Here is a 219514-nt window from a genome sequence, read left to right as displayed (position 1 = left end):
ATTTAATTTAATTTAATTTAATTAATCCTACACTCAACCCCCCAATAATCCATTTAATAAATTCTGAAAAATACACATTAAGGTTGTTAAATGGCCAATATTTGTTTAAAAAAAAATCACTAAAAATTGGGGAAAAAAATGTCTCAATAGTAAGTATTAAAAAAAATGCCAAAAAATAATTGACTAGCCTATTGGTATTAGTCTAAAAAAAAATCAAAAATGTAATTGGTATCAGTGTTGGGGGAAAAAAATACCCTAAAGGTAACTGGGATTAATAGCAGAAAAAAAGTAAACAACCATTCACACTCACATTCATACCTATGGACAATTTGGAGTCGCTAATTAACCTAGCATGTTTTTGGAATGTGGGAGGAAACCGGAGTACCCGGAAAAGAAAACCCACGCATGCACGGAGAAAACATACAAAATCCATACAGGAAGATTTGGAAGATTTAGAAAACTTTCTGTGCTGGTTATTGTGTGTTGCTGCTCTATAGGAGTCTACAAGTCAATACAAAGGGCTTAAAAAGTGAGAATAATAATTCCTCTTTAATCACGTGAAACCAAAAAAAAATTGCAAAAAAATTTAATCAGTATTGAAAAAAATGCCCACATTATAAAAAACATTTTTGGCATATTTTAATAATATTTTTATAATAATAATAATATTTTAAAAATATTAGTATTTAAAAAAAAATAATAAAACATCGGACGTCTCAAATGCTGAAGGAGGCTTTTGTGGGCCAGCCATCCATCTCTGGAGATGTGCCCCCCCCGGAAGGGAGTGACTGTCAGACTCTTGGCTTTTGTGTTGTCTCATGGGTCCTTTGTGGGGAGGGGGGGCGGGGGGGGGGGGGGGGGGGGTCTGGACAGGCCGAGCCCACCTCCAGAATCCATCTGTCCTTCCTGCCTCGTATGCATGTCAAGCTTTCCCCGATTCCCTTTGAGGGATTTCATTGTCTTTTGACTAACCCCCCCGACCCCCCCCCCCCCAATCAAATCAGACACCTTCAATGCAACGCTGATCAAGCAACCATAATCAACCGGCCTTTTGTTTTAGCAGCCATTTTGAATGGGAGGAAATCAGCGTATGGAAATGAAGCCTTATCGTTTAGTTCAGATGACGGGTGGGTTGTGATTTGCCTTCCAGTCGTGTGTCATCGTCCCCAACTGGGCCCCAACCCCCCGCCGCCCCCCGGTTGTGAGGCCTGCAGCCAGCTGACTGCGCTCCAGCGCATTCTTACGCTTAAGTGCTACTGCGGCGCCGCCTTACGCTTTTCCACCTGCTGACAACGAGAACACCGCCACAGACGACGGCGTCTGGTGAGGAGGTTCTATTCGCCCCACTCAAATAGGGCGGCACGGTGGACGAGTGGTTAGCGCGCAGACCTCGCAGCTAGGAGACCAGGGTTCAATTCCTCCCTCGGCCATCTCTGTGTGGAGTTTGCATGTTCTCCCTGTGCATTCCAAAAACATGCTAGGTTAATTAGCCACTTCCAAATTGTCCATAGGTATGAATGTGAGTGTGAATGGTTGTTTGTCTATATGTGCCCTGTGATTGGCTGGCCACCAGTCCAGGGTGTACCCCGCCTCTCGCCCTAAAGAAGACAGCTGGGATAGGCTCCAGCACCCCCCATGACCCTCGTGAGAAAAAAATGTAGAAAATAAATGAATGAAATATGTAGCATAGTGATGCTTTGGTTAATGTCATTAATCCATCCCAGAAGGTCCGACTCAAACCAAAACAGACTCTTAACCAAAGCATGTTCCAATCTGTTCCAGACAACACAAAACACATTATATAGACAATAATTATAATTTTGCATGCCGTAAATGACACAAAAATAATTAACCAGGACTGTTGTGGCTCTACGGCGGTCGAGTGCTTAGCGCGCAGACCACAGCTCGGAGGACCAGGGTTCGATTCCACCCTTGCCTACCCTTGGAGTTTGCATGTTCCTCCCACATTCCAAAAACATGCTAGGTTAATTGGCCACTCCATATTGTCCATTGGTATGAATGCGAGTGTGAATGGTTGTTTGTCTTTGAGTTTTAAGTCGCAGTGTGATGAATCAAGTGTTTGTTCTCAGTAAGACATTCACACTCACATTCATACCTATGGACAATTTGTGAGTGGCTAATTAACCTAGCATGTTTTTGGAAAGCCACGCATGCACGGGGGGGGGGGGGGGGGGGCATGCAAACTCCACACAGAGATGACCGAGGGTTGGAATTGAACTCGGGTTTTCCTAGCTGTGAGAAAAAAAAACAAACTTTTCGTAGTTGTGCTGCTCGAGTGCCGACTAGACACTCGACAGCTGATGAGCCACTGAGCAGGGCACGACCCCCCCCCACCCGACCCCCCCCCCCAAACTGCTGAGAGTTTCCACAAGGAATGAATTGTATTCATATTTGCTTGTAATACAAAGTCATTATGCATTAGAGAAAGTTGCCTACTGTGTAATATCTGTGTGCAGGAAATGAAAAGAGCAATAAGTCAAAAGCGCGAACCGCAATGAGGCCTGTCAGCCTGATGCAGAATCCCGTCTCCTCGGGAGCCAATCAGGAGGAGGTCTATTTCCAGAGGTTGTGAGCACAGCACATTTGGGGGAGGGGGGGGGCAGCAGATGGTATTTGAGAAGGAGTGGTGTGCAATTTACAGTAAACAGATTTTTTATTCATGGCAGGTCATGGAGACAAGAGTATAGCGATTTTAATAACGGCGCTCCCAACAAAGTGGCAGCGCACCACTAAAGTGAGACGGAGGAACCTCGGTGTGCCTCGCTTAACAAGCCTGGAAGACATCCACTTGTTTACTTTGGCCCAAAAAAAAGGGCGGCTCCCGGGCGCCGTGAAATCAAATAATATAAAAACCAGCCAAGTCGTTCAGTCAACAAAAACCCAAAAGTAGCTGCACTCGCCGTTCTGTTGTGATACCATTAGCTTGGAAAGATTTCTTCTAAATGTGGATTTGGTTAGAGGACGTTTCAGTTAGAGTCCGATGAATGATGCTAACCAAGGTTCCACTGTAACTAACATCATTCTATTGTGATACCATTAGCTTGGAAAGATTTCTTCTAAATGTGGATTTGGTTAGAGGACGTTTCAGTTAGAGTCCGATGAATGATGCTAACCAAGGTTCCACTGTAACTCACGTCATTCTATTGTGATACCATTAGCTTGGAAAGATTTTCTCTTTTGGGGAAGTGTGGATTTGGTTAGAGGACGTTTCAGTTAGAGGACGTTTCAGTTAGAGGACGTTTCAGTTAGAGGACGTTTCAGTTAGAGTCCGATGAATGATGCTAACCAAGGTTCCACTGTAACTCACATCGTTCTGTTGTGATACCATTAGCTTGGAAAGATTTCTTCTAAATGTGGATTTGGTTAGAGGACGTTTCAGTTAGAGTCCGATGAATGATGCTAACCAAGGTTCCACTGTAACTCACATCGTTCTGTTGTGATACCATTAGCTTGGAAAGATTTCTTCTAAATGTGGATTTGGTTAGAGGACGTTTCAGTTAGAGTCCGATGAATGATGCTAACCAAGGTTCCACTGTAACTCACATCGTTCTGTTGTGATACCATTAGCTTGGAAAGATTTCTTCTAAATGTGGATTTGGTTAGAGGACGTTTCAGTTAGAGTCCGATGAATGATGCTAACCAAGGTTCCACTGTAACTCACATCATTCTATTGTGATACCATTAGCTTGGAAAGATTTTCTCTTTTGGGGAAGTGTGGATTTGGTTAGAGGACGTTTCAGTTAGAGGACGTTTCAGTTAGAGGACGTTTCAGTTAGAGGACGTTTCAGTTAGAGTCCGATGAATGATGCTAACCAAGGTTCCACTGTAACTCACATCGTTCTGTTGTGATACCATTAGCTTGGAAAGATTTCTTCTAAATGTGGATTTGGTTAGAGGACGTTTCAGTTAGAGTCCGATGAATGATGCTAACCAAGGTTCCACTGTAACTCACATCGTTCTGTTGTGATACCATTAGCTTGGAAAGATTTCTTCTAAATGTGGATTTGGTTAGAGGACGTTTCAGTTAGAGTCCGATGAATGATGCTAACCAAGGTTCCACTGTAACTCACATCGTTCTGTTGTGATACCATTAGCTTGGAAAGATTTCTTCTAAATGTGGATTTGGTTAGAGGACGTTTCAGTTAGAGTCCGATGAATGATGCTAACCAAGGTTCCACTGTAACTCACATCATTCTATTGTGATACCATTAGCTTGGAAAGATTTTCTCTTTTGGGGAAGTGTGGATTTGGTTAGAGGACGTTTCAGTTAGAGGACGTTTCAGTTAGAGGACATTTCAGTTAGAGTCCAATGAATGATGCTAACCAAGGTTCCACTGTAACTCACATCATTCTATTGTGATACCATTAGCTTGGAAAGATTTTCTCTTTTGGGGAAGTGTGGATTTGGTTAGAGGACGTTTCAGTTAGAGGACGTTTCAGTTAGAGGACGTTTCAGTTAGAGTCCGATGAATGATGCTAACCAAGGTTCCACTGTAACTCACATCGTTCTGTTGTGATACCATTAGTTTGGAAAGATTTCCTCTTTCGGGGAAATGTGGATTTAGTTAGAGGACATTTCAGTTAGAGTCCAATGAATGATGCTAACCAAGGTTCCACTGTAACTCACATCATTCTATTGTGATACCATTAGCTTGGAAAGATTTTCTCTTTTGGGGAAGTGTGGATTTGGTTAGAGGACGTTTCAGTTAGAGGACGTTTCAGTTAGAGTCCGATGAATGATGCTAACCAAGGTTCCACTGTAACTCACATTGTTCTATTGTGATTCCATTAGCTTGGAAACATTTCTTCTTCCGGGAAATGTGGATTTGGTTAGTGGAGGTTTCAGTTAGAGTCCGATGAATGATGCTAACCAAGGTTCCATTGTAACTTGTGATACCATTAGCTTGGAAAGATTTCTTCTTCCGGGAAATGTGGTTTTGGTTAGAGGACATTTCAGTTAGAGTCCGATGAATTATGCTAACCAAGGTTCAACTGTAACTCACATCGTTCTATTGTGATACCATTCGTTTGGAAAGATTTCTTCTTTCGGGAAATGTGGATTTGGTTAGAGGACATTTCAGTTAGAGTCCGATGAATGATGCTAACCAAGGTTCCACTGTAACTCACATCGTTCTATTGTGATACCATTAGCTTGGAAAGATTTCTTCTTCCGGGAAATGTGGATTTGGTTAGAGGACGTTTCAGTTAGAGTCTGATGAATGATGCTAACCAAGGTTCCACTGTAACTCACATCGTTCTATCGTGACACCATTAGCTTGGAAAGATTTCTTCTTCCGGGAAATGTGGATTTGGTTAGAGGACGTTTCAGTTAGAGTCTGATGAATGATGCTAACCAAGGTTCCACTGTAACTCACATCGTTCTATCGTGACACCATTAGCTTGGAAAGATTTTTTTCTTCCGGGAAATGTGGATTTGGTTAGAGGATGTTTCAGTTAGAGTCCGATGAATGATGCTAACCAAGGTTCCACTGTAACTCACAGCATCATGGTAGTAAATATTAGGGCAATATATATATATATATATATATATATATGTAAATAAATTACAAAAAAAAATACCCGCAGTAGTACATTTGAGTCCATGCAGTGTGCCAGTAAGTCCTCCTAACTGGACTTGGGGGGGGGGGGGTTTATCAATAAAAGAGAAACCATTCAGGGAAAAAGGTGTTAGGTGTCCTTGGTGGAGGTTGCCATGTTGTCTTTTCGCGGATGTTTTACGAGCGACGGCGTTGTGCGTTGTCAACAAGATAGAAGTTACGTCACCAAAAAAAAAACAGCCCACACAGCAACAGATAACAGGAACTGCATTCTCCCGTGATTCCCCGTCATCGTATCCACTCCTGGAAGAGCTCTTTTACCGCTTGGAATATTTCAGAGGTCCCGATTAGGGTCCAATAGTAGGTGATGTGCGTGGGAATGACATTTTCCATAAAGTCGTAATAGAAAGGCCAATCAGCAGCTTGTATCTGTAAAGCCGTGCAGGGTACTTACCTTTTTTATGGGGGTGGAAATTTGACATCTGCCAAGGACAAGCTTTTTTTTTTTCCACGGATATCTTTTCCTTTTGGTACTAGCTCCGAGAAGCACTCGACGAATGACGAGGGATACAGGGAATCAAACCCAGCAATGTTTACGCCACCGAAAACATTGTAGTTATTACTATGGAAATATTAGACTAATCTCTCATTTGTTGTGGTTAATTGGTTTTAGTCCCGACTGTGTTTATGAATTCCTTATTTATAAATGGAATATTTTCGTAGCATGGAAAACCAGTTTACCAAATACACATTGAATGCTATTAGAGTCCTTGAAACATGAAATAACACCCCTATAGTCAACTTTTTTCACATAATACAGGCTCACAAGTATTGATTTATTCATACTGTAAATATCAATGTATTTATTTTCTATGATCATGACTACTATATTGGGTAAACAAAATGTCAAGGTGACTGTAGGGGTGTTATGTCACATCTTGAGGTCTCTAATAATGTTAAAAACCGTATATTGAAGATCATAAACAGGTTTTTTATGCTGATCATGACTACTATATTGGGTAAACAAAATGTCAAGGTGACTGTAGGGGTGTTATGTCACATCTTGAGGTCTCTAATAATATTGAAAAACGTACATTGAAGATCATAAACAGGTTTTTTATGCTGATCATGACTACTATATTGGGTAAACCAAATGTCAAGGTGACTATAGGGGTGTTATTTCACCTCTTGAGAGCTCTAATAATTTTAAAAACCGTACATAGAATTTCATAAACAGGTTTTTTATGCTGATAATGACTACTATATTGGGTAAACCAAATGTCAAGGTGACTATAGGGGTGTTATTTCACATTTTGAGGGCTCTAGTAATGTTAAAAACCATACATAGAAAATCATAAACAGGTTTTTTATGCTGATCATGACTACTATATTGGGTAAACCAAATGTTAAGTTGACTATAGGGGTGTTATGTTACATTTTGAGGGCTCTAATAATGTTAAAAACTGCACATAGAAGATCATAAACAGGTTTTTTATGCTGATCATGACTACTATATTGGGTAAACCAAATGTTAAGTTGACTATAGGGGTGTTATGTAACATTTTGAGGGCTCTAATAATGTTTAAAAACCATACATAGGAGATCCTAAACAGGTTTTCTATGCTGATCATGACTAAACCAAATGTCAAGGTGACTATAGGGGTGTTATGTCACATTTTGAGGTCTCTAATAATGCTAAAAACCATACATAAAAGATCATAAACAGGTTTTCTATGCTGATCATGACTATGATATTGGGTAAACCAAACGTCAAGGTGACTGTAGGGGTGTTATGCCACATTTTGAGGGCTCTAATAATATTGAAAACCATACATAGAAGATCATAAACAGGGTTTTATGCAGATCATGACTACTATATTGGATAGACCAAATGTCAAAGGGACTGTAGGGGTGTTATGTCACATCTTGAGGGCTCTAATAATGTTAAAAAAACCATACATCGAGTTGTAGGGTTGTTATTTCAGATTTTGAAGGCTCTAATAATGTTAAAAAACCATACATAGAGTTGTAGGGTTGTTATTTCAGATTTTGAAGGCTCTAATAATGTTAAAAAACCATACATGGAGTTGTAGGGTTGTTATTTCAGATTTTGAAGGCTCTAATAATGTTAAAAAACCATACATCGAGTTGTAGGGTTGTTATTTCAGATTTTGAAGGCTCTAATAATGTTAAAAAACCATACATGGAGTTGTAGGGTTGTTATTTCAGATTTTGAAGGCTCTAATAATGTTAAAAAACCATACATCGAGTTGTAGGGTTGTTATTTCAGATTTTGAAGGCTCTAATAATATTAAAAAACCATACATGGAGTTGTAGGGTTGTTATTTCAGATTTTGAAGGCTCTAATAATATTAAAAAAACCATACATGGAGTTGTAGGGTTGTTATTTCAGATTTTGAAGGCTCTAATAATATTAAAAAACCATACATGGAGTTGTAGGGTTGTTATTTCAGATTTTGAAGGCTCTAATAATGTTAAAAAAACGTACATAAAATATCATAAACAGGTTTTTATGCTGATCATGACTACTATATTGGGTAAACCAAATTTCAAGATAACTGTAGGGGTGTTATGTCACATCTTGAGGGCTCTAATAATGCTAAAAACTGTACATAGAAGATCCTAAACAGGTTTTTTATGCTGATCATGACTACTATATTGGCTAAACCAAATTTCAAGATAACTGTAGGGGTGTTATGTCACATCTTGAGGGCTCTAATAATGCTAAAAACTGTACATAGAAGATCCTAAACAGGTTTTCTACGCTCTAGCTAAGAAATAATCAATTTCTTCATATGGAATCCTACTTTTGGTTTACCGGGAGAGAGTCCGAAACCAGTTCTAAACGAAGGACTGTGTTCGGATCCCGAACAGGGCCGAGGAAGAAAGAAGCCTTCGCTATAGTTTTTCCCAGTTCCAGCGTGCGCTGATGATCATAGAGTTGTGCCTTCAAGTGCGTTAGTCACATCTTCCTGTTTTCCATCAGCAGTCAGACCCAGGACGTCAACGCTCCCGCATTGTGACATTAAGGCATGGAGGGGTGTAATGACGATTTGTTTCAGAGGAACTATTAATTTGCCCATTTCAGGGCCAGGCAGGAGGGGAAGCTCTGTAAGATTGTTGGACCATGAAAGACATTATCTCCACGCGTGTGTTTTTTTTGGCTGAGAAGACATGAAGGATTGATGGCGGGAGGGAGGCGTCTTCTTCCGCCTTGGTTCGAGGCTCCCTACAGTCGAGCTCCGAGCGTGCCATCTGAGAGCGATGTCATTAGGCGCGTGATAACAGCGACGGGCACGTTAATGACAAAGTGCCCCCGCTCTTCCACCCGGTGCCCCACCGGTCTCCCGCTCGCACCAGCGGAATATTAAAAAGCTCCCCAACTGATGATTCCGTGCGGCGCGGGAAGCAAGAACAATACCGCCGTATAAGTATTTGATCCCCCGCCGAGTTTGCGGCTTACAACCGTCCGTCATTTTTATCATACTTTTATTTGAACAGACGCACTCGGTGTAAGTAATAACGGGAAATAAAGACGACTGATTCGTTACAATTAGACCAGGCGTGTCAAAAGTGTCTAAAAACAGAATTTAACAAGAAAACAAACAAAAAAATTCTATAATAAAGTCAAAATATTAAAAAATATTTATTATATATTTTTATTACAAAATGTGACATAACACCCCTATAGTCACCTTGATATTTGGTTTTGTCATGATCAACATAGAAAACCTGTTTATGATCTTCTATGTACGGTTTTTAACATTATTAGAGCCCTCAAAATGTGACATAACACCCCTATAGTTAACTTAACATTTGGTTTACCCAATATAGTAGTCATGATCAGCATAAAAAACCTGTTTATGATCTTCTATGTACGGTTTTTAACATTATTAGAGCCCTCAAAATGTGACATAACACCCCTATAGTTAACTTAACATTTGGTTTACCCAATATAGTAGTCATGATCAGCATAAAAAAACCTATTTATGATCTTCTATGTACGGTTTTTAATATTATTAGAGCTCTCAAGAGGTGAAATAACACCCCTATAGTCACCTTGACATTTGGTTTACCCAATATAGTAGTCATGATCAGCATAAAAAAACCTGTTTATGATCTTCTATGTACGGTTTTTAACATTATTAGAGCCCTCAAAATGTGACATAACACCCCTATAGTTAACTTAACATTTGGTTTACCCAATATAGTAGTCATGATCAGCATAAAAAACCTGTTTATGATCTTCTATGTACGGTTTTTAACATTATTAGAGCCCTCAAAATGTGACATAACACCCCTATAGTTAACTTAACATTTGGTTTACCCAATATAGTAGTCATGATCAGCATAAAAAAACCTATTTATGATCTTCTATGTACGGTTTTTAATATTATTAGAGCTCTCAAGAGGTGAAATAACACCCCTATAGTCACCTTGACATTTGGTTTACCCAATATAGTAGTCATGATCAGCATAAAAAAACCTGTTTATGATCTTCTATGTACGGTTTTTAACATTATTAGAGCCCTCAAAATGTGACATAACACCCCTATAGTTAACTTAACATTTGGTTTACCCAATATAGTAGTCATGATCAGCATAAAAAACCTGTTTATGATCTTCTATGTACGGTTTTTAACATTATTAGAGCCCTCAAAATGTGACATAACACCCCTATAGTTAACTTAACATTTGGTTTACCCAATATAGTAGTCATGATCAGCATAAAAAACCTGTTTATGATCTTCAATGTACGGTTTTTAATATTATTAGAGCCCTCAAGATCTGAAATAACACCCCTATAGTTAACTTAACATTTGGTTTACATAATATAGTAGTCCTGATCAGCATAAAAAACCTGTTTATGATCTTCTATGTACGGTTTTTAACATTATTAGAGCCCTCAAAATGTTACATAACACCCCTATAGTTAACTTAACATTTGGTTTACCCAATATAGTAGTCATGATCAGCATAAAAAAAACTATTTATGATCTTCTATGTACGGTTTTTAATATTATTAGAGCTCTCAAGAGGTGAAATAACACCCCTATAGTCACCTTGACATTTGGTTTACCCAATATAGTAGTCATGATCAGCATAAAAAACCTGTTTATGATCTATGTACGTTTTTTAACATTATTATATTATATTTTCATTACAAATAAAAATATCATTAAAAATAATATCTACAAAAATATTTATAATATATTTTTTCATTATATTTTAATTTTTACTTATTATAAAATATTTAATAATAAAATAAAGTTCCTAATAAGGAAGTAATGAGTCCAGTAGTTCCTGAGCTAAGGCACACATTTGGAGTAGTTGCTGGGAAACTACGGCATCGAGCGGAGGGAGAAAAAACACAGGGAAGCAGGAGCAATGCAACTCCTGCTGCCACAGGTGGGCCTAAATGGGGGAGACGCTGATGGACAACACCTGTGGCCACCCGGGTGGCTCCTCCCATCAGGGCGGAGCCAGGGCCCAAGGTCAGAGAGAGAGAGAGAGAGAGAGAGAGAGAGAGATCAGGGATGAAGGATCAATGAGGGAGAAAGTCCCAAGATGCTCCAGCTGCAGCGGTAAAGTAGTATCATGGTAGGACGGGCTAGAACTAAGGCATATACACTATATGGTCTTTTACAGTGCTTACTGATTACATCATGGGGGGATGATGAGTACTTCCTGGGGGAACTAAGGCATGGAGTAACCTTACAGTGCTTACTGATTACATCATGGGGGGATGATGAGTACTTCCTGGGGGAACTAAGGCATGGAGTAACCTTACAGTGCTTACTGATTACCTAATGATACAGTACTCATAGAGTAGAGTAGTAGTAGTAGAGTAGTCGTAAAGTAGAGTAGAGTAGAGTAGTAGTAGAGTAGTGCAGAGTAGTAGTAGAGTAAAGTAGAGTAGTGTATAGTAGTAGTAGAGTAGAGTAGTGTAGAGTAGTAGTAGAGTGGAGTAGTAGTACAGTAGAGTAGTGTAGAGTAGTAGTAGAGTAGTAGTAGAGTAGTGTAGTGTAGAGTAGTAGTAGAGTAGAGTAGAGTAGAATAGTAGTAGTAGAGTAGTCGTAAAGTAGAGTAGAGTAGTAGTAGAGTAGTGCAGAGTAGTAGTAGAGTAAAGTAGAGTAGTGTAGAGTAGTAGTAGAGTGGAGTTGTAGTAGTGTAGAGTAGAGTAGTAGTAGAGTAGTGTAGTGTAGAGTAGTAGTAGAGTAGTGTAGTGTAGAGTAGTAGTAGAGTAGAGTAGTGTAGAGTAGTAGTAGAGTGGAGTAGTAGTAGAGTAGAGTAGAGTAGTGTAGAGTTGTGTAGTGTAGAGTGGTAGTAAAGTAGTGTAGGGTAGTAGTAGAGTAGAGTAGTGTAGAGTAGTAGTAGAGTGGAGTAGTAGTAGAGTAGAGTAGTGTAGAGTTGTGTAGTGTAGAGTGGTAGTAAAGTAGTGTAGAGTAGTAGTAGAGTAGAGTAGTGTAGTAGTAGTAGAGTAGAGTAGTAGTAGTAGTAGTAGAGTAGTGTATAGTAGTAGTAGAGTAGTGTATAGTAGCAGTAGAGTAGAGTAGTGTAAAGTAGTAGTAGAGTAGTAGTAGAGTAGAGTAGTGTAGTAGTAGTAGAGTAGTGTATAGTAGCAGTAGAGTAGTGTAAAGTAGTAGTAGTAGAGTAGAGTAGTGTAGTGTCGTGTAGTAGAGTTGTAGTAGAGTAGGAGTAGAGTAGTGTAGTCGTAGTAGAGTAGTGTAGAGTAGTAGTAGAGTAGTGTAGAGTAGTAGTAGAGTAGTAGTAGAGTAGTAGTAGAGTAGTAGAGTTGTAGTAGAGTAGTAGTAGAGTAGTAGTAGAGTAGTGTAGTGTAGACTTGAGTAGTAGAGTAGTAGTAGAGTAGGAGTAGAGTAGAATAGAATAGAGTAGTGTAGTATAGTAGTAGTAGAGTAGAGTAAAGTAGTGTAGAGTAGTAGTAGAATAGAGTAGAGTAGAGTAGAGTAGTAGTAGAGTAGAGTAGAGTAGTAGTAGAGTAGAGTGGTATATGCCGGGTACACACTGTACCCACTAACACATTTACAGCTCATCATTTAAAAGTATTTCCGGGATGAATTGTGTTATTTCCTACATTCCCTGAAGGCACCACCATAGCCTTCCTCCAGGATCCAAGAAAGCTTAACCATTCAAGTTTTCCCTTGTGTTTATTTGGTTGGTTGGCCTACCATCTGACTAGTAACATAAAGTCCCGCAAGCAGTAATCCTACACAAGGTAAGTACTGCAAATATAATCTTTAGTGGAACATGGTGTACTTCCTGGCGTATTCACAGAGAAAATATACTGTGTCATTAAAGATACATACAATCAAAAGAAGTCAAGTAGAGTATATATATATATATATATATATAGATATATGGAATCATAGAAGTCAGATGACCTAATATGAGCATCACTGATAGCCGTGACGACAAGCCCCGCCTCTCAGTGGCGCCCTTTTTCTATTTAGAAAAATAATAATAATAATAATAACAATAATTTTGCCGCCATTTTGGAAAAAAGGATCAAAGTTTCTTTTTTGCCTACTAATTAATATCACTGATACTCGACAGATGGGCGATGATATATCGGGATCGAAAATCGATTTTTTTTTTTTTTCGATTTTCGCCTAGGCCGTAGGATGTGGGCGGGGCATGGCGACAAACTTTGAGCGTCAGTCAGCCAATTTACCGTACACCATCATCGCCATCTTCACCCTGAAACTACGTAAAAAGGTCACTTCCTGATTTCTTCACAGCATCGCGGAGCGGGTCGAGAGTAAATCCATACGTACGTTATTCCACTTTTTCGTACTCGGAATACGACATTACATTAGCGTGGTTAGAATAGGAAAATACTTCTCACGGGAAAAAAACGCGTGCCGCAATCTACGCCGTGTGTGTCGTTGATGTTAAGAAATCTGAGATACTGCAATCGATACTGCATACACCAGATGTGGTGTGAAAGCTACTGTCCTGGTTCCGTGAATGCAACCTTTGGGAAGCTAGTAAAATGTGCTTTTTTTTTTTTTTTTTTTTTTTTTTGTTATTTTCATTTGGGAATTTCCTTATCTGTTATTTCCTCTTGAACCGATTCCTCGCCGTCCAGTTGCTCCTCCTCTTCCTGGAAACACATGAAGGCGTCATTGAAAATCATTGAAACAAACACATTAGCAACAAAGAGGGGATTGGGGGGGGGTCCTGTTTTATCCTCCAGTGACACATTCTAAGAATACAACTTAACAAAAAAAAAAAAAACAACAAAAAAGAGTCAAAATATTAAAAGAAAAAAGTTGCAATGTAACAAAAAAATATTGTTGAGGCTGGTATACAATAAAAAATGCAGTTAGTATTAGTACAAGAATGTGTGGTACTTCATTCCGTGCTTCAGTACGGACAAAATTTGGGTCACAATTTTTGTTAAATTCAAAATCATACAAAAACTTTGGTGTACGGAAACTACGTTTGACTATATTACAGGTAAATTTGCATACATCGGCATAAAAATATAGTCACTATGTGCTATATATATCACTATATTGACACTTACTATGGTACCCATTATGGCATTGGATGCTCATATCACCTCCTACTTTGGTACGTGGCAAAAAAATAAATAAAAATAAAATAAAAAACAAATTAAAAAAAATTAAACTATATTAGGAAAGCAGGAAGTGAACAAATGTAACAGTTATTGATGTAAAAAAGGCATTGTTTTATTATTATTATGGTATTATTATGGTATTACTATGGTACCCATTATGTCACTGTATGGTCATATCACCTTGTACTTCGGTACGTGACAAAAATAAAAAAATTAAAAAAAAAAAATAAAAATTTTAACTTAATTTTTTAGGATAAAAATAAAAAACAAAAAAAATTTTAAAAAAAAACAGTTCAAATGAAATTAAACCATTACCATTACCAATTAACATAGCATGTTTTTGGAATGTGGGAGGAAACCGGAGTACAAATAAAAATAAAAATAGTAGTAAAAATAAAAAATTAATTACATTAATTACATTAATTTAAAAAAATAAAAATTTAAAACAAAAACAAAAAAACAACTAAACTATATTAGGAAAGCAGGAAGTGAACAAATGTAACAGTTACTGACTGTAAAAGTACCAGATGGAGGGGTAGGATTTAATAAGCTTTGCTTCTTCCTACTCCTTTTGGACATGTGGAACTGTGAACTGATTATGGGATGCATTCAATTGTAATCTGATGCATGTTCAAATGAAATTAAACCATTACCATTACCAATTAACATAGCATGTTTTTGGAATGTGGGAGGAAACCGGAGTACAAATTAAAATAAATAAAAATAAAAATAGTAGTAAAAATAAAATTAAATAAAATTAAATAAAATTAAATAAAATTAAATAAAATTAAATAAAATGATGCATGTTTAAATGAAATTAAACCATTACCAAAATTTTTATATCAATCAACATCGGTTTCAGATTTCTTCCCCATCCTGAATACCAAAAAAACCCCCCACATATGTGTTCATTCCACCACAGCAGATATGTCATATTACATATATCGGTATCGGACATTAATATCGGCATATTGGACATCCCGAATGAGACCAAAAAGTATCCTAACAGGAAGCCTGGAAATAAATCCCAGGCTTATTTAGTCTGAAGCCGCAGCTCCCCTTGAAATGTGTGCAGCGGCGTAAATGAAGGTTGGGAATAATGCAAAGGACGTAGCATACATCATCTTTACTAACAGGATCCTTGAACGAGGGCTCGGCTGGATACGCAAGGGAAAAAAAAAAACATCCTCTACTTTCCTGATACTTTCCAACACTGTCCCTTATGGTGGCGATAAATCTATATAATATGGAGTGACACCTCCTGAACTTTGTCCTCGCATACAGAAGTGCTATCCACCAAATCTCTCTGACAAGTCTGCCAATTTTCCAATTACCTGCGCTGCCATTTGTTATCAGAGGGCCAGGCAGCTCTTAAATGGGAAACAGGAAGAAGGGAAGAGCCAGTGAATGCAAACTATGTCATAAAGCCAGAGATGTGCTACCCCATGCCCCCCCCCCCCCCTTGTTCAGCTCACTGATTTAGTGTCTGTCCCTGGGGACTGGGGGGGGGGGGGCGCCAGACCTGGTGGACTATCGAGCCTTCACAGGTTTTGGCGCCGCAACATGATCAGTCTGCGTTGTCCTGCTGTCTGTGCGGCATGGAAACAACATCTATTCTAATCTTTAAAAACGAATTTCGATCAGATGGCAAATTTGTTCACTTCCTGCTTTCCTAATATAATTTAAGTTGGGTTTTTTTTCGTTTTTTTGTTTTAATTTTGTTTTTGTTTTTTGTTTTATTTATTAATTTAATTTAATTTAATTTTTAATTTAATTTTTATTAAATTTTATTACATTTTATTAAATTTTATTACATTTTATTAAATTTTATTTTTATTTTTACTACTATTTTTATTTTTATTTATTTTAATTTGTACCCCGGTTTCCTCCCACATTCCAAAAACATGCTATGTTAATTGGTAATGGTAATGGTTGAATTTCATTTGAACATGCATCAGATTACAATTGAATGCATCCCATAATCAGTTCCCAGTTCCACATGTCCAAAAGGAGTAGGAAGAAGCAAAGCTTATTAAATCCTACCCCTCCATCTGGTACTTTTACAATCAGTAACTGTTACATTTGTTCACTTCCTGCTTTCCTAATATAGTTTAAGTTGTTTTTTTTTGTTTAATTTTAAATTATTATTTTTTTAATTTTCACAATTTTAATTTTTTTTTAAAATTTTAAGATTCTTAAAATTATTTAATTTTTTTATTATTTAATTTTTAAAAAATTATTTTATTTTTTTTAATTTGTACTCCGGTTTCCTCCCACATTCCAAAAACATGCTAGGTTAATTGGTAATGGTAATGGTTTAATTTCATTTGAACATGCATCAGATTACAATTGAATGCATCCCATAATCAGTTCACAGTTCCACATGTCCGAAAGGAGTAGGAAGAAGCAAAGCTTATTAAATCCTACCCCTCCATCTGGTACTTTTACAATCAGTAACTGTTACATTTGTTCACTTCCTGCTTTCCTAATATAGTTTAAGTTGTTTTGTTTGTTTTTTTTATTAATTTTTTTTTTTAAATGTTAAAATCGTATTTTTACTACTATTTTTATGTATTTGTATTTTTATTTGTACTCCGGTTTCCTCACACTTTCTAAAAACATGCTATGTTAATTGGTAATGGTAATGGTTTAATATCATTTGAACATGCATCAGATTACAATTGAGTGCATCCCATAATCAGTCACTGTTACATTTGTTCACTTCCTGCTTTCCTAATATAATTTAAGTTTTTTTTAAACTTTATTTTATAATTTTTTTATTTTTCAATTAATTTAGATACGCTCTCTGTGCTTCTCTGTTTACGGTGTTAGCACTGTCTCCCAGGAAGTGTTTCTTCGGTGTAAGGGAAAAGCTACATTTGTTTACAATTCCAAACAAGGAAAACGTCAGAACGTCAAGCAGAAGTGGTTGGAGTTGCTGATTCCCTACCAGTAAAACGGGATTTCACAGTACACTGTATTAGAAATAAGTCATTATTCATCTGTTTTTTAGGGATGCATATTGTCATCTGAATAAGGTATCGGTGTTCAGAGTTTATGCGAGTGTGATTCCCAAAAAGGCTGTATCCACAGTTTTCTGCGAGAGGCTTATTAGACATAAGCTAGGACCAAAGAAATGGACCCCGAGAGGCAGCGGGGGACACCAACAGTAATCACAGACTCCTGTTTGCTCCACAAATTGGCTCCTGAGAGGCGAATGGTTGTCTGAAGCGCCTAGTTAAAGTGATTGAAGGGACTCCCGCCCATTGATTTTCCCTTCATCGTCAGCGTTGCGCCCGGCCGCACTTGACCATGTTCCGCAGTCCCAGCGTGCTCGTTTAAGCTGCCCTGGCCGGCCGTTAAATCACATTAAACTGTGTTTAAACTTGGTCTAAAAGACAACCATCATTGATGAGGTCATCATGCTTAAAAGGAGCACTGTTGGGATTATCGATCAAAAATCCCTCATGGCATTGAAACGTAGATAACGGAATTCCAAACATAATTCCATGTTAGACACTAACGTAGAAAGACTGTTAAGGTAAAGGTAAGGTAAGGTAAGGTAAGGTAAAGGTAAAGGTAAACATTCATTCATTTTCTTATCCTCACGAGGGTCGCGGGGGGTGCAAAACTATGATTATTGTCATTTGTGTTGTCTGGAACAGATTGGAACAGATGTTTTGGTTAAGAGTCTGTTCTCTGGAACAGATGTTTTGGTTAAGAGTCTGTTCTCTGGAACAGATGTTTTGGTTAAGAGTCTGTTCTGGTTTGAGTCTGACCTTCTGGAACAGATGTTTTGGTTAAGAGTCTGTTCTGGTTTGAGTTGGACCTTCTGGAACAGATGTTTTGGTAAGAGTCTGTTCTGGTTTGAGTTGGACTTTCTGGAACAGATGTTTTGGTTAAAAGTCTGTTCTGGTTTGAGTCTGACCTTCTGGAACAGATGATTTGGTTGAGTCGGACCTTCTGGAACAGATGTTTTGGTTAAGAGTCTGTTCTCTGGAACAGATGTTTTGGTTAAGAGTCTGTTCTCTGGAACAGATGTTTTGGTTAAGAGTCTGTTCTGGTTTGAGTCGGACCTTCTGGAACAGATGTTTTGGTTAAGGGTCGGTTATGGTTTGAGTCGGACCTTGTGGAACAGATGTTTTGGTCAAGAGTCTGTTATGGTTTGAGTCGGACCTTGTGGAACAGATATTTTGGTTAAGAGTCTGTTCTGGTTTGAGTCGGACCTTCTGGAACAGATGTTTTGGTTAAGAGTCTGTTCTGGTTTGAGTTGGACTTTCTGGAACAGATGTTTTGGTTAAGAGTCTGTTCTGGTTTGAGTTGGACCTTCTGGAACAGATGTTTTGGTTAAGAGTCTGTTCTGGTTTGAGTCGGACCTTCTGGAACAGATGATTTAGTTGAGTCGGACCTTCTAGAACAGATGTTTTGGTTAAGAGTCTGTTCTGGTTTGAGTCTGACCTTCTGGAACAGGTGTTTTGGTTAAGAGTCTGTTCTGGTTTGAGTCTGACCTTCTGGAACAGATGTTTTGGTTAAGAGTCTGTTCTGGTTTGAGTCAGACCTTCTGGAACAGATGTTTTGGTTAAGAGTCTGTTCTGGTTTGAGTCGGACCTTCTGGAACAGATGATTTGGTTGAGTCGGACCTTCTGGAACAGATGTTTTGGTTAAGAGTCTGTTCTGGTTTGAGTCAGACCTTCTGGAACTGATGTTTTGGTTAAGAGTCTGTTCTGGTTTGAGTCGGACCTTCTGGAACAGATGTTTATTATTATGTTCATTACTAGTATTACTAATTCAAAGTGTTTTTTTGTCACACTCCCCCTTCTTTTTTTGCATATTGTAACTCTACGTAAAACCTAATTAAGATCTAAATGTGCAAAAGGTCAATTCTAGCTATTTTTCAACTGGTCTTAAGATTTTGATCAGGTTTGTACCCGATTAACATAACAAGCCAACGACTTCACCGAGCTCCCGATCTCATTTCACATCACTTTATCAACAGAATCAGTCTATAGCGCTGTCAACGCGTCATATTCACAAGTTAGTTTCGGAATCTACCGCCATGTTAGCACTGTGCTCTAAAACTAACATACAAAATAAACAAATGTGCCTTGAGTTTGAAGTTTAGCAGTAAAGTACCCAACTCCGAGTGTTTACTCAGTAGAAGAGAGCCTATGGCTGTGAAGGACGGATGTTGTTTTTTTCCCCAGGACCGGCATTCCAACAGCAATCCTTTTCATGATAACAAGCAGCGCATCCCACACAAGTTCACAGACGAACACTTTAAACATTGCCTGAACGACATTAAGAGCTTTTGGCGAATTCAAACCTTTTATCCACGTCTTGTGGTGGTGGTGGTGGTGGTGGTGTGATTCACCATGGCGCCCAGCCTGCCAGGCAGTGCAGCAAGAGTGTAAATAAAGCCTTAAAACAAGCGCACCCTTGGCACTGGAACAGCCGCAAATTAAAGGCCACCCGTATATTCCGGCAAGATTGTCACTTTATTACTGAAATCAATTCAGCAGGGGCCCCCGGGGGCGACGTAGAGGGGATGTAGACTTGGACAGAGCAAGGTTTATCTTAGCGACGCAGGCACAGAGAGAAACACTGTCTCTGTAATGAACTCGAGCACTTCCGATTAAAGCTTTTATTACCGCGTATGCACGCTAACAAACTCCTCCACAGTATGCAAAGTAACCGCTTCTTGTGTACCAGCAAAGGCAGTACAACGCCTTAACAATACGAGAAAGAGGCGCAGATTATCATCAAAAGTCTATTTTGTTATCAATCACGACCTGGTAGACAATTCAATTTACTGTGACCTTTTTTGCAAAAGAGAAATACCAACGGCTGCAAAAAAAGAGACTCATCGTCTCTGACACGTGTACAGTGTAGTAAAGTCGTTATACTTCAGTACTGCAGTATGCGTTCTTTGATATGGAACCATTCGGTTTTTCAGTTTTCCAAATTGGTATATACACCGAGTTATCACAGTGTCGATATTTGCTCCCACAGACCTATTTGTGTCGTATTCAAGAGGCACGAAGGGGAACATGGTTGATGCAGTTTTAAGACGAGAAATTGACCACACGGTGACTATGATTCAGTTTTCGTCCAAAATTTCTGCTAAAATTTGGTTTTCACACAGTCTCGGTTATCGTACTGTACATAAAGTTGCGTGAAATTGACACTGTTTTTTGGATCCAGGGGTTTACATTTAATTTGGATCCAAACTTTTTAGACGTTCTAACCCAAGAAAAGTCTGAGGGGTTAATGAAAGAGACACCTAGAGACCTATTCTACATAAAAGACATCCTTATAAAAGACTATATACAGTAAAGTCTCGTTATATCGATATTCTCGGGAGTCGGAAAAAATACCAATATAACCGGACTATCCATATATCCGATCCTGCGCCGAACTGCATTAAAAGTGGGCGGATCTTTGATATGGCATGTAATTTTCTCCTTGAGTTCATGGATTGCGTATCTAGCATGCTTTTGTACTACAATAAATGTACTACAGTAAATAAAAATAAACTTACGCTGTAGTGATTACCGGTTACCGGGACATAATTCACCCCGGAACTATCGATAGGGAAGGTGTTGCCACCCGGAGGGGTAGGCGCGAGGGACGGGTGTTTTCCAATGTGTGTGCTGCACTCTGGTGGTGGAAGTGTGAAAAATAAAGTTGACTGGAAGCAGCCGTTCGCCGTGTTCTTTTTTGGTATTGAAATCCTTAAGCAAAGATTGATTTAAGCTGCTTTTGTATCGATATAAGCAGACCAAATTGGCTGGCGGGAGATGAAAAGGGCATCGTAGTAACCGGATTATCATAATAACCGAGTATCGTACTAACGGAGCTAATTATATCATAAAAGACTAGAAATTTGCCGGGAAATGAAAATAGTATCGTAATAAGTAGTAATTCATTTTAACCGATATCGATATAACGAGACTTTACTGTATATAAGAACACTTATATGCTAGGACTATGTTTAAAATTAAAATTAAAATTAAAATTAAAATTAAAATTAAAATTAAAATTAAAATTAAAATTAAAATTAAAATTAAAATTAAAATTAAAATTAAAATTAAAATTAAAATTGGATAAAAAAATAAATTAATTAAAATAAAATTAAATTAGTCAAATGAAATAAAACCATTACCATTACAATATATTACGTATGTTGTTATCTGGCACTATATAAGAAATGCAATTATATTAATTACCTGCTGGTAAAACACTGGAAGTGGTGCGGTAGCAATTAAAGAGCAACATATAAAAATAAAAATAAAAATAAAAATAAAAATAAAAATAAAAATAAAAATAAAAATAAAAATAAAAATAAAAATAAAAATAAAAATAAAAATAAAAATAAAAATAAAAATAAAAATAAAAATAAAAATAAAAATAAAAATAAAAATAAAAATAAAAATAAAAATAAAAAAATTACAAATTAAAATTTTTAAAAAACAAAAAAAATTATGTTAGGAATGCAGGAAGTGAACAAATGTAATAGTTACTGATTGTAAAAGTACCAGATGGAGGGGTAGGATTTAATAAGCTTTGCTTCTTCCTACTCCTTTTGGACACGTGGAACTGTGAACTGATTATGGGATGCACTTAATTGTAATCTGATGCATGTTCAAATGAAATAAAACCATGACCATTATAATATATTACATATGTTGTTATCTGGCACTATATAGAAATGCAATTAAATGACCTGCTGGTAAAACAGTGGAATTGGTGCTTTAGCAATAAAATATCAACATGTTATACATCATCATATTGTGTAAGATCATCCATGCCGATTATTGCACGGCTCTTCCCCCCTGATGCCAGTCATCCTTCTTCCCAGATAAGAGAGGTTGGGGCGCTGTGACAAATGGCTTCCTATACAATTATTTGCAAGCGACTGTCAGGTAGAGCGTTTCACTGGCTGCTATCTTGGCCGGCAGCCGCATCTCTTTCCCAATGATCAGGCAATATTGTGCACTTAATGTGTGGCATTTAAGAATCAGTCTCCCCTTCGCAGGTAAAGGTGGCATATGGCTTGCCATTTAAGACGGATAATAAAAGTTTTTCTTAAATACAGCTCTCGTCTCAGAGTGCTTTTTAGACACCCTTAGCGGAGTCCATTATCTCCCTCCGCTCGCTATTATGGAGACACTCGGAACACACATTGTGTCTCGGAAAGGTCTTTTACATCACGTGTTCTCAAAAATGTCAACTTCTCAACACGAGCGTTGATGTCTTCCTTACCGTGTACATGTACACAAACAACTTGTAGAGTACTGAGTTGTTGAAGTAGGCTTAGTTGCTAAGATTTACTGCGACTACTCCTTGGCTTTTTATCATTTTGGTGAAGTTCAATGAGTTTTATTTCAAAATTGTCCCAAAACAGTTCCTAGGAAAGAATCCTACCATAATACTACGTACTTTTATAAAGGGAAGAATGGGGTCATGGTGCGGTGAAAACCTACACCCCAGTTTTACCTCGTACAACATAGTCCCTTGTTTATCACTGTTAATCAATAAGTGAATTTCCCCAAAGTAGGATTTATAAATGGAATATTTTTGTAGTTCAAGCACTGGTTTACTATATTCTAAGTACAGGTTTTAACATCCAGACATGAAATGACACTCATTTATTACCCATAAGAATGAAACACTTATATGCTAGGACTACGTTTAAAAGCCTAAATAGCATTTCAGTATGTGGAATCAAACTATGGAATGGATTGGGTAAGGACCGATGAGTTTGTATTTTAATTTTAATTTTAATTTTAATTTTAATTTTAATTTTAATTTTAATTTTAATTTTAATTTTAATTTTAATTTTAATTTTAATTTTAATTTATTATGAGCAAAAAGATGGAATTTTATGAGAATAATGTCATAATAGAAAAATAGAAAAATATTTTAATTTTATTTTTATTAATTTTATTTTATTTTTTACGTTGTAATTTCATGAGAAAAATACAAACAAAATTAAGTTGTCATTTAAAAAAAAAATTACAAGAAGAAGATTTGCAAAAAGATACTTGAATTATTTGGAAAAATAAAAAATAAAATAAAAAAAACATTTTTTTTTAACCATATTAGGAAAGCAGGAAGTGAACAAATGTAACAGTTACTGATAGTAAAAGTACCAGATGGAGGGGTAGGATTAAATAAGCTTTGCTTCTTCCTACAGACCAAGACAACGTCTTTGAATATTTGTATTTTAGTATATTTAGCCATTTTATCAATAGAAATGCTTAATTTTAGTAAATAAATTAGTAAAATCTGCATATTTTTGATGAACAATAAACCGTAGTTATTTTTAAAAAAACAGAACAGAGTGAACACAGCATTGCTGGATTACTATCTGTGCCGCATCAATTATCTTTTTTTCCATTTCTTGCAAGTCAAACTATAAAATGTACTTTTTGGACATATTTTTGGGTGTCTGGAACGATATTAGGTGCCTTGGATTTCAATGTTTCGAAATTCGTTTGACCTTTTGGAACTAATTAATGACAAAAACCCAGGTTCCACTGTAAGGCTAAATGAGAAAAGTTCCAGAAAATGTATCTTTTTCTCAAAAAGTCAATTTTTGTTGGGAACAGATATTTTCCTGAAACTTATGTATGTTCGACTGTTGATTACGAAAGAACACAAAAATGTAGAAACAAGATGAGAATCAAATTCATTCATTTCACGTATTCATTTTCTACCGCTTATCATTACAAGGGTCTCAGGGGTGCTGGAGCCTATCCCAGCTGTCCGTACGGTGGCCAGCCAATCACAGGGCACATATTTTGGACATATTTTTGGGTGTCTGGAACAGTATTAGGTGCCTTGGATTTCAATGTTTCGAAATTCGTTTGACCTTTTGGAACTAATTAATGACAAAAACCCAGGTTCCACTGTAAGGCTAAATGAGAAAAGTTCCAGAAAATGTATCTTTTTCTCAAAAAGTCAATTTTTGTTGGGAACAGATATTTTCCTGAAACTTATGTATGTTCGACTGCTGATTACGAAAGAACACAAAAATGTAGAAACAAGATGAGAATCAAATTCATTCATTTCACGTATTCATTTTCTACCGCTTATCCTCACGAAGGTCGCGGGGGTGCTGGAGCCTATCCCAGCTGTCCGTACGGTGGTCAGCCAATCACAGGGCACATATTTTTGTGTGTCCGGAACAGTATTAGTTGCCTTGGATTTCAATGTTTGAAATTCGTTTGACCTTTTGGAACTAATTAATGACAAAAACCCAGGTTCCACCGAAAAAAAGAGAAATGTAGAAGTACAAGTTGTCTTTACTGTTAAAAAGGTCATATGAAGGTCATATGATGTTATACGCCAGTTTCAACCTGGAACCTGGACTCGCTTGATGGTCAAAGACGTGGTAGAAACTGACTTAGTCTGAACCCAATTAACAGTGATAAACGAGGGATTACTCGATGACAGGGGGGCCAAGGAATCTGAGTCCTGAGAGCTACACATCCCGTATGAAAGACCGGGAGCAGGTCCAAGTCTCGACAAAGAAGAATGCTACGTATTGTTCTACTGCCACGCACCTTGGAAGAGGAGCTGTCACATTCCTGGCAGATCCATCCGTATCCCGTCTGTTTGGGAGATTTCTTCAGCGGAGGGTCGAGGCAACCCAAGTGGTAGCAAAGCTGACACTCGTCACACCTGAGACACACACACAGAGAAAATGCCAGTGTTTTCAATCATGGCCGCAGTGATGATGGATGATGACAAGAGTGGCAGCTGTCAGTCATATATGACAATGTGCCTGCCGTGAATCGTTGACTCGTCGGCCTGACAGAGGCTCACCGACCGATGCTTTGTCCGGTTTGGATATTTGAATAAATTAATTTAGAAAATAATGTTTATTATGCTTAAAGGCGGCACGGCGGTCTAGTGGTTAGCGCGCAGACCTCACAGCTAGGAGACCAGGGTTCAATTCCCACCCTCGGCCATCTCTGTGTGGAGTTTGCATGTTCTCCCCGTGCATGCGTGGGTTTTCTTCGGGTACTCCGGTTTCCTCCCACATTCCAAAAACATGCTAGGTTAATTAGCCACTCCAAATTGTCCATAGGTATGAATGTGAGTGTGAATGGTTGTTTGTCTATATGTGCCCTGTGATTGGCTGGCCACCAGTCCAGGGTGTACCCCGCCTCTCGTCCGAAGACAGCTGGGATAGGCTCCAGCACCCCCCGCGACCCTCGTGAGGAAAAGCGGTAGAAAATGAATGAATGAATGAATGAATGAATGAATATTATGCTTAAATGCTTCCAGACAAAACAGTGATAAGTGAATTTCAGCAAAGTAGGATTCAATATTAAGTCATTCAAGATCCCTATTTTGGGGTGGCACAGCGGTCGTGTGGTTTAGCGCGCAGACCTCACAGCTAGGAGACCAGGGTTCGATTCCATTTGTTTTGTTTTTTAAATTTTTAAAATTTTTATCTTAAAAAAAAAAAATTATTTAAATATTAATTAAAATTTTACTGAAATACGAGGTGAATTGACCATCCACCCGGGTACTCTGGTTTCCTCCCACATTCCAAAAACATGCTAGCTTAATTAGCAACTCTAAATTGTCCATAGGTATGAATGTGAGTGTGAATGGTTGTTTGTCTATATGTGCCCTGTGATTGGCTGGCTACCAGTCAGACAGCTGGGATAGGCTCCAGCACCCCCGTGACCTTCGTGAGGAAAAAGCGGTACAAAATGAATGAATGAATGAATAATTAACCTAGCATGTTTTTGGGGAGAACATGCAAACTCCACAATGGGAATCGAACCCACGTCTTTCTGATCTCCTAACTGTGTGGCCTACATGCTAATCATTCAGCATGTTTGGGGCATGTTTGTGTATTTTGTTTATACACCTTTTGAGTTTTAAGTTGCAGTGTGATGAATCGAGTGCTGTTAGCAAAGTCACATTCACATTCATACCTATGGACAATTTGGAGTGGCTAATTAACCTAGCATGTTTTTGGAATGTGGGAGGAAACCTGAGTATCTCCACACAGAGATAGCCGAGGGTGGGATTGAACTCGGGTTTCCTAGCTGCGAGGCCTATGCGTTAACCACTAATTCATATTTGCTAGAACAAAGATAGAACAAAATATTCTGTGTGCCTTGAAAAAGAAGTCAAAATTGTGTAAAATGACCAGAATTTTAAAAAACAGAGTGAGTTATTAAAGAAATATTTTCGTAGTTACAGTTTTTAAGACCTCATAGATATGTGGAAGTGGTCCAAATCTGTTTAATTATCAGGTGTGGTAGACTCCATACAAGACTATATATGAACAATAATGAATAAAGTTAGCTAAGAATCTTTTTAAAAATAGGAAACAAAAACAAGCTATTGTCAAACTTAATTGGCACAAATACAAATTAGCATCTAGCTCCATAAACTGTCAAATTAACATGAATATGCAAATGATTGTGTCATTTTTTTTATCACACAATTCTCACACACAAAAGAATCGTCAATCTTGTGTTTGGGTGGAGAAGACATAACCGCCTAAGAAACTCGAGGACTAGAAATTGCCCTCCGGCCACCCCGGGGGAACGCATGACAAATGAGCAATATGTGCGTGTTCCACTAATGAACACTCTCCCACGGTTGCCCACAGACCGCCGATTGATTTCACTTGAATCTCCGACTCAGGGAAAAATGAAAGAGAAATGATTCAAGTTAGATGCTTGAGGATACCCGCCAATCATAACAAGGCATCCCTCCATGGAGCACACGTATGCGTTCTGTTTGCCTTTATGAATCAACGCACATTATGTCATCACTTTTTTTATGTCATCACTTTTTCACGATAAAATTGTATTGTGAATGTTGGTGTTTGCAGTATTGCCACAGCAAATTGCGGGACAATGGTGTAGTGTTTTTTTTTTCTAGTGAGGGCCACATAGTACAAAATGAAATAATTTCATTATTTTTCCTCTTAATATTAAGAGGTTAGTCTTGAAAAATTGTGAAATTTTTCTCAACTTTTTTTCTCTGAATATTTTGACTTTATTTTTGTTCTTGTAATGCGACTTTTTCTGCACACTATTTTTAAAAATAGTAATAATAGTAATAATAAATAGAAAAGTAGTATAAATAATAATAAAAATAGTAATAATAACAACCTCCTTTTTGTTTGTTTTTTTCCTCATGAAATTACAACCTAAAAAATTAAATAAAATAATAACATTTTTATATATTTTTCATAATATTATGACATTATTCTCATAAAATTCCATCTTTTTGCTCGTAATATTTTGACTTTACTCTTGTAAAATAACAATGATTTTTCCAAATAATTCAAGTATCTTCTTGCAAATCTTCTTCTTGAAATTAAAATTAATAAAAATTAAATTAAAATATTTCTCTTCATAATATTACAACATTATTCTCATAAAATTCCATCTTTTTGCTTGTAATATTTTGACTTTATTCTTGTAAAATAACGCAATTTTTTCCAAATAATTAAAGTATCTTCTTGCAAATCTTCTTCTTGTAATAGTGTAATTTTTTTATGCACACTATTTTTTTTAATGACAACTTAATTTTGTTTGGTTTTTTTTCCTCATGAAATTACAACCTAAAAACGATAACAATAAAATTTAAATATTTTTCTTCATAATATTACAACATTATTCTCATAAAATTTCATCTTTTTGCTCATAATATTTTGACTTTATTCTTGTAAAATAATGAAAAAAATGTCTTTTTCTTCTTTTTTTGCACACTATTTTTTCAAAAACGACAACTTAATTTTGTTTGTTTTTTTCCCTCATGAAATTATAACCTAAAAACAATAACAATAAAATGTAAATATTTTTCTTCATAATATTACAACATTATTCTCACTCGACCTCCGTGCAGCCCCATTTTGGGAATGGTAATGGTACAATCAGTAACTGTTACATTTGTTCACTTCCTGCTTTCCTAATATAGTTAAAAAAAATTTGAAAAAAAATTGAATTGGCTCATCGTTGTGCATTGTTTGATTTCCTTAATCAATCCATCCCATAGTGTGATTCCACATACTGAAATGCTAAGGTAATTGATTATTTTTAGCCTTGTGTTTTTTTTATTTTTTTATTTTTATCCTAATATAATTTAAGTTTTTTTTTCACTTCCTGCTTTCTTAATATAATTTAAGTTTTTTTTGTTTTTTAAAATTTAATCCTAATATAATTTAAAAAATAATAAATTAATAATTAATAATAATTAAAAATAAATATCTTCTTTTTTAATTTTAATTTTTGTCGCGTACCGAAGTACTCGGTGATATGAGCATCCAATGCCATAATGGGTACCATAGTAAGTGTCAATATAGTGATATATATAGCACATCATGACTGGTTCAAGACTCTTCATCCTTGTATTTAAGCAAACATCAACTGCTTGTATCGGAACAAATTGAGAAAAAAATAAGTCAGATGGGATGGACATCTTTATAACACCTTATAACGCCTTTTGGAGTTTGTGTTTTTTGTGTTTTGTTTGGCAACACGGCTTCATTCACCTGCTAGTGCCAACCTCTATCTGCTCCAAACACTGCCCTTCCACACCGAGGCACGGCAAGGTCCTTGATGCTATCTAAGCAATTTGGCTTGCTTTAATCATTGGGAAAATTGAGTACCCCCCCCCACACACACACGTCCCTTGTATACTGGAAGCAGACCAAATCCAATCACTCATAAGAGCGGTTATTGATTGATGTAATCTTATTAGAGTTAAGGTGGTTGAGGGGACATGATTGACTGCCTTTGTCAGCTACATGTGTTGCTCTTGGCTGATGATTCGTGTCTACTTTCATCTGCTATTTAATCTCTCCGTGAAGTTCTCACACCCCCCCCCCCCTGCACCCCCCCACCCCGGAATCACCAGGGAGGTATATCCACTCAGCTGGAGGTTTATTGACTCGCATCCAGCGCTTAAAAAAAATGCTGTCACATTGCTGACCCCGTGTCTGCTCCACCTAGCGTACAGTCAATCCTTCGTTTTTTTTAAATACACATTTCGTTTTTTTGTACAATACTCTATGTCTATATATCCTATTTTCCGGACTTTAAGGCATTTTTGGCCTTGTGCGACTTATACTCCAGTGTGACTTATGTATGTTTTTTTTCTACCTAATTATGCATTTTTGGCCTTGTGCTATTATGCTCCAGTGTGACTTATGTATGTTTTTTTAACCTAATTATGCATTTTTGGTCTTGTGCGACTTATACTCCGGTGCGACTTATGTATGTTTTTTTTCCTACCTAATTATGCATTTTTGGCCTTGTGCTATTATGCTCCAGTGTGACTTATGTATGTTTTTTTAACCTAATTATGCATTTTTGGTCTTGTGCGACTTATACTCCGGTGCGACTTATGTATGTTTTTTTGTACCTAATTATGCATTTTTGGCCTTATGCTACTTATACTCCAGTGTGACTTATGTATGTTTTTTTTGTACCTAATTATGCATTTTTGGCCTTATGCTACTTATACTCCAGTGTGACTTATGTATGTTTTTTTCCTACCCAATTATGCATTTTTGGCCTTGTGCTACTTATACTCCAGTGTGACTTATGTATGTTTTTTTTTACCTAATTATGCATTTTTGGCCTTGTGCGACTTATACTCCAGTGTGACTTATGTATGTTTTTTTTTTTACCTAATTATGCATTTTTGGCCTTGTGCGACTTATACTCCATTGTGACTTATGTATGTTTTTTTCTGCCTAATTATGCATTTTTGGCCTTGTGCTACTTATACTCCAGTGTGACTTATGTATGTTTTTTTTTAACCTAATTATGCATTTTTGGTCTTGTGCGACTTATACTCCAGTGTGACTTATGTATGTTATTTTTCTATCTAATTATGCATTTTTGGCATTGTACTACTTACACTCCAGTGCGACTTTTTTTTTTTACCTAATTATGCATTTTTGGCCTTGTGTTACTTATATTCCAGTGCGACTTATGTATGTTTTTTATCTAATTATGCATTTTTGGCCTTGTGCGACTTATGTATGTTTTTTTCCTACCCAATTATGCATTTTTGGCCTTGTGCTACTTATATACTCCAGTGTGACTTATGTATGTTTTTTTTTAAACCTAATTATGCATTTTTGGCCTTGTGCTACTTATATACTCCAGTGTGACTTATGTATGTTTTTTTTGTACCTAATTATGCATTTTTTGGCCTTGTGCTACTTATACTCCAGTGTGACTTATGTATGTTTTTTTTGTACCTAATTATGCATTTTTGGCCTTGTGCTACTTATATACTCCAGTGTGACTTATGTATGTTTTTTTTGTACCTAATTATGCATTTTTTGGCCTTGTGCTACTTATACTCCAGTGTGACTTATGTATGTTTTTTTTGTACCTAATTATGCATTTTTGGCCTTGTGCTACTTATATACTCCAGTGTGACTTATGTATGGGTTTTTTTTTTTTACATAATTATGCATTTTTTACCTTGTGCGACTTATACTCCAGTGTGACTTATGTATGTTTTTTTTCTACCTAATTATGCATTTTTGGCCTTGTACTACTGTTGTAGTACTGTTGTACTACTTGTTCCTTTTTTTTTTTTTTTAAACTTCCTGTTTCTGTTCAACACTACTTGCGGTGGCTAGTGACCAGTGGAAAATAGTACATATCACCATTATGTCTTTCAATGTGTCTTCTGAATGCCTTACATTTGTATATATGAATATATATAAGGTACCCCCCCCCCGCCTTAATAAACAAAGTGCAGCGGTCTGTGAGGTCTCCAATCCGCTGCTTTGCTCATGAATCCATGTATTGACAGTGGGACTGGTGGTCTAAAAAAAAACCCTCTATCCTCTCCTTCAGCCCCGGTTTCTAAACCCAAAAGGCTGAAACAAGGCAGTGGATTTATCACAAGTGGGCAATGCAATTACCTGGGGAGTGCCCGCATGACAGAAATCAATATGACACAAAGCGCTCAGCCGCTCATTGGCGTCGGTGACAAAGTGCACTGGTGTCTTTTCATTGTGAGAAGATCCTATTGAAGTTTGCAAAGCAGCTACTTTTTTGATTTAGTGTGGAATCGCGGGGCCTGCAAAGGAGCCATTGTTTTACAAGGGAAGGATGGAATGAATGGACTTTTCAAGCCACACCTAAAGAGAAAGAAGCCCAGTCAGAATCTTTATGAGCTCGTCTGAATAAAATTCATTCATTGCTGCCACAGGAAGAACTCAACAAGTGAAGGTGGGAGTACTCCAATGCTGTGCTTGCCATCTAGGTTATAAAGCCATTTCTAATCCGTTGAGGACTCCAGCAAACCACATAGAGAGACACTATCCACAAACGGTTTTGAACCTGAACGACGATTCATCCAGGAGGTCACAAAAGACCCCACAACGACATCCAAAACACTGCAGGCCTCATTTGCCTCAGGTCAGCGTTCCTGACTTCATCATAAGAAAGACACTGAGTAAAAACGGCGTGCATGGCAGAGTTCCAAGACCAAAACCACTTCTGACTAATTGAAATTTTGCCAGAAAACATCTTGATGATCCCCAAGACTTTTGGGGAAAATATTCTGTGTTCTGACGAGACAAAATTGTAACTTTTTGGAAGGTGTTTGTCCCATTACATCTGGTGTAAAAAAAACATCATAGCAACAGTAAAATATGGTGGTGGTAGTGTGATGGTCTGGGGATTTTTTTTTTGATGATTCAGGACCTGGAAGACTTGCTAGTGATAAAAAGAAACATGAATTCTGCTGTCTACCAAAAACATCCCACAACATCATAGCAACAGTAAAATATGGTGGTGGTAGTGTGATGGTCTGGGGCTGTTTTTCTGATTCAGGACCTGGAAGACTTGCTGTGATAAATGGAACCATGAATTCTGCTGTCTACCAAAAATATCCCACAACATCATAGTAACAGTAAAATATGGTGGTGGTAGTGTGACGGTCTGGGGAATTTTTTTTTGATGATTCAGGACCTGGAAGACTTGCTAGTGATAAAAAGAAACATGAATTCTGCTGTCTACCAAAAACATCACACAACATCATAGCAACAGTAAAATATGGCGGTGGTAGTGTGATGGTCTGGGCTTGTTTTGCTGATTCAGGATGTGGTAAACTTGCTAGTGATACATGGAACCATGAATTCTGCTGTCTACCAAAAATATCCCACAACATCATAGCAACAGTAAAATATGGTGGTGGTAGTGTGACGGTCTGAGGCTGTTTTTTCTGATTGCTGTGATAAATGGAACCATGAATTCTGTTGTCTACCAAAAATATCCCACAACACCATAACAAAATTAAAATATGGCGGTGGTAGTGTGACGGTCTGGGTCTGTTTTTTTATGATTCAGGACCTGGAAGACTTGCTAGTGATGAATGGAACCATGAATTCTGTTGTCTACCAAAAATATCCCACAACACCATAACAAAATTAAAATATGGCGGTGGTAGTGTGATGGTCTGGGTCTGTTTTTTTATGATTCAGGACCTGGAAGACTTGCTAGTGATAAATGGAACCATGAATTCTGCTTTCTACCAAAAATATCCCACAACACCATAACAAAATTAAAATATGGCGGTGGTAGTGTGACGGTCTGGGTATGTTTTACTGATTCAGGACCTGGAAGACTTGCTAGTGATAAATAGAACCATGAATTCTGCTGTCTACCAAAAATATCCCACAACACCATAAAAAAATTAAAATATGGCGGTGGTAGTGTGACGGTCTGGGGATTTTTTTTTTTTGATGATTCAGAATCTGGAAGACTTGCTAGTGATAAAAAGAAACATGAATTCTGCTGTCTACCAAAAATATCCCACAACATCATAGCAACAGTAAAATATGGCGGTGGTAGTGTGACGGTCTGGGGCTGTTTTTTCTAATTGCTGTGATAAATTGAACCATGAATTGTGCCATGAGAACTAAAAGAGTCGAGACAGAAGTTCATACCAATAGTCAATAGCTCAGAATGCACAAAGTTCACCAGCAATATTGATGATAATTCATAAGCATGAGCATAAATCATACCGCAATGCTGCAGACTTGCAATACGTATAGAACGCCCCCCCCCCCCGATGCTGTTGGCGTGACCTTCTAGATCTGAAAAGATGTGTACTTTACACGCTGATGGCGATCACGGATAAGACCACCCGGCAGATGGTTCTAAGATGCACGGTCTCTCGGGGCAACAGCTTGTCTCAGCCGCTAGACACCCCCCCTCCCCCCCAGCCCCCCTACACCCCCCCCAACAATGCCACTTCCCAGGTGATAAATCACAGATGACAGAGGGCATTACACGCACAAACGGACCGCCGCCGCTGCACCTTAAGAGCTATTAATTAGCTGGCTGACACTCATTTATCACCGCACCAATAAGATGAAAAAAAGTCAGGAGTTTATTAAAGGTCCGCTTCATTTTCCACAGCTAGAAGCCGACACACACACACACACACACACACACACACACACACACACACTGTGTGACATTCTTACTTGAAACCCTACCGTACAAATACAGTAATGAGTACACAAGAAATACTGCCATATCCATTTATACAACCAAATCAATTGTATACGTGCACAAATTATACTATTATTATGCTCATTTTTCGGCCCTTTTTTATTAAGTAGTGAACTCAGCAGCTACACCACCAAAGAAAGCTTTCTAGCTCTTCCAGAATCTGCACCTATTCAGCTGTATGTCTGTGTATTTCTTGCTTGCATTTTTGCTTGCTTCCTGGCTTCTTTGAAAATAATTAAAAATAATTAAATAATATAAAATAATACAATGATATAATAATAATAATATTATATGATATAATAATAAAAATTTAAAATAATTAAATAATATAACATTATACAATGATATAATAATAATAATATAATAATAAAAATTTAATAATTAAATAATATAAAATAATACAATGCTATAATATAATAATAATAATAATAATAATAATAATAATAATAATAATAATAATAATAATAATAATAATAATAATAATAATAATAATAATAATAATAATAATAATAATAATAATCAGGACATCAGGAAGTAAAAATGAAAAGACTGAATGTGTTCTCCTGGCTTCTTAATAATAATATTATATAATATAATAATAAAAATTAAAAATAATGAAATAATATAAAATAATACAATGATATAATAATAATATAATGTAAAAAATTAAAAATAATGAAATAATATAAAATAATACAATGATATAATAATAATATAATAAAAAAATAAAAAAAATAAAAAAATTAAATAATATAATACAATGATATAATAATAATATAATAAAAAAAATAAAAAAAATTAAATAATATAAAAGAATACAATGATATAATAATAATCATAATCATAATCAGGAAGTAAAAATGAAAAGACTGAATGTGTTCTCCTGGCTTCTATTAAAATAATTAAAAATAATGAAATAATATAAAATAATACAATGATATAATAATATAATAAAAAAATAAAAAAAATTAAATAATATAAAATAATACAATGATATAATAATAATAATCATCATAATCAGGAAGTAAAAATGAAAAGACTGAATGTGTTCTCCTGGCTTCTATTAAAATAATTAAAAATAATTAAATAATATAAAATAATACAATGATATAATAATAATTTAATACAATATAATAATAATTAAAATAATTAAATATAAAATAATAAAATGATATAATAATAATAATAATATAATATAAAATAATAATTATATTAAAATAATGTATGCAGTGTAGCTGGGTTCATTGATATGGCCATGCATGAAAACCCAATCCTGCAAGAACAACGACAAAGCGTTGTTCATGGTTCAACAAACTGCTGAGATCCAATATTCCATCTCCAAAGACCAATAGAGTTCGTTGTTGGCAACACAGTGAAGACCAAAGGTCTCGCCCCCCCCCACAAAAAAAAAAAAAGCTTCCATCCCAGGGCCGACATAGGTCACGTGGTGACATTCCGGGTCACAATTTGACACGTGTCATGAGACCCCCCCCCCGGCAGAGCAAAAGCAGCTGTTTTGACAGCCCTGACTTAGAACCACAAGGGACGTGGAAGCGAGACAAAGGAAGTCAAATGTCAACTTGTGGACATCGCCACGGACGAGAGGAAGACGGGTTAATGCTGTAAGACATCCACGTTTGTCTAAAAGTGCAATAAATACTCAATCCCTATACACAGAATAATGGAATAAACTAAATATGTCATAGCACAATAATATCTTTATGATTGTGACTGACACGGTTCCGATGGTGAAGCAAGGTATTATTTTCATACCTGATCACAGTGGGATTCAAACATGCGGAGCTGATACCCACAAAAGAAACGATGAAAAACACACAGGCAGTGTCCACTCATCCAATATGCACATGCTAAAAATGATACCCAATACCGTCCAGCTAGCATTGTGACACCCCCAGAACGTTCTGCGTCTATGAAAAAAAAAAAAACACAAAGGTTTCACACAAGGGTGTCCAAAGTGCGTCCCGGGGACCATTTGTGGTCCGCGGGTGTTGACTTTTGGCACATTCTAAAATTTTTACTTAAAAACAAAAAATTTTTACAAGAATAAAGTCAAAATATTAAGACAAAAGACTTTTAAAGTCAGAATTTTATAAGGTTTATGCTGTACATATTTCATATTTGATGTCATCTTATTATTTATTATTATACGGGAGCCAGGCAACGACATTTTGTTGGCAATTTCACTGCTATGTTACTGTGCAATGACAATAAAGAAAGTCTATCTATCTATCTATAATTAATTTTAATTAATATGAAATTATGAAGAACCATAAACTATTTTTTTTTCTACATAAAATTAAAATATAGCCAAAAACAGGAATGACAAACACAACGACTAAAGTTGACGTTTTTGAAAAATTAGGTTGCTTTTTTTTTTTTTACAAATTATTTTGTGAATAAATTCATAACCACGTACAAAACCATAATGTTTAAAAGTTTTATTGCTTGAATATAGGTCTGAGTAAATAATTATGTAAAAAGGTAAAAAAAAAAAAACTATATTATTAAAAATTAAATAAACTATATATATATATAACTAAAATTATTTCTTGTCATAATATATAGTATATTATGACAAAAAATAATTTTAGTTGGATGGATTTGAAATGTTAAACAAAAAAATGTAATCGTAATATTATGAGAAACAATCAAAATTAAATTATATTGTTACATTACATTATGTATATTATATATGATATATTATACACATTATATGGATTTATATTCCTACTGTATATACCCTCGCGTCCCTAATGAGGATAAGCGGCATAGAAAATGTGACACCACTAACACACTTTATTTGTATGTGACTTATAGACTTAAATATAATAATATTTTCCTAATATGACTTCATGGAAATATTAGGAAAATTAACAAAACTAAACTACAAACATGAACGTCCACTTAGCCAAATGATTTCACTTCCGATCCGATCCCAATACCTGAATTTGGATATCCACCTATACGGATACCGGAGGTCTATTTACGTTAATATTAACATTATTGTAGCGTCGCTATAAGGATGAGGAGGAGCTGATCGATCAACAATCGCTTTATTGAACAAAAACTGTCACCAAAGAATACGAGCAAACGTACAGTAGCTGTGTCCACACATGACGTCCTACTGTTTTGCGTGGCCCTGAATGCGTCAGACGGAGTGCTTGGGCGAGTTAGGAAGACGGCTGAAGCGCATGTGTGGTGACAAGATGGCTGATATCCTTTTAGCGACGTTTGCCGACAAACAAGCACAGATGTGGCTCATGGATGGTGGTATCGCGATATCGGTGGTATCGGAAATGTCCCATATGTCCCATATGTCAATGACAGGGATTGGCCCCTTCCCAAGTGCATAATAACTAAATAGGAAGGAAGGTAGGTAAGGAAGGAAGGAAGGAAGGAAGGAAGGAAGGAAGGTAGGTAGGTAGTAAGTAAGTAAGTAAGGAAAGGAAGGAAGGTAGGTAAGGAAGGTAGGTAAGGAAGGAAGGAAGAAAGGTAGGTCAGAAGTAAGGAAGAAAGGAAGGTAGGTAAGGTAGAAAGGAAGGTAGGTAAGGTAGGTAGGAAGTAAGTAAGTAAGTAAGGAAGGAAGAAAGGTAGGTAAGGTCTGTAAGGTAGGAAGGAAGGTAAGGTAGGAAGTAAGGAAGTAAGGTAAGGTAGGTAAGGTAGGTAGGAAGGTAAGGTAGGAAGGAAGGTAGGTAGGAAGGTAAGGTAGGAAGGAAGGTAGGTAGGAAGGCAGGAAGGAAGGTATGTAAGAAGTAAGGAAGTAAGTAAGGAAGGTAAGTAAGTAAGGAAGGTAAGTAAGGAAGGAAGGTAGGTAAGGAAGGAAGAAAGGTAGGTCAGAAGTAAGGAAGAAAGGAAGGAAGGTAGGTAAGGTCGGTAAGGTAGGAAGGAAGGTAAGGTAGGAAGGAATGTAAGGGGGGAAGGAAGGAAGGTAAGGTAGGAAGGCAGGAAGGAAGGTAGGTAAGAAGTAAGGAAGTAAGTAAGGTAGGTAAGGAAGGAAGGAAGAAAGCTAGGTCGGAAGTAAGGAAGAAAGGAAGGAAGGTAGGTAAGGTAGAAAGGAAGGTAGGTAAGGTAGGTAGGAAGTAAGTAAGTAAGGAAGGAAGGAAGAAAGGTAGGTAAGGTCGGTAAGGTAGGAAGGAAGGTAAGGTAGGTAGGAAGTAAGGAAGTAAGGTAAGGTAGGTAAGAAGGAAGGTAGGAAGGAAGGAAGGTAGGTAGGAAGGCAGGTAAGAAGTAAGGAAGGTAAGTAAGTAAGTAAGTAAGTAAGAAAGGTAGGTAAGGTAGGAAGGAAGGTAGGTAGGTAAGGTAGGTAAGGTAGGTAAGGTAGGAAGGAAGGTAAGGTAGGTAAGGTAGGAAGGAAGGTAGGCAAGGTAGGTAGGAAGGAAGATAAGGAAGGAAGGAAGGAAGGCAGGAAGTACAAGTGTGTGATGACAAGATGGCTGATATCCTTTTAGCGACGTTTGTCGACAAACAAGCACAGACGTGGCTCCTGGATGGTGGTATCGCGATATCGGTGGTATTGTCGGTATTGCGGTATCGGAAATGTCCCATATGTGAATGACAGGAATTGGCCCGTTCCCAAGTGCATAATAAGTAAATAATATAAAACATCATGAAGAAGGTTCCAATTCACGTGTTGCCCCGAGGCCCCACCCCCAAAGAGAAACATGACATTTGGCTAATCACCACACAAACTAACATCTCATAGACATAGAAAGTATTTACCAGTCCGTCCCAGTCTCAGTAGTTCTACTTAGTGGTATTGACAACATGCAAATCAAGATAAAAAAAACATATCAGAGCCACAATAAAAACCAGGATGGAGTTCCATGTCAACCACGACAAATGTGACACTTCCACAGTTTGGACCGACATCGGCTGTTGGTCCAGTTTTGGATGAGACATGGTTGCTGGGCAGCAGGTGGTGTTCTTCATCCTGACTCAACAGCCGGTCCTCAAATGTCTCAATTTGTGTCTCGCTCGCTCGCTCGCTAAGCCAACGGTCATCGGTCCCCACATCGGTTTTTATGCCAGGTGAGGGTGGCTGCCCCCGGCTCTCACAACCTGTGCAATGCAAAGATAGAAAGAGTCAGGGGCAGCACACCTCAAAGCCCGACCGGTACGCCACTCCACTTCACGCCCACTCGAGAACCGCTAAACATATTTCAGAAGCGTCTACGGGTAAGAGGCATGCCCAGACAAGAACGGTTTCTCTCTTTTGTGGCGCATAACGACAGTCGTTAAAGGTAGAGAATAGTATGGGGGGTGGGGGGGTGGACTCCCCTGGTCCATGGATACGCCCAAAGCAACTGTGGTCGGCTAGATGACGCCCCCCCCCCACTCCACTGTATTTTAACGACTGTCGTTTTGGACCACAACAGTGTGAAACCTAGACCTGTCCTATCTAGTCTTTTAGCCTAAACCCTAAAGTTGGACTGATTAAAGGCCCTGAGAATTCAAGGACCTGGATGGCTGGCAATAGTCACAGTCTGCACTTTTTTTAAACATTATCAGAGTCGTCCACACATGAAATAGCACCCCTATAGTCACCTGTACACTCCTATGACCCGATATAGTAGACATAATAAGAGCAAATAAGACATACAGATGAAAAATATATAATATAGAGCATTGGGAAGAGTTCCTGGTTGTGGTTCCGTTCTAACGTGTCCATGAATGTGTACAATACTAGCTTTGTCTCATCAATGTAATATTACTGACACCTAGTGACGGGTAAAGAATACAACGTATCAAAAACATATCTGAACGTGTCATCTGAATGACTTACATTTGTTTGTATGCTTAAAAATGCTTAATTTGGGACAAAATACATAACTCAGAATGTTTTAACTCATTCAATGCCAGCCATTTTTAAAAATGTTTTGTTCGGGATTATAAAAATGTATAAATATGTCTTTGGTACTGAATGAGGTAAGGTAAGGTAAGGAAGAAGGAAAGGAAGGAAGGAAGGAAGAAATAAAGAAAGGTAAGAAAGGTAGGAAAGGTAAGCAAATTAGGTAGAAAGTAAGTAAGGAAGGTTAGTAGGTAAGGAAGGTAAGTCAGGAAGGAAGGAAAGGAAGCAAGGTAAGGAAGGAAGGAAGGGAACAAAGGAAGGTAGGAAGGTAAGTAAGGAAGGAAGAAAGATAGGTAAGGTAAGTAAGTTAGGTCGGAAGTAAGGAAGGTAAGTAAGGAAGGAAGGTAGGTAAGAAAGGAAGGAAAGGAAGGAAGGTAGAAAAGGAAGGAAGGTAGGAAAGGAAGGAAGGTAGAAAAGGAAGGAAGGTAGGAAAGGAAGGAAGGTAGGTAAGGAAGGAAGGTAGGAAAGGAAGGAAGAAAAGGAAGGAAGGTAGGTAAGGAATGAAGGAAAGGAAGGTAGGTAAGGAAGGTAGGTAAGGAAGGAAGAAAAGGAAGGAAGGAAGGAAGGAAGGAAGGAAGGAAGGAAGGAAGGAAGGAAGGAAAGGAAGGTAGGTAAGTAAGGAAGGAAGAAAGATAGGTAAGGTAAGTAAGTTAGGTCGAAAGTAAGGAAGGTAAGTAAGGAAGGAAGGAAGGAAGGAAGGAAGGTAAGGAAGGAAGGAAAGGAAGGAAGGGAAGATAGGTAAGGAAGGAAGAAAAGGAAGGAAGGAAAGGGGGGAAGGAAAGTAGGTAAGGAAGGAAGATAGGCAAGGAAGGAAGGTAGGCAAAGAAGGAAGGTAGGTAGATAGGAAGTAAGGTATGAAAGGAAAAGAAAGGAAGGAAAGGAAGAAAGGAAAGGAAGAAAGGAAAGGAAGAAAGGAAAGGAAGGAAAGAAGGAAGGAAAGGAAGTATGGATGGATGCATGGATGCATGGATGGATGAAGGGGTGGATGGATGGATGGATGGAGGGGTGGATGGATGGATGGATGAAGGGGTGGATGGATGGATGGATGGATGAAGGGGTGGATGGATGGATGGATGAAGGGGTGGATGGATGGATGGATGGATGGATGAAGGGGTGGATGGATGGATGGATGAAGGGGTGGATGGATGGATGGATGGATGGATGGATGAAGGGGTGGATGGATGGATGGATGGATGGATGAAGGGGTGGATGGATGGATGGATGGATGGATGAAGGGGTGGATGAAGGGGTGGATGGATGGATGGATGAAGGGGTGGATGGATGGATGGAAGGATGGATGGATGGATGAAGGGGTGGATGGATGGATGGAAGGATGGATGGATGGATGAAGGGGTGGATGGATGAATGGATAAAGGGGTGGATGGATGGGTGGAGGGATGGATGAATGGATGGATGGATGGATGAAGGGGTGGATGGAAAAAGGGGTGTATGGATGGAAAAAGGGGTGTATGGATGGAAGGATGGATGGAAGGATGGATGGAAGGATGGATGGATGGATGGATACTTTATTCATCTCCAAGAGAAATCCCTAACAGGCCGCATTCAAGCAGGAAACAGCAATGCTTTACTAATGAATATAGTTTGCAAAACCATGCTTATGAGTAAAGCCGTAAAATTTGAAGCGCTGCTCATTCCTGATGAATACTGACATTTCCCAAATACCACCAACCAACCACCAACTTTTTCCTGTCTGGTCTGAATGATTCATCAACACAAAAAGGGTAGAGAAGGAGACGAGAAGGAGACGAGAAGGAATGACATGAACAATGCCATTGTTATCCATTCCTTCCTACGGCCATATTACATTCTTAACGCATGCACACGTTTGATGACAATGACGACCATGTGATGTAAAATGTGTGAAAATGTGCTGACAAGGTATTTTGTCCAGTTGCCCTGCTTGTTAATTCCACCCCCCCCCCCAACTCCTCCAAAGCCCCGAGCGTAAAATTGCAATATCAAAGTACAATCGGCTTTATTATGTCTTGCACCTGGAATCCCCAGAAAGCAGCAGACTAAATTGTGCTATTCATTCCACCTTAATGAAGTGTGCAAATGTATGTGGCAGGTCAATACAGAGGACCTGGAGAAGAGATAGGGGCCAGACGCATATTTCTGTTGAGCCCAGGCGCTAGAAACCTAATGAAGATTGAACTTTAATCATCAAGACGATATGCCTGTGACGCGCACGCGCACACACACGCGTGTCGAAGAAAAAAAACACACACACACACGGAGCACATGTCCAACCTTACGCCCATCTTTGACCCACATACACTCACCTCACCAGATTCTCATTGTCACCCGAACCTTTACAGGTTGTGCACTCGGTCCTGGTGTCGTCTGCTTTGGGTTTTTTCAGCACGGCGGACTGCCGCTGCCTTCGCTCCCTTGGCACTGGTTCCTATGGAAACACAGCTGATGAGAATCAAGTCCTGGCTGCTTCTAATTGGAAATGGAAAAGAAGTACTCCGTAGGTACTAGGTACTCCATAGTCATGGGTTCTGTATGTACCACGGTTTTTAAAGTGACAGTTTGGTTCATTTTGGCTATAGTAGGGGAACATTGCTTAGCTATGGCAATATTTAAAATGGAACCCTTTTAGTGGGGAATACTTGCATAAACATTATTATTATTATTATTATTATTATAATGTAAAAAAAAATTTGCATGGAAACTTTACAACCTTAATATAAATGTATATCTGACTGAAAAACAGGCTGCACAGCGTCCGAGTAGTTAGCAAACAGGCCACACAGCAAGGAGACCAGGGTTCAATTCCGCCCTCGGCCATCTCTGTGTGGAGTTTGCATGTTCTCCCCGTGCATGTGTGGGTTTTCTCCGGGTACTCCGGTACTCCCACATTCCAAAAACATGCTAGGTTAATTGGCGACGTCCAAATTGTCCATAGGTATGAATGTGAGTGTCTTACTGAGAACAAACACTTTGCTAACAGCACTCGATTCATCACACTGCAACTTAATACTTAAAAGATGTATAAACAAATATACAGACATGCCGAATAGTTAGCATGTAGTCCACACAGTTTGGACATCGGGAAGACGTGGGTTCGATTCTCATTGTGGAGTTTGCATGTTCTCCCCGTGCATGTGTGGGTTTTCTCCGGGTACTCCGGTTTCCTCCCACATTCCAAAAACATGCTAGGTTAATTGGCCACTCCCAAATTGTCCATAAGTATGAATGTGAGTGTGAATATCTTACTGAGAACAAACACTTTGCTAACAGCACTTGATTCATCACACTGCAACTTAATACTCAAAAAGGTGTATAAACAAATACACAAACATGCCCCAAACATGCTGAATAGTTAGCATGTAGTCCACACAGTTAGGAGATCGGGAAGATGTGGGTTCGATTCTCATTGTGGAGTTTGCACGTTTGCCCAAAAACATGCTAGGTTAATTAGCCACTCCAAATTGTCCATAGGTATGAATGTGAGTGGGAATATCTTACTGAGAATAAACACTTTGCTAACAGCACTCGATTCATCACACTGCAACTTAATACTCAAAAAGGTGCATAAACAAATACACAAACATGCCCCAAACATGCCGAATAGTTAGCATGTAGTCCACACAGTTAGGAGATCGGGAAGACGTGGGTTCGATTCTCATTGTGGAGTTTGCATGTTCTCTGCAAAAACATGCTAGGTTAATTAGCGACTCCAAATTGTCCATAGGTATGAATGTGAGTGTGAATGGTTGTTTGTCCAAAAACATGCTAGGTTAATTGGCCACTCCCAAATTGTCCATAAGTATGAATGTGAGTGTGAATATCTTACTGAGAACAAACACTTTGCTAACAGCACTTGATTCATCACACTGCAACTTAATACTCAAAAAGGTGTATAAACAAATACACAAACATGCCCCAAACATGCTGAATAGTTAGCATGTAGTCCACACAGTTAGGAGATCGGGAAGATGTGGGTTCGATTCTCATTGTGGAGTTTGCACGTTTGCCCAAAAACATGCTAGGTTAATTAGCCACTCCAAATTGTCCATAGGTATGAATGTGAGTGGGAATATCTTACTGAGAATAAACACTTTGCTAACAGCACTCGATTCATCACACTGCAACTTAATACTCAAAAAGGTGCATAAACAAATACACAAACATGCCCCAAACATGCCGAATGGTTAGCATGTAGTCCACACAGTTAGGAGATCGGGAAGATGTGGGTTCGATTCTCATTGTGGAGTTTGCACGTTTGCCCAAAAACATGCTAGGTTAATTAGCCACTCCAAATTGTCCATAGGTATGAATGTGAGTGGGAATATCTTACTGAGAATAAACACTTTGCTAACAGCACTCGATTCATCACACTGCAACTTAATACTCAAAAGGTGCATAAACAAATACACAAACATGCCCCAAACATGCCGAATAGTTAGCATGTAGTCCACACAGTTAGGAGATCGGGAAGATGTGGGTTCGATTCTCATTGTGGAGTTTGCATGTTCTCTGCAAAAACATGCTAGGTTAATTAGCGACTCCAAATTGTCCATAGGTATGAATGTGAGTGTCAATGGTTGTTTGTCTATATGTGCCCTGTGATTGGCTGGCCACCAGTCCAGGGTGACAAAGACAGCTGGGATAGGCTCCAGTGGCAGAAAATGAATGAATGAATGGACCCAGACTTTCTTTTCAACATATTTACGGTTTTCACATGACCGTTATTAGCTTGAATCTCCAAAATATTAGCCACATATACTAAGTACAAAGTGTGTATCCTTATCCTCTTACAGACCTCCCGCATCCCAAGGGAGGCGCGGGATATGCAGCCCACACCCTCACCCACAATTAATCAGAATTTAGATTGATGCCAGACTGTCAAGGCTGACAACACTTTTCAACATTACATGAAAGTCAGGGAAGGAAGACTGGGTGGATTGGTCAATCAGTCCCCGGGGGCAATTTGCATTGTTGGGGAGGAAGTCAAACCCGTTCATGGTAAACAATGGCCTCCGCCGAGATGCTTTGTCTGTTCATTACATTCATGGACAGAATTTGTAGGTGCAGCCAATAGATAAAGGGTACAGGGATTTTTTTTTTCCTTGCCCTGCCTTCAGACTACTTTTGAGAGATAAATAAATTCCAGGGCTTATGACATATCAATAAGTCATCCTATTTTCTATGCATCGTTTTCGTTGAATGTCTATATGTGTGTGTGTGTGTGTGTGTGTGAGAGACAAACCTCCATTTTGTCGTCTCCGTCTTCACTGATAGGGATTATCTTTCTTTTCTGCCCTCTGGTTCTCTGTGAAACACAACAATTTTAACATTTAAATGCCGCATGTAGAAGGAAATTATCAGCCCGGATTGTGTTTGGTAATCTTCATCAGCAAGAATGCGCGGTTCTCCGGTTCGACTTCTTGCTATTGTTCGGCTACTGTCTTCAGGAATTGAAAGATCGACTTTGTTAATTATTTTTGGAGAAATTAAATGTGGGTGATTTTGACACTGATTATCCGAGAAAGACCCCCCCGCACCCCCAGACACAAAAGATGTTGGGGAAGTTTTTCAAGCGCTAATAAACGTATAGAACACATTGTCAAAACAATTCCATCTGTCGCCTTTGGCTCACTGTCATGTGGCAGATGGCGGGATACTTAACATCAAGATTGCTATCCCTAAACATCCTCCATCCTTGCAAACACTTGTGGTTTTATTTCATAGTGGGTCACTTATGCAATGGGGGGTGGGGTATGGGGGGGTACGCTTCATTAGCCACTGAGTAACTATTCATTCATTCATTTTCGAGGGGGATGCTGGAGCCTATCCAAGCTGTCTTTGGGGGAGAGGCGGGGCACACCCTGGACTGGTGGCCAGTCAATCACAGGGCACATATAGACAAACAACCATTCACACTCACATTCATACCTATGGACAATTTGGAGATGCCAGAAGGTGGAATCAAACTCAGTTCTCCTAGCTGTGAGGTCTGCGTGCTAACCACTAGGTTTGCCGTGCAGCGCCTGCCTATGAAAATGGCAAAAATGCTACAATGCTAACATGCTAATGTTAACATGTTAACACCTACCATGATAGTGCTAAGTGTTCATATCAAGTGTCTACCCATGAAAACAGATAAAAATGCTACAGGTACTTCCTGGACTGGTGGCCAGCCAATCACAGGGCACATATAGACAAACAACCATTCACACTCACATTCATACATATGGACAATTTGGAGTCGCTAATTAACCTAGCGGGCTGCATGGTGATCGAGTGGTTAGCGCGCAGACCTCACAGCTAGGAGACCAGGGTTCAATTCCATGGGTTCCGTGGGTTTTCTCCGGGTACTCCGGTTTTCCTCCCACATTCCAAAAACATGCTAGGTTAATTAGCCACTCCAAATTGTCCATAGGTATGAATGTGAGTGTGAATGTCTTACTGAGAACAAACACTTTGCTAACAGCACTCGATTCATCACACTGCAACTTAATACTCAAAAGGTGTATAAATAAATACACAAACATGCCGAATGGTTAGCATGTAGGCCACAGAGTTAGGAGATCGGGAAGACGACAAAAACATGCTAGGTTAATTAGCCACTCCAAATTGTCCATAGGTATGAATGTGAGTGTGAATGGTTGTTTGTCTATATGTGCCCTGTGATTGGCTGGCCACCAGTCCAGGGTGTACCCCGCCTCTCGCCCGATAGGCTCCAGCACCCTCGCGACCTTTGCGAGGAAAAGCGGCAGAAAATGAACGAATGAATGAACAATTAACTTAGCATGTTTTTTGGAATGTGGGAAGAAACCGGAGTACCCGGAGAAAACCCACGCATGCACGGGGAAAACATGCAAACTCCACACAGAGATGGCCGAGTGTGGAATTGAACTCGGTGATAATGATGATGATGATCGGATGATAGCGCCATCTTAAATACGCATAAATGCCATTTGATGACATGTTTTTTCAACTGATGCCAACACGTTTTTAAGGACGCGATGGAAGGTTTACAGGGGCAGAGCCGTAATTGCAGAGATTGGGTCGGTAAAAAACTGCACCCAATTCAACCGTTGACTTAACTTTATTGCTGCAGGACAATCGACGACGGCGGACGGTGTTAATCGTAAAAAGAAGTCGGCGCCACTTAGATTACAGATGCTTCCTGACTAAATTCACCTCGGCTTTTTACACCGCTACTTGTACGCCTCCATTGACAAGAATACACGCCGCTGTAACGTTTAACAGTAGAAAAGTTTCCTCTCGTCCCAGAGGAGTGGGAGAAGGTCAAATATTGACAGTCGTGGAAAAAAACAAAAAAAACAAAAGGAAGGTGAAAGATTACCCTGCCACTGCCACCAAAGCTGTCAGATAGCAATCTTGAGTGTCTCTTGAGGAAGTGGGAGGGAAGCTCTATATCACTGAATCAAAGCATGGTAGGCTACGATAAGTAGGATCCAGGGAGGGGTGGGTAAGGGTTTTTCTACTTTGCAGTAAACACAAAGTATAGCGGCGTGGGCCAGACACGGTCCAGAAATATAGGAGTCTTTAGGACACAACTTGACTGAAAAATCACACGGTCATGACTTAAGCAATGCGTCACAACACATCAGTTTGTTCACATAATTCTTTTATGAAACAAACTAGTTCATAAACGGTCATTTATCGTATTTACATGACAGAATATCACTTCTCAATAGCTCACTGAAATGAGCAGGCTGGTGACTTAACCTTCCTTTACGATTATTACAGTTTTCTCATTAAGAGGCTAACAAGGAAACAAAAACACCCATGTGAAAAAGATTGTTTTAAAATATGTTTTAGTCCACTGTATTACTTTATTATTAACTTATATTTAATTTGAATATGGAGTACTTGCACCCCCTCTCCTAAAAGTTCTGATACTTTGTTGTAAAAGTTTGATCACCGCCCGTTGAGCTTGGATATTATGTAATCGGCCATCTTGGCAGTCAAATTCATTCATTCACTAATCAGAGCGTAAAAATAAAAATATCTTGAATGCATTTGAATTGCTACTCTCCAGCTGGTGCTGATGCTGTCAAAAAATATACCCCCCCCCCACTATTATGAAATGTGGTGTAGAATAAAACTGCATAGAAGCAACAGCAAAACAGTCGGTATCAGCCTTGGACCTGGACTGGAGAATAAGAACATTTGGATGGTTAGCGCGCAGGCCTCACAGCTAGGAGATCCGAGTTCAATTCCTGTGTAGGAGTCCAACATCTCTGTGTAGGAGTTTTCAGTTCTCACAGTGCATACTTGGGTTTTCTCCGGGTACTCCCACATTCCAAAAACATGCTAAGTTAATTAGCGACTCCAAATTGTCCATAGGTATAAATGTAAGTGTGAATGTCTTACTGAGAACAAACACTTTGCTAACAGCACTCGATTCATCACACTGCAACTTAATACTCAAAAGTTCTATAAACAAATACACAAACATGCCCCAAACATGCCGAATGCTTAGCATGTAGGCCACACAGTTAGGAGATCGGGGAGACGTGGGTTCGATTCTCATTGTGGAGTTTGCATGTTCTCCCCAAAAACATGCATAGTTAGCTTAATTCACCACTCCAAATTGTCCATAGGTATGAATGTGAGTGTGAATGGTTGTTTGTCTATATGTGCCCTGTGATTGGCTGGCCACCAGTCCAGAGTGTACCCCACCCCAAAAGACAGCTGGGATAGGCTCCAGCACCCCCCGCGACCCTCGTGAGGACAAAGCGGTAGAAAATGAATGAATGAATGTGAGTGTGAATGTCTTACTGAGAACAAACAGCACTCGATTCATCACACTGCAACTTAATACTCAAAAGATATTAAGTCCAGGGTGACGAAGACAGCTGGGATAGGCTCCAGCACCCCCTACGACCCTCGTGAGGATAGATAAGCGGTAGAAAATGAATGAATGAATAAATGAACATATTTGAAGTTCACATAAGATAAGTACGTACTGAGCCTCTCACTTGAGACTTCTTGGGCTCTGGCGACATCTCTTGCGGGATGAATTTGATGGGCCCTTTAATCTGCCTCCTGGACCTCTTGGTACCATCGGGTAGTGTCTCCATAGCAATGTCAGCCTCATCGCTGCTGGCCTGGTCACACTCTGAGCATTGCCTGATGAAATAGAACGGATGTTAATATCAGTCAAATAGTCAAATATCGCAGAACTACTCGAGGATACGTACATCATTCCTGTGATTTGATGACATTTTTTTTTCCCTGAATGAAACTATGAATATGGGAAAAAAATGCTGTTAAATGCCAGCCTCAGTCATGATCTATTTGGGTGTTCGAACATTTTCCAGCCGGGGCCCCATAGTGAAAAAATGAAAGGATGCACGCTCATTGGGAATAACTCTCAATTTGTAGGCACATCCATCCATTCACTCCACAATTAGCCAAATGTTTTCACATCTTCTAAGTCGTTGGCAACCATCTTATATTAATGAGTGAAAGCAAAAAGCCAAATTAGTATTTTTTTTTCCCCCAGACATCAAATAGCAGCAACCACAAATCACCCAGCAACAATTTGTCCAAACAAGAAGCTCTTCCTGACATTTACAGCGTCCATCAACTGTTATTCCTACTCCCACTAAATGTCAGAGCTATTATTGAAAAACAAACCGTGGCTATAATCATACTTTTTCTTTGTATTATTACAACGACTGAAAACCACAGAATCAAAAGTAGTATAAATCATTGTAGCATACATTACCCAAGCAGCGGCTTTTTAAACTACTGTAACTATGTAAAATTTGGCCTGTTGGGCATTGTTTGAATTTGAACGATTTAATAATAATAATAAATAATTTATATTTAATAAATAATTTATATTTAATATATAATTTTATATTTAATATATAATTTTATATTTAATATATAATTTTATATTTAATATATAATTTTATATTTAATATATAATTTAATTTAATAATTTAAATCACACTTTACATAATAAATAATTTATATTTAATATATAATTTTATATTTAATATATAATTTTATATTTAATATATAATTTTATATTTAATATATAATTTTATATTTAATATATAATTTAATTTAATAATTTAAATCACACTTTACATCAAATAAATGATCTCAAAATGCAATTTTTTGGATTTAATATTTAGGTTCGACTCCGGTTCCTAACAATTCTCCATTTCGGTGCTTTTTAGAGGTTGGTCATAAAAGTTTGCAGACTTTAACTTTGAATTTTATACAAGGGCTATTTTTTTAGTATTTAAGTATATAAATATCAAACCATTAAATGTCATGAAGTTCGTTTTCACATGAGTATACTTTCACAATGTTTAGTACTTTTGAAATGAATTATACCATAATTCCAGTTATAGAAGCCGCTACTTTTTTCTTACATTTTAAATCCTGCGGCTAAACTCGTGAACTTTCCTTTAATTCACGACTAAACTCGTGAATTTTCCTTTAATTCACGACTACGGTCTGCGTAGCTAAGCTTCTCAACCCACTGGAAATCATAGGAACTAATTATTCAATATAACAGTCTTAGTGTCATCTTACAAAGAACGCAAAACTCACACCCCAAAGCTAGCTAAGATATATACAAAACAAATCCCAACACAAAATAACAAAGTTTTTGTCCCAGCAAAGCATTTTTTGGTTATGGCTGCCTCCCACCAGAGGGAGCCAGAAAAGATCAGAGAGAGGCTGACATCATTGCAGCACCCCGACACCCTTATTTTGTTAACACAACTAAACAGGAAATAGGCCAAATCACTTTTATTGTGAAAGCTAGCATCCTAAAGATCGTAACGTGGACATTGGTGAATTTACTCCCGTCACAATTGTTGGATCATGCATCAAAACTGGGGAGAAAAATAAAGCAGGGGTCTCAAACTCAATTTACTTGAGGGGCCAATGGAGCTAGGGTCTGGGCGAGACTGGGCCGCATCAGGTTTTCCAAAAAAAAAAAAACACACAAAAAAAACTGCATTTATTAAAAACAGAAAAATTAATAAATTTTGCTTTGGTTTTGATTTTCTACAAGAAAAGCTCTGATAAAACATTCCACTGTCCACATCTTACTTTTAATTTTTCTACACAAAATAAGATGAAAAATAAATTAAAAAAATCAAGAATAAAGAAAATCAATCGGTAATAAATAAATAATATAATAATAATAAAACGGCAAATAATAAAAACTTAAGAAACCACATATAGTTGGTGGGCAAACTAGAGAGCTAGCGACCTAAACGGTAAGCCTTCAAGTTATTTCCTTTAAACTTAAATAGCCAAAAACTTACCACTTCCACACGGATAGGGAGGATAACTATTAACAGTTATTTAACCTTTAACATGAACATTAATCAAACGTAATTAATTTTTCCGAGTACATGATACCATACAGCATCCATATCAAACTAACATTAAAATTTCATATCAAGGCGGGGGGGGGGGGGCCTCAAACTAGTGTCCTGCGGGTCACATTTTGGCCCGCGGGCCGCGTGTTTGAGACCCCTGACCTAAAGGGTTAAGAGGTTATCGTTTGGCACCATGCTATTTTTATGATGGAGATCTCACCAGTAGCTGTTCTTGGTCTTCTTGGGCATGCGTGTCAGTGGAGGTTCCAGGCAACCTAAATGATAGTAGAGTTTGCAGGTATCACACAGCACCAGTAGATGTTGGTCTTGGTTCTTTTTACAGATGCCGCAGCTGCCAAAACATAATGTGTGTGAGCAACATCATTCAATTTTATTGGCAAAGTTTGGAAGGTATATCCACATGGAGGGACTATAAAACATTAGCCCCTTTTCCACCAACATTTCATCACTACATGCAGTTGCATGATTCCTTAGAATTTGTGTGGTTTGCATTTCAACCATGTGGCATCTTTTGGGTGTGAATTTGGAAAAATAATAAAGATAAGGATAAAGATAAAAATGTAATAGTTTTAAATAAAAAGGGATTATTTAGAACGATAATTATTGTTATTTTTATGGTTACCAATAATGAATCATAGTTGACGATTGAGGTAATCGAGCAAAATCATGAGGCTGGAGCACTATGGCCGGACAAAATTAAAAACCGTAGCACTGAACGAAATTGTCCAAGACCCGCCTGGTGCCTGACTGGACGACCAAAGGAACCACGTTTGTAATCTCCCCAAAAAATCTCTTCCAAAAAACATGCTAGGTTAATTGGCCACAGGTATGAATGTGAATGTCTTACTGAGAACAAATACTTTGCTAACAGCACTCGATTCATCACACTGCAACTTAATACTCAAAAGGTGTATAAACAATACTAATACTAATTTATACTGACACTAAAATACTATACTAAAATACTAATTTTGCAAGGGGGCGGCACAGCTAGGAGCCCAGGGTTCAATTCCACCCTCAGCCATCTCTGTGTGGAGTTTGCATGTTCTCCCCGTGCATGCGTGTTTTTTTTTTTTTCCGGGTACTCCGGTTTCCTCCCACATTCCAAAAACATGCTAGGTTAATTAGCGACTCCAAATTGTCCATAGGTATGAATGTGAGTGTGAATGGTTGTTTGTCTATATGTGCCCTGTGATTGGCTGGCCACCAGTCCAGGGTGTACCCCGCCTCTCGCCCAAAGACAGCTGGGATAGGCTCCAGCACCCCAGCGACCCTCGTGAGGAAAAAGCGGTAGAAAATGAATGAATGAATATTTTTTGCTGTCAGCCACAGGGCACACAGCTAGGAGACCCGAGTTTGATTCCACCCTCTGTGTGTATTTTACATGTTCTCCCCGTGCGTGCGTGGGTGGGTTTTCTCCGTGTACTCCGGTTTCCTCCCACATTCCAAAAAAACATGCTAGGTTAATTGGCGACTCCAAATCGTCCATAGGTATGAATGTGAGTGTGAATGTCTTACTGAGAACAAACACTTTGCTAACAGCACTCGATTCATCACACTGCAACTTAATACTCAAAAGCTCTATAAACAAATACACAAACATGCCCCAAACATGCCGAATGCTTAGCATGTAGGCCACACAGTTAGGAGATCGGGGAGACGTGGGTTCGATTCTCATTGTGGAGTTTGCATGTTCTCCCCAAAAACATGCATGTTAGCTTAATTCACCACTCCAAATTGTCCATAGGTATGAATGTGAGTGTGAATGGTTGTTTGTCTATATGTGCCCTGTGATTGGCTGGCCACCAGTCCAGGGTGTACCCTGCCTCTCGACTGAAGACAGCTGGGATAGGCTCCAGCATCCCCCTACGACCCTCGTGAGGATAAACGGTAGAAAATGAATGAATGTATGGAATACATAGTCAGAATATCGCCGCCATGATCTTTAAGAGAAGACTGATGCGGCTAAGTCACATGACCGCCTACCAAAATGACTATTATATAGTGAACTGACCACTTGAGGTAGAAGATAAGATACAAGGACATCTCCAAAAGAGATCAGACAGACAGCAAACAGCAATCGGGACCGGCTGACAAAAGACAGAACAAGATGAGAATCAACGGTAGGAACAGAACACGTGTGTCGCAGTTCCAGGAAGTCAATGCAAAAAAAAAAAAAAAAGGAAAGGAACGCCACATTGTCATATCACCAATCAACAGTGACCAACGTATGCTAATTTAGGAACAGGATATGGAAATCAAACATCATCAGAATCAGAAAGACGCTCCAAGACTAAATGTTGCCGGACCGTCTGTCGGGACGATAGGAGATACGGTGCTATTATTAGTCTGGTATCTGGTGTGACCACCATTTGCCATTTGGATTCCTCCTCCTCCAAACAAGGCTGCACTTTTACAATTGCAGGGGTTGAAGGTGGGATGCTGTCTGAATCCACGCCAGGCGGTAACGTGATGTTATGGTTACAATTACCAGTAAAACAGTCAAGAAAAATAGCATAATAGAGGATTAGTGACTGGGAGGTAGGTCTTTAGCTCCACGGAAAAACTAAACATTTCCTATTTTTGCCTTATTGTAGTGTAAATACACGATTCTTACATCCATAAAACACTTTCTTGGAGTGGAACGCATCACATTTTTTTTAAAATCCCATGTATATGTGGTGGAAAAGGGGCTAGTTATCTTAATTTCACCAAAAAACAAATCAAATTCAGTGTGTAAAATACATATAACATATGCACTTTAAAGTAATAGTTCATATTTTCTTTACATTAATTTGTAAATTCCCCATCAGCAGTGTAGTGCATCAGCAGTGATGACCCCCCCCCCACCGCCACCACCACCACTTTGTTCAGTGAGCCGACTTCGGGTTGTTTTTTAGTGTTGAAGAAGTGGTTTCACTTTTTTTTGACAAGGGGGTTAGTATGTCGTTTTTTCTGTTTTTTTTCTTATTTTTTTCAACTTGCTTCTAATGCACTTTTTTTGGTCAAAAAACTAGGGAAACCTCACACTTACTCAACAGGGGCCCCAGAAGCACCCAAAAACGGCATAAAATGGCGGTGTTGGACGACGCCGATTTTTGACAAAAATCATAAGGGGTTAGTATGCAGTTTTTTTCATTTCTTTTTAATTTTTTTTCAACTTGCTTCTAATGCATTTTTTTGGTAAAAAAAAAACAAAAAAAAAAAAAACAAGGGAAAACTCACACACGCTCAACAGGGCTCCAGTAGTACCCAAAAACGGCATAAAATGGCGTTTTTTTTAGGACGTTGATTTTTGCCAAAAATCATAAGTTGTATGTCGCTTTTTTCAACTTGCTTCTAATGCAGTTTTTTTGGTAAAAAAAAAAAAAAAACAAGGGAAAACTCACACACGCTCAACAGGGGCCCCAGAAGCACCCAAAAACGGCATAAAATGGCGGTGTTGAACAGCACCGATTTTTGACTAAAATCATGTTGTTTTTTTCAGTTTTTTTCAACCTTCTTCTAATGCAATTTTTTGGTCAAAAAAACAAGGGAAACCTCATACTTACTCTACAGGGGCCCCAGAAGCACCCAAAAACGGCATAAAATGGAGGTGTTGGACGGTGCCGATTTTTGACAAAAATCATGTTTTTTTCAGTTTTTTTTCAACTTTCTTCTAATGCAATTTTTGGTCAAAAAACAAAGGAAACCTCACACTTACTCAACAGGGGCCCCAGAAGCACCCAAAAACGGCATGAAATGGCGGTGTTGGATGGCGCCGATTTTTGACAAAAATCACAAGTATGTATGTTGTTTTTTTCTGATTTTTTCAACTTGCTTCTAATGCACTTTTTTGGTAAAAAAAAACAAACAAAAACCAAGGCAAATCTCACACTCAACTCGACAAAAATCATAAGGGGTTGCTTTGTATGTCATTTTTTTCAGTTTTTATTCAACTTGCTTCTAATGCACTTTTTTGGTCAAAAAAACAAGGGAAACCTCACACTTACTCTACAGGGGCCCCAGAAGCACCCAAAAATGGCATAAAATGGCAGTGTTGGACGGCGCCGATTTTTGACAAAAATCATGTTTTTTTCATTTTTTTTTCAACTTTCTTCTAATGCAATTTTTTGGTCAACAAAACAAGGGAGACCTCACACTTACTCTACAGGGGCCCCAGAAGCACCCAAAAACGGCATAAAATGGAGGTGTTTGACGGTGCCGATTTTTGACAAAAATCATGTTTTTTTCAGTTTTTTTTCAACTTTCTTCTAATGCAATTTTTGGTCAAAAAAACAAGGGAAACCTCACACTTACTCAACAGGGGCCCCAGAAGCACCCAAAAACTGAATAAAATGACGGTGTTGCTGGGGACACTTAAGTACGGCAAAAAGTCAGAAGAAGAACTCCGGTCATGTGACGAAGTCGGGGGAAAATCAACGGTGATGCACTACACTACTGACTACTGTCTAACTTGCATGAGCAAAGGATGCTTTCTTTACAGTTGGTGTACATGAAATTAGCATTCACAGAAATAAAATGGCAGGACCTCCTGCTGTTTGTGCCCCCGGTGTTTGATATTTACAAAGTGAGATTTCATGGTGTGCCATTTCCCAATGAGTGGAATCTACCTGTAGAGAATTGCTGGCAGGCTGGATGGCTTCCCTTGAGTCCCCCCCTCTTTCTTGCTGGACTTCCTCTCTTTGGGGGCTTTTAAAACAGCTGGTGTGTTCAGTTTCTAGGAAAACGATGGAGGAAATCACGCTTTATGATCATGTTACATAAGTATGCTATGAAATTGCCGTATTTTCTGGACTATAAGTGGCACTTTTTTTCATTGGTTGGCTGTTTCTGTGACTTATACTCCAGAGCGACTTATAAATGAAAAAAAATGAAATTTTGGTGAGGTATAGAGGATAGAAGTGGTCCACTTTGATGGCGGGTTTGAAAAAATTGGCATTTGTGGCATTGTGCGACTTATACTCCAGTGTGACTTATGTATGTTTTTTAACATAATTATGCATTTTTGGCCTTGTGCTACTTATATTATACTCCAGTGTGACTTATGTATGTTTTTTTTTTTAAACATAATTATGCATGTTTGGCCTTGTGCTACTTATATTATACTCCAGTGTGACTTATGCATGTTTTTTTTTTCTACCTAATTATGCATTTTTGGCCTTGTGCGACTTATACTTCAGTGGGACTTATGTATGTTTTTTTTAACATAATATGCATTTTTGGCCTTGTGCGACTTATAATCCAATGTAACTTATGTATGTTTTTTTTTTTACCTAATTATGCATTTTTGGCCTTGTGCGACTTATACTCCAGTGCAACTTATGTATGTTTTTTTCGACCTAATTATGCATTTTTGGCATTTTGCGACTTATACTCCAATGTGACTTAAGTATGTTTTTTTTGTACCTAATTATGCATTTTCTGCCTTGTGCGACTTATACTCCAGTGGGACTTATGTATGTTTTTTTTAACATAATATGCATTTTTGGCCTTGTGCGACTTATAATCCAATGTAACTTATGTATGTTTTTTTTTTTTTTACCTAATTATGCATTTTTGGCCTTGTGCGACTTATACTCCAGTGCAACTTATGTATGTTTTTTTCGACCTAATTATGCATTTTTGGCATTTTGCGACTTATACTCCAATGTGACTTAAGTATGTTTTTTTTTGTACCTAATTATGCATTTTCTGCCTTGTGCGACTTATACTCCAGTGGGACTTATGTATGTTTTTTTTAACATAATATGCATTTTTGGCCTTGTGCGACTTATAATCCAATGTAACTTATGTATGTTTTTTTTTTTTACCTAATTATGCATTTTTGGCCTTGTGCGACTTATACTCCAGTGCAACTTATGTATGTTTTTTTCGACCTAATTATGCATTTTTGGCATTTTGCGACTTATACTCCAATGTGACTTAAGTATGTTTTTTTGTACCTAATTATGCATTTTCTGCCTTGTGCGACTTATACTCCAGTGGGACTTATGTATGTTTTTTTTAACATAATATGCATTTTTGGCCTTGTGCTACTTATACTCCAGCGTGACTTATGTATGTTTTTTTTAACATAATTATGCATTTTTGGCCTTGAGCGACTTATACTCCAGTGTGACTTATGTATGTTTTTTTAACATAATTATGCATTTTTGGCCTTGTGCGACTTATACTCCGGAGCGACTTATAGTCCAGAAAATACGGTATTCGGAAAACCCAAATAAATCAGGACATAGTTTCACGCCTCGTTTTGGGAAGGTTCAAGTTTATCGTCTTTGTTGGCTGTCAAGTGAATTGATGACATGCAGGTTAATTAGAAAACTTAAGTCCGGAGTTGTTCTACTAAAAAATGTCATTTCACTGTTGTGCTGTCTGCGGAACATCGGAGGTTCCCCCAAAGGGAGACCTGATAGAAGTGGGTGGTATCTCCACTGGGAGGCTGGTCATGGTGGTCACATTTGTTTATTTTCTCTGATTATACTTATATTGATACCTATTATGATGTTTCATAGTTTAAGTCAATTATTACAAAACTAAATTTATTGTCTAAAGTAAGTATTTTTAATACAGATATAATGTATTCATAAGATGCATTGTAGTATTGATTGATGATGATATGTAGTTTTCCACACTAGTCAGTAGGTGTCAGTATTGGTACACAGGGGAGACTAGCTACCGCAGGAAGTACTGTACAGAAAAGGAAGAAAAAAACAACAACAAATGAACCTACCTGATGCTAACATGTAATGCTAACATGTCTAGAGGGCTCTTAATAATGTTAAAAAGTGTATTTGTCCATGCCATAACTACTAAAATATTCAATTTATATATAAGGAATACTACATTGTGAAAATTCCCTAATCATGGTAAGGTCTTGGACAAATTAACCACCATAAACGAGAATTACTTAATATGATAAATAGCGCAGAAAATGGTATAAACAGTGGTAAATGGTGTTCCCTATGGGGGGGGGGTGCATGAATAGGAAGGTTTTTTGGGTGGATGAATGTTTTGAGGTACTTTTTGGCATCTGGATGGCACTGAACGTATGATTATTATTCTATAATTATATTTATTTGGCAGTGTTCCTATGCTTTCTCTGCTACAGGATGTAAATAAAATGGCATAGATGAAAACGACAACATAAGATATCATGTGTGAAAAGGTGGTAGCGGTACCTGGCCCAAGATGTCCCCAAGCAGACTCCACATGGCCTGGCCTTCACCGCGTAGATCACCGTTGACATTGAGCAGCTCTTCCAGAGACTCGCACAGCTACAGTATGACACAGGATAAAAATATTACACAATACAGCTCATTGTACACATACAGTTGTTGGCCTCCATTGTACTGAAAAAAAATGTTTTAATATATCAACTATACCTACATTATTTTTCCTCAATATTTTATATTACTATTTTATATAAATTGTGACGTTTTCCTCTTAATATTTTTAATTTAGTCTTGGAAAATTACTGTTTTTATTATCCAGCTATTTCAACTTTCTTCTTGTAAATGTTCTTCTTATATGTATGACTTTATTCCAATAATATTTTTTATTGATACATACATTTTTTTAAATCACATCTTTATTTTTACATTTTTTTTACATAATATATGGACTTAATTTCCTTTTATATTAGTTTTTCCCCGAACCTAATTTTCCAAAAATTCCAACTTTATTTGTTTTGTTTCTCATATTACAGCTTTAAAAAAATTGTTAATACATCAATTCAATGCTACAAAACCTACATTATTTTTCCTCAATATTTTATATTATTATTTAATATTATTTGATATAAATTGTGACTTTTTCCTCTTAATATTTTGAATTTAGTCTTGGAAAATTACTGTTTTTATTTTCCAGCTATTTCAACTTTCTTCTTGTAAATGTTCTTCTTATATGTAAGATTTTATTCCTATAATATTTTGACTTTATTCTTGTAACATAAATATTTTTGAATCACATCTTTACATTTTTTTTACATAATATATGGACTTAATTCCCTTTTATATTCGTTTTTCCCCAAACCTAATTTTCCAAAAATTCCAACTTTATTTGTTTTGTTTCTCATATTACAGCTTTAAAAAAATTGTTAATACATCAATTCAATGCTACAAAACCTACATTATTTTTCCTCAATATTTTATATTATTATTTAATATTATTTGATATAAATTGTGACTTTTTCCTCTTAATATTTTGAATTTAGTCTTGGAAAATTACTGTTTTTATTTTCCAGCTATTTCAACTTTCTTCTTGTAAATGTTCTTCTTATATGTAAGATTTTATTCCTATAATATTTTGACTTTATTCTTGTAACATAAATATTTTTGAATCACATCTTTACATTTTTTTTTACATAATATATGGACTTAATTCCCTTTTATATTCGTTTTTCCCCGAACCTAATTTTCCAAAAATTCCAACTTTATTTGTTTTGTTTCTCATATTACAGCTTAAAAAAATTGTGTTAATATATCAACTCAATGCTACTAAACCGACATTATTTTTCCTCAATATTTTATATTATTATTTTATATTATTTTAGATAAATTTTGACTTTTCCCTCTTAATATTTTGAATTACTGTTTTTATTTTCCAGCTATTCAACTTTCTTCTTGTATTTATGACTTTATTGCAATAATATTTTGACTTTATTCTTGTGATATAAATGTTTTTAAATCACACCTTTATTTTGATTTTTAATTTTTTTTGCTATTACGTTTGTGCTTTGTTGGTTATTAAATGATATTCTTATATTTTCTTATATTTTCTCTGTACGTGGGCCAGTAAAGAAATAGTCATGGACCACGGTTTTGACCCACCGTGTTGTACTCCACGTGCAGCTTGTCTTGCTCGTTCTCCAGCTTGTCTTTTAAACACTTCTGCTCGGAGATGTTGTCCTGGATTTGGATCATGCGCATGTTCCGCTCTGCATATCAATGGGACAAAAATCAATAGCGCCATCACGATCAATAGGAAAGAAACTCACACATGAGCGTACTGATGGCAGATAGGCCGTCTGATGCGGGCCCGGCGATGGGACGCCTTCAAGGTCGCCGGTGTCTTATCGTCAACGTTCACGCAATCGGAAATACTTTTATTCAAGTACGAGTACGTGGCTTTCGAGCAGTCAAAGTAGCTCGGCATTTCAAAATAAAAGCACGTGGTTTCCTTACCTAAGTAGTAGTTGACAAAGTCTGCTGTCAGGGCCGGCTGCTTGTGTTTCCGACGTCCATCCATGGTGGCGCTGGTGTCGGACGGGTCCACGGGGAAAATGTCCGTGCTGATGCCCATTAGCTCCGCTTTCCTCATCAACTTCCTGATGGCTGAGGCACTGGAGGTAAGAGGTCGCGGCAGCTTCTCCCGCGGCACCCACGCTTGGGGGCGGGTGTTCCTGGACAGTTCTGCCTTTGTGCGGTATTGTTGCAGGCGGGTCGTGATGCGGGCCTAGAGGTATAAAAATAGATTTCATACGCATATGGAGTGGGGGAAATGGACAAAAAATAATAAAATAATAAAATAATAAAATAATAAAATAATAAAATAATAAAATAATAAAATAATAAAATAGTGTCTGCGTATTTTGAAAAGCGCTATACAAATAAAATGTATTATTATTACTATATAATTAATAATGCTTAAAGAATAATGAGTACTGGATCAGGTTAGAGGAGGGGTGTCCAAAGTGCGGTCGGGGGCCCAATTGTGGCCCCGGCTGTTTTTTTTTTTTTTTTTTTTTTTTTTTTTTTTTTTTTTTTTTAAATTGGACCAAGGTATATTCTAAAAATATTAATTAACATATAATAACTAATAAATAAAATAAAATACAATTAAAAGGTAATATATATATATATATATATATATATAATATATAATAAATAAATATAATAAACAAAAACTTTTAGTAGCATAAATATGCAATAGTAAAAAATTGTTTTTTTTTAGGCAAACAAAACAAATAAAGTTGTCATTTTAGAAATTAATTTCTACATTTATTCACAATTTTTCTCTGGAAAAAAAAAAAAACCTTAATCCCTCACCACATTGCGTTTCAAATTTAATGGTGGTCACTAGACACACAAGCACCAGACTTGCTCACATGAACAACATGTTTTTATTATATAATTATCATATGAACATATACTGCTGTGCCGTGAGGCACTAAAAAAAAAAAAAAATCCAATTAAAAGACAGAAATATTGTCCTAAATTTGCAATAGTAAAAAAAAAAATGTGATTTTTTTTTTTAAGCAAACAAAATAAAGTTGTCATTTTCGAAATTAATTTCTACATTTACTCACAATTTTTCTCTGGAAAAAAAAAAACCTTAATCCCTCATCACATTGCGTTTCAAATTTAATGGCGGTCACTAGACACACAAGCACCAGACTTGCTCACGTGAACAACATTTTTTTAGTGCATGTTTGAATTATCTCACAAAAAGGCGCTGTAATCCCGAATAAAAACACATGCTGCTGTTAAAATTCAACTCTGAACCCCAGATGTCACAACCTGACCACTACCCGCTCTGCTCCCTGAGGGAACACATTTATTGCAACACGCATGGGAAAGTCAAGTTGTCTTAAATGACATATTTACTCTACCTATGTGTACTATATTTAGTAATATGAGTGTAAAGATGACTATAGGGGTGTTATACAATGTCTAGAGGTCTCTAATGATGCTGAAAAATCAATTTAGAAGGTCATAAAAAGGTTTTCTATACTCTATCATGTTGTAACGGTGTACACTAATTTATACTTAGAAAAGGTTAAATACACTATAGTCTCACTTCATAAATCAATAATTGTAGAGAATAATAATAATAATAATAATAATACATAATTATGTAGCGCACCATCATCATAACAACCAACATTTTGCATCTCACCTGAGCTTCAGGAGTGAGTTGTTTCTCTCTCTCCTGCAGCGAGACCTTGCAGTACGACTGTAAAGCCAAGTAGTTTTTTCGTTTCCACTTCCTGTCAAAGCGGTCGGCGTGCTGCTTGCAGTAGGCAAAAAATGGATCGGCAATGTCCTGCAGAATGATCAAATATTCATGCGTGAATTCCAGTCTTGTGATACGGACATGATGTCGAGGAGACCAGGGTTCAATTCCACCCTGCAGGTTGCGTGGGTTTTCTCCGGGTACGCCGGTTTCCTCCCACATTCCAAAAACATGCTAGGTTAATTAGCGACTCTGAATTGTCCATAGACAAAAAAACAGTCAGTGACTGATGCACTGACCACACAGTTAGGAGATCAGGAAGACGTGGGTTCGATTCTCATTGTGGAGTTTGCATGTTCTCCCCCAAAAACATGCTAGGTTAATTAGCCACTCCAAATTGTCCATAGGTATGAATGTGAGTGTGAATGTTTTACTGAGAACAAACATTTTGCTAACAGCACTCGATTCATCACACTGCAACTTAAAACTCAAAACGTGTATAAACAAATACACAAACATGCCGAATGGTTAGCATGTAGGCCACACAGTTAGGAGATCAGGAAGACGTGGGTTCGATTCTCATTGTGGAGTTTGCATGTTCTCCCCAAAAACATGCTAGGTTAATTAGCCACTCCAAATTGTCCATAGGTATGAATGTGAGTGTGAATGGTTGTTTGTCTATATGTGCCCTGTGATTGGCTGGCCACCAGTCCGGGGGGGAATCTAGCTGGGATAGGCTCCAGCACCCTCGTGAAGATAAGCGGTAGAAAATGAATGAATGAATGCTGTTTGAACCCCACCTCCTCTGCAGCAGCTTCAGACAGGAGCCCCTCTCTCTGTGCACACGTGACATGGAAGTAGGATCGGCACATCCCTGCATCACAGCTGATGCACACACCAGTCCTGGCAAAGCGGTTGTCCTCGCAGAAACTGCACTCCTATCAACAAATGAATACATTAAAAAAAAAAGTCCAGACGACTCTACTGTGTTGTGTGAATTAACAAGAAACTCAGATTCTACATTTTACATTTAACATTTTGTTTTACTTTATTTGCCTTTTATTTAACCTACAAATGAGTCAGATCATTTTGATCCTTCTACATACGTATGAGACGTATGTAGAGTTATGTCACAGTACAAAGTACCAAGTACTGCATCTATTCATTCATAGTTTGGAGAATAAATAGTCTAAATAAAAATAAAGAAACAAAATATCATAAAAATAAATAAAACTAAAAAAAAAAAAGAAAGAAAGAAACAAAATATTCATTCATTCATTTTCTACCGCTTTTCCTCGCGAGGGTCACAGGGGCTGCTGGAGCCTATCCCAGCTGTCTTCGGGCGAGATTGGTTGCCAGCCAATCACAGGGCACATGTAGACAAACAACCATTCACACTCACATTCATACCTATGGACAATTTGGAGTGGCTAATTAACCTAGCATGTTTTTGGAATGTGGGAGGAAACCGGAGTACCCGGCGAAAAAAAACCCACGCATGCACGGGGAGAACATGCAAACTCCACGCAGAGATGGCCGATTGAAGAATCGAACTTGGGTCTCATAGCTGTGAGGTCTGTGTGCTAACCACTTGATCACCGCCCAGAAACAAAATATAACAAAAATAAATAAAACTAAAAAAAAGCAAAATAAAGAAAACAGGGCTGCACGGCGGCGGTGTGGTTAGCGCGCAGAACTCACAGCTAGGAGAGCCGAGTTCAATTCCACCCTCCCCCGTTGGTTAATTAGCGACTCCAAATTGTCCATAGGTATGAATGTGATTGGCTGGGATAGGCTCCAGCACCCCCGCGAACCTCATGAGGATAAGCGGTAGAAAATGAATGAATGAGTTTGTCAAGGAATTAAATAGTTCACATTTAGTACATTTAGTACATATGTACATAAAGTACATGACAAAAACAAACTGAGTACTTGCCTTGGCGCCATATTTGGAATAATTCATCTCGGTGAGTGTCACTGGTCGTAGTTTATCGATATCTCCAAAGGCCACCCCGGGAACGTAAAGAGCGCACACCACATGGACCCATCTGAAAATATGGAAGAATTAACAAAATCAAAATGGCAGCATGTAGCCATAATAAGGTTATTTATTCACAAATATGTCAACTTTTATCTTAAATAATCTATGGAAATTTTGTTTTGGTAATATTAGGAATTTATTCACATAATAGTCTGACTTTATTCTGACAATATTATAAAATTTTCCCCCAACATAATTTCCCCCCCCCCAAAAAAAATAATTAATTCATAATATTACAACTTCCAAAAAATTGCATTATTCTCTTTAATATTTTAAATTATATATATATATATATTTTATATAGCATGATAAGGTTATTTATTCACAAATATATCAACTTTTTTTCTTAAATGATCTACGGAAATTGTGTTCTGGTAATATTATGAATTTATTCACATAATAGTCTGACTTTATTCTGACAATATTATAACTTTCCCCCCCCCCCCAACATAATTTCCAAAAATAAGGTTAATTCATAATATTACAACTTCTAAAAAAAAATTGCATTATTCTCTTTAATATTTTAAAATATAGCATAATAACGTTATTTATTCACAAATATGTCAACTTTTTTCTTAAATGATCTATGGAAATTTTGTTCTGGTAATATTATGAATTTATTCACATAATAGTCTGACTTTATTCTGACAATATTATAACTTTTTTGACCCAACTTAATTTCCAAAAATAAGGTTAATTCATAATATGACAACTTTCAAAAAATTGCATTATTCTCTTTAATATTTTAAAATACAACATAATAAGGTTATTTATTCACAAATATGTCAACTTTTTTCTTAAATGATCTACGGAAATTTTGTTCTGGTAATAATATGAATTTATGCACAGAATAGTCTGACTTTATTCTGACAATATTATAATTTCCAAAATTGTAATTTCCAAAAATAAGGTTAATTCATAATATTACAATATTATTCTCTTTAATATTTTTAATTATATATATATATATATATATATTTTAAAATATACTCTTCCTACTAAAATGTTAACATTTTTCCTTATAATTTTATTAGTTTGTTCTTGTAAAATTACAGCTTTTTTTTTTTAAAGATTTTTGCTGTTGTTTTTTCCTATTATCATCATCATAAAATCCTTGTACATTTTCTTGTCATAATTATGACCTCTAATAATTATCATGGGTGAAACTAAATGTTGAGGACCACTGGGCGAGAAAGTATGCTGAACTTATACGCTAAAACTTGCAGCACCGACTTCTTAAAACGTACAAAAAAAAAATAAAAAGATTGCTAGATTTCGGTTGGCCCAGACGGGCGGGTGGTGGCGGCGGCGGCGGCGGCGGTTTGGTGCGCCACAATTTCAAATGCAAGCTGCAAGGGAAGAGAATCCAAAGTCCAATATAAAGATATCCATCTCCGGCAAGCAAGCGCTTCACTGTTTAATTTGCTGTGTTTTTCATGCTCTAGTGAAGTAGTAAATTCGGGTGCAGCCCGGCTAAGGAGCATTATCGGCGATAACGTGGTTCAAGTCTCCACGCTTCACATAACGCACTCTTCCCCCCCCCCCCCCCGACTATCTCTCCTCTCTTCCTTCTCTCTCTCTCTCCGTCGTCCACCGGCTTTGCTCTCTTTTTCACGACGTCCACATTCTCTCCCGACCGACTACTCGACGGAAACGCAATTTTTGGGGCGGACTGTACTATTAGCGTTTGGTAATGTTTTGTGGTTCCATTACCTCCCCGCGTCCGTCTCTTTAAAGATGCCGTCCTGGTTGGGGCAAAGCTCGCAGTTTGGCATCACTCCGTTCTTACAGGCGTCACAAAACCACGGCTCGGTTGAGTTCTCCGATGCGGAGCTCATGATGGAGTCGCTCTCTCCATCGACGCCGTAACACCCTGAAAACAACATATTTATATTAGTGTTTCCCTACCATATATTACCCAATATTATCCAATATAGTCAACATAATAAGACATAATATACACTCACATGTTAGCATTATTTTTATTCCCTTTTTATAGGACTTCCTGGTGTTACACATCAATGTAACATTACTGACACCTAGTGGGCCATGGAGAATACTACATACCATTGCCACATCTTTGAGTGTGTCTTAAATTAGCATTTTACCTCATTTAGCAATTTCTATGCTTGAAAATTTGTATAAAAATATGTCAAATTTGCTGGAATACAGATATTTTTTTTTACTACTAGGCTGTATTCAACCACGTTTCGACAATTGTGGCTACAAAAATGGAAATTAAAAGATGGACAGACTTAAAAATTAAACTTTTGACTGGTAGTACTGAGAAAGCCTATAATTAGTAACCACTTAAAAAAACCATTTTTTAACACTTTCCAAATATGTCAACTTTTTTTCTTAAATAATCTACAGAAAATTTGTTCTGGTAATATTATGAATTTATTCACATAATAATCTCACTTTATTCTGACAATATTTTTCTCCGGGTACTCTGATTTCCTCCCTCATTCCAAAAACATGCTAGGTTAATTACGACATCTTTGAGTGTGTCTTTTGAATGCCTTAAATTAAAAAAATTATATAAAAATATGTAAAATTTGCTGGAATACAGATATTTTTTTTTTTACTACCAGGCTGTATTCAACCACATTTTCGATTTCGACAGTTGTGGCAAAAAAAATTAAAATTAAAAATGGACACACTTAAAAATGTAACTTTTGACTAGTAGTGTAACTGAGAAAGTCTATTATTAGTAACCACTTTTTTTATTTTTTTACATTTTTTCAAATATGTCAACTTTTAATAACTTAAATAATTTACAGAAATTTTGTTCTGGTAATATTATGAATTTATTCACATAATAGTCTGACTTTATTCTGACAATATTATAACTTTTCCACAAACATAATTTTTCAAAAAAATGAGGTTAATTCATAATATTACAAGTTCCAAAAAAATTGCATTATTCTCTTTAATATTTTAACTTCTTCTACTAAAATGTCAACATTTTTCTATATAATTTTACTACTTTGTTCAAATAAAATTACTGCTTTTGTTTTTCCTATTATCATAAAATCCTTATACATTTTCTTGTCAAAGTTATGACCTCGAATAATTATGACTGATATTTTTATTAACATTGTAACTCTGTTGCCTACCATTTTTTCTAAAAAAAAAATGCCAACTTTATTTGTTGTTTTATTTGGTTTTCATAATATTATAATTATATATTTATATGACATATGTATTTCTGCTAAGATACACATTAATGTCACACTCTTGTCTCCAAAACAAATCTTCCACAAGTTTATGACCTGATTCAAATACTCTTGGGTGTCTGGGCATGTGAGTCTGCCCTCCGTTGTCTCCTAGCATACAGTATGTGGTTTCCAGGCATTTTTTCCATATGCTATATATACAAACCTGCTGCATACTGCTATACAGTATGTAAAGGAGAAAATACTCCATGTTATTTTCCTCTCTAGTTGGTGTCGTACTTTAGCCCATTTTCATATTTCAGTGCAGCAACCAGGCGGAATGAACTGCAGCATACCTTCATGCACAGTAACGCCGCAGTTGTCGCACTGAATGATCTCATCAGCATCCCCGCTGCTGTCTCCCAGGCAAACGCAGCAGATGAGAATGTGCCGAGCGCTCCAGGTCTGGGATCGATCCAGCAAGGCTTCCTGAGAAATAAAAAAAAAAAGACAAGAGAGGGGGGGGGGATCTATGGAGTCAGGGTGTCATTTTCATCTATGGGCCAGTTACAGGCGGCGGGCGTCGACCCAGTACAAACTGGTGTGTGCAAAAGGACAATTGAAAAAGCCACTGGGTAAATGGAATGATTAATGGGCGCCTCAACAACGGGAACATGTGCTTCATCACTCAAAAAATGATATTATCGGCGAATATTGGCCTAAAAGTGAAATATGTCTGTGTCATTTTTTTCTGCCAATAGTAAGGCATCTTCCTTTAATACACATATTTGCATATTGCCCGCTCCCCCCCCCATTTGTTCTCTCTGGTGATGGGGGTCTGGCTGTGTGGGGCGGGGTTTACTGGGTGGTCGGAGGCAGTCCCTCTCCTTTCATCCATTCTCAGTGACAATTACACATTTTTCTTCTTTTCTATCCCCTCCTGCTCCGCTCCGGCAACTCAAAATTTGCATGACAACAAAACTAATAAATAAAAACAAATAATACTAATAAGAAAATTGATGGATAGAAGTTGGAGATGCTAACCTGTTAGCTTGCTAGATTCCACGTTAAACAGTACATTTAGTTTTTATTGGCCCACTCCAAGATTCTATTAGCAAATCCGTGGAATCATAGGGTTGCATATTGCCGTGCTCGTCGTTCTCTCTGGTGATGGGGGTTCGGCCTTCGGCCTGTGTGGGGCGGGGTTTACTGGGTGGTCAGAGGCAGTCCCTCTCCTTTCATCCATTCTCAGTGACAATTACACATTTTTCTTCTTTTCTATCCCCTCCTGCTCCGCTCCGGCAACTCAAAATTTGCATGACAACAAAACTAATAAATAAAAACAAATAATACTAATAAGAAAATGGATGGATAAAAGTTGGAGATGCTAACGTGTTAGCTCGCTAGATTCGCTAGTTTCTTTAAGTGATCTGTACAACTATTTGATATTTTGTTACTACAATGTGCCGTTCAAAAGCCTACAAAAATGTGGTCCAAAAATGGCCCTCAGGCCGCACTTTGGACAACCCAATTTACATATTTCACAAGGAGCGATGGGAGTGTTAAATGAGTGTGTCCATGCTGTGTTTTCGTAGCACTATCCCTCAACGACCCCCACTAAAAAGCACAGGCTGGATGCAAGCTTCCACAGTGGTGCGCACACACACACTTTACTGGAAAGCTCCAGTATCACATCTGATGATAACATGGCAAGTTAGCGAAGTCAGTTCGCGGTTAAAACAAAAAAATGTTGTATGACAAAATGAATATGACCGGTGAATGTGTTTTCATGCGGACGGGTTATTTACCCAATGTCTGTGAATGCACCTCGAGTTCTTGTCCTAGCAAAAACCGACTTACCTCGTGTCCTTTCCCCTGGGACATGCTGTCATTCGTTAGTTCTTCGTCGAAAGCGTGGGTGCTTTTTGCTTTTTTCCTGGCCTTCTTCGCCTCCTTGTCGCTCTCGCTGCTGCTGTTGTTTTCATCCTCGCCATCTTCCTTGTCGTCGTCATCTTCATCATCGTCGTCGTCATCGTCCTCGTCATTATCGTCGTCATCATCATCATCGTCGTCGTCGTCGTCGTCACTTGCGCTACCCCCGCCCTCGTCCTCCGTGCCCGCTTTCTGGACACCCGCCTTGCCTTTCTTCTTGCCCGCCGTCGGTCTCCAGTCGTTGTCATCCTCGCTGTCGTAGTCGTCCATCTCGTTCAGCTCTTCCATGCTCGTAAAGTCAAGCATGGGACGGTTCCTGCGAAAGTTCCATTTCTTGGGCTCCGCTTGTAATTCCTCCGCGTTATCGCTGCCGGCCCCCGATGCCGAGGCGCCGCTGCCGCCAAGCTCTGAATTGGACTCAGGCTCCGAGGCCTTCTTGCTCTTTCGTCTACTTTTAGGTGGACTGGCGGCGGGACCGTCTTTGGTGGAGCCGTCTGAGGAGTTCTGCTGTTTGGATTTCTCCTCGTCTTCAGTGAAGTTGTCCTCAGCGGCCAAGTCTTTGGACTCGTCTTCATCAATGCCGTCATCCGCAGAGCCCGCCTGGTCGGAGTCGCTTTCAGAAGCCGCGTCGCTGGCTTTGGAACCTTCTTCGTCACTGCCGTTTCCTGTGCCGTCTGAGCCTAGCAGAACACAAAAGAATGGGAATAACAGATTTTTTATTTCATGGAAAATAATTTAACAAGACATTTAAAAAAAAAAAAAATCAACAGCAGAAAAAAAAGAAAAAAAATCAGAAGTAATTTTGAAAAATAAAGTAAAAATATTTAAAGAAAAAATTTGCAATTTAAAAGGAAAACGTCATAATTTTACCAGATTAGCAACATAATACTATGAGAAAATATTATATTTTAGTAACATGAGGTTGAACTATCAAAACCATTTTTTTTCAAATAAATAATACAGTATTATGCATTTTTTTTAATTTTTCAATTGAAAAAATTTGGGTAGGGAAATATTTGAATTTTTTTAAAGCAGCTTTAACTTTACAAATATATATACAAAATAGTAAGAGAAAAAATATCATATTCTAAGGAGGAAACAAGTCACAATGTTATGAGAATAAACTCATAATATTGAAAGAAAATAATAATGTAATTTTAGTAGCATAGAGTTGAAATATTAAAGAATAAATTTGTTGAAAAAAATTGTTTAAAAATAGCAATATTATAAGAAACAAGCTAAACAAAATAAAGTTATTTTAGGGTGGGGAAATATTTGAAAAATTGTAAAAGCCAGCTTTAACTTGACAAGAATACATACAAAATAGTAAGAGAAAAAAATATCATATTCTAAGAAGGAAAAAAGTCACAATGTTATGACAATAAACTCATAATATTGAAAGAAAAAAAAGGCCTTTTTAGTAGCATAGAGTTCAAATATTAAAGAATACATTTGTTGAAAAAATTGTTTAAAAATAGCAATAATAATTGTATAATGAGATTGTGAATACAACAAGAATAGAGTTTATGATGTTCATATCATTTGAAAAGTTTAAAAAGAAAACAGAAGCAAAAATGGGAAAAAAAGACTAAAAAAGAAAGCATTCATCATAGAAAGCAAGAGAAAGACTCAAAAATAGAGTGACCCCCGAAATCATAGCGAGGAACCACCGTGTATAGAACCCACCGCCACCGTACCTGAGGCATCTCCGACTTCAAAGTCGCTATCGTCGGAGCTGTCGTAATCCAAGGCGTCCAGGAGAGAAGCAGCAAGAGGCTTCACCTGCCTGCGTTTTAACCCACGGTCCACTGGATGCACAAAAACACAACACAAGCTATAAACGGAGTTAAGAACTTATATATATTTCAAAAAAGACACTGCAAAACTACTATTAGCTATTATTATTAGTAGTATTTTTTAAATTATTATTAGTATTATTATCAAGGTGGGTGGGTGTTTTTCCAATTTTTTTTCCACTTTTTTAAAATAATCTTTGATTTACTGCCATAATAGTTTTACTTAATTGTCCACAAAACATATTTTTTCTTTACTATTTCGACGGTATGCTTCTAAAAAGACATTATTTTTTAAATTTTCTTCCTATATTAAACAAAAAAAGCCATGGACTCCAAATGGCCCCTGGGCTGCACTTTGGACACCCCTGCCACACGTATTTATTACTGTCGGTAGTCACGTGATACATTCAGTGAGAACCATGTAAACATACGTTGTTATTTAAGTATTTAGGTGGCTATAATGCGTGATAAATGCGTCATAAACTACAGTGTACAACCAGTAGCATAATGCAATTTAGCTCAGCTATCACAATGTGTCTTTTATTATCAAAATTTACACAGAATGAACACGCTTAGTCCTTCAATGCTACTAGCTACTAGCATGTGGTTAGCAAGCTAACCGCATCGTAGCTAGCGTTAGCAACGCTCGTTCGTTCCAAGTACGTACTCGTACAAATGTCCACCTTTATGTACTGGTTGTAATGTACACGCATATGTGTAATGTATGTCATTTACACAATAAGTAACAACATATTAAACCGCAAATGATGCTAAATGCTAATCAAAGTTGATAGCCGTGCTGCGTTAGCCTGCTAGCTGCTAACTGAACACGATGGTGTTCGGGGCTGATAATGACGTCATTAAACGACGCGTTGCAACGCTGAACTCAAGACCAAGACTAATAAGTACTGGTAATAACAATGGAGGAATGAAGTACTCACTTTGTAGCAGGTATTTCTACAAGGCAGCTCTCCGGGTAGCAGCAAGAGGCATGGGGACAATGGCGAGCACGGCGGTGGTGACGTACTAGCAACGTGATGTTGTTGCCATGGAGATGGAGAACCGGCATCTTTCCATGTTGGAACGCGCTAGTACAAATAAAGGATGACACAAAACATCATTTCACAAAATGAAAAAAAAAATCATAATGGAGCCATTTACTCCAATATTGCTCCCAAGAGAAAAATAAAGGTCACATTAATCACAATTAATTAATCACATTCATAAAAGCTAACACAAATATACACAGTATCCCATTAAAACATGTATGTGATGTTCAGGAATACTCACAATGACTTAATATATCAATTAATACTAATAAAACAACATTTACAAATAATCAATATTTACTAATACAGCAAAATTTATAATAATAATTCAATACTTACAAATAAATCAACAACAAAAGTAGCCATTGGCCATCTTCCTCTACGCCAACATCACATTCCAGGAAGAAAACCCAAATTTCCCTCTTCTCGGATACTTTATCCAACTCCTCCAGGACGGATCCCGAGGCATTCCCAGGCTAGTTAAGAGAACGCCTCCAACATGTCTTGAGATTCCCCTCAGGCCTCTTCGGATATGCACTGAAAAGTACTTCTCACCGTATCTCCAAGGGAGAGCCAAGACATCCATTGGAGGAGAATCATTGACTTGACTGGTCAAACTCCATCACATTGCTTGGTTTCTAATGGTAATGGTAATGGTAATGGTAATGGTAATGGTAATGGTAATGGTAATGGTAATGGTAATGGTAATGGTAATGGTAATGGTTTCATTTCATTTGAACATGCATCAGATTACAATTGAATGCATCCCATAATCAGTTCACAGTTCCACATGTCCAAAAGGAGTAGGAAGAAGCAAAGCTTATTAAATCCTACCCCTCCATCTGGTACTTTTACAATCAGTAACTGTTACATTTGTTCACTTCCTGCTTTCATAATATAATTTATTTTTTTTATTTGTTTTTTTGAATTTTTATTTTTATCCCAATATAATTTCAGTTTGTTTTTTTAAATTAAAATTAAAATTAAAATTAAAATTAAAATTAAAATTAAAATTAAAATTAAAATTAAAATTAAAATTAAAATTAAAATTAAAATTAAAATTAAAATTAAAATTAAAATTAAAATTAAAATTAAAATTAAAATTTCTCCTTTTTAGCCTTATGCATTATTTTCGCTACTATATCAGAAAGTTTAAGTATTTGTGATTTTAGTGGGGGTTTTTGTTGTTTTTAAAATATTTTTATCCTAATATAATTTAAGTTTTTTTAAATTTAAATATAGTAAATATAAACAAAAACAAAAATCAACAACTACAAGTACAACAAAAAAAATTAAAATTAAAATTAAAATTAAAATTAAAATTAAAATTAAAATTAAAATTAAAATTAAAATTAAAATTAAAATTAAAATTAAAATTAAAATTAAAATTAAAATTAAAATTAAAATTAAAATTAAAATTAAAATTTCTCCTTTTTAGCCTTATGCATTATTTTCGCTACTATATCAGAAAGTTTAAGTATTTGTGATTTTAGTGGGGGTTTTTGTTGTTTTTAAAATATTTTTATCCTAATATAATTTAAGTTTTTTTAAATTTAAATATAGTAAATATAAACAAAAACAAAAATCAACAACTACAAGTACAACAAAAAAAATTAAAATTAAAATTAAAATTAAAATTAAAATTAAAATTAAAATTAAAATTAAAATTAAAATTAAAATTAAAATTAAAATTAAAATTAAAATTAAAATTAAAATTAAAATTAAAATTAAAATTAAAATTAAAATTAAAAAATTCATCCTTCATGTTTTTATTCTAGACCCCTCATTTAAGAATGAATGTCTAAATTGAGAAGAAAAAGCGATAATATGAGGGGAAAAGAGACTATGAGGGGACCAGAAAAGGTTGCAATTTAGAACATTTAAATGGTAATATAATTTTAATTTTAATAAAAAAAACACATTGAAATTATATTAGGATAAAAATGAAAATTCAAATAAAAAAAACTAAACACAAAAAAAACCTAAATTATATTAGTTCAAATTACATTTGTTCACTTCCTGCTTTCCTAATATAGTTTAAGCTTTGTTTTTTTTTATATTTTTATTTTTATCCTAAAAATCCATTCCATAGTTTGATTCCACATTCTGAAACGCTATGGCTTTGTAACGTAGTCCTAGCATAGAAGTGTTTCAAATGTACTTCTTCCCTGAGATCATATTTCTCCTCTCTTGTAGAGAAGTATTGGATGACTTTTTAAGTTAATTGCTTATTTTTAGCCTTATGCATTATTTTAGCTGTTTGACGATTTGTGATTTTAGTGGGGTTTTTTTTTGTTTTTTAAATATTTTTATCCTAATATAATTTAAGTTTTTTTAATTTAAATTTAATTAAAATTTTATAGTAAAATAAAAATAAAAATAAAAATAAAAATAAAAATAAAAATAAAAATAAAAATAAAAATAAAAATAAAAATAAAAATAAAAATAAAAATAAAAATAAAAATAAAAATAAAAATAAAAATAAAAATAAAAATTTTATAGGTATAAGGTATATAAGGTATACTACAGACAAGGGTAGCGAAGTGACAATCCCAGACACCAACATTATCTATAACTGCCAGAATTGAAACCCCAGTAGGACGCGGCTTTGAGGTGTTAAGTGTTTAGGTGTTACTCTGCTAGACCCTTGTGAACCTACCCCTTTTCCAACTATGAAACCACAGTCAAAAAGCTGTGTTTTCATGGCTAAACACACCCCAAGGGACTAAAATCCTCCCTATCTTTTCATTCCTGGTGATGTCCCTGCTTTATTCCTGTATCACCGATTGTCATCTCTTCTTTTCAGTGTGCTGGTACATGTGAGAATGAAGGCAGAATTCATACTCACACACATATGTCTTCATTCGGAAACAGACAGAAAGAGAAATAGCCACTGCGTGCGGGAGGCTGTGATTGGTCGAATGCATCCCACCGTACGTATCAGTCAGGGGTCTGGAATAAAATAAAAACATTAAGGATGAACCATGGCGTGTGTGCTTTAAAAGCTCAGGTGTAATTGAATTCCATGTTATTTATGATTCCTCGCTGAAAATATACTGAAATATTTCTGTTGACATATGAACCCCCCCCCACCCCCCCCCCAAACACCTCTGGATTTAGCATTTAAATTGGAATATTTATCAGTTTATATGGTGTTATTCATGTGGCAATGTGTTCTGTATTAATCTTTCGCAAGACTGCTTCTACTTTATGTTTCATTTTTTTTCAGAAGTGGAAAAAAAAATGATGGACTTTGCCGGCAGGGGCGGGACATGTCTTCATGCAAAAAAAAAAAAAAAAAAAAATCTGAGATAACATGATGTTTATTTTTTTTGTTTTGGTAAGATTAATTACGTAAGATACTTGAACTTGATGCCTTGATTGTGCTTATTTTCCAAAATGGAAGGACAATAAAGTATACATACAGTATATGGACTCGATGCTAACATGTTAACTGTTAGCATGCTAAGTGTCTATGTAAGTTCACACTCGTGAAAATGTTTAAAAATGCTAACAACGTTGGCATGCTGGCAATGTCAACATCCTCATGTTAGCAGGATTAGCATTGCAACAACACATCATCGGTAGAATAAAACTAACCGGTCTCACAAAGGGCTAACCTAGCATGATAGCGCTAAGTGTCTATATAAGCTTAAACCAGAGGAAATGGCTAAGATTGAAAACATGTTGACAATCGGGTGCTAACAATAGCATGCTAACTGTTAAGGTACTAACACCTAACATATAGCGCTAAGTATTTATATAAATTAGAGTTGCAAAAATCGCTAAAATGCTAACATTCTAATTTTACCATTTTACTACCTAACATGAGAATGCTAAGTGTCCATGTACTGTAATTATGTCCATGTACGGATGTTAGCATGCTAACACCTAGCATGATAATGCTAAGTGTCTATGTATTGTAAGTTTATACCTATCAAAATGGCTAAACCGGTTAATGTCAATATGGTAACAGTGATAAAATGCTGATGTTAGCATGCTAACATTTAGCATGATGATGCTAAGTGTCTATGTATTGTAAGTTTATACCTATCAAAATGGCTAAACAGGTTAATGTCAGCATAGTAACAGTGATAACACGCTGATGTTAGCATGCTAACACTTAGCATGATGATGCTAAGTGTTTATGTACTGTAAGTTTATACCTATCAAAATGGCTAAACAGGTTAATGTCAGCATAGTAACAGTGATAACACGCTGATGTTAGCATGCTAACACCTAGCATGATGATGCTAAGTGTTTATGTACTATAAGTTTATACCTATCAAAATGGCTAAACAAGTTAATTTCATCATGGTAACAGTGATAATACGCTGATGTTAGCATGCTAACACCTAGCATGATGATGCTAGGTGTTTATGTACTGTAAGTTTATACCTATCAAAATGGCTAAACAGGTTAATGTCAGCATAGTAACAGTGATAACACGCTGATGTTAGCATGCTAACACCTAGCATGATGATGCTAAGTGTTTATGTGCTGTAAGTTTATACCCATCAAAATGGCTAAACAGGTTAATGTCAGCATAGCAACAGTGATAACACGCTGATGTTAGCATGCTAACACTTAGCATGATGATACTAAGTGTTTATGTACTGTAAGTTTATACCTATCAAAATGGCTAAACAGGTTAATGTCAGCATAGCAACAGTGATAACACGCTGATGTTAGCATGCTAACACTTAGCATGATGATACTAAGTGTTTATGTACTGTAAGTTTATACCTATCAAAATGGCTAAACAGGTTAATGTCAGCATCGTAACAGTGATAACACGCTGATGTTAGCATGCTAACACTTAGCATGATGATGCTAAGTGTTTATGTACTGTAAGTTTATACCTATCAAAATGGCTAAACAGGTTAATGTCAGCATCGTAACAGTGATAACATACTGATGTTAGCATGCTAACACCTAGCATGATGATGCTAAGTGTTTATGTACTGTAAGTTTATACTTATCAAAATGGCTAAACAGGTTAATGTCAGCATCGTAACAGTGATAACATACTGATGTTAGCATGCTAACACCTAGCATGATAATGCTAAGTGTTTATGTACTGTAAGTTTATACCTATCAAAATGGCTGAGCAGGTTAATGTCAGCATCGTAACAGTGATAACATACTGATGTTAGCATGCTAACACCTAGCATGATGATGCTAAGTGTTTATGTACTGTAAGTTTATACCTATCAAAATGGCTAAACAAGTTAATTTCATCATGGTAACAGTAATAGTACGCTGATGTTAGCATGCTAACACCTAGCATGATGATGCTAAGTGTTTATGTACTATAAGTTTTAAACCTATCAAAATGGCTAAACAAGTTAATGTTATCATGGTAACAGTGATAACACGCTGATGTTAGCATGCTAACACCTAGCATGATAATGCTAAGTGTCTATGTAGAGTATGTGTTTACTCTCTGAAAATAGCTTTGCTTTTATATTGGCCCGCGGCACATTCTAAAATAATAATTTATCAAGAAAACTGGGAATTTTTAAAAATTTTTTATAATAATAAAGCCAAAATTTTAATAATACATTTTAAAATAGAAAACTAGAAAAAGAAATAATTTTAGAATAATAGAATAATAATATCCTCATGGTACCATAAAGTTTAATTATATTTTTTAAAAATATATTATTAAATATATAATATAATAAATAAATAATATATAAATATGAAAATATTTAAAATATAAAATATAATATTTAATATTATGAGGAACAAATGCTTTGACAGCATCGCACTCGACTATTGCACATAATTCCATATTATTTTTTTTTATTGGTGAATTGCATTTATTTATATATTATTATTATTATTATATTATTTACATGTACATACGTATTTATATGTATTTCTAAATAAACCAAGCAAAATGATGGTGTACCGTTTGGTTATGGTCATGTGAGCCAAATCTAAGTTGTTCGTTCGAGTGTACACTCCATCATCTTATCTTCTTCTCATGTGAACCCGACCCTACTTGAAAGCTAATTGAAAATGATTTAATGATTCCCTGGCAGGCCTTTTATTGTTTGGCGTTCCCTTGCAAGCGTGACATCATTAAGTCTTACGATGGCGACGGAGGTCGGCTGTCAATCATTCGCCCCTTAAACACCCTTTTCCTCCCCCAGAGCAGGTGTGCCATATTTGTATCAAACACCTTTTCCACACAAATGTGAACGTCGATGCACAGATTGATTTCCTGGTGATTATGTCTTTGTGGTGTCTGTGATTACGCCAAGACGCCGGTCCCCCCCCCACGCCGCTCGTTTTCACAAGACATCAACAATTTACACGCCATTAGTTTCGTTTGGCTCGTATTTGTTTGAAATGTCTCCCGGCGTTGGTGGCAAGCCACGGGCGCACCAGGAAGTAGCGTTGTGTTTGCACCGTGTGTGCAGTAAAACATCACAACTATAAAGTAGAAGTAGAAGTAGAAGTACTAAGTATAAGTAATACCGCGTTATCACGGTTAAGTCGTTTCAGACCTGACCACAAAGTATGATTCCTTATTTAGAATATATTATTTAGAGAACTTCCAAGTACAGGTTTTAACATTATTAGAGCCCTCCAGAAATGAAATAACACCCCTATAGTCACCTTTACACTCGGTTCAACTTTGGGCGAGGTGGGCTGCCTGGCACCACTTGCCTCGGTTGGGGGAACGGCTGTGCCTGTCGGTTACTCTCTGGGAAGGGGGTACTGTTGTGACCTCTCCATCCATTTTCCATCATCTATTAAGTAAAAAATAAAAAATAAAAAATAAAAAATAAAAAATAAAAAATAAAAAATAAAAAATAAAAAATAAAAAATACAAAATACAAAATACAAAATAAAAAAATAAAAAAAAATAAAAAATAAAATAAAATAAAAATAAAAATAAAAAATCAAAAATCAAAAATAAATAATAAAAAATAAAAAATAAATTTAAATAAATAAATAAACAAATAAATAAATAATAAATGAAATAAATAAATAGTTAATAAATACTAACAATAAATAATAATAATAATAATAATATAAATAAATAATACATACTAAATAAATAAAATAATAAATAATATAAATAAATAATACATACTAAATAAATAAAATAATAAATACTAAATAAATACTAAATAAATACTAAATAAATACTAAATAAATAATAAATAATAAATAAATAAAATAATAAATAAATAATAAATAAATAATAACAATAAATAAATAATAACAATAAATAAATAATAAATAAAATAAATACATAATAAATAAAAGAGATAAATAATAAATAATGATAATAAAAATCATTATAATAAATAAAGAATAAAATAAAGAAAATGGATGGATGGATGTGTCGAAAAAAATAAAAACTCAAGTATAATGGGATTGTGGTATCACAGCATTTTGACTTCACCAGTTACTCCTTTAATCCCGAGAGCATTTCCTCCCACAATCTCAGACTTGCTGAGTGTAAGCAGGACCTGTGCACTGTTTACACTCATAAAATCCCAGATTTATCTACGGGGGGGGGGTCAGACGGATCTAATAGAGGCCGCGTGTTGACATGGTATCCGGCATGTCCTGTGCTTATGCTCGCTAAATGCCAGCCTTTTTTTTTTTGTTTTTGCTGAAATAAGCAGCACCGTGGCTCCTCCGGGTGGGACAGCCATCACCGCATTGTGTCGGGATCATCCATAACCGCAGCACCGTGGTGCTGATAAACGTTCCCGGTGTCATGCAGGAAACATTCATTCAATCAGCCTTGTCACGAGCGCTGCCGCTACAGGATGGGCGGCCATTTGATTTGTCAACGTGAAAGGGGAACGGCGCCGCTGAGATTTAAAAACAAGTCATGCAATGGTTGCACCGGTCGCCATTTTATCCTATACCTCATGTCAGGGGTGTCCGTACGTGGAGATATGCTAAGAAGTTAAATATATATTTCAACTGCATATTTCAACTGCATTGGCTTTTTAAGGTTTCCTAATATTTCAACTTTTTTAATAGTTTTTGTAACTTTAATGAATTTATAATATTGTGACTGTATTACCATATTAGTTGGACTTATTCCCATAATATTAGAATTCTAATTATCATTATTTTTATTAAACAACAGTTATTTATTTATTGTTATTTTAATACTATTATATCCTATTATTGAAATTAATAAAACTAATTTCATTTTAAATAACTTAAAATATATAATATAAAATAACTATATATTTATGCTTTTTTTATTATTTATTATTTTATATTGAAAAACATGTATTTTTATATATTCATTTTTATACTTATTTGAATACATTTATATTATATTAAGTGAAAATGATCACAAAATAAAAAAAACGTAAAATATATATTATGTAAAATAACTATATATAATATATTGATACTTTTTATTATTTATTATTTTATATTGAAAAACATGTATTTTTAGATATTCATTTTTATACTTGAATACATTTATATTATATTCAGTAAAAATGATTAAAAAATAACTAAATTAAACTAATTTTATTTTTAAAAACTTAAAATATATATAATATAAAACAACTGTATATAATATATTTATACTTTTTATTATTCATTATTTTATATTGAAAAACATGTATTTTTATATATAAATTTTTATACTTATTTGAATACATTTATATTATATTAAGTAAAAATGATTACAAATAACTAAATTAAACAAATTTAATTTTAAAAAACTTAAAGTATATATAATATAAAATAACTATATATCATGTATTTATACTTTATTATTTATTATTTTTATATTGAAAAACATTTTTATATATTAATTTTTATACTTATTTTAATACATTTATATTATATTAAGTAAAAATGATTACAAAATAACGAAATAATTTTTTTCCCAACTATCTTCATAATGTGTTTGCTATCAAATCCAATAAAAATGATCCTGAATAATCAATATAATAATTACTTATTATTTATTATTAATACATTTTCATAATATAGTATAATAAATAATAATTATACTATGGATGTATACACCAAGGCTGCATAGTGGACAGATAGTTAGCATGTAAGCCATACAGCTACGAGACACGAGTTCGATTCCCCTGTTGAGGCATCTGTGTGGGGAGTTTGCATGTTCTCCCCCCTCTGCGATGAGACCCACAGTGAAAGCGAGTTTGACGCCCCTGCGTAAATCCAACACACTAGCTTAGCTAATTTCATTATTCATTGAGATGCATTTAGCCTTTGACATAATTAAAGCATTTTTTTTTTGATAGCAAACTAGCGATTCATAATCTTAGCCCCCCCCAAAGTCTTCCCTCACGTATCACATTTCCAAATCAATAAAAAGCATTGACAAATTTCTCAGGTGTGAAGTGAAGACATGTTCCAATTTAGCCGGCAGGGAATCGTACGTGCAGCTTGTCAAGAGGCCACTTTTAATTAAGATTCCAAGTCCAAATTCATCCCGGTTAGAAAGCGGACGCAAAGCGTAACAATGCTAACGCTGATAGCTTTGCAGGATGGACCAGATCGGAGCGGGAGATTGTCCTGCAGCGGCAGCGGCAGCAGCGGCGGCGGCGGCGGCGGCGGCGGCCCAAACGGAAAGGCAAGAGGAAGTTATCATCACGGCGTCGTCGCCATATCTACAAAGCTCTCTCTCCCTGCACGCCACAGATTTCCCTCTTTAATCTGACACACAGCAGCCTCGTGCTCGCTAAAAGCCTGCGAGGCGGCGTGGAGCTCAGCATCCCGAAAGAAGACTGCAGCCAAGAGGCGAGTGGCAGGGGTAGACAGACGAGGGGGAGAAAAAAAAAAAAAAAAAAAAAAAAAAAAAAAATCAAGATAACCGCCGCGTGAGAAAGAGCACGGCAGAGGAAGAAAGTGGGAAAAAATTCCGATTTTATTTGTTCCTTATGAAGGCATCTTCATTTGTGGAGGTTAATTGAAAAACGGCGGAAACAAAGCAAAGATGTGAGCTGGCAGGCCACGCCGTGTAACCACGATAAAAAAAAAACGTTCTTATTGTCTGTCTTTTTTTTTTTTTTACTACAACCAGATAACGACGCAAGGAAGTTGTATTGACATACTGTCAATCTGCGGAAACACGCCTAAAAAGAACTCATTTTTTTACATTGTCAAAAAGATAAAGCTAGTTTTAGCGACCGGAGCTAGCTAACACGTTAACAATCTTTGGTTAGCTCGAGGATTTTTTTTTGGAGGTAAACATTTCGGGAGAATGACTGGGGTGCGTACGTGGAGATTGGAGTAGGGGCATAACTAGGGGACCTGTTGGTTACTCTCTATAAAGGGGGGGTACTGTTGTGATCCATCCATTTTCCTACATTTATCCGGGAGCCACCTCTTCCAAGCTCTCCCTCTTCCACCTCTTTGGCGGGGGAACGGCTGGTGGCAACGGTGGTCTGGTGGTGTCTTGTTGCTATTGGTTCTGCTCGACGTCCCATCGTTTTGAGGGGCAAGTGTGGGGTGTGGCGGTTTTCTTTCCTGGATTGGTCTTTCTTTGGGTTTCCATTATTTCATAGACTGGAATCGGGGCGTAATCAGGGGTCAAAAAGCGTGCCTGTTGGTCACTCTCTAGGAAGGGGGGTACTGTTGTGATCTATCAATTTTCATACACTTGTGGCAGTCTTCTGTCCTGGATGGGTCTTTCTTTGGTTTTCCATTATTTCTTATTTTTTTAGACTGGAATCGAGGCGTAATTAGGGATCAAAAAGCATGCCTGTTGGTCACTCTCTAGAAAGGGGGGGTACTGTTATGATCCATCCATTTTCTTACACTTGTGGCAGTCTTTGTTTTTCCATTATTTCTTATTTTTAGACTGGAATCGGGGCATAATCAGAGGTCAAAAAGCGTGCCTGTTGGTCACTCTCCAGAAAGAGGGGGGTACTGTTGTGATCCATCCATTTTATAGATGGCCGTAAACAAGTTTGGTTAGGTTAAGGTTTAAAAAATGTGAAAATTTGTAATGTGACATATTGTACAAAAAATCAAATATTAATATCTGTATTGCCTTTTATTGCTTTCTATTATAGAACTATGGAGCTGTGGAAGGATGACTGAAAAACCAGCCAACCGGTACGCATTTCTCGGCACATCAGAATGATTGTTTATGAATTGAAATGAAACATTACCAGGATTGAAATGCCATAGACAGATTTGCTTACTGATAATCCATGCAGAAAATTCCTTAGCGTGATCTTCCAGGTCATATTCACTTATCTTAAAGTGCTTTGACATTTCAATTTGCTCCTTATCTCCAAAAGAGGTCTTTTTGAGCCAAAGGACGGCTTCATTTTCCATGTTCTACCGTAAAGATGGATGTAAGAACGTTGAGCCTTTTTTTATTCCGGAGGAAATTATCAATCACTAAAGGAGTTGAAGCTCATACGTTATCCATACTGAGAAAATGGGAAAAACTAAGGAAAATATTTTAAGCAACAACAGCAGAAATGGACAAAACAGGAAATGAAAAACTGGAAAAGGCTGGAATGCCACACCCAGCCGGGATGAGACGCCAGGGCAGACATGCTGGTGTCCTTCCGGTTGACCTGGAAGAGGTGGCTGTAGACTAGGACGTCCCTACTGAGACTGCTGCCCCTGGACCCCCGGAAAATTGACGGATCACAACAGTACCCCCCTTTCTGGAGAGTGACCAACAGGCACACTTTTTGACCTCTGATTATGCCCCGATTCCAGTCTAAAAAATAAGAAATAATGGAAAAACAAAGACTGCCACAAGTGTAAGAAAATGGATGGATCACAACAGTACCCCCCTCTTTCTGGAGAGTGACCAACAGGCACGCTTTTTGACCTCTGATTATGCCTCGATTCCAGTCTAAAAAATAAGAAATAATGGAAAACCAAAGACTGCCACAAGTGTAAGAAATGGATGGATCACAACAGTACCCCCCTCTTTCTGGAGAGTGACCAACAGGCACGCTTTTTGACCTCTGATTGTGCCCCGATTCCAGTCTAAAAAATAAGAAATAATGGAAAAACAAAGGCTGCCACAAGTGTAAGAAAATTGATGGATCATAACAGTACTCCCCTCTTTCTGGAGAGTGACCAACAGGCACGCTTTTTGACCCCTGGTTATGCCCCGATTCCAGTCTAAAAAATAAGAAATAATGGAAAAACAAAGACTGCCACAAGTGTAAGAAAATTGATGGATCATAACAGTACCCCCCTCTTTCTGGAGAGTGACCAACAGGCACGCTTTTTGACCTCTGATTATGCCCTGATTCCAGTCTAAAAAATAAGAAATAATGGAAAAACAAAGGCTGCTACAAGTGTAAGAAAATGGATGGATCACAACAGTACCCCCCTCTTTCTGGAGAGTGACCAACAGGCACGCTTTTTGACCTCTGACTGTGCCCCGATTCCAGTCTAAAAATAAGAAATAATGGAAAAACAAAGACTGCCACAAGTGTAAGAAATGGATGGATCACAACAGTACCCCCCTCTTTCTGGAGAGTGACCAACAGGCACGCTTTTTGACCTCTGATTATGCCCCGATTCCAGTCTAAAATTAAGAAATAATGGAAAAACAAAGACTGCCACAAGTGTAAGAAAATGGATGGATCATAACAGTACCCCCCCTTTCTAGAGAGTGACCAACAGGCACGCTTTTTGACCCCTGATTACGCCCCGATTCCAGTCTATGAAATAATGGAAACCCAAAGAAAGACCCATCCAGGACAGAAAACTGCCATACCCCATACTTGCCCCCAAAACGATGGGACATCGAGCCGAACCAATAGCAACAGGACACCACCAGACCACCGTTGCCACCAACCGTTCCCCCACCCAAGACATGCTGGTGTCCTTCCGGTTGACTTGGAAGAGGTGGCTCCCGGATAAATGTAAGAAAATTCATGGATTACAACAGTACCCCCCCTTCCTAGAGAGTGACCAACAGGCACGCTTTTTGACCCCTGATTACGCCCCGATTCCAGTCTATGAAATAATGGAAACCCAAAGAAAGACCAATCCAGGAAAGAAAACCGCCACACCCCACACTTGCCCCTCAAAACGATGGGACGTCGAGCAGAACCAATAGCAACAAGACACCACCAGACCACCGTTGCCACCAGCCGTTCCCCCGCCAAAGAGGTGGAAGAGGGAGAGCTTGGAAGAGGTGGCTCCCGGATAAATGTAGGAAAATGGATGGATCACAACAGTACCCCCCCTTTATAGAGAGTAACCAACAGGTCCCCTAGTTATGCCCCTACTCCAATCTCCACGTACGCACCCCAGTCATTCTCCCGAAATGTTTACCTCCAAAAAAAAAATCCTCGAGCTAACCAAAGATTGTTAACGTGTTAGCTAGCTCCGGTCGCTAAAACTAGCTTTATCTTTTTGACAATGTAAAAAAATGAGTTCTTTTTAGGCGTGTTTCCGCAGATTGACAGTATGTCAATACAACTTCCTTGCGTCGTTATCTGGTTGTAGTAAAAAAAAAAAAAAGACAGACAATAAGAACGTTTTTTTTTATCGTGGTTACACGGCGTGGCCTGCCAGCTCACATCTTTGCTTTGTTTCCGCCGTATTTTTATTATTTACCATAATAATAATAATGTGAAAACACATTTAGAATACAGTTCAATGGACACATATTAATATTTATTTATTATACAGAAATTAATATTTGTTATTATTGAACCTTAACCTAACCAAACTTGTTTACGGCCATCTAAATAAAGTTTTTAACATTATAAGAGTCATCAAGACATGACATAACACCCCTATAGTCACTTTAATATAAAACACACAACATATTGATATTTGTTTTTTTGTACAATATATCACTTTACACAATTTCTCATTTTTTAACCTTAACCCTCCAAACCTAACCAAACTTGTTTACGGCCATCGAAATACAGTTTTTAACATTATTAGAGTCATCAAGACATGAAATAACACCCCTATAGTCACTTTTACACTCCTAGTCCCCAATATAATAAAACACATAATAAAATATTAGCATTTTTTTTTTTGACAGCGAACTTCCTGCGGTGGCTATTGTCTCATCAATATAATATTGTGACCAGTGTGGAATATTACATGTCTTTGAATACATCTCAATGCCTTATATTTGTATAAATGAGCAAATTCTGAAATATTCACTATAATAATAATAATAATAATAATGTGTAAACACATTTAGAATACAGTTCAATGGAGACATATTAATATTTATTTTATGTTATCGTTATTCCAGAGCCCGACTGCACGTCACTGATTACACTCATTTGCTTAGTCAGCTTTACCACAAAGCTAAGTTATGGATGTTTTGTTTGGTATAGAAGAATAAAATATCTTTATTATTTATGGTACTTGTGGCTGACTTTGAAGAGGAAGAAGTGTCTCGGACACCGAGACGTGATTAGCATATGTTTCCAGCGTAGCGAATGAATGAGGTTGGGGGGGGGGTGGTATACATACATTAGCAGAAGTCCCATTAGTGGGACCGACAGAATGGCTGATTTATGTTTTCTCTTGGCGTCAAGCGACAGGGACATTAGTGTTACAGATGGGGACAGGTGACGTTGTCGGGACCATCAGTCTCCAGGTGATGCGGTGCCAAAAGCATCTGAGAGGAGCAGGCGTGAAGATTAGGAGGAAGAGGAGAGAGCTTCACTTCCCTTTTAGACTGCCTTCTTGAAGATTACCTCGGCGACGACGTGACAGCCAAAGCGGCACAAATGACAACTTCGAAATAATCAGTCGGCAATTTTTGTACAAAAAAAAAAGTGTTTGAATGCTAACATCAAAATGTAGAATTGTAGAATTACAGTAAAAGTCAAAATGTTTTTGGATGTAGGGAATTATTATCCTGAATGTTTTGATGCTGGAATGGAAAAATGATACTGGTTTCAATGGGAATGTTTGGGTCAAAAAAATTCAGTGAAAATGAGAAAAATAACCTAAATATTCTGAATGAGCTGAATGTTTTGGATTCTGGTTGGAAAAATGTGGATGCCTTGGTTAGCATGTTTTTTTGGTTAAGGTCCAAATTTCACACCAAAATTTTACTTTGGTTTAAGTACAATTTGACAATTCATTCATTCATTTATTAATTTTCTACCGCTTATCCTCACAAGGGTCGCGGGGGGGGGGGGGGGTGCTGGAGCTTATAGGGTACACCCTGGACTGGTGGCCAGCCAATCACAGGGCACATATAGACAAACAACCATTCACACTCACATTCATACCTATGGACAATTTGGAGTCGCTAATTAACCTAGCATGTTTTTGGAATGTGTGAGGAAACCGGAGTACCCGGAAAAGAAAACCCACGCATGCACGGGGAGAACATGCAAACTCCACACAGAGGGTGGAATTGAACTCGGGTCTCTTAGCTGTGAGGCCTGCGCACTAACCACTTTCTATGCCGCATGTCCTCCAATGAACTGCTTTGCTCAGACACAATGCGGAATGGGGAAACTTCAAAACTCATATTGGTACTTCTTTGTATATTTTTAGGTACACCTCTGGAGTGTTAAGTTAATGTGTGATGAGTGTAGTGTTTTTTTCCAAGCATAAACATGGCTGAATAAACTAATAGACATGTTTTTGGAATGTGGGAGGAAACCGGAGTACCCGGAAAAGAAAACCCACGCATGCACGGGGAGAACATGCAAACTCCACACAGAGGGTGGAATTGAACTCGGGTCTCTTAGCTGTGAGGCCTGCGCACTAACCACTTTCTATGCCGCATGTCCTCCAATGAACTGCTTTGCTCAGACACAATGCGGAATGGGGAAACTTCAAAACTCATATTGGTACTTCTTTGTATATTTTTAGGTACACCTTTGGAGTGTTAAGTTACTGTGTGATGAGTTTAGTGTTTTTTTCCAAGCATAAACATGGCTGAATAAACTAATAGACATGTTTTTGGAATGTGGGAGGAAACCGGAGTACCCGGAAAAGAAAACCCACGCATGAACGGGGAGAACATGCAAACTCCACACAGAGGGTGGAATTGAACTCGGGTCTCCTAGCTGTGAGGCCTGCGCACTAACCACTTTCTATGCCGCATGTCCTCCAATGAACTGCTTTGCTCAGACACAATGAAGAATGGGAAACTTCAAAACTCATATTGGTACTTCTTTGTATATTTTTAGGTACACCTTTGGAGTGTTAAGTTACTGTGTGATGAGTTTAGTGTGTTTTTTTTTAACTCGGGTCTCCTAGCTGTGAAGCCTGCGCGCTAACCACTCGCTTGCCGTGCAACCGCATTTAGACTTAAGTAAAAATAGTTAAAATGATAGCATGCTAACAGTTAGCATGCTATAGTAATTCCGGTAATTTTATTGCAAAATGAAACATAACATGATATGATCTGAATAACAATTGTGCCCAATGATCTTCCAACATTCACACATGAATAAAAACGCAAAAATTGACAGCGGAGCAAAGAAAGACGCGGACAATAAAGGCTTTGAGCGAATCCACGAGGAGTTGTTTGTTTTGTCCGCTCATACATGTAAGAGCAAAGAGAATGAGGTGTGTGTGGACAATGTGTGCGAGTGAAGGGTGTGTGTGTGTGTGGGGGGGGGGGGTTGAGGGGGGGGTGGAGACAGAAAGGGAGAATCAAACGGCTCAATTGGGTCCAAATATCCAAGGTTAATTTTGTGAGAAAGCTGCAGTGGCCAGATAAGAGCATCCCTGCAAATGAGTTCTGCCTGCCTGGATTACAGCTAAATTTATGCAGCTTTCCTTATCCTTTCACAAGCTCCTCTGAAGTGGCATAATTAACTTGCACACATAAAATGTGCATATTTTCTGCTTGCTGGTAACATTTCTTATTTTTACTGCTTTGATATTTTTTTTTTTTTTTTGCCTTGTTCATTATAATACTTTTTAGCGAAAAAGATTTTCCATTGTAACATCCGAGGATGAGTTGAGTCCGCTAACTGTTTCATCATTCCAATTATGCAATTTGTAGTTTTTTTTTCATAGATATGACGAATAAATAAACACGATTTACAATTTTACTACTGGCAATGCGAACCGGAGTCCTGCCCCGTTTGTTACAAAGAACGGATAGCACGTAGTAGCGCGCAACCAATCCGGTACTACCGGAGCACCCCCCCAAAGGACGAATGAATGCCTCTTACTGGTTGGGTAAACTCCCATGCACCCTCAAGCACCCTCGTGAGGGTCTAGAGGTGGTCCAGTGTTCCACGACCAGAACGAAAACCACATTGGAACACTTGTAGCAAAGGTTCAACCAACCCTTCTCTCCAGCACCCTGGAGAGAGTCAGTTGAGGTGGCTCGGGTATCTAGTCCGGATGCCGGATGACGACAGCGATCCAGTTCATATCACTTATGATACAAAATGTGATTAATCGTGATTAATATTTTAATCAATGGACAGCTCTAAAAAATATATATATTTTGTATATATTTAATGACATATTTATATTTATCGTATATTATATATATTATATGTATTATTATATTGTATATATATTCTGCCCTTATGATACAAAATGTGATTAATCGTGATTAATATCTTAATCAATGGACAGCTCTAAAAAATATATATATTTTGTATATATTTAATGACATATTTATATTTATCTTACATTATATATATATTATTTGTATTATTATATTATATATATTCTGCACTTATGATACAAAATGTGATTAATTGTGATTAATATTTTAATCAATGGACAGCTCTAAATACATATAAGACATATCTATGTGTTTATTAGTTATTATTATATATATTATGTTATATATATTCTGCACTTATGATACAAAATGTGATTAATCGTGATCAATATTTTAATCAATGGACAGCTCTAAAAAATATGTGTATATTTTGTATATATTTAAAGACATATCTATGTGTTTATTAGTTATTGTTATATTTATCTTATATTATTATATATGTTATTATGTTATATGTATTCTGCACTTGTGATACAAAATGTGATTAATCGTGATTAATATTTTAATCAATGACAGCTCTAAAAAATATATTTGTATACATTTAAAGACATATCTATGTGTTTATTAGTTATTATTATATTTATCTTATATTATTATGTTATATATATTCTGCACTTGTGATACAAAATGTGATTAATCGTGATTAATATTTTAATCTATGGACAGCTCTAAAAATATATATATTTTGTATATATTTAAAAACATATCTATGTGTTTATTACTTATTATTATATTTATCTTATATTATTATATATATTCTGCACTTATGATACAAAATGTGATTAATCGTAATTAATATTTTAATCAATGGACAGCTCTAAAAAAATATATATTTTGTATATATTTAAAGACAAATCTATGTGTTTATTAATTATTAGTTATTATTATATTTATCTTTATCTTATTAGAATAATAATATATATTGTATATATATTATTATATATTTTATAAAAACAGGCAACACTGATGATTTATGAATGAATTTATGTATTTATGTATTATTTAATGTGTTTATCTTCTATGTGCCATATGTAATTTTTTGGCTTTAAATGGAATTGGTCCTTAAAGGTTTACATGGTACAAATGAATACTTCCATACAATATCAGACATCAATGGCGAATAGAAAAGAAAACCATCACATGTACCATGCAGCTTGGTCCGTGATGATCTCCATGGCAACAAAGTCATCAGTAAATGTCTCCCGTCACCGACAGGAAGATCGGACAGAAATTAATTTCCCAAAATGAGTTGATGAGCCTGCGATGGAATGAATGAGTTTGGTTTTTCGGAGATAAAAGAAGCCCTGATAACGGATGATTTGGCTTCCATCCTTGGCGATACGGCAAGAATGGCCAACGTGTCTCGTAAGCAGAACTCCGTGTTGTTCACGTGGAAACACCAGGCAGATTTTCATCAAATCGTTCCATTGGAAATCGTTTCAATCACGCTAACCTTGGAAATTGGATGGAGTTTTTACACAAGCTCGTACAATGGAATCATTGAAAATTCCCAAAGCCTGATTTACATGACCCATATCTGATTAGATGATCCGTCGGTGCTTTGTTCCAGTTGTTGGGATTTTAGCAGTCATTCCCACATTTGGGTGATCGTCTCTTTGTATGAACACAAAAGTAAAATTTAATTTAGGAATAATCATAAGTAGAAACTTACATAAACAGGACTGTTATGATACATGTGTTAGCATCTTGGCGTGCTAATTTTAGCATAGTAGCCTTGTTTGCTTTTTGTAAGTACAGACTTACAGAAGCACTTAGTGCATTTTTGTAAGTAGAAAGTTTAAAAAGTTATATAAACAGGACTGTTATGCTACAGGTGTTAGCATCTTAGCATGCTAATTTTAGCATAGTAGCCTTGTTCGCTGTTTTGTAAGTACACTTACAGAAACACTTAGTGCACTTTATAAGTAGAAAGTTTAGAAAGTTATATAAACAGGACTGTTATGATACAGGTGTTAGCATATTAGCATGCTAATTTTAGCATAGTAGCCTTGTTCACTGTTTTGTAAGTACACTTACAGAAACACTTAGTGCATTTTTATAAGTAGAAAGTTTAGAAAGTTATATAAACAGGACTGTTATGCTACAGGTGTTAGCATCTTAGCATGCTAATTTTAGCATGGTAGCCTTGTTCGCTGTTTTGTAAGTACAGACTTACAGAAACACTTAGTGCATTTTTATAAGTAGAAAGTTTAGAAAGTTATATAAACAGGACTGTTATGCTACAGGTGTTAGCATCTTAGCATGCTAATTTTAGCATGGTAGCCTTGTTCGCTGTTTTGTAAGTACAGACTTACAGAAACACTTAGTGCATTTTCATAAGTAGAAAGTTTAGAAAGTTATATAAACAGGACTGTTATGCTACAGGCGTTAGCATCTTAGCATGCTAATTTTAGCATAGTAGCCTTGTTCGCTGTTTTGTAAGTACACTTACAGAAACACTTAGTGCATTTTTGTAAGTAGAAAGTTTAGAAAGTTATATAAACAGGACTGTTATGCTACAGGCGTTAGCATCTAATGCTAATTTTAGTATAGTAGCCTAATTGGAACAAATTAGTTGAATCTCAGTCTTTTTCCAACGCAGTACCTCATACCCCCGACCCTCACTTGACAGTTCAGCAAGTACGCGTTGGCAAATATCCTTACAACGTTAGCATTGCAACGTGTTAGCGACCGTGATCATCAAGAGATTACAGCCTTGGCGATTGCAAGGTTTCAAGATCCCCCTTGATGAATAGTGCTTCATTATCAAAGCCCTGGGCTGCAATCAAGGCATTGATTGGAGGGCAATTGATGTGTTTCAGACATAATCAAACTTTGCTTTGTCATTTGCCTTCAAAGGGAAATCAGCACATCTGTGAAATTGTTGTCCAAGACAAGTTTTCAAAGAGTACAAACCTTGTATTAAGTTTTTTTTATTACCCTGCTATTGTTCACTCCTGGATGTATAAGCATTATGATACGTATTATTTTCATAATTCATAATGGCAATCGAGTGGTTAGCGCGCAGACCTCACAGCTAGGAGACCAGGGTTCAATTCCACTCTCGGCCATCTCTGTGTGTAATATTCCACACTGGTCACATGTGTCAGTAATATTATATTGATGAGACAATAGCCACCGCAGGAAGTTCGCTGTCAAACAAAAAAAAAGTTATTAAAAAAAATATGTTATTATGTGGGCGGCACGGCGGTTGAGTGGTTAGCGCGCAGACCTCACAGCTAGGAGACCAGGGTTCAATTCCACCCTCGGCCACCTCTGTGTGGAGTTTGCATGCATGGGTTTTCTCCGGGTACTCCGGTTTCCTCCCACGTTCCAAAAACATGTCTATATCTATTTGTTTATTTAGCCATGTTTATGCATGCAAAAAAACACTAAACTCATCACACAGTAACTTAACACAACTTAACACACAAAGGTGTACCTAAAAATATACAAAGAAGTACCAATATGAGTTTTAAAGTCTCCCATTCTGCATTGTGTCTGAGCAAAGCAGTTCATTGGAGGACATGCGGCATAGAAAGTGGTTAGTGCGCAGGCCTCACAGCTCGGAGACCCGAGTTCGATTCCACCCTCGGCCACTCCAATTTGTCCATAGGTATGAATGTGAGTGTGAATGTCTTACTGAGAACAAACAGCACTCGATTCATCACACTGCAACTTAATACTCAAAAGGTGTATAAACAAATACACAAACCTGCCCCAAACATGCCGAATTGTTAGCATGTAGGCCACACAGTTAGGAGATCGGGAAGATGTTGGTTCGATTCTCATTGTGGAGTTTGCATGTTCTCCCCAAAAACATGCTAGGTTAATTAGCCACTCCAAATTGTCCATAGGTATGAATGTGAGTGCGAATGTCTTACTGAGAACAAACACTTTGTTAACAGCACTCGATTCATCACACTGCAACTTAATACTCAAAAGGTGTATAAACAAATACACAAACATGCCCCAAACATGCCGAATGGTTAGCATGTAGGCCACACAGTTAGAAGATCGGGAAGACGTGGGTTCGATTCTCATTGTGGAGTTTGCATGTTCTCCCCAAAAACATGCTAGGTTAATTAACCACTCCCAAATTGTCCATAGGTATGAATGTGAGTGTGAATGTCTTACTGAGAACAAACACTTTGTTAACAGCACTCGATTCATCACACTGCAACTTAATACTCAAAAGGTGTATAAACAAATACACAAACATGCCGAATGGTTAGCATGTAGGCCACACAGTTAGAAGATCGGTCAGACGTGGGTTCGATTCTCATTGTGGAGTTTGCATGTTCTCCCCAAAAACATGCTAGGTTAATTAGCCACTCCAAATTGTCCATAGGTATGAATGTGAGTGTGAATGGTTGTTTGTCTATATGTGCCCTGTTATTGGCTGCGCCACCAGTCCAGGGTGTACCCCGCCTCTCGCCCCGAACTGGGATAGACTCCAGCACCCCCCGCGACCCTCGTGAGGATAAGCGGTAGTACCTGATGAGGGAAGGTCACATTGCAGGTATTGTGTTTCGGCACGAGAAGACTCCCTACGGACTTTTCTATCACTGCCCCCCCCCCGACCAGCGCTCTCTCGGACCACCAAAATCCAGCAACGGCTTGTAGGTAATTGATCAGGCAAGTCAAGTGTAAAATATTCATTTCTACTTGAAGATAAATCTCCAGGGAGGGTTCGAGGAGGATGTTGGTGGAAAATATTGCTTATGCACCAGCAGGTCGCTGCACCACCACGTGATGCTGGAAGATAAGGAGAGGTCGCGGCAGCCACTCGTGCAATTCCCTGCTTGGCTTTAGACCAACAAGCCAAATCCGTCTCTGCAGCCCTGGATTTTATTGTACTTGGCCGAGGGGGGTGGAGGGGGGGGTGGACGGGGGCGTTTGGAACCTCCATGGCTGGCAGGCTAAACAGCTGATCCTGCCCTAGCATGCTTTGTTTTGTGTATTGTAGCATCAAACACATGTAAATAAGAAATATATTTAAAAAAAATTATACTACTTTTTTTATACTATGCAAACTCCACACAGAGATAACCGAGGGTGGAATTGAACCCTGGTCTCCTAGCTGAGCCGCCCCCTTGCGAAATTAGTATTTTAGTATCAGTATAAATTAGTATTAGTATTGTTTATACACCTTTTGAGTATTAAGTTGCAGTGTGATGAATCGAGAAATGCTGTTAGCAAAGTGTTTGTTCTCAGTAAGACATTCACACTCACATTCATACCTATGGACAATTTGGAGTCTTGTTATTGTTTATACACCTTTAGAGTATTAAGTTGCAGTGTGATGAATCGAGTGCTGTTAGCATAGTGTTTGTTCTCTGTAAGACAGTCACACTCACATTCATACCTATGGACAATTTGGAGTCTTGTTATTGTTTATACACCTTTTGAGTATTAAGTTGCAGTGTGATGAATCGAGAAATGCTGTTAGCAAAGTGTTTGTTCTCAGTAAGACATTCACACTCACATACATACCTATGGACAATTTGGAGTCTTGTTATTGTTTATACACCTTTAGAGTATTAAGTTGCAGTGTGATGAATCGAGTGCTGTTAGCATAGTGTTTGTTCTCTGTAAGACAGTCACACTCACATTTATACCTATGGACAATTTGGAGTGGTTAATTAACCTAGCATGTTACCCGGAGAAAACCCACGCATGCACGGGGAGAACATGCAAACTCCACACAGAGATGGCCGAGGGTGGAATTGAACCCTGGTCTCCTAGCTGTGCCGCCCCCTTGCGAAATTAGTATTTTAGTATTAGTATTTTAGTGTCAGAATAAATTAGTATTAGTATTGTTTATACACCTTTTGCGTATTAAGTTGCAGTGTGATGAATCGAGAAATGCTGTTAGCAAAGTGTTTGTTCTCAGTAAGACATTCACACTCACATTCATACCTATGGACAATTTGGAGTCTTGTTATTGTTTATACACGTTTAGAGTATTAAGTTGCAGTGTGATGAATCGAGTGCTGTTAGCATAGTGTTTGTTCTCTGTAAGACAGTCACACTCACATTCATACCTATGGACAATTTGGAGTGGCTAATTAACCTAGCATGTTACCCAGAGAAAACCCACGCATGCACGGGGAGAACATGCAAACTCCACACAGAGATGGCCGAGGGTAGAATTGAACCCTGGTCTCCTAGCTGAGCCGCCACCTTGCAAAAATATGTATTTTAGTATTAGTATTTTAGTATCAGTATAAATTAGTATTAGTATTGTTTATACACCTTTTGAGTGTTAAGTTGCAGTGTGATGAATCGAGAAATGCTGTTAGCAAAGTGTTTGTTCTCAGTAAGACATTCACACTCACATTCATACCTATGGACAATTTGGAGTGGCTAATTAACCTAGCATGTTTTTGGAATGTGGGAGGAAACCGGAGTACCCGGAGAAAACCCACGCATGCACGGGGAGAACATGCAAACTCCACACAGAGATGACCGAGGATGGAATTGAACCCTGGTCTCCTAGCTGTGCCGCCCCCTTGTGAAATTAGTATTTTAGTATTAGTATTTTAGTGTCAGAATAAATTAGTATTAGTATTGTTTATACGCCTTTTGAGTATTAAGTTGCAGTGTGATGAATCGAGTGCTGTTAGCAAAGTGTTTGTTCTCAGTAAGACATTCACACTCACATTCATACCTATGGACAATTTGGAGTCTTGTTATTGTTTATACACCTTTTGAGTATTAAGTTGCAGTGTGATGAATCGAGAAATGCTGTTAGCAAAGTGTTTGTTCTCTGTAAGACATTCACACTCACATTCATACCTATGGACAATTTGGAGTGGCTAATTAACCTAGCATGTTTTTGGAATGTGGACATGGAATGTGGAGAACATGCAAACTCCACACAGAGATGGCCAAGGGTGGATTTGAACCCTGGTCTCCTAGCTGTGAGGTCTGCGCGCTAACCACTCGACCACCGTGCAGCTGTTTTCTTGATTTTGTTTTTTTTTAGTTTTATTTATTTTTATTTTGTTTCTTTATTTAGACTATTCTCAAATATTGGGAAACATCAGTTAGCTACCCCCGCCCCCCCACATCCTTTCAATATTCAATATGAGCACTCGCTTGAAAAAGTTTGGACACCCCTGGATTCCTGCATACACAGTTGGGAATATTCTCTATTGTTTTCCCGTTAATGGGTAATGGAATTAATGAATGTTAACATTTATGCCACATAGGAATACATGGAATACATGGAATACATGGAATACATATTACATGTGTACTCGGCATGTACTGCATGCGTGTGCTGTGCTTTAGTGGTCTGCATAATTTAAAATATAATAATCCGCAATCATTTTGCGCTTGTCTCATCCGAGCACAGCACAGCAAACAATGACAAGATTATATTCCCGATATAATCCCGGGATTAATAAAGTTTACATGACGGACTACAAAATAACTTGATAAACGGTCATCACTGCGCTAAGGAATGTACTTTCAGAGTTTAGGAGTATTTTATTCGTGTGGCATAATCGATTCTAAAAGTGCTCCTGAGAATATTAAAGACAAAAAAAAAAAAAAAGTCCTGGATTGTTTTTTTTTTTTTGTTTTTTTTTTTGCGACGCTTAATTATGTGTCTAAATGCTTCAGTGAGGTTTTCAAGAGCAGCAATCTAATGTGTAATATTTCATATTTATGAAGCATCTGCATTGAAAAGATAAGCTTTTCAATTAAATGGCCTATAAAAAAAGTCCCTAGTATGAAATATTAATCATTCAGCATATTGCTTAGAATTGAGCAAGTATATTTCAAAGACTCTTACTACTGTGTGTGTGTGTGTGTGTGTGTGTGTGTGTGTGTGGTTTCTTGTTTTGGGCGACTAGGAAGCACGGCACCCACTCATACATGTGGATGGCATCAAGTGGACTTCTTTTGTTATCGGGGATTCTAACCTGAGACATGAAGTCTTGACCCACTTTTGTTAAAGTCTTTTATTTTATTTTATTTATTTTAGTTTATTAATATTCCACACTGGTGACATGTGTCAGTAATATTATATTGATGAGACAATAGCCACCGCAGGAAGTTCGCTGTCAAAAAAAAAAATGCTAGTATATTATTATGTGGGTGGTGCGGTGATCGAGTGGTTAGCGCGCAGACCTGACAGCTAGGAGACCAGGGTTCAATTCCACCCTCGGCTATCTCTGTGTGTAATATTCCACACTGGTGACATGTGTCAGTAATATTATATTGATGAGACAATAGCCACCGCAGGAAGTTCGCTGTCAAACAGAAAAAAAAGCTAATATGTTATTATGTGGGCGGCACGGCAGTCGAGTGGTTAGCGTGCAGACCTCACAGCTAAGAGACCAGGGTTCAATTCCACCCTTGGGCATCTCTATGTGGAGTTTGCATGTTATCCCTGTGCATGCGTGGGTTTTTTTTCCGGGTACTCCGGTTTTTCCTCCCACATTCCGAAAACATGCTAGGTTAATTAGCCACTCCAAATTGTCCATAGGTATGAATGTGAGTGTGAATGGTTGTTTGTCTATATGTGCCCTGTGATTGGCTGGCCACCAGTCCAGGGTGTACCCCGCCTCTCGCCTGAAGAAGACAGCTGGGATAGGCTCCAGCACCCCCCGGCGACCCTCGTGAGGAAAAAGCGGTAGAAAATGAATGAATGAATGAATATTAAAATAATAATATAATATATATATAATATATAATAATAATTATTATTATTATATAATAATAAAAAATTAAATAAAAATATTAAAAAATTAAAAATAATAATCTAAAAAAATAATTAAATGACAAAGTGTGTCTGACATTTTGGCCTCTACTATATATATATAGTATTCATATAAAATCTCAAAATAGCATTACAAAATACCACAAAATGGTATTTTGGGTACTACATATTCAACGTTACATTTCACTAGCTATCTGCAACCTACCCAGAATGCAACTACAACCCATATTTGGGTACTCACCGACCGGTTGGAACCCCAATTTTATATACAATATTATTTTGTTTGATGTAAAAGTATTGTATGAAACTTATTGCTAATCGCTAAAGAACGGAAAAAGGTAAAAACAAACATTTTTCTGATGAAAATCAGATTCCAAGATGGCTGCAATTTGGACAAGTGGTTAGCTTGCATGGGGAGAACATGCAAACTTGCTGTGAGGCCTGCGTGCTAACCACTCAAACACCGTGCAGCTGGATTTTTTTTTTTTTTTTTTAGCGCTACAAAACAATAGCCGTGATACCGTGATCTGCTACCAGATAATAAATTCAAAAAAGCCCTCCGTCAAGTTCCACGATGACCTCTGCGCAAGAGGAAGTGACAGACAGCCATTTTTATTTTCTTCTTCTCCCCTCCATAAAGCGCAGAGTGGCGTTCCCTGGAGAGCTGTGTTATAATGTGACATGATGGTCGACATTAACCTGGAATTAAATCTTCAAAAAAAAGACGGAAAACGGGGATTTGCAGCTGTCAGAGATGTTTTTTTTTCCCTTCTTATTTATTTTGCAATAAGGGAGGGGAGAAGGGGGGGGGGGGGAGAATGTAATTAACCTCCTCGCGGAGAGAAATTCTATTACAAGCTCCTATTCTGCCATGCAAAGTGCGGTTCAGAAAGATGTCACAGGCCGTCAAGCAGAAAGCCCGGGCTGTCTGCATTTTAAACCAAACTTCCAATTTCCAAATCTCCCCCCCCCCCTATCTTTCTTCATTCTCACTGAAGCTGGAAATTGAGTATGGTGCACTTATGTGAAGAGGGAGGGGAATAAAAGGCTCACCTCTGAGGTTTTAACTCATTATTTATTCAATCAACATTTCCTTTTGATGCGATACAGCAGGGGGTCCTCAATTAAAAAGTTGAAGTTCGGGACATTTTCCTGCATCGATATCGTGATGGAAAATAATCAGTGCTAAGAGTTTACTGTTTCAAATGGGGTCAGTCAGGGGAGGTAAATAAAAACAATAATAATAACATCAAATAAATATTCATATTTGTGCATGGAACTGGATGATAAATGTCATTTCTTTATGATTCTTTATTATTCCAATTTCCACTTTTCTGACCTATAAATGTAGTTAGAATGCAGTATTCTCGTGTTAAACCATGCCAAAGTTTCAGATAATGAGGTATTCGCATTTGGAAGTGAGTCCTGAAAGAAGTTTGGGATGGTTAAAAACGCTCGGTTTCAGAAGGCGGGGTTAAATTGTTCCTTTGTGATGTCACAGATGGACCGACTTCCTTATATCAAAGTCAAAGATTTTCATCTGTCAACACACATTTTCTACAATGGATGGATGGAAGGATGGAAGGAAGGAAGGAAGGAAGGAAGGAGGGAAGGAAGGAAGGAAGGAAGGAAGGAAGGAAGGATAGATTTCATTATGATTCCAATCGTTCTCCCTGTGCATGCGTGGGTTTTCTTCAATGGATGGATGGATGGAAGGAAGGATGGTTGGATGGATGGATGAATGGAAGGAAGGAAGGAGGGATGGATGGAATGAAGGAAGGAAGGATGGTTGGATGGAAGGATAATGGATGGATGGAAGGAAGGTTGGATGAATGCAAGGAAGGAAGGATGGTTGGATGGATGGAAGGAAGGTTGGATGAATGCAAGGAAGGAAGGATGGTTGGATGGATGGAAGGAAGGAAGGAAGCATGGATGGATTGAAGGAAGGAAGGATGGATGGAAGGGTGGGTGGAAGGAAGAAAGGAAGGATGGATGAATGGAACGAGGGAAGGATGGTTGGATAAAAGGAAGGAAGGAAGGAAGGATGGTTGGAAGAAAGGAAGGATGGATGGATGTAAGGATGGGTGGGTGGGTGGGTGGAAGATTGGAAGGAAGGAAGGATGGTTGGATAAAAGGAAAAAAGAAAGGATGGTTGGAAGAAAAGAAGGATGGATGGATAAAAGGAAGAAAGGAAGGAAGGATGGTTGGAAGAAAGGAAGGATGGATGGATGGATGGATGGAAGGGTGGGTGGAAGGAAGGATGGAAAGAAGGAAGGATGGATGGAAGGAAGGAAGGAAGGAAGGAAGGAAGGATGGATGGAAGGAAGGATGGATGGTTGGAAGGATGGATGGATGGATGGATGGATGGAAGGATGGATGGAAGGAAGGATGGATGGAAGGAAGGAAGGAAGGATGGATGGAAGGAAGGAAGGAAGGATGGAAGGGTGGGTGGATGGATGGATGGAAGGAAGGATGGATGGTTGGAAGGATGGATGGATGGATGGATGGAAGGAAGGATGGAAGGAAGGAAGGAAGGATGGATGGAAGGAAGGAAGGATGGAAGGGCGGGTGGATGGATGGATGGAAGGAAGGAAGGAAGGATGGATGGATGGATGGATGGAAGGGTGGGTGGAAGGAAGGATGGAAAGAAGGAAGGAAGGAAGGAAGGAAGGAAGGAAGGAAGGAAGGAAGGAAGGATGGAAGGGTGGGTGGATGGATGGATGGAAGGAAGGATGGATGGTTGGAAGGAAGGATGGAAGGATGGATGGATGGAAGGATGGATGGAAGGAAGGAAGGAAGGAAGGATGGATGGAAGGGTGGGTGGAAGGAAAGATGGAAAGAAGGAAGGATGGTTGGAAGGATGGATGGATGGATGGATGGAAGGAAGGATGGAAGGAAGGATAGAAGGAAGGAAGGAAGGAAGGAAGGATGGATGGATGGCACCCCTGACTAAGTCTGTAAGGCTATATGGCTAACTAAGGCGTTGCCGGCCTTAATGTGAATGGACGCCGCAAGGAAGGCAGGGACGGCTTTAGGACAGAAGGTCTCGCTAACAGCTAACATTTAACGAAAACTAATCAGCTTATCATTGAGCATCTCGGTGAAGTGACACATCTGAGACGGGTAGCATCTGCATGCCTTTCCAGCCTTTATTTATCGCCTCACAAAACGAGGATTGTCAATAAAAACACATTAGCAAAAAGCAGCAGGAATGTCAGCCTTCATCTTGTCAGTGACAGAATACTTCCCTCCATTTCCTCATACTAAATGCACAATAAGGAGTTTATTACACGTGGGATGGGCCAGGATGGTGCAGGGACCATGTGAGCGCGCCGGCACCACAAACACGGCCGCTTATGGTGAGCAGGTTCTTAAAAGCTTGTGACAATTCTCCTCCTTGTGCTTCCAGTGGTTGAACAAGGCTAAAGACAACCCCTCTGAGATCACCTTGGCAAAGGCTTGCTGAGCATATTTGCATTGTAAAAAAATCCCCCCCCCACGGCGAGCTTAAACTGCACAATAAAACACAGAAGGGAAGGCAGTAAATGTGCGCCATCATCTATTACCGCAGCCATAATAGTATCATTAAATGTGCAAAATAGACCAAGTCTTGCGTGTATCGGTCGTGTTAAATAGAAAGCAGTTATTGAGTCAAACAAAACAAACAACGGAGTCGAATTTCAAGCAAGTGTGTCATGACGGATGTCACACTACCGACATGACGAGATGCTTTAATGCAGCGTTTTGTTATCCAAAGGAGACAGCAAGACGTCTTCTTGCATGGGCTTGCTTTCAAACACTAAAGGATGTCATGGAGAACGGACACATTGCATGGGAATGCTGAAAAGCCGGAGCCAAAATGTGGAATTACGGGAATTACAGAATTTTGGAATGTTTCATGCTGGAATGTTTTGAATGGGTGGAGAAATGTCGGCATCGTTTAGCGTCAAAAACTGGAGCGAAGACCTGAGTTCAATTCCACCCTCGGCCATCTCTGTGTGGAGTTTGCATGTTCTCCCCGTGCATGCGTGGGTTTTCTCTGATGGATGGATGGAAGGAAGGAAGGAAGGATGGTTGGATGGATGGAAGGAAGGAAGGAAGGAAGGATGGTTGGATGGATTGAAGGAAGGAAGGAAGGAAGGAAGGAAGGATGGTTGGATGGATGGATTGAAGGAAGGAAGGAAGGATGGTTGGATGGATTGAAGGAAGGAAGGAAGGAAGGAAAGAAGGTTGGATGGATTGAAGGAAGGAAGGAAGGAAGCAAGGATGGATGGATAGATTGAAGGAAGGAAGGAAGGATGGAAGGTTGGATGGATGGATGGATAGTTGGCTGGATGGATTGAAGGAAGGAAGGAAGGAAGGAAGGATGGCTGTAAGGATGGATGGATGGAAGGCTGGATAGATGGAAGGAAAGAAGGATGGTTGGATGAATGGAAGGAAGAATGGATGAATGGATTGAAGGAAGGAAGGAAGAATGGTTGGATGGATTGAAGGAAGGAAGGATGGATGGATAGATTGAAAGAAGGAAGGAAGGATGGTTGGATGGATTGAAGGAAGGAAGGAAGGAAGGATGGTTGGATGGATGGATTGAAGGAAGGAAGGAAGGAAGGATGGTTGGATGGATTGAAGGAAGGAAGGAAGGAAGGAAGGAAAGAAGGTTGGATGGATTGAAGGAAAGAAGGAAGGAAGGATGGTTGGATGTATTGAAGGAAGGAAGGAAGGAAGGAAAGAAGGTTGGATGGATTGAAGGAAGGAAGGAAGCAAGGATGGATGGATAGATTGAAGGAAGGAAGGAAGGATGGAAGGTTGGATGGATGGATGGATGGATGGATGGATGGATAGTTGGCTGGATGGATTGAAGGAAGGAAGGAAGGAAGGAAGGATGGCTGTAAGGATGGATGGATGGAAGGCTGGATAGATGGAAGGAAAGAAGGATGGTTGGATGAATGGATTGAAGGAAGGAAGGAAGGAAGGAAGGAAGGAAGAATGGTTGGATGGATTGAAGAAAGGAAGGATGGATGGATAGATTGAAGGAAGGAAGGAAGGATGGAAGGTTGGATGGATTGAAGGAAGGAAGGAAGGATGGGTGTAAGGATGGATAAATGGAAGGCTGGATAGATGGAAGGAAAGAAGGATGGTTGGATGAATGGAAGGAAGAATTGATGGATGGATGGATTGAAGGAAGGAAGGAAGGAAGGAAGGAAGAATGGATGGATAGATTGAAGGAAGGAAGGATGGATGGATGTAAGGTTGGATGGATGGAAGGAAGGAAGGATGGATGGATGGTTGGATTGAAGGAAGGAAGGAAGGATGGATGTAAGGATGTGTGGATGGATGGAAGGAAGGAAGGATGGATGGATGGATGGATTGAAGGAAGGAAGGAAGGATGGATGTAAGGATGGGTGGATGGATGGAAGGTAGGAAGACTGGATAGATGGAAGGAAAGAAGGATGGTTGGATGAATGGAAGGAAGAATTAATGGATGGATTGAAGGAAGGAAGGATGGATGTAAGGATGGATGGAAGGAAGGATGGATGGTTGGATGGAAGGAAGGATGGATGAATGGAAAGAAGGATGGTTGGATGGATGAATGAATGAATGGATGGAAGGGTGGGTGGAAGGAAGGAAGGAAGGATGGATGAATGTTTCATGCTGGGATGTTTTCAATGGGTTGAACAATGCAATGGGGAGAACATGCAAACTCCACAATGAGAATCGAACCCACGTCTTCCTGATCTCCTAACTGTGTGGTCAGTGCATCAGTCAGTTTTTTCTATGACACTCAGCAGAAGGTTCCGGAAGGGGAAGGAGTGAGCTGATGTAGCGTTCACCGGCATCTTGACACAGAAGCATACAACTCGAATCCCTGGGTCGGATTTATCAGAACCAGGGACCATATTCGGCCCGCAGGCCTCCAGTTGCCCATGTCGGCTCTAAACCATCGGAAAACATTTGCTGACTTCTCCGGCGGAGAAGCGATGGCTGGCTTGTTAATTCTTCCTCAAATTCCCACCAACACAAAAGCGTCAGTGCGTTGGGCTGATAAGAAAATCTGCAGCGTGAAGCCTTTGATAAACTTCCCGCTCTCCTTTTTCCCTGCTGGAGCAAACTGTGTGTCTTTCATGGTAGCGCCGCTGCTACATACAAGCGCCGCTACAAGTCCCCAGGAAGTACCAAAACACACACCACATGTTGAGTACCAATCCATCTCAATAAAGCTGTCTCCGTGCTTATGCTAGCTTGTAGGTACGGTGGGGCTAATCAGGGTTTTGTAGGTAAGGTATGGACATCGTTATTATGGTAGCGTTATTTTAGCGGAATTTTAACAGTGGCGCACAGGCCTCACAGCTAGGAGACCAGAGTTCAATTCCACCCTCGGCCATCTCTGTGTGGAGTTTGCATGCATGGGTTTTCTCCGGGTACTCCGGTTTCCTCCCACGTTCCAAAAAATCTATTTGTTTATTTAGCCATGTTTATGCATGCAAAAAAACACTAAACTCATCACACAGTAACTTAACACAACTTAACACACAAAGGTGTACCTACTCCGGTTTCCTCGCACATTCCAAAAACATGCTAGGTTAATTAGCCACTCCAAATTGTCCATAGGTATGAATGTGAATGTCTTACTGAGAAAAAATACTTTGCTAACAGCACTCGATTCATCACACTGCAACTTAATACTCAAAAGGTGTATAAACAATACGAATACTCATTTATACTGATACTAAAATGCTAATACTAAAATACTAATTTTGCAAAAGAGCGGCACAGCTAGGAGATCAGGGTTCAATTCCACCCTCGGCCATCTCTGTGTGGAGTTTGCATGTTCTCCCCGTGCATGCATGGGTTTTCTTCGGGTACTCCGGTTTCCTCCCACATTCCAAAAACATGCTAGGTTAATTAGCCACTCCAAATTGTCCATAGGTATGAATGTGAGTGTGAATGTCTTACTGAGAAAAATACTTTGCTAACAGCACTCGATTCATCACACTGCAACTTAATACTAAAAATGTGTATAAACTATACGAATACTAATTTATACTGATACTAAAATAGTAATACTTAAATACTAATTTCGCAAGGGGGCGGCACAGCTAGGAGACCCGGGTTCAATTCCACCCTCGGCCATCTCTGTGTGGAGTTTGCATGTTCTCCCCCCCGTGCATGTGTGGGTTTTCTCCGGGTACTCCGGTTTCCTCCCACATTCCAAAAACATGCTAGGTTAATTAGCCACTCCAAATTGTCCATAGGTATGAATGTGAGTGTGAATGGTTGTTTGTCTATATGTGCCCTGTGATTGGCTGGCCACCAGTCCAGGGTGTACCCCGCCTCTTGCCTGAAGACAGCTGGGATAGGCTCCAGCACCCCCCGCGACCCTCGCGGTAGAGAATGAATGAATGAATGAATGATATTAAGACTTTATTTCCATCTCTTTTAAAATTATAACTTTTTCCACATCCTAATTTTCCAAAGATTACAACTTTATTTATTTTTATTTTGTGTCTCATAACTTTACGGAATTTACAAAAAAGGTCTATTTATAATGCAAAAATTATGTAATTTTTCTTCAGATTTTACCATGTTATTGTCATTAAATTACAATGTTTTTTCTCTTATTTTTACTATACTTTGATAAACTTAGTTTTTTCTTATTTTTTCTTATTATAAACATTTTCTTCACATATTAAGACTTTATTTCCACCTCTTTTAAAATTATAACTTTTTCCACAACCTAATTTTCCAATGATTACAACTTTTTATTTTAATTTTACTTTTTTTTATTTTTATTTAGTTTCTCATAACTTTACGGAATTTACAAAAAGGTCTATTTTCTTTAATATGTGAACTTTATGATACAAAAATTATGTCATTTTTCTTCAGATTTTACCATGTTATTGTCATTAAATAATGTTTTTTCTCTTAATATTTTTACTATACTTTGATAAAGTTAACAATGATTTTTTTTGGGTGTTTTTTTTTTTTTTTAAATAATGTGTTCCCGGCCAATAAAAAAACAGATATAACCAGAAATAAGCTATGAAAATAAATGTTCCAAAAATGAGTATACCGTCTTTCCCGCAACTATTATCCGACAGAGCTACATTTGGTCATTAGATGCTGGAATGTAGTGTAATTAAATGCAGGGGTCAATAAATACACATTCCAAGTCTATAGTCCCACGTTAATAAAACTAGACTTTTGTATCGTAATATGTTATGTAGACACAGTAGCAGGGTTTCCCCCCACCTCCACCCTTTTTGCTCTCTCAGGTCAACAGTAAAAGGATCCAACTCACAGATTAACTTATCTACCTGAATCCAATTTTCATGTTCACTGACTTCAATGAGCAGCAGCATTTCAGGATGAATTACACTTTTTTTTTTTTTTTTTTTCTATCAGCCTTTGATAAACAAACCGAGCCCTACTTTCAAACCCCTGAAAGAAGAAAATGTTGCATATTCAATATAAATAAATCATACGTTTGAAGCACACCATGACGGCGATATTATATTATAGTGGCACAGCGTAGAACTGTGAGAAAATGTTTGTTTTTCTTTGTACTGAGTTGCTGGTTTTGTTTGCTTTGTTGAGATATTCTCACTCATGATAACATTATTCCCAGAAAGATTATTATTTATATTGTTACAATATTAAATCGGAAATATTATGCTGTTTGATTTTACAATTTTGTAATCTCGTGTTAAAACAATGTTTTTCAAAACTCAGAGACGCCCCAATCAAATACAGATAAATGCATACTGTAAATGAGAAAAAATCATCATCAGTATGAAAATAATTTCATCTCCAAAAGAGGGTGGCCGCAAAAAAAAAGTTTGGAAGCGAGTCCTAAAAACGCAGAGTTCAAAACGGGCCAATACCAAGCTGGACTAGCTGCTACACTAGCTGAAGTTGCTTGGTAATAATTTATGTAAGTAATCAGAAAAGTGGGTTTCAACAGCTGTCCGGAAGTCCTCGAGAACACTTGGGAGTGTGACCAATCACAGTGCGGTAGGTGTACCTGAAGGAGGTCTGAGTGTGGCGTAAATTTTACAGACCATTACGGAAAAGATAAAAATATTCTGGAAGATCTAGAAAGTTTTCTGTGCTCGTTATTGTGTGTAACTGCTCTATACGAGTGCCCAACCTAATGAAGTGAAATATGTGAATAAAGTCATTCCAACAACATTTTCAAAAAAAGTCAGTTGAAATATTTAATTTTAAAAAGTTCTTTTTTTTCCAGTCGTTATTATGAAAAAAGTTGCAATTTTTGGAACATTAGGGAAAGTTATACCAGAATAATTCCTAATATTCCCTGAAAAAATTAAACAGTTGGAACGTAAAGAAAATTAAAAATTAAAAAATGAAAACATTTTTTAAATTAAATTAATAAAAAAATGTTAGAGAAGTGAAATATATGTGAATAAAGTCATTCCAACAACATTTTCAAAAAAGTCCATTGAAATATTGGAGAAAAAAAAGTTGTAATTTTTGGAACATTAGGGAAAATTATATGAGAATAAAGTCGTAAAATTAAACAGTTGGAACGTAAAAAAAAAAAAAGTGAAAAAATTAAAAATATATATATTTTTCAAATTAAATTAATAAAAACACATCTGGCTAACAAATATGAGAATCGAACCCAGGTCTTTCTTCCAAATCTCCTCACTGTGTGACCTACATGCTAACCACTCGTCCACCGTGTGGCAGCATATATTGATATAGTTTTAGGGCATGTCAACAGGGGTTCCGCCTGGGTGCTTGACCAAGCACATATGACTGGTCGGAGGTCTTGGGTCTTTCCCATGTCTCTCAACTGGTCTGGGAACGCCTCAGGTTCCCCTGGGAGGACCTGGATGAAGCAACCAAGGAGAGGTAAGTCTCTCTGCTTAGGCAACCCCATCTCGAATAAATGTAAAAAGATGGACGATCGGATGGATCAGGGGGTTTGGACCAATTTTTTAATTCTGCAATTCAGTCCCAGCATCATTTATTAGATGCAACATTCACCTTCTATTTAAGCATCGATGAGCCTAAACTACACATTGGTCACATTTTTCTGCTCCCAATTAACGGTCAAGGACAAAAGAAACCGACTTGTCTGAACGTCACACCTGTTTGAACTCCAAAGTGGCAAATCCTAAGACCCAGTAAGCTGGAACTGAATGTAATACAACACAATTACAGTAGGAAAACAGGCCAGGGCTGCTGGGTGCTTGGAGTTCTTTTCCCTTCACTAAATAAATAGTTGAAATACACAACAATAGAAAACTATGTCCTTTTGTCCTTCGCTTCAATGCCAGAAATGACTGAATGCATGGTTTTTATTGTCGTTATAACAAAATAAACACAAAATATTGATCTCATTTACAATTTAATGGTCGAAATTTAAATTTAAGATCAGTAATATTTTATAATTAAAATCAAGACATGTTTTATATAGATATATATTTTATTTTTTAATAAATAAAGTATAGAAGTGTATAGATTCTGTTCCACAAATGGAGGTAATATACACCGAAAACTGCTTTCCGGATCAGTTTGTCAATCAATATGTTTTTAAACTAATAATAGGCCAGTTTATTCATTTATAGATTTATTGCAAACGCTATTTCAGCCTTTTTGTTTAAAATTTTCTTCACTTTATTTCCACCTCTTTTAATATTAGAACATTTCCACAACCTAATTTTCCAATGATTACAACTTTTTATTTTACTTTTACTTTTTTTTATTTTTATTTAGTTTCTCATAACTTTACGGAATTTACAAAAAGGTCAATTTTCTTTTATAATGCAAAAATTATGTCATTTTTCTTCAGATTTTACCATGTTATTGTCATTAAATTACAATGTTTTTTCTCTTATTTTTACTATACTTTGATAAACTTGTTTTTTTCTTATTTTTTCTTATTATAAAAATTTTCTTCACATATTAAGACTTTATTTCCACCTCTTTTAACATTATAACTTTTTCCACAACCTAATTTTCCAAAGATTACAACTTTTTATTTTACTTTTACTTTTTTTTATTTTTATTTAGTTTCTCATAACTTTACGGAATTTACAAAAAGGTCAATTTTCTTTTATAATGCAAAAATTATGTCATTTTTCTTCAGATTTTACCATGTTATTGTCATTAAATTACAATGTTTTTTCTCTTATTTTTACTATACTTTGATAAACTTAGTTTTTTCTTATTTTTTCTTATTATAAAAATTTTCTTCACATATTAAGACTTTATTTCCACCTCTTTTAACATTATAACTTTTTCCACAACCTAATTTTCCAAAGATTACAACTTTTTATTTTACTTTTACTTTTTTTTATTTTTATTTAGTTTCTCATAACTTTACGGAATTTACAAAAAGGTCTATTTTCTTTAATATGTGAACTTTATAATGCAAAAATTATGTCATTTTTCTTCAGATGTTACCATGTTATTGTCATTAAATTACAATGTTTTTGTCTTAATATTTTTACTATACTTTGATAAAGTTAACAATGAGTTTTTTCTTATTGGTGTTTTTTAACATTATAACTTTTTTCCAAAGATTACAACTTTTTATTTTACTTTTACTTTTTTTTATTTTTATTTAGTTTCTCATAACTTTACGGAATTTACAAAAAGGTCTGTTTTCTTTAATATGTGAACTTTATGATACAGAATTTATGTAATTTCTCTTTTTGGTGTTTATTTATTTATTATTATTATTATATATATATTTATTTTTTTAATAATGTGTTCTGGGCCAATAAAAAAACAGAAAAAAACGTAAATGGCCGCTGGGTCGCACTTTGGACAGCCTTTTTTTTTTAATGTCTTCTCCTATTTTTTATTTTATTTTCCAACTACAAGTTACAACACTAATTACAAGTTTATATAATACTTTTTTTTTACATTTATTTCTATTATTCTATTTATATAAAATATATATTTTTAAAATATTTGGACTTTATTCTTGGGCCGCATTTTGGATGGCTTTTCTCTCGGGTTAACTCCCACATTCCAAAATCATGTTAGGTTTATTGTCTCCAGATTTGACCATGTTATTGTCATTAAATTACAATGTTTTTTTTCTTAATATTTTTACTATATTTTGATTAACTTAACAATGAGTTTTTTTCTTTTTGATGTTTTTTTTTTTTTTATAATGTGTTCCGGGCCAATAAAAAAAAAATGAAAGCTGCTTGCCAACCGCGAATAAACAACAGAAGAAGAAAAACACCACGAAAAAGAACACACCCTGACAACTTTCCAATCGGATTGCGGAAAGGAATATTCCACCCCCGGGAATCCCATTATATTTTCATTGGAATTGGCACTTTTTTTTCCGGAATGAGGTGTACACAAAGGTTCGATTCTTTCCGTTTGAGCAAATAAACCGAATGAAATTGGAATATTTGGGTCCTGTATACATGACTATTGATGACGTTATGTGGTTTTGATGATTGTATGTGTTACCAGTTAACCAGTGTTACCTTTTCAACGTACCACTTCGCTATACATGTAAAAAAAAATATGTTTTTTTTCTTGACTGAGCCACCTGAACCTTTTCCTCCGACCGTGATAGTACTTTACCATGAGCTGTTCCTTCATTTTGCGGACAAAAGAGTCCTGCCAGAGCCTGACAGTGGCTGCTATTCTCTGCACGAAGCGGACACGTACGTTTCCAGGACATTACAAGCAATGAATGATTCCTAACCTTAAGCAGGCAGGTGATGGGCAGGCAACATGAAGGCTTCAGATGGCTGCCTTGCTCGTGGTAATTAATGAGCCTGCATCAAATGTGCTCTTTGCAGACAAGCACAAATGCCCCGTCAGTGTCCATTACACACTGTGTCAGTGTCTTGAACGCACCACACAGAGAACACTGACTCCAGTTTCTGTTCCCAGGAACTCAAGCTAAGATTTAACCGTTTTTTTTGTTGCAGTTTTTACCTTCTAGTATTACAGTTTTGGATTTGTTTGACTTTGTATCCAAACACGGATGAAGTCGTTCTAGAGATTCGAGTCCACGTCCCTGAGTATCAGGTTCTTGGACAATGATCCGGATACACAATGAAGTTTCATCATTCCCATAGCTCTGTTTTTTTTGTGTATTTTTGAACATTTGGGAATTATTTGTGAAACATTATTTGTCAAAGGCTGCACGGTGGACGAGTGGTTAGCGCGCAGACCTCGCAGCTAGGAGACCTGAGTTCAATCCCACCCTCGGCTATCTCTGTGTGGAGTTTGCATGTTCTCCCCGTGCATGCGTGGGTTTTTTTTATTCCCGGTTCCCCGGTTCCACTTTGCTAACAGCACTTGATTCATCACACTGCAACTTAATACTCAAAAGTATTTAATTTATACTGATACTAAAATACTAATACTAAAATACTAATATCCCAAGGGGACGGCACAGCTAGGAGACCAGGGTTCAATTCCACCCTCGGCCTTCTATGTGTGGAGTTTACATGTTCTCCCCGTGCATGCGTGTTTTTTTTCCCGAGTACTCCGGTTTCCTCCCACATTCCAAAAACATGCTAGGTTAATTAGCCACTCCAAATTGTCCATAGGGATGAATGTGAGTGTGAATGTCTTACTGAGAACAAACACTTTGCTAACAGCACTCGATTCATCACACTGCAACTTAACACTCAAAAGGTGCATAAACGATACTAATACTAATACTAATTTATACTGATACTAAAATACTAATGCTAAAATACTAATTTCGCAAGGGGGCGGCACAGCTAGGAGACCAGGGTTCAATTCCACCCTCGGCCTTCTATGTGTGGAGTTTACATGTTCTCCCCGTGCATGCGTGTTTTTTTTTCCGAGTACTCCGGTTTCCTCCCACATTCCAAAAACATGCTAGGTTAATTAGCCACTCCAAATTGTCCATAGGTATGAATGTGAGTGTGAATGGTTGTTTGTCTATATGTGCCCTGTGATTGGCTGGCCACCAGTCCAGGGTGTACCCCGCCTCTCGCCCGAAGACAGCTGGGATAGGCTTCAGCACCCCCGCGACCCTTGTGAGGATAAGTGGTAGAAAATGAATGGTGAATTGGTTGTTTTCTATGCTACGAAACTACGAAAATATTTGATCTATTAATATGGAATCCAACTTTTTCCATTATTATTCTTATAATAATAATAACACACCTATAGTCACTTTTACACTCCTATTATTCATGGTTTATGCTAGAGAGCTAAGCAGTTACCCTTGAATTTATTTATTCTTAACTTACCACTTCCACATGGAATGGGAGGAGAACTTTTTTCATGACGTCAGACATACCGTGGCTGACTAAGCTAATGTTTTGTCTAATTACTGCCACCTAGTGACCGTTATCATGTATATTTTAATATGTCTGATGAATAGTAGACAATAGTCTACCACAAAACTGACATATTTTATTAATTAATTGATGAAAAAATATTGCATTGGATTTTTTTTTGACTATTTTTCCAGTACAGAGTCTAGAGTCTACAAATATATATTTTACTTTGTTGTATCGGAGACATCTAGCAGTGTAGGAACATTCTAAGAGCATAGAAGATCAAATAGAACATGTTGGGTTTTGAACTCCTCTTCGGGGAACACGATTGATTCGAGGGTATAAAAAAATAAAATAAAATCAAAGTTTCAGGTGAGGCTCACACACACACGAGGATCAGCTAAAAATCTTCACAGGATATTGGAACTCCTGCTAGGGGGTCACCACAGTGGATCATTTGCCTACGTCTCAACCTAACTACCATAATCTGCCATCAATACAGTAAAAAAAAAATGTAATATTTTTGCGATTAACGTATATAAAATCGATTTAAGACCTTCTCAATACAGTTTTTAACATTATTAGAGCCCTCTAGACATGATATAACAACCCTATTGTTGTCTTTACACTCATATTCCCAATATAGTCGACATAATAAGAGAAAATACAACGTTAGCATCCATGTGAGATCAGTTAATCCATCGATTTGCATTGTTTTTAAAATAATAATCGGCCATTTTATTCATGTATAGATTTTTATGAACGCTATTTCAGCCATATTAGAATTTTTTCCACAACCTAATTTTGAAAAAAAAAAAAAAAATTACAACTTTATTCATTTTTATTTTGTTTGTCATAACTTTACGGAATTTATAAAAAGGTCTATTTTCTTTAATATATGAACTTTATGATACAAAAATTATGTACTTTTTCTTCAGATTTTACCATGTTATTGTCATTAAATTACAATGTTTTTTTTCTTAATATTTTTACAATATTTTGATAAGTAAACAATGATTTTTTTATTTTTGGTGTTTTTTTGTTTTTTTTTAAATAATGTGTTCCAGGCCTATAAAAAAAACAAATGTGCCGTAAATGGCCGCCGGGTCACACTTTGGACAGCCATTTTTTTTTTTATTTTATTTTAATTTTATTTTCCAACTATTTCAGCTTTCTTGTTGTAAATTTATTCTCATAATTACAAGTTTATATAATACGATTTTTTTTCACATTTATTTCTATTATTCTATTTATAGAAAATAATATTATTTATATATTTTTTTAATATTTGGACTCTATTCTTAGTCCGCATGTTGGTGCGACGTAATGCAAGATGTGTATCTTCAGTGACATATTGCACCTAAGGACTTGGTAGGATTTCAGGAGGTTTGCCACCAGCTGCTCATAATGATCTGCCTTGTAGTTTTTCCAAGAAACTCTGATTTAAAAGTCAATTTCTGTCGTCTTCTCACACAAGCTTTTTTCATGCACAGATGTTTACATCGCTACGTCGCTATGACGACTGTTTTGCAATCAGGATATAAAAAATAGCAGCATCCCGTTTAAGGAGCTGTGCAGAATGAAATGAGAGAGTTCCCAAAATCACGGCGTGCCGCATGCATCACGCGTGGTGCGTGCTACTCTGCTGTTTGGTAATTGATCTGGCAGCGGTACCAACCACCTGGACCCAGAAGTCTCTTCAAACAAACGTCGGAAGGACTTAGCCTGCGTTCATGCAGATACTTTTGGATGGCCTGCGGGCGCACAATCGGGCCTCCAACCAGCCTCTGTACACAATTCAATACATTAAGTAGGTCCATCGTCATGCCAAGACTGGCAAATGTTTGAATTCATAATACTATCTCGGAAAAAGCATTGTGGAAGCTGGCATTTATTAAAAAAAAAATATTTGCATACTCTGTATTGCACCTTTTTTTCCTACATTTTTGTTGTTTAATTTTTTTTTATATTGTCTAAACATTTTATATTTCTCTTTAAATAATCTTCCTAAATTGTCTTTTCATAATATTTGGACTTTATTTCCATAATATTATATTTTTTTTTGTCCAAAATAGTTTTTCCATAAATTACACTTTTACTCTCATTTGTTTATTTCTCATCATATTATGACAAAAAATATTTTTTTTCTTTCTAAAACGGTCTTCATAATGTCATAAGATTATGGAATTTTTTTGTAGTTAAAATGCGATTTTTACTCTTAATATTTTGACTTTATTCTTATAAAATTTCTGCTGATTGTTCTTAAAGTTGATCCAAATATTTCAATGTTCTACTTAAGTAGTTTTGGTCAATTTTATTTTTGTAATATTACAACTTTATTCCCATAATATGTTGACTTTATTCTCATAATAATATGACCTTTATAGTTTAACTTTAAGTTCAATTTTATATAACTTAAATTATGCTATTAACCTAGCATGTTTTTGGAATGTGGGAGGAAACCGGAGTACCCGGAGAAAACCCACGCATGCACGGGGAGAACATGCAAACTCCACACAGAGATGGGTGGAATCGAACTCGGGTTAGTTATAACTTGGGAGTGTTAAGTTGCTGTGTGATGAGTTTAGTAATGCACAGGGAGTAGATGCAAACTCCACACAGAGATGTCCGAGGGTGGAATTGAACCCGGGTCCCCTAGCTGTGAGGTCTGCGCGCTACCCACTTCACCACCACGCAGCCGATATATTGGTATATGTTTGTATATTTATTAGTTATAACTTGGGAGTGTTAAGTTGCTGTGTGATGAGTTTAGTGATGCACGGGGAGAAGATGCAAACTCCACACAGAGATGTCCGAGGGTGGAATTGAACCCGGGTCTCCTAGCTGTGAGGTCTGCGCGCTACCCACTTGACCACCACACAGCCGATATATTGGTATATGTTTGTATATTTATTAGTTATAACTTGGGAGTGTTAAGTTGCTGTGTGATGAGTTTAGTGATGCACGGGGAGAAGATGCAAACTCCACACAGAGATGTCCGAGGGTGGAATTGAACCCGGGTCTCCTAGCTGTGAGGTCTGCGCGCTACCCACTTATCCACCACGCAGCCGATATATTGGTATATATTTTTTATATTTATTAGTTATAACTTGGGAGTGTTAAGTTGCTGTGTGATGAGTTTAGTGATGCACGGGGAGAACATGCAAACTCCGCACAGAGACGGCCGAGGGTGGAATTGAACCCTGGTCTCCTAGCAGTGAGGTCTGTGCGCTAACCACTCGACCACCGTGCCACCCGAAATTAGTTAATATTTGACTTAATTCTTGTAAAATGTATTTTTGCTGTTTTGTTTTAGTTTTCTTGTTAAATTCTATTTTTTTGAATATGGCGAGGGCCGGTGAACAACACCCGCATGTGGAAATTGGCCAATTTTTGTTATACATTAAACAAATGATCAAATGTATAGAAATGGTGAAATGAAAACCCGCATAAAGCAATAAAGAATTTAGTGATGCTAATAAAGAATATGCGTCGACTATATTAGCTGTTTGACGTTTGTGTGATACAAGTGAAAGCGTCAGCGACTGAAGAAGACAGATGGAAGATGGAGGTGGAGATGGTTGGAAGATGGAGCTTAGAGTCTTGCATTGTGTCCAGACAGGCGGGGCTAACTGCGGCTGGAGCTGCATGCTGTTTCTGCGATTAGCGTTCCATCTGGCAGGGGGGGGGGGGGGGGGGGGGGCGAGGCCAGCAGCCAGACCGCCGCAGCGTGTTGGGGATGTTCCTTTGCATTTGGCACCCGCAGTCCTTCTAGTCTCATTGTCCGGTTTGACACACAAGACCTACGGGGATCAAACATCTGGTGGACTTGGGTTTCGGAACAATGAAGACACGCCCCTGATACTTTTTTTCTGCTGTCTTCTTTTCTTTATCTTTGCAACCATTGCTGATATTTTTATTATTATTATTATTATTATTTTTCACCATATATTTTGGGTGGTTGTGCATTTTTTTTATTATTGTAAGATTTATATTTAGATTTGACATTTATATTTGTAGTTAAGATTCATAATTTGAGTGGGTAGCGCGCAGACCTCACAGCTAGGAGACCCGGGTTCAATTCCACCCTCGGATACCGTCTTGGCACTTTTGGTACTTGGTGCTATTATGCAAGGCTCTAGCATGCTAACTTTTAGCATGCTATCATTTTAACTATTTTACTTAAATCTAAATGTAAATGCGAATGCATGGTTAGCGCGCAGACCTCACAGCTAAGAAGACCAGGGTTCAATTCCACCCTCTGACATCTCTGCGTGGAGTTTGCATGTTCTCCCCGTGCATGCGTGGGTGATCACTAAATTCATCACACAGCAACTTAACACTCCTAAGTTATAACTAATAAATATACAAACATATACCAATATATCGGCTGCACGGCGGTCGAGTGGTTAGCGCGCAGACCTCACAGCTAAGAAGACCAGGGTTCAATTCCACCCTCTGACATCTCTGCGTGGAGTTTGCATGTTCTCCCCGTGCATGCGTGGGTGATCACTAAATTCATCACACAGCAACTTAACACTCCTAAGTTATAACTAATAAATATACAAACATATACCAATATATCGGCTGCACGGCGGTCGAGTGGTTAGCGCGCAGGCCTCACAGCCAGGAGACCAGGGTTCAATTCCACCCTCTGACATCTCTGTGTGGAGTTTGCATGTTCTCCCTGTGCATCACTAAACTCATCACACAGCAACTTAACACTCCCAAGTTATAACTAATAAATATACAAACATATACCACCAATATATCGGCTGCGTGGCAGTCGAGTGGTTAACGTGCAGACCTCACAGCTAGGAGACCAGGGTTCAATTCCACCCTCTGACATCTCTGTGTGGAGTTTGCACGTTCTTCTTGTTCTCCCCGTGCATGTGTGGGTGATCACTAAATTAATCACACAGCAACTTAACACTCCCAAGTTATAACTAATAAATATACAAACATATACCACCAATATATCGTCTGCATGGCGGTCGAGTGGTTAACGACCTCACAGCTAGGAGACCAGGGTTCAATTCCACCCCCGGCCCGTCTCTGTGTGGAGTAATGTGAATAATCAAAACATATTTTTTCGCGGAAAAACAAGCCATTTTATACGTCTTTGTTTACTATTTGGCCTACACAGCAGACAAGTGGTTAGCTCGCAGGCCTCACAGCGAGGAGACCCGAGTTCAATTCCACCCTTGGCCATCCCCCAGCCACCGCGACCCTCGTGAGGATAAGGTAGAAAACAAATGAATATATTTTTAAGGCTGGATGGCGGCGAGTGGGTAGCGCATAGGCCTCACAGCTAAGAGACCTGAGTTTGATTCCACTCTTGGCCATTGGTGACTCCAAATTGTCAGTTTGTGGTTCTGGTTTCTGGTTTCTGGTTTCTTCTGGGTTTTTTTAGAGACACCCATGACAATTTCACCTACCCGCAAAACTGGAACCCTGACACAAACGCCATATCTAAGTAAAATACCATCTTAGTAACCACTGGTATGCTTTTTCTAGATAGACACTGTAGCAGTCGGTAAATAAATGAAGCCAGAGATGGAAGGTCCAAACCAAACAGAAGGTAAGGTTAAGATAGGGATCATCAATGGCTACCGGACAAGATAGGTATGACTGAAGACAAAGTACTTTAATCAATTTCCCCGCACTACAGTATCGTGTTCATTATCAACTGAGAGCATCTGAAATATTTGTGTACCCTTAGGCTTATCTCGTTTACGGAAAAAAATCTAGTTTCATTTTTAGTTTTGCCTATATTTGCGCTGACCTTCAAGGACTGTGCAGTAACGCTTTTTTTTCCAAAACTATATGCTTTTTTGTGGTTGAATATGGCCTGTTATTACTAAAACATTATACATATTTAAGCAAAAAAAATATTTGATAAGTCTCTCAGGGAATTTCTAGTGTAGAAGCCCTTAGTCTTTTTTTAGACTTTGAACTACTACCTCATATTAACTCATATTAACTCACTAGCAAGATCTCATAGTGTATCGACTGGTTATATATTTTATCTCATATTTCATATTATCTTGCAAACTGTATTTGTATATAATTTGTAAAATTGTTCATTTGTAAACACTTGGGTTGTTTATATTGTTTATTTTTTATATTGTGTATTTTGTACTGCTTAACTGATTTGGTAATCTTTTATTTTAATTTATTAATTTTATTTTATTTGTATTAAAATATTGTCCCACTCACACCGGCAACAATGCGTGTACATATTTCGCATAAGGATTACAATTTTAAAAAATGTAAAGGTTAGCTAAGAAACATACAATATAAGTACCAATATTCATTCATTCATTCATTTTCCACCGCTTATCCTAACAAGGGTCGCGGGGGGTGCTGGAGCCTATCCCAGCTGTCTTCGGGCGATAGGCGGGTCACACCCTGAACTGGTGGCCAGCCAATCACAGGGCACATATAAACAAACAACCATTCACACTCACAAGTACCATTATGAGTTAAAAAAAAAAACAACAAACTATTATAATAACAAGCACAGCATGCATTTGTACCTGCCGGGCACACTGCATTGACGTCAGCCTCCATGTGGGTTCTGAGCTCCTCTGGCTCCTTCTGGTGGACAGAGGCAGCATTGCCTGAATGAATTCCTCCATTTTCTGTGCCGCTTGTCCTCCAATGAAATCCTTTCATCAGACGAAATGCATTATGGGAAAACATAGAAATATTTGTTTTTTATTATTGTAAAATTATATGGGTACTTGTAGATTTCTTAGCTACTTTTTGAGTGTTAAGTTGCTGTGTGATGAGTTTAGGGTTCTTTGTAAGGTGACACCGTGAGACAGACTGATACATTATATTGAGTAATGACCTCCTTGTGCCATAATATGGCACTATAATAATAATAATAATAATAATAATAATAATAATAATAATAATAATATTTTATGATGTGTACACACACTCTCTAAATTAGTGAGTGTGGCTTAAATACCGGTGCGTCTTATACATTACGGAAAAAATCCGGTATTATTTAGTTGTAGCCTAAGTGGTCTGCTATGAATTCAGAATTATAATAATCATAATTTCAAGCAAGAAGCATGTGGGCCTTCTGGTGGGTTCAAGGTAAGCAATGCGTATATGAAAATAACAATTACTGTACCACACAGACAGTAATAACAACAATAAGCCACACAAGCAATAGAAAATGAGGTTATAAATAAATCAAAACAAAAAGGCTGTACTACAATTTTTAAACAATGTAGTCTCAAGTACTTCAATACATTATTATTATTCCAAAACAAGAACATTTAATCCCTAAAAAAAAATCCTGTGTATCATTACAACAGTACAATTTTACTACGCCAGCTTGTGTAAACATAAGTTAAATGAATATGAAAAAGCTGTTTTGTAATTCAATAAACAGAGACATTAATACATTAAAAAAAAACTATTAAAGTCACGCTGTGCCTATTTTCCTTTTGTAACACGGCAGGACGAGCAATTGAGTTAAGGCATGCATATTACAGCTCTGCTAGAGGCATGTAAACATTTATTATTTCGCTACTGATTAACTGTGCTATTATCAAACACACAGCGGCTCTCGGGGATCGCCATTTTACCCTTTGGAGTGAGAGAGAGTTTCAATTGTCAAAAATACAGACTTTCATGAACACGTCACATGGAGTCGACAGGCAAAAGTAGAAAAAAGCAGGTACTCACAATAGATGGGAAGGACTACGGAGAGTGAATGTAAATGAGCACTAATATATATTAATATACCAGAATTTAGCTTAATGTACAATGAAAACAAAGAGACAGGCAAACAACACTCACTTTAGTTCAGCTGTGCGATTTTTGTCATGTTCCGGTTGTCAATAAAGCTAGCTTCAGGACCGTTACATCACTTCCGGTTTTAGCCAGAACAAGGAAGCAATTAGCCTACCGGAAGCTGGTGTTCAGGACTGACATATCAATGTCCTAAGTAGATGTAATTAATAAATTAGTACATTATGTTTAAATATGAATTGTTATATCATAAAAATGTTTAATAAGTTATGTTTTAAAAATATGCTAAAATCGCTAATGCTAAAATCGGACATGCTAATACAAGCTACATTGGGTTTATGCATTGTCATGTTAAAAGGTGCATAGGCAATCGATTGTGTGTACTTTTTTTGTATTGTATTTTACTTGTATTTTTGAATTATGAGTCCAGTAAAGTAGCAGAAATTTGCATTGCACAGCAGCAAGAGTACAGAATCAGTTAATCTGTACAAAGTGCAAAATACACAATATAAAAAAAATAAACAATATAAACAACCCGAGTATTAACAAATCAACAATTTTATTAATGTTATATACAAATACAGACTTCCTTTATTGTCATTGGACAATAACACCGCAGTGAAATTGCCAACGAAATGTTGTTGCCTGGCTCCTGTATATTAATAATAATAATAAATAATAATACTAATTATATATAATATTATATTACATATAATATTATATATATTATATATAATAACAATAAATAATAATAATTAATAGCAAATAATAACAATTAATAATAACAATAATAGTAATAATAAATAATAATTAATAACAACAATAATAATAATAAAAAAATAAAAAATAATTAATAATAATAAATAATAATAATAAACAACAATAAATAATAATAATAATAAATAATAATAAATAAAAATAAACAATATTCTGTGTGACTAGTAACATTACATCTTATGAATAATTTATATTTGTTTGTTTAGTTCATTTATCCATGTTTATGCTACAAAAAAGCCACCGTATTCAACCACGAATGATTTATATAATGCATGATTTATTAACACGACAGAGTGAAGGGACTCCAAAGGAGTCAAGTCAATGAACCGCTCATGACCATCCTGGACCCCATCTTCTGTTCCCACCGCAGATGTAGAGAGCCTGTGACTAGGAATTGTCATTTTATGCATATTGCACATACATAAGCGTACCGTTGCAGGAAGCTGACATTTATGTATGCAGCTGCCTCATTGGCTTTGGTGCAATACCTTTTGGCAAATGAAAGAGAAAGGTCAACTTCCACAGCTCCTTGGCTTGAAAAGGTGCCTTTTTTTTTCTCCCCCCGCAAAAAAAAAAAAACTATGCACAGAAAACAAACAATTACATCCATGACTGCCTTTATTTACTCCCATGATTGAGCAGTGCGGGGCAGACAGGCGCAGGCAGATTAATTAGCTCGCGCCTGGAAACCTTTATTTTTCACAGCATTGTCACATTGATGGATGGCTGATTAAAGTCATTGAGATGGCTATCAGTACGCAAGATCAAAACAGCGGAAACAAACAAATAAAAAAAAAAATAAAAAAATCTTACCTCAAAGGAAGAACTAAATGAAAGAAAAAAAAAATTGAGTTTTGCTTGGGATTTTTTTTTGTTTTTTTTTTCGTGGTTACGGACGCTACGATGAGAAAGGAAGAAAAGCAAGTAATTGGCTTGAAGGCTAAAAAGTACACTACATCATGCCAGCCGGCTTGTGTGTCTTTTGATGAGCTCTCTCATTAGGCTTCCATACAAGCCAGACTTCTGGAAATATCACAGAATTAATTAAAATGATAGGGATAGGAGAAAGTGGGCTGCCAATGACAGAGGGGGGGGGGTTGGGGGGGGCAGAAGAACCCAGATAATCATTGTTCTGATCAGAGCGCCATTGTCTGCCTATGAATGCGCCTGTTGACAGCGGGCAGCATCTCCACTATGTTTATCTAGGATTCCGCCGACCGGGTCGCTGGTTTTCCAGCACGCCGCTGTTGATGGAGTATTCACTTCCCGATGCGCCGACGAGGTTCAAAGGACTCTTTTAGTTGCCGGAGCACACACAAAAAAATAATTAATAATAACAATAATAACAATAATAGTAATAATAAATCATAATAAACAACAATAAATAATAATAAATCATAATAAACAATAATAAATAATAATAAATCATAATAAACAATAATAAGTAATAATAATAAAAAATCATAATTAATAACAAAAATAATAACACATCATAATAAATCATAATAATAAATCATAATTAATAACAAATATAATAAAAAATAATAAAAATAATAAATAATAATAAATAACAGTAATATTAATAATAACAATAATATTATTAATAATAATAATAGATAACAATAATAGTAAAAATAAATAATAATAATAAACAATAATACAATAATAAATAATAATAAATAATAAATTCCTCATGAGTGTGAATGGTTGTTTGTCTATATGTGCCCTGTGATTGGCTGGCCACCAGTCCAGGGTGTACCCCGCCTCTCGCCCGAAGACAGCTGGGATAGGCTCCAGCACCCCCCGCAACCCTCGTGAGGAAAAAGCGGTAGAAAATGAATGAATGAATGAATAATTAATAATAACAATAATAGTAATAATAAATAATAATAAATCATAATTAATAACAATAAATAATAAAAAATGGTAAGAAATAGTCATAATTAATAATAATTTATAATAACAATAATAGTAATAATAAATAATAATAAAAAAAACAAAATAATAAAAAATAATAATAATATACAAAATAATAAAAATAAAAATAATAAACAAGAATACAATAAAACAATAATAAATAATAATAAATAATAAATTACTAATGCATATGAATGGTTGTTTGTCTATATGTGCCCTGTGATTGGCTGGCCACCAGTCCAGGGTTTACCCCGCCCTCTCGCCCGAAGACAGCTGGGATAGGCTCCAGCACCCCCCCCCCCCCGCGACCCTCATGAGGAGAAAAATGAATGAATGAATATTGGTACTTGTATTGTATGTTTCCTAGCTAACCTTTACATTTTTTTTTATTTATTTTGCCCATCATTCACAATCCTGATGCGAAATATGTGGCCACCTAGTGACCAGAATACTACATTTCACTTGTAGTTTCATATGTTTTGACTAAAAATAGACCATTGTCTACCATGAAAGAGTGATCATTGATTAATTAATTTCTGGAAAAAAAAAGTGCTCTAGAGGGACGACTGTACTATACTGTACTATTGTTACATTATCAGTTCATTATATTGATATAAGTACAGTAAAGTCTTGTTATATCGATATCGGTTATAACGAATTACTACTTATTACGATACTATTTTCATTTCCCGGCAAATTTCTAGTCTTTTATGATATAATTAGCTCCGTTAGTACGATACTCGGTTATTATGATAGTCTGGTTACTACGATGCCCTTTTCATCTCCCGCCAGCCAATTTGGTCTGCTTATATCGATACAAAAGCAGCTTAAATCAATCTTTGCTTAAGGATTGACCTGTGAACCAGGAAGTGCGGGAATCGGTGTGTGTGTGTGCTGCGCTCTGGTGGTGGAAGTGTGAAAAATAAAGTAGACTGGAAGCAGCCGTTCGCCGTGTTCTTTTTTTGGTATTGAAATCCTTAAGCAAAGATTGATTTAAGCTGCTCGACATTGTTCTATACCGGGGTGGGCAAACTACGGCCCGGGGGCCACATCTGGCCCGCCAAGTGTTTGAATACGGCCCGCCCAATCTTTTTCCAAAGTATTTCGTTTAAAGTCAACATACAACCTGGCATCATGGCCTGAGCCAACCTTTTGATGGTTTTATCAATTTCGTTTTTTGACATGGTCTGTTGTTTACAAAGTGCTCCTGAAAAAAGGGACACAAGCACATAATAATAATAATAATAATTATTATTATTATTAGATTATTATAATAATTATTAGAACTATTATTATTATTATAATTATTATATTAATGCTAATTATTATATTAATTATATATAATATTATTGTTATATTTGCATATTTTACATAATAATAATATTATAATTATTATTTTAATTTTATTGTAATTATTATAATATTTTATGATTTTTAAAATATTTAAATATAAAATAATAAATAATAATAGCAGATTGCATGACAATTTTACAGATACAATAATACCAGGTGGACTGTTACGTGTAATATATATAGTCTGCCCCCCCCCCCTGTAAATTTTGTCATATCAATGCGGCCCGCGAGTCAAAAAGTTTGCCCACCCCTGTTCTATACTACAGAACAATGTCGAGTGCATTATTGCCCACTTTTAATGCAGTTCAGCGCAGGATCGGATATATGGATAGTCCGGTTATATCGATATTTTTTCTGACTCCCAAGAATATCGATATAATGAGACTTTACTGTAATATTGACTGCATCTTGAGAACAATGGTCCGTCCTTGGTCCTTGGTGCTTACGCTAACTTCCAGGCGTCGCCGTCCATCGCTTGACACGACTTTCATATTTGTGTGTATTTTGCCACTTATGGATATCATCCAACATACTAGTATGAAGCATTGTACGTAGGAGTCTGGAGGAGCAGTCCAGCAAAGCTTTTCCTTTCCCTTTTACTTGATTCTAAAAGTCATTTGACGCTTTGGGGGTCTTGAAGAATCATTTGAAACTAGAAGCAAGCGAGGCCCCGTGTTTGCTCTCCTCTGTTTTCCCATCTTCTCTCCTCCTCTCTCAGGACATCAAGGCAGATTTACTCCAGCTTATCTATAAAGGGCCAGGATGAGCCTCAGCAACTGAGCAAAACAATTACCCACAGCTGCTCCCTATCTGTCCCACCGTGAGCAATTCCGCTTCATGGGCGAACACCGACGCTCGCTTTTCAAACGGACACGCCGACGCGCGTTCACAAACTCGCCGCTCGCTGGTTTTCAATACGGGGGCTGTTAAGTAGCGTGCCCCCCGCCCTGCTGACATGACGTCGGTCGATGTCGTTGTGCGTCTTTTGCGTCTCGTTATTTTTTAATAGTTACAGTTGCTTAGTGTTCACTGAGCGCTCAATAGCGGCTTTCTTACGGATCGCCGACATCGTGCGGCACTTCGTTACCGACATATCAACCGGTATGGTACTTTATCGCAGTTATAGTAGTAGGAGTTCTAATGTAATGAGGTAACCGGAGTACCCGGAGAAAACCCACGCACAGAGATGGCCGAGGGTGGAATTGAACCCTGGTCTCCTAGCTGTGCCGCCCCCTTGCGAAATTAGTATTTTAGTATTAGTATAAATTAGTATTAGTATTGTTTATACGCCTTTTGAGTATTAAGTTGCAGTGTGATGAATCGAGTGCTGTTAGCAAAGTGTTTGTTCTCAGTAAGACATTCACACTCACATTCATACCTATGGACAATTTGGAGTGGCTAATTAACCTAGCATGTTTTTTGGAATGTGGGAGGAAACCGGAGTACCCAGAAAAAAAAAACCCACGCATGCACGGGGAGAACATGCAAACTCCACACAGAGATGGCCGAGGGTGGAATTGAACCCAGATCTCCTAGCTGTGCCGCCCTCTTGCAAAATTTGTATTTTAGTATTAGTATTTTAGTATCAGTATAAATTAGTATTCGTATAGTTTATACACATTTTTAGTATTAAGTTGTAGTGTGATGAATCGAGTGCTGTTAGCAAAGTGTTTTTTCACACTCACATTCATACCTATGGACAATTTGGAGTCACCAATTAACCTAGCATGTTTTTGGAATGTGGGAGGAAACCGGAGTACCCGGAGAAAACCCACGCATGCACGGGGAGAACATGCAAACTCCACACAGAGATGGCCGAGGGTGGAATTGAACCCTGGTCTCCTAGCTGTGCCGCCCCCTTGCGAAATTAGTATTTTAGTATTAGTATTTTAGTATCAGTATAAATTAGTAATAGTATTGTTTATACACCTTTTGAGTATTCAGTTGCAGTGTGATGAATCGAGTGCTGTTTGCAAAGTGTTTGTTCTCAGTAAGACATTCACACTCACATTCATACCTATGGACAATTTGGAGTGGCTAATTAACCTAGCATGTTTTTTGGAATGTGGGAGGAAACCGGAGTACCGGGGGAAAAAACCCACGCATGCACTGGTGAACATGTAAACTCCACACAGAGATGGCCGAGGGTGGAATTGAACCCTGGTCTCCTCGCTGTGAGTTCTGCGCGCTAACCACTCGTCCGCCGTGCAGCCGATATATTGGTATATGTTTGTATATTTATTAGTTATAACTTGGGGGTGTTAAGTTGCTGTGTGATGAATTTGTGAATATTTATATTATATATATATTATTACATTTATTATTAAATATATTTGATATATTATTAAATATATTTGAAAAATTATTTGTTATTATTAGTTATTAATTAAACTAAAATAACATTAAAAAAACATTGACATTAATAGTCAAAAATAACATTTTTGACTATTTTTCCACTCTGTTTTTTGGTGCTTTATTTATCTGATAACAATACAAATGTTATGATCAACCAATCAGGACTGAATGCATGATTAACCAATCAAAAACCGTGAAACTTAAATCTGAGCAGTGCAGTCAAACAAGAAACAAGCTACTAATTTAAAATTATATGAATAAATTGCTGGAAATATGTTAGAATTTAAGTTGTAAATGCTGTGGCAATGACTAGGCCAGCGGAGAAGGCTCTGCTGGCCCTGAATGCACACCACATATACATTAAGTCATACATATCTGACTTTAAATGCAACTAATAATTGGGAGGAAATACAATGTAGTTAATTTCCCTTTTGTTTTGTTCCGATATTGTTGTGTTGTTCCGATAAATGCACTGCGTTAAAAAATATGTAAAAGGTAAAGACATTTATTATTGAATGCATCGTTTTGTCCTGGGGGGGGGGGGGGGGGGGGTTAAAGCGCTAATCAGCGTCCCTTGATTGCAATGAGTGGCCTTTGTCACATCTTTAATCCAGCAAATGTTTTTTTTTTTTCAGAAGTGCATCATTGAAATTCTGTTCAGGGTGGTTGCAATTTTCTGCAAAGGGGATAACGAGACATCGGCGGAGAGTTTGAGTCGACGGCTTTAAATGTGTCACGTGGTTAACCTTTTGATTGGTTCGCCGATGAATGACATCGATATTGACAATCGCTGAGAGAGAGAAAGTGGGAGTTCTTTATTTAGTCTTAACCTTTTTCCCTTTGCTGGTCCTAATTAAGCAATCAGACATTAATAGGAATCTATTAACAATGGAACCATCATCAAGATGGAACATCCAATGGCTGCCATCATCAAGTGGAAACTAATTTGAACTCTTACATCGGTTCTTATAATAGTCGTTTATATCCTGATATAACACTTAATATATAAGTGTATATTATATAATATATAATATACTATAAGTATCAGTGTAACTGATATACACATGTCAGCTCTTATTATATATTATTATTATATTATATTATAATAGATGGTTCTAAAAGGCACTTAAGTACATTTTTGGGGGATTTTGAGGCTTTCCAAAATATTAAAAAATTAATAAATCATCACTGTTTTGTGGTTCAATACAAGCTATTATTAGTAAAAAAAAGTGCATATTTAAGTCAATTTTTACATATTTTTCATGAATTTTATCAAATAAAAAATATCATCTTTACCACTTTCCATTTTGGATTTTGCAGCTTTTCTATATTAGGGTTTTTCTAAAATATAAAAAAATAATAAATCATCACTGTTTTGTGGTTCAATACAAGCTATTATTAGTAAAAAAAAAAAAAAGTGCATATTTAAGTCAATTTTTACATATTTTTCATGAATTTTATCAAATAAAAAATATCATCTTTACCACTTTCCATTTTGGATTTTGCGGTTTTTCTATATTAGGGTTTTTCCAAAATATGAAAAAATTAATAAATCATCACTGTTTTGTGGTTTAATGCAAGCTAGTATTAGTAAAAAAAGTGCATATTTAAGTCAATTTTTACATATTTTTCATGAATTTTATCAAATAAAAATATCATCTTTACCACTTTCCATTTTGGATTTTGCGGTTTTTCTATATTAGGGTTTTTTCCAAAATATAAAAAAATGAATAAATCATCACTGTTTTGTGGTTCAATACAAGCTATTATTAGTAAAAAAAAGTGCATATTTAAGTCAATTTTTACATATTTTTTATGAATGTTATGGAAAAAAATAAATAAAAAATAAAAATAAAATAAAAATTGCTCTCTGGTTCTACCATATCTGACTTATTGTGTGGAAATATGGGCTAATAACTATAAAAGCAATCTTCACTCGCTAAACGTACTCTAAAAAAGGTCAGTAAGGATAATTCATAATGCCGCCTACAGAGGACATACTAACTCCTTATTTCTGATGATGTAGTTCATCTTCAAACAGCTAAAATAATGCATAAGGCTAAAAATAACCAATTAGCTAAAAATGTCATCCAATACTTCTCTACAAGGATAAAAATAATAATTAAAATAACAAAAAAAACTTAAATTATTTTAGGAATGCTGGAAGTGAACAAATTAAAATTAAAATTAAAATTAAAATTAAAATTAAAATTAAAATTAAAATTAAAATTAAAATTAAAATTAAAATTAAAATTAAAATTAAAATTAAAATTAAAATTAAAATTAAAATTAAAATTAAAATTATGCATTTTCAAGCATAAAAAATGGTTAAATGAAGTAAAGAAATACTTCTTGTTGAAATTTCACTTACCATGGTCAGGTCTAGAACCAGCTAATCATGATAATCTGTGTTTATTAGTTATTATTATAGTTATATTATTATATATATATTATAATATATATTATAATATATTCTATTATATATACAAGATACCTCAATCGGATTGGGGAAATATTCCACCCCTAAGAATCCGATTACCAGGACATCTCCCTGGTGAGGTGTTCCGGGCATGCCCAGCTGGGAAAAAAACCCTGGGGCAGACCTAGGACACGGGGGAGGGATTATGTCTCACAGCTGGCCTGGGAACACCTTAGTGTCCTCCCGGTGGAGCTGGAGGAGATGGCCGGGGGCCGCGACCCGGACCCGGATAAGCGGAGAAAAATGGATGGATGGATGAATCCGATTATATATTCATTGGGATTGGCACTTTTCTTTGGGAATGAGGTGTATACAAAGGTTAAATTCTTTCCGTTTGAGCAAATAAAGCGAATGCAATTGGAATATTTGGGTCCATGTATACGTGGATCGGAAACGGAATCCGATTTCCCGAATAACCTGCATCCCTGTGTGTATGTTTAACCTCCATGTAGAAGTCGGACAACATAACGTGAAGCCCCAAAATGAATTCCGGGGGGCCTCGCTCACTTTGAGAAGTTTAAAAGAGGGCTAACCCGTTCTGTGAAATCACTCTTGGTAGCAAAAAAAAAAAAAAAAAGGAGAGAGAGCTGGAGGTGTTAATTTCATGGGTTAGGTCTTAAATTGAGCTCTGCAATTTTCTCCCTGAGTAGATTAGAGGAAGGTCTCAGTGTCTTCAGGTAAGGCAGACCCCCGTATCCCTCCGACTCATCACCCCCCCCCCCCCTCCTCCGTTTGACCCCATCACCCCATCACTTGTCACCCCGTGGCTGTGCACGCCGCACGTATCACCGCGAGTGGGGCGACGGGATGTCTTATGTGTCTCTTTTGGCCTTTAGCAACAAGCCGGCGCCGTGGTCAGACGGCCATGTTTGTGGATGGCGCACAGCCGTGCTCACACGGTGGAGTCCAGAGATTAAGAGCATTATCTTTAGCCTCAGGCTCAAATCCATTCCCGTTCCTTAAGTCAGCAGAGCTGCGAGGGTGCGCGTTAAGAATAACGGCGACGGACACGGTCAAGGCCGTGCTGACTTGTTGGAACGTATGCTGGTAAATGTTAAACACCGGGCCACGGCACCGATAGTTCCCAAAGTTGATGGTGATTTAAGGAATGGACTGTAAGGACTGTACATCTTTCATAAGCTTGGTACTAATATGACATGAAGAAGGCTGTAGTATAGTTAAAAAGGAACATCACCAAAGAACTCAACATTCAATGCAAAATTAGGTAGAAAAAAAACATACATAAGTCACACTGGAGTATAAGTCGCACAAGGCCAAAAATGCATAATTAGGTAGAAAAAAACATACATAAGTCGCACTGGAGAATAAGTCGCACAAGGCCAAAAATGCATAATTAGGTAGAAAAAAACATATATAAGTTGCACTGGAGTATAAGTCGCACAAGGCTAAAAATGCATAATTAGGTAGAAAAAAACATACATAAGTCGCACTGGAGAATAAGTCGCACAAGGCTAAAAATGCATAATTAGGTAGAAAAAAACATACATAAGTCGCACTGGAGTATAAGTCGCACAAGGCTAAAAATGCATAATTAGGTAGAAAAAAACATACATAAGTTACACTGGAGAATAAGTCGCACAAGGCTAAAAATGCATAATTAGGTAGAAAAAAACATACATAAGTCACACTGGAGAATAAGTCGCACAAGGCCAGAAATGCATAATTAGGTAGAAAAAAAACATACATAAGTCGCACTGGAGTATAAGTCGTACAAGGCCAAAAATGCATAATTAGGTAGAAAAAAAACATACATAAGTCACACTGGAGCATAAGTCGCAAAAGGCCAAAAATGGTTATTAGGTAGAAAAAAAACACATACATAAGTCTCACTGCAGTATAAGTCGCACAAGGCCAAAAATGCATAATTATGCAAAATAAAACGTACATAAGTCACACTGGAGTATAAGTCGCACAAGGCCAAAAATGCATAATTAGGTAGAAAAAAACATACATAAGTCGCACTGGACTATAAGTCGCACAAGGCCAAAAATGCATAATTAGATTAAAAAAACATACATAAGTCACACTGGAGTATAAGTCGCACAAGGCCAAAAATGCATAATTCGGTAAAAAAAAAAACATACATAAGTCACGCTGGAGTATAAGTCGCACAAGGCCAAAAATGCATAAATAGGTAAAAAAAAAAAAAACATACATAAGTCGCACTGGAGTATAAGTCGCACAAGGCCAAAAATGCATTATTAGGTAGAAAAAAAACATAAATAAGTCACACTGGAGTATAAGTCGTACAAGGCCAAAAATGCATAATTAGGTAGAAAAAAACATACATAAGTCACACTGGAGCATAAGTCGCAAAAGGCCAAAAATGGTTATTAGGTAGAAAAAAAAAACACATACATAAGTCTCACTGCAGTATAAGTCGCACAAGGCCAAAAATGCATAATTATGTAAAATAAAACGTACATAAGTCACACTAGAGTATAAGTCGCGCAAGGCCAAAAATGCATAATTAAGTAGAAAAAAACATACATAAGTCACACTGCAGTATAAGTCACACAAGGCCAAAAATGCATAATTTGGTTTAAAAAAAAACATACATAAGTCACACTGGAATATAAGTCACACAAGGCCAAAAATGCACAATTAGGTAGAAAAAAAAAACATACATAAGTCACACCTAATAAAAATAAAAGCATATATGTAGCATAGAGACAGAGCTGTCACATGCTAACAACCCATTGACCGAAATGACTGAAATGAACGGATCTTTTTACTGAATCAACCGGAATGATCCGGTTCACTGAAATGAACGGTTTTGTGTCAATGTCTAGATATGTCTGGAATCCAGTTACATTTTTTCTACACTAAAACCACGTCTTGATGTGTCTTGGTTTTTGCCTGTTTTCATTCTAGAACAAAAAAAAAAGACATTGAAAGCCTTTTGATGCAAAGAATCGCAGAATTTGACTTGGTAAAGTGAAACCTCTTGTCTTAAAAAGCAAGCCACAACTTGCACACAAAGTAAAATTCCTAAGCAAAAACGCTAAGGTTTGTTCCCCGGGACCCATGTTATAATTCCTAGTTATATTTTCTCATTGAAAGCTCATTTAAGAAACGGAGACGGCGTTCCCTCCGCATTGTAATTGAATCAGAAACGAGCCCCAGCGCACTGAGCCAACCCTTTTAAAGAGTAATGGCATCATTTGTTTAGTGTCCATTAACGAGCAAACGCTATTTTATTAATTCCTCAACTTGGTTTCCTGCATGGTCCTAATTAATTCCATTTTGTTTTTCTCCACCAAGGAAGTCTCTGCAGATTAATGACGTGGAACAAAAATGTTGTCAAGAAGCTGATGTGTTTCATCTACATGGGGTGAAATTTCTATCATTAGATACAAAAACCCTGATGACTACAACTTTTTCCTTTAATTTGACTCTTGTCTTTTGGCGGAAGGCGTTATCTTCTCAGAGTTACTGATTAAGTCACGGCATCATAAAATGAATGTGTTGTTCTAACATGAATACAATCGTTCATGGATATTAAATATGTATGGTTCTGGTCAGAACTTTAGCTTTTTAATTCAGGGTTAGCATGCGGCATAAAAGTGTTTAGCAATGTCAAGCTAGCAGGAGGGTTGGCGAGTAGACGTAGCGTATGGTAGCATCTCGACACATTGGGAAATCGCAGGGTGACGCAAGGTGAAGGAGCTCATAAAGTGGTAATTTTGTCATGCGCACCACTGTGGAGGCGAACCAAGAGAGGTTCACATTTTCAGATTGGCGCAGTGACAATTTTGTGACAAAGCATCGTGCCAAACGCGCCAGCTCTGACCTGGTCTATTCTCGGCGCAGGCAAAGCGCACCTTGCACTGGAGTCGCACTGGAGTATAAGTCGCACAAGGCCAAAAATGCATAATTATGTTAAAAAAAACTTACATAAGTCACACTGGAGTATAAGTAGCACAAGGCCAAAAATGCATAATTAGGTAGAAAAAAACATACATAAGTCCCACTGGAGTATAAGTCGCACAAGGCCAAAAATGCATAATTAGGTAAAAAAAAAACATACATAAGTCGCACTGGAGTATAAGTCGCACAAGGCCAAAACTGCATAATTAGGTAGAAAAAAACCATACATAAGTCACACTGGAGTATAAGTAGCACAAGGCCAAAAATGCATAATTAGGTAAAAAAAAACCATACATAAGTCGCACTGGAGTATAAGTCGCACAAAGCCAAAACTGCATAATTAGGTAGAAAAAAACCATACATAAGTCACACTGGAGTATAAGTAGCACAAGGCCAAAAATGCATAATTAGGTAGAAAAAAACCATACATAAGTCACACTGGAGTATAAGTAGCACAAAGCCAAAACTGCATAATTAGGTAAAAAAAAAAAACATACATAAGTCGCACTGGAGTATAAGTCGCACAAGGCCAAAAATGCATAATTAGGTAGAAAAAAAACATACATAAGTCACACTGGAGTATAAGTCGCACAAGGCCAAAAATGCATAATTAGGTAGAAAAAAACATACATAAGTCACAATGCAGTATAAGTCGCACAGGGCCAAAAATGCATAATTAGGTAGAAAAAAACATACATAAGTCGCACTGGAGTATAAGTCGCACAAGGCCAAAAATGCATAATTAGGTAAAAAAAAAAAACATACATAAGTCACACTGGAGTATAAGTCGCACAAGGCCAAAATTGCATAATTAGGTAGAAAAAAAACACATAAGTCGCACTGGAGTATAAGTCGCACAAGGCCAAAACTGCATAATTAGGTAGAAAAAAACATACATAAGTCACACTGGAGTATAAGTAGCACAAGGCCAAAAATGCATAATTAGGTAGAAAAAAACATACATAAGTCACAATGCAGTATAAGTCGCACAAGGCCAAAAATGCATAATTAGGTAGAAAAAAAACATACATAAGTCACACTGGAGTATAAGTAGCACAAGGCCAAAAATGCATAATTAGGTAGAAAAAAACATACATAAGTCACAATGCAGTATAAGTCGCGCAAGGCCAAAAATGCATAACTAGGTAGAAAAAAACATACATAAGTCACACTGGATTATAAGTCGCACAAGGCCAAAAATGCATAATTATGTAAAAAAAAAAAACGTACATAAGTCACATTGGAGTATAAGTAGCACAAGGCCTAAAATGCATAATTAGGTTAAAAAAAAAACATACATAAGTCACACTGGAGTATAAGTCGCATTTTTTGTGGGTAATTTTGATTAAAAATTGCGCATTTTCAGGCAATGAAAGCCATTCATTTGATTGGTTAAGATTACACTGGACTCCCCTCTGTTTTTGCCACTTGCGCCGGTGGGAGGTACAGAGGTCCGGGTGCGCCGGACTGCGCTGCTCAGGAAAATTACAACATGCGCTTGCCTGGTCTATGAAACTATAGCCCAAACACTACCATTATTACTACTAATAATACTACAAACCCTGAGCGCAAATTGTGGCCTATGGCGGATAAAGGTTCGAATACCCTTTTTTGTATAACAATAGGTGCAAAAGTAAACGAGATTAAAAGTGACTTTCGATGTTAGGAACAATGGAGTTCAGGGATGCGTGAAGAAAATCCGATGCGGAGAGCCGGGGCATCAATGGCAATTAATGCAAGTGGTGTCTGAGACAAGCGGCCTAATGAGTTTTAATATACATGCAGGTGAGGAGAGCTGAGTCGTTGCAGGCCCTTAATGAACCCATGACAGCCTAATTAGCCGCAATTTACAATTCCAGGATTCTAATCAGAGGCACTGAATTGTTGCCATACATATTTGTACTACTATTACTACTTTTTAATGCAGTCTACTTGCCTTGAGTAATACCACTGGGGAATATGATACATTAGACCTTCTTGGGGCATATTATTATTGATGATTCGATTTATGCCATATTTTTCATTCTTCCTCCATCAGCTGTGGTTACTGAGATATGGATATACTACTAAGTACTGCATGAGTACCACCATGCAAGTCATATACGGCAATAAAAGCTTTTTTTAAATAAATGGGCCTGCCTACCAACGATAGCTAACCACCTATCCAGTGACATTAAGTATGGGAGTTCTTATAAATAAGTAAGATATAATAAAAAATAACTATAAGGAATTGTTGGCTGGACTGCCATGCTTTGCAGGCCCATAAAAACAAAAGAAGTATACTTTTAATGTAATGAAATGATACTTGTGAGTGTGAATGGTTGTTTGTCTATATGTGCCCTGTGATTGGCTGGCCACCAGTCCAGGGTGTACCCCGCCTCTCGCCCGAAGACAGCTGGGATAGGCTCCAGCATCCCCTGCAACCCTCGTGAGGATAAATGGTAGAAAATGAATGAATGAATAAATAATAAATAACTATAAGGAATTGTTGGCTGGACTGCCGTGCTTTGCAGGCCCATAAAAACAAAAGAAGTACACTTTTAATGTAATGAAATGATACTTGTGAGTGTGAATGGTTGTTTGTCTATATGTGCCCTGTGATTGGCTGGCCACCAGTCCAGGGTGTACCCCGCCTCTTGCCTGAAGACAGCTGGGATAGGCTCCAGCATCCCCCGCGACCGTTGTGAGGATAAGCGGTAGAAAATGAATGAATGAATGAATAAATAATAAATAACTATAAGGAATTGTTGGCTGGACTGCCGTGCTTTGCAGGCCCATAAAAACAAAAGAAGTATACTTTTAATGTAATGAAATGATACTTGTGAGTGTGAATGGTTGTTTGTCTATATGTGCCCTGTGATTGGCTGGCCACCAGTCCAGGGTGTACCCCGCCTCTTGCCCGAAGACAGCTGGGATAGGCTCCAGCACCCCAGCGACCCTTGTGAGCCAACTACACCTCATCCACTCCAGGATTGGGACTTAGTTAAGAATGCCTGACAACTCATCTGTGCTTCTTTTCAGCCGGATGCTAGTCACCCAAGATCGTCAAGATCGATGGTGACATAATAGACAGTTGTGTGATGGATTTTGACGAATCAGAGATGACGGATGGATTAGGTTTAGGAGGGTGGTAAATGATGGCCGTGATGGGGTGGAGGGCCAAGGAATTTCAACATCATGTGTTCAAATGATGGACGTAGTTAAGACCGTTTATGAATATCCAACAGGGGTGTTTTTGGTCTATGAAAAATAGTCAAATAGTACATTGGTATCTTGCTTTTCATTATGAAGTGGTTCTAAAGGATCTGTGGAAAAACCAAAGCAATTTTTACCCCTCAGGCGAGAGGAGGGGGACACCCTGGACTGGTGGCCAGCCAATCACAGGGCACATATAGACAAACAACCATTCACACTCACATTCATACCTATGGACAATTTGGAGTGGCTAATTAACCTAGCATGTTTTTGGAATGTGGGAGGAAACCGGAGTACCCGGAGAAAACCCACACATGCACGGGGAGAACATGCAAACTCCACACAGAGATGGCCGAGGGTGGAATTGAACCCTGGTCTCCTAGCTGTGAGGTCTGCGCGCTAACCACTCGATCGCCGTGCAGCCCAAAAATAAAATAAAATAAAACAAAATTATTTTCTTTTATTTTATTATTTTATTATTATTTTGTATTATGATTTATTATTTGAATAAAAATAAAAATAAAAATAAAAATAAAAATAAAAATAAAAATAAAAATAAAAATAAAAATAAAAATAAAAATAAAAATAAAAATAAAAATAAAAATAAAAATAAAAATAAAAATAAAAATACAAATAAAAATAAAAATTATTTTTTTATTTTACTACTACTATTATTATTATTTTATTTTATTTTATTTATTTTATATTATTTTATATTATTATTTATTATTATTTTATTATATTTCATTTCATTTTAAATAAAACCAAATCAAAATAAAATAAAATAAAGTTTAAAAAAATTAATGAAATAACTTAAATTATATTAGGAAAGCAGGAAGTGAACAAATGTAACAGTTACTGATTGTAAAAGTACCAGATGGAGGGGTAGGATTTAATAAGCTTTGCTTCTTCCTACTCCTTTTGGACATGTGGAACTGGGAACTGATTATGGGATGCATTCAATTGTAATCTGATGCATGTTCAAATGAAATTAAACCATTACCATTACCAATTAACATAGCATGTTTTTGGAATGTGGGAGGAAACCGGGGTATAAATAAAAATAGTAGTAAAAATAAAAAAATAAAGAAATTTACAAAATAATAATAATAATAAGAAAATAAAACCCAACTTATACTATATTAGGAAAAAAAAATTAGGAAACTTAAAAATTAAAAAAAAATAAAACAAAAAAACCCAAAAACCAACTCAAACTATATTAGGAAAGCAGGAAGTGAACAAATGTAACAGTTACTGATTGTAAAAGTACCAGATGGAGGGGTAGGATTTAATAAGCTTTGCTTCTTCCTACTCCTTTTGGACATGTGGAACTGTGAACTGATTATGGGATGCATTCAATTGTAATCTGATGCATGTTCAAATGAAATTCAACCATTACCATTACCATCATAGTCCATGGAGAATCTTGTCTAACCTCATCTGTTAGCCTGTCCATCACCATAGCAAACAAGAAGGGGGCTCGGACTTGATCCCTGATGCGGTCCCACCTCCACCGTGAGGATTGCAACCAACAGGTTGGTTTCTGCAAAGTAAAAATAGCGTGATTTTAAATGTGAGTGTATAAATAAGTGGTATGACGTACAAGCTAATGTTAATAATATGTCTGAGCTTTCAGCTTAATGGACTGTTAGCCGTCAGATGGAATTAAACACTTTGAATCCTTAAGGAAATGTGATATTCAACATGTTTTCATATGTTCCAGACAGTCGTTAATATTCCGCCCGAAACGGTTAAGACCGCGTGTCCGGCTTATGTATGTAATTACTCCTGGGCTTTTACTGGAAAAGCCTTTTTTTTTCCTGTGTTTGTTTGCATCCACGGCATGGTAATGCAAAACTGTTGATGTCCAATTGTCAATCTTCTGTTCCGCTTGCGATGGTCTCCTCGGTGTAAAAGCGCTTCCGAGGGAGTTGAATTTTAACAGCATTGTTGTGCAATCTGTCAAAACAATGACTAAGCCGATTTGTATACAAAGGAACAGAATGTAATTCCGAATGAGACTTTGGGCTCTTCATCCCTTATTCACTTTGAAAGTTCAAATATTTCTCGGGATAACATTATCATTTTTTTTTTTTCATCATTGACCTACTGTACTGCTTTGCGTTAAATCGCTAGGATTAAAGACAGCTATTAAAACCGAATCCACTCATGTTTGCCAGAGGATGAGATCAGACTTCAATTGGGAGTTTTTGGGCTTTAGCGGTTTCATTTTGTTATCGATTGGATTTTCTGATCCTTCAAATAAAAAGCGCAGAAGAGCACACGGCGAGTCGGCGATGAGATGAAATGAATGCGAATATTTCATTTCATGGGGATTGGAGTGGTCGGTTATTTCCTGACAACAGGTTAAATACCGAGTCTGCGGGTATTGATGTGGAATCAAAAATGAAAAAAATGAAGCAGACTGGTATAACTTTGTAGGTTCCGTTTCGTCATCCACTCTATTTCCATGCACGGAATAGTTTGGTTAAGGTTAATTGCCTTGGTTTACACACGTTTCACTTTTCATCTGACTGTACTGTACTGACTGTACTGTATTTACAGACAAAACGCTTGTCTTTATTCATTCATTTATTTTCTACTGCTTATTCTCACAAGGGTCGCAGGAGTGCTGGAGCCTATCACAGCTGTCTTGGATAGGCCTGGACTGGTGGCCAGCCAATCACAGGGCACATATAAACAAACAACCATTCACACTCACATTCATACCTATGGACAATTTGGAGTCGCTAATTAACTTAGCATGTTTTTGGAATGTGCATGTTAAATGACTAGTTACTAGTAACTAGTAGCCTAGCATAAATGTCATGGGAACTGGGTACTCAAAACACTAAAGTCATCTTCTTCAGGGTTAAAATTGAACAGCCTCATAATTCTTTCATCACACACGTTGTCAGTCTCCTGCCATTCCCACTCACATTCATACCTATGGACAATTTGGAGTCGCTCATTAACCTAGCATGTTTTTAGAATGGGGAAGAACGTGCAAACTCCACACAGAGATGGCTGAGGGTGGAATCAAACTCAGGTCTTCTAGCGGTGAGGCCTGCGTGCTAACCACTCGGCCGCCGTGCAACACGAATGCTAGAAATGTTTCATTATTTTGAATGCACACACAAGGCAAACGCGTGTGTTCTTATATTGTGGATGTTGGGCAAAATTTCTTTAGGCTGGAGCCTATCCCAGCTGTCTTCGTACACCCTGGACTGGTGGCCAGCCAATCACAGGGCACATATAGACAAACAACCATTCACACTCACATTCATACCTATGGACAATTTGGAGTCGCTAATTAACCTAGCATGTTTTTGGACGGGGAGAACATGCAAACTCCACACAGAGATGACCGAGGGTGGAATCGAACTCAGGTCTCCTGGCCGTGAGGCCTGTGTGCTAACCACTCGTCCACCGCGCAGCCCGGATGCTAGCAATTTTTCATTATTTTGAATGCACACACAAGGCGAACACGTGTGTTCTAATATTGTGGATGATGGGCAAAATTTCTTTTTAAAAAAATGCAGTTTTCCCTCAAAATAATATTCAACCACACAATATTGATAAATATTGAAAAACTGCAATAAAGTGAAATGGCGAGCGATTACGGTATTACCTATTGGAGCAAGTCTGAAAAGTGACAAAGTGTACGAGACACACTTAAGACAGTCGCTGTCAATCAAGCGTATTTCATTCATCCTTGACTGAATTTAGACAAGGGGGTCCACAGTACCGAAGAGCACCTTTAGGTAGATCCACCTTGGGTGTGAAAGCCAAAGTACAGCTGAAGATAAGCCAGCAAAGAAACACGCATCTCTCTTTGACTGCGTGCACGCCGCACACTGGAGGATAGCAAATTGGGCCGAACTAATTACAATTTAAACGAAAGCATAATTGGACATTTTGCGCTTGTCATAGGAATACGATGAGAGACAGATGGGTATGTAATTACATTACAAGTCTGACATCACTGCGGTGAATTACACGGCAACTCCCCGTGCCCTTCATGGAGTGCTGCGGGAAAAGTGGCCCACATTCAAAAACAATTTAGTGATGATTTCCGTAATCAGTCACGCTCGACACCCGGCGTACTTCATCATCCAAATCAGGATAAATCACCACACTTATCCTGCATCATGTTTACCGCATTCCGGGCTAATGTCGCAAAATTAGATGAAAAATGGGAAAATGTGCCTGTATTAATTACACTTTGATTACGCAGGGAGGTGATTACAAATGTACAGCTAATTGTATTGTTTACATAACACCCAAAAAAATTCAATATTTTTACCTTCTTGCAAAATGTTGTCTGGTCCCGGTTGTTAGCTAGTTATTTTCTTGCTTACCCCATTCACAGAATTGTTTTACTCCAAATGAGAAAAATTGTGTCATTTTCAGATAATTTTCAGACCCTTGTGATTATAAGCGGTAGAAAAATGAATGAATTTTGCTTAAATCTATGAAGACTAATGTGATTATTTAGGACTACAAATATTGCAGATGTAAGAATTCTAACCAAGCAAAATTTGCTAACCCAATTGACAGAATTGTTTTACTCGAAATGAGAAAAATTGTGTAATTTTCAGATAATTTTCAGACTCTTGTGATTATAAGCGGTAGAAAAATGAATGAATTTTGCTTAAATTTAGCAATGTGATGAAGACCAATGTGATTATTTAGGACTACAAATATTCCAGATATAAGAATTCTAACCAGGCAAAATTTGCTTACCCAATTGACAGAATTGTTTTACTCAAAATGAGAAAAATTGTGTCATTTTCAGATAATTTTCAGACTCTTGTGATTATAAGCGGTAGAAAAATGAATGAATTTTGCTTAAATTTAGCTATGTGATGAAGACCAATGTGATTATTTAGGACTACAAATATTCCAGATATAAGAATTCTAACCAGGCAAAATTTGCTTACCCAATTGACAGAATTGTTTTACTCAAAATGAGAAAAATTGTGTAATTTTCAGATAATTTTCAGACCCTCATGAGGATAAGCGGCAGAAAAATGAATGAATTTTGCTTAAATTTAGCAATGTGATGAAGACCAATGTGATTATTTAGGACTACAAATATTCCAGATATAAGAATTCTAACCAGGCAAAATTTGCTTACCCAATTGACAGAATTGTTTTACTCAAAATGAGAAAAATTGTTTCATTTTCAGATAATTTTCAGACTCTTGTGATTATAAGCGGTAGAAAAATGAATTCATTTTGCTTAAATAAATAATATTCAACCACACAATATTCATATATATTGAAAAACTGCGATAGCTTGAAGCCATGATATTCAAAGCGATTACGGTATTTAACAATTGAAGCGAGTCTGAAAAGTGACAAAGTGTACGAGACACACTTAAGACAGTCGCTGTCAATCAACTATATTTCATTCATCCTTAACTGAATTCGGACTAGTGGCGCGGTACACAGGACCGAAGAGCACCTTTAGCTTGATCCACCTCGGGGCGAGGCCTAACGCGCTAACCACTCGTCCACCGTGCAGCCCTATATTTTCAGTTCATTTATTTCTATTTATTCTTACTTTGTTTGTATCTCTTAATAGAAAATAGAAATTGATTTGATTGTTTTTGCAGATTGACCTTCACATGTCACCGAAGCACCGAAGGGACGAAGCTGATTGACAAGCATTGATATTTTCCAGGTAATGGTGGTTGCATTAAGGGACCTGATTAGTCTGGAATGGGTCGAGTACAAAGTGATTATGGTTCAACGCTGTTCAAGTATTATTGGTATCTTTCTTTTCCCGTCGTCAGGTATATTTACTCGACTGTGGAATTGAACAAATGGACGTCGGAAGGTTTCAAATTGTGACCAGATTTTCAGGAATTCAGATGAAGGATCTCCAGGTGGTTCCATCCGACCGGCATCCATGGACTTTTTCCCTTGCCGTTTTTATGACCCGGGTTTTCATGCCAATTGTGTTAATTTCCTGAATATGTAAATTTGGATAATGTAAAAACCCCCTTTGATTGGCAAAAGCGTTGTGAGTTAATGAACCCTTTGTAATTACGAGTGCGGGAGCAACAGCGGTACCTGGGTCTACATGATATGACAGGCAGCCTGTTTTTTTTTTTGCAATCAGTCGACACAGGCGACCAAAACCCATTAAAAACGTCTCATAGGCATTTCCTTAGAGGTCTATCATTAGACTATGAAACAAAACACTGCGTGTTACAACAATGGTATATATTTGACTTTCATTCCTTGTTGTAGCTCCGTGGAACCAATTGCACCGTGAGCCAAAACAAAACTTGACAGTTTGCCCCGAGAAAACAATTATTTCATTGACTAGACAACAAATAAATGGAAAAAAAAAACAACGGCGGGATGTCTGCACATTAAATATCTTTTATGGGTTCCTTAAACTAGTCGCTATTGTTGTTATTTTTTTATCCGAAAAAAGCATACTAATAGAATAAATAATATATTATATAATATAAATACAGGCTGCACGGTGATCGAGTGGTTAGCGCGCAGACCTCACAGCTAAAATACCCGAATTCAATCCCACCTTCGGGCATCGGGACCAAGTTTGCATTTTCTCCCCGTGCATGCGTCGGTTTTCTCCGGGTACTCCGGTTTCCTCCCACATTCCAAAAAAAAACATGCTAGGTTAATTGGCCACTCCAAATTGTCCATAGTTGTAGACAGCTGGGATAGGCTCCAGCACCCCCACGACCCTCGTGAGGATAAGCGGTAGAAAAATGAATGAATTTTGCTTAAATTTAGCTATGTGATGAAGAACAATATGATTACTTAGGACTACAAATATTGCAGATAAGAATTCTAACCGAGCAAAATTTGCTTACCCGATTGACAGAATTGTTTTACTCAAAATGAGAAAAATTGCGTCATTTTCAGATAATTTTCACACCCTTGTGAGGATAAGCGGTAGAAAAATGAATGAATTTTGCTTAAATTTAGCTATTTGATGAAGACTAATGTGATTATTTAGGACTACAAATATTCCAGATATAAGAATTCTAACCAAGCAAAATTTGCTTACCTGATTGACAGAATTGTTTTACTCAAAATGAGAAAAATTGTGTCATTTTCAGATAATTTTCAGACCCTCATGAGGATAAGCGGTAGAAAAATGAATGAATTTTGCTGAAATTTAGCAATGTGATGAAGAACAATATGATTACTTAGGACTACAAATATTGCAGATAAGAATTCTAACCAAGCAAAATTTGCTTACCCAATTGACAGAATTGTTTTACTCAAAATGAGAAAAATTGTTTCATTTTCAGATAATTTTCAGACACTTGTGATTATAAGCAGTAGAAAAATGAATGAATTTTGCTTAAATCTATGAAGACTAATGTGATTATTTAGGACTACAAATATTGCAGATATAAGAATTCTAACCAAGCAAAATTTGCTTACCCAATTGACAGAATTGTTTTACTCAAAATGAGAAAAATTGTTTCATTTTCAGATCATTTTCAGACTCTTGTGATTATAAGCTGTAGAAAAATGAATGAATTTTGCTTAAATTTAGCTGTGTGATATGAACAATGTGATTATTTAGGACTACAAATATTGCAGATAAGAATTCTAACCAAGCAAAATTTGCTTACCCAATTAAAAGAATTGTTTTACTCAAAATGAGAAAAATTGTGTCATTTTCAGATAATTTTCAGACCCTCATGAGGATAAGCGGTAGAAAAATGAATGAATTTTGCTGAAATTTAGCTATGTGATGAAGAACAATATGATTACTTAGGACTACAAATATTGCAGATAAGAATTCTAACCAAGCAAAATTTGCTTACCCAATTGACAGAATTGTTTTACTCAAAATGAGAAAAATTGTTTCATTTTCAGATAATTTTCAGACCCTTGTGATTATAAGCAGTAGAAAAATGAATGAATTTTGCTTACATCTATGAAGACTAATGTGATTATTTAGGACTACAAATATTGCAGATATAAGAATTCTAACCAAGCAAAATTTGCTTACCCAATTGACAGAATTGTTTTACTCAAAATGAGAAAAATTGTGTCATTTTCAGATAATTTTCACACCCTTGTGATTATAAGCGGTAGAAAAATGAATGAATTTGCTTAAATTTAGCTATGTGATAAAGACAGATGTGATTATTTAGGACTACAAATATTGCAGATATAAGAATTCTAATCAAGTAAAATTTGCTTACCCCATTGACAGAATTATTTTTTTATCAAAATGAGAAAAATTATGTCATTTTTAGAGAATTTTGACGTCTTTGGGGTTGTTTTTCAGGGTACAAGGTTCAACTCTTTGAAATAAATTGGTTTATATTGAAATACGATTGACTAGTATTTCTCCGAATGATTATTCCCACCATTTTATTTTGGAGAAGCGACCGATATCAAGCTGGCTTTTTTTTTTTTTTTAACACCTCGTCCCATTTCTCAGAGGGAGGCGTACATGATGGAGAAAAGTGGACGTCTCACATCCCATTATAGAGTTAAAGTCAGTCCGGCTTCATTTCTCCCTGACATTAATTACAGGTGACAGGCCTAAGTACAAAGCTCCACACAATGATAATGACGACTCCTGAGGAAATTCTTCATGCTCTCACTCTGGTCTGCTGTGACAGGAATGATTATGCGGACTCTGAGCTTGTCAAGACATCCGATATTGAGCTCTTGACTGCCGACACCCCAAAGACAAAAAGTACATCAGCTGCTAGAATCAAATCGAAATTGGGAACCCGGAATTTGACGATGGTATCACAGCGTATTTTGAGTTCTTGTCATCAATGACATCAACTTTTACTCATCGGTCTGGGAAGCCGTTAGCTCAAAACTGTTTGGAATGGGACTGGATGACTATTTTGAACCCAAACAGATGAATAGTGAATGTAGGTAGTAACCAGGATTCGCAGAAATTTTTAAAAAAACAATAACAATCAAATGAATATTAATATTTGTTCATAAAACTGCAATACTCATTCAATTTGCAAATATAGGACAAAAAATACCTGAGTGAACTGAATTGGAAGGCAATTTCTGTTTGTTAGCATGTTGTCGAAACATGCTAACATAACATAATTATACACGTTATGCTAATTTAACAAGAAAATAAAATCATGATTAAATGCATGCTAATAGGCATGCTAATAAAACGACCAAAATACCAGTCCTAGCTGAATCCACCAAATTTAAAAAGAAAAAAACAGATTTATTCTTATATAAGTCTCACTGGTGTCCATGTTATAAAGTAGCAAATTTTGGCGTGCACGAATCCGTGAGGAGCCAATCATGAGGTATGAAAACTCATAACAAACTTTGTAATCATTGGAAACATGGTGCTTCAATGCTGCTTCCGTACATCGGAGGGAGCCAGAGCTCAAAACAAAGAGGGCAGCTGACGTCATTGCAGAGCCCCTATGAATGACTTATAGGGGAAAACTTTAAAATGTTTTTTTTTATTATTTTAAACTGATATTGGGGCCCATCCATCCATTTTCTATGCTGCGTATCCTCACTAGGGTCACGACAGGTATGCTGGAGCCTATCCCAGCTGTCTTCGGGGAAGAAGGTACACCCTGGACTGGTCACCAGCCAATCACAGGGCACATATAGACAAACAAGCTTTCACACTCGCATTCATACAATTTGGACAATTTGGAGTCGCTAATTAACCTAGCATGCATGCTTTTGGGGAGAACATGCAAGAATCGAACTCACGTCTTCTAGATCTCCTAACTGTGTGGCCTACGTGCTAACCATCCGGCCCTGATATTGGGGCATGTTTGTGTATTTGTTTATACACCTTTTGAGTATTAAGTTGCAGTGTGATGAATCGAGTGCAAGTTTGTTCTCAGTAAGACAACACCATGAATCACACTGCTATGTTGTTATACTGACCTCCATCGACTTCCAATGGGTCGAGACGCTTGTTGTGAGTACACGAATAGCTTCTGAGCGGCTTCTGCCAAAGAAAGCGCTATTATCACTTATGACACCGATAACACAACAAGATATTTTCTTTGAATAAACAGTTTTTGATCTAAAATTCTCTTTTGGACTTCTCACAGACTAAGGAAAAGTTTGAACGTCCTGCTAGTATTAATAGATTTAACAAAAGCCGGATTAGAATGAAGCCACTTTCTGTGCAGTCCTTTAGTCCTGTAGTTTTTTTTTTTTTTTTTTTTCAAAACCTTAAGATGTCGTCTGCAAAGCTGTAATGACTCTTTTAATGTCCCCGGGATAAGTGCTTGAAACTAGTTGAATGTAATCACCATGTCCTTTTCAACGCAATCATTTTAGGTTAATTTATGCTCTGAGGGAGCGACATACATTACGGCACACCAACGCTCGCCAATGAAACACTGAGTAGTAGCAATAAAAATAATGTAGTGAGGGGAAACCTGTATAGAATTTTAATTCCTAATCAGAGAACTCCATCTCCAAATATTCCAAAACGGTAACAGCTTTCCCCCAGACTGTAGAAATACAGCTGGAAAAAAATAAACATAAAGGCTTAAATACCTCTTAGTCCCAAATATTCTTACTAGTCTTACCTTTTGTTCTGATACCTGGGTCTGTAATCCTCCATTTGGGCAGTCAAATTCATTCGTTCATTCAGCAGAACAGAAATATCCATCTTTAATTGATGGCTTTTCCTCTCTATGGAAGTACAGCAGTGACAAGCACCTTCCACTTTACACACCCCTGCAAGTATATTTTATCATCCAATTAGTAAGAATAATGATGTCATATTAATGATGTTACATTAAAGTCATTGTGTATAGTAAACGTTCCTGCAACAATATATTATTGGAGACATGTTGACAAACAGAAACTGACAGGCGCCATGATCCAACTCAGTCCGCTCACTTGCGGTAGCCTCATCTTAGGCTTGTAGAAAATGTTAAAAACTGTTGAAATCATACAGAAAATACATTTAGAATGCAGTTCCGTCGATAATTATTAAGATATTATAACTAATATATTATCCTTGAATGTTGACAAACAGAAACTGACAGGCGCCATGATCCAACTCAGTCCGCTCACTTGCGGTAGCCTCATCTTAGGCTGGTAGAAAATGTTAAAAACTGTTGAAATCATACAGAAAATACATTTAGAATGCAGTTCCGTGGATAATTATTAAGATATTATATCTAATATATTATCCTTGAATGTTGACAAACAGAAACTGACAGGCGCCATGATCCAACTCAGTCCGCTCACTTGCGATAGCCTCATCTTAGGCTTGTCGAAAATGTTAAAAACTGTTGAAATCAGACAGTGGATAATTATTAAGATATAATAACTAATATATTATGCTTGAATGTTGACAAACAGAAACTGAAATTTAAAGTTATTTACTTTTAAAAAAAAACCTTCTCCTATCATTACCATATTTCATAAGCGGCAATTCCATAGACAATTTCAGTTATCTGTTCTGAGTAGCATAACTAGCTCGGGACTGCAATATACGTACATATACGCTGCATTCCGAATGTAACAGAATCAACTCACGGTTTTTCCGAAGGGACCGCATTGAAAAACTAAATGATGCTCAAGAATGATGAAAAAAATAACCATCTTTGGTCTTATACACAAAAATACAGTAGTTACTGAGGAACTAATGACTAAGTCACATTCATTTAGAGTAGTTACTGAGGAACTAATGAGGAGTGGTTAGAGTTAGGTATGTCCATTCCTCATTAACTACAGTAATTCTGTGTACAGTATTTACATTTATCAATACAAGAGTATATAAAATGTATACTTCCACAAACCGAAGCCTGTACTATTTTGGCCTACCCATTAAACACGACTCCGGTTTTGATATGCGAGCGTGTACAATATGTCCCTGAAAGGATGCCGATGCCACATGGAAAATCTGCTATCTGCACAATTGGGCATGAAACAGAAACGTGGGGCCCGCCACAGGGAGAGAGACCGGAGTGGATATTAATTCTCCTTTGATACATATCTTCTCTGCTCTCATGGAGAGTCCCAGAAACCCTTGGATCACGGGCAGAATTCGTTCTGATTGATGAAGATTGTATTCAAGATAGGCATCTGTGCTGGAGCTGATACCGGCGCTATGCCCTGCGTAGTACGTACTGTTTCCTGTGAGGCCTTCTCAACATCCTGAACCATACACAAGTGTGATTGATGGCGGGATGTTCTGTGATTGGCTGGTGATCAGTCCATGGTGAACCTCTGTGAATGCAAATAGCGATGGATAGTATATCCTTCATGTGTTTAATCCAAAGCTAATGACAAAGAGCGAAGAGAGTACTCGTTTTCATTCATTCATTCAGTAAAAAGATCCGTTCATTTCGTTCATTTCGGTCAATTGGTCATTAGCCGGTGCATAGACCCGAACGTTCATGTTCGTTCCGACTCAACAGCGCAACAACACGTGATGACTGGTGGTGTGTCAGTCATGAACGAACAGGTCAAAAGAACTAGTTCTTTTTGTGAATGGAATGAACAATGTCAACGCCGCTAAAATACCTATTCAGTCTGTTCAGTTGAAAATGCTTTTTTTTTTTATTGGTTCATTCATTCATTCATTCAGTAAAAAGATCCGTTCATTCGGTCATGAATGAACGGGTCAAAAGAACTAGGTCTTTTTGTGAACGGAATGAACAATGTCAAAGCCCCTAAAATACCTATTCAGTCTGTTCAGTTGCAATTGCTATTTTTTTTATTGGTTCATTCATTCATTCATTCAGTAAAAAGATCCGTTCATTCGGTCATGAACGAATGGGTCAAAAGAACTAGTTCTTTTTGTGAACAAAATGAACAAGGTCAACGTCACTAAAATACTCGTTCAGTCCGTTCAGTTGCAAATGCTTTTTTTTATTGGTTCATTCGTCCATTCATTCATTCAGTAAAAAGATCCGTTCATTTCATTCATTTTGGTAATTTCGCTCAAATGGACATTAGCCTGTGATCTCCCCCTGTGCAAAGACCCAGTCAGCCGTATCGAGTCAGTCCGTTCACTCATGTTCACGTTCGTTCCGACTCAACAGTGCAACAACACGTGATGACTAGTGGTGTGTCGGTCATGAACGAACGGGTCAAAAGAACTTGTTCTTTTTGTGAACGGAATGAACGAGGTCAACGCCACTAAAATACCCGTTCAGTCCGTTCAGTTGCAAAGTAAAAAGATCCGTTCATTTCATTCATTTTCCTTCACTCATGTTCACGTTCGTTCCGACTCAGCAGCGCAACAACACGTGATGACTAGTGGTGTGTCGGTCATGAACGAACGGGTCAAAAGAACTTGTTCTTTTTGTGAACGGAATGAACGAGGTCAACGCCACTAAAATACCCGTTCAGTCCGTTCAGTTGCAAATGCTTTTTTTTTGGATTGGTTCATTCATTCATTCATTCATTCATTCAGTAAATAGATCCGTTCATTTTGTTCATTTTCGTTCACTCATGTTCACGTTCGTTCCGACTCAGCAGCGCAACAACACGTGATGACTAGTGATGTGTCGTTCATGAAGGAACGGGTCAAAAGAACTCGGTCTTTTTGTGAACAGAATGAACAAGGTCAACGCCACTAAAATACCCGTTCAGTCAGTTCAGTTGCAAATGCTTTTTTTTTGATTGGTTCATTCATTCAGTAAATAGATCCGTTCATTTTGTTCATTTTCGTTCACTCATGTTCACGTTCGTTCCGACTCAGCAGCGCAACAACACGTGATGACTAGTGATGTGTCGTTCATGAACGAACGGGTCAAAAGAACTCTGTCTTTTTGTGAACAGAATGAACAAGGTCAACGCCACTAAAATACCCGTTCAGTCAGTTCAGTTGCAAATGCTTTTTTTTTGATTGGTTCATTCATTCAGTAAATAGATCCGTTCATTTTGTTCATTTTCGTTCACTCATGTTCACGTTCGTTCCAACTCAGCAGTGCAACAACACGTGATGACTAGTGGTGTGTCGGTCATGAACGAACGGGTCAAAAGAACTAGGTCTTTTTGTGAACGGAATGAACAAGGTCAACGGCACTAAAATACCCGTTCAGTCCGTTCAGTTGCAAATGCTTTTTTTTTCGATTGGTTCATTCATTAATTCAGTAAATAGATCCGTTCATTTCGTTCATTTTCGTTCACTCATGTTCACGTTCGTTCCGACTCAACATCGCAAAAACACGTGATGATTAGTGATTTGTGGGTCATGAACGAACGGTTCAAAAGAACTAGTTCTTTTTGTGAACGGAATGAACAAGGTCAACGCCACTAAAATAGCATTTGCAACTGAACGGTACTGAAAGGGTTTTTTTTTTTTTTGATCGGTTCATTCATCCATTCATTCAGGAAATAGATCCGTTCATTTCGTTCATTTTGGTCATTTCGATCTCTACATTGACCTACATTTTTTACATTATCATTGATTAGTGGTGATTGCCTGTACATTTTATACTTTAAGTATGTTTAATAACTTAATATATTACTATATATTGAGTTTATTGTATTTGAGTAAAATAATAATAATAATAACTACCTGCTCATCACAGACTTATGAGTGAAGCTGTGAAATTTCAAGCACAAGTAGTGAGCGATGACTAATAATTCTACGATGAATATTTGAGAAATATTGAAAATCTGATTAATATTTGTATTTTACTGAATTAGAAATGGTTCATTTCGGCAGAAAATACAAACAAACGTTCTTAAAATAACTACCACTTCAGTAACTACAGTGAAAACGCGGCTGTGGTTTGCGCACACAGAAGCCAAATGAATCATGATGGGGAAAAAAAAATCAGGATAAGTCATATTTGCATTTATAGGGTTTGCTTCTAATAAGCCCGACTCTCTCTTTCTTTTGTTTCTATTTGGCCGTGATGGAAGAATTACTTTGTCTGTCAAATACCACACAGCTGTCAGAAGCAATGAAAGAGACCATTTGTTTGTAGACATTCCTAAGCCGTACATTTACACCGAGACACGGGGACAAGGTGGACCCTAAAAAAAAAAAAAAAAAAAAAAAAAAAAATCAATTGAGATTGGACACAGTCCAGTTCCTGCCTCAATTCCCCTTTTTTAGTCCTAAAGGCTGCTTGGGGACCAAAATCATAAAGTCAAATCAAAGGCAAATTGCTGAAATGCCGTTTCGGATGTCTTTTTTTAAAATCTATTTATATCTCTGAGGGAAATTCAGTTAGTGCCACAGAGCTTGCTCAAGGGCACTGAGGAATTGGTGAGCGGGTGACTTGAGTTCAACGATAGATTGAGCAAGGTTACGCTGTATTATATATGATCATTAATAAGGAATCCTACTCTGTGGGAATTCACTTATCACAGTCGAGTCGGAACTAATTAACAGTGATAAACGAGGGATTAGTGTTATGCTGAAGAAGATGATGATTAAGTGTATGAAGTAGATTTTAGCGTTTTCCTTTGATACACGGAGTTCACCCAAAAGTTGTTCCAAGTAGACACGGGTTATTATAATTAATTATTAATTAATTATTATATAATTAAGCTTAAGGTTATTATGAATAAGCATCTTTTTGCCGATGTATAAACCGATATATTCACTATCTCTCCTCTGGACATGTCCCAACATGACATGCAATGTCACTAGGATGGATTTGTTTCCGATCCTATCCATCATGGTCACTCCCAATGAGAACCTCAGCATCCTCATCTCTGCTACCTCCGGTTCTGCTTCCTGTCTTTTCCTAAACTGCCTTGTTAGAGGCCTTGGAGATAAAGGGCCTCTAACATGTAATGTCCCCATAATGTACTCGTTCCTGATCCTATCCATCCTGGTCACTCCCAATGAGAACATCAGCATCCTCATCTCTGATATGTTCCAACATTACCTCCTGACTTTACCTCCAAGGCCTCTAACATGTAATGTCCCGTTCCTGATCCTATCCATCCTGGTCACTCCCAATGAGAACATCAGCATCCTCATCTCAGACATGTCCCAACCATCTCAGTCTGGCCTCTCTAACTTTATCTCCAGGGCCTCTAACATGTAATGTCCCTAGGATGAATTTGTTCCTGATCCTATCCATCCTGGTCACTCCCAATGAGAACATCAGCATCCTCATCACTGACATGTTCCAACCATCTCTGTCTGGCCTCTCTGACTTTATCTCCAAGGCCTCTAACTTGTAATGTTCCTAGGATGGATTTGTTCCTGATCCTATCCATCCTGGTCACTCCCAATGAGAACCTCAGCATCCTCATCTCTGCTACCTCCAGTTCTGCTTCCTGTCTTTTCCTCGGTGGCCTTGGAGATAAAGGGCCTCTAACATGTAATGTCCCTATAATGTACTTGTTCCTGATCCTATCCATCCCGGTCACTCCCAATGAGAACCTCAGCATGTTGGTGTAGCTTGTAATATGTAGTTCACAGTTTGTAAAGGGACAATTTTTGTCATTTTTGTAGTTGTTTTTTTTTTTAATAAAGGCTCGCGAGGCAGAAAAAGTGTGTCGTGTTACTTGCATTGTTAGCCATCTCCTGCTAGCTCTTTTTCTCTCTTTAGAACTCAAAAAAACAAGAAAGTTTTTCAATGTTATTCTATTATTTTCAAAAGAAATCACATCTCTGCATTGTGAACAACAAATGCCACATATATGGATGTTTTTTTTTATTATTTAGAAGAATTGTTTTTTGATGTAAGTGAAGCTGCAGAAATATCCCATCTCCTCCCGGATCCGCATGGTGACGACCCTGCAAAAGTCACCTTGGACGGAACAAATGATACAGACGGCTTACAGTGACAGCAGACATGCACTTTATGCCACGTGAAGCCTTTTACAGGTCACTTCCTGAAGGATATTCCTTATTTTCTTTCTGGGAAAAGTAAAGCTGAGGACCGGCGACGCCAAATGGAGCGGAAAATCCGTGGCTTAGTAGTCAGGCAATGAGCTAACAAACATGAATGATCATCCACACATGCTTATGGGCATGCCCAAGCAGAGGCTCAGATTTACAAAGATATCTTACGATTTATTTACTTATTTAGAGGATTTTTATTTAGATTATATTATTTTTATTATTTATATTTATTATTATGTTATTTAGATTTTATTTTATTTTATTTTATTTTATTTTATTTTTTATTTTATTTTATTTTATTTTATTTTATTTTATTTTATTTTATTTTATTTTATTTTATTTTATTTTATTTTATTTTATTTTATTTTATTTTATTTTATTTTATTTTATTTTATATAACTCAGGTTTGAATGTACTTCCTGCTTTGTGCGCTTTGTACAAGGCAGCTCAGCATAATTAGTAATCATCAAAATACCAAATTAACACTTTAATAGCCGTCCTGGGCTGGAATCAAACCCTCTGACTAACAAGGTAGCAGCTGTACCGTTACAGTGAATGAGTGAATTCTATTATTTTATTCTCTAATTCTGCTGCATGCTGTCTATCATGTCAGATTACTCGTCTCTTATTTTTCTCTCCTGCCTCGGGCTGATTTGGTTCTGGTTGTGCCCCCCCCCATGGATAGTGTGTGTGTGTGGGGGGGGGGCTCTGCACAGGGAGTTGAAGCTCAGCAGTCAGTCATTCACTCCGTAGCGTGTTTGTTCCTCACTATTAAGCTTGAGTTCATTTTGGATACACTAAACTGTTTTTCTTTTGTTTGTTTAATGGTTTTTAAAATGAAGCATGAAAATACAAATACATTTTTCAATACGCTACGATATCATTCTCAAATCTCTCGTGTCGGTGTATTTTAATAGAGAACTTCCTGTCCTTCGCTTGAAATGTGTATGGAGTGGGGAATCGGTAAGGCTGCATATAAAGCACTATAAAGCACTGTGGCCTCAAGGGGGCGCCACAATCAGGGGAAAAAATCATATTCAGTATAATAAATAATAAATAATAAATAATAAATAATAAATAATAAATAATAAATAATAAATAATAAATAATAAATAATAAATAATAAATAATAAATAATAAATAATAAATAATAAATAATAAATAATAAATAATCATGATATGTAATAGAATAATATAATAAAAAAATATTTTAGTTATTTAATCTCAGCCAAATTTTAATTAGTTCTAAACCATTTTTATTTTTGAGTTATTTATTGATATTTATTTTTTATTTGTAATTTTGATGTTATTATTTAAATTAAAAACAATTGTAACAAAAAAAGGTTAATGATTTTTTTTTATTTAAATTGCCACTTTATAAAATTGCAAAAAAATGCTTCTAAATTCAAACAATCGAGGGATTAAAATGTTGAATTGTTGGGAACTGACAATTGTGTGGTTATGTGGCTAAGTATTATTATTATTATTATTATTATTTCTAAACAATTTTTATTTTGGAGTTATTTATTGATATTTATTTTTTATTTGTAATTTTGATGTTATTATTTAAATTATTTTAATTGAAATTGCCATTGTATAAAATTGAAAAAAATGCTTCTAAATGCAAACAATCGAGGAATTAAAATGTTGAATTGTTGGGAACTGACAATTGTGTGGTTATGTGGCTAATTATTATTATTATTATTATTATTATTATTATTATTATTATTATTATTATTATTATTATTATTTCTAAACAATTTTTATTTTGGAGTTATTTATTGATATTTATTTTTCATTTGTAATTTTGATGTTATTATTTAAATTATTTTAATTGAAATTGCCATTGTATAAAATTGCAAAAAACGCTTCTAAATGCAAACAATCGAGGAATTAAAATGACAAATAAAGATTTAAGGTTACTTTTACCGACGTGTGCGGGACCTCCATAGAAAAGACAACAACAGCAACCCAACCAGCGTCCGCTATCGTTAAATACAAGCAGGAAAAACAAATGAATACGTAACCGTTAGCAGCATTTAAGCACCACAGCGGCAGTAAAAGACCGAGTCACCTGAAACGAGTCAAAGCGCCAAGTGAGGCCTCGTTTTAACCCGCAGTCAGAAGACATCTAATTGCTAATCTATAATCCTTTTAAAACGCTTTTGCCTTTTTCCGATTGATCCCATTCCAAGTGGAACAGCAGCACCGGGGGCCACATTAATCCTGTTATTGAAAGCCTGAAGTGTGGCTCCAGAAATCCAAAAAAAACCTCTTTTACCCTTGTCACACACACACGCTCCCCCACCTACTGCTTTGTTATTGTCCGTAATTAAAAACGTCATCCAAACAAAAACAATAGAAACTCTGTTCCACTGCTAAAGAAACTGCTGACTGATTATATTATTTTATGTATCGATTCTATGCACTTTTACTGTTTACTGTTCCTTAAGGTAGGATTCAATATTAATAATAAAATAAAATAAAATAATATAATAATAAAAAATAATAATTTTCATACATTTTTACTTTCTCAATATAATTTTTTATCATTATTAATACTCTCTTACATGAAGATGTAAAACAAAACGTGGTCAAAATATACTCATCAAGCCCGAGTGGCACACTAATGCAACGTTAGCATGCTAAACTAAGCTAACATTGCTAGTTTCCATTCAGGTTCCGCCACCTTCTGCCGGTGTTTTAGCGCCATTTCAACATGTATAAGTCGGAATGGTTGCGATGTTTGTAATGAGATTCCGCCATGATTTTGCTATTTAGCATGATTAGCTATCGATTTAGCTATTAGAAATACTCCCCATGACAACATTCATTCACATGTCAATTTCTGTGTGACTGCGTTAAACAGTAAATTACGTTTTCTGAAAATCATACAGCACTCGATTCATCACACTGCAACTTAAAACTCAAAAGGTGTATAAACAAATACACAAACATGCCCCAAACATGCCGAGTGGTTAGCATGTAGGCCACACAGTTAGAAGATCAGGAAGACGTGGGTTCGATTCTCATTGTGGAGTTTGCATGTTCTCCCCAAAAACATGCTAGGTTAACTAGCGACTCCAAATTGTCCATAGGTATGAATGTGAGTGTGAATGGTTGTTTGTCTATATGTGCCCTGTGATTGGCTGGCCACCAGTCCAGGGTGTAACCCACCTCTCGCATGAAGACTGAAGCTGGGATAGGCTCCAGCACCTTCCCTGTGAGGATAAACAGTAGAAAATGAATGAATGAATAAAATTCCACAACAAGGCTAGTATTTGTCAGATTTTTGGGGGGGATTAAAATGTAAAAAAAATAATCAATATATGTACAAATATTGGGAAAAAATGCCATATTATCTAAATTAGAGCATTCCAAGGTAATAGTTATTTAAATATATTTTCAAAAGAAGCAGTGTGGTGCGTTGAGGACCCATGGCCGTTGTAATAAGGTATTACGGGTCCCAGGATATGGCACCACAATAACAAAATACAACAATACCTTGATTACCTTTCCCAAATTACCTCCAATGTTTTGGTTTTACACTGGTAATAAAAACATGTTAATACCATCACTTGACATAAGTGCATAAAAAAAGTAATTTGTTAATTTGTAAAACAAATAAATCTCACACAAAGTGTAATGTCAACACGTAAACCCCCTTTTCTTCAGGATAGTGCGCCTGGGTGTGCGCAGGAGCGCAATAACTATATTCAACGAACTTGCCTGTAAGACAAGACTGAGGGCCATTCTGAACCCAAAACAGCCGCGAGACGGCACTAACTTCCGTCTAAATGTGGCGGGACGCCACGAATAATCTTACCCTATTTCGAAAATATGTTTAAATTACTTCACTTCACGTGTTATGAGTTTACAAAGATTGTATTTCTTAATTTTTATCAACAACTGACCTGTAAGAAGAGATATGAGTGGTCCTCAGCAGTGAGGACACGGAAGTGCAACTTCTTCGTCTGAGCATTGGCGGAAGTCCACGACCCCAATTCGATCCTGGCAAAACAACTTCCGAGACAAAGGTTCCACGTAAGTTTTGCCCCCTCTGTATAATATTATTAGTTTTAAATTTTCTACCGTATTAAAGTAATTAAAAATATATGTGTATATTTGCTTTTTGGCGGCGCTTGGCATTAAAAAAAATGCAAACTGCATGCCTCTAGATCAGGGGTCTCAAACACGCTGCCCGCGGGCCAAATGTGGCCCGCAGGACACTATAGTTTGAGGCCCCCGCCTTGATATGAAGGTTTAATGTTAGTTTGATATGGATGCTGTATGGTATCATGTACCCAGAAAAAATAATTACGTTTGATTAATGTTCATGTTAAAGGTTAAATAACTGTTAATAGTTATCCTCCCTATCCGTGTGGAAGTGGTAAGTTTTTGGCTATTTAAGTTTAAAGGAAATAACTTGAAGGCTTACCGTTTAGGTCGCTAGCTCTCTAGTTTGCGAGTTAGCATGTGTCTCAAGACCCTGCAGTTGCGCAATATGTTGTAAATAAAAAAAGTATAAATGTGACTATAGTCGTGTTTTGTCATGTCTACAGGGCTCTAATAATGCTTTGTTCATTTTAATCTGAAAAAAAATAATTGGTCTTTTTTTATGAAGTTTTTATTATTTGCCGTTGTATTATTATTATTATATTTATTTATTTATTACTGATTGATTGATTTTTGAGAAATTTTTTTTAATAACTAAAAAAAATCAAAATAACACCAAAAAATAATTTTTGGTCTGTAAAAGTCATAATATAATTTAAATATATAAATATAATTATGCATAAATAAATATAATATATATATATATATATTGTATATAACAAATAAAAATGAAAATTTGTCACCGTGTGACACCGTCTGATATAAGTCTTTATTTCTTATTGGTAAACAAAATTGTTCATCAAACAAAGTGAGTGACAAAGTAAAAAATATAAATAAATATAACACAGTACACACAAGTACACAAAAGTCAGAATGGCTGAAAAGGATAGGGAATATGAATAACTAATCCCCTGAAGGCACCTTTGGGGACCCCAATCAGACAACTTCCTGGATGAATTTCACCTCCCAATCCCACCAGGCCAGACAGGTTGGCGTGGAAAAATTGACTTATTATTTCGTTAATATTTATGTAATTATAAGGCTTAGTGGAGATTTTACTAATGCTGTCGGGCACTGCGGTTTATTCATTTGCGTGCGACGGAAAACATCGAAAAAAAAAACCACGCCTCAATGATGTAAACACGGCGTCTTCAAGGCTTTGTTGTCTTTCTCACGGGAAGAAACCTGACGCCAAACTTAGGAATTTATGAGTGACGCTCATATACGTTGGGGGAGACACACAAGCACCAGACTTGATCGCCAAAACAACGCACTTTTATTGCAGGTTTGAATAATACCTGCATACTACTATAATACTATAATACTATATTTAACACAATCACACCTGTGTCCACTGTATTGGGTAATATGAATATAAAAGTGACTAACGTTGGGCGAGACACACAAGCACCAGACTTGACCGATCGCCAAAACAACACACTTTTATTGCAGGTTTGAATAATACCTGCATACCACTATAATACTATAATACCACAATAATACCTGTGTCCACTGTTTTGGGTAATATGAATATAAAAGTGACTAACGTTGGGTGAGACACACAAGCACCAGACTTGACCGATCGCCAAAACAACACACTTTTATTGCAGGTTTGAATAATACCTGCATACCACTATAATACTATCATACCACAATAATACCTGTGTCCACTGTTTTGGGTAATATGAATATAAAAGTGACTAACGTTGGGCGAGACGCACAAGCACCAGACTTGACCGATCGCCAAAACAACACACTTTTATTGCAGGTTTGAATAATACCTGCATACCACTATAATACTATAATACCACAATAATACCTGTGTCCACTGTTTTGGGTAATATGAATATAAAAGTGACTAACGTTGGGTGAGACACACAAGCACCAGACTTGACCGATAGCCAAAACAACACACTTTTATTGCAGGTTTGAATAATACCTGCATACCACTATAATACTATAATACCACAATCATACTTTTGTCCACTGTATTGGGTAATATGAATATAAAAGTGACTAACGTTGGGCGAGACACACAAGCACCAGACTCGATCGATCGCCAAAACAACACACTTTTATTGCAGGTTTGAATAATACCTGCATACCACTATAATACTATAATACCACAATCATACTTTTGTCCACTGTATTGGGTAATATGAATATAAAAGTGACTAACGTTGGGTGAGACACACAAGCATCAGACTCGATCGATCGCCAAAACAACACACTTTTATTGCAGGTTTGAATAATACCTGCATACCACTATAATACTATAATACCACAATCATACTTTTGTCCACTGTATTGGGTAATATGAATATAAAAGTGACTAACGTTGGGCGAGACACACAAGCACCAGACTTGACTGATCGCCAAAACAACGCACTTTTATTGCAGGTTTGAATAATACCTGCATACCACTATAATACTATAATACCACAATCATACTTTTGTCCACTGTATTGGGTAATATGAATATAAAAGTGACTAACGTTGGGTGAGACGCACAAGCACCAGACTTGACCGATCGCCAAAACAACACACTTTTATTGCAGGTTTGAATAATACCTGCATACCACTATAATACTATAATACCACAATCATACTTTTGTCCACTGTATTGGGTAATATGAATATAAAAGTGACTAACGTTGGGCGAGACACACAAGCACCAGACTTGACCGATCGCCAAAACAACACACTTTTATTGCAGGTTTGAATAATACCTGCATACCACTATAATACTATAATACCACAATAATACCTGTGTCCACTGTATTGGGTAATATGAATATAAAAGTGACTAACGTTGGGCGAGACGCACAAGCACCAGACTTGACCGATCGCCAAAACAACACACTTTTATTGCATGTTTGAATAATACCTGCATACCACTATAATACTATAATACCGCAATCATACTTTTGTCCACTGTATTGGGTAATATGAATATAAAAGTGACTAACGTTGGGTGAGACACACAAGCACCAGACTTGATCGATCGCCAAAACAACACACTTTTATTGCAGGTTTGAATAATACCTGCATACCACTATAATACTATAATACCACAATCATACTTTTGTCCACTGTATTGGGTAATATGAATATAAAAGTGACTAACGTTGGGCGAGACACACAAGCACCAGACTCGATCGATCGCCAAAACAACACACTTTTATTGCAGGTTTGAATAATACCTGCATACCACTATAATACTATAATACCACAATCATACTTTTGTCCACTGTATTGGGTAATATGAATATAAAAGTGACTAACGTTGGGCGAGACGCACAAGCACCAGACTTGACCGATCGCCAAAACAACACACTTTTATTGCATGTTTGAATAATACCTGCATACCACTATAATACTATAATACCGCAATCATACTTTTGTCCACTGTATTGGGTAATATGAATGTAAAAGTGACTAACGTTGGGCGAGACGCACAAGCACCAGACTTGACCGATCGCCAAAACAACACACTTTTATTGCATGTTTGAATAATACCTGCATACCACTATAATACTATAATACCACAATAATACCTGTGTCCACTGTTTTGGGTAATATGAATGTAAAAGTGACTAACGTTGGGTGAGACACACAAGCACCAGACTTGATCGATCGCCAAAACAACACACTTTTATTGCATGTTTGAATAATACCTGCATACCACTATAATACTATAATACCACAATCATACTTTTGTCCACTGTATTGGGTAATATGAATATAAAAGTGACTAACGTTGGGCGAGACACACAAGCACCAGACTTGACCGATCGCCAAAACAACACACTTTTATTGCATGTTTGAATAATACCTGCATACCACTATAATACTATGATACTATATTTAACACAATAATACCACAGGTAGTGTCCACTGTAGTGGGGTAATACGAGTCATATGGAACGGTACAAAGAGGAGCAGTAATGGCCGCCGTGTGAAGATGTAAAAAACGTGATTAAGCAAAAGTTATATTCCGTTGCAATTAAAATAATTAAAGCTGGGGGGCTTATTGCTGTTAGTTTGAATTGCTGCAGGAAGGAGTTGGCAACAAAGCTGAGAAGTAAATTGCATTAGCGTGTTGAGGGGAAGTGTATTAAAATGCTAATGTACAGCTGTTAATAGTTCTTCAAAAACCAATAATCCCCTACAGTCAGTCATGTGTCAAAATGGTTAATGGAAAAATATCCCAGAGGCACACAGGGTCCTTTTTCCATTCCGATTTTGATTAAAGCTGAAATTCTGTTCTGGGACAAAGCGTGGATTAGGTTAGGATGGGACCGGATGGGTTTTCGTACGGGGGGAAAACGTCTTCGAGGCTTGTTGTCTTTCTCACGGGAAGAAACCTGACGCTAAACTTAGGAATTTATGAGTGACGCTCATATACTTGAGCGTGTGCAGTGGCCATTTGACTGAAATCACGTCATTTGCTGCTCCAAACTAAAAGGTTGCTTCGATCGGGGTTATTTGAAATGTGTCCTGGGGCCATTTGCTGCCCGTGATGTTATTTTTTTTTTATTGTCTCATTGCGCATTTTTAAAATATAATTTAACAATAAAACTAAAAAAAATCAAAATAACACCAAAAATTATTTTTTTGTCTGTAAAAGTCATAATAAATTTTAAATATATAAATATGATTATGCATAAATAAATATAATATATATATATATATATTGTATATAATAAATAAAGAAATATAATTTAACAATAAAACTAAAAAAAATCAAAATAACACAAAAAAAAAAATTGTCTTAAACTTAAACAAATCAAAATAACACCAAAAATAATTTTTTTGTCTGTAAAAGTCATAATATAATTTAAATATATAAGTATAATTATACATTAATAATATTAAAAAATATATATATAGTATATAATAAATAAAGAAATATAATTTAACAATAAAACTAAAAAAATCAAAATAACACCAAAAATTATTTTTTGTCTGTAAAAGTCATAATGTAATTTAAATATATAAATATAATTATACATAAATAAATATAATATATATACATTGTATATAATAAATAAAGAAATATAATTTAACAATAAAACAAAAAAAATAAAAATAACACCAAAAATTATTTTTTGTCTGTAAAAGTCATAATATAATTTAAATATATAAATATAATTATACATTAATAAATATAATATATATATATTGTATATAATAAATAAAGAAATATAATTTAACAATAAAACTAAAACAAATCAAAATAACACCAAAAATTATTTTTTTGTCTGTAAAAGCCATAATATAATTTAAATATATAAATCTAATTATACATTAATAAATATAATATATATATATTGTATATAATAAATATAGAAATATAATTTAATAATAAAACTAAAACAAATCAAAATAACACCAAAAATTTTTTTGTCTGTAAAAGTCATAATATAATTTAAATATATAAATATAATTATACATAAATAAATATAAAATATATATGTATAACAATAAAACTCGAGCCAAGTTGCACTAATGATGCTAGGAGTCCACTGGGCCAAACTGGCACCAACTGGGGCTGGCCCAGTGGACCCAGTGATGCGGCCCAGCCTTGCCCAGACCCTAGCTCCAGTGGCCCCCCAGGTAAATTGAGTTTGAGACCCCTGCTATAAGGATTGGTTGTCGGGTTCGATGCTGGTATTTAGTCATACGCTCTGACGTGTTCAAGGAGTCCCCGCCGGCTTGTTCAAGTGAGCACCGAGGGCAAACTTTCGGAGGCAGCTCTTTAATGAGCACAGCTATAAAAGCCCCCCCGCGGACCACCAATGAACACACAAACCTGGCATCCACTTTAATTACTGATAAGTCGCCAGCCAGCTAAAGGCAGCGGATTTCGCACCCTCCGAGGCTCTAATCTGTTTAAAGCTGACTGCTGATCCCGACTGCGGAATTGGAGGATTCCGTAGCAGGTGCCACTGCGGAGTCCCTGAACAGACGCTATCGGTCTCTTATCCCCGTCTTCGGATCTCTCAGGGATCCAAAGCAAGTTTGCCGTTATGTTCAACTTTGGAGGATACGATGAAATCTGTTCCGTTTGCACATGGAAGACATTCCAAGAAGTAATTATAATCGGGGAAGGGGGCTGGTGTGTTCTGTGGATTGTTTACATGCTCCGTGTGCGCAGTAGCTAGCGTCGTTTGACTCCATCCGTTTTGCCGAGACAAAAAATATCGTGGAATTTTTCCAACGCCTCAGTTTTTGTATGATTCCATTATCGTACAAAGTGTTTTATTTTTGTCTTTGCTACGTAAAAAATATTTTGGGATGAATGATACTGTTTTTTCAGCCATCTTGGATCATGCACCCATGGTTTGAACCATCATGGTTTTTCACTTGATATGAAATTACGCATATTTTTTAAAAAATTACTAGTTTTGAAAGCATACAGACGATGCATTCAAAGACAATGTGCTGGTATGTTGGATACTACGCTGGATCAGTAGGTGTTCTATGTTACTGTAACGTTAAGTGAGACACACAAGCACCAGACTTGATCGCCAAAACAACACACTTTTATTGCAGGTTTGAATAATACCTGCATACCACTATAATACTATAATACTATATTAACACAATAATACCTGTGTCCACTGTATTAGGTAATATGAATGTAAAAGTGACTAACGTTGGGTGAGACACACAAGCACCAGACTTGATCGATCGCCAAAACAACACACTTCTATTGCAGGTTTGAATAATACCTGCATTCCACTATAATACTATAATACCACAATGATACCCGTGTCCACTGTATTGGGGATTATGAATGTAAAAGTGACTAACGTTGGGCGAGACACACAAGCACCAGACTTGATCGATCGCCAAAACAACACACTTTTATTGCAGGTTTGAATAATACCTGCATACTACTATAATACTATATTACCACAATAATACCTGTATCCTCTGTATTTGGTAATATGAATGTAAAAGTGACTAACGTTGGGTGAGACACACAAGCACCAGACTTGATCGCCAAAACAACACACTTTTATTGCAGGTTTGAATAATACCTGCATACCACTATAATACTATAATACTACAATAATACCTGTGTCCACTGTATTGGGTAATATGAATGTAAAAGTGACTAACGTTGGTTGAGACACACAAGCACCAGACTTGATCGATCGCCAAAACAACACACTTTTATTGCAGGTTTGAATAATACCTGCATACTACTATAATACTATAATACCACAATAATACCTGTGTCCACTGTATTGGGTAATATGAATATAAAAGTGACTAACGTTGGGCGAGACACACAAGCACCAGACTTGATCGATCGCCAAAACAACACACTTTTATTGCAGGTTTGAATAATACCTGCATACTACTATAATACTATATTACCACAATAATACCTGTATCCTCTGTATTGGGTAATATGAATGTAAAAGTGACTGATGTTGGGTGAGACACACAAGCACCAGACTTGATCACCAAAACAACACACTTTTATTGCAGGTTTGAATAATACCTGCATACCACTATAATACTATAATACTACAATAATACCTGTGTCCACTGTATTGGGTAATATGAATGTAAAAGTGACTAACGTTGGGTGAGACACACAAGCACCAGACTTGATTGCCAAAACAACACACTTTTATTGCAGGTTTGAATAATATGAACATGCTAGGTTAATTGGCGAAAATATGAATTAAAAATATAAAAATATGCTTAAATACGATTAATTTTTGCAAATATAAATAAAACCATATATATATATATAAAACTAAAATTCCAGCCATGAAGTCATGTACCGCCTGACCTGCACACTTAAAATGACATGTTTTTGGCATAATAATAATAATAATAATAATAATAATAGCACGAGAGTCAATGTAGAAAATGTTTGTTACGTGCAATATTGCATGAAAACGGAGTCAAAATTTTGGCAAAAGTTCAGCAAAAACTGAAAACCGACTTTTAGCAGGCCTCACAACTAGGAGACCTGAGTTCAATTCCACTTTCTGCCATCTCTGTGTGGAGTTTGCATGTTCTCCTCGTCCAAAAAAAACATGCTAGGTTAATTAGCCACTCCAAAATTGTCCATAGGTATGAATGCGAGTGTGAATGGTTGTTTGTCTATATGTGCCCTGACCCCGGCTCTAGCAAGTACAAAAAAAAAAAAACACAATTCAGACAAACACAATGTACTAGTATTTTAATTTTTGAAACTTTTTCCCCATTAAAGAAAATTCCAATGAATACTTTGAATATATTTAAGTTGCTACAGCTTCTATTTTTCAGTTTTTCAGCAAAATCACATCTAGGGCAGAAACATCATTTTCTGGGATAGAAGAACCAAGAACAAGCATAAAGGACTCAGCGGGGGGAGTGGGGGGGTCGGGTGGGGGGGGGGTAACATCACAGTTCATGGGGTGCATGTACAGAAGCAACGCCATAAGGATGGAATATGTACAATACAAACCATTCATACTATATATAAATACATTACAATTTTCCTCTCTCTCTCTGTATACACAAATATATATAAATATACACGTATATGTGTATATATATATATATATATATAAAGTAGGGAAAATAAGTACACTATAATGGTAATTTAAAGAAGCAAAAATCAGTGATAAAACATGAAATAGTGGTTCTAAAAATAAATAAAGTATTTGATCCCAGTACAAAACCAGGATTGCATCCATCCGAGGAGGACCCCCGGGTCAGAGAAACCACCCCCCAAAACCGAATGTTTCCACTTCCACGTTAGTAAAGATGGCGTTATTGGACTCGTATTGAAAATCCCGTTGCCTTCAAACACACCCAGTCCGTTTTTAATGCATGCAAAGATCTCCATTTTGGTGTTCAGACGGGTCTGTACATGCGTCTGAGGGGGTGGTGGTGGTGGTGGTAGTAGTGGGGGACGCTGGGGGGTTGGGGGGGGGGACCTTGTGGGTAGTGCAGGATCGCAATCCATTACAGCAAAGTGTCTTACTAATGCTTTTCATGCTGACTGTGCTCCCAACTCCCTTGACATCATCAACCAGTTTTCGCCTACTTCCTGATTTTAATTGCATTTTTTGTTACGATTAAATAATTCAGATTATCGACAGACTTAAATATTAGTCAGTGATAACGTAACGTAACATAAAATGGCGTTGGAAAATTAATTTTTTTATGAGTAAGGGCGGAAAAAAAATCCAAATCTACATGGCTCTATGTGAAAAACTGATTATGATCGCCAAGACTTTTGGGAAAATACTCTGACCAAGTATTTTTGGAAAGTGTGTGTTCCATTATATCTGGTGTATTGCTGTATTTCAGAAAAAAATCAGTAACAGTAAAATACTGTGGTGGTAGTGTGACGGTCTAGGGTTGTTTTTCTGATTCAGGACCCGGAAGACTTCCTGTGATAAATGGAACCAGGAATTCTGCTGTCTACCAAAAAAGTCCATCCGTCCATCTCTTGGTGACCTCAACTGAAACCAAATTCGGGTTCCACAGCAGGTCAATGATCCAAAACACACCAGAAAGTCCACCTCTGAATATGAAGACTTCGAAGTGGTCCAAGTCCAAGTCCTGACCTGAATCCTATTGACCTTAAAAAGTCTCCAATGCGGCTGAATGACAACAATTCTGCAAAGATGAGTGGGCAAAAAAAAATCCTCCACAGCGCTATAAGAGACTCATTGCAAGTTAATACAAACGCTTGATTGCGGTTGTTGCTGCTAAGGGTGGACCAACCAGTTGTCCACAAATTAGTAAGGAGTGAGCCCCATCCCCTAAAAAGTTTCCATAATTATAATATAATTATAATCGTTAATTGGTTGAAGACCCAACAGTGATAAGTGAATTTCCATGAAGTAGGATTCCTTATTTATCAATAAAAGAAAAGAAGACCCTTATGAGGAACCGTACCTCGCCCAGATGTGGGATACCGGGGACTCACCCTGGAGGCAGGCCCCAGGGAGGGGTGCCTGGTGGTCGGGGCCTTGCACCCGTGGGGCCCGGCCGGGCCCAGCCCGAAAAAGCCACACAGGATCTCCCCCTTGTAGACCCACCACATACGGGGGCAAGAATAAGGGTCCGGTGCATTGTGTGTTGGGTGGCGGTCAAGGACGGGTGCCTGGGCAACCTGGTCTTCGGCGGCCAAATCGGGTTCCCAGGCCAGCTGTGAGACATAATCCCTCCAGCGTGTCCTAAGTCTGCCCCGGGGCTTTTTCCCGGTTGGGCATGCCCGGAACATCTCACCAGGGTGGTGTCTGGGAGGCATCCGGACATCTCCATCAATCACCACCTTATCGTGGTAGAGGGGTTTGAGTGCCCAAGTGATCCGAGGAGCTATATGCCCCAGGTAGGGTCTCCCAAGGCAAACAGGTCCGAGGTGACGGGATGGACCAAGAGTGATTCAGAAGACCCTTATGATGACAACAAAGAGGAGGAACAGCACCTCGCCCGGATTTGGGATACCGGGGACTCACCCTGGAGCCAGACCTGGTGGTCGGGCCTTGACCCGTGGGGCCCGGCTTGAAGAAGCCACACGGGATCTCCCGCTCATAGACCCACCACCTACGGGGGCAAGCATAAGGGTCCGGTGCATTATGCGTTGGGTGGCGGTCAAGAGCGGGTGCCTGGCCGACCTGGTCTTTAGCGGCCAAATCTGGTTTCCAGGTTGTGAGACATAATCCCTTCAGCGTGTTCTAGGTCTGCCCCTGGGTTTTTTCCCAGATGGGCATGCCCGGAACACCTCACCAGGGAGGCGTCCAGGAGGTATCCAGACTAGATACTCCTCCGTGAATCACCACCTTAGAGGGGTTTGAGTACCCGAGTGATCCGAGGAGCTATATGCCCCTGGTAGGGTCTCCCAAGGCAAACAAGTCCGAGGTGACGGGACGGACCAAGAGTGATTCAGAAGACCTTTATGATGACAACAAAGAGGAGGAACTGCACTTCGCCTGGATGTGGGATACCGGGGACTCACCCTGGAGCCAGACCTGGTGGTCGGGCCTTCACCCGTGGGGCCCGGCCCGAAGAAGCCACACGGGATCTCCCCCTTGTAGACACACCACGTACGGGGGCAAGCATAAGGGTCCTGTCTATTGTGTGTTGGGTGGCGGTCAAGGGCGGGTGCCTGGGCGACCCGGTCAAATCTGGTTCCCAGGCCAGCTGTGAGACATAATCCCTCCAGCGTGTCCTAGGTCTGCCCCGGGGCCTTTTCCCGGCTGGGCATGCCCGGAACATCTCACCAGGGAGGCGTCCGGGAGGCATCCAGACAAGATGCCTGGATGCTCCTCCGTGAATCACCACCTGATCGTGGTGGAGGGGTTTGAGTGCCCGAGTGATCCGACCCTGGTAGGGTCTCCCAAGGCAAACAAGTCCGAGGTGACGGGTCAGACCAAGAGTGATTCCGAAGACCCTTATGATCTTATGATCTCACCCGGATGTGGGCTACCAAAGCCTCACCCTGGAGCCAGACCTGGTCTTCGGCGGCCAAATCTGGTTCTTGGAACACCTCCCTTACATTTGTATTTCAGTTTCTGGACTAACTTGTCTGTGGTCAAAACAAAATTTCTCAGATTTATTCATAAAAAAAATATGATAGAATGGCAAGGGATTACTGTAGCCTGCATGTAGCATTCTGCAGCTAGCTAAAGTCCGGAATCAAACGTGGAGTTAGTTGTACGTACCATCTCGCAAACTAGCATTAAAACCAGCATTGTCACCTGGTCCTTGGAGTCAATGACCAGTCCAAAGAGTTGCAGAAAACCTCCAAAAAATCTAACACACTCTAAAAAATAGAGTGCAAATGAATGAAAAATCAACAAATTGACCAAAAAAAAAATAATTCTCCATTTTTTTTTTTGTTGCTAATTTAACATCAAAACATAATATAATCCCTGCAAAAATGTAAACGTTAGAATAAGATATCCGTAGGAACGTTTGGTACCGGTTTGACATTTTGGCGGATAGAATGGCTAACATACACATTTCTCTGTGGTGGGTTCGATCCCTGGTTAACTCTTGATGTCAGCCAGACGGGAAGTACGGAGTGTCACTATGGTAGTTGTAGTCCGGACACACTTTCTGCACCAGTTTGTAGTCGGTGCTGTAGAAGGAGATAAAGATGCAGATGACTTTAAAAGGTTTGGAGCAGAGCCAGGAGACGTGGCTCTGAGTCTGCTCCTGGTAGCACGTCTTGGACGGGTCAAAGTTGCAGAGCGTGTTCTTGGCGCCTTTCTCCACTTTCTCGTACTCGACGCGGCAGTTGAAGGACTTGGAGTCCTTGGCGTCGATGACCGACTGCTGGGCCGCGACGTCAAACTCCACTATCTTTGTGGGCGGGACCAAGCTGACCGATACGTTGCCTTGGCCGGTCGAGTTGTGGCGGAAGTAGACACTGAACGTTCCGTTGCCGTGATCCACGATCTTACCGGTGATCAGAAGGTTGAGTTTCACCGTCTTGATATTAGAGTGGAAGTCACCCCAGCCGAACATCTTCTTGAACTTCCCGGTCTTGACCATGGGCCGTCGTTTAGCCCTGGGTCGTGAGTCCTGCAGGTCCGTGGAGTTCCTCAGCCAGTCCCACAGATCCTGCTCCGAATAGGGATCCGGGGTGTCGTAACGGAAGTCCAATGCTGTGTTGTTCTCTTTGCCGTGCAGGGTCTCCAACAGCAGTCGACTGATGGACATGTCCTTGCTGCCTTCTGTCCATATGTGCTTCAGGGTAGATTTCGGACTCCCGGACTTCACGATCTCCGACTTTGAGGCATCGGCACTTGTCATCTGATTGAAGAGAGGGAAAGAGAGAGGAATACGTATTAGGAGAAAACATTTTATGTCCACTGGATTGTGTTTGCGTCACAAAAATGGTAGACTCAAATTGTAACAAACTGTCGTTCATTTTCTACCGCTTATCCTCGCGGGGGTGCTGGAGCCTATCCCAGCTGTCTTCGGGCGAGAGGCGGGGTACACCCTGGACTGGTGGCCAGCCAATCACATATAGACAAACAACCATTCACACTCACATTCATACCTATGGATGCATGTTTTTTTTGGACGAGGAGAACATGCAAACTCCACACAGAGATGGCAGAAAGTGGAATTGAACTCAGGTCTCCTAGCTGTGAGGCCTGCTAAAAGTCGGTTTTCAGTTTTTGCTGAACTTTTGCCAAAATTTTGACTCCGTTTTCATGCAATATTGCACGTAACAAACATTTGCTACATTGACTCTCGTGCTATTATTATTATTATTATTATTATTATTATTATTATTATTATTATTATTATTATTATGCTAAAAACATGTCATTTTAAGTGTGCAGGTCAGGCGGTACATGACTTCATGGCTGGAATTTTAGTTTTATATATATATATATGGTTTTATTTGCAAAAATTAATCCTATTTAAGCATATTTTTATATTTTTAATTCATATTTTCGCCAATTAACCTAGCATGTTCATATTATTCAAACCTGCAATAAAAGTGTGTTGTTTTGGCGATCAAGTCAATTTGGAGTGGCTAATTAACCTAGCATGTTTTTGGGGAGAACATGCAAACTCCACAATGAGAATCGAACCCGCGTCTTCCCGATCTCCTAACTGTGTGGCCTACATGCTAACCGTTCGGCATGTTCGGGGCATGTTTGTGTATTTGTTTTAACACCTTTTGAGTTTTAAGTCGCAGTGTGATGAATCGAGTGCTGTTACACAGTCACAGTCAGATGAGATTGTGATTTATATTATTACTAATGAGAAACATTTATTTGGTTAGAGTACGTTTTGGGTTGCGTAAGACCTGATGGAACAGATTTATGATGCTAACTATTTTGATTTATCTTTATTTTTCATATTTCATCAATTCAATTTTTTTACCCTTTTATTAAAATAATTTTAATTATTCTTTTTTTTTTACATTTATTTAATTTTGTAATCATTTTTGCATTCATTTTATTATTATTTTTTTACAGCTTTAAGATATTTTTATTGTTTTTATTCACACTTTAATTTAAGTAATATAAATTTATTTTATTATGTTTTACACTGTGAGTACTTCTAATTTTTTTCTTACACTTTTATTTAAGTCATTTTGATCTATTTTAGTTTTTGACACATTAATTTCAGTTTTTTTTTTCTATTTATTCTTCATTTTTGTCAAAGAATTTTGCCAAGGAAGAACAGGATAACTGCATGCATTCATATCATGCAAAAATTAAAATTATATAATTTTATAAAATTATATAATTATTATATTAAATTGTTATTATTAAAATTATATATTATTTTATAAAATTATATAAAATATTTAAAAAAAACTCCACAAAATCAGATACGAGTCGTATAATACATATTTTAATGCACCTTCGGGCCCTGACCCACCAGTTGAGAACCACTTGGTATCACTTGAAATGTGGTCTCCACTTAACCTAACATAAGACGAGAAAACGAAAACCCCAAGCGGCTCGCCAATAAGGATTTAAACCCACAACGCTTTTGCAGTCCAAACAAGCAAAACCACTGTGATACTGGACGACTTTTCCATGAAATATTCTTTTGAAATGATCCCAGCTATGTGTGATCACTGCTTCAATAGAAGAACGTGCTTCTATTCCAGAACAATTCACAGGAGGCAGCACTCTAATAACTAGAGTGCTCCTTGAGCAGGTGATTGATGAACCCAAGGGGTTTTCACCTTTTTTGCGTCCAATGAATGAAATGAGATTGATACACGGCCCCGGTGGAGGTATATATGAGGTATAGATGAGGTATACGTAGTATATGAAGTATATGTGACATTGATGCTTTCTACATTCAAATGTGACAGCCTATCAGTCTTGATGAGTTTTTTTTTTGCATTCTGTGTTGCGTTCAGGATCAATACTACCCATCTCACACACTTTCTATATAATTGCCTCACAATGTCTGGGGACGTAAGCGCCTGTTGTACACCACTGATGGCGGTTTGGAAAAAATTGGAAAAGGTATAGTAATTGATTAGGACAAAAAAAATAATTACATACCTTAATTACATACCTGGAGCAAATATTTATGTATATAAATGTTTGTGATGTATTAAAAATTCAAAATGTAAAATATATACTTCAGTGCAACTTATGTATGTTTGGCCTTGTGCGACTTATACTCCAGTGGGACTTATGTATGTTTTTTTTTTACCTAATTATGCATTTTTGGCCTTGTGCAACTTATGTATGTTTCTTTTCTATCTAATGATGCATTTTTGGCCCTGTGCTACTTATACTCCAGTGTGACTTATGTATATTTTTTTCTACCTAATTATACATTTTTGGCCTTGTGCTACTTATACTCCAGTGTGACTTATGTATGTTTTTTTTTCTACCTAATTATGCATTTTTGGCCTTGTGCTACTTATACTCCAGTGTGACTTATGTATGTTTTTTTTCTACCTAATTATGCATTTTTGGCCTTGTGCGACTTATACTCCAGTGTGACTTATGTATGTTTTTTTACCCAATTATGCATTTTTGGCCTTGTGTGACTTATACTCCAGTGCGACTTATGTATGTTTTTTTTTTTACCTAATTATGCATTTTTGGCCCTGTGCGACTTATACTCCAGTGTGACTTATGTATGTTTTTTTGTACCTAATTATGCATTTTTGGCCTTGTGTGACTTATACTCCAGTGTGACTTATGTATGTTTTTTTCTACCTAATTATGCATTTTTGGCCTTGTGCGACTTATGTATGTTTCTGTTCTATCTAATGATGCATTTTTGGCCTTTGGCCTTGTGCGACTTATACTCCAGTGCGACTTATGTATGTTTTTTTTTTACCTAATTATGCATTTTTGGCCCTGTGCGACTTATACTCCAGTGTGACTTATGTATGTTTTTTTGTACCTAATTATGCATTTTTGGCCTTGTGTGACTTATACTCCAGTGCGACTTATGTATGTTTTTTTGTACCTAATTATGCATTTTTGGCCTTGTGCGACTTATACTCCAGTGCGACTTATGTATGTTTTTTTTCTACCTAATTATGCATTTTTGGCCTTGTGCGACTTATGTATGTTTCTTTTCTATCTAATGATGCATTTTTCGCCCTGTGCTACTTATACTCCAGTGTGACTTATGTATATTTTTTTCTACCTAATTATGCATTTTTGGCCTTGTGCAACTTATACTCCAGTTCGACTTACGTATGTTTTTTACCCAATTATGCATTTTTGGCCTTGTGCTACTTATACTCCAGTGTGACTTATGTATGTTTTTTTGTATCTAATTATGCATTTTTGGCCTTGTGCGACTTATATTCCAGTGTGACTTATGTATGTTTTTTTTTACCCCCTAAACCAAGAAAAAACAGCAGTGTGTTTCTTCTGTGAGGATCAATTAAGCAGACAAAAAAACGCCTCATCTGACACATTTGGAGGTTAAATAAAAGTAAAATAAAATAAAGTAAAGAAACAAAATAGTGTTTATTTTTGAAAAGTACATATTTGTTTCTTCATAATGCTATTTGTTTTTGGTTTCTGTTTGCACTTCAATCTCGGTAGACATGATCCCGTACCAGCTCCAAACCCCATCTTGTTATGGGTTACCAACTTCAGAGCTACAAACATGGATCCTCTACTCTTGTGTGGTTTTTAGTTCTACTTCAACCTCAAGCCAGTCCATTAACTCCGTCATATTTTCTTATTCACTTGCTTTTAAATCAAAGATAAATTCAAAGCCTCGAGCATTCGGTGGAACAATGGACAAATATTTCTTTGACATCATTGATTAATGTCAGCCTCGAGGGAATTTTTTTTGCTTGTACGGATATCATTACTTTCCGAGTCATGACTAATGACAGCTTAAACAGAATCGAGACAAAGCTTGGAGTAGCCATTGTTGGTTGAGGCCAAGAACGGCAAATTTTTTAAAGACTACAATGATCATTTGATCCGGAGGTGTGGTAGTTTGTTTCTAAGGGAATTGAACCAACTCCGTGCAAGACAGTGATGCTTTAAGGGGCTACACATCGGTACTGATTGGCAGTCTGTGGAATTCTTTCTAGTGGATTAACACTTTGGGTTTTGGGAGTAGAACCAACAGCCAGCTACTATGTGGTCACCTGAGGGAACGGTTCATTAGGTAAACATGGCTAACACCGTTGGCCAGATGCCTTCAAACACACCACACTCCTGTCCGCCAGCCAGACCTGGACAGTCTAAGACATAAGACTAAGACATGCCAAACATCAACCACTTAAACCAGTCCAAGACTGGTTGACTTACTTATACTCCAGTGCTACTTATGTATGTTTTTTATCTACCTAATTATGCATTTTTGGCCTTGTGCAACTTATACTCCAGTGTGACTTATGTATGTGTTTTTTTTCTACCTAATTATGCATTTTTGGCCTTGTGCTACTTATACTCCAGTGTGACTTATGTATGTTTTTTTTACCCAATTATGCATTTTTGGCCTTGTGCTACTTATACTCCAGTGTGACTTATGTATGTTTTTTTCGACCTAATTATGCATTTTTGGCCTTGTGCTACTTATACTCCAGTGTGACTTATGTATGTTTTTTTTCTACCTAATTATGCATTTTTGGCCTTGTGCGACTTATACTCCAGTGTGACTTATGTATGTTTTTTTTTACCTAATTATGCATTTTTGGCCTTGTGCGACTTATACTCCAGTGTGACTTATGTATGTTTTTTTTTACCTAATTATGCATTTTTGGCCTTGTGCGACTTATACTCCAGTGTGACTTATGTATGTTTTTTTTTACCTAATTATGCATTTTTGGCCTTGTGCTACTTATACTCCAGTGTGACTTATGTATGTTTTTTTTTACCTAATTATGCATTTTTGGCCTTGTGCTACTTATACTCCAGTGTATCTTATGTATGTTTTTTTTTACCTAATTATGCATTTTTGGCCCTGTGCTACTTATACTCCAGTGTGACTTATGTATGTGTTTTTTTCAACCTAATTATGCATTTTTGGCCTTGTGCTACTTATACTTCAGTGTGACTTATGTATGTTTTTATTCCTACCTAATTATGCATTTTTGGCCTTGTGCGACTTATACTCCAGTGTGACTTATGTATGTTTTTTTTTTTTACCAAATTATGCATTTTGGCCTTGTGTGACTTATACTCCAGTGTGACTTATGTATGTTGTTTTTCTACCTAATTATGCATTTTTGGCCATGTGCGACTTATACTCCAGTGGGACTTATGTATGTTTTTTTCTACCTAATTATGCATTTTTGGCATTGTGTGACTTAAACTCCAGTGTGACTTATGTATAGTTTTTTTTAACCTAATTATGCATTTTTAGCCTTGTGCGACTTATACTCCAGTGCGACTTATGTATATTTTTTTCTACCTAATTATGCATTTTTGGCCTTGTCCTACTCATACTCAAGTGCGACTTATGTATTTTTTTTTTTAACATAATTATGCATTTTTGGCCTTGTGCCACTTATACTCCGGAGCGACTTATAGTCCAGAAAATACGGTAATTTCCTTTATTTTTGCTGTAGACTGAAAACATTTTGGTTTGGATCGGATACCCAACTTAGAAGATACCACATTTAGTTTCAAGTCACCCCAATTGTTCATGAGACCAAAACATAGACAGCTTTCTGTTTTTTTTATGTTGTTTTCACCTCTAAATGCCGTCCACACATGCAAAACCGATCCTACCCAAGCCTGTCAGTCACAGGATCCAGTCCTTTGGTGGGTTCCAAACCATACACAAACACATCCCATTTACATTCCTTAACAACTTAATGGCCAGTTATCTTAATACTTATGTCCTTGTCCGGGATTTGCAGACCAGATGAAAAATAATAAATAATATCTTCTCAGCTATTGGTTAGTGTTAAATGAAAATATAATATATTATTATTATTGTTATTATTACAGCTGACTCCATCTTCCCCAGTTAAACAGTCCATCAGCTGATCCTTACGTATACCGATTATGGCTAGCGCTTATCTCATAAACACAATGACAATCCTAAGCACCGGTGACGGACGGCTCTATAAAATGACGAGAACATTTTCCCGTTTTATTCACCGTCCCTTCTCGTAAACATCGCTCCCGTATAACGATGTAGTTTACTTTCACCTGATACAAACGTGGACAGAAGAGTGTTTTCTTTGCGCATCAGGAGGTTTGGTAAAACGTCTTATTCACTCTCATTAAACAGGTAACGCCGCAGGCAAGATTACGCGGTGACCCATTAATGTAGTTTATCGATTGGACCATAAATGCACCGTGACAAATGGTGCCGCAACACACACTTTTATTATTTGATGCAATCAAAATCTTGTTTTAATGTTTTTTTAATGAAGCCATAAACCAAGAAAAAAACACAAGTGTGTTTCTTCTGTGAGGATTCATTAAGCAGACAAAACAACGTCCTAATGTTGGTTCTACATGGGTCAGGCAAAATTATCTGACACATTTGTAGGTTAAATAAAAGTAAAATAAAATAAAGTAAAGAAAAAAAATAGTGTTTATTTTCGAAAAGTACATATTTGTTTCTTTATAATGTTTTGGGAATGTGGGAGGAAACCGGGGTACAAATAAAAATAAATACAAATAAAAATAGTAGTAAAAATAAAATGTAAAAATAAAAACAAAAAAACAACGTATACTATATTATGAAAGCAGGAAGTGAACAAATGTAACAGTAACCGATTGTAAAAGTACCAGATGGAGGGGTAGGATTTAATAAGCTTTGCTTCTTCCTACTCCTTTTGGACATGTGGAACTGGGAACTGATTATGGGATGCATTCAATTGTAATCTGATGCATGTTCAAATGAAATTAAACCATTACCATTATCATTACCAATTAACCTAGCATGTTTTTGGAATGTGGGAGGAAACCGGAGTACAAATAAAAATAAATAAAAATAGTAGAAAAAATTAAAAAAACACAAAAAAAACAACTTAAACTATATAAGGAAAGCAGGAAGTGAACAAATGTAACAGTAACTGATTGTAAAAGTACCAGATGGAGGGTTAGGATTTAATAAGCTTTGCTTCTTCCTACTCCTTTTGGACATGTGGAACTGGGAACTGATTATGGGATGCATTCAATTGTAATCTGATGCATGTTCAAATGAAATTAAACCATTACCATTACCATTACCAATTAACATAGCATGTTTTTGGAATGTGGGAGGAAACCGGGGTACAAATAAAAATAAATAAAAATAAAAATAGTAGAAAACATTTAAAAAATTAAAAAAACACAAAAAAAAACAACTTAAACTATATAAGGAAAGCAGGAAGTGAACAAATGTAACAGTAACTGATTGTAAAAGTACCAGATGGAGGGGTAGGATTTAATAAGCTTTGCTTCTTCCTACTCCTTTTGGACATGTGGAACTGGGAACTGATTATGGGATGCATTCAATTGTAATCTGATGCATGTTCAAATGAAATTAAACCATTACCATTACCATTACCATTACCATTACCATTACCATTACCAAGTACTTTCCTACTTCTGTTTCCACTACTTTCAGCAAACAACATTGTAAAACCCCTGCAGAATCCGATCTCTAATACGATAACTTTGTGTAAAATGATGTCTTTCCAAAGACGATACTGTCAGCGATGTATTTATTTATGTGTCAGTGGTGCTCAACGTTGGGTTTAAAGGCCTAGAAAGTTACTTAGCTTTTAAAAAGCGCGATGGTTAAGTGGTTATATCTGAGTACTCGAAGGCCTACCGGGAATGTACCACTTCTCATCATTTGTGTGCTTCTGAATGGACGATTATGATACATGAAATACAGTACGGCCATAAACCATCCCCATTTTGCGTAGAAACAAAAGCTCTTTCTCGATTCCGAGGCTCCATTGAATGTTCCCAATTATTGAGAAAAGGCTCAATTCCAAATGTGAGGACTGGAAAAACCCAAGCACAACATGATGAGTGTGAAAGAGGCGCGTTATTACAGCTCTGAAGAAACACAAAGGGAGACTGGTGGGGTGTGTGTGGGGGGGGGGGGGGGGGGGGGCATCTGAGACTCTAAGCTTCCACACTGATCCAGAACCTGCAGACAATTAACCCTCGGTTCGGAATCTTCAAAGAGTGAGCCAAGATAGGCTGGACCGGGAGGAATAAATAGAGAATTCCTAATGATGGTTGTCAGAATAGAAAATATGAATAGCTATAAATAGCGCATACAGATGCAGCAAATAAACCGTGTCATGGTTTGTTGTGTAAATATCACTAAACACAACAAATATCATAATTAGACGCAAAAAAAAAAAATTGTAGCACAGCCAAATCCATTCATAATTTGAATTTGTGTGACACAGATTACAATTCTCAGATGTGTTTTTCCCGCATCGGAACATTAAGCAGCACACTCGGATATGACCAAAGCTCTTTTTCTTCTCATTGTCTACGTCTCATAAGCTGTGAAACACAGCTGCACACACACACACACACACACACACACACACACACAGCAAAAAGCTATTATGAGCTATGAACTATTGCTGCTTGTTGCCATATGGTTGGGAATGACTTCCTGAATATGATGATGGCTTGCCAGGTAATACACGCTACTAACTTACTTCATTCTTAGTTTACATCCTGTACTGTGGATGATACTGTAGTTTTTTTTTTTTTGTACTGACACTAGCCGTGTTTCGTACCAGTTTGAACCCTCCTTCAAACCATCAGATCGAAGCTTTATATATTATATTATTAATATATTTATATATATATTATTATATTTTTTATATATTATTATTGTTATTTAAAAAAACGTTCATAAGCCACACTGGAGTCTAAGTCGCACAAGGTCAAAAATGCATAATTAGGTAGAAAAAACATACATAAGTCGCACTGGAGTATAAGTCGCACAAGGCCAAAAATGCATAAATAGGTAGAAAAAAACATACATAAGTCGCACTGGAGTATAAGTCGCACAAGGCCAAAAATACATAATTAGGTACAAAAAACATACATAAGTCACACTGGAGTATAAGTCGCACAAGGCCAAAAATGCATAATTAGGTACAAAAAACATACATAAGTCGCACAAGGCCAAAAATGCATAATTAGGTACAAAAAACATACATAAGTCGCACTGAAGTATAAGTCGCACAAGGCCAAAAATGCATAATTAGGTAGAAAAAACATACATAAGTCGCACTGGAGTATAAGTCGCACAAGGCCAAAAATGCATAAATAGGTAGAAAAAAACATACATAAGTCGCACTGAAGTATAAGTCACACAAGGCCAAAAATACATAATTAGGTACAAAAAACATACATAAGTCACACTGGAGTATAAGTCGCACAAGGCCAAAAATGCATAATTAGGTACAAAAAACATACATAAGTCGCACAAGGCCAAAAATGCATAATTAGGTACAAAAAACATACATAAGTCGCACTGAAGTATAAGTCGCACAAGGCCAAAAATGCATAAATAAGTAGAAAAAAAACATACATAAGTCGCACTGGAGTATAAGTCGCACAAGGCCAAAAATGCATAATTAGGTAGAAAAAAAAACATACATAAGTCACACTGGAGTATAAGTAGCACAAGGCCAAAAATGCATAAATAGGTACAAAAAAACATAAATAAGTCGCACTGGAGTATAAGTCGCACAAGGCCAAAAATGCATAAATAAGTAGAAAAAAAACACACATAAGTCGCACAAGGCCAAAATTGCATAATTAGGTACAAATAAACATACATAAGTCACACTGGAGTATAAATCGCACAAGGCCAAAAATGCATAAATAGGTAGAAAAAAACCATACATAAGTCGCACTGTACCAAAAATGCATAATTATGTTAAAAAAAACATACATAAGTCGCACAAGGCCAAAAATGCATAATTAGGTGCAAAAAAACATACATAAGTCACACTGGAGTATAAGTCGCACAAGGCCAAAAATGCATAATTAGCTACAAAAAAACATACATAAGTCACACAAGTCGCACAAATATAAACAACATTAGAGAAAAATAGCCACAACAATTTTAAATAAATATAGAAAAAGTAAAATCTTCAGTGGTGCACTCACGGTAGTTTCGGTAGCCGATTTAGCGCCGTTAGCACTAAACACGAATGATGCCGTCTTTGAAGACCTTTATACCGTCTTTTCCACTATTCACTCCCGCTATGGAGCCTCTCAAATCCATATTTCTGCAGGGATATCTATTCATTCAACGTAGCGAAGTGATGCTAACAGCTGCTAACAGCTACTCCCGAGTGTCAACAATGGCGCAAGCGGCAAGCTATAACCTTAACAACATGAACATTCATCGCTGCACGCTTGCTTAAGGGGTCGGTATAGCACAAAAAACAATAAAGAAGTCATAAATAAAGCACTATTAAACACTAAAAACACAGCAGAGGATAAGGAGTTGTCGTAGCTAGCTTGCGCTCGGGCGGCGCCATCTTGAAACACGAGACCTCCGCACCAAATCTTTGCTGTTAACTTCAACGCCATTAATAAAAACAACCGATAGCAAAGACGCCGACTGATAATATTATTACTCAGTTCACGTAAAGACCTGAGGGAGGAGCTTAAAGGCCAAAACTTGGCGCCTATTTTTCCCGCCGTGGCTTTTCCGATCAGCCGCCGTGAGCTTCCCTCCTCTGAGCTGTTTTAATTCCGAATACATTCCAAACAATGCAAAAGCCTCCTTGCGGCCGCTTTGTGGGTTCATTCACTTTCCGCTTTAGTCCCACTCAACTAATCTTCAGTGTCACGCTTAATGAGATTTTTCAATAATAAAAAAAAAAAAGAAGGAAAAATGGGCCAATAACTCCCCCATCACACAGGATTGTCAACATTCCCAGTCTCGGCTCAAATGCTTTTAAGGAACCACCTCTTCCACCTCATTCCGCTTTTATAAGGATACAAAATTGAGGATTATTACTTACTGAAATCGCATTAAAATGATTCAGTGTGTAAAAATGCAGCTGAATGTGGAGTACGCGTGTAATACGGCCCATTATTCCCCGTTATTAGCAAATTAGCATTCTCTATATATTTTCCACTTCTTCACAAGAACAATCAGAGACGCGTTTATCGACGTGGGAATCGAATAACTTCACATGGCGCTGTTAGCTCAATGAAGACAAAAAAATGAAGCCTTAATTACATAATTGCATAATTAGGTAGAAAAAAAACATACATAAGTCGCACTGGAGTATAAGTCGCACAAGGCCAAAAATGCATAATTAGGTAAAAAAAAACATACATAAGTCGCAGTGGAGTATAAGTCGCACAAGGCCAAAAATGCATAAATAGGTAGAAAAAAAACATACATAAGTCGCACTGGAGTATAAGTCGCACAAGGCAAAAAATGCATAATTAGGTAGAAAAAAACATACATAAGTCGCAGTGGAGTATAAGTCGCACAAGGCCAAAAATGTATAAATAGGTAGAAAAAAAACATACATAAGTCGCACTGGAGTATAAGTCGCACAAGGCCAAAAATGCATAATTAGGTAAAAAAAAAAACATACATAAGTCGCACTGGAGTATAAGTCGCACAAGGCAAAAAATGCATAAATAGGTAGAAAAAAAACATACATAAGTCGCACTGGAGTATAAGTCACACAAAGCCAAAAATGCATAAATAGGTAGAAAAAAAACATACATAAGGCGCAGTGGAGTATAAGTCGCACAAGGCCAAAAATGCATAAATAGATAGAAAAAAAACATACATAAGTCGCACTGGAGTATAAGTCGCACAAAGCCAAAAATGCATAATTAGGTAGAAAAAACATACATAAGTCGCACTGGAGTATAAGTCGCACAAAGCCAAAAATGCATAATTAGGTAGAAAAAACATACATAAGTCGCACTGGAGTATAAGTCGCACAAGGCAAAAAATGCATAATTAGGTAGAAAAAAAACATACATAAGTTGCAGTGGAGTATAAGTCGCACAAGGCCAAAAATGCATAAATAGAAAAAAAACATACATAAGTCGCACTGGAGTATAAGTCGCACAAGGCCAAAAATGCATAAATAGATAGAAACAAAACATTCATAAGTCGCACTGGAGTCTAAGTCGCACAAGGCCAAAAATGCATAATTAGGTAAAAAAAACATACATAAGTCGCAGTGGAGTATAAGTCGCACATCATTAGGATACACCTATGCAAAAAAACACTTATATTTTTTATTATTGTCCGGTATTACCATTGCTAACTTATTGTGTGGAAGTAACTATAAAAGTACACAAAAAAAGTCAGTTAGGCTAATCCATTCCTAAAAATAACAAACACTAAATTTGCTGACCTAGCAAACTTTCAAATAGCTAAAATTATGCACCAAACAAACAATAACATGCTATCGAAAAAATGGAATACAATTTTTCTGAACAGAAGGAGGAGAAATACGATTTTCGGGGGAAAAAAATAACTTAAAGCACTGAAGCATAGGCGAGAACAATAATAATAATAAAAAAAAATGTTAGCATTTAAGTATGTGGACTAAAATTATGGAACCGATTGAGGAAATAACTCAAACAATTCACTAAAATTAATATAAGCATGTTAGCATATGTTAGCATGTTAACATGCTACTAACTTGATTTCTTTGTGACATGTTTGTCAACTATTAACGTATTATTATTAAATATTTATGAGTGTTTATTTATAGAAATTTAAAAAAAAACCTTGACTGCTATTTTACCTCATTGTTATACCACCTTACAATTTGCCTATGTAATTAAAATGGGCAAAGATTAAATTTTGAATACAGGAAGTGAACAAATGTATTAAGCTTTGCTTCTTCCTACTCCTTATTTGTGCTGTATTGTCATTTTCATAATTGTTTTTGTTTATTTTTGACAGTATTTATACAGCACCACTACCGCCGAGCAAAGACGTTGTTGGATTTGGAATCAAGCCTGCGGTGAAATGCGTTGCGGTCTTAACGGAAATGGAAACGAAGCCACATCATTACTATGCAAAATTGTTACCTGCAGCCATTTTATACTCATAATCCAATAAGGCACAATTTCAGCTTCCACTGACCCCAAAAGACCTCATCTTACAACCGTTGACAAGCTGGAATCGATCTTAAGAATCTTAAAGAAGATATAAGAGCGAGTAGCATGGAATTAAAGGGGTCAATGCAGCTCTTGTATCCTGGAATTGCGTTGCTAAAATTGATTATTGATTGATTATTGATTTTTTTTAGGCCATCTGTCACCATGTTTGCATGCACTAAAAATAAAATTATTGGACATTAAAACACCAACGACAGCTCTTCTATTCACTTCTGGTACGATACCATTAATGTAGTTTTTAGTATCGGGCGAAGCAACATCTATCCGATTTGATATCGACACGAATAATGCATCGCGTCGTGGGAAATGTCGGAAAATGTTAAATGATATTACTCAAAACAGAGAATGTTATTTTTTTATTTTTTGAGATATAGTTTTTGGTGTTAGCTACTACAATAATAATATCGACGTAGTTTGGTTAATATAAAAGTCTGTTATGTAAATGGTACTGTTGACTTTTTTTTATGAGGACTTTAGCGTCAAAACAGGTATTTCCTTTTTAAAAACAAAAAAAAACCAAAACAAACAAATAAAAATAGGTATTTCCCATGACGTCCGTTGTTAGCTAGCTCATATTAACTCGTTTTCTCGTGTTATAATGCACAGAAAAAGGAAAAATTATGTGTTCGTGTTTCACATAAGAATTAGGAATGATGGGCAAAATTCCCTAAAAAGTGCACTTCCCCTTTTAACAATAAGAAACGGGAAAAAAAAGTAATGAAATTATAACAAATAATGTCAAAAGAGAAGGGTAAAAAAATTGTAATTAATAAAAAAAAGTAATGTCACAAGAATAGGGAAAAGTAACAATTTTAGTAGCATAAAGTTGAACAATTAAAAATACATTTATATAATAAATTTTATTAATAATTTTTTTTGCCGTAATATTGTGAAAAAAGGCAATGAAAAAAGTTTTTAAAATTAGCTTGCTGCAAAAGTTATATTATAAAAATAAAGTTAAAATATCACGTGAATCAAATCATACAAAAAATGTACAAAAAAAAGTTAAAATGGTTGCGGGGAATAAAAAGCATAAATGAAGAAAAAAAAATATTAAAAGTAAAAATATTAACGGAAAAGAATAAATGTGTATGAAAAAGCAGGAAAAATTATGTGGCTTAGGTAGAAATATTCAAGAAAATATGTCGCAAGTCGGAATATTCGAGAAACAAAAAACACAAATAACATTTGGGAAAATAAGGTTGGAGAAAATTTTTTAAATGTACAAGAAAATCAAGAAGCCAATAATAATCGAATCATATGAAAATGTACAAAAAAAACAATGAAAAGAGTTTTTAAATATTAGCATGCGGAAAAAGTTAAATTACAAGAATAAAGTTAAAATATCACGTCAATCAAATCATACAAAAATGTACAAAAAATTGAAATGGTCGCGCGGAATAAAAAGCATAAATTTGGGGAAAAAAATATTAAAAGTAAAAATATTAACAGAAAAAGTCTAATGAGAAAACTGTTGCATTTAGAAAATAATAAATGTGTATTAAAAAGCAGGAAAAATTATGTCGCTTAGGTAGAAATATTCGAGAAAATGTCGCGAGTCGTAATATTTGAGAAACAAAAAAAATTTTGACAATTTTTAAATTTAATTAATTAAAACAAGAAAATTAAAAGGCCAATAATATAATCTTTTTTTTTTTTTTTACAAATCAGCTCTCAACTTTCTCCGAGTGTACCGACAATTTCCTGATAGTATTAATAATTAATAATTTTTTTGCCGTAATATTGTGGAAAAAAGCAATGAAAAAAGTTTTTTTAAATTAGCTTGCTGCAAAATTATATTATAAAAATAAAGTTAAAATATCACGTGAATCAAATCATACGAAAATGTACAAGAAAGTTGAAATGGTTGCGGGGAATAAAAAGCAAAAATGAGGAAAAAAATATTAAAAGTAAAAATATTAATAGAAAAAAAATTGTATAGGGAAAATTATGTCGCTTGGGTAGAAATATTTGAGAAAATATGTCGCGAGTGGTAATATTTGAAAAACAAAAAACACAAATAATTTATAAAAATAATTTAAATACATTTTAATTTAATAATTTAAATTAAAAAAATAATTTATAATAATTTGGAAAAATAAGGTTGGAGAAAAATCTGAAAATTTACAAGAAAATTAAAAGGCCAATAATATAATCATCCAATACTCGTTTTTTTTGTTTTCCCTGGCAAAAAGTTATGAAGTGGATGTCAGTGAACCCCAAGCGGACTACAAATCAGCTCTCAACTTTCTCTGAGTCTACTTCCAATTTCATGATGGTATTGTATATACGATGAAATATATACAGTACATAAACCAGGAAGCCATTTAAGTATTCCAGCAGCGTTTTAAAATGAAATGGAATCCAAGTTTTGGGCCAATAGGTGGCTTTTAGTTAGCCTTATCTTCCGTTTCCAATTAAATTCACACCAGCTGCTTCTTATTCTCAGCATGTTGCCCAGCCACAGGCCTTGAATGCACCGCTGTGCGGCGGTGGTGGTGGTGGTGGTGGTGATGGTGGCGGCGGCGGAGGCTTATTATTCATTCCAATGAAGTCCATCAAGCGCTCGCCCGCGTCTCAGAGCCGCGGCGGCGTCTGACAGTGCAGGAAGAGTGGATACGAGCCTGCACGAGCCCCCCCCACCCCGCACGCGGAAATAAAGTCAACGCCCGCTTGTAAATGAACAGCAGCCAGTTGCAGATTAGGCCTTATCTCGCCGACTGGAAGGACGGATGCGGGGTAAGGCCAACGCTATCTGCTCATATTTGAACATCGGAAGTCAGGTGGGTTCAGGTTCCTCTCGTCGGGACTGCTAATAGGAAAATCAAAGAGCTGGGCTACGTGTGCGCCGCCCGAGGGTAAGGGCCGTTAAGTGATCGCTTTCGCCGTATCTGTCTGTCTGTCTCGCCACGCCTCATCAAAGCACAGCAGCGGATAAATGCGAAAGCGTTATCCTTTACCTGAGGCCTAATTGGCCCTTTAATTTTCATATCAGATCTGCGACCGCTTCAGCCTCCCACCCGAGTCGGCTCAGCGCTCGCATGATGCGATCGTACCTGAGCCGTTTCCGTTTTTTTTTGACACAAAACTCACCCATCCTTTTTAAGATGGTCCTCGCGTCATGGGGGGGGGGGGCGCAGCGGGCCGTGCGTTGTTACATACGGCTTGTCAAGCTAACAAAGCGCCTCGGGGACAAAGTACATAACATATGGAATACTAATGCTCCAAATCACACACACACACATCATAATACGGCCACAGAGTAAAAAAACGGAAAACGTTTTCCCACAAAAGCATTTCCTGCTACCATATATTAGGTCCATAAAGCAGACAAAAGTAGACGAGTGAATATTTTACTGTGTACTTCAAATTCTATTGAGACTTTACTACCAATTACGTTGCATTGTAAAATGTAATTGGTAGTAAAATCATGGGCAGACTACAAAGTGCCAAAGTTGTATTGGTACTTTGTCACATGTATATGCAGTATACCTATGTATATGTCTTTGTATGTACTCTATGCACATACATTTATGCATATATATATATATATATGTGTGTGTGTGTATATATATACATGTGCAAAGTATCTACGCATTTGTATATGTACAGGATATAAAACACATACACACAAATGTACTGTGCTGCACTTAAGGCAATTTTCTGAATAAATAACTAAATGTTTTTTTTTATAAACAATGCTAAAATATGTGCTGTATATATATATTTGCGCATGCGTGTACATACAGTATGTGTCCATACCGTGTTTTCAACAGGAACCGAGCTAAACTACAAATAAAGACCGGCATTCCTGTGTGATAATTCAACTTAGATGACGTCTAATTAGTAAAATTGAACTAAACCACAAATAAAGACCGGCATTTCTGTGTGATAATTCAACGGAGATGGCATCGAATACAATCTCATGGAGCTAACGATCTTTCCCTCTGGCTGAATACGGAAGTGAACCGGAAGAAAATAAATTGTACTTCCGGTTTCCGAAGCTATTCTTCGGAAACCGAAAGTACATTTTATCGATAACATTTTTTTTAAATATAAATTAGCACAAATCACGAATAACTTATCTAAACAACTTTTAATCACTTTTAGCAAATATATACAGTTTTAGAATTACGTAGTAATAGGTTGCTGGTACATAATTCACCACGGAACTATTGAAGTGGGAGGAGTTGCCACCCGGAAGGGTGAGCTTGAGGGAAGGGCGCTCTGTCGTTGTGTTGTTATGTCTCCCAGAGTGACGAGTATGAGTCGATGTTCTCTAAAAGAATAAATAATAATAATAATAAATAAATAAATAAATTAAAGTTTGCTCCCGAGTTCTTTGGCACTTTAATTTTTTAATTTAAACCCATTAACTTATTTATTCAGAAATTTGCCTTAAGTGAAGCACAGTCCATATGTGTGTCTATTATACTGTATGTTATGTTATGTTATTAACATTTTAATTTCTACAGGTGTTCCAAGTTGTTCCGGATTATTTTCTACAGCAGTGTCGGGAATTCACTGCGGGACACGTTGTCTCCGTTTGTGAGGCCCTGCCTCCACAAAACTCCTGCTGATATCACAACAAAAGGCGTACAGGTTGACTTTGGCTACGCCATGACCTTGTCTATTGTCCAGCCAAATGATGGAGCTTTTGTAGGGCTAATGTCCATTTAACTTGTCCATTGTTCTCCCCGTGTGCCTTTCAAGCCGATGCTAGGTACCATTGATCACAGACGACAGCAGCCGGCTGACATCGTCACGCACGTGTCAATGGCATTGTGTTTCTTTTTCGCCTTTTTTGTGTGGCTCATTAAAAAGGGTAACCAGTACTTCGTTTTGTGGTCTTGGATTGTATTTGTATGTGAAGTACATACACACGATCCTCCTGGAAGTTCTGATACTTTGTTGTAAAAGTCACATCTACTTCTGGTGAGCCTGGAAATATAATCCCGCATCTTGGCAGCCAAAAATATTCATTAAATTAGGTTGAAGAAAAAGTTCTAATGTTCGAAAATATTATCGGGATAAAGTCATAAATACAAGAAGAATTCACAAGAAGAACATTGAAATACGTGGGGAAAAAAAAACAAAAAAACAACAGAAACGGGAACAAAACAGCATTTTATGAGAAAATATTACAAGCATATAGTCGTACTATTATGAGGACAAATTATGTCATTTTAATAGCATAGAATATAATCGAAATATGAAAAAAAAAGTTTTTTTAAGTCAAAATATGTAAGAAAAACAAAGAAAATAAAATTTATCCAACACTATCATTTCCTTTTAAATGATTTTTTTTTTAGGAGTTGTTATTCCCTCAAGTCTGGTGGTCTCCGACCTGCTTTTGTTGTGTTGTGTTGAGTTTGGAGTGTCCATGAATGCACCACCAGTCTATGTGGAACACTTCACTTGTCTACGTCCATCGTCATAGGCGAGATGAAGGGATTTATCTCCGTTAATAATATGGGAATAAAGTCGTAATTATGACAGGAACATTTATAAGAAGTTGAAATAGTTGGAAAATATAAACATGAGAACAGAAGAAATGGATTAAATCTAGAATAAACAGTTTGCCAAAATTTGGTTTGGTTGAAAAGTATGAAATTTTATGGGAAGGGAATGGGAAATATTACAATATTTGTTAAGGGTACTTCAGGAAAATGTTGAAGTCTTATTAAAATGGAAAAAAAAATGTAAATTTGATAATAATAATATGCTTTTTAACCTATATGACAAAGATGATTAAATTAAATTAAATTAAATTAAATTAAATTAAATTAAATTAAATTAAATTAAATTAAATTAAATTAAATTAAATTAAATTAAAATTTAAAAAATGTAAAAAATGTAAAAAATGTAAAAAATTTAAATTAAATTAAATTAAATTAAATTAAATTAAATTCAATCATTTTCTACCGCTTTTTCATCATGAGGGTCACAGGGGTGCTGGAGCCTATCCCAGCTGTCTTCGGGCGAGAGGCGGGGTATTAAACTAAATTAAACTAAAATAATTAAATTTAGTTTAATTATGTTATTATACAAAAATCAGTTTTTTTGCAATTGCGCAATTTTTTTAAATTTCCGAGTAATTATGACTTTATTCCTACATTTTGACTTTATTCTTGTAATATTGTAACTTTATCTTCAATGTAATTCTTCAAAAATGGCAACTAATTGTTGTTTTGTTTCTCATAATATTATGACTTTTACAGACAAAATTGACATTTTTTTTCCTTTTTTATTTTGTTTTTTTTTAGTTTTTTTGTTGAATTATATTTTTAGAATGTTTTTGGAATGTGGGAGGAAACCCACTCCCCGCTGCTAATCATGTTATTATGCAAAAACCTGTTTTCTTTTTTTGCAATTTCGCAATAAAAAAAAAAATCAAAGTAATTATGACTTTATTCCTACATTTTGACTTTATTCTTGTAAAATTCTAACTTTATCTGAAATGTAATTTTTCAAAAAATGCCAACTATTTGTTGTTTGTTTCTCATAATATTATGACCTTTACAGACAAAATTTTTTGGTGTTTTTTTATTTTAAATTTTTTTTAGTTTTATTGTTAAATTATATTTTTAGAATGTTTTTGGAATGTAGGAGGAAACCGGAGTACCCGGAGGAAACCCACACAGCACGGGTGGAATCAAACTCGGTTCTCCCAGCTGTGTGGCCTGCGTACTAACCACTACGCGTTGTGCAGCCTTTACAAAATATCAACATATTTTTTTTTTTTTTTTTTCCCTACGTGGTCCTCGCTAAATAAACATTTGGACGAGTAAACCTACCAAGGAGGATACCTAAGCAGCAATAATAGATAAGAAGAGACAGCGGTTCCTAAAAGAAGACAGGGGGGGGGGGGGGTAGATACGGCCTTGTCTTCCATTTGGCAAATCCCAGCAGGAAAAATAAATCCTGCATATTGCCATGCATGTTCCTCGAACGTAATCCAGTCGGAAAAAGCTGTCGTGATTTGGCAACATCTTTGATTTATGGTGGTCCAATGAAGCTATGGCGCATCCACAAGTCATCCACACACACACACACACACACACACACACACACTCCACAAATGTTGAGTTAACTGGTGGGATTTTCTCCCCGACAAGCGTGGGGGACAGCTGCGGTATTAGCGGCACGGGCTATTTCTCCCGGTGACTGAGATCTGCTCAAAGCTATTGAGGCTGGAGTCCGGCTATTTAAGAAGGGGGGGGATTAGAAAAAGGGATTGAATCCAGGATTTACTACTCCTGGATAGTGTTTGTGGAAGAGTTAAATGTGCTTCTTTGCTAGCGAGAACAGTCAGGCAGAGCAAATGTTTGATGTTTTGCCCATCATTACAGTCGGGATTCTGGACTGCTGGGGAAAATGGCATCAAAATATGGCGTGTACTTCCTGTTTATGTCACATTTTCTTGACAGAATGCTTTCATAGAGGCTTCTGTAAGGCAATGTGGACATAATTATTACTAATAATTACTAATTATGTGTATTCATGCATCAAAAGACACTTAAATTAGACAAATACATTTGCTTGGTTTCACTGGAATACAAGTAGACAAAAAAGATTAATTCATTCATAAATTAAAAAAAAAATTAATAGAAATGTAAAAATAATAAAATAAATAAGTTAATACGTAATACTAAGTCATGAAATTTTAATGACTTAGAAAAATGGCTTAATTTAAAAATCTTAATAAAAATAAAATAAAATGACTTAAATAAATTTGTATATGATAATCAAACAAATACAAAAATAATAAAGTCCATACAAATAAAAAGACATAAATAAAACTGTGAAAATGTATGAATACATTTTTTTTAATCTAACAAAGAGAAATTATATTAATGTGTACATAATAATTAATAAAAATAATGTAAAAAAATATTAAAATGTACTTAAAAGTATACAAAATAAAAAAAAATAATTACTTAAAGTGTAAAAATAATACAAATAAATAAAAATGACTTAAATAAATGTGTAAATAATAATCAAATAAATACAAAAATAATAAAATAAATACTCATAAATTATACTTAAGTAAAAATGTATGAATAAATAAATAAAAACAAATTAAAATGCAAACAAAAATAAAATTAATGTTTAAATAATCATAAAAATGTTATCAAAAATATTTAAATGTACTTAAAAGTGTAAAAAAAACACAAATAAATGAATACATGTGTAATTGATAATCAAATAAACAACATTTAAAAGAGAACTTAAATTAAACTTTAAAAAAAAATGAAATAAATACAAATAAATACGAATATAAATGACTTAATTAAGGTTAAAAATAGCTACAATGACTGGAATGTGTAAACAATAATAAAGTAAAAATGACAAAAATGAAACAAAATGAACACAAAACAATAATAGTAATGACTAACAATTTGTGACTGAAGTAAAAATGGGTCGTTACTTCATGACCAACAGAAAATGTGTGTCCCAAATCTGTCACGTCACGTTATACTGCATTAATTATCCATAATAACACATGTTGTTTTCATGTTGTTTTCACCTCTAAATGATAATTATTTACAAGGATGAGCTCGGCTAAAGAAAAGCAGAGATAAAAAAGACATAAGCAGTATGACTTTCACATCACATGACTGACAGCCATCAATCACGCTCCAGTCGTCCTCTCCTTGTGGCTATTTTTCCAATCCCCCCCCCCTCCCCCCGCCCCCTCCAATCCCATGGGGATGGGAAACCATCCATAGAGCGCCAAATGGAATTGTAATTCTGAAAATCAATACAGCTGCTTCTGTAACTAATAAAGTCCTGTCATGTCCCCACAATGGGATCCTGATAAGGGCTGTGATTGGTCGATTCCATCAGCCCAGATAATAACACAAAAGGACATCGAGGTAAGTACTCTGATATATTGATTTGTAACAAGAAGGATAAGTTCACATCTGGAGATATTGTATTTCTTATCTAGTCGCCCGCCGTCGTGATGCAGCCCTCATCTAATAAACACATCTATGGAATCAAACTCAGGCCCTCATGATTGACAGCTGGACATTTTTGCCTGTGGACAATAGCAAAGCCTCGCTAACAGCCAGCAAAAAGTATTCGGCTACAACGTGAGGGACGCTAACACAAGCACTAGCGTAGTTTTTACGTCAATCTATTGCAAATCCTTGCTTTGAAAAAGATACTACTGCTCAGCTTTGATTGACAGGTAGATTGACAATACCCTAAATAGGGTTGTCCAAGGAATGGCCAGGGGGCCATTTTGTTTTGCTTTTTTTTATTGGCAGTGGCACAATCTAAATGAAATAATTTAAAAAGAAATCAGCAAAAATTGAAAAAAATCAGCAGTAATTTTGCAAGAATAAAGGCAAAATATTAAGAGAAAAATTGTAGTATAATAGTAATAATATAGTATAAAATTGTAGTATAAAAGTCATCTTATTATGAGAATCGCAGTGTTATATTATGAGACTCCGAAAAATAATAAAAATAAAACAGTTGTAATTTTTTGAAAATTGGGTAGTGGAAAAAAATTATAATGTAATGAGAATAAAGTCAAAATATTACGATAATGATGTCATACTTACAAAAACAAAAAATAGATATGATAGAATTGGGAAAAGGGCTGTAATTTTTCAAAAATAAAGTCCAAATATTACAAGAAAAATATTGTAGTCTAACGAGAAAAAGTCATGAGGCACCAAAAAATAATAAAAATAAAACAGTTGTAATTTTTTTTTTAATTGGGTAGTGGAAAACATCTTAATGTAATGAGAATAAAGTCAAAATATTACGATAATAAATGTCATACTTACAAAAACAAAAAATAGACATGAATTGGGAAAAGGGCTGTCATTTTACAAAAATAAAGTCAAAATATTAAAAGAAAAGTATTGTATTTTAATGAAAAAAATTTATTAAAATAAATTGATAATATTAGGAAGACAAATAATGTAATTTTCAAATAAATCTTAATTTTTATATCATATTATGGGAATAAAATAATATTCCAAGAGAAAATTTACAAAGATTAAAAACTTTTCTTATGAATACTCTTTAAGGAGGGGTGCCTGGAGGCGGGCCGCGGCTGGAATAAATTCCCGTTTTCTCGGGAAGCATGAAATCCAAAGAAATGCAGCTGAATAGGTGCAGATTCGCGAAGAACTAGAAAGCTTTCTGTGCTAGTTATTGTGTGTAGCTGCTCTATAGGAGTCCACAACTCAATACAAAGGAAAAATTAGCATAAAAAGTCCCATTCAAACCATAATTAATCATAGATGAAAGTAAGTTTTTATGTATATTAAGTCGAGATGTAGGGCTGCACGGTGGATCGTGTGGTTAGCGCGCAGACCTCACAGCTAGGAGACCAGAGTTCAATTCCACCCTCGGCCATGTATGTGTGGAGTTTGCATGTTCTCCCCGTGCATGCGTGGGTTTTCTGCGGGGATTCCGGTTTCTTACAACATTACAAAAACATGCTAGGTTAATTAGCGACTCGAAATTGTCCATAGGTATGAATGTGAGTGTGAATGTCTGACTGAGAACAAACACTTTGCTAACAGCACTCGATTCATCACGCTGCAACTTAATACTCAAAAGGTGTATAAACAATACTAATACTAATTTATACTGATACTAAAATACTAATGCATGGGTTTTCTCCGGGTATTCCGGTTTTCCTCCTACATTCCGAAAACATGCTAGGTTAATTAGCGACTCCAAATTGTCCATAGGTATGAATGTGAGTGTGAATGTCTTACTGAGAACAAACACTTTGCTAACAGCACTCGATTCATCACGCTGCAACTTAATACTCAAAAGGTGTATAAACAATACTAATACTAATTTATACTGATACTAAAATACTAATGCATGGGTTTTCTCCGGGTATTCCGGTTTTCCTCCTACATTCCAAAAACATGCTAGGTTAATTAGCGACTCCAAATTCACATGTCCATAGGTATGAATGTGAGTGTGAATGGTTGTTTGTCTATATGAGCCCTGTGATTGGCTGGCCACCAGTCCAGGGTGTACCCCGCCTCTCGCCCGAAGACAGCTGGGATAGGCTCCAGCACCCCCCACGAGGAAAAGCGGTAGAAAATGAATGAATGAATAATAAAATGACAACACCGCCAACGTCAAAGGAAGTCATGTCAAACCGAAGCCGTAAAAAGATTTTAACAACAGCAACAGTACCAAGTAAGTGTAGAAAAACCAATTTCCATAATGGAGTTCAGTCCCGTGACTGACTGGCGACCTCAGCCAGAGTTCTGGAGAAGAATGGCTGATGTCTTCCCGACAGGAAATTCGTCCCATATCGACGGCCATCGCTCATCTGTGTGTGTGTGTTGTGTTACAGTTACACATACTGTACGTGTCCCTGCAGGACGGCCACTCCACTGGAACACGGCTACAGCAGAAGATGAAAAGGTTACGCTCCTGTTGGGTCCTGTCGGGCAAATGCATCGCCTGCTAGGCAGTGAAGGGAGAAAGATCCCCCCCCCCCCCCCCCTGACCCCCCAAGGGAGCGCAGCGTCTCAGCCTGCTCCGTTCCACTGCTCGGCCAAGCCAGTCATCAGGTTAGAAAACGGGGTGATCCATCACTGTGCTACAGAAAATCCACTTCCTGGATTGCCAAACTCAGTCAGTGCCAAAACTCATCGGCTGTTTCTTGTGTCCCCCCCCCCCCCAGCTAATGACTAAATACTGCAACTGGAACACAAGCGCTCCTCTGTGGCCTCTTATGACTGGGATTCTAAATGAATGGGATTAATATCACTTTAAGACTTGAAGACGGACTCACATTATTCCTATTCACCAATAACACATTTTTGACATGGTTTTTTTCTAGAATATTTCTAATGTATGACAACAATGCGTGGTGTTACATACAAGTGGAACTACCGCATTTTCTGGACTATAAGTCGCTCCGGAGTATAAGTGGCACAAGGCCAAAAATTCATAATTAGGTACAAAAAAACATACATAAGTCGCACTGTAGTACAAGTCGCACAAGACCAAAAATTGATAATTAGGTAGAAAAAAAACATACATAAGTCATACTGGAGTATAAGTCGCACAAGGCCAAAAATGCATCATTAGATTAAAAAAAAAACATACATAAGTCACACTGGAGTATAAGTCGCACAAGGCCAAAAATGCATAATTAGGTAGAAAAAAACATACATAAGTCACACCAGAGTATAAGTCGCACAGGGCCCAAAATGCCAAAATTAAGTTAAAACAAACATACATAAGTCACACCAGAGTATAAGTCACACAAGGCCAAAAAATGCATAATTAGGTAGAAAAAAAAACATACATAAGTCACACTGGAGTATAAGTTGCACAGGGCCCAAAATGCCAAAATTAAGTTAAAACAAACATACATAAGTCACACCAGAGTATAAGTCACACAAGGCCAAAAATGCATAATTAGGTGCAAAAAACCATACATAAGTCGCACTGGAGTATAAGTCGCACAAGGCCAAAAATGCATAATTAGGTAGAAAAAAACATACATAAGTCACACCAGAGTATAAGTCGCACAGGGCCCAAAATGCCAAAATTAAGTTAAAACAAACATACATAAGTCACACCAGAGTATAAGTCACACAAGGCCAAAAAAATGCATAATTAGGTAGAAAAAAACATACATAAGTCACACTGGAGTATAAGTCGCACAAGGCCAAAAATGCATAATTAGGGAGAAAAAAACATACATAAGTTGCACTGGACTATAAGTCGCACAAGGCCAAAAATTGATAATTAGGTAGCAAAAACATACATAAGTCGCACTGGAGTATAAGTCGCACAAGGCCAAAAATGCATAATTATGTTAAAAAAAACATACATAAGTCGCACAAGGCTAAAAATGCATAATTATGTAAAAAAAAAAAACATACATAAGTCACACTGGAGTATAAGTCGCACAAGGCTAAAAATGCATAATTAGGTACAAAAACATACATAAGTCGCACAGGAGTATAAGTCGCACAAGGCCAAAAGTGCATAATTAGGTAGAAAAAAAATACATAAGTCGCATCGGAGTATAAGTCGCACAAGGCCAAAAATTGATAATTAGGTAGCAAAAAACATACATAAGTCGCAAAGGAGTATAAGTCACATAAGGCCAAAAATTGATAATTAGGTAGCAAAAAACATACATAAGTCGCACAGGAGTATAAGTCGCACAAGGCCAAAAATGCATAATTAGGTAGAAGAAAAACATACATAAGTCGCACTGGAGTATAAGTCGCACAAGGCCAAAAATGCATAAACAAACAAACCTTGCGGCTAATGCTGATTGACGCGGACTGCCTGAAGGCAGTTAGGGCCCCCCTCAAGGGGGTTTGTTATGTGTCTCCCCTAAATGCCGGGCCCCCCTGAACAAACCAGGCATTTGTGTCGGACATCACTTTTGTTCCTTTTTTTTAGTGGACATTTTTCTTTTCATATTTGTTTCCAATTGTGAAGTAGACACTTCTCTTCAAGGAAAAGGAAAGTGAAAGTGAAATTCACGAAGGATAACAATGGTATCTTCCTACGAAATGGTCAGTGATAACTAAGCAGTGAAGCGATCTCATTATTGACACCTCGTACATTCAATAAGCCTGTCTCTCCCTCCTTTGCAACGCCCTTTTTTTTCCTCCCTTTTATGTGTTGTAGCTGTAGACATGAAACACAAATTGCTGCATCACTTCACTCGTGAAGAGTCGAGAACGAACGAGCGCCGACGCCAACGCCGGCGCCGGCGTACCTGGAGATGTGAGGAAGGTTGGATGGAGGTTATCTCAGGGTTTCAGGGACGCTTCAAAGCCATACTTTAAGGGGTTACACGCTTTCCCGTAAAAGGATTGCGGAGAGGGAAGTGAAGGGGACGGTTTCTGCAGATTCTCTAAGGATCAAACCCAAGGGTGTATTGGGGGGGTGGGGGGGGGGTTGAGAGTTTTTGAGAGCAGGACCCTTCAACGATCAGCTCTATCTTTGACCTCTGAACTGCAAACATGATTGAAAATGTGGAGCAGAACATAAGAGGAGAAGAGTAGAGGCTAGCGTCATTAATCATAGAGGCCGGCTGCCTTCACACACACACACACACACACACACACAGACAATTGTGTTTACTTATTGTACACCATCCCAGATACAAATCACTCATTTGCCCCCCCCAACCCTCCCCATGTGGTTCCGGAATATTGTCCCGGCGATGATGCATGCGGAGACAAATAAAAGCAAACACAACAATTTGCACGGCTGATTGCCGTGTACGCAGGAATCAGACATATCGCCGACTTCACTGGGGCAAGCGCCAAGGTCAAACCTCCGTTTTTATTTTCGGCAAAAAAAAAAAAAAAAACATGCCGCTTGGGAATGCTGCACTCGGATCAGACGTTCCCCAGGGCTCCCGTGTACCGGATCACAGGGGTTATACAGGTGACCCAATCACCTTGACAAATCCATTCCTAAATGAGACCACTTTGGGACACTTTGGGACACTTTGGGACACATGTGGCTAACTGTGTTTGTTAGCAAAGCACTGACGTCCATTTCTGGTTTTAGCGAGCTAATAGGATGCTAATAAGGAAAATAAAACATGATTCTTTAGGAAAATGGATGCAAACACAAGCTAAATTTTGGACCTTCGCCGAAAAACTTAAACTCTAGGATGTTTCCAATGTAGTTTATCTTTAATGTTGTTGATTTTAGTGTTTTGGTGACTGATGACGCAATGGCAACACATCCTAATTTCAAAAATAACGATTTCCAAAATGAAGCATAACAATGGCTAAATGTAGTAATACACAAATATAATACATTCAGAGGATACATTCAAAGACATTGTGGTGATATGTACCGTATTTTCTGGACTATAAGTCGCTCCGGAGTATAAGTCGCACAAGGCCAAAAGTGCATAATTAGGTAGAAAAAAACATACATAAGTCGCACTGGAGTATAAGTCACACAATGCCAAAAATGCATAATTAGGTAGAAAAAAACATACATAAGTCGCACTGGAGTATAAGTCGCACAAGGCCAAAAATGCATAATTAGGTAGAAAAAAAACATACATAAGTCACACTGTAATATAAGTCGCACAAGGCCAAAAATGCATAATTAGGTAGAAAAAAAAACATACATAAGTCGCACTGTAATATAAGTCGCACAAGGCCAAAAATGCATAATTAGGTAGAAAAAAAAACATACATAAGTCGCACTGTAATATAAGTCGCACAAGGCCAAAAATGCATAATTAGGTAGAAAAAAAACATACATAAGTCGCACTGTAATATAAGTCGCACAAGGCCGAAAATGCATAATTAGGTAGAAAAAAAAACATACATAAGTCGCACTGTAATATAAGTCGCACAAGGCCAAAAATGCATAATTAGGTAGAAAAAAAAACATACATAAGTCGCACTGTAATATAAGTCGCACAAGGCCAAAAATGCATAATTAGGTAGAAAAAAAACATACATAAGTCGCACTGTAATATAAGTCGCACAAGGCCAAAAATGCATAATTAGGTAGAAAAAAACATACATAAGTCGCACTGGAGTATAAGTCGCACAAGGCCAAAAATGCATAATTAGGTAGAAGAAAAACATACATAAGTCACACTGGAGTATAAGTCGCACAAGGCCAAAAATGCATAATTAGGTAGAAGAAAAACATACATAAGTCGCACTGGAGTATAAGTCGCACGAGGCCAAAATGCATAATTGGGTAGAAAAAAATATACATAAGTCTCACTGGAGTGTAAGTCGCACAAGGCCAAAAATGCATAATTAGGTAGAAAAAAATATACATAAGTCGCACTGGAGTATAAGTCGACTTATAGTATTCTACACTGGTCACTACGTGTCCATAAGAACAGGAAGTTAAAAATAACAAAGCTATATAATGTGAGTCTACATTATGCCTCATATTTTATCTTATTATGTCTACCATATTGGGTAATACTATTGTCAAAGTGACTATAGGGGTGCTATTTAATGCCTAGAGGGCTCTAATGATGTTAAAAACGCAATTTAGAAGGTCGTAACCAGGTTTGGGAAAGCATCATTGTTTCCTATGGTGGGCACCATGTCAGTCAAAACCTAAAATCAACTCGAACGACGTAGTTTCCGCTCTCCTTCACGCTAGGCAGACTTGGCCTAATGGTAGTGCGCCAACGAAAAGGAAAGCTGTTGTCATGGAATCACAGAAACAGTCGTTTGGCCACAACAGGTTAACAATGAATTCATTAAATTGTCAGAATATTTTTAAGGGGCAAAAATGGCCGCTGGGTGCCACTTTGGATATTCCGGCGCTTGGCTATCAATGGTGCGATACACTTAGCCTGTGAAGTGACGCCTCCATGCTGCGTAGCGGGGGAAAAAAATGCTGACTTAATTGACGTAAAAAAAAAAAAACCATAAAACACCATGATGCCACTTCACGGCCGCGCAGTCAACGTGCCTGAGTGCTCTTCGCCTCCACTGATGCCATTTTCTTAAAGGCGCGTACACGTGAGAGTGCGTTGGAACGCACAACATGCGGCCATTTTAACCACGAGTCTTCATTTATTAGCTTTAGCGTGCTATTCGAGTACATTATTCAATATAGGTGCTGTTGTCATGTGACTACGGCTGCCCCAAAATGGCGCTGTTTCAGTTTAAGTCATTTCTAATATTTTTTTTAAACCATGAAATGTACTAATATAAACAAACGAGGGAAATATTCGATTGAATATTGCTATGATTATTGCATAATAGCATAAATGCTAATAAATACACTCAATAAATGTCGCTGTTTCAGTGAATATATCGTATTTTTTCAATTTATGAGTGTACTATTACAATACTATACAATTTAAGAATACTTGAAGTATAAAGACGGTAACATATACTGCATGGAACATCGAACATTAGCATTTTAGCTTGATTTTTTATATATATAAGTAACATAAGAATGAGATGATGACATACTAACACTAGTACTAATATATATGAAGACGGTAACATATTCCATATGGAACATCGAACATTAGCATTTTAGCTTGATTTTTTATATATATATAAGTAACATAAGAATGATATGATGACATACTAACACTAGTACTAATATATATGAAGACGGTAACATATACCGCATGGAACATCGAACATTAGCATTTTAGCTTGATTTTTTATATATATAAGTAACATAAGAATGAGATGATGACATACTAACACTAGTACTAATATATATGAAGACGGTAACATATACCATATGGAACATCGAACATTAGCATTTTAGCTTAATGTTTTTTTAGATATAATAACATAAGAATGAGATTATAACATACTAATACTAGTACTAATATATTAAATATCTTGCATGTTATATATTTATAAAATTCTATTAAACACAACAATAATTTGTCATATTTTCCGGCAATTACTGCATCGACTAATAGTACTGTATAAATCTAAATAAGGACGTAACAATAATATTTTACAGTATTTTCAGTAAGTACAGCAGCTGCTCCGGAGCAAGTGTTAGACGATAATCCCAGATGGGATTGTGCCGTCCAGGAATAATGAGTCTTCCTAATTGAATGGAGGAGTCTGAGGTGAGGACCCACTGTGTTTTTTTTTTTTTTTTTTTTTTATGGACTGTTTTGTGGTCTACCTGTGCCGGAGCTCTTATCAGGGTCAAGGCGGGGATCTCAGACAAGAGGCTTAGCCCGAGACAAGTGTCTTTAACAGCAAATAAAACCATCAAAGTTCACCTTTAATCCCTGCTGCTGCTGCTGCTGCTGCTGCTGCTGTGGCGGATAAGGCTGCACAATAAGCTCTATTCACTCCATAGCGGCCGCCTTTATGTGTGTGTGTGTGTGTGTGTGTGTGTGTAAGAGAGAGAGAATGTGTCACTATTATTCACTATTAATCTCACTGTGGATAGATTATATTATTTGTATTTTCTTTATGTCGTGTTCACTGGTTTCGTTTCAGAAAAAACAAAAACTAAGTCAAAGAATATGTATCTCCTTATTAATAGCACAATTATTTCATATAAAATAATCACATAAAGGCAAGGCTTTAAGTCAGATACTTTCAGCACCTTGGAGAGCTCCTTTTTTTGCACATTTTATATTTATATTTATATATTCATTTTCTACCACTTATACCACTTTCTTACCACTCTACCACTATATTTATATTTATATTTATATTTATATTTATATTTATATTTATATTTATATTTATATTTATATATTTATATTTATATATAAATACGTTTGCTTGATTTGATTAGGAATATTTTTTTAGATTAATTTTTTGCATCTCCTTATTAATAGCACAATTGTTTCATATAAAATAATCACATAAAGGCAAGGCTTTACACCAGATACTTTCAGCACCCTGGAGAGCTCCTTCTTTTGCACATTTTGATATATTTATATATTTATATTTATATTTATATTTATATATTCATTTTCTACCACGTTTTCCTTATATTTATATTTATATTTAACCCACGTTTGCTTGATTTGATTTGGAATATTTTTTTAGATTAATTTTTTGCATCTACTTACTAATAGCACAATTATATCATATAAAATAATCCCATAAAGACAAGGCTTTAAGCCAGATACTTTCAGCACCTTGGAGAGCTCCTTTTTTGCACATTTTGATCTAGTTTTATTTATATTTATTCATTTTCTACCACTTTTCCTTATATTTATATTTATATTTATATTTATATTTATATTTATATTTATATTTATATTTATATTTATATTTATATTTATATTTATATTTATATTTATATTTATATTTATATTTATATTTATATATACCCACGTTTGCTTGATTTGATTTGGAATATTATTTTTTTTCATATTCATTTTTATAAATATTTTATTCATCAGTGTAATTAATTTAATTAATTAATGTAATTAATTGACACGACGAAATAGTATGTGTTATGAGGCTGGTATCAAAATTGAATCATAATTATTTAAAACATAAAAGCTATTATCAGTATTTTTTTTTAAATCATGTGACAGTTTGATTTATTAGATTTTAGTGTTCTGTAAAAATGAAAACACACACACAAACACACACACACACATACAGTATGTGCATGTTAATAAAGTTAACATGCATAAAATGTTCATTTTGTGTCGTTAATAATGATATAATTATAACAATAATGACCTTTTATTTAATTGAAGCAACGTTTTTTTTAACTTTTTTCCTGCAAATAAACGAGAGGACTTGAGGGTTCGGTTTTAGGATAAGAGTGCTAAGTGGTTCCAATGATGCCACCCACCAATCCACTAATAGAAAAGTTTGGTTTCAAAAAAAAAAATCATATTTTGGTGTACTACAGAGCAGACGGTGGAAAAAACTTGGAAAAATCCAACCCCCAAAAGTTCCCTCCGAGTGTGGAAATGCAGTGTAAAGTTTGCAAAGACGTACGCGTGGAAGCAACTCACCAGGTGAAGTGCGGGCGTGAGGAGGAACACGGCGCACCAGCACATCCTCAGCATCCTCCCGCTGCTCAAACTTCCTCTCGTTTCCTCGGGATGCTTCTCTCGGCTCTGCCGACCATAAATCCACCCGGCGTGCGCCTGGCTGCACCGTCAAGTCCCTCAAAGAGCGGAGACGACGCGGCGAGCCCCCATGACTGCGAGCGGTTTGAGATGTTTAGAGGGATGTGCTATGCTGCGCTGAGGGTGAGGGGCGGGGTGGGGGAAAGAGGGGCGGCGCTCCTAACGGTGACTTGACTTCATCCAGGTGCGGAGAGGAGTGCGGCCATCGCTGAGAGCCAAAGCCGGGGCTTTTCTGGTGGTCTGGATGCCGGCGGTGTGAAGAGAAGACAAACCGGGGGAGGGGTGGGGTGGATGAGCGTTTTATACACACACATGTGCTCGCTGGAGGGGGGGGTGAGGGATGAGGCGGGATGGGGAGGAGTGAAAAGGCTGAAAAGACCAATAAAAGGCACACAGATTGGCCGGAAGGAAGATAAAGTTTACTTTTTTACAGACTCATGAGGAAAAAAAGTGGCGCTTGATGGAGATGAATGCCAAGTACCTCCTTCCTCCTTCCTGGGACAAACTACTACACCTCCTTAAATGCCACTAATCCCACTTTTTGGAAAGGTGGACCATTTATTACACTCCTCATCTTTACTGATGGAAGAAATATGCTCTTTGGAGGACAGGATGGGTCATGTAATGGTAATGGTTTTATTTCATTTGAACATGCATCAGATTACAATTGAATGCATCCCATAATCAGTTCCCAGTTCCACATGTCCAAAAGGAGTAGGAAGAAGCAATGCTTATTAAATCCTACCCCTCCATCTGGTACTTTTACAATCAGTAACTGTTACATTTGTTCACTTCCTGCTTTCCTAATATAGTTTAAGTTGTTTTTTTGGTTTTTGTTTTTTTTTAATTTTTAAATTTTTTGATTTTTTAAATTTTTAATTTTTTGATTTTTAAATGTTTTGATTTTTTTTATTTTTAATTTTTAATTTTTTAATTTTTTAATTTTTTAATTTTTAATTTTTTTAATTTTTAAATTTTTTAATAATATTTTAATTTTAATTTTAATTTTAATTTTAATTTTAATTTTAATTTTAATTTTAATTTTAATTTTAATTTTAATTTTAATTTTAATTTTAATTTTAATTTTAATTTTAATTTTAATTTTAATTTTAATTTTAATTTTAATTTTTTTTATTTAAATTTTTTGTCACATACCAAAGTACGAGGTGATATGACCATACAATGACATAATTAAACATATTTATTTTAAATTATTATAATTAATTATTAAATTTATTCATTATAATTAAATATTATTATTTTTAATTATTAAATTATATTAGGATTTAAAAAACAATTTTTAATTATATTAAGAAAGCAGGAAGTGAACAAATGTAACAGTTACTGATTGTAAAAGTACCAGATGGAGGGGTAGGATTTAATAAGCTTTGCTTCTTCCTACTCCTTTTGGACATGTGGAACTGTGAACTGATTATGGGATGCATTCAATTGTAATCTGATGCATGTTCAAATGAAATTAAACCATTACCATTACCAATTATTTTGCATTGTTTCCTCCTACTCCTATTCCTCTGCAGATCCTTGTACTTCCTGTGGAGGGCAGAGCAACGAGAGGCTTCTATTTCGCTGTTTTGGTACCTACTTTTGTGATTGATTCTCCGCCTGATTTGTCGTCTCGGTGCTGCATTCCCGTTGCCCCCTTTTTGCCAAGCAATTCATATGTGTGTTGGTGGTGTGGATGAGCTAGGTGAGCTAGGTCTTTGGCTGGATGGGGGGGGGGGTTAGATAAGATGATCCTTTTTGTCACAAGACAGGAGGGGACTTGAATGAATTCTCTTGTATTTTCCCCATAAGTCAGCCAGCTGATGTGATCCTGCGCTGCATGGTCCAGATAGCCTTCATCTGGCCCAGCACGGTACTTGGACCACCAGCGAGGGGACATCAATCACTACCGGGTGGCATATTCCATTGTCGCTGGGAAACACAATAGCCACTGCTATGAACTTGTATGTACTTAAGTGTACATCCTTTAGTGTGAAATATTTGCTGGTATATATATATATAAACTGTGTTTTTTTTTTAACTCTTCTGGCGCCACCTTGCGGCCATTTTGGAAACCAACTTGGAAGTACAACTACTAGCAAGACTGCTAGGCCGTAACTCTTATCCATAATGTCATAAAAACACACTGAGCAAAGCAATAAACAGAACTGAATAGCAAATAAATCAACTCATTAAATATATAAAGATATAATAACTCTCAGTCACACAAAGTCTGACGCTCTTTTATAACTTTATTCTGACCTGAACACATTAATTAATGTATATACTATCGCCATCTGTTTTTAGTTGGGACGTCACTTCCTCATTGTCTCGAGACGCATTCAAGGACACTCCGATAATCACAACAATAATCTTAATTATGCGCATATGTGTGGTCTAAATAAACAGAAAGACAAAAAAAAACAACAAGTGGATATTGTTATCACTCACTAACGTAACTCTTACTGCGGAAGTACAATTTAATGCATTTAATAATGCTTGGAAATCGCCAAAAATACATCAAAACACAAAACTTGATTTCAACTTGGTGTCCTTAACTCTTCATGGCTCATAATAACACGTTAAAGTGTAATTCAAATGTTGTGATGCTATTTAAGAGACTGGTGTCAAGCAAATAGATTTCCAGTGTGCTAGCTTAGTTAGAATGTTGTATTCTCGTGTTAAACGATGGCAAAGTAAAGCTACTTACCATTGACAGAGGTCTTCAAGTAACGTCTTTTCTAGAGAAACTTCCGACTGGGGGTTCCAACACATATGGAACATATGTTAAAAGCAGACATTTTTTTAAATAAATCGTCGTTTATTATCAACTCCTATACCGTTTATCAACTCAAATAAAGTTGGATTCGCAGCTAGCTGCTCAAACCGGAAGTCTTTTTCAGCAAGAGAAGTGTGACCAATCACAGAGAAGAGGGCGTGCCAGGAGGCGGGTCATGGGTGGAATAAATTAAAACAGACCGTTTTCTCAAGAAACATGAAATCCAAAAAAAAATACAGCCGAATAGGTGCAGATTCTGGAAGAACTAGAAAGCTTTCTGTGCTGGTTATTGCGTCCACAATTCCATACAAAAGGACTGAAAAGTGAGCATAATAGTTCCCTTTTAATATTTTTTTCTTTATTCTTAATTACTAGTAAAAATTTAGTAAAGTAAAGTAAAGTTTTTTAAAGTTTTTTAAGGTAAAAATTACTTAAAATTGTTCAATTTTTTTATGTTGTTGTTTGCTTTTTGTTAGTTTTCTTGTTCAATTCTGAAAATGTGGTCCACCAAACATTCATTCATTTTCTACAACTTATACTCACGAGGGTCGCGGGGGTGCTGGAGCCTATCCCAGCTGTCTTTGGGCGAGAGGCGGGGTACACCCTGTACACCCTGGTGGCTAGCCAATCACAGCGCACATATAGACAAACAACCATTCACACTCACATTCATACCTATGGACAATTTGGAGTGGCTAAATAACCTAGCATGTTTTTTGGAATGTGGGAGGAAACCGGAGTACCCGGAGAAAACCCACGCATGCACGGGGAGAACATGCACAAGACTCCACACAAAGATGGCCGAGGGTGGAATTGAACCCAGGTTTCCTGGCTGTGAGGTCTAGGCGCTAACCACTCTTCCGCCGTGCAGCCGATATATTGGTATATGTTTGTAGTTATAACTTGGGAGTGTTAAGTTGCTGTGTGATGAGTTTAGTGATCGCACTAAATAATAATGTTACACAGAGATGCCCGACGGTGGAATCGAACCCCCGGTTTCCTAGCTGTGAGGTCTGTGCGCTAACCACTCCACTACCGTGCAGCCGATATATTGGTATATGTTTGTATATTTTTTTGTTATAACTTAGGAGTGTTAAGTTGCTGTGTGATGAGTTTAGTGACCGCACTAAATAATAATGTTACACAGAGATGCCCGACGGTGGAATTGAACCCCGGTTTCCTAGCTGTGAGGTCTGCGCGCTAACCACTCGACCGCCGTGCAGCCGATATATTGGTATATGTTTGTATATTTTTGTAGTTATAACTTGGGAGTGTTAAGTTGCTGTGTGATGAGTTTAGTGATCGCACTAAATAATAATGTTACACAGAGATGCCCGACGGTGGAATCGAACCCCGGTTTCCTAGCTGTGAGGTCTGTGCGCTAACCACTCCCCTGCCGTGCAGCCGATATATTGGTATATGTTTGTATATTTTTTTAGTTATAACTTGGGAGTGTTAAGTTGCTGTGTGATGAGTTTAGTGATCGCACTAATTAATAATGTTACACAGAGATGCCCGACGGTGGAATTGAACCCCGGTTTCCTAGCCGTGAGGTCTGCGCGCTAACCACTCGAACGCCGTGCAGCTGATATATTGGTATATGTTTGTATATTTATTAGTTATAACTTGGGAGTGTTAAGTTGCTGTGTGATGAGTTTAGTGATCGCACTAAATAATAATGTTACACAGAGATGCCCGACGGTGGAATTGAACCCCGGTTTCCTAGCCGTGAGGTCTGGGCGCTAATCACTCGACCGCCGTGCAGCCGATATATTGGTATATGTTTGTATTTTTTTTGTTAGAACTTGGGAGTGTTAAGTTGCTGTGTGATGAGTTTAGTGATCGCACTAAATAATAATGTTACACAGAGATGCCCGACGGTGGAATCGAACCCCGGTTTCCTAGCTGTGAGGTCTGTGCGCTAGCCACTCGACCGCCGTGCAGCCGATATATTGGTATATATTTGTATTTTTTTTTGTTATAACTTAGGAGTGTTAAGTTGCTGTGTGATGAGTTTAGTGATCGCCCAAATTAATAATGTTACACAGAGATGCCCGACGGTGGAATCGAACCCCCGGTTTCCTAGCTGTGAGGTCTGTGCGCTAGCCACTCGACCGCCGTGCAGCCGATATATTGGTATATGTTTGTATAATTTTTTTTGTTATAACTTGGGAGTGTTAAGTTGCTGTGTGATGAGTTTAGTGATCGCACTAAATAATAATGTTACACAGAGATGCCCGACGGTGGAATCGAACCCCCGGTTTCCTAGCTGTGAGGTCTGCGCGCTAACCACTCGACCGCCATGCAGCCGATATATTGGTATATGTTTGTATTTTTTTGTTAGAACTTGGGAGTGTTAAGTTGCTGTGTGATGAGTTTAGTGATCGCACTAAATAATAATGTTACATAGAGATGCCCGACGATGGAATTGAACCCCGGTTTCCTAGCTGTGAGGTCTGTGCGCTAACCACTCCACTGCCGTGCAGCCGATATATTGGTATATGTTTGTATATTTTTTTAGTTATAACTTGGGAGTGTTAAGTTGCTGTGTGATGAGTTTAGTGATCCCACAAAATAATAATGTTACACAGAGATGCCCGACAGTGGAATCGAACCCCGGTTTCCTAGCCGTGAGGTCTGCGCGCTAACCACTCGACCGCCGTGCAGCCGATATGCTGGTATATGTTTGTATAATTTTTTAGTTATAACTTGGGAGTGTTAAGTTGCTGTGTGATGAGTTTAGTGATCACACAAAATAATAATGTTACACAGAGATGCCCGACGCTGGAATCGAACCCCCGGTTTCCTAGCAGTGAGGTCTTCTCGCTAACCAACACGACCACAACTTAGCTGAATAGCCTTGTTGTGTATTTTTTTTTCTTCCCTTAGTTTCAAGAAGCTGATCCGAGGTCAGTTTGGCCTTCAGTTTGGCTTCACATGGATCATAAACAGTTGAGTGTTTGCTCTTTTTTGAGTCGTGTCGCATTTAAAGGCCACAATTGAGGATCAGTGAAGCACAGATGCCGGGAATTGAGCCGCCGACTTCAAAGAATAGGACACACACACACACATATACACACATACACATACACGCTCCCGGGAGCCGTGGAAACCAATAAAGGAAGGACATGTCGTACGTCTCAATCACGCAGCTGCTCCTCTTCCTCTCGTCAAAAGAGTGTAATCAGTCGGTCCGTGTGCTGATTGTATTGCGTACCTTTGTGTTAGCCGTTCATTACCGGGCTGGATAATGACAGCGGAACGTCTTGCTAATGGATCGCTATTGGTCTCCAAAGGGCGGAGCGTGGAGACAAGATAAAAAGATAAAGAGTATGATTGCGGAGTAGAGCGAAGATGGTGTCCGGCGGCATGGAAATGTCGGCCCAAGCTGGCTGGCTGGGCTCCATGTCCGATTGTGAGGGCAGCTGTGGCGGGTAAAGCCCCCCCTAAAGCGGGGTGGCGTCGCTCAGCCCGAGCAGCTGCCGTTGTGAAGTGTCACTCCACATCCACACAGAACGCGGCGGCAGTCAAACCGGGCTTGACCAGGAAGGGGCTGCGATTCAAGCGTGGCGACAAAAAGGCAGCCCGGCCAGCCTGTTGGCACGCTGAAGGCTGCCAGCACTTTTCCAGGAGGATGAGGAAGGTGGGAGGCTGACAGAGACAAATGATAGCAAATAGCGGAGCGCCGGCCAAAGGATGCAGCTGCCGGCTATCAAAAGGCGTCACAATTAGCATGACTGCCGGCGTCAGAAACTTTTCCGTTTGGATGTGAGCGTGGATGAATGAGTTTATTTTTTGCTTGGAATCTTCATAAAGCACCTAAACCAGAGTTCACACAAGTAATAAACTTTCGGAAAAGCTGTGAAGAACAGGAATTTGGTAATGGTAAAAATTCATTTAGGAATATTAAAAGTTGCTTTTTCCACTTTTCTGACCTATAAATGTAGTTAGAATATTATATTCTCGTGTTAAACAATGCCAAAGTTTCACATAATTTTGGAAGTGAACCCTGAAAGAAGTTTGGGATGGCTCGAAACGCTCAGTTTTAAAAGGCGTGGTAAAAACTGCCCCTTTGTGATGTCACAGATGGACCACGTCCTTATATGGGAAATGTCTGTAAACAGAACAAGTGCTCCTCTGTTTACTTGCTAGCAAAGCCACATTTGTATCCAATTCCTAAAGACGCCATCATCAAGCTCAAGTGGTTGGAGGGCCGACTGTTGACGGCATTTCACACTGGACTGTTTTGTGAACACGGGCTAGTATGTAGCTGGACTAGCCGATACCTTTACAACGTTACTTACAACAGTAAGTAACAATTTATCAGTGTCCTAACTGTGTTTATTTTGTGTAAGTCGTGGAGAAAAAGCGCTTGTATACAAAGAGCGGGGTTAGCTAATAGCCCTTTTCCCACCACAATTAGTAGCCGCTAAAAGGCTAAAGCTACTTACTATTGAAAGGCGTCTTGAAGTAACCGCTTTCCTTGAAAAACATAGGACTGTCCAGTCTCTACTTCTGGATCGTTAATCGGGATCCAATGCCGACATCCAAAGCCGACATTTTAAAAAGATAAATCGACGTTTATTATCAACTTCTATACCGTTCTTAGCTAGCGGCACAAACTAGAACTCCAATTATGTACTCGCTATTGTGACCAACCATGTGCCTGGAGGCGGGCCGTGGGTGGAATACATTAAAACCGACTGTTTTCGTGGGAACCACAAAATCCAAAGAAATACATCCGAATAGGTGCAGATTCTGGAAGGACTACTATTATCAAAAAGCAGAAAAATTAGCAAAATAGGTCCCCTTTAAGGGTCCCATACTACAGTTTGGTACTACTGTCCTACACTATGGTCCTATACTCCAGTCGAATAGCATTGTTCACTACTACTACCTTGTACTACGGTCCAATATTACTGTCCTCCAATATACTACCTACTGTATTATGGTCCTGTACTACCATCCAATAATATGGTCTTATACGACTGCCTGATACTTCTGTCCTATACTACAGTCCAATACTACGATCCTATACGACTGCCTGATACTTCTGTCCTATACTACAGTCCAATACTACGATCCTATACTACTGCCTGATACTTCTGTCCTATACTACAGTCCAATACCGCAAGACAATATTACGGTCCTATGCCACTGTCCTGTACTACAGTCCCACAATGAACTACTGTCTTGTACTATTGTCCTGTCCTATATTACAGCCCCCTATACTAAGGTCTGATATTACTATCCTGTACTACAGACCGGTCCTACTATGTAGTCCTACTAGTACAGAGACAGTAGACTAGAGGTACATTTGTGTACTATAATGTGGAAAAGTGCGACAAATATAAAGATTGTCTCTACAGTGATAGTAATAGATATCTTATCTGATATCTTTATTGATTATTGATGTCTTTGAGGTATTTCTTTTTTGTAGAGGATGGGGGTGCAGTAAAGCCAATGAGGTGAAAAGACGAGGTTTTTCCTTGATGAAAGGACTTCCTCTCTCTCTCGGCAGCAGGCGGTTCATTGCCAGCCTGAGATGTGATTAGGTGAAGTGCTGATTAAATGAGAGGACCAAAAACATGTTTCTGTCCGATCCCAATCAGCCGCACTGATGATAAAGACAATTACTTCAACAAGCACACGGCAACAATTTCACAAATGGAAGAAAAGTACTTTCAGGCTTCATTGTTGCTGATTGAAACAAATAGACAAAAAAATAAACTTCACTCTTCTACTTTGTGTACATATAACCATATTTAAAAAAAAAAATAAAAAATATAACATGAATTGTGTTATGAAATTGAAACGGTCTTTTGCTGACATCTAGCGTTGACATGTAACATTGCAATGTACAAATGTACTGTAACACTCTACGCTCAGCCATTTTTATTAAGGTCTAAAAGAACAATACTTCCTAACAAGGGCTACTGTCACTTCCTGTCCGTCCCCCCTTTTCCTTCCCAACCCCGGAACTTATCTCTCCATTGAAACACATGCGCAAATACAACACATAAACACATAACACATGTGTCAAATGTCAGTATTTTCAGCCCCAAACCTTAGTAAGAAGCGGCTTGACTTCCACGGAGAAAGAAACACGGTTGCCTGCTGCTTCCAGACAACTTTATTTTAAGACTACTTCGGCAACGAGAGCACAGCGCACACACACACATACAAGATTCCCGCACTTCCTGGTTCAAAGGTCACATTGGACCCGCCCCACGTAGGTGACCAAACATATGCCTGCAACAAAATAATACCCCGAACGGTCATTACAGTAAAAAAAAAAACATTTAGCACGATTTAAGTGTTTTCTATATATTTGTAATAAATAAATACAACCACACCGCATAATATTTCTCTTGTTTATTATCAGCAATTGGTCAAATACATATAAACAAAGAGTAGGAAAAGAGTTCAGAGTTCATCACATTTAGAATATCCACTTTCACTCCATTTTTTTGGGTCCCTTTTTGTTTTTTTTTTCAGTAAAAAAAAAGAGAAAAAGAATATGGTACATTAATAATACATTTAAAAAGCATTTTCCCTCTATTTACAAGTCATATTGAAGGAAATATAAATAAAACATTCCGTGAACAGAAAAATCAGGCAGTGATATGATGTTTTGGTACTGATGATAAATACATTGTGTACTTTCGAGCTTATATTTTCATATGCGGTAATTTCTCTTGAGTAACTACTGCAAAATTATTTTATTTTCAACTCCATTTTGGACCCGAGTTCGATTCCACCCTTGACTTGATTATTTATTGTATGGATGCAGGGTTTATACTTTACATAAACCTTGCTTATGGCTATTAATTGGTGCCAGACCCGACTGTGATAAGTGAATTTCCACAAAGTAGGAAAACTGTTTCAAAAAATGTTTTTTTAATCATCATTAGAGTCCTAAAGTGGTTAGCCCGCAGGCTTCACAGCTAGGAGACCAGAGTTCGATTCCACCCTCAAATTAATTATTTATTGTATGGATGCAGGGTTTATACGTTACATAAACCTTGTTTACGGTTTTTAAATGGTTCCAGAAAATATTTTTTTTATTATCATCATTAGAGTCCTCAAGTGGTTAGCACGCAGGCCTCACAGCTAGGAGACCCGAGTTCAATTCCACCCTCGATCATCTCTGTGTGGAGTTTGCATGTAGCCAATTAACCTAGCATGTTTTTGGAATGTGGGAGAAAACCCACACATGCACGGGGAGAACATGCAAACTCCATGCAGGGATGGCCGAGGCTGGAATTGAACTCGGGTCTCCTAGCTGTGAGGTCTGCATGCTAACCACCTGAGGACTCTAATGATAAAAAAAACATTTTTAGAAACAGTTTTCAATGCTCTAACTATCCTACTTTGTGGAAATTCACTTATCACAGTCGGGTCTGGAACCATTTAAAAACCATAAACAAGGTTTATGTAACGTATAAACCCTGCATCCATACAATAAATAATGAAGTCGAGGGTGGAATCAAACTCGGGTCTCCTCGCTGTGAGGCCTGTGTGCTAACCACTTGCGGACTCTAATGATGATAATAAAAAAAAAAATTTCTGGAACCATTTAAAAACCATAAACAAGGTTTATGTAACGTATAAACCCTGCATCCATACAATAAATAATTAAGTCGAGGGTGGAATCGAACTCGGGTCCCCCCCGCTGTGAGGCCTGCGTGCTAACCACTTGAGGACTCTAATGATGATAATAAAAAAAAACATTTTTCAGCTCTAACTATTCTACTTTGTGGAAATTCACTTATCACAGTCGGGTCTGGCACCATTTAAAAACCATAAGCAAGGTTTATGTAACGTATAAATGCTGCATCCATACAATAAATAATTAAGTCGAGGGTGGAATCGAACCCGGGTCTCTAATTATGATAATAAAAAAAACATTTTTGAAACAGTTTTCAATGTTCAAATTATCCAAATTCACTTATCACAGTCGGGTCTGGCACCATTTAAAAACCATAAGCAAGGTTTATGTAACGTATAAATGCTGCATCCATACAATAAATAATTAAGTCGAGGGTGGAATCGAACTCGGGTCTCTAATGATGATAATAAAAAAAACATTTTTGAAACAGTTTTCAATGTTCTAATTATCCAAATTCACTTATCACAGTCGGGTCTGGCACCATTTAAAAACCATAAGCAAGGTTTATGTAACGTATAAACCCTGCATCTATACAATAAATAATTAAGTCGAGGGTGGAATCGAACCCGGGTCTCTAATGATGATAATAAAAAAAACATTTTTGAAACAGTTTTCAATGTTCTAATTATCCAAATTCACTTATCACAGTCGGGTCTGGCACCATTTAAAAACCATAAGCAAGGTTTATGTAACGTATAAACCCTGCATCCATACAATATGACGGATGAATGAATGAATCTGGTTCAATTAAAGGCAATGCATTGTGGTAATGAGTATATGGGCCAAAAAAAAAAAAAATACTTCCATGAGGGCAACAGAAGTTATGAAGCATAATAAAAAATATCCTACCTCCAGAGGAAGTAAGACGGAAATCGAAGGTAATAACACGCCCTCATTCATTTTTGAGTCGCCCTTGTCAACCGCCCATCCCGACGCGCCCCCCCAGCGGTTTCCGTCACATTCTTCTACAAAAGTACAAATCTTCAACAGCTTGAGAAGAGCGTCTGTACAAGTTGACAGAGAAAAAAAAAAACAAAACATATTTACACTAATACCGTCATATCACATACTGTATAAGACGCAATGGGAGTGGGAGATCAGTCTGCAAGCAAGTCACTCCATTGGCGGCCATCTTTGTTTGAGACTCAGGAAGCCAGACATGAGTACAACACGCTGCACTAATATAGTGCAAAATGATGCAAGGAACAAAACAAAGGCAAAAAATAGTAATTTATCATAAATAAAATACAAAATAAATAAAGCCAATAAATAAATGACCCAACCAATGTGTTAGCGGGTAGCTCGGAGTAAAATAGCATATAGAATTAAAGGCATATAAAAGTTATGAAGGCTCTTGTGAAACAAAATATTACAGATATAAAAATGCAGTGGAACCTTGGTTTTCGTAGGATTTATTGATTTATTTATTTCCGACAAAGTAGTCTCGTATCAAAACAACTCGAATAATTTCTTCCTCGTAAATAACTGATAGCTTCAAAATTAGCTATTAGCCAATGTTGATAAAGAATGTGAGAAAGTACTTCATTCATTAATCAGTATGAAGATATTTTGTGTTATAATAGGATTTTATTATAACATTTCAGTAAATTATGTTTTTTTGTTTTGGGGGTTTTGTGACCCCTCTTTCAATGTGGGATGTAAGCTGCCAAAAGTACCTCACATCATTTATGGTTTAGAACTCTTTTAAATGTAGAAGACTAAAGCCAGCGAGCCCTCTTCTTTTGTCATAATTATTATTATTTTTGTCTGAATGAATAATAATAACAAATATTGAAAACCGAGGCTCCAGTGTAAAAGAAAAAGGCTGCTATGAGAATGTATTGTGATTGTTGATGTTGTGACCGAGGTTGTCTGCAGATCCGCATGGTTGTCAACACGTCTACATGTCGGCGTCTCCGTCGTAGGCCAACGTCAGGGGCTTGAGCCTGTTGTTCATCTGTCGCCGTTGGGGCTTCTTTGGCTTTTTGCTGCACGACAAACAAAGAAAAAGACGAATATGATTTAAATCAACGATTCTAAGTTTATTCGTTCGTTCATTTATTCATTTTCTACCGCGTGGGGGCGCTGGAGCCTATCCCAGCTGTCTTTGGGGCGAGAGGCGGGGTACACCCTGGACTGGTGGCCAGCCAATCACAGGGCACATATAGACAAACAACCATTCACACTCACATTCATACCTATGGACAATTTGGAGTGGCTAATTAACCTAGCATGTTTTTGGGGAGAACATGCTAACTCCACAACGAGAATCGAACCCACGTCTTCCCGATCTCCTAACTGTGCGGCCTACATGCTAACCATTCGGCATGTTTGGGGCATGTTTGTGTATTTGTTTATACACCTTTTGAGTATTAAGTTGCAGTGTGATGAATCGAGTGCTGTTTGTTCTCAGTAAGACATTCACACTCACATTCATACCTATGGACAATTTGGAGTGGCTAATTAACCTAGCATGTTTTTGGAATGTGGGAGGAAAACTGGAGTACCCGGAGAAAACCCACGCATGCACGGGGAGAACATGCAAACTCCACACAGTGATGGACGAGGATGGAATTGAACCCTGGTCTCCGAGCTGTGAGATCTGCGCGCTAACCACTCGACTGCCGTGCAGCCGATATATTGGTATATGTTTGTATATTTTTTAGTTATAACTTGGGAGTGTTAAGTTGCTGTGTGATGAATTTAGGGATCACACCACCCATGGCATAATCTTTGTGCAGGGTCGTGGGGGGGTGCTGGAGTCCTAACTGTGTGGCCTACATGCTAACCATTCTGCATGTTCGGGGTATGTTTGTATATTTGTTTATACACCTTTTGAGTATTAAGTTGCAGTGTGATGAATCGAGTGCTGTTAGCAAAGTGTTTGTTCTCAGTAAGACATTCACACTCACATTCATACCTATGGACAATTTGGAGTGGCTAATTAACCTAGCATGTTTTTGGAATGTGGGAGGAAACCGGAGTACCCGGAGAAAACCCACGCATGCACGGGGAGAACATGCAAACTCCACACAGAGATGGCCGTGGGTGGAATTGAACCCTGGTCTCCTAGCTGTGAGGTTATCAGTTATCAGTGAAATCATCTCGATGATGAACGCTTACCTCCAGGATGAGATTTGAAGTGAAAAGACTAAACGGGCATGACAGGTCATTTGGGCACACGAGATTAAGACGGAGAAGAGGGGCTAAGTGATGAGTGTTTCAAAGTGAGGTGGGGGCTGCTGTGAGGGTGGAGGTGGGGGCTGCTGTGGGGGTGGAGGGGGCCGCTGCTGCTGCTGCTGCTGGACTTGGCTGAGCTGCAGCAACTCTTGTTTTTCTAGTTTCTGGCAGGCGGGGCAGATGTAAGACACCGTGTAGCTCTTTGGCTCCATCCAGCAAAGCCCATCTTCATGGGACTTGGAGTTTGGCTCAGGGCAAAGACAACAACCACAATGACTGAGCAGAGAATGTGAGGAGAAGAAGAATGGGGGGAAAGAAAGATGGGAAGGGGGGGGGGGGGTGAAGATGGAGAAAGAACACAAAAGATGAGAGGATGAAATGATGATGGAAAAAGCAAACAAAAGTCAAACAAAAAAAGTGGACATTGACGTCATGGAGTCCAAATCTGTGCACAACATGAACTGCAAAGCACGCTGGGACGCCGGTTGCCAGCATGACTTGCGGCACCTTTTTGGAAATAGTTGGTGAAATCCCTCCCCACTTCGCTACTTCAATATATCACGATTTTTTTTTGCACAATATTTAAAAAATACATAATTAGGTAGAAAAAAACATACATAAGTCGCACAAGGCCAAAAATGCATAATTAGGTTAAAAAAAACATACATAAGTCGCACCGGAGTATAAGTAGCACAAGGCCAAAAATGCATAATTAGGTAAAAAAAACATACATAAGTCGCACTGGAGTATAAGTTGCACATGGCCAAAAATGCATAATTAGGTAGAAAAAAATATACATAAGTCACACAGTCGCACATATAAGTCGCACAAGGCCAAAAATGCATAAGTAAGTAAAAAAAAACATACATAAGTCGCATTGGAGTATAAGTTGCACAAGGCCAAAAATGCATAATTATGTTAAAAAAAACATACATAAGTCGCACTGGAGTATAAGTCGCACAAGGCCAAAAATGCATAATTTGGTAGAAAAAAAACATACATAAGTCACACTGGAGTATAAGTCGCACAAGGCCAAAAAGGCATACTTAGGTTAAAAAAACATACATAAGTCGCACTGGAGTATAAGTCGCACAAGGCCAAAAATGCATAATTTGGTAGAAAAAAAACATACATAAGTCACACTGGAGTATAAGTCGCACAAGGCCAAAAAGGCATACTTAGGTTAAAAAAACATACATAAGTCACACTGGAGTATAAGTCGCACAAGGCCAAAAATGCATAATTACCTAGAAAAAAAAACATACATAAGTCACACTGAAGTATAAGTCGCACAAGGCCAAAAAGGCATACTTAGGTTAAAAAAAACATACATAAGTCGCACTGGAGTATAAGTCGCAAAAGGCCAAAAATGCATAATTAGGTAGAAAAAAACATACATAAGTCACACTGGAGTATGAGTCGTACAAGGCCAAAAAGGCATAATTACCTAGAAAAAAAAACATACATAAGTCACACTGAAGTATAAGTCGCACAAGGCCAAAAAGGCATACTTAGGTTAAAAAAAACATACATAAGTCGCACTGGAGTATAAGTCGCAAAAGGCCAAAAATGCATAATTAGGTAGAAAAAAACATACATAAGTCACACTGGAGTATGAGTCGTACAAGGCCAAAAAGGCATAATTCGGTAAAAAAAACAAAAAACATACATAAGTCACACTGGAGTATAAGTAGCACAAGGCCAAAAATGCATAATTAGGTAGAAAAAAACATACATAAGTCACACTGGAGTATGAGTCGTACAAGGCCAAAAAGGCATAATTCGGTAAAAAAAACAAAAAACATACATAAGTCACACTGGAGTATGAGTCGTACAAGGCCAAAAAGGCATAATTACCTAGAAAAAAAAACATACATAAGTCACACTGAAGTATAAGTCGCACAAGGCCAAAAAGGCATACTTAGGTTAAAAAAAACATACATAAGTCGCACTGGAGTATAAGTCGCAAAAGGCCAAAAATGCATAATTAGGTAGAAAAAAACATACATAAGTCACACTGGAGTATGAGTCGTACAAGGCCAAAAAGGCATAATTCGGTAAAAAAAACAAAAAACATACATAAGTCACACTGGAGTATAAGTAGCACAAGGCCAAAAATGCATAATTAGGTAGAAAAAAACATACATAAGTCACACTGGAGTATGAGTCGTACAAGGCCAAAAAGGCATAATTCGGTAAAAAAAACAAAAAACATACATAAGTCACACTGGAGTATAAGTAGCACAAGGCCAAAAATGCATAATTAGGTAGAAAAAAAACCAATCAATGTGTTAGTGTGTAGCTTGGCGTGTTGACTATATTGTGACGTCCAGGTCAAAATGTGAAATGGAACGAAAGAGGACAGAACACGAACACACAGGCATAGGAATGTACATTACCATGCTAAGTACGTCATTGAGATGATGAAGACCAGCAGGACAAAGACTCCTGCTGCTACGCCGTAAACCCACGTCTTCAGCTTGCCATCTGCAACACAAACAACATGAAAATGTCGACTCAATATTGGACACACAATTCAGGAATTTTTATTCAATTACATTTTCTGGTTAAATTCACAAGGGGGAAAATTCTATCATAAAATTCAGTCTAAAAAAACTTCAGTGATAAAGAAAAAAAAATACTTTCATAGGTGCAGTACAGTGTATTTTTGCGTCAACATATTTCTTACCACAAGAGGGCAGCAAAGATCCATGTTAGTTACTTGGGAAATAACCCTAAAATCTTGGTGTCCAAACCTTTTTTCCAGCAACATTTTCCACACAGTGAAAAATAAAAAGGAAGCAACTTTTATATTATTATGTAAAGCAACACATGTAGATATGCCAATAACTTATATTTCAAGAAAAAATATACAGGTGAAAAAAAAACGATTATAGGTGTCAACTTCCCTTTTTGTCCCATTTTAGCTGTTGTTTTTTTCCCCCAAACATTTCAACTTTATTCTGAAATAATCTTTGAAAAATGTATTTTCAGCATAATAAAAATAAAAATAAAATAAAATAAAATAAAATAAAATAAAATAAAATAAAATAAAATAAAATAAAATAAAATAAAATAAAATAAAATAAAATAAAATAAAATAAAAGCAAAAGTAAAAGCAAAAGTAAAAATAAAAAAACAAATAAATTAAAATAAATAATAAT

At 37.1% G+C, this 219514-nt stretch overlaps 3 protein-coding genes and 2 long non-coding RNA genes across 7 annotated transcripts in view; all 5 read right to left on the bottom strand.

The window, feature by feature from the left end:
* Positions 1 to 13416: 13416 nt before the first annotated feature.
* On the bottom strand, positions 13417 to 71961 carry phf14 (PHD finger protein 14). Of its 3 annotated transcripts, none has more exons than XM_078791895.1 (18): positions 71815 to 71961; positions 70775 to 70885; positions 69006 to 69757; positions 67502 to 67634; positions 65701 to 65860; positions 63883 to 63994; positions 62747 to 62884; positions 61890 to 62036; positions 60176 to 60446; positions 59822 to 59928; positions 58172 to 58267; positions 55604 to 55710; positions 51190 to 51321; positions 48582 to 48744; positions 44849 to 44911; positions 41913 to 42034; positions 24774 to 24891; positions 13417 to 13725 (listed from the first exon to the last, which is right to left on the bottom strand). In XM_078791895.1, coding segments are annotated over exons 1-18 (2805 nt in total). In that variant the 5' UTR covers positions 71816 to 71961; the 3' UTR covers positions 13417 to 13653. The 3 variants fall into 3 exon arrangements, with proteins under 3 accessions (XP_078648021.1, XP_078648022.1, XP_078648023.1); XM_078791896.1 differs by having other exon boundaries at positions 48594 to 48744; XM_078791897.1 differs by lacking the exons at positions 13417 to 13725; positions 24774 to 24891 and adding an exon at positions 37934 to 38819.
* Positions 71962 to 72164: 203 nt separating this feature from the next.
* Positions 72165 to 119004, bottom strand: LOC131102203 (uncharacterized). Its single transcript, XR_013627652.1, has 3 exons — positions 118948 to 119004; positions 74771 to 74874; positions 72165 to 72469 (listed from the first exon to the last, which is right to left on the bottom strand). It is a non-coding gene; the product is annotated as an uncharacterized LOC131102203 (long non-coding RNA).
* Positions 119005 to 137365: 18361 nt separating this feature from the next.
* Positions 137366 to 146814, bottom strand: LOC131101533 (uncharacterized). The gene is made up of 3 exons (XR_013627653.1): positions 146714 to 146814; positions 146058 to 146121; positions 137366 to 137691 (listed from the first exon to the last, which is right to left on the bottom strand). It is a non-coding gene; the product is annotated as an uncharacterized LOC131101533 (long non-coding RNA).
* Positions 146815 to 166010: 19196 nt separating this feature from the next.
* Positions 166011 to 203501, bottom strand: nxph1 (neurexophilin 1). Its single transcript, XM_058046781.2, has 2 exons — positions 202600 to 203501; positions 166011 to 169869 (listed from the first exon to the last, which is right to left on the bottom strand). Exons 1-2 carry the CDS (start codon positions 202651 to 202653, stop codon positions 169114 to 169116), a joined length of 810 nt encoding a protein of 269 aa, XP_057902764.2. The 5' UTR covers positions 202654 to 203501; the 3' UTR covers positions 166011 to 169113.
* A 9903-nt stretch (positions 203502 to 213404) lies between these two features.
* The window catches only part of thsd7aa (thrombospondin, type I, domain containing 7Aa), a 78769-nt gene continuing 72659 nt past the window's right edge, over positions 213405 to 219514 (bottom strand). Inside the window, exons 27-28 of the mRNA XM_058046785.2 lie at positions 218750 to 218837; positions 213405 to 215158 (exon numbers count right to left, since the gene is read on the bottom strand). Of these exons, the coding sequence (XP_057902768.2) occupies positions 215071 to 215158; positions 218750 to 218837 (176 nt within the window). The 3' untranslated portion in view covers positions 213405 to 215070. The remainder of the gene's footprint in view (positions 215159 to 218749; positions 218838 to 219514) is intronic.

The sequence above is a fragment of the Doryrhamphus excisus genome, linkage group LG7 (genome assembly GCF_037039965.1).
Source record: "Doryrhamphus excisus strain RoL-2023G ecotype Guam linkage group LG7, RoL_Dexc_Guam_v1.1, whole genome shotgun sequence".
Classification (NCBI taxonomy): domain Eukaryota; kingdom Metazoa; phylum Chordata; class Actinopteri; order Syngnathiformes; family Syngnathidae; genus Doryrhamphus; species Doryrhamphus excisus.
The sequence above is the reverse complement of the archived record's forward strand: the minus strand, read 5'-3'. Positions and strand labels throughout refer to the sequence as shown.

What these genes read in the sequence shown, in the direction of transcription:
- phf14 (XM_078791895.1), bottom strand. An exon ending in TGAAGTCGGAGATGCCTCAG is followed by an intron (nt 69,758 to 70,774) that starts GTACGGTGGCGG and finishes GTGTTCTGCTAG; the next exon opens with GCTCAGACGGCACAGGAAAC. An exon ending in AACTCACTCCTGAAGCTCAG is followed by an intron (nt 60,447 to 61,889) that starts GTGAGATGCAAA and finishes TTATACCTCTAG; the next exon opens with GCCCGCATCACGACCCGCCT.
- nxph1 (XM_058046781.2), bottom strand. Translation starts at nt 202,653, where the DNA reads ATGCTGAGGATGTGCTGGTGCGCCGTGTTCCTCCTCACGCCCGCACTT. An exon ending in TCACGCCCGCACTTCACCTG is followed by an intron (nt 169,870 to 202,599) that starts GTGAGTTGCTTC and finishes CTCTTCAATCAG; the next exon opens with ATGACAAGTGCCGATGCCTC.